This window comes from Podarcis raffonei, chromosome 3 (assembly GCF_027172205.1).
Source record: "Podarcis raffonei isolate rPodRaf1 chromosome 3, rPodRaf1.pri, whole genome shotgun sequence".
Lineage (NCBI taxonomy): Eukaryota > Metazoa > Chordata > Lepidosauria > Squamata > Lacertidae > Podarcis > Podarcis raffonei.
The window spans coordinates 53,840,992-54,129,349 of NC_070604.1; the positions used below are offsets into that span (position 1 = coordinate 53,840,992).

At 41.3% G+C, this 288,358-nt stretch overlaps 5 protein-coding genes and 2 long non-coding RNA genes across 21 annotated transcripts; 2 read left to right on the forward strand and 5 right to left on the reverse strand.

Annotated features, from left to right (window-relative positions):
- Positions 1-2,316: 2,316 nt before the first annotated feature.
- Positions 2,317-22,359, reverse strand: TRAF3IP2 (TRAF3 interacting protein 2). 3 transcript variants are annotated; one of them, XM_053381693.1, is made up of 11 exons: positions 22,163-22,359; positions 19,356-19,428; positions 18,133-18,199; positions 15,741-16,496; positions 12,204-12,393; positions 11,253-11,449; positions 10,299-10,387; positions 8,923-8,991; positions 6,268-6,384; positions 3,978-4,052; positions 2,317-2,905 (listed from the first exon to the last, which is right to left on the reverse strand). In XM_053381693.1, exons 3-11 carry the CDS (start codon positions 18,146-18,148, stop codon positions 2,759-2,761), a joined length of 1,656 nt encoding a protein of 551 aa, XP_053237668.1. In that variant the 5' UTR covers positions 18,149-18,199; positions 19,356-19,428; positions 22,163-22,359; the 3' UTR covers positions 2,317-2,758. The 3 variants fall into 3 exon arrangements, with proteins under 3 accessions (XP_053237668.1, XP_053237667.1, XP_053237665.1); XM_053381692.1 differs by lacking the exon at positions 19,356-19,428; XM_053381690.1 differs by lacking the exons at positions 19,356-19,428; positions 22,163-22,359 and having other exon boundaries at positions 18,133-18,241.
- Positions 22,360-37,220: 14,861 nt separating this feature from the next.
- On the reverse strand, positions 37,221-151,719 carry FYN (FYN proto-oncogene, Src family tyrosine kinase). Of its 11 annotated transcripts, XM_053381696.1 has the most exons (16): positions 151,182-151,718; positions 137,371-137,480; positions 98,609-98,681; positions 89,692-89,779; positions 82,745-82,823; positions 67,964-68,221; positions 66,941-67,037; positions 59,699-59,797; positions 58,126-58,229; positions 57,144-57,293; positions 52,420-52,584; positions 49,839-50,018; positions 44,273-44,349; positions 44,032-44,185; positions 39,772-39,903; positions 37,221-38,860 (listed from the first exon to the last, which is right to left on the reverse strand). In XM_053381696.1, exons 6-16 carry the CDS (start codon positions 68,208-68,210, stop codon positions 38,652-38,654), a joined length of 1,614 nt encoding a protein of 537 aa, XP_053237671.1. In that variant the 5' UTR covers positions 68,211-68,221; positions 82,745-82,823; positions 89,692-89,779; positions 98,609-98,681; positions 137,371-137,480; positions 151,182-151,718; the 3' UTR covers positions 37,221-38,651. The 11 variants fall into 11 exon arrangements, with proteins under 11 accessions (XP_053237671.1, XP_053237679.1, XP_053237678.1 ...); XM_053381704.1 differs by lacking the exons at positions 52,420-52,584; positions 137,371-137,480 and adding an exon at positions 51,811-51,966 and having other exon boundaries at positions 151,182-151,719; XM_053381703.1 differs by lacking the exon at positions 137,371-137,480 and having other exon boundaries at positions 44,273-44,345; positions 49,835-50,018; positions 151,182-151,719.
- Positions 42,747-44,025, reverse strand: LOC128410448 (uncharacterized). Its single transcript, XR_008329508.1, has 2 exons — positions 43,632-44,025; positions 42,747-43,600 (listed from the first exon to the last, which is right to left on the reverse strand). It is a non-coding gene; the product is annotated as an uncharacterized LOC128410448 (long non-coding RNA).
- A 22,470-nt stretch (positions 151,720-174,189) lies between the features above and the next one.
- On the forward strand, positions 174,190-182,433 carry CCN6 (cellular communication network factor 6). The gene is made up of 5 exons (XM_053381711.1): positions 174,190-174,688; positions 177,128-177,413; positions 178,028-178,267; positions 179,899-180,092; positions 181,040-182,433. Exons 1-5 carry the CDS (start codon positions 174,569-174,571, stop codon positions 181,319-181,321), a joined length of 1,122 nt encoding a protein of 373 aa, XP_053237686.1. The 5' UTR covers positions 174,190-174,568; the 3' UTR covers positions 181,322-182,433.
- A 691-nt stretch (positions 182,434-183,124) lies between these two features.
- Positions 183,125-196,075, reverse strand: TUBE1 (tubulin epsilon 1). 3 transcript variants are annotated; one of them, XM_053381707.1, is made up of 12 exons: positions 195,915-196,075; positions 195,727-195,800; positions 193,486-193,538; positions 192,518-192,572; positions 191,119-191,234; positions 188,242-188,363; positions 186,976-187,163; positions 186,526-186,701; positions 185,846-185,986; positions 185,444-185,584; positions 183,843-184,017; positions 183,125-183,367 (listed from the first exon to the last, which is right to left on the reverse strand). In XM_053381707.1, exons 1-12 carry the CDS (start codon positions 195,937-195,939, stop codon positions 183,209-183,211), a joined length of 1,425 nt encoding a protein of 474 aa, XP_053237682.1. In that variant the 5' UTR covers positions 195,940-196,075; the 3' UTR covers positions 183,125-183,208. The 3 variants fall into 3 exon arrangements, with proteins under 3 accessions (XP_053237682.1, XP_053237684.1, XP_053237683.1); XM_053381709.1 differs by lacking the exons at positions 195,727-195,800; positions 195,915-196,075 and adding an exon at positions 195,583-195,605; XM_053381708.1 differs by lacking the exons at positions 195,727-195,800; positions 195,915-196,075 and adding an exon at positions 195,152-195,532.
- Positions 195,722-197,846, forward strand: LOC128410452 (uncharacterized). The gene is made up of 2 exons (XR_008329509.1): positions 195,722-195,807; positions 197,102-197,846. It is a non-coding gene; the product is annotated as an uncharacterized LOC128410452 (long non-coding RNA).
- A 1,609-nt stretch (positions 197,847-199,455) lies between these two features.
- LAMA4 (laminin subunit alpha 4) lies at positions 199,456-272,761 on the reverse strand. Its single transcript, XM_053381706.1, has 38 exons — positions 272,157-272,761; positions 252,489-252,590; positions 250,541-250,665; positions 247,411-247,491; positions 246,088-246,302; positions 243,123-243,218; positions 240,829-240,980; positions 238,306-238,416; positions 234,067-234,178; positions 232,783-232,950; positions 231,763-231,956; positions 230,664-230,780; positions 229,896-230,044; positions 228,594-228,735; positions 227,274-227,370; positions 226,068-226,181; positions 224,983-225,168; positions 224,221-224,360; positions 219,815-219,988; positions 219,075-219,217; positions 217,645-217,807; positions 217,303-217,430; positions 216,510-216,681; positions 215,860-215,991; positions 215,113-215,255; positions 213,540-213,678; positions 211,894-212,031; positions 210,479-210,612; positions 209,319-209,480; positions 207,492-207,645; positions 206,235-206,428; positions 205,835-206,024; positions 205,424-205,579; positions 204,801-204,960; positions 203,015-203,145; positions 201,290-201,383; positions 200,337-200,456; positions 199,456-199,786 (listed from the first exon to the last, which is right to left on the reverse strand). Exons 1-38 carry the CDS (start codon positions 272,355-272,357, stop codon positions 199,641-199,643), a joined length of 5,475 nt encoding a protein of 1,824 aa, XP_053237681.1. The 5' UTR covers positions 272,358-272,761; the 3' UTR covers positions 199,456-199,640.
- Positions 272,762-288,358: the final 15,597 nt, after the last annotated feature.

A 288,358-nucleotide genomic window follows, 5' to 3' on the forward strand; every position in this document is an offset into this window, starting at 1 on the left:
GGCAGAATAACAAAGCTAGAATGGATCTGCAGCTTCTGCCTGTGTCTGTCTCTGGAAGTGGCAGTGGCAGTGGGGTGATTGGCTCCTCCTGTACTGCCGCCACTGGAGCCAATCACCCCACTGCCATTTCCAGAGTCAAATGCAGGCAGAAGCTGCAGATCCATTCCAGCCCTTTCCTTCTGCCTGCATCTCTGTCTTGTCTCTGGCTTTGTCCAAGCTCCGCTCACCACATTTTGTAGAGAGAAATCTGTTGGAGTGAGGGGCTGCTTTTGTGGCATGCAAGCAAGGAGATGGAGGAGGATTCATCCTGCCCTTTGCTTCGTCAGTTAATTGCAGTAATGTGATTGAGCAATTTAAGTCCATAACACCTGGTGAGAGATCGTCTCATTCTTTAGGACAGAAAGAAAGACGCCATATGTTTTGGCTGGTTTAGGTTAGCTCCTTATCTGGTTAAAGATAAAAATCATGAACATGAAGTGTTTGTATATGCCTGTTTATCTACAGGAAAAAAAATGTATTTTGTGTCTCATTTTTTAAGTTTGCATTTTAAAAATAAAGTTTAGTTAATTTTTAAAAACATTTTAGTTTCTTTAGTTTCCTTGGATAAAAACAATGTCATTTATGATTGTGTATGAGTATGCATTCAATAAATATTCACCTTAAAAGAAAATTCCCCTGGGTGCACACTAATGAAATGTTTGGTTCATGCCTATAGGTACAGTGCAGCACTACAATGGATCATGGGACTAATAGGGTACTTGTACCTTTTTGGAAGTTTCCTGTCAGCTGCATCTCCTCCATGTGAAATCTAAGGACTGATGCAGAGATGCAGCTGCACTTGCGCGGCCCCCACTTGCAATGCTCCCATCCTATTCAGAACAGTTTTTAAAACAAAAACCTATAAAACACACTGTATTGTATTTTTAAGGTGTCAGAGACACGCTTAACTGTATGAATACACTATGTCCCTAACATTTTTATAAAATGTGCCCAAAATGTATGGGTATTTAGGGGTTTGAAGAGAACAATGAAATTGGCATTCAATTTGGAGTTAGAGGTTTGTGTGTGCGTCAGCTGAAATACTGTTTTGAGAGGGGAAACTGCACTGCATTAGCTCCTATATAAATCCAATTACTCTTGGTGGGCGGTGGGGGAAGACACATTCTCTCATTCTAAACATGCTCTTGTGGCAACTTTCTACCTTCATGATTACCCCAGATCAATAATTTCTGCTAGGTAAGAATGGCAACCTTAATGTACTCATTAATTAACTGAGCGCTTATCTCATTTGTTATGTTGTTATTTACATGGAAAAATAATGGATTTGGGCAGCAAATATATGGTAATATTTCTTCTTCAACTCCTGGCATGTTCTGAGACTCATTTTCATAATCTATACTATCGGGCCTCCTTTCCCCTTTCACACTAGTTTTAATTAAGTCAAACCAGCAGTAAACTTTTTCCAACCTATTCCATGTTCAGCTTTATTCAGAATGAAGTTCTGAAGCTGAACTTACTTCCCAATATGTTGCAGGTTACAGTCTAAGGGCAGAACTACTCAGAATGCTAAATCAGTCATAGGTGGTGTTTATTTATTTATTTTTGTAACGAGCAATAGTTATGGAACCCCAAGTTTGATCAGTACCACAACACACAGGGAGGTGAGCTTTAAGCCTTATCATCCCAGTTGCAATCCTGTAAAAAAAAACCTCATGCTTCTATTAGGCTTGCGGTGGGTTGGGTAAGCTTCCATCACTTGTTGAACAAGGAATGTAGCCTTTAACTGTCCTCCACCTATGTCAACAGCTGCCTTCTCAATAAAGATCCCTCGAGTTTACATACAGTATCCCCAGCTGACACTGGTAAAGAAATGCAGTTCATGGAGTTGTCATGTCACAGGATAAGCAATTCTGCATGTAATAGGGGAGACTGACATTAGAGGATGCTGTTTGGGGGAGTAGCTGCATGTCAAGTGTAATGTGCAGCTCTACCCTAATAAGTGGTAGGGTATTCAAATAGAGCACAGATGGTGCTTGACCTGCGTTTAACAGTTTATGCTGCCCGAATCCAGCATAAAATCATTATGCTATGGTTCACAGCCAAACCAGCAAAGAAAACTCCATGATGTATGAAAAAGATTACGCACACACACACAGACACACACACACACACACACACACACACACAGAGAGAGAGAGAGAGAGAGAGAGAGAGAGAGAGACCCATTAACCTTGGGGAGGGGGTTAATGTCTGTGTTTACCCACAATTAAACTGTTGAAACACTCATGTCTTTCTCTACAGTGAGAACGATAGCAATCCATATGAAAGACCAGAGTTTTATTGTGTATATGAAATGACTGCAGGAGACCATTGCACAATGCAAGAACAGCTGGCCAATAATAAAAGGAACCCAGAGGAAACAGGAATGCAATTGTTTTGCTTATTACAGTGCCACTCACTGTACTAACTGGCTGTGCCACAGACTTCGAAAGCAAGTTGCTAGAAGACAAAGCGATGAGACATTATTTCCATTTGCAGTTTGTTTAAATATTGCCAGGGAAGCAACGTGCCTGATCAGTTGCAGAAGGAAACATTCAGAATAAAAGAAAACACATGGGCTTGCATTAACCCAAGACAATTCTAGTGTGTGTGTCTGTGTGCACATGCTGTTCATCACCCTAGAAGGGGAAGCCAGGAAAATCCTGGCTGCCAGCCAACAGTTATACAACGATTGCTTCATATGCACTTTAATGGACATTCATAAAGGCACAACCTGGAGAGTGGGTAGAGGTCCTATCGGAGGAGCAACATATTCCTCTTCTCTCAGCAACCGCAACAGAATGTTCTTTTTATTTTGGGGCCAATTGTAGATGTGAGTGTTCTGAAGCCAGGTAGGCACATGCTCCTGTGGGGGAGGGGAGGGTGGAAGGCAGCTATATTAAATTCTGTTCTGTATTTCAGCTTTTCAGAAACCTGAAGGAATCACAGTCACAGGCATATACCTTCCCCTCCCTCCCTTTCTTAAGAGCCTTTGCCAAAACACAAGCAATTAGTCATGCTTTGGGTCCCCTCTCAGCTTATGGTGCAATTTGAATAATTCATTGTAGAAATCACCTGTGTGAAACATTGCTGTCAGCACATTGTGGCATTAACCATCACTTACTTTTAATGCTCTTTAACTGACATAAAGTAGACATAGTCCCAAAATGCACTCCCCAGCCTTCAAACTGAGGGACAATGGAAATTATTTTACATCACCACATTCATTTATAGCAGAACCTCCCCTCCAAGTGAGGAAGGCACCCCGAGGAGGCAAGCAAAGTTCCATGGAGAAAGAGGATCTTGTAGTAAGTGATAACTTCTCCCGTAATCACACTTGAGGAGACTGCTGACCCCCCCCCCCCCGGCAGTGGATCCCCACTAATCCAAATGGTTGGAGAAAACAGCATTCCTACAGCCTGATCATCTCAGTGGGATTTGGGAAGAGGAAATTGGGAAAGAGTTGATACTTGGTTGTGAGATTTCCCCGTATGGCACAAAGATGGGGACAAAGGCAGTTTGCTCTGTTCCTTTTCTAAAGGCTGCTGTGAGATTGCTACCTATCTTTGACAGGACCAGCAGGCTGCATGAACACAACTGCATGTAAGGTCTCTCCACAGCTGCTCATCAAACAGGTGTTTGGTACTATATTGAGCAGAGGGGTTCAAAGCTACCTCATATATAAGTTCAAAGAGGGGAAATAGAAACAATGGGTATATTCCATCAAAACAGGATAAATTGTGCCAGTCACGCTGAATAAAAAGCACACTACTGAAATCAAACTAGACCTTTATCTAAAAATGTTATGAAGCATTTGTCTAAGGTGCCACTTCAAATACTAACATGATTTTGTTCAACATTCAAAAAAGGCTTTTGAAGGTTTTTGTCTTGGGTTGTAAAAAGAAATAAAAATAGCATGATTAATCAGTTTTCTTTACCTTTTTTGCATTTGGGAAAAGCACAGGAATGAATCTAAAGTTCATGCTTCCTTGCTGTATAAACTCTATTTGCATCTAAAATATGAAAAACAACATTAGCCCAAATATAATTGTAAGAATTATGCATTCTTATCCTCCAACCATTCTTTGTGCTGGAGCCCATTTCTACTCAACTTGTCTGCTGTATCACATTTCCTGAATCCAGTGGTTATGCTTCACATGTGCAAGCCTGTTTGTGTAGGCCTCTCCTTCAGCACTGAATTTCAGAAGCATCAGGGTGGTGCCAGCTGTTTCTTACACCAGGTCAGAAACTACATGCCCTGCCCTGCTCAGCATTCTCAGCTCTTGACAGTGGCAGTCACACATTTGGAGGTGGCAGAACTGTGCCTCGTTCCCCTTTCCCCCTCACCTCCACATTGCAAGTACATTTGTTGCCGTGTGCAGGCAACCCATTGATGCATATTCTTGACTGAAGACCCCTAACACTATGTTGAATTGTATTTTCTCATCTGCTGTTTAGGTATACTAGAAAATGATATCTAAATCTGTGTTTTAAATAATATAAAAAAGAAAATTAATCAGTTCCTTACTACAGAACTTGTGTTTTGTTGACAACGATACAGAATAGAATTGTATTTGATTTCTGAAATAACCTTGACTTTTGACCATCTTAGGGGTTTAATTTCCCCCTGTCCTAATTCAATTCAGATTGATTTCCGAGCCCCCTAGAGTCCATCTCTGGTCTGAAATGAATCTGGATTAGTAACAAGTGATGCTCAGGATCTGCTGTACACACACAGGTGTTTCCTAGGCTTTGGTGAAACCCTGTGACACTAGGCTTGTAAGTTGGTTCTCCAAGCTACTTCCCATGTTTCAAATGAGTATCATGAAGAAAAGAAAGGGGTGCTTGACTTATAGCTCAGAAATTGTATCAGGATCCGAGTTCCCCACTGTCCCTTCCTTGTGTGCTGCCAAGACATATCACAAATTTTAGATATTGCAAATACCAGTTGGGTATCTGGGTGAAGAGTCTGGTTAATCTTAAATCACCAGCCATAACTAATCATGACTAAGTCCTACTGAAAGCAGTGGAATATGACTTAGGCTTACATAGCTTTTGCTGAACTGTGCCTTTTGATTGATTGATTGATTGATTGATTAAATTTATATACAGCCCTTCATCAAAAATGATCCTATGTTGATGCAAAGCAATGTTGGAAGAAAGAAACTAGGTTCTATCCAGCTGCATTATACAGTAGACCGAAATTAATGGACCTAAGTTAGTACTGTCCATTACTTACAGTGGTTCTAATCAAAGTGGACTCATGTTGGATAAAGTCCACAGACACTATTGAAACTTCTGCCCAGCTCAGTTGGTTACAACATGGTGCTGATAATGCCAAGGTTGCGGGTTCAATACATATACAGGCCACATACATATTGTGGCACATACAGGCCACATACACATTCCTGCATTGCAGGGAGTTAGACTAGATGATCCGTGGGGTCCCTTCCAACTCTACAATTCTATGATTCTAAATCAGGAAGCTTTTTCTCCTGTTAGGAGTGTTCATTGTAACAATGTTTGAAGAAATTATGCCTTTCCCTAACAAGACTTGTGCTTCTTTTTCACAGTCTGGCTCTATGTTTTTGTGTCACGTGAAGAAGTCTGATTCACTGGTGGATGTTCTTTTACTTAATACTGTACTTATCTCCCAGCTGAAAGAGGAACCAACTTTGTTGGCAGCTTATTTGATCTGATCAGAAGAAAATCTAGAGAGACTTTGTGAGGGTGTGAGCAAGCTGAGTTTCTGTGGCAATGGGAGGGCCATAAGGGAGAGCAGATCAAATGAACGGAGACAGAGAATACACTAGCTCAGATGGGAATTTCCTTCCCCGCTTGCCCCATGCTTATTTTCATAGGTCAGGCAGTCAGATTTACTGTTGTTTGTGGATTCCCATCTCTTTCTGGAGTGAATCTGTATGAGGAAGTGCAGGCATGAGATAAGCTCATATTAAGGGACTTGGGGAAAGGGTATAAAGGGATTTAAACAGGCTGCAAAAGCCATAAAGAAAGTCAAGCAGCCAGTCATATACATTTATCTCAAACAGAACTTCTGAGCAGTCGCAAGTAGCACTGCTTCTAAAAAACACTCAGTACTAACAGGGAACACCAACAAAGCGGCACTTAACTGCAGGACTGATGAAGGACAAGACACAAAGGGCAGTTATTTGGGAGAAGGGAAGCTGCAGACCTCTTTTGAAACAGCAAGCACATGTCCTCACTTACCATCCTGTGGATATACTTAGTATGTAAGCCATGCTCATCCTTGTCCAGCTGGGATTCAGCCCCTTCAACATCCTGTTTGTATTTTGGACTGATTGCTATGATTATCATCACTGTCTTCTGTCAGGGAGAAAGACGCTTTTATGAAATTGTAAAATGCAGTGTGGTTGGGCAGAGCAGCTTGGAAACCTGCCAGTTTGTATTATACGTGATCTGATGTTCTCTGGAAGCATAAGACAATCCAGTGCATTTTGGCAATGAAGCAAAACTAATCTCTGCACACTGTATTTCCTCATACCAGATTTCCAGCCTCTCTCTGCTAGTAAATTTTAACATACTTTAAAATGGAGGGGGGGAAAATACATTTTAGCATTGACCAGGTTATCTTCCAGAAACATAAATCTAAAAATAATGTATGCATAAACAATGCACCATTACTGTTTATTAATTGAAACTCTATCACTCTTTCTAGTAGAATATGTTCAATATTTCAGGAGAATCTGAATTCTATGCTCAAATAGACCATGATTTGTGACCTGTATAAAATTGTGACCATTAATAAATATCCTTACTTTTGTTTCTGTTTTGTACCTATTGTCTTCTGGTTATGCCGCCTGCCTGTTTGTTTCCAGACTGAATATAAAGTGCTGGTTTCTTCTTTTAAAGTCCTAAACCATTTAGGATGACCTAAAGGCAAGGGAACCCCCAGGAAGAAGAGGGCTCAGAGCCAGGGAATTGGTGGTGGGACAACAATATGTGGTCAGAGGAAAAAGAGGGATCGCACTGGGAGGAGGAGGTGTCGGAAGCTGAAGAGGCAACAGGGTTTAGTGAGCAGGAAGAGGCTGTGGCAGCAGGCAGTCCAGACTCAGAGGTGGAAGCAGAGGCTGGAGACGATGGGGACCAGGAGACAAAGATGAGGCAGGCTGCATAAGAATCCAGGAACTCTCCCCCTCCTGCTGTGACCAGCTTCCCACCTCCTGGTCTCCCAGAACACACAGAGGAATGAAGAGGGTAGAGCAATGAGAGACAAAATGAAGGAGCCTTAGGCTGCTGGGGAAGGAACCAGGGGAGGAGCCTTGGAGAGCAGAGGGAAGGCAGGGACCTTCAGTCCTCACAAATGCCCCATTGAGGCAAGACCTACTCAGAAGAGTTGCCTGGATCATTAGGACTGAGCTGTTTTATTTCTTTGAATAAAGATTTAACTTCACTGACATCAGGTGCTTTTATTGTTTTATTGCTGACCTGCACCAGACTCCAGCTCCTGACAACGAGCCTGCCTGAGCATGAAGATCAGTCCCATAGGCCCTACTGCCTGGTCCACTAAGAAGATGAACATGTACTAAGGACATGGCCTTTTCAGTGAGGCTCCCGTATTTACAGAATGCCCTTCTACAGGAAGTTAATATGCCCACCCTCGTCACTGGTGATTTTTAAAAAGAACCCGTAAGAGCTTTTTCAGTCTGTGCTTTAATTGCTGTATCCAGAAGCAGTTTGCCAGGTGGGACAGAGCCACAACACCAGCTTCTTGGCAGGTGAGTCGCCATGCTGTCGTTTCTGTCACCTCCCTGTCCAGGTAAGCATTAGTGGCTCACAGCTGGGAAGCTAGCTTAGCAACTGTGCCCCACCAGCTTCAGATTGTGTCTTGATTAAGTTTTACTTTTCATTTGAAGATGTATAATGAGGATTTTAACTGAATTTTGTTCATACACACACACCCATACACACACCCATGAGCAGCCAATTCACCTTGCTGAAACATTTTTGAGCCTGTTTTCACGGTTTGGGCCCCTGGAAAGAATTTGTTTATTTTTAAATAATTAAAGCGAAGGCACAATTCTGCCTTCAGCTGTACTCTTAGCACTAACACAATGTCATTGTGGAATGCACACAGCTTGTCAACAGTTATTTTAATCTTATGTAGGTCCTCCTTCCCCAAATGCTTTAGACTGCAAGCCTAAACTCCATTTTGCCAGGAGTGAGCCTCCCTAAATTCAGTAGAACTTTACCTCTGAGCAGATAGGCTTAGGATTGTGCTCTTTCGTTTGTGATCCTAAAATACTTAGCAGTATCTTCTATGCAAAGTCTCTATGTCAACCAGTGTTCCAAAATGCATAGGTTCATGAGGAAATTTGGAAATGGAAAATGTTTACAAACTTTTTTCAGACTTCCTGAGAAGACTGGGGTGGGGTGTGCAATGGACAAAGAAAGTGCACCCACAAAGATGTTGGGGCATGGCTGGCATAAGCCCCCCTCCTTCCCCATGTATTTGGAATGCTTGAAAAGGCCTGATGTATTTTATTTTGTTTGCATTTATAAGCTAAAAACACAAATGTTTTTGCTTCTGCATGCAACTTATAAAAACCTAAACAAATAAATATGTAGCTAACACAGGCATTTTACAGATCTATGAAAGCCAAGTTCTCCTATCTCAGAAGGCTCACATTTTAAATTAGACAGAATGGGTGGGGAGGCAAGGGTAGGAACAACATGAATAATTAAGTCACAAGGGGGGCAGGAGATGCTTCTGTTTCAGTCCTGGGTTCTTACCAGTATTGTCTTAAGGACTGATTCCTTAAGGAGCTTCCTATGCCCAAAACTGTCTTTGAGCTGCCTGTGGAAAATGCTTCTACAAGAACCACCTTTCCCCCCTTTACTTACATCACTCAGGTAGCGTTCCATCCACTTGATAATGTCAATACCTCGAACTGTGTCCTCAAATATATCAATCTATAAGAACGGGAAAATATTAACATTTCTTCAGCTCTGTGCGCAGAGGCAACTATTTCCATCAATACAAAGAAGATTCTCGAAGTATTTCCAATGCATATTGAAGGCATATGACTTCCCTCAAAGAATCCTGGGAAGTTTAGTTTATTCTTTACAAAGCTACGATTCCCTGCAACCTTAAACTACAGTTCCCAGGATGCTTTGGGGGAAGCCATGCTCTTTAAATGTTTATTCGATGTGCTTTGAAGGCATAATATGGTTCTACCCTCAATGTGTAGTTTCCCAGTTCAAAAGTTGAGGTGCAAGTGTACATAGTCTAACAAGGCTCTCTATTCACAAAGAGCCAGGGCATTTCTTGCAGCTTGGTAAGTTTCTGCTAGCAATATCACAGCTGACAAGGAATCTCCAGGGACCTCAGCTAATTATTTTCCCCTTCTGTCACCTGAGGCCGACTCCAGATGGGTCTTTGACAGCAGGTGTATTCTGCAAAAACCGTATACACTTTCAGTGTATTTTAATGGTTTTGTTCTGGACCTCCTGCTCCTCCTGCTTCAAAAATGTTCTTCTGTACTACTGCATTATTGACTCTGTACTGTCCTCCTCTGATTCCATCCAATCCTTTGTTTCAATTTCCACCATCTGCCTTCCCCTCCATGGTCTTTAGCAACACTGAGCCATGGCTCCATATCACCTTGCCTAGTATTCTGCAAGATTGAACCCCAGTTTGTCAAAAGTGGCAAAGAATCACACCTTTCCCCCTCTAGAAAAAAGAAGCATTATTCAGAGTTTGTGAGGTCATTCCATCTTGTCCCCTGTGCTGTTGTGTAGGATTCTTGTATTCCAAGACAGTTCACTGCCTGGGGTTTCGGCTGTGATGCAAAGTGTAGACCCCTGTTTAACCTTGAACTCCTTCAGTGACCTTGAGGGAAAATACAGCCCTATCCACACTTGCCCTGAAGCCCTATTGAACACAGTGTGACTTGCTTCCAAGCAAAACTGCATAAGCTTGTGTTGTACAGGTGATGTAGAAACAGTTTCAATGTTCCAAAGGATTGTCAGTACAACCTTACTCCACTTAGTGTATTACATAAACTTTGTGTTGGAATTTCAAATACACCACTTAAGCCTCTTCCCCCCTTATTCATATATTTAGGGTTTGAGTACATGCCCCTGCATACAAGATTGTTCCAGCACAGGCAGGAACATTAAAAAGGAAGACAAAGCTTTAAAGATATAGACAACCGATTTCATACATTCTTGATTGAATTCCAGCAAAGGGAAACACCCTTCCAGAATAGAGTACTTACAGCTGTCTGAAATCCATTTACAAACAAAAAGTTCACAAATTTCATGACCTCCTCAGCTGTGTCCACAGAGTAGGTTATGAAGACTTTACCTAAGAGAGATGATCAAAGTATTGTTCAAAGTACTAGAAAAAAAGCGCTTGCCTTTTCTTTGTTATACTAGCACAGAGCAGACAATAAGCTCTATCTTGTTTGGTTTAGATAATAGTCATAATAATTTATTACTTATACTCCACCCATCTGACTGGGTTATTATTTGTACAATGGAGCTGAACTGGCTCAGTGTCTTGTGATCATGCTAGGCATCTCCATTAGAGACCTCTAGAATACCTTTAATTTGTCCCATGTCCCTGCTCTGAAAAGCAGAAACCCTCAGAGTATATGACACTTTCAATGGAAAATGCTCCTTCTCCAACCACCTAATGATTCCTGGACCCTAGCGTTAAAAAATTGAAAGTTCATAAATATGACTGTTATAAACCATGAAAATGTCACTTCCTCCTCCAGGCACTTCCTCCTAATCCTTCTAGCTGTCTGTTCTCCAGATTAATTGCATGGTGCCTGCTTAACACTTTGAACTGCATGCTACTTTGAACCCCAAAATGTGGATGTGGTTAAATCAAGGACATGGGGAGTAGCAAGACCCTCAGGCCTAGCAGAGTTGTATCCTGGCAGTCTCCACCTGGAATAGTTTCAGGCCCTTTAAGGTTATAGCTGGGCTTCTGGTGAAAAGGATCCACTTCCAGGACAACTAGAAGAAACCAATTTTAAAAGGTCATGCCCTGGTGTTATCTGCTGTTAGGCTGAGGCAGCACTAGAAGTTGCTGCGATTAGCAGGAGAGTGTGGTTCTATGTATGCATGATTCTCCTAGGACTGGGCCATCCACTTTCTTCACTAACCAATGCTATGGCTTTATACACAATTTTCCAAACATGGCGGTGGGGGGCGGGACTTACGCAGCTCTTCTGGCAAATTACTTGTCCTCAGTGTTCCTCTGACTGCAAAATTACTTGGAGGCCTTGGGATGGCAGCTGGGCATGGTGGGCCATTAGGCTGAGCCATGGAATCAGAAGGGCACCTATAGATGTCCTCATAAGCGCCATAAGCCTTGGATGATGCTCCACCATGCAGTAGTTGGTTCTGAAACTGGCCACTAGGAAAAACATGAAGAGTCATTATAAAATGTTAAAAGCTGCTGATTCTAACAGCACATGTGTGAGGCCTGTTTTTAATGAGAAAATTTTCCTTTTATGAAAAAGGCACTTTAGCAATAAAAAGGTGGCTCAATGCATGACTGATCTCATGCTGTCAGCTCCTGAAGAGATCACAAATAGCCTAAGAGAGTCTCTCTAGGAGGCCCTCCAGCATCTTTCCAGAGGCTGCTTAAAGATCCACGAGCCCCACACTAAGCCCAGGGCAGGGAGCATGTGCCACTAGCCCCTGAAGAGACCACTAGAGTTCTAAAAGAATTCTGTGGCCAGTGCTTCATTATTTTAGCTTTTAATTTTGTTTGTTCTAATATCTTAAATTGCAAAGTTCCTGCAGTGCATTGGCCGAAAACTGGGTTATAAATGTAGCAAAAAAGAGATAAACGTACTCAGCATTCTGAAAAACCCTCTCTGTGTGATATAAAAGCAGTCTGGTACTGTGAATCACCCAGGCCTTTAAACCAGCTCCAGCTAGCACAGTCAGTGATCAGGGATTATGGGAGCTGTAGTCCAAAATGTTGGAAAGGCACCTGATTGGGAAGGCTGTTTAGACCTACTTTAGCTGCCACAGTTAAAACAACACCTTATGCATACCAATAGCACCACTGCTACAGTCAAGACAGCCTCTAAAAAGCTTGCATTAGCTTCTGCCAGCTTCTTGCTGATGAAATTTTCCAGTGAATCTCAGGACAAACTTACTACAATCTTTGAAATTCTCCAGAAGAGCTCTCTCTCTCAGGGGGCCTTTCTTCATTGCATTTAGGAGAAGGAGGACTGGAATAATTTGGGATTATTTGCCGGCCAGGATGGATGGCTCTTACACAAGGGCCAGGAACAGGAAGCCGTGGTTGAGGTGGATGTGCGAAGTGTTGGTAGCGTGTTTGCCCATCTAAGAGTAGAAAAGGAAAACTTGAGCCACTGCATAGTTAAGTCACCTTTGAACAACAGAATTTAACAAAACAGCTAATGAATATGATCAAACTACAGTGGTACCTCAGGTTAAGTACTTAATTCGTTCCGGAGGTCTGTTCTTAACCTGAAACTGTTCTTAACCTGAAGCCCACTTTAGCTAATGGGGCCTCCTGCTGCCACTGTGCCACCAGAGCATGATTTCTGTTCTCATCCTGAAGCAAAGTTCTTAACCTGAAGCACTATTTCAGGGTTAGCGGAGTCTGTAACCTGAAGCGTATGTAACCTGAAGCGTTTGTAACCCGAGGTACCACTGTACAAGTTTAGCACATTGCACCAACTAGAATTCTGTCACTTTAAGCAGAACTTCCAATTTGCTGAAGGTGATGCCCGCGATGTAGTGGCAGGCCTTAAAGTTCGCTTCACTAGTTGAGTGATGGAAATAGGTTCACAGTATACCTAATGGGAATGATCCACTTTTTTACTTCCAGAAAAGGTTAGCAGTATGTTGCCTCACTCTGGAAGATACGGCAGATTTGGAATTGAGAATCTTGACGATTAAGAAAATTGCCAGTGTTGTGAACAGACTAAAATGGTGTGAAATAAAATTATGAGCATCAATACTGTAGGGTTGTTTTTGTTTAAGTTCACAGTGCAATCAGGTTTCTCTCCTTGAAAACCTTGGGCACAAATCAGCCAAAGTCAAGCATTTCTACTAGGAATTTAAGAATGTGCTTCACTGTCCCACTGAAATCAATTCGTTAGTTGTAGATAGATTGTGTTTTTTTCCATGGTTTTCTTACTGTTTTAGATTTTAAGAAAACACCTGGCAAAATTAAGCACTCTTTCAGCAAACTAATGAATAGGATAGAGGAAACCCTTTGCATACTGACACCAAAGGAAGCATTTGATTTTTTGATTGATTACTATAATCCAGTTTGATTATGAGTTATAGAAAAGTGGGAAACAAATGTTGGAAATAAACGAATAAATAAATGAGGCTTACTTCTAGATCAGTGTGGGGAGGATTGCGGCCTTAGACGCCATGTTAACTCATTGAAATGAACAAAGTCTCAAAGTGCTTCACTATGGTGTGATCATAAACTCAAAAAGCTACAAGACTCGTGACGGAAATGTAAGAACTAGGAATGCTCCAGCTCCAGCAATTTATCTTGCCCTTCCTTCCATGGGAATATGAGCTGGTTTCACCTCCAGCAATCACATACCTGTGATTTGAATACTAGGAACTCCCTTGCAAAAGTAACATTCATTTCAGAAGGCATTATCATTGAGAGAATGCAGCTGAAATGCAGTGCTGAGTCTATTATGAATATGAGAGAGCAGATGCCCTGGCTAGATGGCTGCCTGGGAGCACAGCACACTAGATTGTTTCTGTCTAGAAGGTGCACATTAGAACACATTAAGTACAAAACCCTATTGTGAACGATGATTGCCCAGTAATCATTGGAAGTGTGAAAAGCTGTCAGGAAGCCATTTTATGCCTCGTAGAAGATAGGAAGTTAGTAAGCAAAATACTGCCTCCAGCTCTGAAAAAGTATGTTGGTTTGGGGTTTTTGTGGGGTGGGGGGAGGCTCTTGAAATATGGCTCAAATTACATAATGGCTCATGTTTTAAAGAAAGTGTTGTTCAAGTAGCACTGTTAAACTAGTATATATTTAACAGGGCGAGAAATGAGGGGGTGGTGTAGTCTGGGTCCATTTAGCAAGTAATTTTTGTCTTTATGTTCTAGGTTTCCCTTCTTAGCATGGAAATTGGGGTGATCAAATCTGATGTGATAGTGGCTCAAACTTTGAACATTTCCATGGAAAGGCACGATGAACCAGACTGTCCGAGGCCTGGGGATTCCTGTGCATTTTCAACTATCCTCCTAATTATCACTTATATCTTTTCGAATACAGTGGTACCTCGGGTTAAGAACTTAATTCGTTCCGGAGGTCCGTTCTTAACCTGAAACTGTTCTTAACCAAAATAACATTTTAGCTAATGGGGCCTCCCGCTGCCCCGCCACACAATTTCTGTTCTCATCCTGAAGTAAAATTCTTAACCCGAGGTACTATTTCTGGGTTAGCGGAGTCTGTAACCTAAAGCGTCTGTAACCTGAGGTACCACTGTATCATCATTTCTCATCATGGAAATTATAAATCTTCATCTAGTGCAGCTTTTCGCAAGAACGTGGCACATTATGGGCACGGGGTGGGATTGCTTCTAGTCGGAAGCATCAGAGTGCCAGAATGCAGGGATGACACGAAAGAGGACATGGCATCCAAATATCTGTCAGGTAACAACACTGGCAGATGGCTATAAAAGCCATAAGACCCCCAGGGAAGATGAGGCACAGTGAGGTGGGTAAATTCACCCTAATGGGGAATCTAAAAACAGGTATAACTTTTCACAGAAGTGAATGAAACTTGCAGCCCCTTCAGAGTGTGGAGCCTGATAAACTGTAGGCAGATACCCATAGGGGTTTTAATGCAGGAGCAGGGCACCTTTCACGTTTCCTCCCCTAAACACAGCCATTGCAATTTCTGCAGTACAGCATGAGCCTGGGAACTGAGGGAAGGCAGGGGTGTTGAGGGAAAGAAATGTCTACATTGATTTGCTCAGGGGAAGGAGGGGTGGAAAGTTAGCATTAATTGCCAGGAAGGACTGGGTTGGTGGAGGAAATGTCACCCTTAGTAAGGCCCTTGTTACTCCAAGGGTCAGTGGGGGCGGGGGGGGGGGTAGACCAATTCCCACCACAGATTTTTGGGGATATGTTAGAGATCTCTCCATAGGAGAAGGCATTTAATGGTGCAATCAGAAATGTGAGAACCTTCCCCAAATGACCCTGATTTGCCTTGTAATTTTGGGTACATACAGAGTTCATGCATACCCTTAGTCTAGTTTTAGCAAGTTGATAATAGGAGAGAAAACTATTGAATCTTCACATTCTGGCAGAAAGGAAGGAGAAAAATGATGGAAGTGATTAAAGAATGAAAAAGGGAAATATAATATTATCAGGACAGGAAGTTATAGTAGAGAAAGGCTAGTGTCAGATCACAAAATGTGAGGATTAGATTAGCAGAGATTTCTCGTTCAGAAGTTTAAACATCTGAACTGTGCAGCTGATTTGTTGAATGGAATCCCCAGTCTTTATGAGGTCACTGGTATAGCTAAGAACTGCAAACATAAAAGTGGATGGCAAGAAATGCTAGAAGCCAGAAGCACACGTTTCTTATGATTAAATATAGTTGGAAAAACATTGTGAAAAATTCTCTAAGCTACTTAGGGAAAAAAGTATTCTGAATACCTGACCAGTTAACTTACATGGATTCTGGCAATGTAAATCCCCAGGAATGTAGTATCTAGGATGCCACTGAGATTGTGGGGAAGGATGGGCCAGTTGTGGGAACACAGGATATGGCTGAGGGTCCATCTGCGGTAACTCTCTGGACATCAGAGGCCTTGGAAGGTCTTGGAGGTTAAAAACGGAAGTAAGTGGCAATGGAGGTTCTAGCTGCCTGATGCCCATAAGATCCACAGACTGAGAATCATATCCTGCATCTTCTGTTCGTAGGTCTACTGGTGGTCTATTACATTGAGTTTGGTTTAGATTTGCATTCTCCTGACTTTCACCAGATGAATTTTGGTAAATGTCAGATGAGCTTTGTTGCAGACCACTAGAATTGTGTCCAGTGTCAGGAGAATCAGCTAAAGGCCTAGACCTCAGCAGCTGGTTCCTTTTGTCTATAGATAAAATATGAAGTTCTGATGAAGTTGTTGATTCAGTGAATGGACCAGGAGGTATCTCCCTTCTAGAATCCTGGCATCGTTGCAGGTGATTGTGGTTAGACGCTTCCAGATCAGCATTATTATAATCCACACGATTAAGGTGCTTGCAGAAACATGATTGCTTAGTCAATGAATGGGAAGCCATTTGAGATGGATAAGATCCTATGGGCACCAAGTTCTCTATATTTTCACCAGAAGGGTCCAAAGCCTCTTCCAGTGAATGCTCTGGAAATGGCGACCAATCTCCAGTTTCATCATGTTCAACTGGTATACTTCGACCCATCGCAGCACCTAAAAACAGAAAAGAAATACAGTATAAAGTGTCTGTTGATTTGTTATGCATAAAATACAAGCAAAGATGTTTGATCTTGTGAACAACTTGGATAGCTCAGTTGGTTAGAACATGGTGCTGATAATGCCAAGGTTGCAGGTTCAATTCCTATACTACTACTACTACTACTACTACTACTAAATTTATTTATACCCTGCCCTCCCCGGCCAAAACCGGGCTCAGAGCGGCTAACATCAAATATATAACATATTACCATAAAAGCAATCAATTAAAATACATCCTAAAATCAAATCAGAATCAAAGTGAAATCCAATCAGATGGCAACCTGCAAATTAGGGATGTGGACCTTAAATGCTCACCAGGCCTAACTGTTTATACTGATCTTGTATGAGCCTGTGAGAAAAGTTGGGGGGCCACTTTCATGCAAATTCTTATAAGGAGAAAGGGGGAGTCAGACTGGACCCTGGCCAAAGGCCTGGCAGAACAGTTCCATCTTGCAGGCTCTGCGGAAAGATGTCAGAACCTGCAGGGCCCTGGTCTCTTGTGACAGAGCATTCCACCAGGCCGGGGCCACAGCTGAAAAGGCCTTGGCCCTGGTTGAGGCCAGTCTAATCTCCTTGAGGCCCAGGACCTCCAAGATGTTATTATTTGTGGACCGTAAGGTCCTCCGTGGGGCATACCAGGAGACTATATGGGACAGCTGGATATTCCTGCATTGCAGGGAGTTGAACTAGATCAGGGGTTGGCAAACTAAGGCCCGGGGGCCGGATGTGGCCCACTGGGCTCATTAATCCAACCCGCAAACCTTGCGGACCCTGCCACCTGCTTGGTCAGTCCGTGCGCTAAACCGGCCCAGTGCAGAAGCCTCGCCGCGCGGGGACTGACTTCTGTGATGCTGGCGCAGCTTCTGCAGCCAATCTGAAGCTGAAGATTCCTCTGGGTGATGCTCCTTCCTTCTCACTGAGGCAGCCACGTATGGCCAAGAGCCGAACGGGAGGAAGCAGTGGTGGCGGGGAGGCTGCCTCCACCACCCAGGCCAGCGGCTTGGGCTCTGCGCCTCGCAGAGCCCTTGCTGAGGAAGAGGACACCGATGCTGCCAAAGATGAGGCAGTGGTGGCGGTGTGAGTGGCGGCGGCAGGGGGTCCTTTCAGGAGAGGGGGGACTTTCGGGGGGGTGCTTTCGGGAGGGGGGATGCTTTTGGGAGAGGGCAGGTCTGGCCCCCCCCCCAGGTCTGAGGGACAGTGGGCCGGCCCCCTCCTGAAAACGTTTGCTGACCCCTGGCTAGATGATCCCTTCCAGCTCTACAATTCTATGATTCTGTGCTCAGATATCTGCAAGCAGAATTAAGGTGGGCACAAGCCACATTGAGTGGCCCCTCACCCCCAATCTTTTTGTTTCATACCCAGCCCTCTACCCCTGTCTTCAGGTGAGGTGTGTGTTTTTATGCCGGTGTTGGAAGGCATTTGGCATTCTTTCAAGGATAATTTTTCACAGCAAGCAGCACACTGTTTACCCATCTCTGATGTGATTCGTGATTAGACAGCCAAGAGATTACGATGCATTTTATCGTCACTGGTTGAATGGCTTTTGAAGAATTAAATTAACTCTGCATAGTTGTGGAGCAAAAATACTAACCTGTTAGGGACGCCATTTCAATATTTTTTAAGAAATCCGTCGATAGATGTACCAACTGCAGATGCAACTGCGCAGGGGAAGACAAAAATATCATAGCTGAGGATCAGAGCAAAACTCTTGATCACATTGATGTCTCAATATGGATTCTTAGTCTAGTGGCAGCATTCCTATCTAGTCTTCTGTACCACAGATGCTGTGTTGGTTTGGCTCCTTAGAACCTGGTGTTCTGGTCTATTTTTTCTATTTTATTCTTAAAAGTGGGTTCTGACTAAAAATAGGTTCATAAAAGGTTCATTTATGCAATATATTGTTTGTGACTGACTCCAACACACCACACATCTTTTTTCAATATGATTTTATTTATAAGATAGTTCCATTCTAGCTATTACACCTTCCCAAAGGACCTTTCATACTTTTTAGGGTCTCTGATACACAAATAATAATAAATCCCCCGCTACTAAATATGTATTTAGTTTGACACTGTCCTCCATGGTATAACACTTCAGAACAAAGAGTTAATACTTGTTAAGGACATCCTACTTTAGCTCTCCTGCGTTTTCATTTTACAGCATCCATTTGGGCTCTGGGTGTATGAGTAAAATACCCTGTATTTCATAGCTTGTGACTTATCTAAATTAGCAATTTCCAATTCCATATTGCATCTCTTTTATGGAGGCAATAAACACATAAAACTAGGTAGGGGTGAGAATATTCTTTGTTAAACTCCTTAGAAGTTTTAGTTACAGTTAAGAGATATGCATTTTGTTACATAAATTTGCCACAGAATGTCCAAGTATGGAGTTGGTGGCAGATTTGGATTGGAAGGTGATGCAGGAGAGGGAGGGTGCAAGCCTTTGCCTTTGCACTATAGCCCCAAATCAAGCCAGTGCCCTCCGAAAGCTGCTATTACCCACAGATGGAAAACCTAAAGGACTTAGGATCCTAACAAGTGTTTGTTTCTCCATTCTGACCTGTGCAGCTCTCTGGTCCAAAAATCCGTGCGTTTAATTTGAGGAAGCACATGTTATTCATGGTTAATTTTTCTTGCCAAGTTTGGAAGAATAATAATGTGTTCCAGTAGAGATGATTTGATGTGTTCCTTCAAGCCTCACTCATTTTGCAGTTGCATAAAGGGAAAAGTTCAATATTAAAACTGAAACAAATCCAATTTAACTTCTTCAGTTTCTGCTGAGGAGAAACCACTGAAAACTGCCTGCACATACCTAGAGTCCTGTAGACTTAAACTGTAGTAACCTCCACACCATCAGAAATAATCACTTAAAAATGTATTTCTCTCTGGAGGAACATAAACAGGCATGATGAAAATCTACTCCTAAATGAAATACAATAGGAGATCTGCTGACTGGGTCAGAGAACAATCCTGTCACCCCTCTTCCTTCTTTAACCTCTAAAATATCAGGCTGAATCTCATCCTTTCCCAAAGGACTGCAAAACCAAAAAATACATGGAAAGAAAAAAGGACCCATGAGTAGCAGAAAGTGAGATCAAATGGACACTGCAGCTAGACAATCACTCTACAATTTATTTTTAAAATGAATGTTTTTTGTTTCCTTTGTTGCTTCATGGTCACGATGATGTTTTATTGTAACTGCAGAGATGTTGGAAGAGAATATAAAAGACCCAGGAGAACATTTTCATACTGTAGCCTCAGCTTGAGGAAAGTTCAATCTGACTTTTGTTTCCAAAGGATTGGGGCAAAAGTAATTCAATCCTGGTTTAAACAGCTCCCACTTCTGTCTATAATACGGTCTTCAACCTTCCACTTCCCAAGTCATCTGAATATACAATGAATATATCAGTGTGGCAGGGAAGTAACAATAGTGCTGCAGTGCCAATGTTAAAAAAAATAGAGCAGGAGACTCTTAACCTCAGGGTCGTGGGTTTGAGGCCCACTTTAGGCAAATGTTTCCTGCACTGCAGGGGGTTGGGCTAGATGACCCTTGTGGTCCCTTCTAACTCTGCAATTCTATGGTTTATTTAATTTATTATTACATTTCTACCTCACCTTTCCTTCAAGGAGCTCAAGGTGGCATACACAGTTCTTTCCCTTCCCTGTTTTATCCTCACAACAACCCTGTGAGGTAGACTAAGTTGAGAGAGCATGACTAGCCCAAAGTTCTCCAGTGAGCTTTCCATGGCTAAGTGGGGATTTGACCCAGGGTCTCCCCGGTCTTAGCCACACACTCAAACCACTGCACACTGCTATGAAAACTTATAGCACTGATCATCTGTTCAAGGCATGCATATGCACAGATACTTGAAAGCATGGGAACATAGGTTTTTGCATTATACTGACTTACACTCTTGAACAGTCTAGCTCAAAATTGCCTGCATTAACAAAATTTAGGATCTATTAACCCCTATGTTTTCTCTCCCTTTCCTTGTCAAAACTACATTATGCAACACAAATTCCTTCTGCAAATTGCTCTGGAGGTCTTCAGTGAGAGATTTGGCAGAAAACTCAAGCTCTTGTGAGTAGGCTGTTCCAAATCTGAGTTGCAAAAGGCCCAGACAGAGAGGTGGTCTTAGATTTGGCCTGTCAGTATGGTTGAAGGACTAGGAAACACCAGAAGCAGGGGAGCAGTTTCCACTTAGCTAAAACAAAGAGGCACAGCAATGTTGATAACTAAATGACTGTGCCAATGGATAACAGTCATTCAGGCTTCCAAGATGTGGTAGATGAGTAGTAAGAGAAGCAGATGCTAATAACTAGCTAATAATTTATCATGGATGAGTTCATATTGATGGCTGAAATGCACAACATAGGTAATAAGATTCAGCATTTAAGAAAGATCACATCTTACTCTCATGCTCAGTTCCAAATTCACACTGCTTAGTACAATTCTTCACATAGATTTTTTGAAATCTGTGTAGTTTCCTGCTTAAAGGCTTGTGTCGGCCTACAAGATTTCCAAAGAACAGGCCTCGCTAAACCAGCCTGCTTTTGATTAAACCTTTTCTGACAGGAAGAGAAAGAATGCACAGTGAAGAATGGCGTACTAGGTAAATTCCTCCCACTTCAAAGGCCTTCAGTTTCATGCTGTTTAAGACAGGCCCATAGCTAGGATTCAGGCTTGTGAAGAAAAGAGAGGAAGCAGACTATTGAGTGTGTGTATATATATATATATATATATATATATATATATATATATATATATATATAATGTGTGTGTGAGAGAGAGGGGGGGCAGAGGGAATAAGAGAATTACACTTGCCTTCATATGCTTTTGTCACAGCATTTTTCTTAAATTAAAAAGGGTACAGGACAAAAGACGCATGTCCAAAAGAACTATTCATCAATCTCACTATTCAGCTTTCAACAGCACTCAGTTCTGCATATTTCATAGAAACATTTAGCAATCTAAGGCATGGAACCCTAGCGACAACCTTCTTCAGCTATAGGTCTGTGACAATGTCCCTCTCCCATAAAAAGTGTGTGTTGTTTATTAATGTATTTCTATTTGTTATCTTGTATTATTTATTAATCTCTGACAACTAAATCCACTAACATTACTAATTTGCTTAACCATTTAACTAGTAGCAATCACTTGTGAGCCCCGTAAAAACACACCTTTTGAAAATACCAAATCCATTACAAATTGGAAGCCATACAGAGGTTGACACTTCTCACACCCATATGTTTAAGTAAGCTCATTTTGCATTGCATATACGGAGGAGCAGAAGAATCGCAGCCATGGTCTCTCAACCTGTGAGGATCTGCTGTAGCAAGGCCTGACATTTCCCCACGACAGTACTGCAGATGTACAGGACAGCAGAAGCAAACTTTCTGTGTTTTCAAAATATTTGTCTTCCCCACTGATAATCGGATAAAGCTACCTGCAAAGTGGTCACCAAAGCTCTTAAGCACAGCCCTTTTGCTACTGGAGAGAATTGGCAACCAAGAAGAGCACACCCAGACAGAGAAGAACAAACCACATGAGAGAAAGTGGGTCAGCAGCTAGTGAGAAATATATAAGGAAGTGGGGTGGAAGGACCTTTGAGAACTTACCTTAGACCCCAGAAGATGACTAGGGAGGCAGAGAGGACCACCCTAGCCTTGCTAGGGTCCTTCTTCTCTTAGGACTTCTTCTCTTCCCCTCCCTTTTCTCTCTCTCTCTCTGTTTTCCTCTGCCTTCCTCTGCCAGGTAAGTTGCTGAACAGGCTTCGTCTGTACCAGGAAGTAAAACAGTCTATGCAAATCACACAGAAACAGAGTGGGACGCCTCTTTCTGAAAAGCCCAGAGGGCAGACAAGGGGGGAAATGCAATCGATAAGAGAGCAGAACGAGGTTAAAAATTGACTAGAGATTGTCTAAGGAGGCGAAGCTCTTTTTCTTTCAGCTGTTCGGGGAAGTGGGAGAAGAGGGGATTCTACTTTAATTTCTGACAGAGAAGAAGTATGAAGATCTTCACTTTGTGTTACAGAGTGGGAGAAGGTAGAACAGCTGAATCAAATATTAGTACATTAGCTACAAATACGCCACTACATTGTACAATTCTAAATGCTAATATGAGAGTTTTCAGGTTAGGATATGATGGGTGTTAATTTTATTGTTGAAAAGTGAGGAGTACATCAGTGGGCTTGGTTTTAGGTGCCGTTTGTAAAAATGTGTGATTAAAAAAACAAACCCCAAGCAACAAGACTTAAACATCTTTCAATATAAAGTATATAATTTAAAGTGGAACATAGCACAAGAGCCTGGTTTTAATGTGGCCAATCCTGGGAAACCTAGAAAAGCTGTGTGCTGGCAGAAGCTTGTGGGGTGTCTTCCCCCACCCCCATCTCTGCAGCAGAACTACAGAAGAAGCTGCACCTATTCCATCAGATCAGATGCAGTCAACGTGGTGCCTCTCAGACACTGCTGGACTCCCAACTCCCATCAGCCCAGGTGAACAAGTGAATGGCCAAGAATGATGGGAGTTGCAGTCCAACCACATCTGAAGGACACCACTTTGGCTTCTCCCACATCGGATAGTATCCACGTCCTCCTGAAGGTGGACAGTGATGGCAGGAGTGTGCACTGTTGAGTGTTGCTGCACAAAGATGCATAGAGAGCCTTGAGACAGCCGTGTCAACTATTCCCCTCTTGTTTTTTTCCGTTTGGAAGCTAGACAGGTGGGTGAGGGTTGTATGGAATTGCTGACTTGGCCCCATGTGGCTGAGGCATTTCAGAACCCTTCGCCACCCAGATGCCAAGCATTCCTCTCCTTCCTAGCAACTTCTTGGATGATCCCACTCACCTCTACTGCTTCAGTGTTGGGAAGAAGACTGGCTGATTGTCATGCTTGTCAGACGACAGGGCCTGCGCTTGTCAACTTTGGCCCTAAGACGGAAGAGCATTTTTGTTTTATTATTTGAAGCATTTTGAGCATCTCTTTAAATGTACTTATTCTTTGATTAAATCAGTTAAAAGGAATATGATTAACGAACTAAACATCTTTAATCAGTGGAAGGGCCTCAGCAAAGAGCAATGGTGATTAGAAATGTGAGGAGAGTCTTCATTCTCCATTTTGAAGAGTACTTACCTTGTTCCTGTTTGCTGGTGAAGTGGGGAAGCTGAAATGAAAAGCATCACAATTTTCAGCCTAATTTTTGCTAGTAAGAATATTTTGCTATTTATTATTTAAAGAAAATGGTTATAGTTGTGCATGCAGGACTGGCCCAAGATGTTTTACTGCCTGAGGCAAAAAACAAGCCCCACACCTCAATTTCATATACAGAAGCTGACCGGCCTGACAACTTTATTATTACTTGACATCTTTCCGCAGGGCCTGCAAGATGGAGTTGTTCCGCCTGGCCTTCAGTCTGGGCCCAGTTTGACCCCCCTCTGTGGGACCCTGTAAGTTACCTCTTTGGCCCTTTTATCGGCTCATGTGGGACCAACATGGATATCTGGCCCTAATGAATACTTGAGGTTCCCGACCCCTATGGTTGTAATTCGTGGGCAATCATTTAATTTTATCCTGATTCTAATTTTTAAGCTGTATTTTAATCAATTGTTCAGTTGTGTTTTAATGTATTTGATATTTGATATTAGCCGCCCTGAGCCTGTCTTGGCTGGAGAGGGTGAGGTATAAATAAAAATGTACTTACTTACTTACTTACTTACTTACTTACTTACTTACTTACAAGAGGCCAGTGTCCTCCCTTGTGTTGGTGAGCAGCAGGCAAGCTTTGGGCAAGGCAAACCACCCCATGGCACATTCCTCTCTGTCCTCTAACACCTCACCATTGTTTCCTTTCCCTCAGCCTCTGCTGCCTGAGGCAGCCATAACAAATGGTAGGGATGGTCCTCTGTGTATGTATTACCTCACAGTATTTTTTAAAAACACAATTCATTTTGATAAGCCCAGTTCAGGCATTCTTCTTGAAATTAAATTTATTGTTCTCAGGAGCTGTATCTTTTAATACTGTACCACCATTGTTGGAAATGGTAGTGAGTCATATCTAGCAGTGAGTCATTTAGAGATTATTGGACAGGTAAGATACATGCACAGGTGGAAGGCTGAAAATTAAAGGTGCTTTGCAAATCATAAATAATTCAGTGACCCTCTTTTATGAAGCATGAGGCCCTTCAGAGCTAACTTTGTGGCTTGTTTCCTGGCTTCTCCTATAATTATATTGCCATAGGCAATAAAACAAAGGCATTGTGCAGTAGGTTGAGGGAAGAACTTAGCTTTGGCCTTTGGATTAAAATCAACCTTTGTGTGGCTCATTATGTGGCTATTGACGTTACTGCATATCAATCTCAGTCCTCAGAATTATACAACACAATCCTATACATGTCTGTTCAACAGTAAATCCTATTATTATTATTATTATTATTATTATCATTATTAAATTTGTATACTGCTCTTCATCTGAAGATCACAGGGTAGTTCACAACATAAAAACACAAAATGATAACATAAAATACATTTAGATCATTCCCAGATAAATATGTACAGGGATTGCAGCCATTGTGACCTGCCTAGCTGCTGCTTCTTCTTCTTCGGCAATCACTCGTAGCCAAGTAAGATTGCCTTCCGTAAACATGGTTTTAACAATGAGTCCGTAAGTGACTGTGGAGGCCAATTCTGGATCCACACGTCCTTCCACAGTGGGGACATTGGTTTCTGGGCGGGAGTTGATCATGGTGTGGATTTGCCAAGCATGCTTTCCTCTTAGCATGTTTCTCCCTTGCGTCCTGAGTTTGAGTGTCTTCAAAGCCCATGACACCTTTGGTAAAGGCTATTCTCCAACTGGAACGCTCGCAGGGCAGTGTTTCTCAGTTGTCAGTGTTTATACTACATTTTTTTATGTTGTGAGGGCAAACCCAAGCTTACACAGCATTCTGCAAAAAGGGCTTCTATCCTAAACAAGCTTACCAGGGAGTAAGCCCCATTGAACTTGTTAGGGTTTATTTCTAAGTAAACAAGGTGAGGATCATACTGCAGAATGCTAAACAGATTATTATTATCATCATGCAATGCACTTTTGTAGCACCACTGATTTTGGTATGAGAGAGAAGCTTATCTCTTCTACTGAAAAAGTGATCCATTTTCAGTTTCATATCAGACCTAAAAATACTTTCTAATTTTTGCAAACCTGGCATGTTTATTTCTCAGGCAATTTCTCCAACAATAAAAAATGATATTATGCAAGGCAGACTTCTCACTGTGAGCTGACAGCTGTCTTCTGGTTCCCTGATTGCTCCCAAAAGTTTTCCAGACGGTGTTTGCAAGAATATGGCAGCCAAGTGAGGAAAACTATTCCCAGTTGTTGGCCTTGTTACTATTCCATAGTTCCATTGCCTTTAGAAATGAAGAAGATCATAGACTGGCAAAACATAAGGCACACAGTCTGTGTTTCTTTTCAGGATAGAGTTCAAGTTTGAGAATGTGTTCATCCTAAATATTTTGCAAAGGTTTTGATAGTTAAAAAAACCCACTGGAACCAATGCAGTGAAAGGATATATAGCCGTTAGTTCATTTTGTTCAACTTGTGGTAGATGATATAACCAATTTGGCTTAGCCTTTTCTTTCTGTGGGAAAAGGGTATCAGATGTTAATGCTGTGTAAGCAGCTGAGTGAGCGTTGTACATGTGTGAAACAGCTGGGCATGGAAGCAGTACGTGTGCTGCGGAGTGCCCTGGAGTTAAGAAAGAACAAACTCGCACATGCATTTTGGATTTAGAGGAAACTTTATTGCACAAAGGATTCACACTCTAATGAATTGTGCCACATAGGTACTTGTGTGATCACATGAGGAAAGACTGGTGTGAATTGAGTAGTGGCAGCAATCTCCTTTATTTTGTAGCTCGTGCCAGGGAAGACGGCTGGCTCATACATGTTGTGCAGGGCATGCTAACTATTTTCCATGCTGTTGCTAACCCCTGCCTATTGTGTGGAGAAATTCACTGATATGTCCCAGTCGAATTACACACATCAGTTGCAGATGCGAATGTTAAGTTGTGGACAGTTAAGCACAGAGAGCAGGAAGCACATCACTTGTGCATCCTGGTATATCTGAAGCCACTCAAAATGGTAAGAGGAAAACACTTTGCACATGTATGCTCAAATGAATGCAGGCTGTGTGGTTGAGCCTTGCCGTCAATCCTTCTCACAGAACACCTGGCTTTATAGCAGTAAATTTTATTAGGGAAGATGCAGAGGGTTTAATAGACCACAAGTTATTTGTCAGCAGAACAATACAGCGGCTAAAAAGGGTTAATGCATCAGCAGTGTTGCAACAACAGATATGTCATGTCCAGGTCATGAAAAGAAACAGTACTATTCTATTCTTCTTTGGGTCAGACTTCAGTGGAAGTATGGTGTTCTGGTCACCACAGTTTAAGAAGTGTGTCAGCAAACTACTGGAACAAAAGAAGGTGATGACGACAGTGAAAGGCCTGGGGACAAAGTGCTGTGAGGAGAGGATGAACGAACTGGGTGTATTTCACCTGGGGAAGACACAATGTGATAGCCATCTTCTCATAGATGATGGAGCACCTTAAACCGAAGGGTTCATGTTACAAGGAAAGAGATAAGTTAAATTAAGTTTTAATACGTTTTTTTAAAAATACTGTCAGCTAAACATTAAGAAGAACTTCCTGATGGCATTAGCTGTTCAACTTGGATGGCAGTGGACTCTTCTTAAAAGTTTTTAAAGCAGAGAATGGATGTACATGCTATGGATGTAGGCTATAGATGCAGATTTCTGGCATCAGCAGGCGACTGGACTGGACGACCTTTGAGGCTGTATGTGTGCCTCAAAAGAACAACATCAGGATGCTGGGAAGATTGCTGAGGGAAAGCCTGAGCCCTCTTCTGGCCCCGTAATTGAATTTCTTGTAGAAATCATGAACTATTAACCAGGTCTCTAGGCAGCTTCACTTCAGTGGTTTCTTTACTGTATGACCTGCCTGAACACATCCTCGTTCATAAGACCCTGATGGTGATGAATGAAGCAGAAAATGTGCTCCAGTGTGGCAAAGGCTGACGGCATGAGTTATGATTTGTAATACTGCTGGCAGGAGGAACAGGCTGAATTCATACACACGCCAGGCAGTAGAACAGGAAAAAAAGGCTGCTTGAATATTTCTCTGGTGTGCCAATTTCAAAATAGTGTAAAAAAATGCATCTTTGCGCAAATAAAAATGAAAATAAAGTGTGGGGGTTTGAAGCATGAGGAAGAAGGCAGTGAAGAAATATAATATAAGGGTGTCCACCTTGAACAGTTTCAAAATGGAGGAAGTTCAGAGGCTGCAAATTGCATACAAATCGTTAATATGTGGGTCTGGCCTGCTAAAAAAAATGGCAACCTAATTTCTGCTTATATTCAACAAGTTCTTTTCCTCCATTTTAATTGGGATGGTGTTATCTCATTTATAATTTTCCCCACATGTCTTCCTTCAAAGAGGTATGTTATGTATGTTCTAAAAAGAGTGACTTTCCTTAGAGATGCACCCTACCTCTAAAATGCCCTCCCAGCAAGGAAAGCCTGGCACCAACATGGCAGTCTTTTCCGTACCAGGTTAAAACTTCTTTATTTGCTCAGGCATTTTAAAGGGTTATGTTGCATCAGCCCGCTTTTAATTCTTATACTTTCCTGTTGCTATAATTTGTTGTAAATTATTTGAGGGATGTTCTTTTATTGTATTTTTCAAAATTAATTCATACATTTATTTTCTCATTGATTGGTGAATAAAATTGCAGGAAACATTTTTTTAGCACACAACTATTTAATATTCAGATTTTGATCAGTATGTCAAGCTTACAATTGTCACCAGAGGCTCTTAAAACTATAGATTCTAGGTAATGCTGGATATATAGGCCCAGACAAAACACAAATTATGGCTTTAGCATTATGTGCATGAGCCACAGTGCCTGTCTGCTTTGAGGAGGCTATAAAACATCTGATTGTAATTTTGAAGAGTTTCCTGTTTTGTCCAAATATGTGAAACTGCAACATCCAAACCACAATTAGTTAATGAACCAGGATGTCAAACCATGATTTCTTTCATTTGGATAAAACGTGACACTGTTATTTGTTAGAAACCTTGAGGGAAATAATTACATTTCCGTTCCTTGTGTGAAGGAGTGCAGAAGAGGAGGGGAGCATGAGACCCAAAAGTTTACAGCTGCTCAAGAATGCAATCTGTGGTGCCCTATCATATCTGAAGGGGGACAGAGACACTAACCTGTAGCAGCTGGTGTGGGAATAGGTTCAATTCATTTTAGTGAGCCTCTAAAATCAAATAACTTATTTCTGAGGATCAGTATGAGTGGAGTAAGAATGAGGGGTGCTTTCTAGGTAAGCAGCCTTTTTCCAGCTATAATATTCTGCCACCTATTTACAGCTTCGTGGCTGATGAAGAAATTATAAATTATTTCCATTTAGGGCTGTATGAATTTTGTAGCTAGCTGAATGTTCATCTTATTAGGATTTAAGGCTACAAGATTTGTTACACCCTGCTGAGATACAAACAAAAGAGTGATCACAATGCCTCTATGTTAATTTATAAGCAACTTCCAATTAACTCCCTCTTAATGATAAAAACCTCTCTTGCTATTTATTACAGTTTTCCCCACAGCAATACATATCTCCTTAATTAAGATCAGCAACAAACTAATGCTTTCCTTATTCCCCTTTGCTTTCAATTAACTGTTCATTGATCATTACCTAGCAGACACTTGATGATTAATAGAACAAGAATAAACAATAGGAGAGAGAGAGAGAGAGAGAGAGAGAGAGGAATTTACTTGGAAATTATGCTTCAGGAGTAACGGAAGATTCAGTCACTATGATGAGAAAGGCGTCAAGAGGCAACAGGGGAATGTACTGGATAGGAAACACACATATACTTGGAAGTGCATGTAGTATTAAGAAAAGCTAAAGGAGTGTTTAATTCAAGATTGAGCATTACACATAATGAGGTGCCAGGGATTTATAGGAGAAGCAAGCTTCTCTGAGTGGATCATTTTTCTGAATTGGGATCAATATGCACACAAGGCTGCTAGTAAAAGATCACAGCCAGTATCTGGGAAAATTGGCTGTACCTGAGATTATCTTCACTCACTAGAGCACTCCAGGTACCTGCTGCAGCCTGCAAGAATCTCCCACCTTTTTTCACCAAATATTTGCCTGCTGTTATCGTTTCTGACAGTTCCAATCAACTTTTTGTAGGTGACTGGTTTTCAATTGAATGTTTGTCTGCAGAAATCCTTGTATGCAAGACTAGGTGTATGAGGCTTGAAGAATTAGATTTCTGGAATGTTGATGTTAACCGACCTAACTCAGAGCTCCCAGACTGATATGTGGATTAGATCTGAATTACCATATGGATTTTGCACTTCTCTGAATGTTGTGATACACTTCTCACCTTAAGAAGCACATCAACAAGGGTTTAAAATGTGTGTTTCAGGATAAATGCATAGATTGAGATAGTATATGTATGTGTGTGTGTGTGTGTGTATCTATTTCTATATATCGATATCAATATCAATATCGATATATCATAGAACTGCTGGAAGAATTGGAAGGGACCACCAGGGCGATACCTTGCAATGCAGGAATCTTTTGCCCAATGTGGGTTTCGAACCCACAACCCCGAGGTTTCCCACAGCTGTCTTAAGAGTCATTCTTTTGTATCAACAAAGGATTGGGAACTCAAAAGCAGTAGGTAGCACTGAAATGCTATTTGGGATAGCGGCTGTTTTGGTGTTTGCAAAAATTTGATCAAGATTGTCATCCATGCCCAGAGAATGTTATCAGGAAGCCTCACTTTCAGATTTAATCTTAGTTGTTACCAAGTAACCGTGTTTGACGCAGTTCAGACATTTTAAGAGAGGTACACCAGATGCTCTCTCTACTGGACAAGTTCAAGTCCAAGAAAGCTCAGTCAATGCAGTCTTTTTCCCACAGAGCTCCTGGCTCTCCTGTTTTATTCTCTTGCCCTGTTTAGTATCTGTTCTCTGCAATGTAGTCGTCCAGGAGGGGTATGTGAGAGGAATGCAGTAGCTCTGTAGCAAAGAAAACATCTAAGCGGCTCTCCACCAGGAAATTTGATTGCCATGTTTTTTGTTTGTTTTTTAAAAGAAGGCATTACTACAATGGCAAAAGCAAATTATGAAGTGCAACATCTAGAGGACTACTGGTTTCTCACTCCTGGTTCCACAGGGAAACTGGCATCGGTATTAATGGTCCATATATGTGCAAGCCTTTAATGGTTTTGAATAGCATCTTATTTTATAAGATTATAAAGTACCGTATTTTTTGCTCTATAAGACTCACCTTTTCCCTCCTAAAAAGTAAGGGGAAATGTGTGTGCGTCTTATGGAGTGAATGCAGGCTGCGCAGCTATCACAGAAGCCAGAACAGCAAGAGGGATTGCTGCTTTCACTGCGCAGCGTTCCCTCTTGTTGTTCTGGCTTCTGAGATTCAGAATTCCCCCCCCCCCTTGTTTTCCTCCTCCAAACACTAGGTGTGTCTTGTGGTCTGGTGTGTCTTATAGAGCGAAAAATACAGTAGTTTGTTTGCTGGCCGATATCTATATTACTATATTATTTATAAGCTAACATATGTTAAGCACGTTTAGGAGGTTAAAATTTTTGTATTTTTATATTGTGATTTTATGTTGTAACTGCTCTGAGACCGAAAGGCAAATTTAATAGTTAATAAAATAATAAGTGACACAAAACAAAAAGAAAAAGGAATGGGGATAGAAGAGAAAAGCAAGCAGATTCATATATCAAATTTTCAAGTTAAATAACCTTAGCAGAATCATCTGAGCATGTGGGCCTCCCCGCCTTTAAGTGCACATATTCATACAACCTAGCCGCCCTTAATCTTCTGGGGGATGGAGGGTGCCAGACCATAACGCCCCTCATTTCTGCAGTCCCCATGCAAATGGAGCCAAGTCTTCCTTCTGGCAGGGAAGGAAGAAACTGAGCTTTCTGTAGCTGATTTTTCTCTGGCTGTGGGATAGGACCATTTAACTGTGCTGTTCTTCCCGGGAGACAGGGGATATGCAGGCTTCCAGTGGCCCTTGGCCACCTGGTCAGAGGCAGAAGTTAGAGTGTGTTTTCTGCTCAGTTATGCAGTCTCAGGGCAGCAGGGATGAGAACCAAGCATGTCACACACACACATATATATTTTCGGCTGGGGGAGCCGAGCACAGAAATGTTGCTGAAAGCTCATCCCTGCGCTTACCGACTTGCTCTCATTGCATAGTATAAATAGATTACGCTTGCTGCCCTACTAAGGAGGCTTGCAAATTCTGGCAGGGAGATCTGGAGCTCAGATCCCTCTGCGCTGTAGTAAATCTGATTACTTGAATCCCTGGCAGGCTCTCAGACACAGATGTTCTGAGCACAACTGGTCCGGTAACCTTTAGACCACTTGCATGGCCTGATCAGATTTCAAGGCTGCCTTTTAGACAGTCACCTACTTTTCCTTGGAGAAGGTCCTCATAGCACACAACATTAGAGGAGTCTTGCAAATGCCAGAATAGTCTGAACTCCCTGGCTTTAGCATTACACAGTACCAAGGGATTTAGAGCAGTGAGGTAATCACAGGAGTCATCTTGCAGCTGCTAGATGGTTTCAGAAGATTGCACCCAAACCTGTCATCAGATTGGGCACTTCATAAAATTCTACACAGGGCATTTTTTAACATATAAAATAGTGGGGAAATTCCACACCAGCCCTCATTAATTCCCCACCAGTGAAGTAAAACTTCCTCACCAGTAAAGTTCACCCAGCTTCATTCTTCTACATGATATGGATTCCTTTGCTCCTCTCCCCATGTGACCCATCCTAGGTTCTTTCTCAGTAAACATAAATCACATCCCACTTTTCACCCTGCTTGCTTTGTGACAGGAGACAGACTAAAATGAATGACACGAATCTTATCTGAAGGCTCATTGGGAATAATAGGAGCCGTGAAGGTCAGTTTTAATGATAGGGCTCCACTGAAAGAAGTGCAAGCTTTGGTGTTAACAGCGATGAAATATTAACTGCTTGCTTAAGTAATTTTCTATCTTAGAATAGAAAGTGGATAGAAAATTTCATTGTGCCCAGACTTTTGGATTGCTCCTGGTGTTAGAATGGGAGGAGGGTGAAAATTTAAGCCTGTGTTGCTAAATACATAATCATTTAGAGGGTATTCTGCATGTGTGCTTTCATCTAATTTGGGGATCCTTACACAGTGTATACATGCCTTGAATCCTTTGCCAAGCTCCCTTTCCCCTTTGACTACAGATTACTGATTTATTTGATTCTGCTCATTCATTTGCCACCTTTTCCAGAGTTGGGTGTGCCCGAAGCAGCTTACAACAAAAGTTGATTTATTTTCAAAATACAAAATGGGTGTGGTGGGGGAAGAAACCAGTTTACAAAGCATATCAATAAATTCAGATAGGACAAACACCTATTGGTCTTGCCTAATATTAATAAAGAGGCAGCCTTAAGTCTAACAGGGAGATTTTGCTGGACTGTGAAAGCCAATTGGAATATAAGCAAGCACCATTATGTACTCTTCCTTTCTGCGGCCCAATCACCTTCTGAATCCAGCCCACGGACTGTCTGGGAATCAGCGTGGTTTTTTTTATGAGTAGAATGTGTCCTTTTATTTAAAATGCATCTCTGGGTTATTTGTGAGGCCTGCCTGGTGTTTTTACATGAGTAGAATGTGTGCTTTTATTTAAAATGCATCTCTGGGTTATTTGTGGGGCATAAGAATTTGTTCATTATTTTTCAAAATGTAGTCTGGCCCACCACATGATCTGAGGGATGGTGGACCGGCCCATGGCTGAAAAAGGTTGCTGACCCCTGCTGTAGACAGATATCTCAAGAGACCTGGGGAAGGGGTGTTCATGATGCCAAATGCTAAAAGAAATGCGAAAAGAGAGCAGCTGTAGGCACTCTTCAGCCACTGCTATTGCTACCACCGTTGTTAAAAAGAGATGTTTTGGAGTTAAGAAAGAGGCTGATGCTCCTCAGTTGGATAAAAGAATGAGGACAAACCACACACACCCAACAAGAATTAGAATCTGCAGCAGATGATATACCAGAAAGTGACCAGCTGTGCTGGACAAAAGAAAACTAATGAAAAGGGAGACAGTTATTATCAAGGCAAAGGCTTGATGTGATTTTTAAATAAATAAATAAATGAATAAATAAATAAATATCTGAATTGAAAATATTTGAAGCTGTTAGGATTGGGGGCGCGGGGGCGCGGCATGTGTTATCTTGCCCACAAACTGTGGCTAGAATATTGAGGAAGGGGGAAAGTACTCAAATAAGTGGTCTAAGAGCTGAATAGAGAAGACGTGATTTCAATGCTGAAATATATTTATCACAGTATTGCTTTACTATGGAATTTTTAGCTTTATGAAATGAGTACCTTTGTGCATGTTTAAATGAGTCCTTTTGAGTTCATTCCCCAACAGTTAAAAATCATTAAAACACTGTTCTGCAGGCTTTTTACTAGCAGACCATTTTAAGGCTTGGTTGCCCACAACCGATTCAGTTAGATACTTCAGGGATTACAGTCTTTCTGTGTTTTCTTTCACAGACTATTTTCCCCAGCCCCCAAATCTAAAGGATTACTCATACAAAATACCAACCTCTGGGAGTTTCCTCTTCTGTTCCTGGAATAATTCATTCGTACTCACATGAATACTCAGAGATGAAGGGCTTTGCCAGAAGTAATTATTTCCGAAACCACTTGGGTGTCTTTTGCCCCTAGAGACAGCATTGTTCAAGGGTAATGTTAGAAACGAAGACTCCTGGAGATATGGAGATCCTTTCTCTATCATGCCACCAAGACATACTATAATCAGACAATAATTTATTGGCAAAAGCTGTACTAGAAGCACAAGAAATGATATTTGCCAAGGATTTAAATAACGGCAGGTAAGGAAATCCTCTCAGCAGCATTCTGAACAGATACATTTGATACCACGCTTCAATAAAAAATACATGCATTCTTTAGTCTATTACACACTCTGAATAACAATTGCTTTCTGGTGTAGCTGTGGCAATGCTGTGATATTTTAGCATTATGAATGAATCTGTAATTTTTGTTGGCTATGAATTGAAACAGGCAAACCGTTTTCTGAGCCAAACATTGTGTCCTCCACACATTTTTCTACACCATCCTTGCGGAGCAGCTGCTTAAGGTGTTTTCCACATAATTATATGAGCAATTATATGTCACAGCAACCTCCAACGTATTTTCACATATCTCTTCTAAGTGTTATAAATACTGTGTTTTTCACTGTAGAATATCAGACAATGTGCAGATTGGTCTACCTGCTACTTACCCTGAAAACATCTGGAGAATAAATAGTATTGTTACCCATTTTGCTTAGGTTATTACAGGTCTGCTATACATTGGCCCACCAACCTGAATACAACACACAAGCCTTATTTTGTGGCCTGTTAGACCCTTATAGATCTCCTTTTTTGCTGCTTGTTGGCACTGTTGGCAACAATGTCTACTCAGCCATGAAGCTCACTGGGTGGGCCTTGGGCCAGTCACTGCCTTTCAGCCAAACCTACTGTCACAGGGTTGTTGTGAGGATAAAACGGGGAAGGGGAGAAGAACTATGAGCTCCTGGGGGGAAAAGGTGGGACATAAATGCAACAAAAATAAAATTAAGAGGGGTGGGGGAAGCCAGCAGGTCAGGCATTCATAAGGCCCAATGTGGTGGACTCTATTCAACATGATGGTTCACAAACAATATAGGCATCAGGTAACCTATTAATGAAGATAAATGGACCTGCCTTTCACGGAGTCAGAGCAGTGGCCCATTGTACAGTGCAGTCTTCTGTGACTAGGAGCAACTTTCCAGGGTCTCATGAAGAGCTATTTCTTGGCTCCAAGATCCTTTAACTTGGAAATGTCAGCAGTGACACCTGGGACTTGGTTCATTTAAAGTATTTGATCCATCATGAAACTGGGGCTTCATACCTGACAATGTAGGCCTGTTTGTGATCAACTGAGATAGTGCTAAAATCATTTTCAAGAAACGAGATCCTAGCTGCTAGCCCGTGTCAAAAGAAACCAGTTACTCTTTGGGGACACACCATGTTTGCCATGCTGTTACAGAGGACTGGTTCACATAATGCATTTGTAGCTGTTTAATCTCAGTCTGACTCTATACATAGTAATAAAACTTTTGTGCATTTGGACCATAAAAACAGATTAGTGATCTGCACAATGTTTGGAGAGTTGTGTAATTCACACACTCTCAGTATGCAGGTGATATCGCATGCTTGAATTGAGTTCACAGATTAGAGTTGGCTTTTGAATTGAGCTAATCTTTGTCCCTTCAGATGTTGCTGGACTACAACTCCCATCATCCCTGACCACTTGCCAAGGCCTTGTGGGAGTTGGAGGGCCACAGATTGGCTGCCCCTGTGTTAGATAAACAGCTGTTCAGGGATATAATTCAGACCCCACTCTTCCCTGCAGCTGGTAGGTACAATTGTAAAAAATCTGAAAGGGCTTTGTAAAGATTGACACAGAGCATTTTTATTGAATGGAAAAATGTCTTGTACTTTTGTAGTTCTAGTGAGCCTTCCTGATGGTAGGGGTGGGGTGGCTGTGCTGCGGGATTTGACGGAGCTGTTCCGCCTGGCTTTCGGCTTAGACTCACTCTGACCCCTTATATGGGATTTGGTATATAAATTTTCCCTTGGCTTTTTTGCTGGCCCATGTAGGACCAGCATGGATAGCTGGCAGGGTGAATATCTGATGTTTCCTCTCTTTATGGTCTTGATTTATGGGCTACTACTAAAATGAGGCTGTATTTTAAGCCGTATTTTAATTAACTGTTTGTTTGTTGTTGTTTTCTATTGCGTTTTATTGTAATTTATATTTGGTGTTAGCCGCCCTGAGCCTGGCCTTGGCCGGGGATGGCGGGATATAATTAAATAAAATAATAATAATAATATCTGCCTGGCTGAGTTGCTGCAGCACTCGAGGAGGTGAGGTCATTGCAACTGTGCTGGTGGAGCCAATCCAGCACTCCTGCCAGCACATTTGCACTGCACTGCCCTTGCCACCAATGCATCGCCTCCATCCTGGGATGCTGCAGTGACTCAGCAAGATGGGAGGTCAGGTAAACAGGGCAGCCCCACCATATTATCAGCTGCTGGTGGTAGTCTAGCAAACAAACACCCTCTAAGGTTTCTTGTAACATTTTTAAAGATCTATTAGCATAAATTACCCTTTGGATTCTTCCAGATATGGATAGGATTTTACCTTTGTTTTGCTTCAACTCATTTGCGATAAGAGTTCCAAGTGCGAACGTTGGGAAAAATATATTTATTTCTACATAGAAAATATTCTTCCTTCCTTCTGACAATAGTGCACAAAGACTCACGCTAAAGAAAGTAATTCTTGAATAATTATAAGAGTACAAAAGCCTTTCACTTCCAGCCACCCTCTTAGGCTGAATCCCAGCTGTTTCACATCAGCTTCATAATACAAGGCTGCTGCAAGAGCCAACAGGCCAAGGACACTCATCCTCTGCTACAAACCTCCATCTGGCTATGATTTAAATGAAAGAACAAAAATCCAAATGTAAAATACTCTTTTAATTACTAAATTAAGACGGTTAAACATTTTAAAAAATGTAAACTTGCAAATAAAAACAACAACAAAATGTAATTAAGACTAAAATTATTTTTTTAAAAAAACTTAAAAGAGACATAGAAAGGATGCGGCTTTTTTGTTTCTTTTTGGTTAAAGGTAAGAAAAGAAGGTATCCAAGGCTGATACAGACAACTGAAAAAGTAATACTTGTGTGTATCCCTCCATTCCCTCCCCGTTTCCCCATAAAAGAAGTGCATAGTAATTCCACTGAAACACTTGCAGACATATTGAAAGTAATTTCATCAGCAGTACAGGACATTTAAAACACCTACTTTACGATGGGTTATGGTATGTGAAAAAGGTACTCTAGTGGATGCCTGATGAATGGTTAAGCATGGGGACATGATTAAAATGCTATGAGGTTGAGACTATTTGCATGTAGTTGCAATGTTTATTAATTTTTTTTAAAAATCAGAAAATGTTCAGTATACATATTTTGATACAGGAAAGTACTTGCAGTTTCAGTCTTCCAGTCTGAACAGGTAATGGCGCATTTTCTTGCTTTAATAAGTTTGTTATTAAATTTTGATCACAAATTCAAACCACGCAGTTGGCAAAAGTTGCTGGAAATGCTGCACATGATTTCTGAAAGATCAAAAGTTACAACGACCTACAGGTACACAGTCAAACCCAAAAGTGCAATCCAATTTAAAAAGTCATGCTTGGCAAAAGCCAAAAATTCAGTCACTGGCTTTCAGAATCTTCACCAGTGTTTCATGTCTACAAGGAAATTAGTCTTTTTCTGGGTGCTTCAGCATTATGGCTAATCCGTTTCTGAAATGAGTTTCCTCTGCAGTAGCACCCACAACTATATATACAAGTATGTATATATTTTACATATATCTTATATATAAAAGCAAAAAAGGAAAAGGAAAAAACCCAACCAACCAAACGAAACCAAAATCCCCAAACACTGGTCCTGATTTTATTTTGTTAGAACGTGAAAAAATGTAGACAAAAAGAGGCCACTTTTGGAAAATAATACTTTAGTTGAATCAGGAGAAGACTAGTTAAAATCACATAACTTTGCATTATTATTATTTTTTAAAAAAGGAAAGCACTAGGATGTTATTGGCACTGAATTACTATTTACACTGAACAAAGATTTTGCAGTTTACATAACATCAAAACAATGCAGTTTCTGAGTCTCTGATGAAGAACAAAATCAAGTGTTCACTTTTCTGTTCATAGAAGACATTCAGATCTTTACGGCAGGTTAGGTCTGGGAATTCTCAGCTTCTGGCTCCAGTGCTTTTTGGTGCTCTAAGATGCAGCCTTTGGAAGTAGCTAGTCAGCCTTTGTCAGCTGCAGTCGGAACACCTGATAACTGTAGTCTGCACAGACCAGAAAAATTACAGGTTGTCACCTGGCTGGTACTGGGGTTCAGTTGCAGTAAAGTAGTCTTCAAGGAAACCCTGCAAGTACTCAAATGTTGGGCGCTCTTCTGGGTCTTTCTTCCAGCAGTGGATCATGAGCTCATGTAGGGAGATGGGGCAATCCTGAGGGCATGGCATCCTATAGCCCCGTTCTACCTGCTCCAGGACTTCACGGTTATTCATACCTGCAAAAACAACAACAGAGAGATGTACTGAAAATGAATTTTGTTTGGAAAAAAGCAATAGGGCTGGGCATATTTCCCTTAACCACCATCATCTTGTCAGGACTCCAGTAGCAGATACCAAGATGAAGTATTTATCACACATTATCATTATGGTCAGTGGCTTCAACGTGCCAGAACTATCAAACAGAATAGCAAATTCAGTACTTGGAGTGCCTAAAAGTAGTTTGTGGATGAACAATACTTAAATTTGCATTTGATGGCACCTAAATTATAGGTGCATCAAAATTGTGATTCAGAAAAGGTGTTGTCAGGTGTCTGCTGCAAACACATGAAGAGCACAGCGGGGCCATGCACCCAAACCCTTCTCTGAGTGTCCCCATCTCTTTGGGGAGTACAAAGTTCTGGAGAGGATTTCCTGTGGGTCTGCAGAACACATGCAGAAGCGCCCCCCTCCGTGGTTGGGAACACTGACTGAACAGGGTTCTTGATTGTGGGAAGGCTTCTATGTGTGCTTAGCCAGACACACTTAGAAATCCCCCTTCAGATCTTCCTACTCGACGTGAAAAGTTCAGGGGTGGAGATGATAAGGCTAGGGATGGAGCCAGCCCACGTACCCACATGTCCCCTGTGTGATCTGAGCAGAGTTCAGATAATGCCCAAACAGGGCTACTACAATTGAGAGAAATGGCCTCTCGACTATGGCAAGGATTTGAAGTGCAGTGCATATGCGGAGGAGATCTCTGTGTGCAGGTAGAATTGTTTTTGCTGCCTGAAATGAGGTGGGGGTTTTTTGTTGGTGCTCTGCCATGCACACGTATAATTTGTTGGGATCCAAGCATTAAAGCCACAGATTTCACCCAACTCGCATAATTGTCTGAAATCATTTTTAGCATGGTTTCTTATTTCCTTACCTGGATATGGCACTCTCCCTTTTGTTACTAGCTCTGTCAGCAATATTCCAAAGGACCAGACGTCTGATTTTATTGTAAACCTTCCATACAATGCAGCTTCAGGGGCAGTCCATTTTATTGGAAACTTTGCACCTAGGAGAGAACAAAGCAGCTACCATTGAGGTATCAGTGGCTGGTAGGAGGTCACTTCATTTCTTTACTTGGGGAAATAATTCAAAGCTTCTTTCTACTTAATATCAACTTCAGGCCACAACATGCTTTTTTTCTTTTGTTTCTCATATTTACAACATGATGCTTCTGGGTATATTTGCATATAAATGACAGCAATTTGTGTGTGTGATCATCAGAAATTAGGGTGCATTTGGCACCATCAAAATCTACCTGTTCTTATTGCAAAATCTAGAAGCATAATTATTTTGAACATGATGCTCGCATATGGAAAGGCACCTAAGTATCGTTAAAGGTTTCTAGAGGAGAAGTGAGGAACCTCACATCACTCTCAAACACATGCCTGTAATACCCATCTAAACACCCATCTTCTCGCTTCCCCTTTTCCTGTCTTCTCCCCAGCTATTAGCATGTCAGATTCAAAGTTTTACTACTTGTGTATTAAACCCTACGTGATTCCTGACCAGGGTATCTGTGAAGTCACCTTGCCCTCTAATTTCACCCTGATCTCTTGAGGTCAGTGGATGAAGATTTGCTGATAGTGCAGCATGCCATAGTGGTGAAGCATGCTGTCACTTGAGCACATGATTTTATCACTGTTTGCACCAGTTCTTCAGAATTCATATCCCCTGTAAGTGAAGCAAGCCCCAATATTTTGTAGGGGGGAAAATTCCTTTCTCCCAAAGCTTCATGAATTAGCCCACTTTATTTCTGTAGTTTTTAATTTTTATTGGCTTAATGTTTTCAATATTGTTTTATGGTTTGTATTATATTTTCTGTTTTTCTACCATAGTAGCATGCTGCAATGAAAGGGTTAAGCCTTTCCTCCCCAAGTGTCAACCCCCCTGAAAATCCTGCTCCTTCCATCCAGCATTGCAGTTAGACCCTGGGGGGGGGGGAGTCTCATTTTTGTAAAACTAGCTTATTTCCCCCCCTCAAAATATACATAATTACATATGAAAACGCAGGCATTTTGTGTGGGTGTGTCATGAACAGGGACAGATGGATCAGTCTTTATTATTATTTATTAATTAAATCTGTATACCAACCTTCCAGTCTATGTCAATTTCAAGTGTGTTCATTCTACCATAATATGTTAGGGCTGCCATATTTCAAACAGTGAGAATCCGGACAGAAAAGTTGAGCTTTTTTTGGGTTGGGTTGCCATACGTCCACCGCCACGAAAACTGCTTCCGACTGCAGTCTTCCAAATATGTCCAGGAAATTCTGGACGTATGGCAACCCTATGATATTTTTAAAAAAGATGATCTGCATGGAAATTGGTACTGAAGTTGTGTTTTATCATGCATTCTACGTTTCTATGTTTCTAAATGAATGTTGCCCTTAAATATGCATTTCAAATATGTTTTGGTAAAGGGCAAAATCCAAAGGATAGTTACATTCCAATCCACACATAAGTCTGGGAGGACTAGATTCCTAGTTCACAAAGGAATTCACAGAAATTTAATTTGTCAAGCACCTGCAGATCATGATCACTCATTCATAGTGATCAAGACTTGCAACACTATGCAGGGAAGAGTGAGAAGGCAGGGACAGCTTTTGCTGCATGCCAGGGAAACCACATGTCAATGCATGTCCACCCGTTGCTTCCACATGATTGATAGGAAATAAAGTTTGCAGGCCTATTTTGCTCTTATAAATAGTCAGTGTAAATGTTAGAAAAACACTGAAAAATCAGACTCAACGAATAGTACCACATCTTATAGGACCACTGGAGATGGGTATCAACACCATCTGCTTCCTTTAGCAATTTATTCAGGGATTCATAGGAGCACTTTTTAGAGAGTGGAAGAGGCAGGAAGTCAGTTCTATTAATGTCAAGTACACAAACTATCAGGTGGCAAGAGGAAAAAAATGAAAGCCAAGTGTATTTGACATGCAACCTTCAACGCTTAACAGAAACAAGCGCTTCCTGTCTCCAAAAGCAATTGCCAGCCTGTATCATACTTTCCCAGCCAGTCTTCTGTTCCTGTGTGCCAGAGACACCATAGGAACAGTAGCTGGCTAGATAAACACGACAATCCCCCAGCTGCATCCCTCTGGAAAATCTATGTGAGAGGGTCGTGGGGGAAAACATACAAAAACAGCTATTGCTTCAAAGTGTTACTATGCCATCAACAGCCCCTCTGGAGTTAAGCGATGTTGAGCAAGGGGAAATCTATACAATACTCCAGTATTTAAAAGCTTGCTTCAAAAATTATTTTAAATATAAGGGAGAAACTCCAGACAGTGATCTGAATTACAGGCTCTTGAATGCATATAGAGAAGTCATTGCCAATAGGTCTGCATTAATTCATGTAACTCAGGCTGATTATAGAATTTCCTCTTGCAGAATGTATATGCAGAAGAATCTACAGAAGAATCTGCAAGTGTATTACAATCAACATTCATTTAATTCTGCATTTTTATATAGAGCATACATTTTTGGGGGAACTATTAGCAAAGCAGTTTGGTTACTGTGGGCCCAGACAATGATATTAAGTTTGCCCTTTGAGAGAAGTTCCTAATGCTTTTCACAAAAGCAAGGTCATTAGTGGAGGCTCAACTCCACAGAGAGGACCTTTTAAGAACATATGATAATCCCTGCTGTCAAAGGCCCATCCAGTCTAGCATTTTGTTCTCAATGGTATTTACAGTGGTGAAGCCCTGTGGGTGGAAATCTCTCACTAGGGAAATTTGCTTGGCTTACATGTTTTTGGTGCCCAGTAAGACCTCTTCTCTTGGGCTTCTTGGGTGTTCTCTTGGGCTTTTGTTTTTTTTTCATTTTTAGACTGTTTTATTTACTACTTTTAATCTGCTGAGGGTTTTTAACTGTGAATTTGTTTTATTTTAGTTTTTGCTCTACTGTATTGATTTTACTGTGGGTTGTATGTCCTTATGCACTGCACTGGCAATTATACTGGACTGTATTCAAATAGATATGATAAAGTCAAAGTAGGATAGTTTAATTATGCTATGAATTAAAGAATGGTACATATTGTGAAGTAAATTCATTTCAACCAATAAAATATTTAGAAACTAACAAGGAAATAATTGGTTTGCATGATTCATTTTTACATGATCATGCTACAACCATAACATTTGACTGTTATGTTTAGTTTTCCTTGGGATGATAAATTTCAAGATATGCTGGCTGTACTAATCCATAAGAGAAAAAATACTATATGGACTGATCCATATGTATGGAGTGAAGAATTTACAGAGCAGTTTCTTCTAAAATGTTCTTAACAGTACACCAAGGAAATAATATTCTACTTTAGTTATAGCTGTTGTTCCCTTTGACAAGGTTTTATCCATTGGTTGCTTAAGCTCACACAGCTGATCTTTCTCTCCGTAGGGTCAAAAGCATTCTGAACAATAGGAGCTATTCTGTATGGACCTGTATGAGTCTGCAGTGCAGGGGATGAATTGCCTAAATTTGGGATATTCCCCTTTGCACTGCAGCCCCACATTAAACAGCCCTCATGATTTAGGCACCCAACCGATGTGAGATGGTTTTGGGGGTACAGAGAGCTGTGGTGGGGAGGCGCCAGAAAATAAAGATCATGTGCACAAGTTGCTGCCTGCTTGAGCAGCCATCCAACACAAGCCATAGTTTATGCTGTTGTATCGTACTGAGTTTAGGGCAGGCATAGGCAACCTCGGCCCTCCAGATGTTTTGGGACTACAACTCCCATGAACCCTAGCTAACAGGACCAGTGGTCAGGGATGATGGGAACTGTAGTCCCAAAACATCTGGAGGGCTGAGGTTGCCTATGCTTGGTTTAGGGTCTGTTTCGTTTTTCCTTACACTCAGCAATAGAATCCCATTCCTCTTTGTCTTTCAGAAATTCTTATTGAAAACTGCTGATCAAACTGGCCAAAGAGGTCATATATTATACAATAACACTTACATTTCCCGTGTATTGGAACTGATAAACAGTTTCATAATCTGTACTTGTAAATTGAACATTGATTCACATTTCTTTTACACTAGATGAGTAGGAAGAAAACCCATCAAGATTTTGGCATGTTTTTCTGTCAATCATATTTGAAAGCTACAGTAAAAGTTATAGTGACTACTTATCCTACCTTGTCTGGCTGTGTATTCATTGTCTTCAATTAATCTTGCTAGTCCAAAATCAGCAATCTTGCATATTAGACCATTTCCCACCAGGATGTTTGCAGAACGCAGGTCTCTGTGTATGTAATTCATTCGCTCAATGTAAGCCATTCCTGCAGCAACCTGTTGGATTTACAATACTCTCTACTTAATAAAGAACACAGAACCTTGACATGAGTACATTGTACTAAGCACATAGTCAAAATTTACCTGTGCTGCCATATCCACTAGGTTTGGCAATTTCAGAGCTCTTCCTTCTCCATCTTTTAAGAAATCTAGCAAACTTCCTGCAATGCAATACAAAAAAGGGGGGTTGAAAGAGGTTTAGGTACTCAGTGCTGGACAACACATAGACACCAATGTTTTTCATTGAATGTAATGATACTTTTTTTTTTAAGTGTAGGTTATACAATTTATGGAAGATTTCAGGTAAGATAACCAGATGGAGTTTACATGGTTACAGAATCTGAAATGGTAGATTAATGCAAGTGAACTACAACCCTACTTTCATACTTCAAACCTATTACCAGATTTTCTAATACCTAACCATCCCAACCTAAAAATCTCCTGATGTATATTATTATTATGACACCAGCATAAGATTATCGTGCTGTCATAGTTGCCTGTACGCTCCATCTTAAACATTTATGGGCAGAAGAAGAAGAAGAAGAAGAGTTTGGATTTGATATCCCGCCTTTCACTCCCTTTAAGGAGTCTCAAAGCGGCTAACATTCTCCTTTCCCTTCCTCCCCCACAACAAACACTCTGTGAGGTGAGTGGGGCTGAGAGACTTCACAGAAGTGTGACTAGCCCAAGGTCACCCAGCAGCTGCATGTGGAGGAGCGGAGACGCGAACCCGGTTCCCCAGATTACGAGACTACATATATTCATGAAAAGGATTCATGAGAATCGTTCCAAAAATATTATTGTAGAAGTTACTATATGCCTTGTTTGGACTGGCCATTATGCCTTGCTCACACCTTTTCTCACTTAATACCATTCATCAATTTCCATTTTAATATACAGTGAAAGATACATAGTTGCATATAGAGACAGGTGGGCACACAAATGTTGAAAGTGTGATGTCTTGCTGTTTTGACACTTGGCTGGGATTAGGCTTTGAGATTTCTTTACTTAGGGTGCCTGGGTTCTGGCGAGTGAAATTCATTTTGAGCAACGTAGAAATGTGCATTCTGAGAAACTGTTATAATTTTCATTAACCTGGCTTGTGTGCCACACTAAACCAAACTATGTCTTCGCATGGACATGCAAGTGTGGAGACTGCAGCTCCTTTGCACCTTTCCAGTTCTGCTTCTGTGCTGCACTCTGCTAAGCCATGGCTTGACTTTGTATGCAGTAAGAACCTGGGGTTCTGATTTAGATCTCTCTAGATTAACCATGAGCTGTAATCAAAATTTAGCCTATGGTTTACTGTTTGTGGTTTGTCTGGGAGAGCTAAATCCCATCCTGGGTCTGAACAACATGTTAAATCAGACCATGGCTTAGCTCAGCACAGAAGCAAACTTTTTGGGAAGGGGCAAAGTGGCCATGACCTCCTCTCTGGTTTGTGCTAAGCCATGGTGCAAAGCAGGCCAATATATCACATCACCAGGATCTTTGTGCTTTTCATTAACTATCACCAAAGTTACCTCTCTATCAAGTGTATTCAGTAAACTATGTTTCTGGGTATAGAATACAAGACAAGAATACTTAACGAGATATAGTTCTTTTATCCCTAAATGTAAATGCAGCGGGAAGTGTAAAACAGCTTATTAAAGCCCCCTTTGCCAAAACAAAATAGAAGGGAAAACAGTGTTTTACTCTGAATTTACAACTTTTAGTATCAGTTTGCATGAAATCAGAGCAAACCCAACAAAGAGCGAGTCTTTAACAAGATCAATCAATTACTTTGTATGAATATTTTTTAAAAGGTAAAAGATGCCAGTGCCCATGCATGGCTAACTCATCATTAAAATGAGTTCTCACCACCCTAACAATACCTTGCAGAGGCCTTCTATGCAGGTAATGTATTTAGAAGGTCAGTTCAGAATGCTTCGTTAAGCATTCCCTGATGGAGAAAGTGGCTAGATCGCACGGCAATGCCTGAGCTCAGCAAATCCATGGAGCCACAATTGCCTTAGGAAGTGGAAATCAATAACCCTTTCCATTTAAGAGAGAATAAGATGGAGTAATATATAAAAATTTAAAGATACAGTGTTAAGGGGAAATAGCCTGGTATGGATTGCAGAGCAGCTAGGAACAGCAAGATGGGAAAGAAAGAAATGGACCATTTTTCAACACTGAAATGACAAAAAGAGTTAAGTGGTTGTGATAATATCACCAATCTTAAAAAGGGATTTCTATTCTTTGTTATTCTGTAAGAAGAATGTAGCACAGAGGCAAGGGTTAATCTTTTGTGCCCTGAACCATAACTTACAGAATCATCCATGCCTTCAAAAAACAAAAGTAATATCTAAAGTGCTAGATTTCGCAAAATTCTTTTTAAAAATGATTTCTGTCCTAAACAAACAAACAAAAGCAGATGTTCATCTCTATGAAAACATGGTTGCTAGGAAATGCTCAGAGCAGTCTGAGAAGGGATGCGGAAAACAATCTGACAACAAAGTGAAAACACAATTAAAAATACATAAAAGTATGTTTCCTTTCTAGCACTTAAAAATAGCAACTTAAAACTCTTTGCTAGATTGTCACCCACAATCAAGTGGGCATAGAAAAATATGCATGCAAATAATTATATAGAGAGATATGGAGGGGTTTTGACAGTGATATGCAAGGAGATTCTGTGCAGTCCTCACTGTACAGCAGAAGCAACAGGGGCAGGAAGACAGAGGCAGTTTTAATGCTCTGGGACCAGAAAGGTTTTAGTGAAGAAACACATTCTGTCCAAGTAAACATTGCCATTTGTGAAACAAATGCCCTTTCATGTGACTATATATTGTGTGTACCTACATAATTTCTTTTAAGCTGCCTTGTGGGGAATAGTACTATTTTAGTGTTTTGGCTAAATACATGATTTAATTAAAGTTGATTAAATTAATTTCAATATGTTGTTCAATAGGGCTTCATGTGTATATGATGAGGGATTCAAGATTGCTAAAATGAATCAACAACCCTCATTCACTCACACAGGTAACGCTGGTGTGTTCTGGTCAAGACTATCAGACTGAATTCTAATCCCCACTTAACTTGGCACCCACAAAATATCTAATTCTGACATGGAGTAAATGGCAACTTTTATACCCTCCAATTAATCAAAGGCTGTTTTCTTTACTCATTAAGAGTTTAATTAATGAGTAATCAATTAATTCAACACTCAAAAGAAACCAGAGGCCATGTTTATACTATACGAGTCAACGCAAGAATAATTAAAGGAGGCATTCTCCATCACTGCTTCAACAATGCAATGGGGAACAGTGGGGAAATGTGTAATGTAGAGGCTCAGGTATAGCATGCTGATGGCAGGTCAAATCCTCCTTAAACTGTCCTGTGAGCAAGCAGAGGATAGCAATGAAAGATAGCAAGCAGAGGGTAGTGCTGTGAAATGCCAGAGACAGCATACCCACCAAGACATGAACCTCATCTGGGGGAATAGGCTTTGAGCAAGACATTCTTTTTCAACAATATGGTGTAGTCAAACCTTGGTTCTCAAATGGCTCCATTTTCTAATGTTTCAGCTCCTGAACTCCGAAAACCTGGAAGTAAATGCTCTGGTTTCTGAGCGTTTTTTGGAAGCCGAACGTCCGACGTGGCTTCTGCTTGAGTGCAAGAAGCTCTTGCAACCAACTGGAAGCTGTGTCTTGGCTGTCGAATGTTTCAGAAGTCGAATGGTCTTCCGGAATGGATTACATTCAACAACCAAGGTTTGACTGTATCAGGCTACAGCCAGGGAGACTCTAGTTTAAACAATCATTTATTCAATGAAGCTCAGTCAATGTGTGGCCTTAGTACAGCCAATCTGACCTATTTTACAGGATTGTAACGGGATAAAATATGGCTGAGGAGAACTTATTTATGAATTGCCTTTTACAGCAGTCTCAAGGCAACATGAAACAGCTAAAATAGATTTTAAAACAGAAAAAAAGAAAATGACTGTAAATGAAATATAGGCTTAAAAACAACACTAAATTAACATATAAGGCAGAGATCTTTTCATCCAGCTGAAAAAGCTTGCCGAAAACAAAAAAAATTCTTCAATTGTTTCTGTTGTATCTCAACTGGGATGCTGCTTCATAAAACAGGAGCAGCCATACTGAAAGCCCTGCTTTGAGTCTTGATAGTTTTGAGACCTGAAGCAGAAACTCTGCTGCAGTATGCAGTGACCTACTGAAATGTAAGGGTTAGACAGGGTGGTCTGTCAAGTAATCTGGATCCTCTAACAGCAGAACTGGATTGAGGAGCACCACTGGAATATGCACATGTTCAGGCAGAGATGACGAGCAGAATCCGTGACCAAGGGAAAGAGACGGTGGAGGAAGACTGGAAGAAATTTAAACTTTATCTTAAAAATTCTTGTAAGATTATGGAGTGTTAAAATGTCATGGTTTAAGTAAAGCAGATTTGCAGCGATAAATGATTGGACAAGAAGAAAGAAAAAGGGTTAAAGAAAGGAATCAATAAGTAATTCAGACCAGGGGTTGCTGAAAAAATTTGAAATAGGGATGCAGAAAAGGGAGGCATGGGGAAGTCGCTGAAATTGGGTATATGGAAAAAACTTGTGAAATTATACATGTTTATATGTTTGTTTGTTAGTGTTTGTTTTTTGTATTGTTTTATATTATATGTTGAAAAACCAATAAAAAATTTATTAAAAAAAAAGGAATATGCACATGTTCCTTCAGGGAGAATGCAATCACATCCAGGACAGGCAATTTACTGACTTCTCAAACCCACCACCAGAGCTTCCATCTTGCCAGAATACAGGCTCATTTTATTAGCCTTCATTCAGCCCAACACTGCATCCAGACACTGGTCCAGGGCCTGCTCACCCATTCCCAGCTGAGATGTTATAGAGAAAGCTGGATATAATCAGGGTACTAAAGGCACCTTGCTTCAAATCTTCTAAAACTCACTCTCAATGGCCTGTGATACCATACAGCTCTAGCGTCAGGTCTCTGGGAAACACTCTTCCAAAATCATATTCCCTGGAGATAAGATGAGAAACGCTGCGGAACAGTGCCCCAGTATGCATCTCTCATACAGTCCAGGTTACCATGATTAATGGTATCAAAAGCTGATGGGAGCTGCACCTCCAGTGTTCCTCTCTTGATAAAGGGTGATCAAGGCTGATTCAGTCCCAAACCCAGCTGTGAACCCAGATTGGAATGAGACTAGAAAGCCAGTTTCTTCCAATGATGCTGGCAATGGCATCACCACAACCATCTTGTAGACCTTGCCCAAAAAGAGGTATTTGTGACTAGCCGGTAGTCGTTAAAACACCATCAGGTCTAGGGTCCCCTCCCCTGAACTGACCATGCTACGGCCTCTTTCAAGGTGCCAAGCACCACCTATTCCCACAAAGATGTGTTTATCACACTCTGGATCCACCCAGTCTTGTGTACATCATCACCTTTTGTCACTATTTATATCACCTTCAGCTTCTTAGAGAGAGAAAAAATGCAATAAAGAACAATTACTTCAAATGGGTAGCTTTAAAAATAATGGGTAAGCAAATGGTTGAAGGTGATGCTAATTTGCATTAATCAAGCTAGAGAGTAATTCCTGACTCACATCTACAAGCAGCATGGTGTTAACCTACCTTTGCTCATATATTCTGTGACAATGTAGATAGGTTCTTCGGACACCACAGCATACAGCTGGACCAGTTTGTCATGTTTTAGCTTTTTCATGATCTGAGCCTCCTCCAGGAATGATTCTGGGGACATTGTGCCAGGCTTCAGAGTCTTTATTGCCACTTTAGTATTTCCATTCCAAGTACCTACAAAACACCCACAAATGCTGTCAGCAGAAACATCCCGTGTCCGCAGAACTCACAAGACTCTACTTGCAGTAGGTAAACAAAGAACAGAAATAGCAAAGATCAGTAAGTGAGACATCTAAGAAGCAGTGGACATTAATGAGGCTGTGCATTTTTTGGTTGCCAGTTACTGTAATCTAGATCCATACACTGTAGTGGCCAAAGGGATGAATACACATATGCTAAGCTAGTTTTAACTTCTCTGTTGTAAACGAAGTGACCAAGGACAAGCCATTGATCTTAGGCTAATCTACTTCATACTGTTATTGCACAGCTGAGACACAGCCCTGAGCAACTTGGAATAAATTTTTCTGCTTCTATTATTAAAAGAGGCCATAATTTTTGAGCTCCTTACACAAATCAGCAGAAGTCTAATTTAGTTGACTGAATAGTGCAGACTGATATTTCAGTGCTAAAATTAGTTCCATTTATTTGAGGGAATTCATTATAAAAAGACTTCCTAATGGAAGAAGAATATATAGATAGCTTTGGCCAAAACAGCACATCACATAGTGTTTTTTTATTTAAAATAAAACACAGAGCTAAGGAATTCATTCACTCTTAGTTCTGCATTGAACCAACAATGATGAGTGTGTTAATGCAGGAATTCACACATTAGCTCAATACTTTTTTGGTAACTATCTATAGATTCCACCTCCCCTGAAAAGAGAAAGCTGGATCATAAAGGGGCTATGCTGACATGCCTATAGATGTTAATACACACAAGCAACTTGTTCTCACGTATTCTGAAGAATAGGTAGTCTTCATGCAACTCCCACCCCCAGGGTTGCTTAGCTACTTATTTGTAACCAGTTTGATAGGAACTGAGGCAGTAGACACAGGCAAGGCACCATGACTATTTGACCTCCTGTCACTGGTATCACTGTGGCTTATTGGCAGGGAGAGACTTGAGGTGGTAGCAAGGTCCAGGTGATGCAAATGCATGGGCAGAACCAATCTCCTGCTCCTACCTACTGAGCTCATTGCCATCTCACCCCTCCTCCCCAGCAGGCTGCAGCAATGCAGCTGACAGGTCAGGTAAGCAAAGATGTCCTACCTCTTTTGACTCTACAGGACAGAGTGAAGGTTTTTTCCTCACTACCATGAAGTCTCCTAATGTAGTGCTTTACTTTTCCCCATTGACATGTGGTAGCCATACATATATATGTAGAAAAGTGAACTTGGGGACAACTCTTCGGTGAGCTTCACCCTGCCCAGTGCTGCCTGACCCTGGTTACTCTGAAATCTGGAGCACGTTTTCTCCCTTTTCAGATGTATTTCAAATTATAGGTCATTTACTTTGTTTCATAGAACTCAATAGGAACTATTGACAAACTAGTCAGTACATATTTGCATAGCCCCAATCTTGATTTCATTTCTGGGACTAGTTAACAAATGCTGAAACTTAGGAACTGGTACAAAGGGCTGTATTCAACCAAATACAAAGGATATGTACTGTATTATTTGCCTGCAGTGCTAAAATAAATTTCTGCAATGTCAGTGTTGCAGTTTGTGACACTGCATAAAGGCAGCACTTGGTGTGGTCTGCTCAAAGCCCATGTGGACTTGCACAGCTAGCAAGTTGACAGACTAGGCATCAAGAGACCATATAAAAAATTTAGATTTAGGTGTCACTAACTTTAGATTTATTTCACTTCGTTTAATGATAGCTTTCTGATTTTGAAACGGACAGGTTTTTTTATGACGGCTTTAAAGTTATCTATCCCAAACAGAACAGTTTCCACTGCCTTACCACTCCACACTTCAGCGAAACAGCCCTGACCCAGCTTCTTTTCCAGAAACAATGAATCTCGCGCCACTTCCCATGCATCCTTAGCCAATCCGACAGTTTGTGGAGTGCAATTCGATGCAATCACAGTTAAGTTAAAACATAAACCATCAGCTTTTTCTACAGGAAAGGAAATTAATAAAAGAAATACTTATAATCCACACAGTTATTACATGCACAGAGAAAGATGGAAGGTGGTTTTGTCCTTCAGTGCCCATGCTCACTTAATTTCGAGGTAGAAGGCTCATCACAACCTTTACATAATTAACAGATTAGAGTGTGTGAAGCTTGATTCTTAAGCTGAAGGTAGTTTGTCAAACCTGACATATAGAGCCAGGAGAGCATATGAGATCATCTTTCTTTCTTTCTTCTTCTTCTTCGTCTATAAATTACTCAGTGCTCAGAATGAAAGGTTTTCAAAGTCAGAAGCATGTTATCCTAAGTAATCGAAGACATCTGCTCTTTGATGTTGCTGGTCATGGCTCATTTTGCTTCCACATTCCATCTTCCATACTTGCCCCCAAAAGTTGGGAGACTATGGGATATATATAGATATGTATTTTCTCTGCATACCCATCCATACTTCCCCAAACTGCCCATTTCCCAGTCTCTTGATCAACTGTAGTGACTCTCGTGGAATTTCCCAGACATCTTTGGTTTTGACAGACAGATCAGTAAGCCTTGGCATTCCTTTATGACAAGGGACTACTAAGCGGCAGCAAAGACCTGCAGCTCTCTCTGATGAAGCAGAAGTGAAGCAGAGGGAAAAGAAAAGAGTAACAAACATGAAACATACACAGGAAGCAAGAAAAACAATGCTAGTAAACAAGTTACATCATTTGTTAGTAGCATTCTCCCCCAAAAGCTTGAAGATAAACAAACTGTACACTTAAAACATTCACTTTTGAAATATTCACTCAAGGGCATTTATTAATCCCATTATTTGTTTGGCATAAGGAGTGGATAAATCATCTCTTAGTTTCTTCCTATTATTGCAACATTCTGCATTTATGGGCGACTGGCATAATGTAGTTCAAAATATTCATTTAATACTGTCTGACTTGATAAATTATTTATTCGTTAAATTTTCAAATTATTTAACAAGTTAAAAAAACAAAGCAGCACATAAAATGAAAATCCTCACACCTCAGTCTAACTGTATTACCTTTATGAGAATCTTACTTTTCATAATAAGTTACAAATTGTGGTTTCCATTAAAAGAAGAAGCACATGCTGATGAGATTTGTGTTTCCTCTCCCCATCCCAAGCCAAGAAGGCCATGAATGGATGCCATACATGTTACATCATTTTGTATTTTAATGTCACCATGAATGTATTTTCACAGTAATGTTGATCTTTAGAATGGTTGGCATGACAAAAGTCTGTAGAATTCTTTGAGCTACAAGGAAGCATGTAGGGCAGGTGGGGCTGGGAAAATAACTTCAGCTTAGTAATTCCACACAAATGTGTGAGCTCCTGAAGACGAGCTTGCAGCCACTTTGCCCTGTCCTGATTCTAAAACTTGGCATAGCAGCAAAAGGGACCAAGGAGGAGAAAATGGCTGGGAGCTCCCTTCCAGGAACCTGCATGTTCAGGCAGTCTCGCCAAACCATGGTTTGGCTTAGCATGCCCCGCAAATCAGCTCCCTGTCTGTACACAAACAATCACAGATGGACTGATTGTAAAGTTATCACCCCAGTAAGCTAAACTAAGCTAAACTAAGCTAAGTTAAGCTAAGCTAAGCTAAGCTATAGGACCCCTGGATGGTTAAGTCCAGTCAAAGGCGACTATGAGGCTGCGGCACTCATGCTTTTCAGGCCAAGGGAGCTGGCTTTTGTCCACAGACAGCTTTCCAGGTCATGTGGCCAGCATGACTAAACCGCTTCTGGTGCACGGAGGACCATGACAGAAGCCAGAGCACATGGAAACGCTGTTTACCTTACCACCGCAGCGGTACCTATTTATCTACTTGCACAGGCATGCTTTTGAACTGCTGGGTTGGCAGGAGCTGGGACAGAGCAATGGGAGCTCACCCCATGGTGCAGATTCAAACCCCCGACCTTCCAATCAGCAAGCCCAAGAGGCTCAGTGGTTTAGATCACAGCACTACCCACTCTCAGTACTACCTACCCCAACTGCTTCCTTGTAGTGTTACTTTATATTACTTTTTGCTTCTTTCTTACAATGTGTTAAGAGGTTCCAAGTCAGGAATTAACACAAGTAGTGAGGACAAATATTGATAGGCAGGAAAAGGACATTTAAACTGTAGGATTGTTAAAATAACAGCTATTTGATGGGCTGCAGTATCTCCTGGAAGGCTTTATCTAATATATAAATGCAGTAGTGGCTACTGGATTGTCCACTACTGGGTAAATATATATGATTTACTTGTCATAATTGGTGCTTTAGGAACAAGGGACATGGGGAAACAAATGCCCAGAAGCAAGTTTGTGGTGCCTTGTTTTTATTTTAAAAAAAGCTGGAATTGATTTAAAACTAATACAGCCCAAAATGATCTAAGCCCCAACTATGTGAAAGAAGCCCTTCTCTCATACCAACTTGCTACAGTTTTAAGATCAGTAGGATAAGCACTGCTTGTGGTCCCAAAGCACAATGAGATTCATGGGACAGGAGTTTGTGAGCAGACTTTCTCTATAGGGACCCTCAGCTGTTGCTGCTGGTGCTATCTGTAACTGAAGTCTGCATTTTGTTTTATGCTGTTTTAATTTTATTGCTTAATTCTTGCTTAGGTTTGTATATGTCTGCCCTGGGACCTGGTTGAAGAGCAGATTATAAATAAATGATAAATAAACGTTTTTCTTTTCACCCATGAGTGCAGAAATACATGGGTATCAGACAAAATCAATTAATGGCTATTAATACAATCAAGTTTGTTCTTTGGAGCTGATAGGTACATGTTATACCTCTTATCATAATACACAGGAGCCTGACCTAGAGTTTGTAAATCTTTTAAATGGGGTTTTCTGAAATAAACATGGAGCAGATGCAGCAAACTTTGGCAGGTAAGGAGAAGAAAAGGGAGAAATGGTGGACGGGGTGAAAGAATTAATTGGGAAACCAATTAATAGACAGTTCAGGGTGGTGTAGTGCCAGAATATGTGTGGAGGATCTTGCAACTTGTTTATGAGCTTGCTCAAATCTAGGCACAAGAATTTTCAAAACTGCTTTCCTAACACTATCAGAATTTGCAACATGGCCAATTATGTTCCCAATGGAAACAAAACCATAGCTTGAGGCAGAGGTTTTTTGTTTGTTTGTGAATTTTGTTTGTTTGTGACCTTCATAGCAAAAGGCCAGGGGGGGGGGGAGGTAGTCTAAAAGAGGAAGGAGTACTGGGACAGAACACATAGCTAGGAGCTGTAGAGGAAAAGAGCTGACAGCCATATCTGGCAGGGGCTGGTGAGGTAGAGTAGAAAGCAGCAAATGGCTGCCACTGACAGGGAGGGGAGGCCTGCGCCCTTATGAGTGGGCAGCAGAGACAGGCAGTGGCTCATGCAGCACCCATGCAGATACACTGCTGGCTAATGTAATTGACCACACCCAAAGAGAGAGATGCTGGCCATTCATCAGCAGCACACCTGCACACCGCAGGGAGATGCTTCTCCCTGCTTCAAATACCCTCAAACAGGCCCACCTTTAAGTTTAAGCAGCTTCCCAGCATAGAAGAAGGAATTTCAATAGATGTGACTTGCATGACCATCTATATCTGCTGAAATTCCTTCTTCTACACAAGTTTTAAGCAGCCCTGTACTTAAAAAGCAAAACAAAACTGGCTACCCAGACACCCCACCCTCTCAGTTTCTGTTCAGTGGCAGCAATTTACTGCTTTCCATTCTATCTCACCAGCCATCACACCTCGATTTGAAACAGCCACCCAAATTTCTAGGCTGAAGCCAATGTCTTTGCAGCCACATATTTTCCTACCAATGGCAAAAATCTGTCAAAGATAACATTTCCAGCACTACACCAATAGAAGAGCTGAGACTAGAAACCACAAAGTATTAGAGTATGAAAGTCTGAGTGTGTATAGGGATAGAATAAATAGATCTTAGAAGCAAGATTGAGGGCTTTGGTGCAATGCAAAACAGGGAGTCAATGTATGAGAAGTAGACGTAGGATTAATATTAAGAAATAGTTGAAGCATAAATTGTCAGCGCTTCTCTAGTTAGCATAACCTTAGACCAAGCAGAAATAGAAGGTCAGATTGTCTTTTCAGAGAAGCTCTGAGTAATATTACAAACAGAAATAAAATGATGCAGCAATAATCCCAAACAGATTCCCCTCCCCCTACAGTTTATGAAACATTTTAAAGATCGAACAATCTTAGGCACCATTATAGTTATGATATCCTAGACTAGAATAAGCAATTTTAAATATAGTTATGAATAAATTTACTTTAAAATAATGGTAGGAAACATCTTGAATATAAGAACTTTGCAGAATATTTATAGAAATGTGTGTGCATGTGCGCAAGCGCATTTGGAACAACATACACAACATAAAAGTACAAGGAAACTATTTTAAATGATTAAGCAAATTATACAGACATGCATTTCTAATTATTTCACAGCTGTGCTACAATGCAAAGTATGGATTATTACTAAAGATACAATATATGGAAATCAATGTAATAAAACATGCATGTTAACTATAATGTACAGTACTACCTGGACGTAAACAGCCTTACTACAGTTATCCATACTCTGGCAACCTCTTGTTTGGATTACTGTAATAAATTATATGGGGCTGCCTTTAAAAATGATTTGGGGGGCACTTAGGGGGATGCAGGATGGGGGAAAGGAAAGTGAAGTCCTTTTGTATAAGCAGAAGTCTGGTTGCACAACACTGGATAGCATCAAAGAAAGAAAAATTACTGATATGCTACATAGCTAGCAAGAATTATCCAGTCAATGTTCCCAATAGTTTCTTTGTGGTTTTGTACTCTAGCAGTGCAATTAATGAAGAACATTGCTTATGTAGTGCAAAGCAGCTTTTATTTTCTTGGTTTTTTAAAAGGAAACTGTTTATTTGCTCTCATCAGATATTGCTGTGTTACATTTGGAACAGTTTAATGTGTTTTGCAATTGTATCTGTTTTTATAATTGTATATTCTATTGTTGCAACCTGCTCTGGTACCTCATGGTGAATAATATCAAAATTATTGAATGAATGAATGAATAATTCTTAAATGTATTATACAGAAAAAAGTTCTATATACACTATTGATACCTTATAGGAACTGAGAATATATACCAAACATTTATCTGCAAAATTACCTGAATAATGCTGAACAAGCTGTTGAAGAGTTTCAAATTGTGCCCTGGTTGTAATGTAATATCCTCCATTGTCAAGTTTGCGAATTTTATAATGTTTGACATGATCTCCTTTCATATCATCCCAGTCACGAATAGACAATGAATAGGCACCTATTAAACAAGTTTTTAAAAGCTACATATAATCAGAAGTAAAGGAAATAGTCTTAATTCAAACTAAAAGTAATTTAAATTCTTTTGATAACATATTACAGTCCAAAGGAAAAAAAGACCATTCACTGTAATTACAAAAGGCATAATTAAGGCATCATATATAATGTATGCCAAAAGAAGACCTTGCTGGATATACAAATTTACAGCTACAACTTTCAGTATTTTAAGATAAGTGATACCTCTATATTGTAGTCAGCTCTGAACAACAATTATAACACCTGTATAGGTTTTTAAAAAAATAAAGAATTGCTTGATTGTTTTGAATTGCATAACAGTTTAAAACTCATGTTTAGGGCATGCTTTAAGTGATGACTTAAGCAAAACTAAAAGGAAATCATACTATAAATGCTATCTATGTGCACAGGATCCCTTCATCTTCAACCTCCGTCCTCCCTTTCTTTTAAATATATATTATATTGATACACTTGATCAAATTCTTAACCAATTGCAAACAGTGGTTTGCTATTTATTGTGTCGAATATAAATTTCTTTTTCTGAGCTTTGCAAAATTCCACAAGCATGCAGCAAAAGTTGGAGACATCACCCCATAACCCTGCAGTTGCTTTTCTATACTTAGGAAAGGTAATGAAGTACAGAAGTAATGAACTAGAAATGATGATTATTCAATACCAAATACTGGTAAACTCAACACTGACACTCATAGGTCGCACAAACAAAAAAATCAATGTATGCTTGATAGATTAGGTCCCACTTGTTATCAGCTCATCGCTTTGTAAGCATCCACCCCCACCCCCACCCCCGGCCATACTACCTTTGGTGGTTTCACTCTCACGAATCAGGAAAGTTCCTCGAGGATTTCCAAATGTTAGCAGCTGCCTCTCAGCATCCTTTCGTCCAAGTTTGCCAAAGTACCATCTATCAAAAACACCAAGAAAGAAAATTTCATTTTAAATAGAGGGCTCAGCAGTATTATTTAATTTGTACAAACAGGACGTTATTTAAGGGTGATTTGTGAGGATCTTGTGCCCTGAAAATACAATCTGGAAACCTGTTAAGGATAGTAAATGGTACAGGACTCTTCTGGAAGCAGAAGATGGAAAAGGACAACTGCAATAGCAGTCAAAAGTACGGTTCACCTCATGAAAAGTCAAACCATGATATAAATGGGAGTGCGGGGAACTTATGAGCCTCCAGATGTTGCCAAACTACAACTCCCATCTCCTAGACATTATCCATGTTTGCTAGGGCTTATGGGAACTGTAGTTCAGTAACATCTAGCAGGCTGAAGGTTGCCTACCCCTGGTCTAGTTTGAAGCAGGCTCTCTGAGAAGAGTTCATGGCCACTTTGATCCTCTCTGATGGTTTTGCTACTGCGCTGTACTAAGTCATGGCCTGGCTTATCTGGTGGCCTGAACCTGGGATCATGATTTAGCTCTATTCAGCCTAACCATGAGCTGTAACCAAGGTTTGCTCTATGGCTTATGACTCAGAGTTTCTCTGAAAAAGCTAAACCATGAGCTGACTTCAGACAACATGCTAAGCCAAGCCACGTCTTAGCTCTGTGCAGTGCAGAAACAGAATGACCAGGGAGAAGTGTGCATGCACACAAAAGCTTATAGCCAGAATGAACTTAGTTGGTCTCTAAGGCGATACTAGACTTTTTTTTTTTAAAAAAAAAATATTTCGAGAGAGAGTAAAGTTATTAATTTCTCTGGGAGGCTGTACACTCATCCGTTCACACAAAGCCATGGTTTGGCTTAGCATGATGCGTGGCTCATGCAAATATGAACAACTTGTACCTGTGGTGACAACTGCCAAGACCTGACTCCTGACATTTATTTGAAATGCACAATGCAGAACAGAAGGATACAGCTATTTAATGTGCATTCAGAATAGTTTCCAAACCGAACCACTTATGCTGGCAGATCTAGAAACCATTGAATAAATATGCATGTTTAAGATTTAAATTTTCAACTTCAATGGACCTTGCACAGTACTGAAAATGCAGTAAAAAAATTCCCATAGCATTTACATTTAAATACTGTAGTCACAATTATAAAAATTTTGTTCAGCTTGCAATTATTACGCCTTTATCTCTAGTGAATTGGCATGTGCAAAATTTATACAATTTGTCTTCTGTACTGACATACCAACTGCAACATGAAGGACACTCAGGCCAAGAAATTTCGGGTGCTCCTACTTTGACCTAATGAGAATGAGTTTAGTTTTCCCCCTTCCACTAATTTACCCAATTATTTATCATTGAGCTGAAGAAGGAAACCAATGTGAAATTTGAAAATCACCCCAATCAATCACACACAAAATCTTTTGCACTTTCTTTAAGCACAGCTTTAAACAGTTTCCATAAAATTAAAAAAGCATACTCCTCTGCTTGGATGGAGTCGACTGGAGCCACATAATTACTGGGAATGTATCCAGTTTCTCCTGTAGTCAAAGAACGGGCTTCCCACCAGTCTCCTTCCCTGAAAAACAAGAGGAAGAAAACAGTAAGAGAATTCCCACTCTGAATTCAAAGCTACTTACCATAAACTGTTATAGACTTAATTTGACACCTTTCATAACGGAGTTGCAGAAAAAGAGAGAATTAAAGGAACAGGACAGAAAGAGTCAGAAAAATGACAGAAGAGTGAAATGTGTAATGAAACTATTTACTGGTTTTTATTTTGCTACCGCTGCCTAGAAATTCCACTAGATGGAGATATTTTATCACACCCATAAATACTGTGGCTGGTGTCGTTTAATAGGGGCTTCTCCAAGCGAAATAGAGAAAGGGATTGTTTTGGACTGTCACATTTTGTACAGTTTGCCTCTCTGTTAATGAATGTGCCAGTATGAGCAGCTTCAGAAGCTCTAAAGTAGTATTTTTCACACCATAGGACGCACTTTTTCCCTCCTAAAAAGCAAGGGAAAATGTGTGTGCGTCCTATGGAGCGAATGCAGGCTTTCGCTGAAGCCTGGAAAGTGAGAGGGGTGGGTGCGCACCGACCCCTCTCGCTCTCCAGGCTTCAGGAAGCTATCCGCTAGCCGTGGGAGACCCAGCTCTCCCACGGCTAGCGGAGCGCTGCATTAATCCCGAAGCTTGGGGCGTGCGGAGCTCAGCGCGCCCCAAGCTTCTGGGTGCCGGCAAGGTCTCCGCTAGCCGTCTAGACCTTGCCGGCACCCAGAAGCTTGGGGCGCGCTGAGCTCCGCAGCCCCAAGCTTCGGGATTAGCGCTCCGCTAGCTGTGTCTAGGCTGCGGATAGCAGCCTGCTTCCCGGAGCGTCGGGCGCCCTGAAAGCAGAGCGCCCGGCGCTTCGGGAACTCATCCGCAGCCTAGGCAACCCTGCGGGAGATCCCGCAGGGATGTCTAGGCTGCGGATAGCAGCCTGCTTCCCGGAGCGTCGGGCGCCCTGAAAGCAGAGCGCCCGGCGCTTCGGGAACTCATCCGCAGCCTAGGCAACCCTGCAGGAGATCCCGCAGGGATGTCTAGGCTGCGGATAGCAGCCTGCTTCCCGGAGCGTCGGGCGCCCTGAAAGCAGAGCGCCCGGCGCTTCGGGAACTCATCCGCAGCCTAGGCAACCCTGCGGGAGATCCCGCAGGGATGTCTAGGCTGCGGATAGCAGCCTGCTTCCCGGAGCGACGGGCGCCCTGAAAGCAGAGCGCCCGGCGCTTCGGGAACTCATCCGCAGCCTAGGCAACCCTGCGGGAGATCCCGCAGGGATGTCTAGGCTGCGGATAGCAGCCTGCTTCCCGGAGCGTCGGGCGCCCTGAAAGCAGAGCGCCCGGCGCTTCGGGAACTCATCCGCAGCCTAGGCAACCCTGCGGGAGATCCCGCAGGGATGTCTAGGCTGCGGATAGCAGCCTGCTTCCCGGAGCGTCGGGCGCCCTGAAAGCAGAGCGCCCGGCGCTTCGGGAACACATCCGCAGGGTGGGGAGCCCTGCAGGAGTTCCCTGCAAGGCTCCCCAAGCTGCGGATAGCAGCCTGCCGCCCGGCGGGTGGGGCGCCCTGAATCAGAGCGCCCCTCGCGCCGGGCAGACATCCGCAGGGTGGGGAGCCCTGCAGGAGTTCCCTGCAAGGCTCCCCAAGCTGCGGATAGCAGCCTGCCGCCCGGCGGGCGGGGCGCCCTGAATCAGAGCGCCCCTCGCGCCGGGCAGACATCCGCAGGGTGGGGAGCCCTGCAGGAGTTCCCCGCAAGGCTCTCCAAGCTGCGGATAGCAGCCTGCCGCCCGGCGGGTGGGGCGCCCTGAATCAGAGCGCCTCTCGCGCCGGGCAGACATCCGCAGGGTGGGGAGCCCTGCAGGAGTTCCCTGCAAGGCTCCCCAAGCTGCGGATAGCAGCCTGCCGCCCGGCGGGTGGGGCGCCCTGAATCAGAGCGCCCCTCGCGCCGGGTAGACATCCGCAGGGTGGGGAGCCCTGCAGGAGTTCCCCGCAAGGCTCCCCAAGCTGCGGATAGCAGCCTGCCGCCCGGCGGGTGGGGCGCCCTGAATCAGAGCGCCCCTCGCGCCGGGCAGACATCCGCAGGGTGGGGAGCCCTGCAGGAGTTCCCCGCAAGGCTCCCCAAGCTGCGGATAGCAGCCTGCCGCCCGGCGGGCGGGGCGCCCTGAATCAGAGCGCCCCTCGCGCCGGGCAGACATCCGCAGGGTGGGGAGCCCTGCAGGAGTTCCCCGCAAGGCTCTCCAAGCTGCGGATAGCAGCCTGCCGCCCGGCGGGTGGGGCGCCCTGAATCAGAGCGCCCCTCACGCCGGGCAGACATCCGCAGGGTGGGGAGCCCTGCAGGAGTTCCCCGCAAGGCTCCCCAAGCTGCGGATAGCAGCCTGCCGCCCGGCGGGTGGGGCGCCCTGAATCAGAGCGCCCCTCGCGCCGGGCAGACATCCGCAGGGTGGGGAGCCCTGCAGGAGTTCCCTGCAAGGCTCCCCAAGCTGCGGATAGCAGCCTGCCGCCCGGCGGGTGGGGCGCCCTGAATCAGAGCGCCCCTCGCGCCGGGCAGACATCCGCAGGGTGGGGAGCCCTGCAGGAGTTCCCTGCAAGGCTCTCCAAGCTGCGGATAGCAGCCTGCCGCCCGGAGGGTGGGGCGCCCTGAAGCAGAGCGCCCCTCGCGCCAGGCAGACATCAGCCAGCCCCACAAGCTCGGGGGACAGCAGGGAGGCGCAGCGCCACTATCCCGCTGTTCCTCGACCTGGTTCGGTTTCCCTGACCTGCTTTTGGGGGGGGAAATAAAGGGAAATTTTTTTCCCTTTATTTCCCCCCCAAAAAACTAGGTGCGCCCTATGGTCCGGTGCGTCCAATCGTGCGAAAAATACGGTATATGCATCTACACCAGGGACTTTCCCTAATGGCAGCCCCCTGAGGTGTATTGTAAGAGGGTTTAGAACAGGGATGGGGAACCCGTACCTCCTCCAGATTCTGTTGCATCTGCCCCAGTCAGCATGGTCACTGACTGGTCAGGGATGGTGAGAGTTATAGTCCAGCACCATCGGGAGAGGCACAAGCTTCCCACCCCTGCTTTAGAGGCATCTGTGTGGGCAGGACTCTTGAACAGGAATGTGAGAAAGAGGCTGTGTACACTTTACTGAGTCTCCCCCTCCCCGTAACTTGGATAAAGCTGGTATCGGAGGGAGAAACGCATCAAAATGTGGTATTTCAGGGAAAACCATGACAGGGCAGTTAGAGGTTAGGTGTGGATTATGGTTAATTTTGTGTGTACCCCCCTTCCCAAACCAGTGGTAAGGAGTGCCCAGGATGCAGAGTAAATGGGAGTCTAAAAATTCTGTGGCATGAAAAATGGTATTGGGGCAATTTTCCCAGCATGTTTATGAAAGCAATGATGTGTTCAGCGCATTGGTTGCTATAAAGCAGGGGTGTCAAACTCAAATTGATCGGGGGCCGCATCAGCAGTTTGGTCACCCTCAAAGGGCCGGTTGTATCTGTAGGACTATGTAAAGGACATGCAAAGTGGAGGTTTCCTGTGTAGAACGGCCAGCGCCGCTAGTTCTCTGGCTTGTAGGCTGCTGTGCATGCGCTGAAGAGGCGGCTTTCTTGTGTCAATAATAAAAAAAAGTGAGAATAAAAGGTGAAGGCTGGGGGCCGGCGGTGGCTACACGGGCCACATGACGAGGTCTGGCGGGCCGGATTCGGCCCGCGGGCCTTGTGTTTGACACCCGTGCTATAAAGCCTATATGAGAGCAGGGACAAGCATGCTAAGCTCTGCTCCTGCACTGCTATCTCTGTCATTCTCCACAATCTGGAATATGATTATCTAAGGTGGGGAGTCTCCACAAGTAGGAGGCAGCTTCCCGCCTCACACTTCTGCCTCCAACTTGTGGGGGGCGGGGATGGAGACAGCGATGGGGTAGGGGAAGAGCTAAGTAAGCACATCCGTACTCATCCTCTTTGCAGGTAGGATTTACACTAGAGCAGAATGCCTCAACACACACACTCTCTCTCTCTTTGCTGTGCCCCAAGATTCTTGACAGCAGAGCACTTCAAACTCACCCATTGCAGTTAAGAATTTGTAATGGATTTGTTTATTATTCAAGCATTACTTTCTTAGGCTTGCAGCAGGAGCATTTTGAAGCATAAAGGAAAGTGTATAATGTAAATATTTTGTCGGCTTTTTTCACTGTCAATTTAAAAGAAAAGGGTGTTTTCATTTATAAATCATAGCCCAAGTGACTGTGCTTTCATGTGCATAAAAGCTGTTCAGGTAGGCAGAATAATGAACTATTCCATGAAATTATCTCATCTTTTTACTTCACTCTTCCAGACATCACAATGATTTATTTGCAATAAATGGAAAACTATAACTAAATACTATAACTAAACACCCCCATCGTTCAGCCCAGACACTGAGGTCCAGCGCCAAGGGGCTTCTGGCGGTTCCATCACTGCGAGAAATGAGGTTACAGGGAACCAGGCAGAGGGCCTTTTCGCTCCTGCCCTGTGGAACGCCCTCCCATCAGATGTCAAGGAAATAAACAACTATCTGACTTTTAGAAGACATCTGAAGGCAGCCCTGTTTAGGGAAGATTTTAATGTTTGAAGTTTTCTTCTGTTTTTAATGTTCAGTTGAAAGCAGCCCAGAGTGGCTGGGGAAACCCAGCCAGATGGGCGGGGTAGAAATAAATTATTATTATTATTATTATACCTTTGGTTTGCACATCACAGTAAACTACAGTAAGAAATAAACACGGCTTATCATGGTTTACCATAGTTATTTCCTACTGGTCATGCAGACCAAAGATATTTGTTGACCGTTTGTGTGATGACTACAAAAATTTACTTGGCTCTGTGTTCTGCTACAAAAATCCATGAACCTCATAATGCTCTTAATATTGTTTATAGTTTAAATGTGTTGTTTTAAAAACTTATCCAAACCAGAGCAATGTACAAAGATGGTCTGAAATAAACATTCTGCAAATTGCATCAGTATAAGCACTGACTTCTAAAAGGTCATATTTCCATTGCTAATTAATTTATTCCATCTTTCAGATTCAAGGACTAAAATCCAATTCAGTATTTAGCTGCGATCATGAATGGTAGGACACAGTGGATCCTTGCGTGAGTGGGTGGAAGCCAATAAGCCAAGGGTTTCGGACAAGTGAGAAGCAGGACTGTCTTGAGTATCCTGCGTTTCTTCCTCCAACTGTTTAGCTTACTGCACCTGATGCTGTGCTTCTCATGTCCACTTGCACCAGGAGCAGAAGTTGCTCTGAGTGTGAAGATTTCACATAAGAACACCACTGCATCAGAAAAGGCTCCTCTCTAGTCCAACATCCTGCTCTCTCAGTAGCCAAGCAGATGCTTACAGGAAGCTCACAAGCAAGACATTAGAGCAGCAGCATTCTTGCCACTTCTGATTCCCAGAAACTGGTACAGTCATACCTTGGAAGTCAAATGGAATCTGTTCCAGAAGTCTGTTCGACTTCCAAAATGTTTGGAAACCGAAGCGCAGCTTCTGATTGGCTGCAGGAAGCTCCTACAGCCTGCATATATATGGTATGACAAGGTAAAAATTCATAAAAGTTTCAAAAACCATATTGTTAGGAAAGCATTATATAATGTTTGGATTCGTTATAAAGATCTGTTGGAAAATAAAACCCCTAGGTGGTTGTCACCAATGGAGGCCAAGGAAGTTAAAAAACTTAATATGGAATCTAAATGGCCAAAATATTGGGAAATTGTAGAACAAGAAGGTGGAAATGTGAAATTACAGAGCTATGAGAAATTGAAGTTTAAAGTAAGAGATTGGCTTCATTATTATCAGATAAATGAAGTTTTTAAACAGGACAGGAAAATCGGCTTCCAAGTGGAGAAGTCGAAGCTAGAAACAGAGTTGTTAGAACCCAATACTAAGAATCTTTCTAGAATGTACAATTTGCTGCTGAAATGGAATACACAGGATGAAACGGTCAAATCAGCTATGATTAAATGGGCACAGGACATTGGTCATGACATTATGTTTGCTGACTGGGAACAGTTATGGACCACTGGCATAAAATTTACGGCATGTAATGCCTTAAGAGAGAATATTATGAAAATGATTTATAGGTGGTACATGACCCCAGTCAAGCTTGCAAAAATCTATCATTTGCCCAATAACAAATGCTGGAAATGTAAAGAAACTGAAGGTACTTTCTATCACCTTTGGTGGACGTGCCCAAGGATTAAGGCCTTCTGGGAAACGATATATAATGAAATTAAGAAGGTGCTTAAGTGTACCTTTCATAAAAAACCAGAGGCTTTTCTCCTGGGCATAGTAGGCCAATTGGTGTCAAAGAAAGATAGGACGTTTTTTATGTATGCTACAACAGCAGCAAGAGTTTTACTAGCAAAGTATTGGAAGACACAAGAACTACCCTCGTTGGAAGAGTGGCAGACGAAGGTGATTGAATATATGGGACTAGCAGAGATGACGAGCAGAATCCGTGACCAAGGGAAAGAGACGGTGGAGGAAGATTGGAAGAAATTTAAACTTTATCTTAAAAATTCTTGTAAAATTATTGAGTGTTAAAATGTCATGGGTAAAGAATAGCAGATTTGCAGCGATATGATTGGAAAAGTGGAAGATAAGGGTTATAGAAAGGAATTTATAAGTAATTCAGACCAGGGGTTGCTGAAAAAAGTTTAAAACGGGGATGCAGAAAAGGGAGACATGGGGAAGTCGCTGAAATTGGGTATATGAAAAAATTTATGAAATTATACATGTTTATATGTTTGTTTGTTAGTGTTTGTTGTTTGTACTGTCTTATATTATATGTTGAAAAACCAATAAAAAATTTTATAAAAAAAAAAAGGAAGCTCCTACAGCCAATCGGAAGCCATGGAAGCCCTGTCAGACATTTGGCTTCCAAAAATAGTTCGCAAACCAGAACAGTCACTTCCAGGTTAGCAGCTTTCGGAACTAAGCTGTTCGAAAACCAAGGTACAACTGCATTAGGAGTTATTCTGCCTCCAGTACTGGATGATGTACACAACCATCATGGTTAGTAGCCTTTAGTATCTTTATACTCCATGAATTTGTCTTAATCCCCTTTGAAGCCATCCCTGTACATCTTTTGGGAGTGCTGCTGAAGGTACAAATCACCCAACAAATATTAATAAAGTCATGCGGTAACATAAAACTTACGAGCTGTTAAGTATCTGAAATTTTTCTCCTTTATGAAAACTTAAATCATCTTCTGTTCTTGCTTCATAATCATACAGAGCCACAAAAAGAGTTACACCTAAGAGAAATAAAACGGCAGTTTACAAATTTGCTACTGCATAATAGGGGTAGGGGAAAATAGATGGCCAACAAATTCTGCCTTTTTAAAAAAAAAAATTACAGAATTTGGTTTAAAAATTGTTTTTTGTTCCACTTACTTCACAAAGTATTATTTTTTCAAAACAAAAACAAAAACTGTGCAAGACAGAGGACTATCGTTATTCCTGTACTGCAGATAAGGAGTGTGTGTGTATAAGGAAGAGATAGCAGTGGCTTTCCAAAGGCCACCAGTTGAGTTCATGGGTCATACAGGTGATATCTGAACGAGGGAATTCACATCTCAGTCTCTCAACCATCATGCTACCCTGGATTGCACGTGCACTCAACAAAACTTTATTATTTATTTAAATGAGGTAAAAATAGGTTAGAGACTTTGAAATCTGTGTAGCTATTGCTTGTAAGAGCTCTGGCTTCCATGTACTCTGTGGAAAAGAGTTCAGCACAAACAGCAGTAGGCAATGTGAATCACAAGGTCACCTGTTACAGACTGCAAGTATGAATGTTGCATAAGTATGAGAGCAGCATGTAAATTACGAGTGCAAGAAGTGTATATACGTGAGTGCTGAGAATGAGCAGCGTGAGGGGGCTCTGTGTGCACTGTGTGAGACAGTGAAAGGGGAATGGAGACAGAGAATATATTATACCCAGAGTCATATCTGACTTTGTGCAGGCCTCCATTTGTGTGCTCTGCTTACATTGTGAATTATTATTATATTGTGAATTGTGTCCCATATGAGCAAGAATAATTTCATGTCTTCAGATCAGAGGTGGGTGTTGCAAGAATGCAAATGATCCTCAATAAAAGACTGAGTTTTTGTTTTTGATTTTTGTACTGAAGAAACCTAAAATGCTCTGAAAAAGATAAAGTTATTCTAAATGATATACCTGTGCCTCCTCTTGTTCGCAGTGTGCCTGTATGCGATGAGGAATTTACACCACCAAAGACGGTCAGCCCCTGTCCACCGGCTGTGGGGAAGTTGTTGTAGTTTGGAATGGAAGTCACACCAAAATTTGGGTAATGTTGAGGGGTGGGATCTGTCCCATAGCGATAACCTGAACTCTGGTTTAAACTGCCATCCCTCTCGTCTGTCAGTTTTGTTGCTTCTTTATCCTTACATTGCACACAGCCCATTATCTAAAATCCTGCAGTAAACAAACAAACAAACAAACAAACAAAAACTGTTTTCATTTTCTTGTCTGATATACTTTACCAACATGATATGGCACATAAACAGTTAATTCTACCAATCAGCAAATGCAGAATTATTTTTTGGATACATCAGTATCAAGCAGCTAAAGGCAACATATCTCTTTTCTGGGACATGTCTAGGAAGCAACTTGTTGAACCTTCCATTGGGTGTTTGTGCTCCAACTGAGAAACATGGTTGGGCAATAAAGAAGTTTCCTTTACAAGGCAATGTCCCCCTTTTTGCATTTCTAAAGTGTGATTCAAACATGGCTTATGCCAGTCCTTTGTTTGCTGTGATGCGAACAGCAAAAAGACAGACTATGGACCAACACAGGATAAAGTCTCCTACAATTCATAAAAAGCATCTTTGCACCCAATGATTTTAGCCTCTTGTTAACCGATCTCATAGGTATCTCTTCTGTAGTTCTCCTGTTAAAGTATTGACGTTAAAGTTGTGTTGGCTTTCTGAAGTCATCTCACATCCTTTCTGAAATCACTTCACATCACCACTTTGGAAAATATTGCTCATAAACCACTGAGCATTTGGTTTCTGATTCTATAGTCTCAACTTCTCCCACCCCATTACAAAAATTCCCCAACATTGAGCAAGCTGCAAGTAGAAAAGGCCACCAAGCTCTTCTGTCTGTTGTATTTGCTTTGACAAGAGATTTACTCATGCTCTAGCTGCCTGACCTGGGCAAACCCTAACCCCACACCAAGTGTCAGCTCAAGGTTCTGACCATCCTCAGGTAAGATTCTCTGCAGAGAGATGGATACCATGGCTCCTCCAATAGTCCTCCTGCTCCACACCTCTATTCACCTATTCTCTGCTACACTTTGGGATGGCAATGGCAGCTGCTCACCCTCAATATAGCCAAGGAGCTGGCATCCATTTTTGAGATAGTTGCACTTTTATACTAGAGGCTGTTACCTCGGGGACAGCTGCTGGTTTATTGCACGTACAGTTCCTACATACATATACATGCTGCATTCAGAGTTTACACTGCTTCACTTTCCACACACAGCATGATTCAGAATATACCACTCATGGAAGAGATCCCAACAAAAGAAGAGTGGCAGATGAAGTTAATGGACTATGCCAAGTTGGCGAAACTAACCGGGAAAATTCGGAAGCAGCAGGACCAGACCTTTTTGAAAGACTGGAATAAATTTACATTGTATTTGAGAGACAATTGTGAACAACTGACATCGTTAGTAGGGCTACAAGAAGTTTTGTACGGTTAGATATATCAATTATTATCAATATGATGTTTAAATGTTGTATTTAAGATTTGGATTTAAGGGTAATAATAACAACAATAACAACAACAACAACTACTACAACAAAATGCAGTATCAGAGCATAATTAGGAAAACCATTAGTTGAGGAGGAGGGAAGTCTCAGGCCAAGATGGCCAAGTGGTCTTTATTTATTATGTGTAAGATGGATGTTTTGTAAAAAAAATATTTATAAAATTCAATCAAAAAATTATATATATAAAAAACAGAATATACCATGTAAGAGCCATATGGGGAAAAATGGTGTGGTGTGGGTTTAACCTTCTAACCCTCCCCATGCGACCCCACCAGAAGATTCTAACGGGGACAAATGTGGCAGAATTTTGCATCATGCAACATACAGCCTGGCCGGGTGGGTGGGTGCTCTAAGCATCTCCAGGGGCCAATTATATCCCACTGGCTCCTAGAGGCCTCCACACAGGATTGGAGAGTAGCTGCACACTGTGATTTCAAACTGCACATATTGGAAAGGGCAGAATATGCTTTGGAGATCAGAATCCCAAAATAAAACAAACTTCCAAAATGAAACAAAAACACTTCTGCATCCACATTTGGGCATATGAATTTATGTGGAATTTCTCTTCCACTAGGTTTAGCCCCCATCTCTATTTAATAATACTTTATAGATATCTGAGCACTTCTCACAATTTGAATTGAGCAAGGATATACTTTATTACAGAGGAAGGGGAGGATATAGCCCTAAATGTATTATTCACACGCTGAGCCAACAAAAAAGTGAATTATTAACTTCGAGGTGCCAAAAAGAAAAAAAAAAGGGAAGAAAGAAAAGGGAATAAAGCAGCTATTCAAGAAATGCAGGCCAACTAAACAAGTAAAAGAAAACTAGGCCAGCAATGAATAGGTACGCAGGCCTTCCAAACTGTAAAAAAAGAGGGACCCAAACGAAACAGATTTTTATAAGAGGTAATAGTGACATCAGTGCAACATATTTTAATGAATATATTTTAGTCAGTTTCTCCTCTCTCTCTCTCTCTTTGCTGGCATGTATTTTCTCTGAGAGAGGTGGGGAGGAGCAGGCAGAAAAGTTTGATGGAGAGGTCATTTCCCTTTCTATTGTCCTCTTCAGCTTGGCTCCAGTGCCTGGGCAGTGCACGTATAAAAGCTGCTTGATTGCAGGACTGTGTGAGATGTGACAGAGGGTGTAACCTACATGTTTCTTTTCAAGCCAAGACTTTGAAAAGCTGTCCATTCCTTCTTGAAGACACTAGCTATGGATGATATCATTAGTCGCCTAGTTAAGTTTCAGGAGGAAGTACAAGCACATTGCTGGACTTGATTCAAAAGGACTCCAGGGTTTTTGTAGATATTTTTAAATACATCCTCCATTCAGCAGTAGCACCACAGCTCTGAACAACCAGAGGGCAAGAATCTATTTTCCGCTGTTATCACAAAGCATCTCAAATTCAAACCTGAGCTGAATGGAGGCATTCATGGTTTGGTAGAGCTGAAAACATGCATGCTCAGGACAAGCGGTGATGATATCATTCAACAAAATCTGGAAACTATTTGTGCCAGACCCCTTGGAGATTTATGTTCAACACCACAAGCGGTAAACAAGATTTTAATATAGTTCTAATGCATGATGTATTTCTTCCTCAAATGTTTGGATTGCTGGGTCATAGGACCATTTCAAAGTTTGCCATTACCGTTACCATAATTGTAGCAGCTTAATCTTGATCCACTTTCCCAAAGCAGTATTAGGAATTTTCTGAAGAAAGCTAAACAAAGTTTACAGGAATAATGAAACTTCAAGTGATAGAGCACAAATTTACCTTTCAAAATATTGTTCAATTGTACAGAATCAACAATTCTACACTCACCAATGTGTTCACTAACACATTGTTGCAACACTATACATCAGAAGTGGGGAGCCTGCTATACATTCCTACATGGGCTCCATTAAACTTGATAGGTCTTACTTCTGAGGTGTTATGTATAAGAGTTTGGGGGCTTGATTTAGAGAAAACATGCACAAAATTACGCCAAAAGTGTCATCCTTATGCATGAATATACAGTGAATATCTGTGGAAGGGATGAATTGTTAGGATCAATGACTCATCTAATTCTGTGAGGAACCATGAGAGTCACCTAGTCCAACCCCCCTGCAGTGCAGGTCTTTTGCCCAACGTGGGGTTCAAACCCATGACCATGAGATTGAGAGTCTCATGCTCTACTGACTGAACTATTGCAGCTGTTGAGAAGCTTTGTACTGTTGATGTATAGTTTATTAAACGTATCTTATGTCATTTGAAACAAGATGATCATTTAACTGACATGTTCCTGATGGAAGCTAGAGGAATATGTTGTATTGAAGGTAGAACAGCAGACAGAAAACTGTCAGTTAAATTGTCACTGCAGTCTAGCATGGGGGGGCGGGCGCTTTGCTTGGAGAGATTTCTGGCTTTATACAGGCAACAACCATTTTATGCCGGGGTTACATTCTGAGGCACTACACATTTAAGTGAAATTGCGTATATCAGGAACAACATTGAAAAAGCCTACAAACACCCTTTAAACCTCTGAAAACCCTTGAAAAAAACAAATTCCACCACAATTACTCCTTCCAAACTGCCCTGTCCAAACTCCAACTCTCCACAGGACTCAACAGTCAGTGCAAGGGCTCCTGAGATTGCACTTGCAAAGGCTTATGGGATTGCTAGGCGCTGCTTTTACACTGTTTTTGCCCTTTCTGCATTCTTTTAGGGCCACTTTTGCACTTTTTCTAGTCACCTCTGGGTTTGTGGTGACGTGCACATGTTTGTGGCTATGTGTCAAGCACATATTGAACACACATAAAATGGTTGTTTGCTGTATTGAGACTCAGTCATCAAAAGGGTGTTGTCCATTAGTGGACATTCTACCGCATCTTATTGACTCATAAATCAGTAAGAGGATGGAATTTCACCCAAATTTTAGTGACTGCATGGAGGGTCTTGGCTGATGTAAATAAAAGGCCAGGTTTTGTATTGGGTGGGTAGAGCAGCTCTTGGAGCTGAAGGAGGGGTGGGATTTAGGAGGGGGCCACAGTGAGCTGGACCTAAGAGGCAGGCATCTGAAAGGTCTGTCATATGTAGCCCTGAACTGGACACAGGCACCTTGGAGGATGGAGTGAACCTCCCATTGACTTTGGGGAACATGCAGGATCCCGTGTCATGAACCCTGGGACTCCCTATGAGGAAGGGTACTCCTCAAAAGGGAAGCGCTCTCTGAATACTCCTAAACAGCAGCAACTGCGATTAGGTGGGGGGATGGAAAGACAGGCTACATTAGCCCTTACTGTGAGCTTCCCAGTTGTGAAAAGCACAGGCCCTTAACTCTGTTCAGCCTGACTTCTTGTTCCTGCCTCCTATACTGAATGACCGCTGCTAACCCCTTGCTTTTGAAATTTTGCCTACTTTTGGACTGCTTAATTTTGGCTTTGTCTCATGTCCCTGCTATTGGACCACATCCATGCTTGGCTTGCATCACTGTGCTTGACCTCAGCTTCTCCTCTGTGTTTTTGGATAGCCCTGATGCTACTACCAGATCAAGATAGGACAGGGTAATGAAGATTCAACCCAGGAACTGATAATACTGGGGCAAAGAGCTGAAAGAGGTCTGCTAACAAGAGAACAGGATTGTATGACAGCCCTCGAGGAAGAGCTACGGGTAAGTAATAGTTGGTTGTTGTGAACCTGATGCTTGAGGGTTGAAGACCAAGGCTGCAATCTGTGAGCAGCCTGAAGGACTCCAGAATGAAGACCACGTTGGAGTCTCCATGTAAAGTCCTCTAGATGTATTAAGTTGTGTGTCAACTGGGGAAGGAGAGTGACAGGGTAATTGGCAAGGGTTCAGTTAGGGGATGGAAGTTTAATCTCATATAGTTACCTCCTTAAAGGGACGGTAATTCTGTTGCTTATACAGTGTCATTTATTCAAATCCTTGCACTCCTTCATGAACTTGGGTTGCTGTGTACAATATGGCAGGTGTATAACAGATAAAAATATTAAAAATACAGCTTTGATTTTGGAACTTGTGTAAGCAGTATGGTTCAGAAGGGGAAAAACAATTTTTAGACTCTTTTGATCTTGCTAAATGGGCTAGAACCCGTTAAATAATTTTTTGTAAACTCTTGCCCTTGCTTTCCTCCCACTCACTGTGGTCATCAGTTTTGCATGGAATAGACAAGAGCTGCCAAATACACAGCGTCCAGCTTAGCAGAATCCTTGCTACAATGCTAAACACTGTGCTGTTTTCATTGGGTATTGGTGCCTCCAAAGGGGGTGATTCTCAAATCTTTCCAGGCACCCACCTCACCTCCTGTAATGTGTGCAATGTTGTGAAAGCAGTCACCTAAAGGAAAAGCCCACATAAAACATTCTGTTCATGTAAATTATACTGTCAGCTGTTCCATATGTTCATAACTCTCCAGCTACTGAGCAGCTCTATTCACACAGCACAGCCCCTAACAGAGACAACACAGTTAGAAACACAAAACTAGAACTCCAAATGCAATGCAGAACAGAACACTGGACAGGTATACCCAGTTGCCAACTACGCATTAAGTCACATTCAACTACAATGCAAAACACATTAAGGAATTAAATGGCAAAAGTGAGCAAAAACCTTAAAAATAGGTTGAGTCACACTTATTCGTTATGTGCTCAAGGAGCCAAGTATGCAGGTAATTGTTACCCATTTTAGAGATGGAAATAGTGAGGCAGAGACAACTTGCATAAGCAAGGCTTTGAGCACTCAGACACAAGCCATTGGCCTGCCTGGTGACCAATACAGGGGAATTAATAAATGGACCTATAAAGTGTTTTTTTAATCTTTACTTTTTGATTTTTTTAAATCTGCACAGAGCTCCAAGTCTAACCAGAGCAGCAGTACTAGAGTGATAATTATCTGCCTTCACTATTTTACCCAGACTAAATCATTTCCTCACACTGTTATAATTTTAAAAGGCACAATTCCCTTAGCATCAGGCATCCTTTTTTAGTTCAATATTTTAAAACATTCTGAGCAGTTTATCCCAAATAAGATTTCTAACTCCATTGTCTGCACATCCTGCTTTCTGTAGGATCATCCCCCTCTCCCTCAAATTCTCTAATAAAAAATGAGTCACAGAGAAAACAACGTGAGGTAGGTATTGTAGGCTTTCGACTCCTCTTGGATGAATAAGTGCCTTGCCTGCTTCATCATGCCTTTAAATCAGAGTGTACTCTTAATATATATATATTTCTATCATTTTCTGCTTAGCCCAGAATGTAGAGAGGCATCCTAGTGGAATGTGACAGAAAGATAAATTCATGTCAATTCTGCCTTCTATTCACAGGGACCTCATTCCATTTTTAATGCAAAGTATTTTATTCCTTGACCCAGTAGGAAGAAGCATCCGAAATCACTAATATTTGACAAAGTCCAGACAGGTATAACAGCAAACAACATTGCAGGCAATATTGTGGTGTTTCCTGCTTATTTTCCATGATGGAAATAAAAAAGAAAAGTGAGAAGAGAAAGGAGAAAAGTCCTTCACAAAGGAATGCTGATCTCAAAGTCATGTGGTCTTTTCTGCTGCATAGAGATGAGAAAATGAGGCGGAAATTAAGTGACTTGCCAAAGTGTAAGGTGTGATCCAGAACCAAGCAAGAGCATAATGTGCCAAGTGGGAGGTATGCCTGTTTAATTATGTCAGTAGTATAACATCTGTGTTGCTAATGCCAGATTTCTTTACTGGGAAGGGATAGGCCGTGCTTTAATTAGGACCTATTACCCAGTACTTTTAATTCTCTCTTTCTTCAGTGATAAACAAATTTTTATTTCAACATTTTTCATACTAACACTAGGATTTATTTTTTAAAAAAAATGCTATTTTGTAACTCTTTTGTTACCTCGGGAACTGGGGCAGTTTCAGCCAGGCACTCACGAGCTGAGACAACGCAGCTTGTTTTCACAGTTCAGCTAGGAATCGGGAAGGTTGTTCCTCCTTCCTAGCTGAGAAAGCTCCAGTGCTCCCTCCACTCACGGGTGAGTGGGCAACCACCAACTGCGCTCCCTTCAGCTGAGCAGTTTCACGGAGCCCCCACTTTGCCGCCGGCTCACGGGAGACAGCCCTGGGCTGGGAGCTCCTTTAACTGCTCAGCTGAGGTAAGGACAGCTGCACACTCCTCAGTCGAGCAGTTTAAAGATGCAGAGGGAAGAACAAGCTGTATCGGCGCCTCATACTGGTCCTGGACGATATAGCGATATATCGCCCAGGCCTAGTATGTAAGAGAAATGGCACTGTACGCCTCACAGATCATTTGCCTGTTTCTTCTTTCTGTCTTAATGAACTAGCACCCCAAGAGCAAAATGGCTGAGAGATGTATATGAAGTCAGTCTCACATGGTACTCTCCAGTTCTTTTGACCTGAACATGCAGCTGGGAGGAGCCTTTGGTCAGTTATATGCACACAGCTCAGCTTTGGAGTCCATTATAGTTTCTGCTTATAGCATGCTTATTCCAGGACAGCTGCTACTCACCTCTACCTGCTATAGAAATGGCACATGAAAAGACGTCCTTGTTGCCCACAGAAGACAATTTCCTGGCATTTGTCAAGGAGGAACACAGACAACAAAAAGATGACTTATCTACTGTACCATGTCAAGTATGCCCTTTCTTGTTTTCTTTTCTGCTTCTCTCAGTTGCTACTTTCCATATCTATGTTACATGGAACAAATTTATGGTTATATTGTGCCATTTCACAGCATTGATTCAGCCCCCAATTGGCACTGATGTTTACAGCCAGTAAGGACACAGCAAGACAACAGCAATGTTACAATTATGGATGTGTTGCCTTTGCTCTGGTGGTGGTGGGGTGGGAAGAAGGACACACACTAGAAATAAACCCACATGATCACCTTTTCCTGTGAACAAAACTGCCCCTCTCCAGAACAAATGCTGTAGCTTATGAGCTATCTTTCATTTTATATGTACAGATAAGCCTCACAGAAAGAAGCTGATGGAAGGAAACCGAAGAAACCAAAGCAGAGCACTCCATGGGATGAAAATCCACTAGTATTCTGGGTGATGCAGTAATCAAGAAGAAGAAGAATTATCTTGCATTCTGAGAACCATTGAGGTACTTTAAAAAACAACAACTCACCAAAAACAACCTTAGGATATATTCACCACTAGCTGAAAAGGAACAGGAAAGTCAGTGTTCCATCTGGACAGCAGTAGCAAAAACTGACTTCACTTGCTGTGCTTGTTTAAGGAACAGTCGCTGTGGTGGAACTGGCAGGGTGCCCATGAGTCAGGGGGTCACCTGGCAAATCCACAAGAAAACACATTAGCACAAAGTGGCTGTTTGAGCAGGCGTAATCAAAAACTCTCCAATGCAGGAAATGAAAGAGAAGGAGGCTCACCTCCAAACTCCCAACAAAAGGCCACTTTGCCAACTCTTCCCATTTTGAACAGAGTTTCATTGCCAGATAATTCTATGAGTGTTAGGGCCTCCTTTTTTTGTTTTGTTTTGTTAACAGTGAATTCTTTTTCCATTCTCTTTGCTTGTACCAGTTTCAGTCAAGGAAAAGAGCAATGTTCAGTTGGAAGGAGAGTAATTTCAGCAAATTTGTTTAAGCAAGTATCACTGAAATTCATCTGCAAGACAGGCAGATTCTGTCATTTCCCCAGAAATCTATTTATATTTTATAAAAAGAACTTATGCAACCTTCATATCATGGAGCACTAATTAGTATAAGCTAAGAAGTAGGTCTGTTTTATTTTTAAAGAGTGGAGGCATACTCTTCTTTGAAGCAGAAATATATAAATTGTAAAGATCTATTATTATTTTTTTTCAAATTCATACTGTTATTAAGTTATGCCCTTAGTTTTAGAAGCTCACTTTGATTTGCCCAATCATATTTATTGTGCACTAAAAGTTTAATGGAAGATCCAAAAGACACACCTTTGTACCCTTTCACACTGCTTTCACAAAAGTTTAAAGCTTTTTGTACTCTTTAAAAGGAAGGGGATTATCTTGGTCACTTTTTTTCACGTTTTCCCCCCATGAAGATACTAAGAACGGGGAGGAAATGACACTGTGAGCCTCTCTGCGCAGTCTCATTACTTCTCTGTAAAAAATACAGTTGCTCCACATGATTCCTTACCACTAACTCTCAACTATTTACATTTATATGCCACTCTTAGTTACCAAAGTAGCTTACAACAGATTATAAACAAAAGCAAATCACTGACACATTATAATAGACTACAATAAAACAAGTGAGAGACAAAATACAAAACCAGAAAAATTGCAAATGCCTGGTAAAAATAAGGCTTTAAGTGCCCTTCTAAACAGTCAATCGTCATTTCCATCGGGCATATAGCAGATCCAGGATAGGACTTTCTTTGGGAAAATGTTATCGAGGGGCCATCATGACAAGCATCCATCAAGTGCCTGTGTTAGGGAACAGCAATCCCCTTTACTCTATGCATTGGTTAAGAGAGTGGAGGAGGAGGAGTTGATGTGGGTAGAAGAAGGAGTGATAGAACAATTAGCAATGAGGAATACATAGTACCAGCAGTACACTTGCGCTATTTGGCTTTTCCATTCACTTACAGTACATGTGTTCAGATCATGTTTTCATCATTTGGTCAACTAACTCATCAGTCGGATTAGAAAGATGCCCGCAATTAACTGAACTGAAGGTTTTGTTTTTTAAAACTGTTTTAAACTTAAGTACCTACAAAAACCAGAGCTGATAAGTGCCATAGTGTCACAGGGGAACTTCTTTACTTCAGAAGTAGACGCCTGTTTCAACACGTGCAGCAAAATATATACACCTGAAAGGTCTAAAAGAGTAATCTTGTCATATGTTAGTTACTTGGTACTCCAACTGCTACTAAGGACTATAATGAAAGCATTTTGTCAACATTTTATAGGATATAGCTTCTAAGGACTTTACCCAGCTATATTTCCTTCAGGCAGCATTATAATAACGAAATATTTGAAGCTCCAGTGGCCTATTTGGATGCGTATGAATATGTAGTAAAACGTACTTCACCCTGCAGATAATTCTCCTGAAACTCAATTCACTGTTATGAGCTTAAAGACGAAAATGACTTGTAACAATGAACTGGCTCCATTTTAAACTCTAGGGAGCAAGTAAGTTTAGGAAAAGAGGAACTGTTTAAACCTCTTTGATCTGAATCTTTGTCTAGTATGTAAAAAAAAATTAAGGAGAAGATTAACATTATCTTGATGTATTATGATATAATATGCACAAATGTATCCTTTTGAATACATTTTAAAGTACAAGCTTTGTTGGTTTTTGTTCTCTGCAATTGTTGAGGCTACATTGCAAAAAGAAGCAAGAAAAAGAAAAAGATAAGCGTCTTTGGTGTTTTTTTTTTTGGGAGGGGGTAATTTCTCAGCATGCTGGAATTCCAAAGAAACTGGACTTTTTATCATAGAAACATTGGGAAGGAAATACCATGGGAATAGCTCCATGTTAAATATGTAAAAATTGTTAAATAAGCAGAAGCATTTACATGCTGGTGACAGCAGATGGACAAGTCTATTGCCAGTAGTGAAAAAAACAGGACAGGGAATAGGGAATGTTTTCCTAAATGACATCTAGAAACTTGTAGAGATTTCAGTCCACGTAGAACAGGGGCACAAAACCTGGTTTTACCAAGGATCATATTGTGGAAATAAACCATTCATTCATTCATTCTTTCACCACCTTTTCCCCCTGGTGGAATTTAAGGTGACTTACAAAAAAAGAAGAATCGCTAAAAACACAGAGGAAAAAAATCATCAAAAACAATGAAACATTAATAGAATTAAAACTATATAGATATATAAAATCTGTTTAAAACATACAAATAATTACAATGAAAACAGGACTGCACCAGCCCTTTCATCAAAAGCAGTTAGTTCCCCAAAGTCTGCTGAAAGAAGACAGTTTTCACCTGTCGGCGGAAGGACAATGAGTCCAGTCTAGCTTCTCCAAGGAGAAAGTTTCAGAGTCTGAGAGCAGCCACCAAGAAAGCCCTTTCCTGTGTCCCCACTAAGTGGACCTCTGAGGGTAGGGAGACCAAGAGAAGGGCCTCCTCTGAAGATCTCAAAACCCAGGCAGGTTCGTATGAGGAAATACGGTCTTTCAGATACCTTGGGCCTAAGCCATGTAAGGGCTTTATAGGTCATAACCAGCACTTTGAATTGTGCCCAGAAACAGACAGATAACTAGTGGAGCTTTTTCTAATACAGTGGTACCTAAGGTTAAACACTTAATTCGTTCCGGAGGTCTGTACTTAACCTGAAACTGTTCTTAACCTGAAGCACCACTTTAGCTAATGGGGCCTCCTGCTGCTGCCGCACCTCCGGAGCCCGATTTCTGTTCTCATCCTGAAGCAAAGTTCTTAACCTGAAGCACTATTTCTGGGTTAGCGGAGTCTGTAACCTGAAGCGTATGTAACCCAAGGTACCACTGTAAGGGAGTTGTCTGCAATCTGGCTGCAGCTCTTTGAGCCAGTTGAAGTTTGTGAGTGCTTTTCAAAGGAAGCTCCACGTAGAGCACGTTGCAGGGGCCATTGCTTTACTAGTCTTAAACATCATTGGTTGTGCTACATAACCTGCGAAGAATGCAAAGTTAAAGCTTTGGCAGAGTTGGACTTAAGTGCATGTCTGATTTTATCAGGTGGGATAGAAATTGCAAGCTTGAAGAACTCTCGAAGGAAGGGCCTTTTGTTATAGGAGTCACCCTCTCTGGCAATCCGTCCGTCAGCATGTGCATTTAGTGAGCTCCAAGGACACAGTGCAGGCTTTTGTGCTCCTTTACGTGGGACCACGGCCAGGGGCTTTAGTCCCATCAATGAGTGTATGGGTGGGTAGTGGCTGAGCTGGAAAGAGGGGAGTTGTTTGGCCCATGGCAGCTGCTGTCTTTAGCTCATTTTGATTCCTGGAAAAAATCCCAGGCAGCACAGTGCAAGGAGCAGCAACTATAAACTCTATTAAAAGAAAGGAAAAAAACCCCTAAGTAAGTGGAAATGTACTTTATCTAGAAGCTGAACCACATATTTCAGCTTCTAGGGTTAAATGAGGTATAATGTCAGCTGTCTAAAGGTTTATTTGCTAATAGAATTTTCTATATGGATTGGCTGAACCTCCAAGAAAATGTAATTTGGAATCTCACCCCCCTCCCTATTATCCAATATATATTACTCTTCCAATTTCTTAATTTACCTGGATTTTTATGCAAGGAGGCAGCATGGGCACCGATATTTTGGATTTACAAATCGTTTTATAAACAGATACTTTTTGCCCTTTAAAAGGGTCTCCCAAGTGGCTCCCATACATAGTAAGAATAACAGCTGTACTATAGATGCTCAAAAGCATAGTAATAACTAAATGAATCCAAAAATAGCCTGAGACTGGCCCTTGCATTATGCCTGTGGTGCATTAGTGGCAGCAGCACTGATCCTTCCTACACTGCCAGGGATATGCACCATACATTTAAAGCACCCCCTGAATCCTGGCACCTGTAGTTTATCCCTCACAGAACTGCAAGCCTGAGCACCCTTAACAAACTACAGGTCCCAGGATTCTTTTTTTTTGGGGGGGGGGAGAATGTGGCTTAAATGTATGGTGTGTGCACAGCCCATGTGAGAAGAGTATTCTTCCTATGCTTGGGAGTGAGTCCCTGAGTGAACTGCTGCTGCATGGTCATGGGATTCCCATGTCACCTGACTGCATGGGAAGGAATGGGGCTGCTGCAACTCCTACGGTGCCAGAGTAATGCAAGAGAAGCCAGCCCTGGTGCCATCCTTTTCCTTTTCTTTTTTATTAAAGATTTTCTTATTTTATAGAAGTATGTGTAATGTCTCGCATATTTTTTCCATGTAATGTTTTTACAAATCAGTTTCATTTGTTGTGATATTGGGGGGGGGGTGAAGATGGGTGGGGGTGAGGTCGGGTGGCGATGTTTCTATTTTGCTTAATGTATGTAGGGTTTGGTGTCAGCCTTGGTCGTGCTGTTCATTTGTGTTTCTTTGGTGGTGAGAGAGGTTGGGGTTGGCCTAGGGTGTGGTTGTTTGTTTGTGATTGCCCTGGTACCATCCTGAGTAATCCATTCACACACCCATCAGCTGATTATTTTGCTCAATTTTGCATATCTTTCTGCATTCCAGGAGAACCTACCAAAATGTATTCTACAGCAAAAAAATCAACCAATCATAGAATCAGAGTTGGAAGGGACACCAAGGGTCATGTAGTACAAACCCTGCATTACACATTTCTGTAATCAAGGCACAAATGATACCCCCTCTTAGCTTTCGGTTAGTGTTTTTATGGATTAAAGCCTGCATTTTACCACTGCAACAAGAGCTAGGTTATCCACCTAGTAAAACTAATTCGTATTAATGTCTACTTTAATGTCTTAAGGCTTTAAACATGTTCAATTTTAATAGTGACCTATCAATACATATCTCATTGCTTTGCATGGCTTCAAAGAATCACAGGAACTATACTTTGTTAAGGGTACTGGGAATTGTAGCTCCATGACAGGGAAACTACAAGTCCCAGGATTCTTTCAGGAAACTAACGTGTTTTAAATGTACATTGGATGTGCTTTAAATGTTTGGTGTGGATCTTCCCTTAGTAATTTTAATCACATATTCAGTTAAAAATGTATAAAACAATGGATTACTAAAAGTTGTAAAGAAAAACAAATTACAAATGGCAGCTGTGTGTATACACACATTCCTAACACAACTTCTAAGATTTCTTTACACTTGCTATGGTTTTTTTTATATAACTCTCATGTCATGTTTAAACAAAATTCAAATGACTAAGAAATGCAGTATGTTTCTGCTGTTCAGCTCCTTCAGAACTGTAAGTGCAAACACTTAACAGAAATCAGTGGTTCTGGTCTCAGTTTTTTCCACTGCATGTTGCAAAAACTTTACTCACTTTTTCCTTATAATTGCTTATTATTAATAGATGGCATGTGGGAGCTATTGCCCACATTGGTTGTTATCAGCAACTGAGTACAAAATGCTACCTAAGCAGCAACTAGACTTTTTACCCATATTTATGAACTCTCAAGGTGCCCATGAACTGGGTCAAACAGTTTTCCATCTTTGCCTATTATGAAAAATTATGAATTGTTGATGTGATTCAAGGTACTCACTAAGAGCTCATCCAGACTTCTGTTTGTCCCTTGATTTCCAGTTACAGGTCTGAAAAGTTCTTTCGTCTTGCCACTTTTCCTGGGAAAACAAATTGCCAGTCAGGTTTTCTGCAGACTGACGTTTGTTCCAATTCAGCAGTAAAGAGCAGGTATTCCTGGGGAAAGCGGCAGGAAAAAACTAAAACCTATCAGACACATGACTAGAAATCAAGGGAGAAACAGAAGAAATCATGGAACAAATAGAAGTGTGGATGAGCCAGCACAAGACAGAAGAAACTGTCAGAAATGTGTACTTTGGCCTATACACAAATAAAATTAAATTTCTGAAACTGAATTATCCTTTGCTCAGCTAACTTGCCTTCAGTCCAAAATTTCCAGGGCAGTTTGTATTAAGGACAGTTTGGATTTGGGGGAGGCTGCTTCTCAGAATATGTACACACACACACACACACACACACACACACACACACATGGTCTGCATGTATTCAATCTGCTAAATTCAATCTGCCTTCTTAACAGTAATTAAAGCATTAATAGGATTGCTCAGTAGATTAATTCATTAAGTTTAGATTTAGAAGGTAGAGTCTTAGCCAGATCTTAATCAGATTTGTCACCACCGTGCTTATGATAGTTTCCCAAATAATACATTGTTTGTATGTCAAATACTGGTAATCTTAATTGTAACATAGTTTTTATTCATTTCCATCTTTAAACTGTTTAACATGGTTGCATTCAGATATATCTTTGTCTATATTAGAGCATATGTCATGCAACAATTACATAAAATTAAAAATAAAGCAATAATAAAGACTCAGATAAACATTTCTGAATATATTAACAAACTTGTGTCAAAGTATATAGCTCAGTCAGTAAAGCATGAGACTCTTATCATCTAATACTATAAACAAATTAAAACCTTAAAAACTTCACACAACATTACACACACACACACACACACACACACACACACACACTTCAGAATGCACAGGACAAGAGTCAAGGAATAACAGATAATCAGTTATATTCACTACATTCAAAGACTTCTAAGCAATTGGGTCTTTTTCTTATCAGTGCAATTGTTGGGGGGACAAATGCAGCTCTACCTATAGAGGGTTCCACACTGGGGGTGACATCTAAAAGAAGACCATATCTCTTGCCATTGTGAAACAGGCCATGAGCAGGGCCAACACCACTGCTTTTAGCGTATGAGCTGGCAGTATTGGAGAAGGTGATTCTGCAGTCACCTGTGGTTCAAACTATCCAATGCTTCAAATACTAACACCTTGAATAGAACCCAGTGCCTCACAGGTAACTAGTGCAATCCTTTCACAATTAGTGCTATAGTCCAACAGCTGAACAGCCACATTCTGCACTTGCAGCAGCATCCAGACCAGTTTCAAGGGCAGTCCCATGTACAGTACATTGCAGTAGCATAGTCACAAAGTTACCTAGGCATAGATTTCTGAAGTTAGACTATCCTGGTCCAAAAACAACCATGGCTTGCTATCCCAGCATTGCCTGGGATGTTTCTGCACAGCATCTCCTAATTCCGATGGAACTGAGAGACACAGTCAAGTAGCATCAGCATACTGACGACACTGTGCTGCAAATCTTCAGATGACACCTCTCAGTGTCATCATACAGATGTTAAATATCATGGAGGAGAGAATAGAACCCGGTGGGATCCAATAGCACAAGTGCTAGGGACCAAGCAGATGTTCACGAATGCTATTTTCTAGTAGCAGTCCTACAGGAAAGAATGAAACAACTGTAACATGGTGCCCCTGACTCCCAATCCACAGAGCTGCTTCAGCAAGATAAGGTACCATCTTCTCCCCAAAATGCAGTCTTCATTCTTCACCTTAATGTGCACATTCAAAATTGACTTTAGTTAAGCTGTTACATTTTACAGAGCTGGACAGCAGCTTCCCTACAAAGAGTCATAGATAGAGAGATAGAGAGATAGACACACACACACACACACACACACACACACACACACACACACACAAACTTCTATTCCCATACTAACCCCCCTCTCCCAAAAAAAGCAGAGAGGGAGAGTAGGAGAGAGAGAGAGCGAGACAGGAAGAAAGAAAAAAAGAAAGAAAGAAAGAAAGAAAGAGAGAGAGAGAAAGGTGGAAGTTAATTTTGCCCATTCCTGTTAATATTTCTGTAAACGTTTTCTCATCTTTAGAATAGTTTTCTTGAAGCATAACAATCAATACTCTGGCTTTGTTTGTAGCTATTCTCTTTTAAATGCTTTTAATCACTGCGGCAAGAAAAAGTAAACAGCAGAGTGTTCAGCACCCCTCATCATCTCAGTAGCCTATTTTCTGCATGGGCAGCTTTGTCCTTTAGTTTCTTCAGCATAGAACCTAATCATGTCGTCCCTAATTGTAAGTGATACATACTCGTACATCTGTTTTCTCTGTAGAGCCTTTTAGAATTCTCTGAAGGGCACAGGAAGGATGTGGGCTCCTTTTTAGATTCAAATGAGGCAAATTAGCCTTACATTGGGTGCCACAAAGTAATGCCTATGTTACATTTCAGCGTGAGAAAGCGGAAGGAAACACATCACACACCATTCCTATGTAGGTTAACAACTTTGCCAAAGTTCATTTTGCCTTCCCGCTCAAACTGATTTTAAAACCTCTGAGGTTTCTTTCTTTCTTTCTTTCCTCAAGGTAAGGAACGGTTGCCAAAGAGACACAGAGGAGAGTAAGAAAAAAGTGCAATAATTATGCAACAAAGAAAGTTAACTATCGTTTCACCTGTAGATATTTTTACATGCATTTACATGCATCAACAGTTCTGAAAATACACAGAACCTTTTTAAATGCAGTGCTCTTGAAACAATTCCACACACTTGGGAATTGAATGGCATTTCATCTGTCCGTTTTGTGAACCCACGTGGTTTCACTTCAGCCCTAGTATTGCATCTCTGTAGGAAGCAAGGTAAGGTTGGGAGAGGGTCACAGCCTAATGAACTGCAAGATTCAGGGGTAAAACACATAATAACTGTATTTCACAATGTCAGACAAATGGCGCATATCACCTGCTATTGTAAATCTTCAGTGGCAGGTTTGTCCCATGGCCTCAGGCAGAGATCATTTTCAGTCTTGCTACCAGAAATGGCCAGAACAGAAGATGAACCTTATACATGAAAAAGCACCCATCCCACTGAGGCGCTGAAGTGGATCTTGCTCTTCTCCCGCACATTGCTACAAAAATTGATTTTTTTTAGTGACAATGGCCTGATTCGCATGCCACAGCAAGTCAAACCTTTGCTTAGTATGACCACATGAGCCTGCAGGCTTCCAGAGGAGAATGTCGTAATGGTTTTAGCTCTCCCTGGCAAATAATAAGCTGGAAAACCATAGTGCAAGCCTTTGATACAGCTCATGATTAGTCTGGAGAGAGTGGTTTCGGACAACATGCCAAGCCATGAGCACTAAGCTGCCACTGTGGTTGGTAACTGTGAGAAAAGGATGCTGGACTAGATGGGCCTTTGCCCTGATCCAGCAGACTCTTCTTATGTTCACAGTAGTAGAATGAACAGGGAGGAGCAGATTAGCTGAATCTCCTCTCCTGGAGTCTACACACCCACACATTCATGCTAAGCCATGATTTGGAAAACTACTCAAGAAACGGGATTTGGAGATAACTAAATTTGGAATTCCTGGGTACTATATAATTTCCAGACCTTGTGATGAACATGCAATGCTTACTGAACACGCAACTGCTATGTAAAAGTATGCCATTCATTTGGTATAAGAAGAACTTGCTATTTAAAACGAAAGTGACTTTCTAATTTAGCGGGTTCAGATTACCAGGCACAAAGGCTGAGTCCAATTAATCAAATTTCAAGGCCAAGAGTTATCTGCTCCGTTTGTCTCCTCCTGTTTTCCCAAAGTAGAGCAGGTTTCAGTCACAAATTTTACACTAAATACTGGCACTTCCATATTACTATTGCCTTACACTGGCAGTTAGCAGAGGAGCACATATAGCCATCCTGTACCTCAGGCACAGCAGGATTTCTCAGAGCTCATTGTAAGTTTTTTTATAAAATTAAATTTGAGAATTTCCCAACTTCAAAGCGTGAAATGCGATGACTGATAAAAGTAGCAAGGAGAAGAAATGAGTCTGAGGAGAACAGCACAGTTTCAGATTAAATGCAACTAGTCGTCCAAGCAAGTTAGAAAAAAAAATCATGTGAAGTTAATAGGTATGTATCTTGGTAATTAAGCCTTAATTTAAAATTATCTTTCTTCAAATACTTCTCTAGGCAAGAACCCTATAATTATGCCTGCATATATATATATATATATATATATATATATATATATATATATATGCATGTCATAATAAAATGCCAGCCATATGATTTTCACATACATTTAACTTTAACAATTATTTATGAAAATGGGAATAGGAAAGGCATATATTGGTGCACAGGATTTTCCAACAGGACTAAAAAGGTCAGAGTGAGAGTAAGTGTAAACGTTCTCTTTCTCTGTGTGTACACAATGTATGCAAGGTTCTCTTTTCCCCAAAGTCAAAGGTTCCTTTCAGTGAATTGGGTTAGACAGAATCAGGGATGAGGTGGCAGTTACTGCCAAGTTCATTCCATTGAATAGGAGACATTCACTCATACAACTTTGGGGTGTGGGAGCCCCGAGTAACCAATGTTTGGGGTAGGAGTCAAGTTGTGTCCCACAACAATTGTATTCCATTTTCTTTGTGCTGTTTGAACATAGCTCTCATTAAAAACTGATCTCTCCCAGCACAGGTAGTTTAACGGTGGTGAAGATGACATGTGCGGGAGGTACAAATGGAGCAGAGACATGTGCCCAGGGGTTCAGAAGGAAAAGGTGATGAGGAGCATGAAACCATCAGGTCTCAACTCAAAGCCTGTCTCAGAAAGAAGGAGTGGGCAAACTGGAGAAAGGTAGTTAAGAAGCCGAGTACCACAGTGGAAGGGCAGGTAGTAGTAATATAATTTATTTATACCCCGCCCATCTGGCTGGGTTTCCCCAGCCACTATGGGTGGCTTCCAACAGAATTAAAAGCACAATAAAACATCAAACATTAAAAACCTCCCTAAACAGGTAGGATCAATTATAGGTGCTGAGCAGAGAGAAAAATGGTAGTAAGAGATAAGCAAGGTATGAGTGCATCTAAAGAACAATGTTTATGCAATGTAATCACATTTCAACTAGGAAGTGCCCGTATCCTCCAGTAACTCTAGGCATTCATTCTTCTTAACAATGAATCCCTTAGCCCTAGTACACTTGTTTGTGAGGTACGATTTCCTGCTGTGTTCCATGATACAGTGGTACCTCGGGTTACAGACGCCGCAAACCCAGAAATAGTACCTCGGGTTAAGAACTTTGCTTCAGGATGAGAACAGAAATCGCGCTGCAGCGGCACGGTGGCAGCAGGAGGCCCCATTACCTAAAGTGGTACCTCAGGTTAAGAACAGTTTCAGGTTAAGAACAGACCTCCAGAACGAATTAATTTCTTAACCTGAGGTACCACTGTATAGTTATAACCCCCTATCCCTCTTCATTACCAACAGGCATTAAGTACTCATTGCCCCATCTGTTGTGCATTCTACAATTTCCAGATTATTCAAGGATTCATATTCATGAATTTAGATTTCCTCTATAACCTTTAGAATAAGAACCAATCTATGTAATTAGCACATTAATTACAGCTTAATCACATACTCAGTGATGACATGCACAATGACCTTACCTCTTGAATTAAATACTTCATAATGCTTGTTCATAGCACCCCACATATAATCTCAATAGCTACTAGTTTATATTAAAGCAGTTTTCTTTTATGTTCCACATTCATGAGATAGTGTATACATGTACATAAGGCATAGCAACAAACCTAATGTAGCAATACCAGCAAACTTAAAATGCTGATTTGCAAAGTGAATTGTATCCTAATAGCCAATAATGACATATAATATATAATAAAATTTATAATATACTTTAAAATAGCCCCCCCAATGATAAGCTCTTTCAAGGTGGGATCAGAACCCCAAAATCACCACCTAATTAAAACCCCTAAGTATCACACACCTCATTTCAGGGGAAAAGTTCTTATTGGAGAACATTCAGCACAGCCTTTTCTCATCAAAAGAATAGAGTTCTCAAAATATTTGGAAACATTTTGGTAACAATACAACTTTCATTTTTAAAAGGTGTACTCAATTTTATCTTGAGAGAGGCAGATAACAACAACAGATATTGGTTCAGCTTTTGTGGCTGGAAGTTAACATTATTAAGTCAACTTGTGTAGGACAGGACAGCATGTATCTGAAATTGAGTGTAAATGGCTATCAGATTTTGAAGAGCTGGAATCACTGCATCAAGCTCATCAATTTTGTTAACAGTTAAACCAAATAGTTTTAATCAGATTTTGAATAAATGTGCAATTACTTTTGGGGAAAGAAACTTTCATTTTTAAAACAAAATACTATCAAGGAACTAGAACAGAATCCAAATCAAGACAAAATATGAAAAAACAGAATGAATCACTTAACACACAAACACACACTATATTCTCAAAGCTGTTTGGGTTGTGAAAAGACTAGGAAAACCTGGTATGACCTTTTTCCAATGCCAGTGGCATTTAATTTAATTGATTATCTGCATATTCTGAGTAACAATCATGCTAATTACCCATGGGGTTTAAAGCAATCAAAGTACTGATGAGAAAACAGAGTGGCACATGTGTCTGCGTACAGGCAGCCTGTGTTGCTATTTAAATGCAGATCCTCTATAGTACAGTTGTCTTGAACAGAGGAGCCATGTCTGCAGCTGTCACATCAGCTGACAAGGGATCATTACTGCTATTTACATACAGCTGACAATTAAATAAATTTCCTATGGAAGCAGAGCAAACATTGACACTTATGTGAAAAATACCTTTTTTCTGAAGGTATTTCACATTCTTGTGCACAGAAGAAAACAGTGCCAGCTTTGTAAAAGTTCATCTGCATACTTTGCTGTAAACCTGAAATAATTCAAAAATACTTTTAGAACACAGGTGATTGCACAAATTCAAGTTTTAGACTGGGATAGCTATTTTGCCTTCATTAAACCAATGGATTAATGAAATATGAGTTGAACCTCCTATAGTTTGGAAATAAACTGAAGGTTTGTGAACACACAGACACACACACACAGACACACACAGACGATAAATCTCTTTAGTTAGATCTTCCCAGATTACCAGGTACATGTATCAATGCAAATAAAAAAAATATTACAAACTACACTTAAGCATCTGGACTGAATTCAAATATAGCCTGAATACTACAAAGAAAATCTACGTTGAGCATTTGAAGAGTCATAGTAAATGGATCTATTTATTTATTCTGCATATAAGATTTTCTGTATTTCCTCATGCGTAGTTGTCTTCAAATCTACGTCAGTTTATATTCCACATGATAAACAGGATTATAACTGGAGAGCTAACATATAAAGCAAGAGGAGGGGTAGCCCGTCAGATGATGTTTAATTTCAACTTTCCTCATCCCTGACCAATAGCTATGCTGGCTGGGGCTGATGGGGTCCAACAACATCTGGAGGAAGAAAGATTAGCCAACTTTGAGATAGATGAATGAGTTAGAGAAATGGGAACTTGGGGGAGGCTTTTTTACTCCTTTGCCCCTGCAATATGAGAATAACAACACCAATCTACTTTAGTGGGCTGTTCCTAAGATAATGTGAGCTGCTTTGTACATCTGGAAAGTACAATATGCTTCTCAAGTTAAAATGGCTCTAACAGTGCAATCCTAACTATAGAAAGTTTGTGTAAGTTACATGAGTAACTAGTGTAAGATACCCCATTCCAAACTTCATTCGGGAGAAGTTTGACTGACACTACCATTTGCCAGCTAAATTCTGCTGGGTTACTAGATCACATGTCCTAGCTGAAAGGGGTCTAGAATAGGTATGTGTTTCCTTACCCCATCCTGCACTGACCATGTCCCTTTTTGGGGCCTTTGGTCAGTATAAATTCTACCAAATTAAATTCTGGTACACCACTAGCTTAACCAGGGTGAAGGACTTCTACTGGTGTAGCCCCAGCTAAGCCAGGAAGACCTAGGATCCACTGAATCCCAACTCCCTTATCCTGGCAGATCGTGGGTTTGAATTGCACTGTTACTTATTTCCTGAAACGAAGATGGGCTTAGGTGCACCTTCCTCTGCTCTTCATTCCCCCTCCCGCTCCACGAGTAGAAAGCAATCCAGCCCCAATACTGTGCCTCTCCAGATTTGGCTCTACTGGGTATTGATTAAGGTAGGTAGATATATTGAAAAATATGGTGCAGCAGCCCCTAAGTCATATCACACTAGTATTGGAAATACTAATCAAAACAAGGGTGGAAAAAAGGAGTACAGCTAAAATAAGAGTGGTGCAAGTTTCAAAATTGCACTGATTAATAATAGATAGTACACTTGGGGATTTCACTACTGATTTATTGAGATTTAAATAAATAAACCATTGTAATGGGTTGAGATGGCAAATAATTTAAAAGCATCTTCTTCCCCCCTCCCCTTAGCCACTGCTAAAGCTCTTGTTAGTAGTGGTAAAGTGTACAAAATGCATAAACAAGAAACATAATCTCAATTCTGGAAAAAAAGGCTTCTCTCCCACTCCTCAATGCAAAACCTTAACAATGCAGATACAGACAAACCTAATACTCAGAAATGGGTGCTCTGTCAGCACGTTAAAGAGAAAATGTTATTTTAAAAATGGCAAAGAAAGAAGCCACAATTTCTGGGGTCTTTCTAGAATTCAAGCCACTTCTGAGCATATTAAAGAGAAGTGTTATTAAAGAAAGGACAAGAAAGAAACCATAATTTCTGGGGTCAATCTACAGTTCAAGCCACTTCTAAGGATATTAAATGGAAACTATATTTGGATTTCAGTGAGCAAAATCTTTTCGGTTTTGTGACAGGTTTTTTTTTTTTAACCCTTAGCACAGCGCCCCCACAAGTACAAAGCAGAAGATATTCCATTCTATTAAAATCCTCCAAAGATGTCAGATATGCAAGATGTTATTCAGGCTAGTTGCCAAGCTCTCCAGAAATACTCACCAACCCTGTTCCTTCATATTGCAACTTGCCCACAGATTGCACACCAAGGAAAAATCAACTTATGTGCTCTCAACTGGGTTCACGCTAGATGTATCACGGTTTCACTGCAACATCATGGTGATCATGGTGTTTGCTCTGTGTCAAAAGCAGTGGCAGCACTGGGCTCTCCTGTGCCATATCACCCCACATGGCAAGGGTCCTCCAGATGTTGAATTCCAACTCCTAGCAGCAGCATGGCCAGTAGCCAGGGATGGTGGGAACTTGAGCCCAACAATATCGGAAGAGGCACAGCCTCTCTCCCCCAACCCCATATAGGATGTGATTCAGTGCTGGCACAGCTATTGAGGCAGACTTGGCTTTAAAATCAAAGCTTTTCACAAAGTGAGAGCTTTAAAAGAAGGGGAGATAAAGATGAGAAGTCCAGAGTTTGCCCCATAATGTGGGTGGCATGAAATATAGTTGGGACATGTCAGCGAAGTCTCAGCATGAATGTATGTGTTAACATACTGTGTACCTAGAACATAACTTAGGGGCATTAATTAAAATGGATCTGGTCTGAGTAAAATTTAGGTGACCACCACTCATAAAGTTGGGCACACTGAGCTCCAGATCACTGTCAGAAAGCAGCTGAATCCTAAAACACAGACGTCTGCCAACATGCCAGTGACAGCTTCCTTTTTGGGGCTAACCAAGAGCTTCAAGGGGGTGCTTCTGATAGGAGAGGCTCAGAACTTACAGGGTTAAGAGTTCTGAGTGATGACGCCTCACATTCTGAGGGCGGGCATAGAACACGGAAAGGGAGTGGTTTTCTCTGTGTGCTTTCAGTCTGCGTGTTTGCTCCGTTGAGCAAGCAAGATGGGTGAACTGTCTCCAGGCAGGAGATTTATAGCTGTTGTGTTTTGCTAAGGAATAAAGACTTTAAAGATAAGGAGACTGCTGTGTTTCAGCCTGAGTTATTACCACACGACAGAACGTTCCTGCTTCTGCTGCTGCTGTGTTTACTCTGCTGAGTCAAAGGTCCCGGGGGGAAGAGCAGAGCTGCGAAGGGAAGTGTGCCGGACCCCCCGGACGAAACTTGACCCCGAACAGGTTATGGAGGTCAGCAATAAAGATAAGCAACGTTCGTGCGTGTGAGGAGGCTGCAGCCGGAGGCCAGCTGATGAGACGCTGGGAAAGAGAAACTGCAGGCAGAATCGGCTGAGGAGCAGCCAAAGGCCAGCTAAGGAGTAACTGGAGCCAGCCGGGAGGAGCTGAGATCTGCCGGACCGGGAGGTACCTGTAAGTAAGCTGGGCCCCCGGGGGAGAGATGGCAGACAGCCATGAATCGCGTGCAGTCCCTTTTGAAGAGGCAGACGGGAAGGAGCCCTGGGTCGGTTGGCAGGCACTGAAGAGAGTGGGAGCCAGACCAGAGGGGGCTAGACGCCAGCCTGAGGGACGCCCAGAGGGGGCCAAGAGCTGCACAGAAGCTGGGGAACGCCCAGAGAGCCCAGGAGGGGCTGAGGAATGCCCAGAAGGCCCAGAGGGGGCTGGGACTGTGTTGGAGGGCTGCCGGAATGCCCCTACACGTGAGCTGCATGCCAGAGAGTGGCTGAGAGAAGAGAGGAGCTTTGCACCTGAGAGTGGGGTTGCAAGCCATTCCAAGGGTCCTGAGAGTGCCCAGGCTGTTTGGCAGGAGCTGGAGGGGGTTTGCAGAGAAACCACAGAGCTGGAAGCCAAAGGCCACATCCCCAAGCCTCAAAGCAGAAAAGCCTCAAGGAGAGCTGCTGGCCAGAGTGGGGGGGCACTGACGTCCAAAGGCAAGTTTGAAAAGTTTTCCATTCGTTGCTGTTTTGTTTGCGGTTCTCCGGAGCACCTGCGCCGAAGCTGTCCACAGCGAGACAAAGGGCAGGAAAGTCCCAAGGACATTTCCCATGGGAACCAGTCGGGTTTCCATGGCAACAGCGCAGGCAGGCGTGAGAAAGCTTATCAGCTGACTGCTTCGATGGCTATTGTGGAAAACACCACCTGCAACGAGAGCTCCAAGGTCGGGGGCAGCAGGAAGTCAGTTGCAAAGGCAACGAGGAAGGACAACTCCGGAGGGGGGAGAGTGCTTCGTTGGGTTGTTGACTCAGCTGCGAATGCCCATTTGGTAACAGCGCCACCTGATGGACAAATGTGGAACTGCAAGGCTGTTTCAACTGAGAAAACAGTTAGATTTGCTACAGGTTCACAGGGCCGTGTAACCCATGTTTCTAATATGTTTGTCTCTTTTTTGCAGGCTGAATTGAAGGTTTATGTTCTCCCTGAGATAAAACATTGCCTACTATCTGTACCGTGCCTTTTACAGGAGGGATATTCTGTGAGTTTTGAAAAAAATGTTTGCACAATTTCCAGAGGTGGAGAGCAACTGGTATGTGTTGAAAAAAATCAGAACAACCTCTTTGTTCTGGAATCACCTCTCGAGGGTGAGGGGAATGCTGGGAAAGCCACTGACCACACTCATGTGTCGTGTGCTTGCGTGTGGCACAAGAGGATGTCACATGGGTCCTGTGAGGACGTTCAGATGTTATCAGAGTGCACCAAAGGTTGCAAGGTAAAAGAATGTGGTAAACCTTTGAATTGCAAGGCTTGCAGGAAAGCCAGAAACAAGGGATTTAGCCATCCCAGGGTGGAGAGAGTGACCACAAAGCCTTTTGAGCTTGTGCATGCAGACCTTTTAGGTATGCCACAGCCAAGTCTGGGCAAGGCCAAGTGGCTGATGGTGCTGACAGATGATTATACTAGGAACGCATGGGCTTTCACACTGAAAGCTAAGGAGGTAGCAGCGCAACTGATCAAAGATTGGGTTGCAGAGGTGGAACAGAGGTTCTCCACCAAGGTGCAAGGTTTCCAGTTTGACCGAGGTTCAGAGGTCACTGGGTCTGCTCTAAAGGGTTTCTTTCGCCAGAGGGGGATACGTCACAAGGTGACTTCTCCTCAGGAGAGTGGCGTGGCAGAGCTGAGGAGTAAAGCTCTGGTTCGAGCATCCGAGATCCTACTGGATGACTCTGGTTTGCCTCACAGTTTTTGGGGGGAGGCGGTAAAAACGGCCAATTTCTCGATGAACAGGTGCTACAATGCAGTGGTAGGTGACACCCCATATTTCTTGCTCAACGGACAGAAGCCACAGGTGCATTTCTTCCGTTCGTTTGGTTGCAGGGCCATAGTGCCTGTACCAAAGTGGTTGCAGCAAGAGGGTGGTCCAAAGTACCAGGAAATGATCTTCTGTGGATATGAGCCTGCGACAAAAGGGTGGAGATTCGCATACCCAGAAGGTGATCAGACCAAGCTTCTGGTCAGTAAACAGGCTGAGTTCTTTGAGCAGGATGGTTGGGCAAGGCGCAAAGTGCGCTCTGACGTTCACTCAGATTGTCTGTACGACTCTGAGGAGGAAAGAGAGCCAGAGCCTGAACCTGCTGGTGGAGACCAGGTCCCTGAACAGAGTAGGGCGTCTCCACAGGTTGTTAAGGGAGTGTCCAAGAGTGAGCCCTCATCTCCTGTGCGCATAATGGAGAAAGCTCACAGACGTGTCAAGTCAGAGGGGGAGTCTTCTGATGAGGAAGACGCAAATGCTGGCCCCAGTGGGTCGGGAGGAGCACCCCAGTTTGTGCCCAGGCGGTCTTCACGGGCTACAAAGGGAATTCCACCTGAGAGGTTTCAGGTCACAAATGCGTGGGTTGGTTTCGCACAGTGCGAACCTGAGGTTTGTGAGGTTCAACAGGTGCCTAACAACGATGCCAGGAAGGGGCGGAAGGCAATGGGGAAGGTGTTGAACACTCAGAAGTCCCCTCAGAACGTGATTCGAGAGGGGGTGATAGGAGAGGCTCAGAACTTACAGGGTTAAGAGTTCTGAGTGATGACGCCTCACATTCTGAGGGCGGGCATAGAACACGGAAAGGGAGTGGTTTTCTCTGTGTGCTTTCAGTCTGCGTGTTTGCTCCGTTGAGCAAGCAAGATGGGTGAACTGTCTCCAGGCAGGAGATTTATAGCTGTTGTGTTTTGCTAAGGAATAAAGACTTTAAAGATAAGGAGACTGCTGTGTTTCAGCCTGAGTTATTACCACACGACAGAACGTTCCTGCTTCTGCTGCTGCTGTGTTTACTCTGCTGAGTCAAAGGTCCCGGGGGGAAGAGCAGAGCTGCGAAGGGAAGTGTGCCGGACCCCCCGGACGAAACTTGACCCCGAACAGCTTCTTCATAAGGTTCATGGTAAGGGGGGAAAGGCTTGTCCTCCTTCCCCATGTTCCACGGCCCCAATCCTGGTCTTCCCTCCTCCCCTATTAATGTTATTTAGAATAAAATAACTGGACATATTAAATTTAATCCCACATTGAATGTTGCATCTGATTCGACCCTCAGGCAGAAGCATTCACATTACTACCCACCCAGTGTTTATAGCTGGAGATGCCAGAGACTGAACCTAGGGACTTCTGCCTTGCAAAACACATGCCTTACTATTGTGCTATGGTTTTCCCCTGCTTCATTTTGGGGGCCTTCATTTTGAAAATGGCTACTGGTAATTGGCTAAAGATGCTATACTGATGGTGGGTTAAGATACCAAATGTTTATTATAAATAAAATGCTACATTGAGTAAGTATTTTTGTTCCTATTCATAGTATTTTAAATACTGAATAGGCATTAGAAAGAATGCAGAATCACCCTTTGAAACAGTATTAATATAAAACTGCACCAAACTCATACTAGATAAGCTTTTCTACCTTATGGTTTATATGAACAAATCCTATCAATGACCACAACTATCTTACCCATAATTATCTCTCTTCAGTACTACCATCAGAACCAAATAATCCTTGAGAAATGAGACAATACGCAGGAACACATCCTAAGTCCAAGTGCTATACATACATAGAACAGATGCTTCTTTTTAAATAGCTATGATGAAAGTCCTCCTGGGCATATTTTTTTTTAACCTAGCACATGAGCATCATTATTCCAGTTCCTGTCACTGGTCAGCTGGGATACTTTCCCAGGCTTCTGTCTTAATTTGAGCTCAGCAACCTGATTAATAAGCAACTCTATAAAAATATTTCATCATGTGTTATTCATTTTTTAAAAAATCACACCAAGCTCCAATGCTGTTTTCATAATTCATGTGCCAAAGAGATTAAAAGTAAAACCTGGAGAGATCTTTTAGTCAGCAAGCAATGTGTAGTTTTCTCACTGAGGCCACATCCTTACTGTTGAGGTTGTGCATATGCGCGTATAGAAAAGCCATAAATATATTTAAATAAATCACATAATTATGTCAAGGCACTAGTATGCCACGCTTAGTAATATGGAAATGAATCTATGTTGCTTTTGCAGAGCAATCCTACTGAACGGTTGTGTAGGGTGAAAACTGATGGCAGAGGATGTAAGATCTCCAAAGTCCTGCTAAGCAGACAGCAAAAGGGTAGAAGAGAGAGCAAAGTGGTGCCTGTGGTTTTTGTCCCCCCTTGGGCTATTTTTTTAGTTAATAGATACATGGCATTTAACACTTATAAGACTCAGCTACATAGAGAAAACATCCTCTTCAGCATGTTGGAGGTGATGCAAGGTAATTGGCATGACTTTCCATATGTGATGGACATGGGAATTTGTGCAGCCATTTGGGGAAAGGTTATTTACAGAAATAAGCAGAAGTATGAATCACAATGTACAATGCAACCCATGCCTAGGTTTATTAACATTTTTTAAATCACTCAAATTATTGCACAAGGAACTTTTCTTCTGGTAGCAGCATGATTGCTCATAGCAAAAAATATAAATAAAAAATTGGAAAGGACTGGATCATCTACACATCACACAATGGAAACAGAACGTATGGACATTGCTTTATCTGAAAAACTAAGAGAGTCCATGCCCTGAATGATGGCAACTGATACGGATGATTTTGCTGAAATATGGCACCCCTTGTATAAAGTATTCAAATGAACACTCTGATGACTGGCAACTACCATCTACACATAGATTTATTACTCTTCTGTCCACGGAGAGGGGTAGGAGGGGGAAAAACCCAATTGTTTAGACACTAATATCTTCCACCTCTTTCCAAGCCTCTAACAAGAGTTACTAATTTCAGTCAGCACACTGATGGACAAAAAGTTGAATTATATGGGAAGTCCTATCCTCCAATGAGAAATCTGCATGGATCATCTCTAGGGAGTTTTATATGTCATTGTCTGATATAACAAGGAGTAGCATTATACAAAATCAGTCCTCGATAAAAAAAGACATGGTACAAGAGACAAGAAACAGATGCGGTATGTCAGTCTCCACACTGTTACAACATCATTTATATCAACTTTTTAAAAATAGTTCTATCAGAACCATAATACTAGTTTGCATGATGCCATAGGAAATTTCTTTTTTAAGGCAAACCTTTATAATATCCCTCCCTTAGATTTTAGCTCCAAGGCTTTTAAGTACTTTATAAAAGCCACAGCACAATAAGTTTAAGCTGTTTCAGAAATTAAACTGTCTAGTGCATTCCTTGCCTCAAGGCTCAGCTTGATTTCTTTCAAGACTTCTCATTATAACCCAAAAGTCTTCATGCAAAACTAAAATAAAGGAAAATAGAAAAGGAGGAAAATACTGCCCACACCAGTAACCAACTTTGTAAAATTATAGGTTTCCTATCTAAGTAGAAATTAAAGCAGAACAGTTGAAACAATTTAATGGGCACAACTACAAAAGCGTAAGATATAGAGTTGCTTACCAGAATTTCCCCCCTGTAAACAGAGCAAGTTTTTATTCACCACATTTTTTCAAGGGCTTCTGTAAGACTGGACCTGCAACAAAAGAGGGAATTGCTCAGTTATGTACCGGTACTTCCATCATTATTTACTTACACAGTGCCGAAGAATTCTGGTGTTTCTAACAAAACTCCTTTTATAACAATCTTTGGATCGGGCTGTACACCAATGATGGGACTGGAGCATAACACCAACACAGGGAGTTGACCTGTTTTTCAATTTTTTAAAAATGCCAATATGGAGTTACCAACAGCCAAGAGAGCAGAACCAGTGGATGAAGGCATTGTCCAATCTTTCTTTCACAGTATTGATTTTTCCTCTTTGTAAAAGGTATACTTGAGATTGAGCGTTATTAACAAAACATATGGCCTGTGATAAAACCAAAAATAACGTACCCTTCAAAATTACAATGCCTACATAATTGGAATTTTCACATATTGTTAAAAGGCCCCATCCAGCAAGGGAAAGTGTTACAATAAATACAATTAATTCCTTCAGACTTGCTCAATTATTGGCATGTTGGTGTTTCACATAGCAATAAAGTGTCTCAATCATATGCAACAAAGTAGTTGTAAGAATGGAAGTCAGCAAATTGCTTTACCACACTCAGCAAATTGTTACTGCTGCAATTGTATCTTTCTGTAAAGTTACAGTTTGCTGCAGCGGGTTTACCCTTTATCGTTATACAAAATCACAAATAAGCAATACAGTAAGTCCATGATCATAACTGAACACAATTTTCCAGTTACTGAAGGCCATACAAACAGACATGGCATAACTTGGGCACTGTAAGAAGAAAGAACGGTAAAATGGACAGGTGCCACTATTTCACCAAAGTTCACTAATTTTTTCATGGCAGCTACTTGAGTTCTTGAGTTCTTTCCTTAGGCTATATACATAGACAGAACAGCTTGCAGTGCAGACAAGCAGCACTGTCAGAATAATTTTTAGGGCAATAATCATTGGGGAAAAGAAGAGCCTGTGTCTTGTGGTAGTATAAGTTCTGAGAAACAGAGCAAGCAAGATGTGGAGTGGTTGGAGAATGAGGTACAATGCCATTGAATGCCTGAAGATTAAGGAAGAGAACAGAGGTACAGTACATTCTCTACAGTTAGTTCAAAACTGTTTCCTCAGCATTGAGAGAAGGATAACAATTGTGTTTAAGGTACACATGACTAAAGACTGAAGGCATAATCCTGCTTGGCCTACACAAAGGCCCAGTTCACACATCCCATTAATTAAACATAGGTTTAAATCAACTATGCTTTAATGTGAATTAGCAGAGTACTTTTTCCCAGGGTGCACCTCCTGCTACTGCCATGAAGCAAAGCAGAGTGTCTGTGTCATGGGTAGGAAAACTAAGGCCCGGGGGCCGGATCTGGCCCAATCGCCTTCTAAATCTGGCCTGCAGACGGTCTGGGAATCAGCATGTTTTTACATGAGTAGAATGTGTCCTTTTATTTAATATGCATCTCTGGGTTATTTGTGGGGCCTGCCTGGTGTTTTTACATGAGTAGAATGTGTGCTTTTATTTAAAATGCATCTCTGGGTTATTTGTGGGGCATAGGAATTGGTTCATCCCCCCCCAAAAAAAATATAGTCCGGCTCCCAACAAGGTCTGAGGGACAGTGGACCAGCCCCCTGCTGAAAAAGTTTGCTGACCCCTGGTCTGTGTCATCTGGCAGAGTTGTGTCATCTCAACCTAGGCTTATGGTTTGCTTTCCCCAAACAAACCATGAGTGGTGAGTCAAGAGCAACCCTTGGTTACCACATGTAGCTTGTTGGGGAAGAATCAATCCAGGAGCCCAGGTTTTGATAACATTGGTTTGGTTTGTTTATGATACGGAAACAGCAGCAGTGCAGAATGAGCACTATGGGGACATCTGTACACCGTGTACGAGCAAGCTTCTTATTCACATTAAACCATTGTTTGTTTCAAACTGTAGTTTAATTTGACCTCTGAACCAGGCTATAGACCGGCTTCATTAGAGGTCAGTATGGCTCTTTTCTCACCCATGCCTACTCCACATATGCTCTGCCACAGCTCAACTATTCATTTCAAGGAGAGGCTCTCTTAAGATGCACAATAAAACAATCCAGGAACTGCATTTTCCTTAAGCCCCTACATGAAATACTGTTACTCTGAAAAGTGCCTTATTTATTTCCCCTTCCCCTGGAAAAATGTATTGCTGACTTTAAGAAAACATATTATGGCAGTGAACAGCATAAGATTAACAACAAAAACCCAACCCGAAAGTACAAAATTCATCACAAAAATCAGTAAATCAGCTTATTACACCAAATAACAAATCTAAAGGAAAGTGTGGGTGGTTCCATAGAAGCCACGAGGCAGTCATGGCGTTTCCTTGAAGTGAACATACATGATACAATCTAGAGTGTGAGGAGAGCTGCAGCTGCCAAGTACCCAGGGCAGATGTTGGGGAGGCAAGAGTTATAGCGGTCTCTAAATATATCTAAGGGTATGGTCTGAATGAAGGCACGTGAGGTCACTGCCTCTGTCTGGTCAGTGCTTGGATGAGAGATTGCCTGGGAACCACATGTATTTCCACCTTGCGTTCCATGACGAAAGAAAGGCAGGATATGAATGTAAATACATAAATATACAAGATTAATACATACATAAATAAAACCGAGTCTCTGCATGAGTTGCAAGAGTGCTTCACAGGGGAGTTTTTAAAATATATTTTGAATGGCATATGTAAAAAGAGTTCTATTATCTATGTTTTAATGACACACACACACACACACACACACATACACACGAGATATGACTTCATCCCTCATTAGCATGCCCTGCAATTAAGATTCTCCTTGGAGGTTAGTCTTTGGGTCCCTCTTTAGATGTTAGGCAGGTTGTAACCTGTGACAGCTGCCCTGCCTGTGACACTCTCTCCCCAGGGAAGTTTTCCAGCATCTTCTGGGTAACAGGTAAAGACTCTTGGGGTGGGGGCAGATCTTTTTGTTGCTGGCTTTTACAGTGTGTTTTAACTTGACTTGCAATCGTTTGCATCCTAAGAATCACAAAGTGAATTTTTGAATTGTGCAAAATGAGAGTTTCCCTCATGCAAAATGCTTCTGTCTGATTTTGGGTAATTCCTTCTTCCAACACCAGCTCCCCATGCCATTCTCATGCTGTTCAGGAACCTTTTCACAGCACAAAGGGGAGGGTGTTCAGAGGGAAAGGAAAAAACCCTTCCATGAGCTTCTATTTGTGTATTTTTTCTTCTTCAAATCTAAGCCATTCTTTTTCTGCTGCTCTGTTTTATTTTGATTTTTTAAATGTATTATGGCCATGTTTAAATAATATGTTGGCTATGGTTGAATCACATGCTCCTAGAGGCTTTGCTTTGTAAGAATGAAGTAGAAATCTTTTATTTTTGTACTTGATTTTTGTTTCAAGTACCCCAAAACAGTGATCAACAAATTATGATGTTGTAACTTAAGAACATGCGGCACAATCCTATGCTTGGTTATGCTCAGAAACAAAACCCACTGTATTCAGGGATGTTCATACCCTACCATATTGGACTTGTGTTTTCTGAACTACTAGTAGTTTTCTGAATTACTAGTTTGTTTTTTTAAAAAAAGATTAAGTTGACAAACCAATGGAGTGATATCTGATTTGTTCAGCAAACTATAGAGTGGGCACATAAATTAAGTATGAAAAAAGCTGTGGTGTATGTACAGAATAAACAATAAGTAGTGTATTCTTACAGACTGATGCTGATTCACTTATTTTTGGGAGGCCAGATTACTATTTCAGAATGTATATTGTGACAGATCAGTACTGAAGTAGATAGAAAACTCAGATAAAGAAATATATAGATATATATTATGAGCCAAAGCCTCAATGTGTGCATTTCTACTGTCCACCGCTCCCCAGCTATAAACACTAAGGAGAATTTCCCCCCCCCCCATGTCTAATAGATTTGAAAACCAAGGCCACAACTATATTTTCCCCTGACTAGAATCCTTCTACACCCAAACCACAGTGAAAGGAAAGTCTAAAGATAAATGAGATGTTTTATTACTTGATTTCATTCAGATCACATTACGCAAAGCAGAAAACAATAATTACTGGAATTTCTTATTTCCCTCTGACTTCTTCCTGCTCTGCTCAGAAACTCTAATAAATCTGCAAAGAATTATCTTGCTTATGTTAATTAGCTTGTTAGCTACACAGTAGCTCAGCTTTTGCAAAATAAAAATGCTTGCCATAACTGCCAATGAAATTGGTTAGATAACCTCACCCTTTTTCTTAATTTTAAAAAATGGAACTAATTTGAAGAAAAGCTGAATACAATATGATATATTCAGATTCCAAGAGGCAGCCCTTACAGTGGTAGCAAGATATTTCTGTTTGCAAGTCTAGGCCAGGCTAATACAGAAGATATTGGTTCAGATGTAATGCTCCAGGCATCATAAACCATGGTTTATGAAACCAGGAACACGCACAGGGCTCACATCTCCTCCTCTCTCCTCAAAATGTGGAACCCTGGTTTAATGCTGGTAAATTAACCAGAATAGTTCTTCCCAGCTTAAAAAAGTATGGTTTATTAAATCTGGAATGGAATACCGAAACCATGAAACGCTGAAGGCCACTGAATCTGATTTAAGCAACTCTGACACATGGCCCTCAGGGTCCCTTCCAACTCTACAATTCCATGATTCTATGAAGCGACTCTAGCTCATTAAGTTCCTCTGCCCCCTTCCTCCTCACTCCCAAACTCTGGATTTGGAACATTAATCAAGTTGAAGCATTCCCTAATATTATTTCTATTATTATGTACTGTAAATCATTTGTACTGCTACCAAATGAAGATGCAAGTGAGTGCTCTAATTTGTAATTATATTATCTATGTTATGTTTTTATTGTTAGCCACCTTTAGTGCTTTGTGTGTGGGGAAAAACACAAGCTATCTCTGGGAATACAGTTCTCAGTTTTTGCTGTTATGTTGCTACTTATGGGTAGCAGCTAAAAACAGTCCAGAAGAAGCACTGATAAGGACCGATCAATATTTGTTCCCCAAAATGGTATTATTATACTATTGTGATTATTTGTTTCATTTATGAATCATTTCCTATGAAGGATTTCAAAGTGATTTTGCAAAACAATTAAAAATATATAAACAATTGCATACATAAGAACAAGTTCAAATCCAATATGAATACAAAAGGAATTTTCCACCTAAAGGGCACCAACAGATGCTGAAAAGACAAACGTAATCGTAACTATGAAAGATGCTTAGAAGAACTGGAAAGGCTTGGGCCCTTTATGATTCCAGTAGATATATGTTGCTTTAGATAATGATAATACCTATTATTATTTATTAGATCTTTAGATTGCCCTTAATTCCAAAGGATTCCAGAGAGAATGACAAAGCAATACAAAAACCCAGCTCACGTTGAAATAAAAATTGATGTACAATTGAAACAGGGATGGCTAACCTCTCTGGATATTACTGAACTACAACTGCCATCAGTAGCATAGAGCATGGCCAGGAATGATGGAAGCTGTAATCTGGAGGGCCACAGGTTTTCCATTCATGCTTTGAAACAATAATTGCAATAATTAAGGTTCTATAATATGAAAAAAGCCCAAACCGAAAGGTAGGATCAGTAGGGTGACTCCAAACACAGCAACCAGGAATCTTCTGAGGGAAATTATCTCTTTCCCCAAGCATCAGCAAACTGTAACATCACAACAATATTACTATATACAGCAAGTCTAGACAAGCCAGATCTTTCTCCTGACAATGCAAAATGTTATAGTGGTGAAATCAAGATAGCAAGACAAACTGCTTTCCTTGTTTTAGGTAGATGTCAGGTGCTATCACGTAGGATAGTTTTCATATGACAAAAGCACCCTTGAAAAACAAAGAGAATACTATACATATCTTAATGCATCTAAGAATTGCAATGATAAACATTTCATAATAAAGTAGATCATGTTTGAGATGAAGTGGCAAACACAACTGTATCACATAATTAAGTGGTGAGGAACTGGTCATGGATGAAATATGGCCTGCAAATGAACAGAAGAACACTACTGAATCATGGCCTTAAAATGAATAGAAGAAATGTCTATCCAACCTTCTCTTAAGTGGCTTCAGAGTACCGCAGATACTGCCAGAAACACATGAAAATACCAGGCATGTTTTATAGTATCCTTCTCATTCCAGGTAGCACTACGGCTTCCAGTCATAGACAGTTGCAAGTATGTAGGAGTCGGCAAGAAAGTGAATGAGAACCCAAAGTCTCAGTGTCAGAGCAAGTCTCCAGGCCACCAGGGGTAGGTGTGTGGATCTGCGTTCACAGCATTGTGCACTGGACACAATGGGGCCAACATCTTGGTCTGAATGCCTGAGCCCATACTACTACTACTACTACTAATAATAATAAATTTTATTTATATCCCGCCCTCCCCAGCTGAAGCCGGGCTCAGGGCGGCTAACAACAATAAAACAGTACAAAAGTACAGCACAAACAACACTCTAAAATCATTCATTATAAAATTAATTCGTATCAAGCCACTGGCAACCACTGGGCCAGAGCTCCACGAAGATTGCCAAGGGAGGGAGTCAGGCTGTGCCCTGGCCAAAGGCCTGGTGGAACAGCTCTGTCTTGCAGGCCCTGCGGAAAGATGTCAAGTCCCGCAGGGCCCTAGTCTCTTGTGACAGAGTGTTCCACCAGATCGGAGCCACAGCCGAAAAAGCCCTGGCTCTAGTTGAGGCCAGCCTAACTTCTCTGTGGCCTGGGACCTTCAAGATGTTTTTATTTGAAGACCGTAAGTTTCTCTGTGGGGCATACCAGGAGAGGCGGTCCCGTAGGTACGAGGGTCCTAGGCCGTATAGGGGTTTAAAGGTTAAAACCAGCACCTTAAACCTGATCCTGTACTCAACCGGGAGCCAGTGCAGCTGGTATAGCACTGGGTGAATGTGATCTCGCAGCGAAGACCCCGTAAGGAGTCTCGCTGCAGCATTCTGCACCCGCTGGAGTTTCTGGGTCAGTCTCAAGGGCAGCCCCACGTAGAGCAAGTTACAATAATCCAGTCTGGAGGTGACCGTCACGTGGATCACAGTGGCTAGGTCAGGGCGAGAGAGGTAAGGAGCCAACTGCTTAGCTTGGCGGAGATGGAAAAATGCCGCCTTTGCAATCTGCGCCTCCATGGAAAGGGAGGTGTCGAAGATTACACCCAAACTCTTAACGGACGGTGCTGGCACTAATTGCGCCCCCGCAAGAGATGGGAGTTGCCCCCCCAATCCCATATCATCCCATCCCAGCCACAGGACCTCTGTCTTCGAAGGATTTAGCTTCAACCGGCTCCCACGTAACCATCCAGCCACAGCTTCCAAACATCTGGTCAGTGTGTCTGGGGCCGAGTCAGGATGACCATCCATCAACAGATAGAGTTGGGTATCATCGGCATACTGATGGCAACCCAGCCCAAAACTCCAGACAAGCTGGGCGAGGGGGCGCATAAAGATGTTGAAAAGCATCGGGGAGAGTATCGCACCCTGAGGTACTCCACACACCAAGGAGTGGCGCGATGACAATTCCCCCCCAAGCGCCACCCTCTGTCCCCGACCAGAGAGAAATGAGCACAGCCATTGAAGGACTGTGCCCTGGATCCCCACGTCGGCAAGGCGGTGGTCCAGGAGTTCGTGATCGACCATGTCGAAAGCTGCTGACAGATCTAGAAGAATCAGCAGCCCCGACCCGCCTTGATCCAGCTGTCTACGAAGATCATCTGTTAGGGCAACCAGAGCCGTCTCGGTCCCATCACCAGCGCGGAAGCCGGACTGGAATGGATCCAGAGCCGATGACTTGGCCTAAGGGGTATGACATGGGATGGCCTGCTGCCTTGGCTGACATTGTGCATTGCAGTAGTGGGCTCCCCAGATGCCCTGATCATAACTGTAATGACAATTATATGGTCAGAACCATTGGAATGCCAGAACGGGAGCGGTGCTTTGAAGCCTGCACAAGTCAATCACACTTGGAAGAAAATGAACAGGGTAGTGCAGCACGCAGTGTTGGCACTCTAGGGTCAGGTGATTTGTCATCTTGGCATTAGATTTGACAATGGGGCTCTATACAGACCCACTGGGGTGCACTTTCTGCAGGGGGAAATGAGGGCTAGCTGCTCAATGTGTGTAATAGCAGCAGGGATTGGTTGAAGATGCAATTGGTTTGGCAGTGAGTCAGTGGGAAGGGACTAACTTGTGTGGTGGATAAAGTATTAGGTTGGATCCTTAGTCTGTATGGATGGTGGGCTGGGAGCGCCCCCCCCCTTCCAAGAAATCAAGGTATCCTGTTAAAGGAATCTAGGGTGGGGGTGCTTCTCTCCAGACACCCAGATGGGCACTGAAGGGCGACAGCATCACCAATATTGAGCGGGATTGCTCTGATTTGATGTACATCATAGGGCAACCCTTAAGCTCGGTTAATCCTGTCAAACAATAAAGCAGTAGACAGGGATTTGAGCCAGGATACACACCCAAGGCATGTGCCTGTAATCAATAAAGTTGTGGCCTGTTTTATATCCCAAGTGGTTGTCCTCTGTTTATTTGCAATTTCACCATGCCTTGGCCCACCACCCATTGCTTTACTGTGCCTGGGGCCCACAACATCAGTCTCACATACTACATGCTACACCACTTTTGAAGTTCAATAGTGCTTCAGAATCAGTTTATGCTACAGCATGATGGATGGATGTTGCTTTTCCAAGAAAGTCCTGCAGGACACACAAGCCTTTAGGCATGCCTCAAGTAGCTCCCTTAATTGCCACTGTTACCTCCTAGCTGTGCCTTGCAAGTCTGAACAATTCAATCTGTAAAAAATTTGCTAATATTTAAGCATTTAAATTCAGTGGTCTGATTAAGAAATTAAGACAACAAAACATTCAAGCAAGGGGCTATGCTTAGGCTGCAGAAGATATTTGTATTCATTAGATTTGAAATGAACTGTTTTGTTGCTGTTTTTAGAGCTTTCTAAATTGCATATTATAAATGGCAGAGTATGGTGTTTTTTCTCCCTCTTATGGGTGTTGAAATTGGGATGGGAAAAGTATTACTACCTGTGGCATGTATACTAATCCCACTGTTCTACCTGGTCACAACTTTTTCGTAGGTTTTTTTAAATCTGCAGAACAAATCTGGCCGAAGATGGCAGCAGGTCAAAATAAATGAGGATGTATACCATGAGAAACAATGCTTCTCTCACACTGTGTTCAACTTTCTTAAACTACTGTTTCCCTCCAGTTAGAAAGAGTGTTTTATCATTTATGAGAATGAAAGTTTTAATAATTCCTTGGGTATAAAAAGTTCTAGCATAATACAAAAAAGTTAAATAAATATAGTAGGCCAGGAATCCAGGAGGCTACCAAAGTTAACAGGAAGACAGTTGTCTTCTAAACCTGTCACAAACTGTGTACAGACTTAGAGCATTGAAAACATGCTCAGGGGTCACAGAATGCCAATCAGCCATTGCGGCACACTAAACAATTCATTGCATGTTCCACTTGCCTCCATTTTTATTCAGATATCATCTCTTTACACTGAATGAAAGAAACACAAGTCAACAACCCCTGCTTTCTCTTTAAAATCGTTTAGCTGCTGATCCCCCCCCTCCAACCACAACAAATATTGAAACCGAGACAAGATCAGGGATTGATGTTATTCCAAAACAAATGATAATGTAAACACTGTCAAGAGTGTTAATTCATTTGTTTAAATTTATAGTTTGCCTTATGTGAAAGTCAAACCTAAAAATCATAACTCCTTACAAGATAGCTAAAATAACTGCATTAGAAATAATTCACTATATAGTCTTCCCCGCTTGCCCTTGAGGAGGCAAGAGCTCACACTGAAACAGGCACATACTATGAGGCAGACACATACCAAGCATTTTGCAGATGGGAACAAAAACCCCATTTATAGGATTCTTTCAATGAATGAACTTATGTCAATAGAGTGAGTTGTTTATAGCTTGAACCATACTTGGTGACTGCCCTTTTTAAGGAATCACATTTCACAACTTGAAAACTCTTTTGAATCCCAACAAACTTACAACTTACAAGTTCTTGTTCCATTACACATATTCTGCCACCAGCAGACACAGAATCTCACTGTGTTTCCAGCACAACTGTGCTGAACACAGCAGCATTCTTATACTTGCACAGTATTATCAATTATTTTTCATTTCAGAGCTGATTGCTTAGGACTCTCTCTGTTGTGTTCTAATCAGGGAAATAATATTTTGCTGCAGTATCTACTGCAGTTACTACTAGTCTATCAGCCACACAGTTCATATGGTCCACAGATCAAGTGCCCAGTACAAATCACTTTACAAGAGAAGAAGAACATCACTGTCCACTTGCACATACTAATTAAAAAAAATTAAATGCATTTTGCAGGCCATTTCATTCCTTTAAATCTACTAAGGATTTAATCAAATTTAAAAGGACTTTGTTTTTGTACAGAGAGGTGCGCGCGCTCTCTCTCTCTCTCTCGTGTGTGTGTTGAGAAATCTACCTCGCAAGCCAAGCTTTTTTCTTCATGTAGGAAAGAACAGCAGAAGCCTTTGTCTTTTGTTCAAAAAAGAATCACAGAAGCAGAGCTCCGAAGATGCACTGGGGCTGCTAGAGTTACAAGACTCCAGTTGCTAGATCACAGACATAGGCTCAGACCAAGGTATAGTAACTTTTTATTGTGTTCAGATGTTGCAAACCAGAGCGGCCACTGGAAACATATTACATTCTGTTCTCAATATCTATTCTGGTTCTCAAACACTGCAGAAATGATGGTATTTATTTACTATTAACATCTACATCATTTAGTACCAGGTTATGTTAAGAACCACCATCTCTCCATACACTTTAAGATCATTAGAGGTGGTCCTGTTAAGAGTACCCTTTCCTTCAGACAATGGTCCTTCCTGGTGGTTCCCCTCAGGCTATGGGATGTACTAGAGACACTCACTTGATCCATTCTCTTGGCGTGTATTTCAATTCAGCCTTTTTCTGATTAATATCTTGTTTGGCCTTTCAATTTTTAAAAAAACCACTATATTATTTGCATGAGTTGTAAGGTAAAAGGTAAAGGACCCCTGGACGGTTAAGTCCAGTCAAAGGCGATTATGGGGTGCGGTGCTCATCTTGCTTTCAGGCCGAGGGAGCAGGCGTTTGTCTGCAGAAAGCTTTCCGGGTCATGTGGCCAGCATGACTAAATCGCTTCTGGTGCAACAGAACACCGTGACGGAAGCCACAGAGCACGGAAACACTGTTTACCCTGTAACTTTACTTGGAGCTTTACTGTTATTTAAGTGTGATTTCATTCTGAGGATTTTGCTTTTTTTTTTTAAACAAACAACAAGATGAGCTTTGTTGAATTTCAGAATCATGAATTGAAGGTATGAAGTTGCATTACACCAACTGTGACCATTGTTCCATCCTCCACTGTACTGTCTGTTCTAATTGGTATCACCTCTCCAAGGTCTTGGGTCAAGTCTTTCCCAGGCTGGTATCTGTGATCCTTCTAACTGGGGATCCTGGGAACTGAACCTGGGGCATTTTGCAGGCATATCATGTGTTCTTCCTCTTCCCTTCCCTTCTGATGTCAGACAAGCAGTCTGATTGAAATAGAAGGCTTTTCTGATATTATTTTAGGAAGCCCATTTACAGAGCTGTGCTTCACAGTAGTTCATTAGAACCACCTTCCCTCATCTATACCACTGAGTATCAGGGCTAAAGCATGTCCACAAGTAATAGATTTAACTAAGAAGGTAGATTTAAGAATTGCATTACACGTTATTTATAGCAGTGTTACCATGAGCTACCCCATGGTCAAGACTGAACTACACCCTACCATTCCTTAAAATATTGTGTGCTTAAGAAACATAAGAGCAAAATATCTGTCCATGTTGCAAGTCCAAAATTCCTGTTGCTTTCAAGGAGAACATATATTTATCCAATATTTTAGAACTGTAATTCAAAAAATACAGTAATCTACTTATATTTACAACCAGCATTAGAAATTTTTGTGGACTGCAATTCACATTTGGATCCAGGACAATTCATGCACTTACTGGGCCTATGGCTGGCTTCTTCTTGCTAGGTTGGTGTTTTTCATCGGCCTAGACTCAAGAGCGATTGTGGTTCGCATGAGTGCTCTGTCACAATGCGATACATTTCCTGTCTGGAAAGCAATTCAGCGCAGGAAAGAGTGTTAAAACCCACACACAAAACAACGTTCTGACTTAATATCTGCCTACTACACCTTGTGCACATATGTGTTATGCCTGCAAAGACACAACTGCATGCAGTCTACTGGCTCCTGTAAATCTTGCATAAAGTAAAATAGGTAAAAAGGTAAAGGTAAAGGACCCCTGGACAGTTAAGTCCAGTCAAAGGCGACTATGGGGCTGTGACGCTCATCTCACTTTCAGGCTGAGGGAGCAGGTGTTTGTCTGCAGACAGCTTTCCAGGTCATGTGGCCAGCATGACTAAACCGCTTCTGGTGCAACAGAACACCATGACAGAAGCCAAAGCACACGGAAACGCCCTTTACCTTCCCACCACAGCCATGTGATTATCACACATGGCATCCCTACACATTGGGATTTACAATTTTCCTTCATTAAAGCTTTCTACGCAGCTTCCTTCACTGTCTACACAGAACATACATTTTTGATGACATGCCACAGCATGCCACTGCCCAATCCAATTCTTCTTATTTGTACTGCAGCCCTGAAAAGCCTTTTGTGCCCATGAGCGAATATTCTGTGCACATGGACAAGTCCTAGGGCCTTCCTAGTTAAATGGCTTTAGTGTATAGGGCCATCAAAGCTCAAGTTTTGGGAATGCATATTGTGTGCTTTTCAGATATTTATTTTCTTTGCATGTATTGGACATATATAGCTGTAAGTGATGATGACACACAAAAGGTTTTCATTTGTTAATGTAATTTTATTTCAGGCCTTGCTTCAGAGGAAGGAAACCTTGGGGAACTACAATATTTACTCTGAAGTTCAAAATGCTGACATGTAGCAAATGTTCCACAAAACGGATTCTCAATAGCTAAATTCCCTATAGGGAGCCAGCATCAACATCGTGTTTGAAGATTCGTCCCTCACATACTCTCTCCAAAAAAAGAAAAGGAAAAGTGTCAGAGCAAGCAACTGTGAGTCCCAGCTGTTCAAACCGTTCATTTTTCATAGCAATCCTATTCTTAGTCTAGAGCTCAACGGCATGAAAAGAAATATTGCCTGAAAGAGATTACTTTTCTATGGCAGCAACACTAAGTGCAGTTACTTGAAAACTCAGTGTGGCTTACTTCCAGTTAGACATGCAAAGGATCATGCTGTAAAAATGCAATTAACTCTGTGAAACCAATCTATAAAACTTATTGGTTGCTTTTTTAATGTCATAGTAATATTGGATTCATAGTGTCTACTTGCTGACAGATGCCTAATGGACAAAATACAATCCTACTAGGGTCTTTTTCTTCTCTAAGCAGCTGGACGCATTTTCATGTGTCCAAATATCCTTTGGCACTTCCTGGCACTGTAGTACTTTAAAAATGTACTCAATAGGTTTCTGTTATAGACCTTCTATGTAACATAGACTACATCCCCACTCTTCTCTACAATGTGTTAATTGTTACCCCTCTGCTGCATAGCTCTAAATGGCACAACTGGCAAATTACTGTCTTGGTAAATAAGGTTGTTTTAAAATTCAAATTTTGCTAGGAAATAAACTGCGGCATAGGATGCACAAACATAACAAGTACAAATTAGTAGTTGTATGTGCAAGGCCCATATATGATAGATAAGAAATAAATATTATCTTGTATACATAAGGTACCGTATTTTTCTCTCTATAATGTGTGTGCGTCTTATGGAGAGAATGCAGGCAGGAGGCTCTGCTCAGCGCTCCCTTTAAAGAACCGCATGGAGCATGTGTTTTCTCCTCGGGGAAAACCCCCCAAGAGATGCACACACACGCACTCTTTAAAGGGAGTGCGGCTCTTGGGGAATGAAGGCTCCCCTTGCCAGGGAGAGGCTGCGCGCGGCTATCCCATAAGCCAGGACAGGCAGTGGGATCTAGCTATAGTTAACTTGGGGTAGGGTAATTCGAAGTGGTCAAATCTTTACATCACTTTCTTCCCATTAGAAAAGCAGCTGTTTTGCCCAACCATGTTAAAGGACAACAACTTTTGGTGAGTGAATGAAGAGACTGCCAAAAACCATGATGATTGTGGAGTGCATAAAATTTTGCTGTTAGAATCTATCCTGACACAGCTCTAATGAACTAAAAACAGGATTAGAAGGAATTAGAAAAGCAACACAGGAAATCAGTATAATGGTGTGTACCACTCCAACCAACAATGTGGTGGAATACAGATAGCTGTACTGAATACAGGAAATGTTAACTTACAGCTGAAGCAGCATAACAACAGACTTCTCTTGGTTTTGTAGTGGTTTGGTAGCCTCTTTGTGTAAGAGAGGCTTTATCTAGAACTTCTGATACACACTGTGAAGACAAAACTGGCTTCAACAGTTTTCCTGCCATAGCTGATTTAAAATGGTTGCAGAGAGTCACCCAATCTGGACTCTGATGATCTCCTGCAGGCCCCCATCTTCTCTTGTGACACGACCTGTCTGTTCCTAATCACCCTATTTTCAGCTGCAGAAAACTTTCTGGAAAAGCAAAATTTTCCATTTTCTGAGTTCACTATTAATAATAAATGAATGCCCATTGCAAAATACAATATTAAAAGTAAATGAAACATTTCAAAATAAATGAGTCTCTAGGGCATTTTCCAGTGCAAATTGAAAACTTTCTGATGCAAAGTACAGTACCATATGCAAAATTTCCATTCAAAATTTTATGGAAAGCCACATCTCTGCTCCTTCCCCAACCTGTTTGAGGTGTCCTCCTCTCCACTGTCATAACCAACTCCACATTGCTTCTTAACTGCTGTGCTGTGTAGCCCACCTTGGGGAAAGCCTATTTTTCTTGGCAGAGAGGACTGTGTCTTAAAGGCAGCTTTCATCCTGTGTTTCTTCTACTGCAGCGTTGGAGAACCCTTTTGGCTCCACAGACCAATTTTAGCATGTGTGCAGGTGTACCTACCTGTTGATCACCTGACATCAAAATAACAACAGGTGACTGGATGCTCTGAAGTCCCAAAGTAGGGACCTCCAGCAGACTTCTGCTCTACTGCCTATCATCAGTTGAATTCTGCTTTTCATTGCAAATACGCAACCAGGAGTGAACCCAAATGTGCACCGGCAGCTACATCTCTATGAGCATGGTTTGATGAAAATGGCCTTGTGGGCCAAAGCTGAAGTCCTGTCAAGCCAAGTTTGGCCTGTGGATCTGAGGGTCCCCACTACTGTTCCATTGGGATGGGCCTGACAATGGGTCTAATGAACACAGCTGGCTACTATCAGCCAAGGCAGCACCGGTCAAAGCAAGGCAATGGCAACACTTTAGGTTGGGGGGACGACGACGACACTATATACACTATCTACCTTTGCAGAGGATTCAGCAAATCAAACACTAAGGAATGTGCTGCCATATCTGAAGGGAGGAGATGAGAGAAAATCACACCTGTTGTTTCCACTGTGTGTCAGGCCTTATGGACAGCTGTGAGGCTCCAAACATTAACATCCTACTCTCCATCATATTATGTCCTCGTCTTAAAGATATCTGATGGCAAGGAATAAAGGGACAAGACACCACAGATATAGTGTGAGAAAATCTTGCAAGTTCTGTTCACATTATTCACCTTGCAATGATATACAACTCCTTGAAAACTAGAGGATATAAACGCTCCCTACTCACAAAACGCTACCTACTCAACTGCTGCCAGTGCTCCAAACTGTCCACATGAGGCCTCAATTCTATCACTATTGAAAAACCAATGAAAAGGAAACTGAGAATACAAGAGCAAGAGGTTTTTGTTGCTGTTTTGTATGGGAGCGATAGAAAGGGAAATATACCAAAGTCTCAAAATGGCATTCAGATTCATGAAATCCTCATCTCAGCTTACCCAACAGTCATATTAGCGACGTTTGTAATGAAAAGACAGAATGAAAAGATACTTATATCAGAATATGAAACTTGTAAACAGTACAGTTCCCCAAAAAGGTTTCATCTTCATTTAGAACTGCATCTTAAGTAGCCATGATGGAATCTGTAGCCAGATTCTATAGTTTCAGTAGGATTTAAGCAGCCTATTTGTGCAGGATTACAACATTGACAGTGTGTGTGTGTGTGTGTGTGTGTGTGTGTGTGTGTGTGTGTTTAAGGCAGAAAGAATGGTTTCCTGTAATTCCCCATTGCTACAATGGAAGAGCTCCATCCTGGAATGAGAAATGGGTTATAGGAACCTGCAGACAGGTAAAGACTCTCCTCCCTGAAAGAGAGGGGAGTGGTTGTGGGCGGGAGCCCGAGCACCGCCCAGCAGGGGGCGTTGCCCCCTGCCTCCAGCTCACCTGGCTGGCGCTCACGCCCCCCCCCGATGGCCACCCAACCAGGTGCCATGGAGGGGGCGTGTTCAGCAGCCTTTTGCTGCAGTGCCAGTCTCTCCCTGGCCTCATTCCTCATCTCATCGTCGTCCCATCGCGAGTCACCCACCCTCCACTCCCTTTTAGTTAGGGCTTAGGTCATTGGCCTTGCTATGGACCTTAGGTTGGTCGCCCTGGTTGCCCGGGGGGCCTGGTAGGAGTTTTTCCATTTGGCATTAGGCTTTTTGGTTTTTTCGCCTACCTCGTAGCAATCGTCACAACTTTTGTGGTATTGGTGGGTAGGTTAGGCATTGGAATAATGTGTTGTGTGTCGAAGTGCTAGGTGTGGCCATCGCCTATGCCTTCAATTTTTAGGGGTATTCCGTTAAAGGAATCTGGCGGTCGTGTATTCTGTCCGATGCCTGCTTGGCGGGAGGCCATGGCACGACCCTCGGTGACAGCAGGGGTGAGCCTATAGTTGGATTAGCATCAACAGGCTCTACCTACTGGTGAATAAACCCACTTGTTTCGATCCAATGCCTAAGCCAATACCTTTTCATTGCTGTAATCAATAAAGTTGTGGCCTTTTCTAGCCCATCAACCTTATATCACTTGTCCTTGTGTCTTCATTTCACTTCGCGGGGGTCGGGTCCTCGAACCACAACCAGGTAGCAAGCACTTGTCAATAAGCCCACAAAAGTTACTACCCTGCATTTTTATTTGTCTTTTGCAGGCCAAGTCACAGTAAGCTGGGGTCACTGTGGTAGGACACAGGAAGCAATAATGACATGATAACCTTTTGTGATTGAAATGGCCAAAACTTTATTCATTACAAATGTCAGAAGGCTTTGGCATAAGCATTGGCTTAGTAGCCTGAATCAACCATCCTAATTGCTGGTTGATTACTTCATCAGGGTCAATCCTGGGTTAAGAATCCCCATATGATGCACATCAAATACAGGCAACCCATACAGGATGCCATTTGGGAAGTTCTGTGACCCGTTAGCCCCCATCTGAGCATACCAACATAATCCTTCCCCTTGGACTCCCTTATCAGGGATCACCCTCACCTGTAGCTACGATAAAAGCCTCTTAGTAGGCTTAACAGCTGACTACCAAGCACAAACACTCAAGTGAGATGGACAGAGCTAAGCATACCTCACTTTACCAGCCCACTCACTTTACTTTGTGAAATTCCTTGTCGACTACAGCTATTAGGTAAGTAAAACCAGTTATAAAATGCAAAACTGAACAAGCAATCTTCAAAGTATCAGGACAAAGTGGGGAGTAAAACAGGGGAGCATGAGAAAGTTGTGTTGGTTCAAGTGTTAGGTGAAATGATAGCTATGATAACCAACGCCAATTCCAATACCTGATTGCACCTAGTGGGGAACCTGAGGCTCAGGCATGAAGGCGGCACTTCAGGTGTCTCTATCTGGCCCTCAGGACTCTCCCTAGGCCACATCACCTTCCCAAGCCACATGTCTTATCCCCAGGCCACACCCCTCACTTTCTCTCCTCCGCATCCTCCTTGAGTGCCCTTGTGTGACTGGAGCTGTGATAATGCTTCCTGCTTGCCTCGATTGAAGGTGTGTGGGTGTGAGTATGTAGAAACTTCCAACTTTTGCATGGCTGGAATGAAGCCTACTGTACAAAGGTAAGAGCCATTGTTACACCCATTTCTGCCTCTGCCTCTACCAACATGCAGCTCTTGGAAGGCTCCTGCTGAGAGCATATAGCCATCAGGCTGAAAATAATTCCCCACCCTGATATAGTAAAAAAAGAAAAGGTCTAACCAAGAGAGCATTGTTAAAAAAACAGCCTGCAGGTGCAAGCCTGGATTAAGACTCCTTCATAACACTATTAGTTATAAGAAAACATTTTTATTTCATTTTTAAAGGAACTGCGCATAAAAAAATAAGCCATATTTTAAAAACTGAACTGGTTTTTAAAAAAAATCTCTTACACAAAGCCATTCTTGTAACGTTAATGTCTCCTTTTTGAACTTGAGCAATAGATAGCTACATCACACCACAGGAGGAGCGAAAATGCCACCATGTGCTTCAAATGTCAGCCTTGTTCTACTTTGCTTTGACATTAGAAGTCTGGCAAGATATTCTAAACAATTGCAAAGAGCTCAGAAGAGAGCACTGTGGAATTTGGTAGAGTGGAAGGGTAGCCACAATTTCAGAAGTATTTAATAGGGGTGAGCAGTGACCACAAGATTTGCCTTGTATCTCCCGTGCTTGAGAGCATCCTGATCTGTATTGTTTTGATTCAATTTTTTATTTGGGTCCAAATCTGATACGTTAAATCTGCAGCTCTATTTTATCCCCATATAACGGGGGTAAAACATATTGTTATTTCAACATCTCTCATCCACGACACGGTGATTGAAATGCCCTGGGAAAGTAATTCCCAGTGGAGAAGATGGAGAAATGCTATTGGGTGAAAGAGAGAAGGAAGAACTGCTCAACACCTACTTTGTCTCTTATCTTCACCCAAAAGGAAAGCGGTGCCCAACCTTGTGATAATAGAATAAACAATGCAAGGAGGGTGCTGCAGCCCAAGACAGGAAAAATAGGTAGTAAGGGAACACCTAGCTACTTTAAATGAATTCAAATTTCCAGGGTCTGATGAGCTTAACCCAAGGGTGCTAAAGGAGTTTGTGGATGGTCTCAGAAGGTCTCTCCATAGAAGGAAAGGAGCGAGAGGCTTCCCTGCTTTTCTGTTACAACCAAGTGCTACTGAGTTCTTTGCTTCAGCATTACATGAGATTTCAGAATACCTGTGGAAATTACTTCCATACATGCATGTAGTAACATATGTAGAAACAGCCCAGGTAAATGAAAATGAGTTTTTGGAGATCAACAAGACTGTCTTTGCTCAAGACAACACTATGCTCAAGCAATTTCTGCAATTCATTTTAAAATCTGCTCATCATGAGTTTCTTTTTTGAATATTTGATTTTTACAGGGTTATTCATTCAGATCTACATTTCATTTTCTTTTATCCAATCTTCTATATAGTAATGAACCAATAAACCAAGATGAGTAAGTGCCGACCTATTTCAATCAAATACCTTAATTTGTATTAAATTAAAAATGGCCCCTTGGCCCCTCAAAGCACCAGATGCTGCTCCTAGCTTCCTTCCAGCTTCAAGCATCAACCTTTGTTTAACTGGTGCTGTCACTATACCTAGTTTCCTGAACTGCATGCATGTACTTGTGTCCCTATGAAAGCTATGCTGTACCAGATCTATATTTCGTGCTGAATAGTTCTTTCCCCAACTCTGGGAAGGGTTGTGGGGATTTAATATGCAGGCAAAGGGATAGCACAAAATGAGACATTGAAAGTAGGACAAAAAGTTAGAGAGGAGGTGCTTCCAGGCAACCTGCTTATTGAACATTCATACTAATTTGTTTGCATGAAAATAAGAGGATACTAGCTCTTTATTGAGGATTTGTTCTGATTTGTGTGCAGGGAGTTCAGCAAATGTTATCCCACACTTTTCAGGGCCTTTCACTGTTACTGTACTTTTCTTATTGCAAAAAATCTGATTTTGAGAAGTAAATTTCTTGCAAAATAGTTCCAAATCAATTCTAATTGTGTAGCCTGAATTTGATGGTCTGTGATTGAATTTCAGCAGGAAACAGTGACACAGTCTGGAGGTGCCCAGCGACGGAGGAAAAGGAAAGGAAGGAAATATAACCTGACCAAATAAATCGGTTCACACCTGTGCCACAATCAAAGCTAACAAAGACCATAGAATGAACACCAATATAATGTACACCAGAGGTCTAAAAGCACATCCATCTCTGCAACTATGTATGTCTGGGCCTCAATGGTGTCTGGGAAACCATTTTCATACATTTCTTGTATACATACATGTGTGCAAGAGCAGCCAAGAAACACACACACACCTACATGGTTTTCTATTCATCGTTTTATCTATAACTGACACAAAATCATCAACACACAAGGACGTGGCAATAAACCATTCTGATGTTTCACAATGATAAGACCTATAAAATGCCTTCCTTTCACACACAGAGCTCATACAAGAAGTAATGCACAGCTTCCTTCACTCTCATTATGTCTTGTTCTTGAAATCAGCATTTCAATGCCTATTATTTTGTTCAAGCTTATGTTAATAATGCTGTTTCTACATCCAGCACAGAGAAAACATGCATATTTTTTTCTTACTTACAGAAATTCTTCTAAAATAACATAATGAGGGAAGCAAGATAATCAGGAAGTTCAAGTACACCGGAGCTCTCAATTAGATTCAGGGTGTATTCTTTAGTTTTTATTAACCCTTTTGTATTGGTTGAATGCCACTGAAATAGACATTCTTCCATTTCTCTTTGAAAGTACACCAAAAATACCATATACAGTGGTACCTCGGGTTACAGACGCTTCAGGTTCCAGACTCCGCTAACCCAGAAATAGTACCTCGGGTTAAGAACTTTGCTTCAGGATGAAAACAGAAACCGCATGGTGGCAGCGGGAGGCCCCATTAGCTAAAGTGGTACCTCAAGTTAAGAACAGTTTCAGGTTAAGAACGGACCTCCAGAAGGAATTAAGTTCTTAACCCAAGGTACCACTGTACAGTTACAAACAGGAGGAAACGACCACACAAATAAAAGTTAGCAAGACATGCATCATCACTGCTACTAGTCTAGCTGTGCTTTGGTCCTTCTTCCCTGTCAACCCTCCTGTAAAGCATAATTTGATAAACTATCAAGAAAACCCTAAACCCACACGCAAACTCAAAGGCTACATCGAATATATCTTGCCCAGGTGTTACTATGAATTCACAAGGAAACTTTTACCAACCTGGTGCCCTCCAGAGCGGCCAGCAGCGTCCTGACCAGTATCTCTTGAAAGGTCTCAGTAAATACTCCCTTACAATCTAAAATGCATAAAACACTGTTTGCTCTTCTTATTTGCAGTGGCTCAGTCTCTCATACATTATATAATCCCCCCTTAACATGCATACTTTTCATTGGATGCCAGGACTTGGTACCCTCCCTCCCTTCTGTTCTGAACAGAGGAGAGGTGCAAAGAGCTGAAGTGACACAACCGGCAAGTGTAACCACAGTGCTAAACAGATTGTGCTCAGGAAACAACAGTGTGAGCTTTTGGTTTCTGCCTGCTTTAAGACTTCTATCTCTACAGTAAGGAGGTTTCTGGAGCAATAATCACAATCATGTTCTAATCAATACAGATGTACTGTATTGTAAACCATGGTTTACAAACCCATTTCAAATCATGGTTTATGGTTTCTGGACATTTGCAAACCATGGTTTAGCTATTCAGATATAATGGCATGATGTAGATGATCATTCCAGGTTTCATAAACCATGATTATGAAGCCAGAACAAATGCCAGGGATGAGTTTTTCTCCTCTTTCATACCAATGTGGCACTTCATTTGTATTAAGATAGTCACCCCATTATGTCCAACCAAGGAATTCTAGCTTAATGTCATATCTAGCTTAATGTCATATGTTAATATAACACACCTTAAGCCAAAGTGTCTTGTTCTGACATAAGAGGGAACTGTGGCTTAATACAAGCTAGAAATAAAGCACTGAAGTGGTACATGAAGGAAAGAGCACTAGTTTTGTTCTTGGTTCCAGATCATAGCTAAGGAAGAGAGAGTTTAACCTGATCTGGATGATACAGCTGCTGTATCAGGCTGAGCTAAAAAGACCAGCAAGAAACAAAGTGGGGGCAACCTAATCTCCAGAAGCCAGAAGATTTGCACAGTCCTGATAAGCCATGACTTGGCTTACTGTGACGTGTGAACCAGGCCACTGTGTTCTTTACTAATGACAAGGTATGAAACTTTCTACTTCATCTTATTGGAAATAGTTCCAGGAAGGTCTTCTCTTTTTCCTGGTGTTTAAAAAAATTAAAGTGTAAGGTAACTACAGTGTAAAGGCAGTGCCTTCCTTCCTGGAAGTACTGTGTGATATAGAGTTCATTTCCAAGAATGAACTCTAATGCAGTTGCTTAGTGCTTCTTTCAGATTGTTGATTTCATTCACCTGGCTGTAATAGGTAACACTTAGAAAGTGCTGCCGAGAGGAGAAAACTTATAAAAGCAAAAAAAGAGTCATCAATTTAGTAAATCCCCTCAGTTGCCTAATCCTCCAAAAGCCCTACTAGTAAAAGTCTTTTCAGGCTTGCTATTTTTTAAAATTGAAATTATGAATGAATTAATAAGGTTTGAAATAAAATCCATTCTAGTTTGCAGTTAGCACAGAAATTTTTTAAGCTGTATACAGATGCATTATAACTCCTATTTAGAATCCATTTATAACAATACACATTACTCTTCCTAAATCTCAGGTGGAAAAGTGCACACAAATCTGAATTTTGCTGTTGTATTCCAAAAGAGGAAGTACTGAAAAAGAATGTGGGACAGGTGGATCTCTGGATGCTCTGCATATCCCTTTGCATGACCCCATACACACTGGAGATCAAAAGAGATTTGCAGAAGGCAAATGAAGACAAAGGGCTGTATTAAGGATTTTTCTTACCTGGTTAAAAAATCCAGCTTACTACATTTTTTTGCTTGGCTATCCTGCCTGTATTTAAAAAGATTACTGGTTGATAGCCTTTGGTTTTCACTATTGGTTTACTGTCTCCATCTTATGGCTTATTAGAACCCACAGCAATAGGATATACAGTGGTACCTCGGGTTACATACGCTTCAGGTTACATACGCTTCAGGTTACAGACTCTGCTAACCCAGAAATAGTACCTCGGGTTAAGAACTTTGCTTCAGGATGAGAACAGAAATTGTGCTCTGGCGGCGCAGCGGCAGCAGAAGGCCCCATTAGCTAAAGTGGTGCTTCAGGTTAAGTACAGTTTCAGGTTAAGAACGGACCTCTGGAACGAATTAAGTACTTAACCCGAGGTACAACTGTATTTTAAAACAAGATAGGTTTCTGATAGTACAAACAAGTTTCTAGAGAATGTTCTTAATCACTGATAATGTGAAATGATTCTCAATTCATTTCCTTCAAAAACGAGAATGAAAGGTGGTTTCTTAATCTTCTCCTGGAAGAAAAAGGAAACAAGCAATTGATAATTTCCAGAGTTATACATTACAGAACTGAACTGGAGGTTCCTTGACTGAAAATTAATTCACTACATTTGCTGCTGAGGAAATCCAAAACTCGTGCAAATTTATTCTACTTTTGAAGATTATGTTAAAATGCAAAGCCATATAGATCTACAGTAACTTCTGGTATGATTATAGGCTCTGGGGAAAGATTTGTAGCATAAATGCAGCTGTCATGTTAACAACTTTCTAACCTCCAAAGATATTTTTAACTTCATCCATGCAATTACAAGTATTGATTCCTTTCTATCTATTTTATCCAAAGCTACAGTTGCCTCTGAAAAGTATAAAGTCAGCCCTTTGAAGTTCTTAACTTTTTCAAGCTATACTTTCCCTCCTATATTTATAGAAACATCAGATACTCTAAACTGTGTCATTTAGCTTGCTTATAAGTCTCACTTCCATTTGGAAGCAGTTTTAGCATTCACACAGATCTATTTCACAGAACAAATGCTGAGCAGAAAAGACAAGGACATTTTTATATATAAGCAAATGCACGGGTCTACTCAGCAAGAGCAAAACACAGCTTTTTGATCTAGTGACAGGCTCTGAACCACATACTAGTGCCACATGGCATATAATATTTTAAAACTAGTTTTAGACTAAATGATAACTTTAGAAACGCATTCAGTGGCTTCCTATAGTACCCAAAGAGAATCAAATAACCACTCAAAGAAGCATACAGGCAACTCCCCGTTTGCAAGGGGGTTGAATTCCAGGGCACCACACGAGTTGGCAGGACGTATGTAAGACCCCCCTCCCCTTCCAGTGCTAAAAACAGTGTGCGTATTCAGTTCTACGTGCCTCAAATGTGTGCAAATGGGCTTGCATCTGGTACCCAACATCTCTATCCAATTAGCATATTATGTTATTCATTAATTCATTTAATTTATGCCCTGTATCCTCAAGAAATTTCAAAGTTATCATGCCAGTTACAGGAAGAGTCAACGTATTGGTACATCAAGAATATAGGATAAATACATCTGCAAAATCTGAAAAGTTGTGGAATTGCTTCATGTGTAACCTACCTAGCTCACAGCACAACCTGCATTTAATCAAGCTTTGACTCAATTTGCTTCTGTCAGTTTTGCGGTTGCATGGCAGGCTTAAACTGCTAGCTAAGCATATGATGAGGCAATCACACAACTTCACCAAGAGCCACAAGCAAAATGAAAACGCAAGCAGGGTACTTCATGAATGAGAGGAGGGTTTCAGAAAAGCATATCCAGGGCACACAGATACTACAAAGTTTCAAAGATATCTTTAACTATCACAGCCTTCTCCCAAGAATCTTTTGCTGTTTGGCAAAAGTTCAAAGAATTTGCTTGGATTCTAGCACTGTAATTGTATACATGTTTACTCAGAAGTAAGTCCTACTGTTTTCAATGGGCCTATTCCCTAGTAAGGGACGCGGGTGGTGCTGTGGGTTAAAGCCTCAGCGCCTAGGACTTGCCGATCGAAAGGTCGGCGGTTCGAATCCCCGCAGCGGGGTGCGCTCCCGTCGTTCGGTCCCAGCGCCTGCCAACCTAGCAGTTCGAAAGCACCTTCGGGTGCAAGTAGATAAATAGGGACCGCTTACCAGCGGGAAGGTAAACGGCGTTCCGTGTGCTGCGCTGGCTCGCCAGATGCAGCTTCGTCACGCTGGCCACGTGACCCGGAAGTGTCTGCGGACAGCGCTGGCCCCCGGCCTATAGAGTGAGATGGGCGCACAACCCCAGAGTCTGGCAAGACTGGCCTGTACAGGCAGGGGTACCTTTACCTTTATTCCCTAGTAAGTGTGTTTAAGATAAACGTATGCTCTTTTGGAGGACCATTCATCCTCCATAAAAGGGAGGGGATGCATGGTTACTTTGGGGATGGGCAGGTAATGGGGAAGGTCACTCTCCCATCCCAGGGACATGGTGTGGCCAAGAGCAGCTAAGCCTCTGTACAGAACCCCTGAAGACTGAATATCATTGTTTTTGCTGCAGCCCCAAAATTTACATGCAAAAACTTCAGACCAGCATCAATTAGGGATTGCATCCCAGGGTTCTTTAAGAAGATGCAATTACTATTAAATCAGTTAAAAGTTTACCATATAGCAATGCATCTAGAAGTCTTACTCAAAACATCTGTCAAAGCATAGGGAAATCGTTTTTTATTAGTTCATTAAAATATAATGTGCTTTCCCATCCAAAAACCCCTTGAAGAGGCAAATGGGGGTTAAAGCAAACTTCCCACTGAGAACTAAAATGTGAAAAGAAACCCAAATTGCCCTTTCGACCAAGGAGAAGCTAATCCTCAAAAGTTAACAGAATATCTCAGATTATCTCAAGACTGAGTTCTTTGCGTGACTCATTTGTTCTTCCAGCACAACAAAAATGCCGACAATCAGTGTTAAGTCTTGACTGTGTAGCCTGATAATCATTCCATGTCTATAGAACATACCACCACAGGAATTATTAACACATCATGGGTTGCAACATTTTCCACTTAGTTCAAGTCACCCTCCAGGTTTTTTTTCTACTTAAAAACTCTAGGCAGCCTGCAAACTCAAAATATTTTCACTATTTTCATCCAAGAAGATGGAATAACAGACTCATTGACATGGTAAGGTAAAGGTAAAGGGACCCCTGACCATTAGGTCCAGTCGTGGCTGACTCTGGGGTTGCGGCGCTCATCTCGCTTTATTGGCCGAGGGAGCCAGTGTTTGTCCGCAGACAGCTTCCGGGTCATGTGGCCAGCATGACTAAGCCTCTTCTGGCGAAACAGAGCAGCGCACGGAAACGCCATTTACCTTCCCGCCAGAGCGGTACCTATTTATCTACTTGCACTTTGACGTGCTTTCGAACTGCTAGGTTGGCAGGAGCAGGGACCGAGCAACGGGAGCTCACCCCATCGGGGGGATTTGAACCGCTGACCTTCTGATCGGCAAGTCCTAGGCTCTGTGGTGTAACCCACAGCGCCAGTCATCCCTTAACACGCTATTCAGAAGCAATGCAGATGCTGCAGAGGTGTTTGCCATGGGGGGAGGGTAGAACAGCACTGAAGAAATGGTATGTGATTGTTAAAAATGAACAGACTCAACTAATCAAAGCCCATGAAAGGAATCTTGTTGCCCCAGGACTGATAGGAAACTGATAGTTAGAGCTACTTAAAGTCAATGCTTACCAAGAGTTACTTACCAAGGCTTGCTTAATCCAGAAGATAGTGGGCCATGGTGAAAGTCCTTAAACATGTATACTTCATATGTGTGCTCAGTCACATTAAAATGAACCTGCCATGTATGCTGCCCAATTCATTTGTAAATGTAGCATGCCAGTGATCAATGGCCTGGTTTTGTTAGGATGATGACATTACACATGAAAGGGAAAGCACACATAGTAACTGCATTTAAATGTAATCAGGCACATGTGAAGACTTTACACAGGTAAGATCATGCCTGTATAAATAAAGCCTAAGGAGAAGTTACAAAATTAGGGTTTTCTGTGTCTCTGCATTTTGCCACCAAAATGTTTTAAAAGAACATTGTTCAGTGCCTTCACCAAAATTCTCTTCCATTTGAGGAGTATGACTTTGGACATATTCATGTCACAGGAGTAGCTGAGGGCACAGGACTCGATGATCTCTTGTGCTTGGCTTTCCTTAGCTTTCTGCATTACATCTCCTTCTGGGCTTTTGCAGTATCTGTTCCTTACTTTAGCATCTAAAAGCTCATTCTGATGCTCTCCCTCTCCATTGCCCAGGGTTGCTGGGGGTGAGGAAGGAAGAGAAGTAGTGACAAGGACCCACCCCTATGCTAGGAAGCTCATTTCAATCTGTGGATCCATTCACTTATGGGGTGGGGGGAACTGCTGTGAACGACCCACCCAGCCTCCTATTTCAGTTTTGCTGTGGGGCCCATAAACCCTCCCCGAACTTCTGCCAGTTCGCACTATCCTCACTTCTTTTTCAGTGGCACTGCTGGAATTCAAAATGTTTCACTTCCTTTTTATTTTTAATCTTTCATGTTATTCTTTATAAAGCACAGACTTCTGGAGGCTTCTCCTACCCTCACAGGGCTTCTTTGGAGGTTTTTCCTGATTCAAAAGTAAGGAAAGCCAAACAGAAAACAACAAATGCTATCACTGAAGTAGAATAGCTATTTTCCTTTTTACAAAGCCTCTCCTCAGAAAAACCGACACCAGAGCATTGTAGTCTACTATTGGATGCAATTGCTGCCTGCTGAGTTTCCCTCATCTTCTGTTCACAGTTTCCATCACTGGCTGAACTATTTTTATCAAGGCCATTATAACCTGCAAAAGCATGAAATGGACTTTAGTCCATTAAAGCATATACCATAATAAATTTGTCCGCTTTTAAGATTCTTTTAAGCCATAATACAATTTTGTTGTTCTTCCACATATATAAGGCTGCATACGTCTCTGGGCAAATAAACTCATGTATGTCTGTCCATCTTCTCCTTAAAAGCTTTGCTTATCTAGACTAGGGAAGTACCACCAGAAAGCTCAGAGGAAGGAGAAATTAACAGGCTAGTTATGGTTCTCTGTAACCTACTACCTCAGAAGAAATGCCTTTCAAATGCTTCCAAGAACTACATTTGAGGAAACCCCATGATGACTGACAGGATGCTTGGTGCCAGTGCTTTAGCAATACCACTAACTAACTGATACATCAGTTCCTTCCCTCCTATCTTATCTACTTGTCAGATACCAAATCACAAGTCTGATTGGTATGATGGGGGAAAAAACCAGAAGGGTGCTGAGAGCTGCGGCCAGTTCAGCAACACTACAACACTGATAAGAAAATAACTACAGTGGTAGCTTGGTTTAAGAACAGCTTAGTTTATGAACAACTTGGATTAAGAATGTTGCAAACCTGGAAGTAGGTGTTTTGGTTTGTGAACTCTGCCTTGGAATAAGAACATGTTTTCCTTCCTGTTGAGTGGGTTCCATTTGTAAATTGAGTCCCCCGCTGCTATGGGAAAGCAAACCTGGGTTTAAGAATGCTTTGGTTTAAGAACGGACTTCTGGAACGGATTAAGTTTGTAAACCAAGATACCACTGTATTTAAATACACCATAAAATATTTGGGTAGTGAAAGCCTGTTACATACAGAAGGTGAGCAGAAATTAGGATAAGCCATTTCCTAGCAGAGGACAGTTAATGCAAGTTAATGATATACACTTTTATGTCCAAATGGGAGTTTTACATTAGTAGCTGGTGCTAAACTGTTTAAAGATTCATTTTACAAGATGTAGGAATATATACTAAGTCAGACTACTGGTCCATCTATCTATACTGACTGGCAAGAGCTATTCAGGCTTTTAGGCGGGGGTCTTTCCCAGCCCATCCTAGAGAGACCAGAGATTGAGCTTGGGACCTTCCTGCATGTAAAGCAAATGTTCTACCTCTGAGCTATGGCCCTTCCTAAACAAACAAGGCAGCAGCAATGTAAAGGAAAAAACAAGACTATAATCTCTTCTATCAGAAAGGTTTCAAAATAAAATTAACCAAAAGCCCAAAGTTCCACACTCTTTCTAGCTGTAGAGGAAAACATGTCCTCTCAGCAGCCATTGCAAAACAAATTAATAGATTTATCACTAAAAACAAACCCCACAAACACAAATTAATGTTTGTTTTAAAATTAAATTAACTGTAGTTAAGGGCTTTGTTTTGACCTATAAAGCCTTAAATAGCTTGTACCCTTAAACCACAATACTTCAATAACTGCCTCTCCCCATATGAACCAACCTGAACCCTGTGATCATCATCTGAGGCCCTTCTTCGTGCGTCTCCTCCACATAAGGTCCAGAGGGCCTCTTCTGTGGTGGCTCACCATTTGTGAAATGCTCTCCCCAGCGAGGCTTGCCTGGTGCTGTCATTACATATCTTTAGGAGCCAGGCAAAAACATTCCTCATCTCCCAGGACTTTGGCTAATTAAACAATCGATGGTTTTTTAAACTGTGGCAGGGGGTGTTATTGTTCTTGTTTGTTACTATGTTATGCATTGTTGTGTTTTTATATTGTAAGCCACTGTGATCTCAGATAAAGGGTGGTAGAGAAATTTAATAAATTATTATTACTATTGGAACAAAACAAGAAGTCATCTGCATGATATCTTCCACAGCTTTTCTACTTGTAAGCAAACAAGATTATGGGAGATATAGTCCCAGTCTGACACTATTCCAAGGGATCCCAGCACGATGTAAGACAGCATAGACAGGTTAATGGTAGTTACTTTCAAAATTATAATAACATGGAGAATGCGGCTGCAGTATAAACAAAGTAGGTTCCAGAGATCATTTAGGGGTTATAGTGGACAGCATAGCTGGTTCTAGTTTTGAGAAGCCTCAGCAGTATCCCATCAGATGGGTCATCTGCCCACCAGTTTCCTCTGTTCAGTGGCAGCAGTGCTGCCCTCTGAGGAGACTGAGACATCAGTAGCTGCCCAATGGTAGACGCCTATAATGTCATCCAGGTATGCAGGAGGTCAGCACTGGGACAGAGGCACTAAGCTACAGTCCTCACCCAAATTCATTAATCCCTGGCCCTCAGGCATGAAGCACCCACCACATTAACACCCAGATAGTTTTAACGTTTTAAAAGAAATAATTTTTGTGTACCTAATATTTTATTGCTCCTGACAGTTGCCAAAGAGTACTAGCTTTGAATAATTCGTGTATGAACTGAACAGTTGTGGTATAGGCAAGCTTCCCACACACTGCTTAACCATGTGGCTTCATTAGGAAATGGAAAAGAAAAGCTTATTCAGTTTTTATGACTATTCACCCTTTAGCATCTCAGCTGAGGGGGACAAGTGATCCTATTTATGTGAGCTGCAGCCATCACGTTTTTTTGTTTTGTTTTTTGTTTTTGTGAGCTGGAAGCCACAAGCCTCGTTTAATGCAGACCAATGAATATGCCAGCCACGTTCTGAAAATGCTTATCTTAAAAATATCGGGAATTGTTTGCACTTTAAGCTGCAAGCAGATTTAGAAATACTGAGCAAATTTACTGTGTGTATTGTATGCACATTTGAAAAACACACACTCCACTATGAATGCAGGCTTTTTTTTCAAGGAAAAAAAATAAGGGCGGCAATTGTTGTCTTTTGCAACAAGGATAAAATGTTTGAACATACTTTCATCAACCTCTTGATGCACTCTGCAGAAGAATACTGAGCTAAACAATGACTCAACTCTGCACTTTCCTTCTCTGTTCCTTCTGTGCACATCCAAGCCACTGCCACATTCTGCTACTTAGTCTAGTTACTATATAACCTCTTTTGCTAGCCTCCACTCATGCCAAATACCTTGAGAATGGATGTCCTAAAGCTCTCTCTCTCTGCCACTACACTCATTACCATTGTTCCAATCCTTAAAACCTTTAAGTCTCACTATCAGTTTACAAACTAAACTGAATTGACTAGTATTTACCACTCCACCTCTGATTCCCCCCCCCCTACACTAACCGTCACTGATTTGTCCTTCTCCTTTTGTCCTTCTCTCAGGAGTGCATAGCTCTATGTGCCTCTAGCCCAAATCACATCTGCATTTTCAAGCAGTTAAATTGCTATTCAGGAAATTCTCCCTGCTTCACCCCATCCACTATTCCTGTGGATTATCCAATATCCTGCTTTGGATATTGTTACTGCCACCCTCCCCTCTTGATAGTGGGTGGAAGGTAACTTTCCTTGTTTGCCTATCCGGTGTACTGGTTCATACTCTCCTGCAACTTGAGGCAAATAGAATCCCATCATGTCATTCTTGGTGACTGTCAATAAAGTCTTTAACTCACATTTCTGCACTGCTCCTTCCTACCCACACTTCATTCGAATATTTATTCAGTCTCTCTTCCCTTCCAGTTTCCTGTGAAGCTGACAACACCATGGAAAGCCCTGGTGAAATCGAAAGTTTTTAAACAAAACCCTGGTGAAATCGAAAGTTGGTTTTTAAACAACAACATAAAATCATACATGCCCTTTTGGAAAACAACGACGAAATAGACAAGGTTTTTTCCTGACCTTATTGGTTTGATCAAAGAAGAAAGAAAGGTTTGGAAGATGCTGACACAATCATAGAAAAGGAAGTAGAATTGGGTAAAGGAGCTGAACCCCTTAACAGTAACCAAAATGGCATAGTGAGGAGAGATTAAAATGCTAAAAAACATATTCCCAAGTAAGCCAAGCTCTATGGAAAATAGTTGGTGGATCACTAAAACTATTGCAGATTTCGAAAAAATCTGCTCAACAGCAACACAAGTGAAAAATGCAGAATGAAATGTGATTGTAAATCTATCTTATATGGCCAGCAATCAATTTAACAGCATTATACAGTATGTACATCAATTAATGCTTCATTTTTGTCTTTCACACATGCACAACAGCAGTGGGAAAGAACCTCAAAAGCCCTTTTAAGCATGTGAAATCTGTCTTTGTCTTGTATACTCCTGTCTTAAATGCCTCTTGTCACGCTTGCATCAGCCTTATCCTCTACATCAACCAAATTAGCACATTATTCTGCCTACAGATTTATCCTTAAAGCAAAATATACTTTTGCCAAGATTTTCCTGGACCTCACATTTTCTACACACTGCTGGGTCAGCTAGATTCTACTGCATTCCCATGTAGCCTTTAACAAATCTTATCCTCTTTCCTCTATTTTCGTCTCATCTAGCTGCGTCCTTTCATTAGAAATTACATCAGTTCTGTCTACTCTGCAGCATTTCTACGATGCTGGCACGAAGCAGATATGAAATAGTATTCAGGTCAGGAGATGGGTCCCAAACAAAGACATTCTTTGCCCAGTGGTGGAGATTCCTTACTGGCTAACAAGGCTGAGTATCTCCCATACAGTCTACCAGCATAGTCTGTAGTCCAAAGGCTCTTCCAGACTAGCAGGTGGTATTCAAAAACATACTTGAAATTCAGGTTGTTAAATTAAAATGGATTTGGCATGCTTGCACAACAAACAGACAAACAAGCAAACAACCAGATGTACAGGATCAAGAGAACACCCATCAGTTTACATGGGGAGGAGGAAAGCCAGTTCCTTTGTGACATTCACTATTAGGGTTCTTGTTGAAAGTTTCAATATATGGATTTCCATAAATTTATTTCACCTATGCTGATATAAATCTTCACCATTTGGCAGGAAGGAAGAAAACTAAATAAATAAAATTGTAGCAACTCTAATGCAAACACAGTTTTTGTCTCATACAAAGAGATGGATGCAACATGAATTCCTAGGCCGCCTTTTTGAGCAGGATCTTTCAGAAACCCTGATACCAACAATCTTACTTCTTTCCATACATTTTCCATTAGAATCATAGAATTAAATAATCTCTTCTTCACATGCTGCTCCTACAGACATTTAGGCTGCAATCCTACTCACACTTACCTGGGAATCAATCCCTAGAAATAGCTCAGGCTTACTTCTAAGTACAGGATTGCATTGCAAATCCAGTGAAAATATCTCAACTATCCTACACTACACTCTTTAAATTCACTCAAACTTGACTGTCCTTTACCAATATATAACTCATTAGAATCCTCCAGTAGCTACATCACAGTTTTAATTCAACAACAACTTGGAAAAAATGTTTGAAGACCACTAAGCTTAAAGCAGTTAGCTCTGCAAAGGCATTAGTATGCTTTATGCAGACCCAGGTAAGAGATCTGATTTGATTTATTCTGCATTCACATCTCTGCAACCACTTTAAAGACAGTACAGAATGAGTTTGTCATGTTGCCTTAAACCGCATTTTAGCTGCAGTTGAAGTAGGTGATGCTGAATATGTGACGTTCCTGCCAAAAGTACAAATTAAAGGACTAGAATAGTCAACATTTTGATTACGTTGTCCCAAGGCTATCCAGATTATGTAAAAAAAGAAAGTTTATGCAATCCCAGTATGTGACAGGATTGCTGTTCTCTGTGATACACAAAAAAATTCACAAACATGTTTCACTGCTGGAAGCTTATTTCCAATTCCAGTTTTAGACAATTAAGAGACACTAACTTGGACTGGCAATGGCTGATGACGATTTGCAGTGGATTGTTTTCAGTGGAATGAGCATGTGGATGCACATTTGGATAAGGCCCAAATGCTCACTCCAGTGAAAACAATGTAGTGCAAATAACTGAGCAGCACTCTGATCAATGATGCATGCCTAATTAAACAAAGGGAAATCCATGCAAAGAAACATGTTTCCATATGTGGAACTTCTCAGATGGATTAATACAACCTAGCTAGGATAACCATTGCATTCCCTCTGCTCAACAGGGCAGCACCTAGCCAAGGTATAAGGACTGGGGTGGGTCTCCCTGAGCTTGGCTCCAAACACCCATCTCTGCAGGTAGCTATTTCTGGTCTCCATGTGCCCCATCTGGGAAGTAACAGGCTCAAGACCCTCCAAGAAACTACACCTGGCTTGTCTTTGGCTTTATGACTGAAGGCAGAAAAACCAGGTTCATCTCCTGAAGTCGCTGCAGTGGCACCTGCTCATGGTAGGGGCAAGGAGGGAGAGAAGTAGCTTGTTTTCTCTCCCTTTCACCCACTGAAGCCACCAGTCACAGAGGGCTGTGCTACGTTGGGATAATGCCTCCTTTGCAGTTTAAAAGCAGAGGTGGCAAACCTCCAGTTCAGTGGCCTGATCCAGGCCGTGTGCCTGTGTGCGAGTGCAAGAGTGAGGTGTTGCCTCAAGAAGGTTGGCCAAGGCTGAAAGAGGCCATGATTTTTTTAAAAGGCTTGACACTCTTGGGGTTGGAAGTCTTGTGTGCAAAGAAATCAGTACTGGAAGATGTGCAGGTGCCTATGCACAATTCACAGTAGTTTCCCCTTTGCTGGCATTCTTGTAACTTAAATGGCAGCATGTTGCCTCGTGGTTGGAAAGATTAGGAGGGGGAACTGGGATCTCAGGAATGCAAGTATCTTTTCAGCCCAAGGGCAGGGTACATGTGCCTTCTTCTTCTGCCATTTTGGTCTGTGTCTGTTGTTGTTGCTGTTGTTTTAAAGAAGTGTAGATTTTCCTGCACAACTCAGGAGCAGGAAGTATGCCCTGTCACAGATAAATATACTCATCTTCTCTTTCTGACCCATTTTATCGCTGATCACGTTAGCACATGGGACATCCACTTGTGCCAAAAACAGAAATGAACACATGTCAACTAATCAGACTAACATTATAATTTACAGGATTTAGCCTATGGTTCCTCTGAAAAAGAAAGAAGAGGCCTGATGTTGAATATAATATCTCATATAAACTTATGCATTAACCTTCTCATACATGGGACCTATGAATTTCAAGGGTGTTCACTACTGATAATTTTATCCATAAATATGTATGGGCTTAAGTAAGCTGTTTTCTGACCTGTGGAACAGTCTTTTAAAATGTGTTTTTATAAAAAGAAACGATTGTTCTTATAATTAAGTGTTCTTTGTATAACTACAACATTAATATGTACTAGGCAACTGTATTGTGAAGATTATAAGTCTGTGCTAAAATGCTGCTTTGGCCTTTTGCCCACTAGTAATAATAAACTTTTGAATTAATCTTCTCCAGGGCTACAATTTTCAATCGATTTAATTGATAGCTTTACTAAAGCTTCAATGACAGATTAAAATTAGTATTACTCCCCATTTAATCAGTGGGTTTGAGATTAGGAGCAAAACTGAACAGATTCAAATGAGTAGTGAAGTTGCCAAATTATACATTTCCTTGCTCAGATACATTAATTTTGGTGGCTTGCAATCATCATCTCAAATATGGGGCAAGCATCATAGCCCTGCAATGTCTCTGGTTTGGATTAAAATCCAAGCGAGTAAAGATTTTAAGTCTTCCCTTCCACCCTGAGAGATGCCAGCTGCATGAGGAAAAATGCATTTTCAGCATGGCTATAACAACATGCCATGTACCAGAGGGGTGTGGAAGGGAGGGAGAGACCTGCTGGTCCTAAGATCTGCAAAAACGTTAAGGTGTTGGAAAGTAGCTGAAGAAGGAAACAAAACATTATTGTGCTCCCAAGGACATATTTAGGAATATCATATAATCTGATTTGATTGACAATTGGGTGAGAATAAATTGAGCAATTTTCTGAGTAGAGTAACATATCTCGGTTTTTGAGCTTGATCAGGATAGTTTACCCCATCACTATAGATCAGGCTGAAAACAGCATCTTCCCTAACATCAGTTGGCTGCTTTAAAAAGTAATAGTTTTCGGGTCATAGCTGAAATTACGCAACTATCACCAAAATATAATGGAATGGTTCACATGACAGAGTGCAGAGAGATGGCATGAATGTGTGGGCTCCCAGAGTGAAGCTCACAACCTCTTTGCTTCCCCCCAGTCCTTTTTACTGTTGTACCACTTTGAACTAAGCCAAGGTTTGGCTTCGCATGTCATCCAAACTGGGACTTGTGGTTAAGCTTTCTCCTCGCTAACTGCGATCTGTTACCTTGGCAAAGTGACTGCAAGCTTTTTGCCAGGACCCCACACATTTGTGGAGCTTTGCTAAGCCACACTTTGGCTTACCATGCTGCGAGAACCAGGCCAATGTTATATACCAAATCAAAGAATTCCAGTACATTGTCTAGTTAAGCCCCACCCCACATAATCAATCACATGACACGGTGCACGCACACCATTTGAATGGGAATGCTCATCAACTTTGCAGGGGGCCAAAGCCCCCATGGCCCCTAGGAGCTGGCTCCTATGCCAAGAAGATATCAGTCCTATCATACTGCTGTTCCTCTACTTTTGGAACTTGGATCCTGTCTGATAGTCTTTAAGATAAGGAATTGATGAGACCGATCCACTATGAATAAGCAAAGTTGTAGCACCCCAAGAATGAAAACTTCTGTGGCAAAATGCAAGCTATTTATCCCTATGAAGCGGGGTTCTTGAAGTTCTCTTTCACATGATAAAAATGTTAAATATTCATGGACACGCTTTCCTTCTTTTCACTGTATATCATATATACATACACTAGGGGTATTTTAAAAAAATTCCAATGATGTTTAAGTTTAGGAGCAGAAGGCAGAACAGGCATTCTGAGAACAAATCTGACAATATTAAGTCAATTAATACTGATACGCCAACAAAACATTCAGCAAAGCAAAATTCCACAGAAGACTTCCAGCAGCGTCACACACACAAAACGGCACACTTTCCCACTCAGAAAATACATTAAAGCTTTTCACCATTTTGCTCCCTTCCACACCAAAACTGACAAGTATAATATAGAAAGCAGTTGAACATTGGAAAATGTGGTTGGAGAAAACAGCAAACAGATGGCTCAGCAAGATATAGGGCTGCTGGTTTTGCTCTTAATTTTAGTTGTATTTTAAAAACATTTCTAATCACCCCAATGGATTTACAATGCTGCAAGTTAAATAGATCTTTTTATTTTAAGTGCATTGAAACGGGCACACCATACATAATAATTCTTGTATAACAAAGGTCTCTTTTTATTATTTTTAAGCACTTCAAATAAGAAACCTAATGACTTCACCACATGCAAAATATATAGCATGAGATCTTACTTGTTTAATAGCACAAGACAACTATGAACCCCATGGGAAGCACCCCACATATTTTTGTCTTTTTCCCTGGGAATTTTTGTTCAAACTAGTAACAAAATAACAGTGTTCCCATATTCTTTTTTATTTTTTAAATCAGCGCAAGCCAGTGGGAACTTTTGTCTTCAGTATTAACTGTTGCAGTTGGGGATCATGCAGTCCCAATGAACAGTTGAAAAAGACTTGCCCATTTAATTAAAAAAAATTCCTGCATGTGATATTTATTTATTTAATCTGCATTAAGGCACACACAGAAAGGGGGCAGCATTAAGGTGCTTAGCCATATCCTGATGATCCCACCCCACCCCACAATTTTGCATACTTGAATTTCTGTTTGGATACCCTACACTGCATTCAGTGTAGCACTATGGCGAACATTCTGTCAGTACAAGGATTTCGCCTTGCATGATGGAACATCCTTCTCCCCGTAAGTGCCCCTAAATCTGCTCTTGGGGTTTCCCAGAGCAAGAGTCTGAGTGGTTTCCCCCCTTGCCCTGCTCCTTTCCCAGGGAAAACCTGTTCTTTAGTGCTAAATTGGACTAAACATCAATATGGAGAGAAAACTCACAGTGGCTACTGTGAGAACAGGATGCTGAGCCAGTTGGGCTCTTCTTATGCTCTTACCATGTCTGGAGAGCAATTTGGACACAACACTGATCTCCCCAGGTTCCTTTTATCCTCTAGGCAATAAATTCATGTGAAAGATCTCTCCTCTGTTTCCCCAACCTTTCCTCTCTGAAAGCAGGAACACTACAAATCAAGATTTCAGAATTAGTGTTCACAAGTGTCTGACTCTGAAATGATTTTCAGAGTCACATACCAGTGACTCTGGTATTGAGCGACACATACCAGTGCCACTCAAGTTCTGAACCTGCAAAGGAACCCAATGCCCTTAACATTTATGAAACTCAAATATCATACAGATTTTTTGGTGGCACATAATAACCTATGTAAAAGAAAAAAATTGTTAAAGAAGACGGCATGTTTCAGCACTTTCTTGCCATGTTTCTTGTTAAATCTGGGAAAGGCTAACAAGGAAGAGAAATAAAATACAGTGGTACCTCAGGTTAAGTATTTAATTTGTTCTGGAGGTCTGTTCTTAACCTGAAACTGTTCTTAACCTGAAGCACCACTTTAGCTAATGGGGCCTCCTGCTGCTCCTGCACTGCCGGAGCACGATTTCTGTTCTCATCCTGAAGCAAAGTTCTAAACCTGAGGTACTATTTCTGGGTTAGCGGAGTCTGTAACCTGAAGCGTATGTAACCAGAGGTACCACTGTAACTTAAAAATAAAAAATGCAAAACTTTTCAACATTCAGTGGTTGGTTAACTTGTATTCTCAGATACCCAGGTTCCCAAATACTCCAACCAGGTCCATCTGAATAATTTCTCAGCTGGTTCTAGTAAACAACTTAGACAGTGCTTTTAAGGGGTCAAGGCCTAACAGTGTCTTTTTACAAGGTTTCACAATTTCATTAAGAACATGACATACATACCTGCATATTGAATGAAATAATACAGCAGTAGCTCATCTCAGGCAACAGCTGGGGCTCTCATGCAAACGTCGCTTTGTGTCAAAGCCAAGTCAAGAAGTTTCTGCTGTTTTCTTTGAGGACAAGAAGATTTTGTTTTCATTCTCATATGAACCAGTTTTTAAATATATCAAAGTGTTTATATGCCACCATACAGGATGAGCTAGAAATCCATTGCTACATATTCTGCTCCATATTTAAATGTCACAGCAGCCACTGAAAAAAACAAACTCAGCAACAAATCCTCTTATTATCTGCTGTTTTTACTACTCAGCATGTGATGTTTTAAAGTATGACGGCAAAGCATGTTTCCTCCTATATTCTCTTAACCTATACAATTTATTTTGCTCACTTGACATTCATGCTCATATGTTAGTAAAGGAGATTCCACTCCAGATTTTAGCTTGCCAGTAACTTCAGCGTAGGTGAACAATGCCAGAAACTAGTGAATACTCAATCTATTCACTGAATTGCAAATCAGACAAAAAACTTCTTCCTCCTCCTAAGACTTCTTTCTAAAAGGTTTCTTTTTGCATCTAGGTCTCTTTCCTTATAAGCAGAACCCTTAGAACCCACAACCAAAATACCAAGCCTTTTGTAATCATCGTAACGTTGCTTTGCTTTAATTTTTAATATTGTGAAGAGATCACAGCAGCTTGCAAAACTAGGAATCAGATGACACTCTTGAGATTGGCAAGTCTTTTTCTCTGGCGCCACAGGATGCCAGCCAATTATACATATATATAAATCATTACATTTTCACACCAAAAAATGGGCATGTAGTCATAAAATGAATTGTATTACAATGAATTAGACCCAAAAAGACTTTCAGAAATCACTGGAAGCAAGTATGTTACAAGAACATTTTAAATGTTCTTATGTAGCAGCTACATAAATGGCACATCTAAAGGCAAGATGAGACAATATTTGCAGAATTTGCAATATTTGGCAAAATCACTGGGGCCAAGAGTGCAGCTGTCTAGCTTAATTAAGTTTCTACTTGCTGCAAGGATTTAGGTCAAACTCTTAAAGTTACTCATGGGATTTTACAATCTGACATTTTCTTAAGGTCTGCAATGCAGACAGTAGTGTGTAACATGCAAATGAACAGGAGATCAGAGGAATCCAAGATACATAACATCAAGATACTTCAGGGTCACTAGTTTAAAATTATACAGGTCACAACAGTGGCATGTACAAGTTGCTGCCATATGTTGGCTCCTTGGTCTCTCCTATGGGAAGCAACTATAGGAATTTCAAAACAGTTTCTATTTTGGCTGCTGTCCATAGAACAACTCCATAGAATTTGCATCCTCAATAATATTAGCTGAGGCCCAGCACAGAGTGGACACAGTGACACAGCTGGATTTACAGGTTCAGCAGCAGTGTGAATAAACAAAACTCTGAGATGTTTTTTTTTAATGCAATTAGGAATGAAAAACATTTTTAAAATGTATGTTCACTAATTTGTAACAGCCACATGGCCAACACGCAGACATGCAAGAGCTTTTAATAACTGAGACTTTGTTAGTAGTATTTATTCACTGCTGTTCTCAAACAGTAAGTCGAATCTTAATCTCATTAAAATCTGTCAACAGTCCATATAAGAAACAGATTTTACTTTTCTGCACACAAATACACACCCTGCCCCAGCCATATATAGACAACTAATGAGGAGTGCTTGGTGATGCCTGGGAATTTTTAGAAAGCAATAAATATTGTGATTTTTAAATGGATAGTGTAATTTGTGAATTTGGATCCATCATACCAAAAATCAGGTAAAGTTATGTTTTGGTCCACTATCTTGATTCAAAATGGTGACCAGCATCCAAATGTCTGCAAAGACCGCCACCCTCATCTCAGGAACCCTCATGCCAAGTTCAGTGAAGAGGCAGCTGAACCTATGCCAAAAATGCATGAAGTCACACGAAACTGGTGCTTTTGTCTGTCATCTTGATTCAAAATGGCACCTGGCATCCAAATAGCGACAAAGTCCGCTGCCCCACCTCAGGAACCATCATGCCAAGTTTGGTGATTACATCTTGAGATGTGGCTGAACCCATAGAGAACAAACATACATACAAACAAACAACCTTCCAAAATACAGTATATAATAGATAAAAATAGTGAAGATTCCTGCTACTCTTTTCCAGTATACAACAAAGGAGATAAAGGACAGCACCAGGCAAAACAAGAGGAGAGAAGCTCTAAAACCTAGACGATCCAGAACTACAAGTTCTGGAGGTTACAAGTTCCTTACCTCTGAACTAAAGTCTACTGACTTATCATTCATTCATACCAATATATTTTGATTTATAATCTTCAGCTGTCACTGTAAAAAAGGTAACCCTCTTTATCTTCCGCCTCTGCTTATAATTGCAACTATCAAAATGCAGTGAGCTGTATAGATAAAATTTAGTGCACCTTAGGGGCTGTCACTTCACTATACAGCAAAACAGTTCCATTCATCTCCACCCCAGAGTCCTCTTTTCATTTAATAAACTCCTCATCTCCAAATTGAAAGCTATTATTTAAACAAAAATATTTTTCTTCTTTGTTTGCAAATATTTTTTAAAGAACAATAGCTGTGAACCTGAGATGTAGCCTCACATAGGCAAGTGAGACTCCTCCACTGAAAGCAAAAGCAAGGGAGAATGTCTGATCATAATCTGTAAAAAAAATATACTCAGGTACTAAATTCAGAGTAGGGTACATAGAATAGGAGAATATATGTTAATGATCACTTTTGGTGGATTGCAGTATATTAAACAAAATGTTCAGTAATATTGTTGCCATCTTCTGGATTTGGTTTTTTTAATGGTCCAGTGTACAAAGTTATTCTCAGCACATATAACAAGTGTCTGCCTTCTGAAAATACACATTTGTAAAACAGCAGGCTGTTTATACTAGAAACAAGGTTACATTTAACTTTAGATGAGCATTAGAAAAGCAGAACCTTATCTAGTCCAGCTTTCTGCTTCCCACTGTGGCCAACCAGATCCCTCTGGGAAGCACACAAGCAGGACATCAAGGCAATAGTCCTCTCCTGTTCTTGTTCTGCAGCACAAGAGGCTTCCTGCTGTTGATCCTGCGGAATGCATTTAGCCACCATGACTAGTAGCCATTGATAGCTATATCCTCTATCAATTTGTCTAATGCCCATTTAAAGCCACCTAAATTGTCAGCCGTTTCCACATCTTATGAAAGCAAATCCCATAGTTTAATTTTGTGATGCTGCCTTGGAAACTGGTGCAGAATGTAATGACTAGATGACAGAAACAGTCACCAGAAACAGCTCTATTGACTTATTTGTTTGCAGCCATAATTCTGGGCAGCATGAGTTTCAAAAGCCTTAACAACCATATACGGAATGGGACACAGATACCTGAATGGACATCACAAGAAATGAGACGTAAGAGCATAAGAAGAAGAACCCTACTGGATTAGAACACATGTCCATCTAATTTCACAGTGGCCAATTAGATGCCTGGAGGAAGCCCACAAACTAGACCTGAGTGCTACAGCACTCTCCCCACTCATGTTCCTCAGGCAACCGATATTCAGAAACATACTTCTTCTGCCACTGGAGGTAGTACATAATAACTAAATATGATAGTCATTGACAGCTTTATCCCTCCCTGCCCCAATAAATTAACAGAATCCCCCTGTAAAGCTACTGAAGTTGATAGCCATTGCTACATGTTGTGGGACCAAATTGTACCATTTAACTATGTGCTCTGTGTTTTGCTGTCATAAGAGACCCTTCTTTGTGCTCCCTTACATTCAGAAATGAGGCAGGTGGTGATGGCCCCCTTATGAATACCCTAGAGACTCACATGCCACCTTTACTCCCAAGTTTCGTACAGCAGGTCAAGTAATTTTATTCACCAGGCATTTTAACTGGCTTTATGGACAGAACCCAAAAGTTTCTATATGAATTGATTTTATTCCCTGATTTTAAACTTCTAGGGCTTTTTTTTTTAATTTGCTGATTTTCTTGTTTTTAGTTATTTGCTGGAGGTGTTTTTTGTTTTTGTTTTTTCAAACCCTTCGACCTTTACCGGTTTTGGAATTGGCTTACAGATTGAAAAGAACATAAAAATATCTTAAATAAATGAATAAGTATAGTTACCTGTGCAAAATTAAGGCTAGAGGGAAAATACATAAGCTCAATTTGCAACAGCAGAAGCATTACTATCAAATCCTCTGAAGCCACAACTAAACATATTTCACGTGTAGAAGATATACAAGCTCACGAAGAAATGAGTGATTGTATATATTTGGGGTGTAAGATGGACTAAATGCCTCAAGGCAAAGTTAAGATTTCCCCTGAAAGTAGTGTTTTGTGTTGCTTGTTCTGAAGGGTATGTGTGTGAAATCATCTATCAGAATAATGGCTGCTAAACAGAATGATGGTTTCCATCTTGAAGCCATATTAATAGACTGTAGGCTCTCTCTCTAAAGTAATTACCTGGACACAAAAAGGAAAGGGGGAAAAATCATTTGGGGGAGAGATGAAAGTGCTTGCTGGGAAGAGTGAAAAGGTATCAGGTGTCCCTTGGTTTGCTTCTGGCACCCTTCACTGCCCAGAATATTGGCAATGAAATTGCTATTAAGTCACCCTGAGCTGAAAGGACAAAGTGGTATTGGTAGTGCTTCCAAGCATTTTAGAACAGTTAACCTAGAAAAAGACAACACATTCCAGTAACAGTTCACAAAACATAAAAGAAATCCTTTGAGCCTGACATTTACCAGAATTCTGAAGCCCATTCCATCCATTTCTTACAAACTAACCACCCACTCATGGGTTCACAATGATTACCACAGAATCACAGAGCTGGAAGAGACCAGAGTCTCCCAAGTCCAGGTTTAGGCACCTACCTATTGATTAACTTTCAGAATTCAAACCACAGGATACTAAAACCAGAGAGAAAACGTGAGAGGACATTTTTTTAAGATAAATTCATGAACACGAATAAATCCCATTCACTATAAACTACAAGCTTTACTGTGTACAATTTCACATTATCCAGTACACCATATCTGTGATCCATTGAAGCACATGAACAAAGTATTTCCATGCATGATGGGTAGTTGTCATCAAACAACTCTTCTCGCAATGGTGTCTCATGCCTCATGGAGTGCTTTATATCCCAGCCCATGAGAAGGAAAATTCTAGATGCTCCAGAAAGAAAATAGGTAATTTTTATTTTATTTTTTTGCTCAGTCCTTGAGGCATGTTGCCCCATCAGCCTTCACTGCCCTCATTTCCTTTCTCTGAACTCTAGATTATTTGTTCAGGAAGTGACTACAAGAAAAAAGCTGAAGACTGGAGAAATGTGCTGCATCTTAGGTTCAGGAGCAAAGCTGAAGTCACTAAAGTTCTAGGAAAGGCTCTGCAATCTGCTCGTATCCTGTAGCATCTCTGAAATAAGATGCCAGCTGAAGGCAATTTCTCACTTTACATTTTATAAATGTATATGTTTCTCAAGTACAAAATGCATAAACTTGCTATTAGTTGGGAACAGCTCATACACACTAAAATTGCCACTTTTTCCAATGAACTATATCTAAAAGTGGCTCAATTCTTTCTTGATGCTGTCTGTACATATTTAATGAGCAAAACACACACATGCATCATTCTCAACTAAATCAACAAGATGCCTGTTTATTAAACCAAGGATTCCATACCCAGGTAGGAAACGTAAGCGAGAAGTAGTCTTGAATCTGAGTGAAATTGTCAGGCCTAAACAAGGCAATTGTAGAGTGTAATCATATGCACTTGTACTCAGAAGAAAGCTGTATTTGTCCCATAAAACGTGCTCCCAGATAAGTGTGCACAGGATTGCAGCCTTAGTCTGCAACTCTGATCATCAGCAGTTTTTTTTAAAGTGTAAGGCAGGAAAGTTTATTTAGCTTTCCAATTTCAGATGCCAGCTAAAGACAAAAACAACCAAAAACCCTCCTCTAAACCTAAAGGATGAAATTCTCTGCATTTTCTGAAAACACAACCACAAACTTCTTTTCCTGTGGTCATGCCTGGCTTTCCTCTTATTTTCCCTGTGTCTCTTAACTAGAGTTTGTAGCCTGGTCTATAAGAATGCAAGTCCTTTCCACTGAGCAAGAACTTCCAAAATGTAATACGTGTGCAAGCCCTAAAAGAAGAACAGCTGACTCCTGAGATGCATTCATTAAACACAGAGGCTCCATAGTAATGCTAGTGTTCCACTCTCTCTTTGCACACCACACCACTATGAAGGGATTTAGAAAAAATTACTTAAACTACTCTAACGGGGTGGGGAATCAAGAGTTTCAGCTGCTCAGCCACAGACAGACTATCATATATGATGCAAATATTTTGCTTTATGTGGAATGAAACAGAATTTCCAAAGAGCAAATGCTCATGTTGTAATACAGCATCATTCTGCATTGCTGACATGTGAAGTCACCAAGTCATGTCACCGTATAGGAAAAATCTGATTACAAGCAGGCATGCTGAGTATGCTTAATGCTATTCTTTCTCTGGGATTCAATACATTTTACGTGTTTTTTAAAAACAGAATGTCTACACTAAAAAGGTGACCTCCAAGTAGCAGTGCTGAAAACACCTTGTCATATATTAGAGCAGCATTGACCAACTTGATGCCTCCAGATGTTTTGGACTACAACTCACATTAGACAACTAGCTATGCTGGCTGGGGCTGCTGGGACTACTTACTAGTTCAAAATATTTAGAAGGTACTAGAGTGTCGAAGTCTGCATTAAGAGAGCTGCTGCCAGTCAGAGTGGACAATATTGAGTTGGCTGGACAAACTATTTCAGCAGAAGGGTTCAGTTTCACTGATAAAGAGGCAAATACAAATTGCACCCTAAGCACATAGACGCACACAATTTGAATTCCTATCAAATTGAAAGTTAATAATGCTGGAGCAGTTCTTCCCAAATCATGAAATAATGCATGGATTTTCCAAATGTGAGTTTCACTGCAACATTCATCAGCATTCAGTTATCTGCATGGGTATACACAGAATTATGCCTTATTAATTTTGCTTGCATTAATTTTAGCTCTTTTTTCTTGTTGTGCTTGACCTACCAGCAGAACTACTAAAATATAGCTACACAACAATATTTTAAAGGGAGATTTAACAGTCACTCAGCATATAATAATAATAATAATAATAATAATAATAATAATAATAATATTATTTATACCCCATCCATCTGGCTGGGTTTCCCCAGCCACTTTGGGTGGATCCCAACAGAATATTACAAACACGATAAAACATCAAATATTAAAAATGTCCCTAAACAGGGAAGCAAACCTTACTACTTTAGTCTGAAAAAGACAAACAGTGCAAATTAAGGCTACAAAACTTTGTTGAACATCTGTCACTGAGACTTCCTACAGTTTCCTAGATTGCAAAAATATGAAGCGATCTGTACCCCATACTCATCAACTGAGGCCCTTCTTCATGTGCCCCCTCCATGAGAGGTCTGAGGGTGGCAACATGAGAACGAGTATTTTCTGTGGTGGCTCCCTGTTTGTGGAATGCTCTCCCCATACAATGATGGTGCCATCATTGTGTATCTTTATGCGCCATGCATTTCCCCCCCCTTTATAACTGGGCCTCTGTCCTTTAACTATCTGTGGCCTTATGGAAGTGGGCAGGATATTTTTAATGTATTTCTTTTTCCTCTTGGTTTTAATTTATCTCGGGGAGGGGGGTCTCTGTCTATTTGTTTGGTTGTAAGTTGCTTTGGGCTGGCCTGGAAAAACAAAGTGACTATATATATAAATAAACAAATAACAGAATGTATAAATAAAATGCATTAATAAAATGCATAATAAATTGGGGGTAAATAGGATCCCCAAAACCTGCAATTTTAGTCTAACTGCAATGACTAAAAAATACTGTAATGTGAATCATACTTCTGCAGAGGCTAGACAGTTTTAACTTGTCCAATCACATTTTTATTAGACCATAAATTTACTGCAAATCATATCATGCCTAATGAAGCCCATAGGGCTGTTGGCCTCAATGGTATCTTCACATACTGCTCCATATATATATATATATTTGGATAACATTACTCAGGCTCCTCAAGCAGGATAACTGTTGCGTATTAACACATTCCACAACTGCAAATTCACTGTTTTATACATAGGAAGCATCTGTTTTAGGAGTGATCTTCTTTGTTGGAAAACTCCACAAGCAAAAATTGTCACATGCTATGTCTTGCATTTGCACCCTCTGAAAAAAAATCACCAGATAATCCCTACTTCAAAAGCCCACTGTTTGTCCATCTGACAACTGCTTCCAAAGAATGCAAACATGCCATCTCTATCAAGTGGTAACAAAGATTACTACAAGTGTTATGAGTTGTGTGCCCAGTACTGAAGGTAAGAAATAAATATTTTGCTGCAGATGGGTAGCAGAAAATTGTTACTACTTAGGTTTTTTCTAATGCCAATGTGAGCTCAAACATTAATAGCACATCTGAATGTTCTAACATGTATATTGCTTGATGAAGTATATATGGTTCACAGAGGCAAAAATGGAATTTGCTCAGTAAAGCAACAATTATCCACTATAGGCCATGTCGCTTATGGGAAAAGGATGCTCATTATTATAACGACACAGTTCCAGGCGTAGTTAATGCCTGTTTTCAGCAGCTCAACTCTTTCCAAAAGCATACATATGAACTACAGTCAAGAACATTTATTCTGACATGATTAAAAACTCAAATCCTATGTCCCGCTGTGCAAAGACAACAGAGCACAGAATTGTGTTCAGGGTTTTCAGACCCGTAACAGTAGATTGCTATGCTGGAAGTCTGCCGTTCCTATTATTATTATTCAATGTATTTTTATACCACCCTTACTCCCATAGGAGTTCAGGGCGGTTCGCAGCATAATAAAATATAACCAACACAAAGCAATAATTAAAACATCTAAAACTGCGTAGCTAAAATCAAAGACACAGTGCAGCAAACATCAATAGTAAAACTGTTGGGGAGGAATTTAATGTACTGCTAAGCAGGCCACTCCACCAGTGCAAGTATTTCTGCTTCCCTGGTGGAACATTCTACTTTCTCCCCTGACCTCAGTGTTGTTCTAGGGGTCTCTCAATTCCCTTCACAGCCAACTTGGGGTGGCAAGAGAGGCACCTGGAAGGAGGAGCAGGGGAAGCCCTGTTGCACTAATGGAAGTCCTTGTGTGGGCTTCTGCTGGCATGACTAGTTAGTTGAATTTGTCCCATGGACTCCATAACACATTTATGTCCTCCAAGCCCAGGCAAACAAATGCACAATCAGACCTAAAGCTTGTCAACATAGGAGACAGACCCACTTTTTCAAGAAGAGAACTCCACAGTTGGCACACTACCACTGAGAAGACTCATTTTCATGTTACAACGCCACAACCCATACTCATTGGCTGGACCATGAGCTGTGCTTCCCCCACTGATCTCAAAGCATGAGCTGGTAGGCATTAGAAGAAGCACTCCTTTAAGTGCTCCAGCCCCAAGTCATTCATATATCAGTGCTAGCACATTGAAATACATCTGGTAGCTCACAGACACAGAGTGCAATTCTATAAGGATTAGTGACATCTGAGCCCATCCTGCTACTTGACTAAACTCTACAATTCTATGATTCTACAATCCTAAACTCTGTGATTCTATGATTCTATACCTGCTGCAGCTACAGGACTGTCTTCAAGGATACCGCCACATAAGGTCACAAGGTCAAACTGTGAGGTTAATACTGTTGAAGCTGGGCTATCCTAGTCCTGGAATGGCCATAACTAGTGAACCAGTCATAGTTGGATATCACTCAGGCTTCTAGCAACAGCTTGGAATGAATGAGTACCCACAAACTATGTACCTGTTTTTTCAGGAGAAGTACAACCCACTCCAAAACAGGCAATTGCCCCAATTCTTGGACCCAAGAAACACCTGTCCGTAGCTCCTCCATCTTGTCAGGATTCATTCTCAGTTTACTGACACTCATTCAGGCCATCACTGCTTCCAGACATTGGTCCACCTCTCCTAATTCATTTGTAATGCAGTGTCATCAGTAAATCAGTGAGACCATGCTCCAGATTCCCAAATGAACCTCCTAGGAATTTCAATAGCATGGAGGACAAGTAAGTTCCTTGTGTCATGGGGCTGAGTGGAAGCTCCTCAATGCTACTCTCTAGTATGACCCCACAGTCAGAAGCAGAATCACTGTAACTGAGTCCCAACCTGCACAACTGCTCAAGGATATCATGGTCAGCGATACCAAACACTGTTTGTCCCCTGATAAAGAATCAAGATGACCAAAGCTGTTTCAATGGTGAATACAAACTGAAATGGGCCTACACATTATCCATGCATGTCTGCAGCAGGCCAGCCACCACTCTCTCAATTCCCCTGCCCAGGAAAGAAATATTTGCAACAGAATGGTAGTTATCTAATACCTTGGGATCCAGGGACAACCTCTTCAAGAGGGACCACACCACACTCCCTTTCAAGGCAGCAGCCATGTACTTTCCCACAATGAGGCATTAACCACTCTCTGGATCAAGCCAGTCAGTCCATCACTGTTAGATCTTAAAAGTCATGATGGCCTACCCCTGCAACACCCAGTCCACATTGTCAGGATACAACAACTGAAAGTGATCCCATTAACTTTTACCAGATAGTATAGGACCTGCATGAACTGTGCTGTCAAGTTCAGAGTGGATAGGAGCTCAAAACGATCGCAATAATTAGCACTGCTATTCTAGAAAAAGAAAGTATTGCATGGCACAACAGCAATGCTAAGGCAAATTTTCGGTATGTGTTTTTCGGATATGAGCGTTACGGTATATGCAGCTCCTTGCAACCCTTATGAAGTAGCACCAACATGAGCACCACCACCTTGCAAGTGCCAGGCATTTCTTTGAAATAGCAAGGTCAGCAGAGACATACAGCTCTCTGCCCCAATTGTCTCACATAAAATACTGTGGCACTGTTGCAAAGGCAGATAATGCTAGCATTTCCTCTGGCATGGTACTGAAAAGTCTGAAGATAGTATATTTGACAAAGTGCCTGGAACAGCTACAGTTTTCTGTATTTTCCTTCTTGCTTCTTGAACATGAAGCCTGAGAAACATCCTATACAATATGTACAACCCAAAATACTGCATCCCACATTTTAAACATGATGTAATTCATGTAATTCAAATAAAGTTACCATTTCACTTGCTCTGTGCCCCTAAAGCTTGTAAATTATTAAATTATATTTTACAACCTCAAATTTTAGAACCAAGAGTTTATTATACCAATTTAATTATAAAAAGAATAAGCACAATTCATCCAAGATAGGTATTCTGAAGCCCATTACATGAGATGTTTGCAGATCCAAACATCTAAAATGGGCAAGGGGTTGCTGCCATCATGTCTAATTTGGATCTTACTGTCTTTGATTTCACTGTAAGAAAGCGCAGACATAATTTAAGAATCAACACGTGCTTCACTTTGCTCCCTACAATCAGTGGTTATTTTAGAGCACTCAATTTACATTTTGTCCAAGAACTGTAAATTATAATAAAATGGTGGGCATCTGAATAACTTCTCCTTTTTCTGTCACTGAAAGATGAACTAAATTAACTGCAAAAACAGGACCCTTCAAATTTACCTTTCAGACTAAACCACAACAAATTGTATCGTCTGCAAACATAACCAAAAGTGCTCAACAATTGTTTAAATGCTGACAGAGTTCTCATGAGAAGAGTTTGTTTAAAAGAACTACAAATTGTTACACATTTTTTCAGATAATACAAAGAAGAATGTGGGGCTGAGAACACATGTGAGCAGGTAAGTATCCTGGAAGAATTTTCAATTTCTATGCATGCCTTTCTAACACACCCTGTCTCCACTTCTGAGCATAAGAAATGAATGTACCACAGTAATGGAGCAGGGGTCGGGGGGAGAGAGAAAGCATTTTACAAACACTATGTCTTTTAGGCTACAATCCCATACACAGTTACCTGGGAGTAAGTCCCATTGATATTGATGTGACTTACCAGACATGCACAGAATTGTGCCCCTGATGTTCTACTAATTTCCCTTCATTCACCACCTTTCCTGATGGAAGCAGCAAAGATCACTCTATGGTTTTTTAATATTTCACAGGTTAAAAAAGAGGGGGAGAGAGAGCTGGCTTTAACATATAAATTGTGATTCTGCAGGCACAGCAAAATGCTGGCAATCCATGTGTGGTGTTAGGAACTGGAAAGATGTGCCTGGAAAGATACTGAGAACAGTTCAGTGGTATCTTCTGGAGAAAGAGAAAGAAGAAGCCCCAGGGAATAAGCAAATAATAACAAAAACAACCAAAGGAAGAAGGGAGGGGGAAAGGGGGTCTCTTTCAAACCTTACTACCCTTGAGCATTGCGTGAATCTCTTTTCTTCACTGAAAGCCTTCTTTGTCACACACACACACTTCAAGATCTATTTGCAAGAGGGGGAGGAGTCACTTTATTTATTATTTTCCCCACTCCCCCTTTTTGCATTTAAGTTGCAGCACATAAAGCCTTGGGATGAATCTCGGCTGTTTCCCCCCCTCCCCTCTCTAGTAAAATCATCAGTCTGTGTGAGTTCAGAAGGTGGGGATCTGGACAAATTTCAGCATTTTTGCCAAGAAGGAAGGGGGAAGCAGCTTGTGCATGTGGAAAACTCTACTGTACTGTATAGGACAACTATCAATTATTAAAGGATTACATCATTGTAGTTATTCTCACCCTCTCCCTCATTCAACGTGCCACAAAACATTATCTAATTGATCCTCTTGCAATCACAATGCATCCCCATCAGGGGTTGACAAATGTCCCTTATACTGAAGCGGAATCCCCTTCTTTTTAAAAAGAAGGTTTTTGTATTCCACAACATCTCAGCACGTAGAACCTAGCAGGCAGCAGTCCTCATTTGAGAAAGCCCAAGCTCTACTCTGTAGATCAGAGGCATCATCTCCAAAGTGCCCCTGTTTTGAAAATCCTGTCATATGGCCACACCAGTCACCAACCCCGTCAGCAGCAGGGTCACAAGAAGGGCCAATCCTACAGAGCAGACAGCAGCTCACACAAATCTCTGCTTTTGATAGCTATGAAGCATTTCTGCAAAGGCGTGGGACAGGCAGCCACACACACACACACACACACAACATCCTATAAATCTCAAATGAAAAACTTCTTAACTGCAGACTGTTCCTCCCAGACGCCAGCACAGGGCACCCTTATCCAACAAGAGCTGGACACAAATGGCATATGGAAATAGCAGGGCTTTAGAGAGCTAGTAAATACGTTGAATGCCATGCTTTAGAAATGACATTACAGTATTCTGGCTCCCCATCCACACCTCTCTGCCATGTTCGACGATGCCGTTATTGTTATTGTTCTGTTCTGGTTTCCAAATCTTCTTTAGGCCCAGCCACCACCACGCCTCTCGAATTATAAACGGACCCATGCCTCTGGTCCCATCATCACTCCCTTTCTAGGTCCCACCCCCTTTGGTCTGGCGTTCACACACACGGCTCTAGAGGTGGGAGCTCCGCGCGAGAAACGACATGCAGCAAGACAATCTTCCCAGAGCCACTTCAGGAGAAGAGCGCGCGCGCGCACATACACACACGACAGCACAAAGCGGGGAACCCAGCCCGGTGGTACAAAAGCCGGCGCATGCCTCGTTGCCCTCCCTCCCTTCTATAAGGCAGGGGCTGCGGGAAGTCCGGGCGGCGCGTTCTCGTGCTTACCTGAAGCGCAGCCGGACTTGGGTCTGCAGCGCCGCCTTCACCCCCAACGCCCCCTCCCCCTCGCGCTCTCTGCAGGGTCCGGAGGGCGGCGGCGGCAGGCGTCCCCTTTCCTGAGGAAAAAAGCTCCGGGCGATATCTGTCGCTCGCTCCCCCTTGCTATTCTTAACGTGAGGACCGACGGGAGGAGGGTGTGGGGTGGGGTGGACGCCCCTGCCTCAGCGGCCGGGGGGCGCCAAATGGCCGAGGAGGGGGCGGCAGCTTTGTCTGGCGCGCGGGCTGCTTGTCCTGAGGAAGATGGGCTCGCGCTGCGCGGCTCCGTTGCCTCCTCTCTCTCTCTCTTTTTGTGCCCAAGACTCAAGCCAAAGCCGCTTCAGTCTGTCTCCTCCCCTCCTCCTCCCACCACCGCCACCCAGGCTCCTGACAGATGGCGCAACCGCAGCATCGCTGCTTTGGCGCTCCTCCTGGCCAGCTCGCGCGGATGGAGCCTGGACTCCTCCACTGCCTTGCCTTGCCGTCCCTCGCCTCCTCACCCCTGCGTCAGTTCACTAAGCGGGGAGAGGATGGGGGGGCGCACGCACGCACGCGCGGAGGAGGAGGGAAGACTGACATCCCTAGCCGGCCTATGGCGAAGCTTTTTTGGGGTGGGTTAGGCGGAGAGAGGGGACTCCGGTTCTTATTGGCACGCGCGCCACTCGGGAAGGCGGGCGCAATGGGATTCGCTTCTGCACATCGCATCTCGGGTTGCCCTGTGGGATGGATGGGGTGGGTGCGCCCAGCTGACAGAGCGCTTTGTTGGGGAAGGGTTCTTCCAGCCGCCCAATGAAACGGAAAGGAAACTGGAACAGAGGGAGAGATTCTTCCTTTTTTTAAAATGCCTGGGCTTTGCATTGCAAGGATGTGAGAGTGAGTCAGAGAGTTGGAAAAACCAGCGTGTCATCTCATCCGCCCGCAGTGATCATCCGCGCCAGCAACCCTGTATGAATCAATCCAAGGAAACGTGAATAGGGATCTGGTGGTGCTAGTTTGATCAGAATGACTTGATGCTTTTCACAGTTTGCCAAGCTATAGAAATGTAGGTGTTTTCTGACCTAGTGGGCAGGTTTGGTAGGTAAGTTCGGGCTGGGCCAAATGCTAGAAAGAGGCTCAAAGTTTCCATTTGGGGCCACCAAAATCTGGTGCTGCCTGTGCTACACCCCTGTTGGTTCGTTTTCAGCCACTGAATGAATGCATAAATTTACACTGTAGATCTCCGGTGCTCTTAACTCCAAAAGAGAGCTTGACCATGCCAAACTTTCCTTGACTTTCCCACCGATTAGGGAGGGAGGAACACTGGCGTTTAGCACCTCACCTCTTGAATGGAAGGTCTGCTTTCCACCACAGAACATCTGTTTCCTATTCTTCAGTAAAATAGAATTCACTGAAGTGTTGTACTTTGTAATGCCCGCAGAATTATGAAATCCTCAATTCAGCCTGCCAAATGTTTTGCAATAATATGTGGGTGAGTTCAGATAACATGACTTTGTTGGTCTTCATTCATATGACAAAGAAAAAAATAAATTGCTTCCCAATCTGACTGCAGTCCATGAGTGTGTGTGTGTTAGGTGGAATACACAGACACACTCCATCTTTTTAGGTTTTTTTAATATGATTATGTAGAATAGCATATCTAGGCCACTTTTTGGTCCCACACAGTGGTCCCCAAAGCAGTGACAGCAAGGCATTTGCACTTGTCTTCAAAGTATAATTTAAAGGTAATGTAATCTGCTATCCTATACACAATTATCCCATTGAACTCATTAGGGCTCGCTTCTTAGTAGATGTGTTTGTAGATTGCACTGAGATATCTATACATTGGAGGTAAACAGAAAACGAACATATCAAAAGTAAACCACCAAATTAAATTTTACCTCTTCTCATGCAATTAGAAATATAGTCTCATTTCTATGTGTAGAAAAAAAGTCACTTGTGGAACCTTAAAGACTATCAGATTAGATTAACACCTAATTCCCTCACCCCTTCATTGTTTCAACATGTGCAGAAAATTATGTGCCTCTTAAGTTCTATGCCTGACAGTGCATTGCGGTCAGAGGTAGATCTGCAATCTTATACACTTACCTGTTTAACTCAATGAGACTTAATTTTGAAAGGGCATGTATAGGCCTGTGCTCCTCCATAATATATTTCAGCATTTCAGGGACTGTGCTATTGCTCATTAAGGATACACTACCTGCAACAGTCAACTAACTGCAACAACCAACAAACATGTTTATTGTGACATAATATTCTATGGTCAGAAGTGGGTTTATGCCACAGTAACTGTACATACACTCTGCTTACATTCACTCAGAAGTAAGCCCCACTGAATTCCATGGGGTTTACTTGCTGACCTAGTGGTAAGCATGTATTGAACCCTACAAATTGGTTAGCCTTAACCAATGGACTTAACTAACTCCTTGGGCAAAAGGTGAGGCAGAAATGTAAAAATAAATAATAATACCAATAAGAAGTCAATTTTTACTATATAATTATAATACAAATCAATAAAATGCTGAAACAAGTTATCAAAGTACTGATGAGAGAAATAGCAGGATACACAGAAAAAGTCTATTGTCATCCTCCTTGTACCTTACAACAGAAGAACAATGATAGGGTACCACTTCCCATCTAGAAGCAGCCTAAGTGTAGAAACATTTCAATAATTACCTTCTCTATCAATGTTTTGCTTTTTAAATGATGTGAGCCACCAGTGCAGTGCAACTGAATAAATCCTTACTCAGAAGTAATCCACACAGAATTCAGTGGGACTTACTCCAATCCAAGTAGGTTTCTGTGCATAGGATATGACTGGGCTGTTAATTTCATATAGCTGTTTTCCTTTTATCTCAGAATTAATTAAAACATCCAAGGTTTTCTGCACATTCCTAGCTCCTTCTAACTTCTGAGCAACGTATCTTTACCCTTTGATCACACATCATTCCAAATGTGGTATTTTGACAGTTTCTGTGAGCCTTCAGAACCACGTATCAAAGATCCTTTGACTTTCATAAGAGCAACCTGAAAACAGCAGGTATTGAGATGGAGAGAACAAACAGGGTTTCACAAATGCGATCTGTAGCAAAATGTGCTTTTGTTCACTGTTCCAGCCAGCCATGGCTTCCTCTATTTCCCCATGCCCAATACCTCCCACTGCTAACACACACTCCAAATTCTACACTCATTAAGCACGATCAGTTCTCATTGTCCTACAGTATTTGGAATTCCACCCACCTTAGGGATTATTCCTTTAAAAAAAAAAGTACTTCTGGAAACCTCAGGGTTTCCGTCAGCCTGGCAATACCTCCAGGAGTGGCTGGTGCAATGAGGGAGTTCCATGCCCCTGTCCTCCTGAGAGTGGTGCTACTTCCATTATTTCTGCTTACCTGGGTGGGGCAGAGTGATGGTGAGGTTGTGGCTAAGCAACTCCACCAATGGGAGTGATGGATTGGCCATGTTGCTGCACCCACACAGCTCTGGCCTTGATATCAAAATTAGGGGAAATTCATGCTAAAAGGCTAATGGCTTTTTCATGAATACACACACACACACACACATACAGAGAGAGAGTAAGTAAATTGAAGTAGAAATGTGAAGTATGGGACTTAAGATTGTGGGAAACTAAAATCTCAGTGAACTCAGCAGGGCTTCCTTCTGAATAAACATGTATTTGATTAGGTTTCATAGGTCTGCCTTCACTTTGAAAATATTATAAATATTTTGAAAGGAGATAAAAATTCAGAGCCAACTATGCAAATCTAGTACAACCTCCAAGCTTTGCTGTCCAATCTTCTATTGTCTGTGAAAATAAAAACCCAAATGATTACTATGATAATTTTTACAAGTGAAGTGCCACATCAGATTACATAAAACAAATCCTTGCTAAAGCATGTCATATTAAAAGGTCATATTCCCCTCAAGCTGCTCCGCCTCACTTTTGGCAGGACTTTAGAGAGGGAAAGCTTATGGAGCAAAGGAGATGAGTGGGTGGGGAAGAAGAGCAAGCAAAACAACTTAACAAGGTACCCAGTTAAGACAGGAGCATGAAACTGTGGGTGACCAAGGAGGAAAGTCACCCACAGTTGGGTGGGTCATTGGGCGCGAGTGATCATGCTCTTCTGAAGTTTACTATACAGCGGAAAGGAGCAGCCAAGCATACTAGGACTCAATTTCTCGACTTTAAAAAAGCCGACTTCATAAAACTTAGGGAAGTGCTGGGTGAGATCCCATGGACAGTAATACTAAAAGGAAAGGGAGTTCATGATGGCTGGGAGTTTGTTAAGAGGGAGATAGTAAAAGCACAACTTCAGGCAATACCAATGAGACGGAAACATGGAAGGTGCCTAAAGAAGCCAGGGTGGCTATCTAAAGAACTTTTAACTGAGTTAAGATTAAAAAAGGATGTGTACAAAAAATGGAAAAGGGGGGAAACCACCAAAGAGGAATTCAAACAAATAGCCAGCACGTGTAGACACAAAGTCAGAAAAGCTAAAGCACAGAATGAACTCAGGCTTGCTAGAGAGGTTAAAAGCAACAAAAAAGGCTTTTATGGGTATGTTCGTAGCAAAAGGAAGAACAAAGAAACAGTGGGGTCACTCAGAGGAGAAGATGGTGAAATGCAAACAGGGGACACAGAAAGGGCTGAACTCCTCAATGCCTTCTTTGCTTCAGTCTTCTCCGATAAAGAAAACAATGCCCGACCTGAAGAATTTGGAGCAAAGGATTCAGCAGAGGAAACACAGCCCAGAATAACTAAGGAGATAGTACAAGAATACTTGGCTAGTCTAGATGTATTCAAGTCTCCAGGGCCAGATGAACTCATCCAAGAGTATTAAGAGAACTGGCAGATGTGATTTCAGAACCACTGGCAGTCATCTTTGAGAATTCCTGGAGAACAGGCGAAGTCCCGGCAGACTGGAGGAGGGCAAATGTTGTCCCTATTTTCAAAAAGGGGAAAAGAGAGGACCCAAATAATTACCGCCCAGTCAGTCTGACATCAATACCAGGGAAGATTCTGGAGCAGATCATTAAGCAAACAGTCTGTGAGCACCTAGAAAGGAATGCTGTGATCACCAATAGTCAGCATGGATTTCTGAAAAATAAGTCATGTCAGACTAACCTGATCTCGTTTTTTGACAGAATTACCAAGCCTGGTAGATGAAGGGAACGCAGTGGATGTAGCCTACCTTGATTTCAGCAAGGCATTTGACAAGGTGCCCCATGATATTCTTGTAAAGAAGCTGGTAAAATGCGGTCTTGACTATGCTACCACTCAGTGGATTTGTAACTGGCTGACTGACCGAACCCAAAGGGTGCTCATCAATGGTTCCTCTTCATCCTGGAGAAGAGTGACTAGTGGGGTGCCACAGGGTTCTGTCTTGGGCCCGGTCTTATTCAACATCTTTATCAACGACTTGGATGATGGACTCAAGGGCATCCTGATCAAATTTGCAGATGACACCAAACTGGGAGGGGTGGCTAACACCCCAGAGGACAGGATCACACTTCAAAACGACCTTGACAGATTAGAGAACTGGGCCAAAACAAACAAGATGAATTTTAACAGGGAGAAATGTAAAGTATTGCACTTGGGCAAAAAAAATGAGAGGCACAAATACAAGATGGGTGACACCTGGCTTGAGAGCACTACATGTGAAAAGGATCTAGGAGTCTTGGTTGACCACAAACTAGACATGAGCCAACAGTGTGACGCGGCAGCTAAAAAAGCCAATGCAATTCTGGGCTGCATCAATAGGAGTATAGCATCTAAATCAAGGGAAGTAATAGTGCCACTGTATTCTGCTCTGGTCAGACCTCACCTGGAGTACTGTGTCCAGTTCTGGGCACCACAGTTCAAGAAGGACACTGACAAACTGGAACGTGTCCAGAGGAGGGCAACCAAAATGGTCAAAGGCCTGGAAACGATGCCTTATGAGGAACGGCTATGGGAGCTGGGCATGTTTAGCCTGGAGAAGAGGAGGTTAAGGGGTGATATGATAGCCATGTTCAAATATATAAAAGGATGTCACATAGAGGAGGGAGAAAGGTTGTTTTCTGCTGCTCCAGAGAAGCGGACACGGAGCAATGGATCCAAACTACAAGAAAGAAGATTCCACCTAAACATTAGGAAGAACTTCCTGACAGTAAGAGCTGTTCGACAGTGGAATTTGCTGCCAAGGAGTGTGGTGGAGTCTCCTTCTTTGGAGGTCTTTAAGCAAAGGCTTGACAACCGTATGTCAGGAGTGCTCTGATGGTGTTTCCTGCTTGGCAGGGGGTTGGACTCGATTGCCCTTGTGGTCTCTTCCAACTCTATGATTCTATGATTCTATGAAAGTCTGGTAACTCCCCATCACGATCCCTCCAGGCTGGTAAACACTGGATTGGACCAGTGCCATCCATGATGCATCTCACAGTGATTGTAGAACTATATCCTTGATGGAAAACATAATGTGGAAACATAATGGAAAACCCATCTCCAATTTTAAGTCAGGAACAGGTATGCTGGGGAACTCACAAGGAATCTAAGGTAAAAAAATATACAGTGGTACCTCGGGTTAAGTACTTAATTCGTTCTGGAGGTCCGTTCTTAAACTGAAACTGTTCTTAACCTGAAGCACCACTTTAGCTAATGGGGCCTCCTGCTGCTGCTGCACTGCCGGAGCACGATTTCTGTTCTCATCCTAAAGCAAAGTTCTTAACCCGAGGTATTATTTCTGGGTTAGTAGAGTCTGTAACCTGAAGCATATGTAACCTGAAGGTATGTATATCCTTCCCACATTTAAGTGATGTGTTTTTGTGTGGTGTTTTGTTTTTTGGCAATGGAAATGTTTTGTAGTCCTACTCCCTTGAACAAAACTTGCAATGTGAAAAGCAGCATTCTGTTGCTTCTCCTTTAGATATGCTCTGCCCTGATGGGATGCTATCATGATGTGGAAAATAATTTGACCAAGGATGACAGATGCATGAAAGCTGCAGGTAAAATTAAAGTGCCAACATACATATTTTACTGTTTTATTTGTTTGTTCAACTTATATTGCCACCCATCAATGAAACTCTCTAGGCAGCTCACAAACAAAAGCAAATATAATACAGTATTTTAAAAATACAATAATTAAAGCAGCAAAACGCAATAAAAAAAGCAAATAAAACTTTCCATAGCAGAGACAGAGCAAACAGTTTGCAGCTCAGCTTAATACACGCTAAAATATGTGACTTTCAGTGAGTGACTGGCTCTTTTTTCTCATACTACATTGTAAAAACTGCTGAAGATGTAAGTCCATCTCTGGTACACCTACATGGGCTGCTAATTTGTTACTGACCCAAGTTCAAAGTGTTGTTTTGAGCTATAAAACCTTACATGGCTCAGGACCTCCATCCAGGACTGCCTTTCTCCATACAAACCTACCTGGACCCTGAGGTCGATCTCTCAAGACCATTTTCTTTCTGCCCCCTCTGAGAGATGTTTGGAGAGTGACAATGGGAGAACTGGCTTTCTCTGTGGCAGCAACCTATTAAGGAATCCACTTTGCAAGGATGTTTGCTTGACGATGACTTTGTCTTCTCGGTGCTCAGTGGAAATATTTTTATTCTCCTAGGCATTTGGATAACACTAATGGTTGGGGTTTTATTTGGTGTTTTGGTCTGTTGGATGTGGGTGGATAATTTATGTTGTAGGATGATTTATTTGAACGCTTAGTATTTCTACATATGTGCTGTTTTAATTAACTTTATACTGTATTGTATATGATAGCTTTGAGTTTTATTGTTTTGTAAACTGCTTCAGGACTCCCTTTGAGGGTATGATGCAATATATAAATTTAATAAACTTAAGTAATTAATGTATCCAAGATTTTCTCTGCAGTATTTGTCCGTGTGATAGGAGGCATTGTTTAATATACTAAACTATAACAGCACTGCAGGCAAAAGCAAGAATTCTTGTTCTGTTAATTCTAGAAACGCTAGTGCACAGTATATATGGTCATATTTTTACTGCATTGTGTATTGCCTCTTGAGAGGAAAAGTGGTATAATAATACATCAATTACATTTCTAGGGCTATCCCAAGACAGATTCTATACTGAAAATTTAAATGCTATCCAGGTACATTTTAAAACCAGCTCGGTGTTTGCACTCAAAAGCATTTGTAATTTGTTAATTGCTTTGCAATGTGTTCTCAGTTAACACAAAATCCCTCTTTAAAATATAGCTGCATATATGAGGATGTTTTTAATATATAATATGTTTTACAAATAATGTTTTCAACAGGATTTTTAGGAAGATGTGATTCTAAAAAGGAGCAATAACAAGTTTCCTCATTGCAACCACAAATTATACATGATTGGTCAATGACGGCATTTACATTATCGGAACATTAGTCCTCATAACTAGTTGCAGGGACCCTCTTTCTATACATTACAGTTGATCTGGATGATGAGAAATACAAGCTTCCAGAACCTTAAATTTTAAAAATTAAAACTTAAAGATGTGGTTAAATTGGCTTTCATCCTATCCTGTATCTATCTATAAACAAATACAAAAATGAATTAAGTGGCTATGATTTGAGAAAACAGGTTTGATAAGAAAAACATAATATTTTCCTTTGCCTTTATTTCATGAATCAAAATCTTTTTTTTTTTATAGAATATTTATTGAGATTTTACAAAAACATGAATCAAAATCTGTTTGGTTTTATTTGCTTAAGTCGGATTTTCTAAATTGTGTAGCCCAATGTTTGAGGGAATCAGGAGAATATGGAAGAGGTGAACCTGACAGCTGAGGAGGCAGAGTGGGACTTGCAACTGTTTGCACTTGCACTTCCAATGCCCTATTCAGCATCACATGTCTGCAATATATATTTATGCAACAACCTGTCACACTGACCTACTTGGAGAAGACAGATGTTGCTTAGGAAGGGTGGTGTCTTTGTGAATTTGCGTCTCAGCAAAATGCTTTAAGCCTAATTCCAGAAGAAAGGCCATACATATTCACAGGTGGCAGTGGATGCCTTTAGAATTTGGATAGCTTGATGCAACAGAATGATTAGAGCTGTGCAGCTGCCACATAACTGGGACTTAGACAAGGGATGGGGAACCTGTGGTCCTTCAGTTGGAATGGTTGCACTCCAACTCTGATCATCCCTGACTATTGGACAGACTGGCTGGGACTGATGGATGTTGGAATCCATGTACATCTAGAAGACCACAGATCCTCATTAGATATTCAAATCAAATGAAAGTATCCCATGATCTGGGGCTCAAAATCTAGAATGAGGTATGTGTTGTTGAACCACTTGGGAATGTGTTGTTAAATCGCACGAGTGTCATCAAATCTGACATATTCTATTGCCCTGAAAGTCTAAAGATGTCAGGCACTAGGCAGAGGAGGACGAATGGTGGAGACTACCTCCCCATCCTGATCCTTCCAGGGAGGAGGAAGAGGAAGACAGTATAGATTTACAACAGTGGTGTGCAGGAGGTCACAGCTCAGAGGCAGATGAGCAGGAAAGTTGGGAAATCATGGGAGAGGAGGAGCAGGCAGAGCTGGAGCAGCAGCTGTCTGACACGTTGTCATTAGAAAGCATTCCAGACCCACCATCTCCTAGAACCTGGCAAGCCTTAAAAGTAGGAGAGCAAAGAGTTCGAAGACAGAGGGCACTTAGCAGCACCCGTAGAGGAGGTGATGGTAATGGCAAATGAGGAAGTGGGAGAGATGGGGGGGTGGAGATTCACTCAGGACAACGCCATTATCCAAGAGGCTCTCTTTACAGCCTCTCTCGGTAAAGTTTGAAATAAAAAAGGATTATAATAAACTTTTCCTTGTCTTTACACTTTCCTGGGCAACCAGCTGGGAGCCACTGACAGCATCCTGACAAAAGTGGTTATGTTTTAAAGAAGATTAAATTTCTTTGAAAAAATGATGGGAAATTGAATCCAGAAGAATTAGGAAAATCAAACCAGCGCTAGGGAATTATTTAAAACCATGATACTATAAGCTCAGAGAGAATCACAAACTAGTTTAAGAGGATGCCTACATGATTAATGAAGAGAGGCAAGGAAGTCATAATGAGCAAGAAGACTTCCTTTAGAAAGTGTTGGTCTTGTTCAAATTATGAGGAGGCAAGGAGCAAAAGTAAGCGGGCAATAAGGCAAGCAAGAAAATAATAATCTGATGAGCCTATTACTGAAAATATTTGGCTCTTGCCCCACTCACTAGTGGCATGTGATCCTCAAAAGGTTGCCCACAAGGGAATGTGGCTGTTGCTCTCAGACTGAGAAAAATTCCCCATCCCTGTGTTACAGGACAAAGAAGAGAAAAGGTTCCCATGAATCACGGACTGAAATGACAAATGAGCTAACGGAATTCTATGCCTAGAATTCTATATCCTTCGCCGCAGAAGGTGTTGAACAATTACCCAGGCCCAAGTTACTTACTGTTTCTCTCTCACTCTCTCTCTCTTTAATTTTAATGGCGTGCGAAGAAGAGCCTGAATTTCAGCCTGTTTCTCTCCTGCTGCAGTCATGTCAACAATGGGTTCACACACTATCAGAAGTCATTGTCCCCCAGTGGTGCAATGGGTCAGTGTGTATGTATGGCTGTTAACCATACATAACTGTTGTTTTGAGCTCACCCAGGGGCAGTTGTGGGCAGGATTGCTCAGGGTCCCTTCCAACTCTACTGTTCTATGATTCTAATTGGCTATGAGGTATATTCATGTTCAAAAGCACTGCACCTCTGAATACCAATTGCTGAGGGGTAAACTATTTGAGGGGATGATTGCTCCCATGCCCAGCTTGTAAACTTTCTGGAAGCATCTGCCTAAGTGCTTAGAAATAGTATAATGGATTAGATGGAACTTTTACCTGCTTTGGCATGGATCTGTGCACATCTTATTTTTAAATATTTCTGTAGCCCTGCAAAAATATCTTGTTCTTTGAGGTAAGGCCAAAGATGTTGCAAATATATAGAAATATCCCTATTTTCATTTTGAAGGGTATGCATTAGTATTGCCATGAAATTTAACAGGACTGCCAAATGACATGAATAAATTTCACAAAATAAGCTAGAATGTTTATTAAATAATGTTTAGAAAGACCTACATTAGTCATGACTGATTCTAGGCACTGTCAGACATAGGGTAATCCTTAACTTCTGGCAATAAGAAATAAAGCAGCAATCTTGCCCAGTTAGGATGAAATTAATCAGAGTGTAAAGCAGCCTTTACACAAGATTTAAGCCCTAGTGGCTAAAAATACTAAGCTGCATTACTATATATAACAGAATTATGGAAATATTTCATCTGCATGCATATTTAAGACTGTGTGAAGACAGTATTTTTATTTTTTTACCACAATACACTATAATGTCCTGTATTCATCATTTCTCATAAAACTGTATTTCAATTAGCCGTGTGGGTGAAGGAACTTGCATTCATCTCTTATTGATTCTCCTTTTGTGCTTCAGCTTTTAAACAATGTAAACAATGTAAAAAATGTAGCCTATTATAGGGCAGCTTGCTGGGTCCCAAGGCTATTGTCAGCGTTCATCAGGAACTGCAGTAACAGTGTATTTGTTCAGCACTGTGGCTAGTCATAAAAAAAAAAATTAAAATCTGTTTTTCATGTTTTCCATTTTAAATATTCAATATGTCACAACCAATTTAAAATAAAAAGCGAAGCTTCTGCAACCCTATGCTATAATATGCAATTTTTAAAGACTGAAACACTCATTTAAATGTCTTATTTAGTCTTTAAATGTCTTCTGAAAACTTTTCTACGTAACTTTCCAAGCTAATGCAGGCAATTAAGAATATAGCTATATATAATATTTTGTTATCTCTCATTCTGAATCCTCTTTTTCCTGCCATATCACCCTGGAGCACTCATCATGTTGGGAGTTCCCCCAGTCTGGCTCCATGCCATTTGCTACAGTGGGAGAGGGGCATTTTGTGGTTAGTTATCTTAGATTAGGGAGGCAGGACCTTACTGGATTCCAACTTCCATCATGGCCAACAGTCAGGGAAGATGGGAACTGTAGCCCAACCACATCTGGAGGGCTGCAGGTTTCCCACCCCTATGTTAGATGTTATGTCATGAAGACCAAACGCTTGAGTCATGCTCGACAAAGGCCTGGTGAGTGCAATGTAGCCAACATGATGCTCCCCTGATGCTTTGGACTGCAACTCCCACGAGACCCAGTCAACATGGACAAGAGCCAGGAATTATGGGAGTGGTAGTCCAAAATCTCTGACGGACACCATATTAGCTACCCCCCGGATTAATTTATGGCCTATCTATTAGGGTGCTCAGAAGGATCAATAGAGTAAGTGATCTTTAGGAGAATGATCATTGTGTACAGTTGTTCACTTGAGAAAGCAACCTAGCTTTCTAATAGGTATGCTCTTGTGTTAGCTATCTTCTGCAATCTGGGCATAATTTTGCTGGGTCGTTTTGCAAGGCTTATGCTGGCCACGTCTAAAAGCTTAAAGTATTTGGTAAAAAGACCTTCCTTGTTTCTTAGATGCCAGGTAACATCCCCTGTGAGCTTTAGCATGAAAGAAAGGTAATGTAAGAGAGCTGTGATTGTTCTATGAAACACTCTGGAGGAATGCAGAGCAGAGGAATCATGTGGCCATCTTGTAGCTCAGATAGCCCCACCCCCCTGTTAGCTGTGTAGGGAAGCACACTTTCCACCTGCAGTTTCACTCTGTCACTTAACATGGCAGAAGACCAAATTGAATGACAAAGTCTATTTCACAGAGCAGAATCAAGTGATGCCACATAACAATAATGCAAAGAAGCCGTTCTCTTTAGCTGGAGATAGAGCAAGGAGGCGCAGCTGACAAAACACATTGTCAACACCGCTGATAAGAAATCCCTGAGCAGGATGTGCCACATGAAGATGTGCAAAAACATCAGGAACCACAGAGCTTTAGAGGAAACAAAACAGGAAGCATGTCCCAAATAATCAGAGAGCAGGCCCTAGACAGGTTACCCTGCTGAGTCAGGAAAGAAAGGAGCGATCTGTTCAGGGTGGAACGTTAAATGTGAACATTATCATTGTGACAAAATCCTGCCAAAGATGGACCATGGGAAATTCATGCTGACACTCTTGCCTTTCCACGCTTCATCACCAAATAAGTGAGAGAAGGGAAGGCTGTGGGAGCAGAGTGTAACTGACATAGACAAGGCTTTTCATACGCTCTGTGAATATACCATGGCTCTTTCTGTTGCAAAGGGGAATAATCTGGGCCTGGGAGCCTTTGGCTCAAAGAACATCAAAGCCTTCTATGCACAGCCTCAGAGCTACACTTTGAAATCACTTGCCTTTTAAGACTCATATCCAGCAGGGCTGGGGAACCTCAGGCCCAGTGGCCAAATGCAGCGCTCCAGGACTCTATCTGGCCCTTGGGACTATCTGGCCCAAGGTCACACATCCTTCTGAATCATAGCCCTCTCCTCAGGCCACACCCCTCATCAGCCCTACTTCCTACCCTCCCTGAGTGGTTTTGCTTGGCTAGAAATTAGATAATGCCTATTGTTTGGGTGGAAGTAGGAGCGTGTGCAGGAACTAGCTTGCCATACACAGGTTAGAGCTCTATTTGTCGCTCTGCCCACCAGTGGTATGTGGCCCCTCTCAAGATATTGTCACCAAATTTGGCACAAGGGTTTCTGAGGTTGGGCGGTGCTCTTTGTTTGGATGCCAGCTGCCATTTTTAATCAAAATGGCCGACTGAAATGTGACTTTGGAATGATTGCACTGGGGTTTTTTTTTGCATAGGTTTGGCTGCTTCCCAATATATTTTCACCAAACATGAAAAGAGGGTTTCTGAGGTGTAGGTGGCAGACTTTGTCACCGTTGGGATGCCAGCTATCACTTTGAATCCAGTTAGCAAACCAAAACATGACTTTGTCATGGCTTCATCTGGTTTTTTGCATAGGTTCAGTTGTGTCTTGATATATTGTCACCAAAGTTGGCATGAAAGTTCCTGAGAGGTGAGTGGTGGACTTTGTCACCATTTGGATGCTGGGAGCCATTTTGAATCAAGATGGCAGACCAGAATATGACCTTGACATGATGTTGCCAATTTTTAAAAATTTTTTTTTGCATAGGTTTAGCTGTCTCTCAATATATTGTTGCTAAACTTGGTACAGGGGTTCCCGAGGTGGCAGCAAAAGTCTTCCTTGATGTTTGGATGCCAGGCACAATTTTGAATCAAGATGGTGGGCCAAAAGGTCACTTTGGATTGACTTTACTTGATTTTTGGCATGACAGGTTCAAATTCAGAAATTGTACTATCCATTTAAAAATCACAATGTCTTTTGGTTTTTAAAAATACCTGGGCAGTGTGAAGCACTCCCCCGCTGGAACTAACATAAATTAAAAATGGGCAAGCCACCAGTTCCTTATGTTCTCCTACACAGACAACCTCAAAAAATTGTCATAGGAGTTCTTGCTCAGGAATTCAGTTTTGTGAGTTATGGAAGCATATATTTAAAGGAAACCATTTCAGCTTGGACTACTGCAATGCACTCTACATAGGGCTACCTTTGAAGGTGACCTGGAAACTACAATAATCCAGAATGCGGCAGCTAGACTGGTGACTGGGAGTGGCCATCAAGACCATATAACACCGGTCCTGAAAGACCTACATTGGCTCCCAGTACATTTCTGAGCACAATTCAAAGTGTTGGTGCTGATCTTTAAAGCCCTGAACAGCCTCGGCCCAGTATACCTAAAGGAGCATCTCCACCCCACCGTTCAGCCTGGGCATGGAGGTCCAGCTCCAAGGGCCTTCTGGCGGTTCCTTCCCTGCGATAAGTGAGGTTACAGGGAACCTGGCAGAGGGCCTTCTTGGTAGTGGCGCCCACCCTGTGGAACGCCCTCCCATCAGATGTCAAGGAAATAAACAACTATCTGACTTTTAGAAGACATCTGAAAGCAGCCCTGTTTAGGGAAGTTTTCAATGTTTGCTGTTTTATCAGATTTTTGATATTCTGTTGGGAGCCGCCCAGAGTGGCTGGGGAAACCTAGCCATATGAATGCGGTATAAATAATAATTTATTATTACTATATTATTATTATTATAGGAAGCTGCCTTGTACCAAGTCAGATCTTTGGTCTAGCTAGCTCAATGCAATCTACACTGACAGGCAGTGGCTCTCCAGGATTGCAGAAGGCTTTCCCAACCCTTCCACCTTCAGATACCAGGGAATAAACGTGGGACTTTCTTCATGAAAAGCATTTGTTCTGCCACTGAGCTAAGGTCCTTCTCCATGTTTATCAAGGTGCTTTTATACACATGCAGTTAAGCCACATATAAGATGATACAGCTGATACACAAATAATTCTGTGCCACTTGGCACTTCTGTGACTAAATCAATTTTCTGTAGGCCACTGTTGAACAGTTCCCTAGTCTTTAGCATACCAGAATGCAATCCAAGTTGGCTCAATCCATGCTAAACCAGAGAACCTTTTGAAAATGCTAGAGAAGAAAGGCTATTTTCTTGGACTGTGTTTTTTCTGTAAAGTAAAAAGAAGCATTTAAAATTATAGATGCAATAACCCAATATGCCATTGCTAAATTTTATTGAGTGGATGAATCAAAATAATTTTATTTGTAATTAACTTTTGTTCAGGTGTTTCATTTTCTATTACCGTTTTGAGATGATGAATGGCTCCTAGCTTATTTTAACATCTAGATTTTTATTTTATCATAATAGTGACCTCTAGTGTATAGTTTGCAGTGTGTATGCTATGGCATTCTAAAATGATGGAGAATTTTGTTTCATGCAAAAGCTGAAGGTCTTGAGTGCAGCTTAACTGTGCATTCTTAGTTTTTACAGGGATGAAGAAAACAAATTACACCCCAAAGAAAACCCAGAACAAAGTACACCTAGCAAATCTCCATGCCACCCCCCCCAAACATCTGGATTTCACACATTTAGGACACCAGAAATGTTAACCTATTTTCAAATGCCGACAACGTCTTGCTAGAAAGCATCTAGTATTAATGGTGTAATTCCCCCCCAACACTAGATTAGCTTCATCATTATTATTCTGCATATTCAAAATGGATAGGCATCATTACCCAAATTATATGTCTTAAAAAGGGTCTTTCACTGTAGGGCAAACTAGAAAAGAACATTTAAATGGAAAGCAATTTTCTCTCTTTGCTGTGTTCTGTATTCCCTTAAGTGGTGTTGAAGTAAAAGCCTTCCTTGTGCTCTACACTAATTTTCTTTTTTTCTCCTTTAGTCCAACTGTGAAATCATAAAACTTCATGTTTATGCCAATGATTTGTCACCATGGATACACCATGATGTCATGCATTTATTCACAGGATATGGCCTCCCTTGCTGCAAAACTCATGGGAATAGATATGCTAGGAATGAGGGCTTTTTGAACCAGAAATGTCTATTGAAACATTTTGCTGTTAGCCTTTTTGGTTCTCAATTAATAACAGAATCTCTGATATGAACTCCAAGACCAACCATGATGCCTTTTAAATTACCCTGAATGTGATTTTGCATGTCAGCTATCTTTCACTTGAAACTCTCTTTTATAGATTTCCCATCCCACTTAATAATATATTATTATGGTTTTGGCAGTCACACTGCCATCCTTTTGCATAATTTCGTTCTGACATTATGATGCAAATTTTATCCCAGCCCCAAAACAGCAGTTTAGTTGTAGCCAGAAAAGCTTTGAAACTGCTATTCAGCCAATTTGCACCAAGATGTCTTTCAGAAGCAAAAGTGTTGTATGGCTTCATTTAAGAAAAGCCACAACACTACAAAATCTTAATTTTTTAAAAAATGATTCTTTTATTGAGCATTTTCTCTTTTGTTTTCTTTAATATACAAAAGAGCAACAATATTGAAATTTTAGAAACCCTGCAACTGAGAGCATTGTTTACAGTTCAAAAATTGATGCAGAGAGACAAAAGGTAAGACAAAAAGAGCTAATGGACTGGATTAGGTGAACAGAGATTCAATCCAGACAAGACAGCTGTACTGTTGATAGGTGATTCATTTACTTGGATGAGTGGTGCTCAACCCATTCTGCAAGGAGTTGCACCCATCCCTAAAGAATAAAGATTGCCATGTGAGTTGCTTATTGATCCGACATTGTCATTAGAGGCTCAAGCAGTCTCTGTGACTGAAAATGTCTTTTAATAACCCAACTGTGATAATACTTGTATAGAGATAGCTGGCCACAATTATATGTGCCCTGCTAACCTGTGTCCATTGTCATTGGTCCAAGGTAGGGCTAACCTATGTCTCTTGTCATTGGTCCAAAGTAGGTCTACATTCTTGCATTCCTTTCCACCCCTCATTACACCTTTTTGCAGTCATTGTATCCATTTACTTTTTGCTCTGTCCATGACAAATATATAAGAACTTTGCAGAGCTCCTGTGGAAATCTGCTATTCTATATCTTAAGAGAAAATGTGTTTGATTGCAGACTTTCTGATTTTTCACTGTCTACGCTCAAAACTTTTTCTGTTGTTTATCTGCCTTGAATTATTGTGTTTCCAAAATAAATGCAGTGTTATTACTGAGGCCCTCTGACAGGGTAACACTAACGTAAAATGACTTGCTTGCATATTATTACTTTTCACTGGACAATTCTTGCCTTGGTATATGACACAGACAGTGACAGGGACATGATGATTGTTTATGCTGAATTTTTTAAAAAATCTCCAGGCTCACAGCTTCCCCACAATTTATATTTTCCTCCCTTGCCTATATTTGCTTTTATTTAATAATCTTATTCATGCTGTTTATCATGATGAATCTGAATTTTGAGGAAAAAAGTAGGAAAAGTTTTTCTATACAGTGGTACCTCAGGTTAAGTACTTAATTCGTTCTGGAGGTCTGTACATAACCTGAAACTGTTCTTAACCTGAAGCACCACTTTAGCTAATGGGGCCTCCTGCTGCTGCTGCGCCGCTGGAGCCTGATTTCTGTTTTTATCCTGAAGCAAAGTTCTTAACCTGAAGCACTATTTCTGGGTTAGCGGAGTGTGTTACCTGAAGCGTATGTAACCTGAAGCGTATGTAACCCGAGGTACCACTGTATTTAAAGCAAGGGTACTCCCTTTGTAGGCCAGAACAAGAGGCTGTGTTTTTATGAACAGGCTATCACATTACAGTACAACATAGATAAAATGAAAGTAACCACAAGAACAAGCTGAAGGGTGCAGTTTTAGTTCCAACCCATAACGACTTTAGATAGTATTTAATTATGGTGACCAACCACTACAAAAGGTTAATGTAACTTAATGCTGTGGGAATTTAAGCAATTTTTTCCCTGATATTTTATGTTTTATCACTGATAGATTTCAAATGCAAGAGTCACCAGTGCTGTAAGTGACACATAGCCATTTGCCAGCTGGAAAATCCCAAGAACAGCAGGAAAAAATTTCCAAGGAGCTCAGCACATTTGGACTGATTCTTAGAGTACGAGTGGAGGCACAACAAAACACAGGTAAGAATTAGACTTACTCTGTCAAAATGACGGTGGTGAAGAAATTGTAATTGTATTGTAGGGTGCCTCCGGGTTCCAGCTTGTCCCATGTGGTGATAGAGTTGGCTCAGTCAGTAGAGCATGAGCCTCTTGATTTCAGCATCATGGGTTCAAGCCCCATGTTGGGCCAAACCTCGTTGTCCCTTCCAACTCTATGGTTCTTTGATATGAGGGAAAGTAATTCAGATTACTAAATTCCAGATACTAAAATTTAAAGTTGCATGATTGCTTTAGTTGTCCAGATGGGGCCTATGTAATGTATAAAATGCTGCCATTCCCTCTCTTGTGAAGCAGATGAAAAGTGGCCCCATTTTTATAACTAGTAAGTCATATGATATTCCACACAATTGTTTTCAGGTTATGCACAGGTAAGTGCTATACTGACCTTCTCCTGGTGGAATATCTTCCCACAAGGAAGATGGATGCTGGAAAACCAAAGCGGAGGCTTTTGGCTATTGAAACATGTTGCTCAGAAAGAAGATGCAAGATGGAAGCCTTGTTGAAATCCCAGAGGGAATGACTGGAGGGAGATGAAAGGCAGTAGCAGGACTTCCTTCATTGGCATGGTTGGGAGGGGTCAACTGCTCTTTGGCTGCTCCCTTCCATGGACCACAGAGAGAATCAGCAGCAAGGCCTCCAACACCGGCATCAGAGGAAGAAGCAAGGCAGCAAGACTGTGGTTACCAGATTTTTTTCAAGGAATCCGGGGACACTTTTTTTGAGGAGGGGGGTTTCATGCTTTATTTTAGGAAAGGGTTGTTCAGAGTTCTTGACCTTTTTTTAGGGGGGGACCCCAAAGTTGTCAGTCGTGCACCTTGACACAAGGCAGGTGGAGAAGCCCATCTACAACACATAAACACCAAATAATAATAATAATAATAATAATAATAATAATAATAATAATAAATTTTATTTATATCCTGCCCTCCCCAGCCGAAGCCGGGCTCAGGGCGGCTAACAACAATAAAACAATACAAAAGTTGGTGGGTGGGGCGGGGGAGAGATTGAGTAAAGGTGCTCGCTGGTCTTGGGAAAACATGCATTAAAACACACACGCTTCCCATAACCGGGAGACGGCTGAAGCGCGAGTACACTCTCTATGGAGATTTAACTGGCGTGGTGGTGTCTCGTTACCAGAGGTGGACAAACAGCAGACTCGCACACAGCCCTCCTCACAAGAGAGGCTGCTGGTGCCGGAGGAGGCGCGGAGGGAGGGAGGGAGGCTCCGTCTCCCGAGAATGTTTCAAACCCCACCCCCCACGCCCCATTGGCGGACTGGCTGGCTAGAACTTTGACATGGCTGAGACCTCCGGTGCTGCTTGCTGCCATGGTGTCCACCATGTTGCCTCCCTGGAAGTCGCCAGGCATGAATCTGGGGACATTAAAATCTGGGGACATTCCGGGGACAGATTTTGTCCATGGGACAAAATGGTGAATCCGAGGACTGTCCCCGGGAACCAGGGACATCTGGTAACCCTAAACAAGCCCCCCACTCCACTGACCTTCCTGGGACCAACTGCTATTTGCATCCTCCTTTGCGTTGGTAGTAGAAGGAGAAAGCACAGATCAAAATTTTATGTGACGTTTGTTTTGTAAGCCGTCTTGAGGACTTTTAAAATCTAAAGGCCAGGCAAAAATACCCCTTGCATCCCCAAATGCCTCCATAATCTCATTAGCCAATTCGTCTTGGGCAAGAGTTGCGGCAGATTTGGGGTTTTGTCTCATAACTTCAACAGCTTTCTACATCCAGGGAATATTTCAAAGGATAACCCACAGGCAGTAACCCTATGTCCAATCTGAATGGTTAAGCCTGCCCCCCCACAGCCCCTCCCATTTCAACAGATGAAACTAAGAGAATGCTTTTATGCTCAGCTTCCAGCTGGCATTTCCATGGAAACAGAGAACTTGATTATCCATTCACTCAGATGAGTTAAAAATGAATAGCATTCCTATCATAGTAGTAAACGGATGTACATCTTTGGAAAACTGAAGCAAAAAGAGATTCAAGCCTATTTCTCTTTTTTTGTAGACTTTCACAGAGCACACACCTCATATAAGAGCTGTATTCAAGTTCTTGACACCAGTTTGGTTAAAAACGAAGGATGTGGTCATTTTTTATATTTTTTAAATGTATTTTTATTGAAGATATTAAGTGTCTTTGTGTGCACATCACAATATAGCAATTGATGAGGTGCTAAAGCTCTGGGAGCTAGAATCTTCACTGCCTTATGCCATCAGCAGGTAGAGTTTGTAACCAGGGACAGCAAAGATTGTCTTTGATAATTACAAGTTGTCTGATGTAGTCCTGATGATACTGTCCAATACCAGGCTACTTGTTTCAGCTATTGGAATTTACTGCTCTTGTTAAGTGTGATGGGCACAGGTTGTGTACTACTAAATATTATTCCAATAATAATAATAATAATAATAATAATAATAATAATAATAATAATATATTATTTATATCCCACCCATCTGACTGGGTTTCTCCTGTAACTATTCTCCTGTTGAGGTTTTGTATTTTCATTGCTTTCTCACAGGAGCAAAGACAAACCTCTTGTCACCTTCTAAAGAAAATAGTTATATGGTTTTGATATCTTTTTGTTGTGGCTGTTATAGTAGAAAGAGTTAAACTTCAATGGCTTCAGATGATGTCATCAAGAAGGGACAGCTTTGTTTGGAGGTAGGTTGGTTGCAGTAATGCTCTTGAACAAATTAGATCTGTCTCAGCTCTCCTATGTTGTATCCATGCACTGTGTACACATGTACGTTTATGCTGCACCATCTATACGTGAGCACCTTCAGTTTTATGCATCTGAAGTCTATCTCATTGCTTCCTGTTCACATTAGTGGGTGCTTCCTGCACTGTGTGTTTTCCTTGCTGCTCAGTACTTCCTGACTCTCTGAGTTCACATGAAGCCTGTTTATCTATCTGTGCACACTTTTAATTTTTAATTTGTTTGTGGCCCTGCTTTGTTTTGGCAATTTGCAGATCTGAGTAACTGAAAATTGGTCACATCTCTTTAAGCTAAATAATCATTGCCAGGAAGATGTCTCTCTCCCTCCCATTCAAGCATACTCTATGCCTGTGTGGCTCTTAATGCAGCTGTTTTGTGCAAAAACGATTCTGCAAAAAATAAATAAATCTGTTTATATTTTTTCACAGCATTGTTTCTGTTGGACAGATGGAAAAAACGGGAGTACAGTGTGTGGTGATAGCACCCCAAAAATGTCAACACACCCACACAATAACGGTATTTAAGAGCATCCACACGTGGCTAATGTAATTTTACATTGGATATACTTCCTTGCTGGATTATCCCTGGATCAGGAAAATCCAAATTTAATGGAGGGAAAGTGCAGGCTGCCAGGTAGGTGAGGATGATACTATGTGGGTGACACAAAGAGAGGCATAAGCAGCTTCAAATCCACATTGAACTCCCTTGTCGATGAGCCCTTAATAATATTGCAGTGATGAGAATTTTGTGCCCCTAAACAGTCAGCTACCACTCTGTTGTCAACTGGAACTCCTCCATCTTGAGGCAGCCAGCTCCAGCTAATTTAGGGCGTCTTAAATGTAGCAATCAGCAGCTTGCTTCAGCTAGAGAGCAATGAGCCAATGTAGCTGCTGCAGAGAACACTGGAAGCAGAAGCCTGCAGGGCACTTTATGGTTCAGTTCAGTTTTAAGCTCTTGGGAAAGAGATTAGCCTGAGGAAACTCTTGGCTATGTTTTGAAGAGCAGAAATGACTCTCTGGGGGGTACACTGGAAGGAGAGAGGAGCGAGGAATCTATGAAAGTGCTTTGTTTTTTCTGACATTTGTTGACAAACATTTTGCTGCACTGACACCTTTAAATAGGGGTGTCTGAATCATCTTTCACAAGCCTTCCTTAAGCAGCTGCTTTCCTGAAGTCTGTAACAGCTAAAATTAGCAAAGGGAGCTGTTTTAGGCCTCGTTCAGTCCAGTCACAGAGTGTGCTATTAGGGGTTCTTGATCAAAATATTCCACAACTTATCAGTGCAAACAACTATTTATGATTTGGGCTCCTCTTCACTCTCCTTCCAACCTCTATCGCCCTGCCCCCTAAATTAACAACTTCCCAAATATCTCCCAAAAGTTCTTTGGTATTTTCATATCAGTGACAGCCATTTCAACCAAATGTTCCAATTCCATCTTGTTTTCTCCTCCAGTGGCTTCAAGTTACAAGAAATGAGATTCCAGCTAAACTTCAGGAAGAATCGTCAGACAGTAAGAGCTGTTCGACAGACTCCCACAAGAGGTGGTGGATTCTCTTTCCTTGGAGATTTTTAAGCAAAGGTTGAATGGCCATCTGCCATGTATGATCTAGTTGAGATTCCTGTATTGCAGGGAGTTGGACTAGACTAGACAATCCATGGGGTCCCTTCCAGCTCTACAATTCTAGGATTCTATGGTTTGTAGAGAATCCTGATCTCAAAGCTGCCATACCCAGTGTGGACACCCCCACATCTCTTACATCTTCAGACAGACACAACCTACCCCTGAGCAGTGCCTCACGATTTGCTAGATTGAAATTTGAAAAAAAGAAGAAGCCCGGGAACAATCTCATGCTTTGCATTAAAAAATAATGCTCTGAAATAAGGGGAAATATTTTAAAATATATTCCTAAAAGTAATGAGCAGGCACAACTAGCCTAATTTGGAGAATAAGCCTCAGGAAAAAGAGTTATTTGAAAGATTCAGGATGAAGCTAGTTTTTTGTGAGGGATTCCAAACATGAATATGTGTGTCTTTGTGAGTGTGCTGAGGAGAGAAGGTTTGCAGAGGAGAGACAGAGGAGACTTTGTGCATGGTGTTGGCTCTGACACAGCTCAGCCTGTTCACTCTCTCTGTTTTTCATTTCTGCCTTCACAGGAACATGCAGTGGCTCCTCATCCCCACCATCCTTATAATCACTTATGCTCAACAGGTAAGTTTTCTAGAAAAAAATCCTCGCCAGAACAAAGGCTGAAACTTGTGTTTTGCTTCTTAAGCAAGTGAAATTAACTTAAGGGAATAAATTGTTTGTGCATAATATTGAGTTGTTCCTACTTGTGGGTGATTCTTTTTTCTTTCTACATAATTTGCAATTCTAACACAAGCCACTTGATTAGGTTATTATGAAATTATGCTTTTATAAAATTGTTAGAGCGTTTTTTTTGGGAGTCTCTAGAAATTTTTATAAATTATTTTCTGCTACTATGTTTAAAGCAAGCATACCCCCCTGTTTAGGTCCCTGTTGTCTTTCATGGTACAGTCTGCTTGAGTTACAAATAAATTGCTTTTAGAAAACTGCTTTAATTTTATTAACTAAATCTAGTCATTTTTCATCGACCAATACAAATGACCCAAATTACATGGAAATGGGATTTGTAGAGTACACAAGCAGTTTCTTCCCCATCCCCATTTCTGTATCTAGTTATTTTCCATAGTTTTCTCTTTCTTCCTAGCCATAAAGTCTTTTAGGACTGATTATCTCCTTTCCACCTAGTTAAAAAAAATAACATTGCAAGGTTACGATTGATTCCTATCACAAGTACCTTTGCTGCAAGAGATTGCTACACAATATTCAGTTCTGCACTGCACTGTTTTCACTTGGTGGGAAATGGTTAATTGGTCCTAAAAGGCTTTATGGATAGAAAGAAAGATAAAACTGTGGAAATCAACTTGATACTGAAAAAGGGGATTTTTTAAAAAACGTGCCTTGTATTTTGATATACTCTGTTTTATAATGTTGATTATCATTCTGATATTTTGCATTAATTGCTTTATGTTGTTAGCTGCTTTGGGATTCTCTTGGGAAGGAAAGGCAGGTTATAAGTAATCAGTGAAATGAGGATAGCAGAACTGTTCAATATTAGCTGTACACCTTTTCCAGGATGGTTAACAGATAATTTTAGAGTAGAGCAGAACTAGTTTTTCTAAAGATTACAGAAGTTTGCACTTTGGGGAGTAGAGTGGGGAAAACTAATATTTCTGTGTATGGAGCATGGTCCCCTGAAAGATTCCTGCAGCTTGTTTTGTAGGAGTGCCAATCTGCTGAATATGCATATACGCATGTGCTGTTTTTAAAAGAAATCCTTTGCTGGCAGGCCTTCATTTTCTTTCCTCTCACTGGATATTATTGAGGCTCTTCCAGCTATGTGCCCACTGCCCAGTTCTCAAATATTTGACTTGTGTGCTGTATGCACTGCCATTGGACGCAAGAATTTACAGATGCTCCCTTGCACCTCCCGTATATAGCATATCCCGAGTAATAGCATATCCCGAGTAAGTTGCTCAAGCTCCTGAGTAATGTAAAGTACACAAATAGTTTCATCGGTTAGTGGCACGGTGCTGCACCTGTGAATGTTTGCACAGGAAAGGAAAGAAAGGTTATGAACACCGTTTCCAGCCTCCTCTCCCCAATGCTAAGAGGAAGCTCAGGGCCCCTGGGCTGGATTAGAATAAGGTTACCAGATTTTTTTTCAATGAATCTGGGGATACTTTTCAACTTCCTACTAAATAGATGGATTTTGTCAGAGGACTGATTTGTAAATCCGGGGACTGTCCCCGGGAAACGGGGACATCTGGTAACTTTAGATTAGGACCACAGTGGGGACACGCAAAGAAAGGGTGAAAGTCCTCTACCCCCATGCCAGGGTCCTGATCCAAATCAGGGCCTTCCAATGCTTGTTGTTCACTTTTAAGATGTGATCTACAATTGCTAACTGTGTGAACAGTTTCAGGTTTAGTTGGTCCTAAACTACACCTCGCAATTGAAGCAGGAAGCTGGCTAAACACTGTTAGCCAAGCCCCACATCGAAAGCTGTTGTTGTAAGGATACTAAGATTGCCCCATAGCCCTGACTTTTGCCTAGCTAGAATGTAGACTGCTGTACAAAGGGAGGCAGTCATACCTGACCAGACTGAATACATGCCCCTGTGTGTCTGGGAGGCTGGGAATCCTCCTGGCCGGGCATTAGATCCAACAGCCAAATGCATTATAGAATTTTCTTTAAAAATGTTTAGGGTACTGTCATTTTGACTCAAGAAAATCACCCTTTTATAGTTCAAATCGGGAAAAATAAATACGGTAAATTGCCCAAAATACAAAGATTCACAAAATGTTTAAGGGTATGCGTCCCCTGCATCCCCCCAGAAAAAAGCACTGCATTATACTGTACCAATTAGGACAGAATTAAACAAGATTTTCTTTACAAGGGAAAATATTTTGTTGTTGTATTGTATATAACTGTAGCTTGCCACGATCTCTTGCGAAAGGGGAAATAAATATAAATAACAGCAGTGTGTTTGTGTGTATACACACACACATTTGCCATTTTTGTTGGACGTTTTCCAGCTCTCAGGTAAGTCCACCTATATGAAAGCTTTCTTGCAGGGTGCAAACCAACAGGCAGAAGGAAGGAAAGCCTGGAGAAAAATCTGCAGAGGTTCATCAACGCAGAGAGCTATGCCACTGGCCCTGCAGATGCCCAGTGGTACCAACCTGCAGCCCCGGGGTGAGCCTGGTGAAGGATGGCTGCGGATGCTGCAAGATGTGTGCCAAGCAGTCAGGGGAAACATGTAATGAAGCTGAGGTCTGTGACCCCCACAAGGGGCTATACTGCGACTACTCTGCAGATAAGCCTAGGTATGAAAATGGAGTGTGTGCATGTAAGTCCCTCGTTTTTTTCTATTTTCTATGGGAATAGGGAATAAAATGTAACACCATGACTTCCATTGCTTTCTTCAGTTTCACACCCATTTTCTTTCAAAGGAGATGCAACCCTAAATGATAATTAAAAAATGTATTTTCTTGATGTCAATGGGCCTTAAATTTCTAAGAAATCTATTATTGCTGGTGTTTAACAATTTGGAAATTATATCTCTAAATTGGACTCTGCTAACCGTTAGGAACTCAGGCACCCACAGAGAGCTTTGGAAAGGAATCTTGTGGCGTTGCCCTTTTATAGAAGATTTTTTGGGAAACAGCAAATAAAATAATGGTTGTAGCAACTGTGATATTATATCCTGCTGTCATAGTCAATGGTTATATTACAGTAGATGCAAAATCTTAAGCAGTCTGAATTGTGGATTTTTAATAGTAAATTTATATATGCAAAATAAGTATATGTAGTTATTTGAATACTCCAAAGGACCCATAAAAGCTAAACTCTACTGTTATTAAGAAATGTCGCCTAGGAAATCTTACTTTCCATTTGTCTAGGACAGACCTCTTGCAGGGATCCACATAGGTTTACTTGGTTTTTTCCCTTCACTATTCCCAGATATGATAGCAGTAGGTTGTGAGCTCAATGGGGTGCACTATGCCAATGGCCACGACTTCCAGCCCACTCCTCTTTACAAATGTCTGTGTGTGAACGGTGCAATTGGATGTACACCTGTCTTCATCTCAAAGCCAGCACCTAATGAATGTGCAGCACCGAAGAGCAGAAAGAAATCTGGACAATCCAAATGTGTTTCAGGACAGCAGGAGCAGCAGTCAACCAGTTACAGATTAATGTCAGGTAGGCAAGGCTAGACTGATATCTTCTTCATGATAGATTTATTTTTTTAAAGAGGTGTTTCCTTATTATTTGAGGCAGGTAAAGTTATTTGCATTTCCCCTTTTTAAATAGGTAACAAAAACTTCTGGTACTTGTAGGGCAGCTTTATAATTTATTTATAATTGTTAGATTGGGGTAGAGTAGGTGCTTGTCTCTTCTTGTAGGTCACTGTTAGGTTCCGGGGCAGGATTGGGAAACCTTTGTGTCAAGAGCCTCAGAGGTAATCTTTTGGGGGCTCTGTGCCAGAGCCACAACTTTAGTGCTGCCACTCCTTTTTCTCTCTTTATGCCCCTTTGTCTCTCTCCCCTCTCCACCCCACAAGCTGCCAGAAAGAATGGGAACAACTTGCTTTGGGAGGACTGTTCCCCCCCTCCTTCCATGACTCTATTTGTTTGAGCTTTCTCCATTCTTCCCTATATCACCCCAACCGCATGAAGTTACACCGAGGGCCACACGCAGGACCCAGAATAGATGGCCTTCCAGATTTTTCAGCTACATTATCAATATAGTCAGAAGTACACCAGCCAACCTAGGGGTCCAAAACAATATGACTCCTGTAACATAGAAAGCAGATTAGACAAAACAAACAGTTGCAATCTTACTTCTATGAAAATGCTGAGAACCTTCAAAACAATCCAAGCAGCTTATGATTTATACACTATTAATGCATGGTTTGCATGCTCTCACAATTAATTTTGAAAACTAAGGGTTTTTTCCTTCCGTATCTTGCCAAACAAGCTTAATTTTAATATTTTACTATCTTTCCTTCTTTCTGCATGCACTGCCCTAGTTAACAAATCCCTGTTGTAAGAGCAATGAAATTATTTTATGTACAACAAATATATATATAAACCCACAGCTTTGTAACCTTGCTTTATTTATTTCAGATCTGTGCCAGGCTTTTAAATTTGCTTCCTGCGCTGTGATTTTTAAGCTGCTGCTGCTTACTTCCCAGGTACCCTCATATATCTGCTCTGTCCTCTTGAACTGTGCACATTTCAAATCTGGTCAGTCATTCTGTAGAACTCCCATCATCAGGATTTGCTATGTGGAGATTGTAAAAAGCAGGTTTAAGATCTATAGCTATTAATGCTCCGACTCTTTGGAATGTGGGGATAAAAGCCCTCAACCCCAATCCTCTTAAAGAAAACTAATTTGATACAGAACTTTCAGCATATGTATGTTGATAAAGCCTGGCCTAGGCGCCCCATATCCACTTTAACACAGGTATTTCACATAGCCAGTCTATTTTGTAAGAACTCTTTCAGGAAAATGTCTTGCTTTCTAGGGCAGACTTGAGAATCATGGCATTAAGAAACAAACAAGCAGCATTACCAAGATATAAAATCAAATCTTTGGAGACTGAGGTGCTAAATTCCTATAAATGTTAAATGAACTTGTGGCAGCTATTTCTTAAAATCTAAACCCAATTTCTGTAATTTAAGCAAGTAAAATCCAACAGGTGATCCTGGTAACCTGGCATGCTTAATTCTCATGTTCCATGCTATTTTGGGGTTGCCTTAGTAGAACTGATCTGAATTAAATGGCTTAAAAATATTTGGCTCAAGATGTAATATAATTCTGTCTTCTAGCTTTCAGAAGTGTGCCGCTTGTTTTAAAGAAGAAGTGCCTGGTTCAAGCAACTCCTTGGACACCTTGTTCCCGAACCTGTGGCATGGGAATATCTGACAGAGTGACCAATGAAAACAGTAAATGTGAAATAAGAAAGGAAAAGAGACTGTGCTACATTCAACCATGCCAAGCAAAATTTCCAAAGAGCATAAAGGTAAACCACATTTCAGAACACAATTTCCTCATTAGGCTGAAAGTATTAACTGCTAGATGTATGATTTTTTTAATAACTATGGGGCTGGTGGAGAGAGAAGTTATGGTCTTGCTGTTCAGTTGTGGATTTGAAAATTAGGGAGACAGGAATAACAGATCATCTCATAGAAACTTGTGGAATGTTTTCTACATTGCTCATATGGCACATAACTACCAATAGAGAATTATTGGGCCCTTCTTTGCACTACTGATGTTCAAAGGAGATTCTTTCAGGTCCCATCTACCCTATTCATTTAAATCAGTATTATACCACTTAAAATATGAATTGCTTTCCTCCAGTGAATCCTGGGAACTGTAGTATATGCAGTGTACTGGGAGTGGTTAATAGACTCCCTATTCACCATAGCGCTACAAGAGTGATTTAACAGTCAATCTCTTCCCAGCAAATACTGCAAAATGCAGCTACTTGAGGGAGACTAGAGGTCCCTAAGAACTCTTAGAACCCTGAACAAACTACAGAACCCAGGATTTCTTTGGGGGAAAGCAATGGCTATTTAAAGTGGAATCATGCTGCTTTAAATATATACTGTAGTGCAGTGTATAATCCATGTCTATTAGCACTGGTGCTTGCTGACTGCATTCCCCAGTTGTCACATGTTTGTATTAGCCCAAATCAGGTGTCCAGAAAGTCAGGTGGTAAAGTGCTGGGATGAATCTCACAGGTCACTGATTAAATTTCCCACTCATATAGTGTCACAGTGGTCTTGAAGGTAGCAGGATAGTGAACCTGCAGGAGTTAACTGTAGAACTAAGCAATGCTAAACTTATATTTTAAAATTGCAAGTGGCTAAAAACATGGCCTCAACACTGCTTCTTCAATATGCATGTACAGTAATAAACTTCACTTTCTACATAATAGCAAGATTTTACTTTTATTTATATTTCAAGATACCTAAAGGAAAAACATGCCGACCTACATTCCAGCTTGCCAAGGCAGAGAAACTAGTATTTTCTGGATGCACAAGTACACAAAGATATAGACCAACCTTTTGTGGAATCTGCCTGGACAAGAGATGTTGCATACCCAACAAATCTGTAATGATTACAGTGCAGTTTGACTGTCCAAAGGAAGGCTCCTTTAAGTGGAAGTTGATGTGGATTACATCTTGTGTTTGTCAGAAGACATGCAATGATTCAGGAAACATATTTTCTGAACTCAAACTTTTGTAAGTGGCAACACAGGAAAGAAAATGGTCAAATGTTCCCATGAAAAGTTGCTCATTCAACACCACTGACAGGTAGCTGTGTTTGAAATTTTAGGTTTTAAATGAATTCACACAGCAATCCTTTCATCCAAGACAGAGCTTGCCCCTAATGTGTTTTATTTTGAAAAGCAGAATGTGTGGCTATTTAAATCCAGTTAAATACTGTAGCTTCAAAGCATTTTCTTAAATATTTTAAAATGCAATACTTAGATAATTTATGTGGAAGGGTTATACCAATCCCGTAGAAAAATGGCAGGTTTTCATGCATAAAAATTCAATCAAATTAGTTACCTATACACAACTGATTCATATGGATGTTTGCCCAAAGATGCATGTACACAAGCTGCACCCCAACATCCAAGTGCTCAATCCCTAATCATCTCCACAGTGAACAGGTCTGCAAGGGACCTCATAAAGCCTGCATGAGATGTTCAGCTGAACATGAATGAAAGCTCCTTGAAGATCTTCCCTGTTCAATGCAGGTATGATTAGGGATTGAATGAGGAGTGTGCAATGCATGGACAATGTGTGCACACCCTTTCAGTTTTCTATAAATTTGTGCCTAAGCAATATTTCAAAGCTGTAAAGTGAACAGTATCAGACTGCGTGCAAAAGTAAGAATTCAACACCCATAAAATCATTTATCCAAATAGTTTGCATGCATGTGCATAGTGCTAACTTGTGATTAAGAAGATCACTCACCACTGAACTCAATGGAGTTTACATCTGAATAGAAACATATAGGATTGTTTCGCACCTGTGTGAAAATGTGGTGGTGTGCAATTTGTCACCCAAACCAGCTAGTGATGGGTACATAAACTTCAACACATGCATCTCCTCAGATAGATCAGGGTGACTGAGGGAGTCAACACAAAACAAGGATTTGGGCATTTATTTATGATTATTTATGAGATCTACAAAGCATGATTGTATGTATCAAATTGCATATTTCTTGATGATCGATAGCATAGTGAAACACCTTTATGTTTACTGGAACAAAATCGTAGTTTTCTAGACAGGCAATTTTATATGGAACAGTCTTTAATATTGATCTTCCAGGTTAATATTTTCCTTTTCTCTTCAACAAAAACAAAACAAAGCAGCCAAGCAATTTAGGAGCATTTCTGTATGCCTCTTAAAAATATTGTATCAGAGCCTGCAAATCAGTAAGAATGTAAATGCTCAACTTGTGAACTGGAGGATAGAACCTTCTTGTATGCCATTTCATGGATAGCTGCGTTATTTAAAGTTACTGTGCTTGCATGGAAAATAGCTATAACGTAATTTTCTCTACAACATAAGGCTCAGAAGTATGTACTGAGTTTACAGTAGTAGATATATCAGGTCTTGTATTGCCGTTTAGAGCTAGTAATGTTATGTTGTGAAACTGCAGTTGGTGCTCTAGACTAGTTGATAACCAGATGTATAACAGTTTGGGGCATGTAATAGACAAGGATTCACAAGGAGGAGGCCAAATTTTATGAAATTATACATTTTATTATGTAAATATCTTGTAAATAAAATTCATTTATCACAAAATCCGATATGGTCAAATTATATTAAAAGTGTTTGTTTTCATAATCTACATATAAAAGTATCTTCAAAATAGTGCTTAAGTTAAAATTACATCACGAGAGGTAGACCATAAGAAGGTATTTTAATTCTTCTACTTTTTTGAGATATGTAACCCAGCATCTGTGCAATATGAGAAATATGTGAAACTGTCACTTAAACTGAACACTTCCACTATCTTTTGACAATGAGTTTGTCCCAGGTTATTTTTAACTGGATTGCATGAGCATAATTTGCTGATCTAAACTTTAACCCACACCCCCCGCCCCTGTAACAAGTGCTACATTGCTATCTTCAGTCTTGGTGGATCTATAGCAGGACCACAGTTAGCAGCATCTAGCTGATTATAGTCTTCTATTAAATCAGACAAAGATGAAAGTGCTTCAGAGAAATAGGACTGCTCCATCCCATCAATATGTAGGTAATGGTGAAGGTGTGCCTGCAGGAGTAGATGTTACAATAGCCACATGCTTTACATGAACATTGAACAAATGTATTCAAGTCTTTTTCCAATTCCACATGCAAAACTGGTTATTACTTTAATGTAAGAATCTGTTGTGATAATTTTTGGATTAAGGGTTAACAACAACAACAACAATAATAACAAGAATATCACACACAATCTACCCACCATGTGTGTACTGTAGTTGGGTATGTGAGGGATTTGGCACAGGGCAGAACAGAGACTTCCTACTTTCGCTCTCTTTTCCTCCAGTTCATGTCCATATGGATTTGCACCACAGTCACCCAACCATTTCTTTAACTCCAAACTGTATTATAACCCCTTCTAAGTCCAAGTGAAGCATGTGGGGAGGCTACCATTAGTGCAGCATATTTCCACGTACCACTTGTAATATAAGTACAACTGAACTACTACTTATAATGACAATATTACTTCTCATTATGTGACATACCTTTTTCTTGTACAACCTTGTGAATCTCTCCTTGAGCTCTACAAAAGTAGATTTCACACAAGTGTTATTTGCTAGTGCCAACAATGAGTGGGAATGACCCACAGGTGGTACTGAACAGAGGCCAGTTTTCCATCCTTCTTGATTCCAGGAGACAAACTGAAGTGAAGGTTTCAACCTGCAATATGAAATTATGAGACTGACATGAAGGCAAGCAGTAAAATAAACTACACAAAACATGAACCCTAAATGCACATTTGACTCCACCCCCCAAGTGGCACTTTCATGGGCTTTCAGCTACTGCTGTGCAACCGATCTGGCTGAATCCTAAACATAATTGGACCAATTTCTACCAAATCCAGATTGGCTAAAGGCAGCTACAAATCACCACAGAGTGGGTTGGGTTGACCTGAATCAATCTGAACTAAAAACAGCCTCTAAGAAAGCAAGTTGCAATTAAATACAGGTAACCCCCCCATTTACGCGGGGGCTACGTTCCGAGGCACCGCGTGTATCATTGAAATAGCATGTATTTGAAACCACTGAAGAAGCCTGCAAACACCTTGTTCTGCCCATGCCCTGCCCCTCTTTGTGATGCTTTTGGGTCACAATGTACACGTGCAGTTGCGCACATACTGAAAGTGCATAAATGGGGTGTGCGTGTCTGTACAGAAGAATGCTGGGGTGAGGGAGCTAGACTTTGCTCATTAAGACCTCCAGCTTCCAATCCAGGATTAGAATCTCATCCAATGTATTTTGTTGTCTGTCTTTATAAACAGGCTGTCGTGGGTTTGTGTCAGTAGGTCTTGTGAGACAAATGTATCATAGCAAAAGCTTTGAGCAGTCACCCTGCCCTGCTACTTCATAGAAACTAGTGCCAGACCGACAGTGAGCTGAATTACTATACTGAAATGCAGCTGAACAGGCCAAAGAGCATGAGAATTGGCAGGACTAAGCACTCAACTGACTGTACAGTCTTCCATACACAAACACAAACATTTCTCTATGTGTGTGTTTAGAAAAAGCAAACTTTAAAAGGTTGCTAGCACAAAATCCCCCTCATCTACCTGTCCAATGTGTAGCAAGGAGAGACTGCTATGCCTCCAAAATTCATGCACCTATGTGACAAAAAACAAAATGCTGTGGTTGTTTGGTTTTCCAAATACACATGAATGGGAGTACCAAATATCTGAATTTCCAGGTCCAGTCAAAATGGGTCAGACTCCAGACTGATTTCTGCCAGATCAGGGCAAGATTTGGATTACCATATCCAGCCCCAAGTTAATTAAATGCTCAGTTAAATAGTATGTGATAGTGTTAATACCTATTTTCAGGCAAATATGCTACCTTAGCATTTAAAAGCATTTATTTGAAAAAATATATACATATGTACATAAATGCATGTGACTAATTTTTCAGTTTCTGTAGGTTATTGAGAATATGGTCTTTCCCCTCTCCCTCTGGATGCAGCTGTGCCTGCAGGAGTGGATCAACATAACCTTAATAAGCTTACTGGAATTTGATCCTACAAACGAACACCAACTGGGAAGATTTGCTGTATGAGCAGTTAGCAGTTTCTCTTCTAATGTATGATGTGTGCAAACCTTTCAATGTTTCTACGAAGGTCTGAAATCTGCACGTTTCCTCTGACTAACAGGGCACAGGCAAGGTACAAACTGTGCTTTGGGTCAGCTCGTAACAGTTGGTGATCTTTGCTAAAAGCATCTGAAAACATTTGGTCCAACCTAAGAGAAAAAAAGAGTATCTGAGAATATGCAGCTGAGAAAACTTAGCAAATGTCAACACAATCATAATTTGTCAGCAGAGTAATTCTAAATATGCATCAAATAAAAATAGAACACTATTTCAATTGAAAAGTATGTTGAAGATTTAAAAATAACAAGAGTACAAGATTCCCGTTACTTTATCATGTGTTACTAAACACATTCTATTTTATCTTCATGTAGTGAGCAACTATCATTCATATGCCAAACAAGGTTACCCACCTTCGAGAGGGCACATTAACATCAGCCAACGTATACAGAGGTGTCAAGCTGGAAACAAGATAATGAAGTCGAGGAAAGGGAACCAAATTCATGCTGATTTCATTAAGATCCATATTAAGAGATCCTTCAAACCTAGCAGAGCTGTATACAGATAATGCAAGAGTTATATAAAAAAAGTTTGGACACATATATTGCAGCATACAAAATCACGCTTTTGAATATTTGTAAGCTTGCACTGTGAAATGTGTTGCAATCATTTCAATGTAAAATTTTCACTAATTTTCCAGCCTCAAGTAGAGGAAAGTCCCTTAGCAATATAGAAAGAAACAACACCCTAGGGGCTACAAGAGTATTGCTTGCTGTGTTCAGCTGCTGCTACAAGAGCTTTTCCTCTTTGTACTAGTGAAGCAGGGCTATTCATCTCTGCTGTGCTTCCCTCCCACATCATACCGTAACAGTTGCACTACAAGCTTCTATTCAATTATGGGATGGAAAAGGAACGTCTCTTAGTATGGTACAATAATGGGTGTAGGTAGACTAGACGTGAGAGAAGCTGGGTTTTCCAAACAGAAGAAATGAAAGGGGAGCATAGACATTTTACCACACAAGCTAAAGCTGACATCCATTGATTTCAGTTTTAGCAACCACTTCTTATCTAATTAAAAATTTCAGAAGCTCACCTTGTCAAGTTCAACAGTAAGTTGGCCACAATATTGTTCATAGCATCAAATGGTTTCTCCCGAGAACACTTTATTCCACCTGCACTTGAAGTTACTAAGCTGGCTGGCTTTATGGTTGATCCTAACTTTCCACTGTTGGTCATCTGGTTAATTTTGCTAACAATGTCAAATAAAGACTGGAAAAAGCATAGGTGAAAAAGCTGGTAAATTTTTTTGAATGCAAAGCTATCCAACTTACAGCAGACTCCTAAGCATGACTCCTCAGAAAGCCTGCTGGATTCAATAGGGCTTACTTCAAGGTAAGTATGTATAGGATTGAAGCTTTAATATTTTACTCAGTTGTTTCAGGTAAATTTTAAAATGAAGAATAAACAAAGAATAACTACATTGCACTTAAAACTGTAATCTAGAAAGGCTTTAATACATAGGTACAGTATTATAAATTCTTACTTCATTTTCAATTGGCAATACACAGTCTGCATGGTCACTGAGTTCTTTCATAGCCAATACACTGTTATAAGGAGATGTAATGACATCATCCTCCCGGGAAGGATAAACAGAAGTAACAAATCTATATACTTCTGGAAATTCATCCTCAAGAAGCTTTAGTACAAATGTACCAAGACCAGATCCTGTCCCTAGAAGCAAGAATTCAAATAGTTAGAATGACAAGAGTACATGAAAAAGTCTTGTGTGGTATTCAACTTCCTTTGGATTTTCTTACAAGTGAGAAAGGTTTTTATTTTTATTTTAAAGTTCACCAATTGAAAGTTCAGATTTGGAGATGCAAAGATTGTCTTCTACTGGAAAAATTATGAGCGCTTAAGGTAGCAATTCACCAATATCATTTCTTTTGATAATGAGATTGCAGTATGGACTGCAATCTCAAATGGTATCCAACATTTGGATTTAAAGAGATGACCCAGATTTGAAGGCACTATTTCCTTGAGACTTTCTAATCATGACTAGCTTATTATTTTAAGCAAAAACATTCAACATCATAAGAACTATCCAATTTACAGTATTTTACTGAGCAAAAACATTTATGTTGTGTTCTGTGCTTGTGATAGAAATATACTTATTGCAGAAATACATTTTTTTGTCAGATTACAATGAAAACACCATTATATTCCTCATTTAGAAACTGTCAATGTATTCTGTACATTACAATGTTGTCCTCAAAAGAATCTTCTAGCATAGGGTACTATTATTCACAGATCATAGATTTCAAGGATAATCACTTGCCTAAGGTCACCTAACGAGTTTATGACCCAAGTAAGATTTGCAACTGGGAGTCTGGCTGCACAAGAACCATGCTCTTCTCATGTAAATTACAAAGATGCTGACAAAAGAGTTTTGGTGCATAACATGTCATTATGCAGCAAAGCTTTTAAGATGCATTATATAAATATTTTCTGATAAGGAGGTCCACAATTCAATCACCAGATTTCTATTGGTTATAGCTTTGATTCAGGAAACGTCTACTTGCGTGCCCCAAACTCACTGCACAACACAGCAAACACAAGAGGTCAAAGGGAACTCTTGTTTGTGCTGGGTTGGAGACAGACAAATTCTCCTCCAAGTACTCTAGTATGCCCAGAGGATAGGGGAGAGGCGAGGGTCCCATCTTTGATCATGTGCTGGGTTTGGAGCACTAGAGGCGGTCCTTAAGGTCATGAACTCTTAAGCTTTTATTTCACCTTTTATCATACTTACCCCCTCCCATTGAATGAATGACAAAAAAGCACTGCAGACAGTCACAATGCTCTGCAGTCTTTCTTAGCTTTTCAACAATATCTTCTCGGTATTGACACCCATACACTTTGTGACCCACAGCCCTGTAAATAGGAAACATTTAATATGCTACCCTTCTAGTTCAACTCTGACAATTCTAGCTTATTTAATATGTTTTAAATTCTTCAGGTATTTTTATGCCTGCACTGAGTCCCCCCCCCCCACTGAGTTTTTTAGACTTACCGTATTTTTCCCTCTATTACACGCAGATTTTTTCTCCTAAAAAGTAAGGGGAAATGTCTGTGCGTGTTATTGAGCGAATGTGTGGTCCCTGGAGCTGACAAGCGCGAGTGAAGGCAAAAATCAGGCAAATATCAAATCGTCCGGAGAAGGGAAGCCTTGAAAGGAGGAAGCTCTGCCTCAGGGTCTTACTGCCCACCTGCTTCTGTTTCCTTACTGTGTTTGCTCAAACGGAACAAAGAGCAGAGAAAACCCCTCCCCTCCAGGCAAGCAGAGTGGAAAGCAAAGCGTCTCTCCGTGCGTCTGGGACTCGCAGGCAACATGCAGGTTGGGGAGAGAGAGAGAGAGCTGGCTGGCTTGGGGGGGGGGGGGAATTTTGCCTTCCTTTCCTCCCTCCGGTAAAACCCCTCTCCTGCATTCTTAGCCAGCTGCCTCTCTGCACACCCCTTTCGGCGCTCCTTATCCTTTCTATGTTTTTCCTTCCCTCCCTACTTAAAACGTGGTTCCAATCACGGATCCACATGGATCCTCAGGATCTTTGCATTGAGTCACCCCAAATTCACCATCAGATCACATAGCAATGATCTGATGCAAAAACAGGGCTGCAATGGTGCAAAAACATGGTTACAAAGCACGGATCCACATGGATCCTCAGGATCTTTGCATTGGGTCACCCCAAATTCACCATCAGATCACATAGCAATGATCTGATGCAAAAACAGGGCTGCAATGGTGCAAAAACGTGGTTACAAAGCATGGATCCACATGGATCCTCAGGATCTTTGCATTGGGTCACCCCAAATTCACCATCAGCTCACATAGCATGTCCATGGCTACAGCCTGCACCAAAAAAATCATGCACCCACTGTTGCCTGGGGCTGCAATGGTACAAAAACGTGGTTACAAAGCATGGATCCACATGGATCCTCAGGATCTTTGCATTGGGTCACCCCAAATTCACCATCAGATCACATAGCATGTCCATGGCTACAGCCTGCACCAAAAAAATCACGCACCCACTGTTGCCTGGGGCTGCAATGGTACAAAAACGTGGTTACAAAGCATGGATCCACATGGATCCTCAGGATCTTTGCATTGGGTCACCCCAAATTCACCATCAGATCACATAGCAATGATCTGATGCAAAAACAGGGCTGCAATGGTGCAAAAACGTGGTTACAAAGCATGGATCCACATGGATCCTCAGGATCTTTGCATTGGGTCACCCCAAATTCACCATCAGATCACATAGCATGTCCATGGCTACAGCCTGCACCAAAAAAATCACGCACCCACTGTTGCCTGGGGCTGCAATGGTACAAAAACGTGGTTACAAAGCATGGATCCACATGGATCCTCAGGATCTTTGCATTGGGCTACCCCAAACTCACCGTCAAATCACATGTCTGTGGCCGCAGCATGAAGCACAAAAATGATACATCCACTGTTTCATTCAGAATTTTTTTTCTTGTTTTCCTCCTCTAAAAACTATGTGCGTGTTATGGTCAGGTGCGTGTTATCGAGCGAAAAATACGGTAACAGAGCAACAATGTAGAAAGGTTTACAACTTAAAAATTAAATGAAATGAAACTTAGGAGAATTTGAAAGCAGCTTTAATTACGCTGGAAATAGCAGGCTGAGCCCCATTAGAGTCAACCAGGGGAAAGGCCTTCTGGCATGTACAGGGCTGACTCAGCAGCTGTGTGTCCATGGACACTCTTTGCCTCCCTAAACAAAAAGATAATGGATTCATGTTAAAAGAGCCTGGGGACGGGACGGGACGGGGGAGATCAGTGAAACAGCATGAAACAAAATACCATATTACCAAAAGCTTTTTACCAAAAACAAAAAGATCAAGAAAATTACAGTGTTCAGTGTGACCAGGATAGAATTCTAAAGAACTGCCTTGTCCTATTTCTCTTGGCCGTCTGCTGCCTGGTTAAGACATTTTTATTCTAAGTGGAATTTGACCTGTCAAGCTGAGGTTTAGTGGACTGATCCTTTGTCTTAACTTGTTTTTAATCTGATGTATATCTTTTTTAGTATTTTTACTATTAGATGTATTATTATAGAATTAATTTATCTGTTCACACCTTTTTCCCTAATGACTGAAGGACTTGTTAGAAGTTTTTAGTACTTCTTTGTGATCATCAAGTTTGATCTTCTGTTCAGAATCTCCCCTTTCATTATATAATCATTCAAAAGCATTTTTTATAAAGTTTAGATTTCTTTGACTTAAATTTCCATCTGTTTCCCTTCTTCTCTTTAGTCAGCTGTTCATATCTGTAATTAGATTACCATTTGACCTGAATGAACAACAACACTAGGAGTAGAAGAATACCAACACAGTAATATGATACATCTGTTCATGGAAATTCACAAAATTGGTTTTTTAAAAAGAGTAGCTATGTAGATATGACATACTGGCAGAATAGTTGTTAGTTGTGTTTTCAAGTTTTCCTAAAGGTAGCAATAAAATAAAATATTAACATGTCCATTTATTCAAGAGACTGCAGGAAGTAAAAAGACAGAAATGTAGGAGTTCTGCTTTCAATTTCCATCTAATCTGTGTAAGAAATTTTTGTATGAAGATTTGAGGGGAAAAAATTCTATCCTCACCAGTTGTTCCCTGAGCCAGAAACATCTGTTATCAGCTGCTTGCTATCAAAGACATCTCTCAATGGCCCCTGCAGAATTTCATTCACTACACCCTCTTCCATGTCAATCAGGAGAGCCTTAGGGAGCAGAACAAAAAGAATTTGGACTGAGAACGTCTGTCTTTAAAAACATTACACAAAATAAATGAAAAAGATAAAGATAAAAAATGCTTTCTTTACTTTAATTTCAGCACACCCTTGGAATAAGAAAGCAGACTTCAGAAGAATATCTCTAATTTATTTGCCTCAGGATGAAATTTAATAAAGGATCATTTTGGCAAGCCTGATTTAGGGCAACTCAAGAATTAAAATGCACATATGCAACACATAAGGAAACATGCTCTTGCTAAAAAAATAAACAAATTAGAATGACTGCTATTATGTCTCAGCTAATTTCCTTTTTCAGAATGGTACATAACTTTTAATCTTTTCTTATTATTTATTTCAATCTTTTCTCCCCTGTATCAAATGCTCTTGGGGCATATTCCACAAAACAGGTAGCAGAATAAAACATCTTAAAATCACAACCAACAATAAAATTAAGTACTAGATAGACCCTACTATAATTAGCACAACCAAAATGGCAACTTAAATACCCATGTTTTTAACTTGATGCTAAGCGGCAAGGGGATGACATTCTGTAACCTGAGTGCACTACAGCAGAAACCGAGACACTATTGTAGTATTGGGGTTCTGTTCCTGACTCCTGTGTGCATCCACAGAGCATGTAAGCCCGCCCTGCCTTCTTCAAAAGAACATGTGTCAAGTGGACATGTGCAAAATGGTCACCACTGGTATTTTCAATTTAAACACATTGAAGCCAACAGTACTTTATCACTAGCTAAATGTACATAAAATAAAATGGCACTGCTAACGGTACTGTGTATGGAGAAGCAGCAATTGTGCCATTAGCTATCTGATAAAGAGAAAATTATTAAATCTAGCTTACAAACTTGCTCATCTTCTGATGAGCTTTTACTTATTTTTCTAACCGGGCTCTTTTAGTGTGGAAATGACAGTTGGATTGAAGGGGGGAAACTGTGCATGCGCAGTTCAGAAGGTTTGTGTGTCTCATAGCTGGATCAGTGTCAGTCTCTAAGGAACCTGAAACATTCCTATATTCCTTGTACTTGCAATTTGTTTCTTTTACTTGGTTTCTCGTTTGTTAAAATATATGTTTCTGGAAGCCATTATCTTTAGTTTACCATTTACAATTGAACTATAGGATTTGTTTTCAAACAAATAGCAAAACATATACCCAAGTGCACATACATATAGATATAATAAAACCTAAAATTTCAGATATTTCAGAGGCATACAAAGTATAAGAATTGACAGAATCAAAGATGTTTCCCCCTTACGCGTGCTTTTAAGGAATAGATTTTTCCTCTGCAGTCAGCGCTATCATCATCTGTCCTAGAAAAACAGAAGCAAAATTAATAAAAATCATGGAAGAGGACTACACCTAAGCTATCAGAGTATTACAATTTTCCCCTTTCACTGAAATTAAATTAAATTGAAAAGCAGAATAACAAGAACTAATATAAAGACTGTACACTTTATGAATTTCATTGCTCTTGCTCATTTTATGGAAGCCTGCCATACAGAAGTCAATTAGGCTTTTCCTAGCCTAGGGATGGAAAAAACATCACCTGCTTAATTTCTGCAGTTGTGTAGATAAAGGAGAACTATTAAATAAAACCTGGCATGCCTACCAATTGTAAGCAGTTATATATTTTATATCTTGGTTAGAGCAAACTGCAAAAAACTAGGGGTTAACAGTTTCATGAAGGCAAAAAGCAGATTCAGGTTAAGTATAAAGCACTTTTCCTATAGTGAAACATGACAAGCAATGGTATTAAAGGGCACATTAGTAACTCAAACTGGAGACTGAAGGGCTCAGGATGCGAGGACAACACTGACCACAATCTTATTTAGACAAGTTGATACTGCAAAATGTGAATTACTCCAAAACAATGAACACAAAGCACCAAAGCCTATTCAGTACAGGTCAGACACAAGTAACTGATTGTAATGTATGCTGACATGACTGGACACAAGATCCTACCCACAGGATCTACAAAACCCAACGGGAAGGAGAGAAATAAAAATAATAAGTGGGGCATAAACTGAACAAGAAATCCACAAAGAAAATGCTGGATCACTGCAATTTTATTTTTGTGACGCAGCACAAGATGCTAACTAACCTGCCTGCAGTAGTACAAGGTATGATAAAGCAACATTTCTCTATGGATCCCAAATATTGTGTTGTTATTTATTTTAAGGGCATCTTTAATAATTTAAGATTGTTCATAAGAAGAAAACTTACCTGGTATTCACATTTCTAAAGAAACTGCTTAATGCTTCATCATAAATTCCTTTCTAAAAAAGAATCATTCAGTAAGCAAAACTTAAAGTGTGACACTTGTGCTAAGACTTAAAGTATGCATTTTTAAAACTATTTAACTCTTCTGAGATTATACATGCTCCCAATATAAAGCCTCATGTATGCCACTAAAGTGAAAGTAGCGCTCAAAAACATGGAATCCACAAATTATTTTATATCTATAGTGGAAGAGTATGACTCTATATAGAGAGAACATCCTAATGAAAAGGAAAGTTGCATCACAGTAAAGCAATAATTTTGGATTTTCTTCAGAATGACTTCATACTTTAATGCACACCTGGACTTAAAGGCTCTCAATATTTATTAGTAAAATTTGGAGTGAGGTTGTCCAGCCTGCCCTGGCAACCCCTCAGGCATCTGGTTGGCCCCTGTGAAAACAGGATGCTGGATAAGGCGGGCCACTGGTCTGATCCAGTAGCCTCTTATATTCTGCAAGCAGAGCAAGTGGCTGGGATCAACTCATCCTAGACTCTTCTCCTCTGCAAGAAAATGACAGCTTTTTCATCAGTAGTCTGGTGACCCAGGTGACCCATCTTAATGATCACGCTTGCCCTTGTTAGCCAATAACAGCCGACAAAGAGTTGGCTAGTGGGGTCCAGGAAGTGGTTGATGTCTCCTTGTTACAGTGGCCTTGAAATGGTGGCTATGCGAGTCTTTTGGATGAAACTGATTTTAAACACCCATTTCAATCGGGTTTCAGGCCCAGTTTCGTAATGGAAATTGCCCTGGTCATCCTGATGGATGATCAGTTCTTGGAGAGGGGAGAACATGCCTCTATTGATTTTCCTTGACCTACTGATGGCTCCTTATTTAATGTTCCGACTAGTTAGCCACCCCTTCTTCCAGGTACTGCATTCCACTAAGCATGCTCAGTCCTCACTGAGCCTTTTTGTTGTTGTTCCCTTCAGCTTTTTTTAAAAAAAGTGTTCTCTGTTAAGAAACAAGATTCGGGCTCCACTTTTAAGTATGGAGGTCTGGCTGGAAGAAACATGGACCCTACTGGGACAGAGCTTCTCCGAGATCTGGTGTTTAATACTAAGGACTACCAAAAAAACCGGCAGAGAGGAATTGAGAATTAAGAGCCTCGGACGTAAGGTCTCCAGGCTGATAGTAGACTAAGACTGATGGACATTTGTTGGGGATTGAAACCGGGAAAGGGGGGTGGGGTTTGGGAATCCAAAGGGTGTACAATTATAATCTGTTTTTTTTAATTTTGTTTTGTTATTAGTATGAAAATTGGGGAATTCGTGGAAGGGAATTTGGGTCGACTTTACAAAAAAGTTTTAAGAATGAGCACTGATGTACAAATATTGATGTTTATAAGTTAAAATTGGTTTTTCTAAAATGAATTAAATATAAAAAGGTCAAAAATTAGGGATAAGAACTTGTTGAACTAACAATTTGAATTGGAATATAAGAAGGGGAGGTGTGGGGAAGTCAGGGAAATATGTTATTGAAAATACGGATTGTAAACTTTATGTGTTTTTAACTTTTTTCTTTTTTGATTTTTTAATGTATTAAGGTGGAAAATCTCAATAAATATCTTTTTTAAAAAAATTAAAAAAGTGTTCTCTGTCCTTCTACAAACCTTGAGTTTCTCTTGCGCACATCCCTGTTCTATATTAATTGTGCCACTTTGGCCACACAAGCTTTAAAAGAATGGTGCTCGTGTGTGGAGATCTTGTGTTCCACATTCCAGCCATTCCCTTCGTTCTTCCAATGCCCATTAATCTTCCCACGTTTCCCCCAACAGCATTCCCTGACCACCGGGTATATTTAGTCCCTCGCCTAAAGCAGACGAACGAAGACACGGGAATGCCAGAACAAAGGAAACGGCAGCTATTTCTAAAAATGACTTGAGTAAGAATAGGATTTGCTCTTTTAAACAAAGCAGCCATTTTAACTCGTCTACTGCGGAGCTCAGCGACAAGTATTAGCTGAGTGCGTTAAAAATCGCGCCAGCGCACGCGCCAGGATCACGCCCACAAATTCCAAAGCGCGGCGGTTTAACGGACACACCTTTCAGCGGCTCCCTCAGAGGGGCGGGGCAGAGGGAGCTGTTAAGCAGGCATGCGCGTAAAACGTTCCGAACCGTTTGCATTTTACTGAGCATGCGCGAGCTGACTGGCGTTTTAATTCTCCTCCCAGTCGTCAGGCGGTTACCTTGTTGACGGCGGCGTGTTCCCTCAGTGCCAGATCCCAGAAGCGGCATCCTATCTGGTTGCCACACTGACCCACTGTGAGGTGAAAAAAACAAACAGAGGTCAAGCTGCCAACAGAGCAGAGTGGTGTGAAAAGGGGCCGGGGGGGAGGGGGGAGAAGGGGGCGGGAGAGAGCACGCGCGCGCTCACCCTGAACCACCACGGACTGCGTCATGTCTTCCGTTGGCGCGGATCTGGTTTCTAAGGCCGGCGAGAAGTGTAGCCCCGCCCACTACGGACGTGAGTGTGGGGAAAGTTCCCCGCGTTGTGTCGCAGAGAGGAGTTCTGGCCGCACGTTCCGCTGTCGAGACGCGCCGTGTTCTTGCTTTGCGCGCATGCGCCGCGCCGCAAACGGTGCTTTCCTTCCCTTCGGGTCCCTCGCTAATAACAGTTATCCGTTTGTAGGCCGGTGGGCCACGCCCACTTTGGCTCGCTTTGTTCCGACCGTACTTGATGCAAAGGAGGGCGAGGCTCATGTCAGAGCGGGGGTTTCGGCGCGTCAGTCCCGCTAGTCTCTGTCGCCCCCTGCAGGACAACTTATTTCCATGCGGCTGCTAAAAGGTCCGGGAGTCTCATCGCTCTCCCTTCTTATCTGGCCACCATCTGGAAATGACCGTCTGGAAGCGAGTAGAAAACGCGAAGGGAAAGGACCTTGCCGTTAAGCACGTCGCGTATGAATACAAAAAAGTAACATTTAATTTTTTAAAAAAAGTTGGAATCAAAACGCATTTTTTGATCCTGCTGCATGCATTGCAAAATAATCTGTTCAAAAATGCCCGGTTCTGTTTGAATAGTGCATCCCTTCCATTTCATAATATTAAAACCAAATTACTAAACGCTGAAAAGGCAGACATTAGGTGACCCTCCTCCTAAGCTCCCACCTGGACCATGCGCTGTACTTGGTGGGCTCCTCCTTGGTATGTTGTAAAAGAGACAACTTTGGGGACTAAATAGGGAACTGCAGCAAATTTCTTAATTATTTGACCCAATTGTGCAAAGGCACAAAATTCTCAATCACAAGGGTCTGGTAGGTTATCACACTCCTGTGACAGGAGTGCATTGTGCTATAAAGATCAGTTTTGCACTGAGAAGTGAGCTGTAATAATATAGTCACAAGAACCTAGAGCACTCTAATCCAGAAACATTTTAGCAAAAAGTATCTAAAATAGTCAATACAGTTTCATAATGCCTGTGAAAATAATAAAAGCTAGTCTTTTAATTCAAAATAGAATATGAAGTTTACAAAAGATAATGCTTCGTGATTTTGTAGGTATATTACCTTCAAGTACTAGAACAGACAATCACCTGTTCCATTTTTTCTTTCTACTTGTTTTCAGACCTGCGGATAGGAAGTATATTGCTGACCTTCACCCTTACCCCAGTGCAGAGGGTGAAATGAAGCAGAAGCAAAGCTTGATTGCATACACAAGTTGATTGGAAGAGACAGCCTTGACCTTTCATCATATTCCCCTAAATAATCCCCCCGAAGAAATGCATTAACTCTGTTCTACCTGTATACAGGCTCTGTATCTTGTACAGAAGCACGAGAATGGATGTTGCTGTGTTTTTCCCCATAACAGTCAAGTGTCTCTAAATTTCAAATAAAAGGGTAAAGCTTCTTTGCTCTGCATGACCTGTCCATCAGTTCAGACTAGAGATTGTTTTGGAGAAGATTCCATTAGGTGTACTCCTACCTAACCCTTGGGAAGCTCATTCTTAGTTCAGATTACCTGATGGTGGACCAAACAGGATAAATAATATGTTGCACTAGGGAAGATGGTTGGTAAATGAATAAAGTAGGGCAAATGGTTGCACTGTCCTGAGGTACCAGTCATCTTTATAAGGTACTAGTTTCTAGAGATTTAATAACTTAAGATCTCCATATTTGATGCAAAATGTATTGCTGCTAATGCTTTATAAGGAAATAATGTATATATAGCAGGTATATAATTTAAAGCTTTATTTCTTTATTCTTTCTCATTTTCATCCTGTTTACATTTCCATAGAGATTATTCTGCTAAGGTCAATCAACTGCCATTGTTTTGGCTTTCATTATACAGAAATAAAGGCACAAGCATTTGAGGCATGCAGTTCTTTTATTTGAAACAAGAATTACATTTGGGATTTAAAACATTTGAAATAATTTTTAAATGAACACTCATTCAGTGTGCTGGGTACAGCTTGTTTTAAGGTAGACTAGGCTGGAAAATTAGAATTTTTCAAGTGGAAAATGATTGTTCCGGTTTTTTTCCTAGTTTCAGGGATAAATGTATAACTCTGCCTCCAACTTAGAATGTCATTTTGTCCTTAACTGAAAATCTGATTTCCTAATAAGAGTGCTAAGAGTAAAATCGTGTAGCTGAAATTTATCTATAAAACTAATATGAGCAAAAAAAAATAAGGAATTAATTACATTTGTCAGTTATGGAAATGAATTATAGTAAGTTCAATGCATTCAAATGAAAACTGAATAAAATATCAGTTTTCCTGTGACAATTGTTTTCCCCAGTCTAATTGAATGAAGAATAAAGAGACCAAACAAAACGATTCAAAAGACAATTGCTTGTGAAGCATGTCCATGACATAGTTTATTTTGTAATGTACATGTAGCAGATTTATTCAGTACAAACTACAAGCACAGATCCACTCACAGCACAGGCAGAGCACCTGTGCATGAAGGATCCCAATACAGTTCAGAAGAGATCTGTTTCCCCCCTTTCCCACCATTGGGTGCATCTAATTACATGCACATGTGGCAACACTCCTCTTGTAGTGTGCCTTGCAAGTTATTGAGGCTTCGTGAGTACTGGACTGGGCAGAGAGATAGGACGGGATGAGGATTCTCCATGCATTTGTTGTAGATCCATAGTGAATGCAGTTGACTCAGAGGAGTTATGTTCCAGGGATAGTGTATAAAGCCAAAATCTTGTATAGTCAAAATTCATGTGCCTTACATCTCCAAACTCTCTCCCAAGGCAAGTGCAATGGCAAGTGGGATTGCAAGTGTTTTTTCTGCTGGGAGCTTGCCCACTTAAAAAAAAATTCCTGGCCAAGCACATAAAGCTGAATTCATACAAGTTAATGTGCATAAATTGCGAGTTGACTGTAGTGACCAAAGGTTGTTTTAGCAAATCTGCAGCATATGAACTGAAATAAAACCTTTGGTTCTGTTAAACCTTTTAAAAGATTTTAATTTACTTGTTTGTAGCCAATGAACATTTCAGTGCTCTTAATACACCTAGAAAGGCTTGCTACCCAGACTCAGTTGGGACAGAATTGACAAAATGATTTTAAGTGTGGGGGAAGCAGAAATCTATATTTGAAGTGCAGTTTCTGGACAATGATGAGCAAGGCATTTGCAGTGTCACAATAGAAGAAATGAAGTTCTCTGTCTGGAGCCTCTTGATACAGATGGGTGAACCTATACAGTGGTACCTCGGGTTACATACGCTTTAGGTTACAGACTCCGCTAACCCAAAAATATTACCTCGGGTTAAGAACTTTGCTTCAAGATGAGAACAGAAATTGTGCTCTGGCGGCGCAGCAGCAGCAGGAGGCCCCATTAGCTAAAAGTGGTGCTTCAGGTTAAGAACAGTTTCAGGTTAAGTACGGATCTCCAGAACGAATTAAGTACTTAACCCGAGGTACCACTGTATCTGCTTAGAATTAGAATTAACTGCTCATTCCCCAGTAATTTGGCACATTGCAACATACTTATAATTTTTTTGGAAGCAAATTCCAAATGAAAAAAGAATAATGCTTTATCGTGTAGATATAGTGAGTGATATATTTTTATTTCCTTGGTACTAAGAATTGAAGGTAGCACGGTTGTTTTTCTCCTTTGGGGCTGTACAGGCCCCTGCAGTTAGCAGTTCATCAAGTGGCAGGACATAGGTTGATGCTCACAGCACCACTGACCAAAGCTGCCTTACTGAAACTTACTGGTCTTTCATCAATCATAAAGTTACGGATGCATCCAGTAAAGGAACTGTGGGTGGTAAGGCTGAATGTCAGGAGAGACTCTGTAGAGAGGTAAAAAAATAGTAATACATAAGTCATTCAAGAACTGCAGTATCAATATAGGATCATGCTAGGACTAGTTTAACTAAAAGAGACAGCTGTGTAAAACTTGGAATGTGGTTTGTTTGAATGGTATTGCCCTTGTTACTGCTATTTACTTTGATATGTATATATGTATGTATATATAAGTATATATGTGTGTGTGTAATTTATAAATAGTCAAAGGTTTTCAATAAACTAAATTGTTTTAGTCTTCTATTTGTATTCTGTTATATTGTCAATCACTTGTATTAAATTATTCCTTCTAAAATATAGCACAAAGATGTATAGAGAGCTACTTCATCCCACCTCCAACAAGAAATATTTATTACAGTCGTAGACCAGCATAAGGAGGGAGGGGTACAATAATTTAAAATCTAAAACCCCCTCCCCCAAATTATAGGTCTTTGCTAATGAACAGCACAAGGTATGTGACCATTACTTTAAAGAATACTTTTTTAAACACACACACACAATTTTTGAAAATAATATTAAAATGAGAATAAATCTTACCTGGCACTCCTCCAACAAACACAGGCTCCCTGTGGTCAGTTGCTCTTGGATTTAATGGTCCTACTACATGATTCACTTCTGAATCTACATCCAGCTGTACCACATTAGCATCTCTTATAACTGTCACATGAAGCAAAAAAGAATAATATGGATAACCACTCTTTCTGATTTTTCTTGCATACAAGCATACTCGTAAACATACGAAAATCCTGAAGAACTAGACTATTTTTCCATGGCCTGGATATGCTCTCATATCTGTATAGCTCAGTAGGTCCCAACGTGGATCTTATAACTCCAAAGCCATGGGCAGGATTCACCTAACAAATCCCGTAAGTGGACGCTGTGCAAGGACTTCAAATTGCACCATGGGGCTTTCCCCCTTTTGCCTCTGAAATTAGCTGGGAGGGGACTTGCGAGAACCTCAAGAACAACACATTTGAGGAGGTGGGGAGGGTTTGCTGTCTGACAAGCTGAAATGCTGAAAATGGAAATGACATTTAACCTCCCTCCCATGCTTAGGACAAAATGCATACATCCTAATATAACGTGGCATTGTTCCCCACACCCTGTTATGCAAGTAGCAAATGATGTGCCTAGAAGCAGGGAAATAGATAATGTGACAGATATTGCAAAAGATGATAGGAGATTAATTGGATGTTTTCCATTTTCAGTAGCAGCAAAACTCTTAACCACAGAATTTTGGATACATTGTCACCCTTTTTCAGACCAAGCACTACCTGATTTCCACACATGCATGGCCTTACAATTCTAAGTCATTTACATACATGACAGGATTCAGAGCCCTAGCCAGTATTGATAATGTTCAGGGATGCTGGGAGTTGTGCCCCAACAACATCTGGAGGGAGCACCTCATCAACCATCCCTGATTTAGAGTACTGATGAGAAGGAAGATCAGGAATCAACACTGAACAGGACTTTAGATGTTCACTCACCTGCAATTCTGTGCCATCGGCCATCACAGAGATTCTGTTTTGGTGTAACTGAGGTTGAGAAGTCTTTGATGCCATTGTTCAGCTTCACAATGACCTGGGAGAACCATTTGATTCACATTTAAAACCTTAGTTTTGACTGGAAAGATTTAATTAAAACGCATAAAAAGGCTTTTTAACAAACTGTTCTCCAAATGAATTGGCATGAATTTATACCACAGGCATAAGGTCTATATTTCTTCACACTTACAATGAAATCCCATACATGTATATTCAGCTGCAAATTTGAGTTTCTCAGGGCTTATTTCAGGTATGTCTATAGGATTGCAGTCTAATTCTTGCAAAAATCCTGGATGGTTGATTACCACCTCCAATGTCTACACGAGGTGAGGCTGAGAAATAGTGGCTTGCCAATGGGCACCTGGTGAGCTTTTTTTTTTTTTTTACCATGGCATAATTTGAACCAGGACATGACTTTCAGGAATTACACCATACTAGCACTACCATAGCCTTCAGATGAAATATTTCCAGCATTTAAAACACAAAATGAAGCTAATAAATAAATAACATAAAGTAATTGGTTCTCAGAACCACTTAGCACTGCTACATTACACCGTATAATTCATTGGAAAAATGTGATCTTTCCTAAGCTTGTGCCCAACATAAAATATAGTCACTAACACAACAGAAAATTTAAATTATAGCAAAACCTTTTAGCTTCTACCAATATCAGTTGCTGTGATAAAAACGATTCCGTTTCTATGGTGGCAGTTACAGAGCTTTGAGGATGGACTGCTCAGACGGACTTCATTCGTTGAAGCTAAGCGATGCTGGTACTATCCTCTAGGCTGAAGCTTTGCTATCCAGAATAAACTTGTCTCAAGGACCGTACAATGCTTTCATAGCTATCTAGTTTTTGGGGTCTGGCTTTTTTGTCACTCCCTCTATTATTCAAGGACACTCAAACACATTCACAGGAAATGGTATTTGTGATGCATGCTATAAAGAAATTATCACTTGATCCAAAACTAAAGAAAAATTAGCTAGCTAGCCTAGTGGTGCCGCCAGGGCCATTCAGCAAACAATACAGCAGGGCTGGTGTACCAAATTACCACCTTAAAAGGGCTTTTCTTAAGACCATTAAGCTCAGGGTCTAAAATTAACTAGGGCTGCAGTCCCAACCACATCTACTCAGAAGTGAGCCCCACTGAATTCAGTGGGGCTTACACCCAGATAAGGGGGGTTAGGATTGCAGCTTAACTGCACAACTCCTAACCTGCAATCTCTTAGCAGTTACTGGAGACCACAGAAGGGGAGAGTGCTTGTGTGCTTGGATCTTGCTCAAGGGTTTCCCATAGGCATTTGCTTGGCCACCATGAAAACAGGATGCTGGACTAGATAGGCCCTTGGTCTGATCCAAGAGAGCTCTTCCTATGTTCTTAGGTAGCAGCTGTAAATTTTGAATTTTTAAGACAGCAACACAAAAATATCAAATATTTTCCCCCTTCATCTTGACAGTGTTTTTAAAAATCGATGTGGACTCTTAATGCACCTGAAACAGAAGAACTACAACTAGTGTATATTGTGTCTTTTATGGGTAAATGGGATCCCCTTTTTGAGAAATTAGAACCTGTTGCTATTAAGAGCGAATTTTGGTTTGTACACAATGAACATTCAGAAAGGCCTGCATATAAGAATATAAAGGGAAATATTAGTCCTCCTTCATACCTGCCCTTGTTTCATGTGTACATTCAGGAATTCTCCATTTATACTGTGTGCATGCATCAGGATTCCTGAACTGCTTCGAGGATGGATTTCAAAAATAACTTCAAATTTCAGCCCCAAACTGAAGGATTCATCTGTAGGAGAAAATCATGACAAATCACAGAATGATTTTGTGTTTCAGTTACAGATAGGTAGCCGTGTTGGTCTGCCATAGTCAAAACAAAAATTTTTTTCCCTTCCAGTAGCACCTTAAAGACCAACTAACAGCCACCCAATCTTAAACAACTCCTAACCCGCAATAATACTACAACCAGACGTAACACGGACACTGGCACCAGAGCCTGCAATAAACCCAGATGCCAACTTTGCTGCCACATACACCCGGACAACACCATTACTGGCCCCAACAACATCACACATACCATCTCGGGACTATTTAATTGCTCATCATCTAACATTGTATATGCCATCAAATGCCAACAGTGTCCTTCAGCTCTCTATATTGGACAAACAGGCCAAACCTTACGCCAAAGAATAAACGGACATAAATCGGACATCAAGAATCACAAGACAGAGAAACCAGTAGGAGAACACTTCAATCTCCCAGGACATTCTATACAAGATCTCAAAGTAGCTGTTTTACTACAAAGGAATTTCAGAAATAGACTGGAAAGAGAAGCTGCTGAATTGCAACTCATTACCAAACTTAAAACCATGGAGAGACCTGGTCTGAACAAAGACATTGGATTCTTATCTCATTATACATGACAAAACCATTTTTCACCTTCTCACCCCTTGCTTTTTCCTGTAAGACCTATTACAGTCGTTAAGAGTCGTCAACAGGCTCATCACAGCTATCTGCCAATCACCCATTCCCACCACCCTTCTGAGTAATACCCCTCCCCACCTTCTCACTATATAGAAGGATCTGGCAACTTCTGTTTCAGTGTATCTGAGGAAGTGTGCATGCACACGAAAGCTCATACCAAGAACTAACTTAGTTGGTCTTTAAGGTGCTACTGGAAGGAAAAAAATTTTTTGTTTTGATTTTGTGTTTGTTTGCTTTTTGCACCAGAGTTAACTGGAAAAAAAATAGTCACCTGCTGCAGGACATAAAGATTAACTATGACTTCCAATTGTGTATATTTCTTAAATATTTTTCATCTTGGGAATATGAGCCCCCCCTTGATAGCCTCAAGGAATGATGATTAAGAGCCACACTCTTCAATTCTTGCTTGAATTTGTATTTGGTGGTAACCAGTTAACTTAAGCCAGTATCATGGCTAAAGTTATGACCATTTATTTCAGTGGGTATCAATGGGTTCTACTTTATATTATGTATATTAGCAGAATTTCAGTCCATTGCCACTTGAGCAATGTGCTGGTTTTGTGAGAGGGCATGGCTCCATGCTTATCCATTTTTAGGTGAGCAACCCCCTAGGCACTATTTATGAATTTATAATCTGTGGCATTGATGGTGACATCCGCAGTTCCTATGCTACAGTAAAGCCAAAGACTAATGGCTAACGGCTGGACAGTGCTCACTAGCGCTGCCACTGAAATGACTGGAATCTCTTCCTCCAATGAGGCAGGTTATCTGGAGCAAGACGGGAGTGTGTGGAGCAAATGATTCTACTGTATGCTAATAAGACTACATGGCACCCAGCATAATTTTCATATAATAGTTTCATTTCAATTTAATTATGTCTCCCCCCACCCCTTCACTAGGCAATTGGTATCAATTCAGGCATCAGTCTGATGGAATAGTCAATCATTAGTGATACATTACCAAGTATAATGTATCCTCCTTCTGATGAAAAATATGTTCCTTCTTCTGATAGGCCTTCAAAACAAGGAGTTACGCTAAAAGTTTGTGAAGGAGAAGTGACTGGTCTTCCATTGAGCTGTAAACTGCCGAGACAACCACTAAAACTGTAGACGGAGTTGATCTGATAAAACAAAACAGAATAAGCAAAATAGTAAAAGAAGTAAAAGAAAAGCCTTTGGCCTTTCCATTTGCTTAGGTGTACAAGTGTTAATGGATACTTTTTCAAAAAAGCAATTTAAGGCCAAAAGGAATAGTGGGAGTAATAATGAAATGGCCTATGATTCTCACAGTCTGCTTGGTTCTTTTTGTTAGTGTCAAAGCAGCCTAAGTTATTTTCTAATCATATAACTGGAGGTTCTAGTCTAATCTCATTTGATGTAGGAAGTTTGGAATGAGATCATTGCCAATGAATCTAGAATATACTAGTGCTAACAGATTCAAATGCAGGATATATTCTGATTCATTGCAAATTGTCTCCAGTAGATGCAGAGCTTTAAAACATTTCGGTCCAGTTAGTTCCCATGTTATAAATGTTGCTCTGGATCTTAATATATGCAGGCTTTGTTGTAGAAAAATACTTTTACCTGGATATTTTTGGCAGCTTTTCCTGGTGCCACACCCCCTACGTAAAAGGGTCTAGCAACTTGCCATGCTTTATCAAAAGAAGGAAGACTGTCTTCAAGTACCCGGAGACCATCAATTGTCAAGCGGCCAATATTTTTCTCCCGAACAAACATTACCTAAAAAAAGGCAGAGGTGAAGTCAACATTAGCATACAGAGACTAGTATATAATATAGAATTGTATGGCATCATATGTATTTTAGAGGAGACTGTTTGATTTGTTCCACTACTCTAGAAACTCTTCATCCACTTCTCAAGTGGGAGCCTGGTATTTTATTGCAATAAATCCCAAATGTTTTGACAGACAGATTTTATGTTTCTTTGGAATAGCACTTTTCTAAAGCACATCATAATCTTTTCTTTTCCCACTTACATTGTGCCATTGGTCATCATTGTACTTCTCCTGGCTTCTAATTCTTAATTTCCGGTAGCCACTGTTGAACATAAAAACCAGACGGCCGTGGGCAATAAAAAGGGCCATGAAATTTTCCTCCTCTTGATCAGAGACATAGAAGATCATTCCATGGGATGAGTGAGTCTTCAGGCTAATGGAAAACTGAGATCTGTCAAACAAAAACGGCACTTTAATATGTGAATGGAAATTGGTGAACAACCTGCCTTGCACAACTTGGTGGGAATATGCATACAGGGAAAAATAGTTGTGAAATGTCAAAAATTACTTTAGTTAGTTTAGTTTTTATTCCTTCCATTTTGTAAAAATGCTTATCGGCATTTATATGTAATATTACAAGTGTATGCTTAGCTGACTGTACCTTTCATTGAAATCCTTTGGTAAGTAATCAAATTCTTGCCGGCTATTTGCTGTTCCTCCAAACAGATATGTATGCTCAGTTGCTTTGGGGCTGCTGAGGAAGTGACAATGTGGGTCCCCTTGAGCGATCTCTTCTTGACCTTTTCTTTTAATGTTTGCTGAAAATTGTGAGGCTGCTGTATTGTCCTTTCCAACCTTCATACAAATAAATAATAATAATAATAATAATAATAATAATAATAATACTATATAACAACAATTGCTACAGAGTTGGTACAATCTTCTGTCTACTTCTAGATGTTACTTCAGATTATCAGATCTAATCTTCACTATAGTGCTAATATAAATCAGCTCTAATCAAAACTGCACAGGCCCACGGTAAAAACAGCTACCTATTTATTTAAAGCCCTTGGAGAGAGACACTACAGGATGTGGAAAGACTCCAGTTGTCCTCACTCATGTTTCCCCTTTGCTATTAAAATTATATCCCTGTCCTTCTTTATATATGATTGCAGCAGACAAAACAGATCTGCGGTCCATCACATTTGATGGGTTCCTTGATTTCTTTTTCTTAAAGGGAAACAGTCAAGGTCACGTACCCCACTCCAGATTTGGCACTGAGAACAGGAATACACAGGCTCATCCCTGGAAAACCAGGCAACCTTTACACTTATCAACTACACCAGTAGTTCCCAAACCTTTTTCTTTTTGGGCCATTGGTTTTCTGCCTGTTGTAGCAATTGTAATGTGTGGTGCTAGATGCTATATGATTTTTAATTGCATTTTAACGCTTCTTTTATTTCTTACAAATTGTATAACAATTTGAATTCCATAGAACCCTTTCCACTCCTTTCAAGTTGCTGCCTTTTTCTTCTTGCTGATTTGTCTTTTGTGCTGCTAATCCTGTCTACCCCGTTCAAGTGCCTCTTCCCCTTCTCACTTCTGTTTTGTCCTGGTCACCTTCAGAATAGACCAGACTGCCACGTTCTACAGTTGCTGTGCTTGCCTTTCTTCACAGACATGCTGTGGACCAGCTGAATGAAGCATGCAGACCTCTGGTGGTCTGCAGGCCACAGTTTGGGGACACCAATACTTTGCCCTAAATGAACTAACATTTTGCAAGTCCAACATTCAATGGTGTTCAAAGTCTTTGTTCCTTCCAAGACATCATTGAGAGCCAGTGTTGAAGGGAACTTGGGTCACCCCCCATCCCTGGTCTGAAAGCACCATGAGTAGTTGTAAGTCTGGAGCAGCTTACCCGTTTCTTTTGGCTTCCTTTGGGTTTGGAGGAATTTTTCCTTTTCTTATGGAAAAGGGCAGCAGGAGGAGATTCAACAGGACATCCATATAAGGATGCTTGGATTTTCTCAGGATACCGCTGGAAGTCTTCCACCTCAACGTCTTGATCCAACCTGTGTGGGTTTTTTAAAAGATAAAGTTGTTATTCCTAACAATCCACTATGATTGTGCTTGTAGGGATTTTCTTCCTTCCCTCAAAAACAAACAACAAATTAAAACAAATTTTTAAAAAATCCATGTCAGTAAGAACTACATGCTCATGGAATAGATTCATGGAAACTCAGCCCTTTGCCACTTTTTTTGCTGCACTTACAGCCAAGCTTTGCTGCATCATTCATATAATTTTTGTATTATATTTCAAACTGAGTGGCTGTATGTCTGTTTGTTAGTGTGTAAATGACTGCAAATGGAAATATAAATGGGATATACGATCTAGATCGCCTTTCATCCTCAAGGGAAAAGCGGAAACATAAGAGTGTATGGTTGTAGATCGGAGACTTTGCTAACCTTTTAAAACTGCAGGCAATCAACAATTGACTTTATTGAAGTATTCCAGCAGCTTATCTCAGTAGCATATTTTTTAATGCACTCATTACATTTTAAAATCCTGTCCCATCCTAGAAGGTTCTTGGTGGGTACCAAACAATTTAAATACAGCATTAGGTAAAATGGCCAATATTAAGAGGATAACTGCTCAATCCTTTGAGCCTGGTTTCAGCAATGACATTAACACTGAAAACATTGCGAGGAAAAACAGATTCATTTATTCTTTTTTAGTTATCATATAACTCAAAAGATGTATCAAGATCCAAATTCTATTATCAAAAGACATGATCACATCCTCAGAGAGCCTATGCAGCAGAAGCTGCTATTGACACAGGTGAATCTGATTTTTCTCTCTTCTGTGCAACACAGCTCCTGGCTCCTTGTATGGGGTATACAGGGCTGTCCTAGGATCATTGAGCCTTTGCCTTAAGGCAGTAATTGAATCTGAAGCAGGTTTGACAACAAGTGGGTAACTGTTGTTCTCTTATCTTGTTTCCTAGCAGACGATATTAATTTAGCTTCTGTGGCAGAAACTTCTCTTTGCACCTCTGTAGCTAAGATGCCCCGGGGTTGTACTCAATAGTTATCAGAGCAGTATACACCCTTACATGGAAATACTACATATCAACATATCACACAACCATAGAGTCAACACCTATCAAAACAAAACAAACAAAACCAATGCAGTCCTGGGAAAAGACATCCCATTAGGTCTGCAGGCCCCAAAGACCTGAAACAGAAAATATGTTTTTCATGACACAAAAAAATTGGTAACATTAAGAATAACCATATACCCATCAGGAGGAGTTTGGGACCCAGATACCTGAAGGAACATCTCTATACCAGCTTGCTTGGGCTGCTATCTATAGGGCTGCCCCTTTTCATCATCCCACCAATGAGCTTAACTCACTGTGATGCAAGACAGGGAGGTCTGTAGTAGTAGCACTCTCTTTTAAGCAACTCTCTAGCCTTGGAGGTACATAGAGTATGAATTAATGGGGTTTCAGTGTCATCATAGGCCTGATAGAATCATCCAGGCCATTAGGATATACTAGGCTATGAGATGAGACCAGCTGTAATTGACATACTCAAATGCTGGTGGTTCATGGTATGGTGTTTTAGTTTGTTGTTATTATTGTGCTATAATTGCTTTTATTTTTGTTTTAAACTGCCCTAGGATGGATTAACGGTGGTATAGAAATGCATCAAGTAGCAAATTTACAAGCAGAAATGCACTTACCTTGTGAAATAAGCGTTGCTTATACACCCGGTGAAGTTGGCAAACTCAGTAGTGATGGGAGATCCACCAAAGTAGAATTTCTTGGTGCTCACTGGCTTTTCCTCACTTTCATATGCTGAATTATCTACACTTTTCTTTTCTTCATCTACCAAAAGCTCAAGTCTGCAGAACAAAATAATGCACCTTACACGGAGTCTTTTAAATTTAGCATGCGATAATATATATTACCCAAGCAACGTAGCCATTTCGGTGATGTTGAACTTGATGAACGAGTCACTAGGTGGCACCATCAAACCACGAGTATGCTCAGAAATGAGAGGCAGCTCAGTAAAACCCCTGGAAATACTAAAGTCACACACATCTTAACTGCAATACCTGGGAGCAAGCCTCGCTGAATTTAATTGGACTTACTTCTGAGTAGAGATAGGTGGGATTGTACTGTAAATCATTGTAACAGTGCACTCCTAACTATAACACTATGCTTACAGCAGCATTGCAAACAAAGGAAATGCAGAAACTGAAAAGCCATTGAGTTTTTATAATATTTCATGTGGCAGGGATGTGAGTGACATTGTTTTGATATGGCTGAATAAAAAGCATGCAGATGCCATGTCGCCACTCATTCCTTTCGTACTGATATTTCAATCTTTGTGTGTGACCACTGGGCTGCTGTTGTGGGAGGGAGACAGATCTAACATGGCAGGACTGCCACACAGCATCTTGCCAGTTTCAATGTCGCAAAGATATACGAGGCATTTAAAACCTATGCTGCATATTCAGAATATTGTCCTATTTCATGTGCCTTTGGGCCTCCACATATTGCTGAACTACAAGTCCCATCAGCCTCGGCAAACATGGGCATATGCCCAGGGATCATGGGAGTTATAGTTCAGCAACATCTGGAGGTACAACGCTACCCTGGACCTGAGTTTTTTATTAATTGTGTTAAATAAAAAAATTGTAATACTCTTCTGCTGAGCTAGGGTGTTCCTACTAGTTTTGGGATACATCTATTCCATGCTGACCTTCTTAAAGAAGATATTAGTGTGGAATGTATCAGTGTGCATTTTTTTATTCTAATAAATATATCCAAGTAGAGTGATGAACTGTGAGTGTAATAAGTGCATCGAAACAAAAATAGTTTTTAAAAATAGTTTTACCTTTCTGGTGAGGCGGATGTAATGACAAAATGGGCTTTGCCATCATTATAAGATCTTTCTTTTGCCTGAACTTTGACTCCTTTAGCATTTAAAACAACAGCTCCCTTCTCCAAGGAAATAGAGAACACATCTGACTGAAACACAGAGAAAAACATTGGACCCACAAGTCAAATAATGGTTAGTAATAATTCTTGTAATGTAGTTGAGCAAAGTAAGCGTACTGAGATAGAACCAAAATGGACGGGATGTGATGTTTGTGAATGCATTGAGGGGTTAAAAAACCTCATGTTGTAAACACACCTGTTTTGTCTCTAAGTGCTTAAGCATTTTCCCTATCATAGCATTTTAAAAAAAGATGGCGAGGGTGGGGTGGAGAGAGAAATGAGGTCATTTTCTTGGCTGGGATCCAAAAGGACATAAAAGTTCTGCATATGTGCTCACAGTCCCCCCACCCTAACAGTCTTTCAGAGATTCACAACTGCTGTTCAGATGTACCATGTTGAGAATTAGGCAGAAATTCTCCTTTGGTAGGAGAAGGGCCACCTCTGCAACAAGAAGTGGCTCCTTTAATGCAATTGTCCCAGGGCTCTGGATTGGCATTTCAGAGGGGGTTTGAAATTGCACTTTCTACTCTGCTTCTTCATAAATGATGCAATACCTATTTATTCCAGAGTGCCTTTTGCAGCTGATTTGTCACCCACTGCTGTAAATTCGTTGATGCATATTTTTTTATTATGGTTTGATATGTCTTGTTTAACCTGCTCATTGCGTTTTATGTAAGTTGCCTTGGAAAGGCAGCTGGATGTAAATGCTTAAAATAAACAAATTCATCTGGACTGGTGCCATTTCCTCTTTGAACAACTATTATGCCAAATCTTCTAACCGAATCTGAATGTGCAAGGTAGTTTGTGAAAAGTTGTGAAAAGTTACTTAAAGAAATTCACACAGAGAACTGGGCTTCTGGGTGATCAGCTGATTTTTTAGCATCAGTCACCCAGACCTACGCACACTGATTATTTATTTTTTAACACCACCATTTAAAAGTCTGAAAGTGGTGATATTTACTGACCACAAATAAATTCCATCCAAAGTTAAACTACAGTTGTAAAAGTACTATCTCAGATTTTATGTACAGGACATTCACATTTGCACTCACTGTCAGGTCTCAGGGAGAATTTAATACTTTGGCCCCAATTTAGCAAAAGCTGGTTGCACTAAGGTCCACTGAAATAAGAATAATGTTCCACTAATCTCAATGGGACTTTATTTTGAGCAAGTTTCTCTGGGTCATTGACACTGCCATTCAGCCCATAGGCTGCCCTGAAATATATTTACTGACAAAGCTATTTAGAAATAACATTTTCTTTAAAAACAACACAGGTTTTTATTATATTTAATGGGGAAAGTCTACTTACTCCTTCACTACAATAGAAGAGCAGTCCATTGGGCTGTAACGTTCGGAAATTAAAGCCACCTTCAAATCCATTAAAGGGGGAGATTTTCTGGCTGGATGCAATGTAGCTTTCTCCATTGAAATATGCTTTGCGGGACATCTGCTCACCAAACAAACAGAACAGAGGTAGTCGTAGATTATTATTATTTAAATAACAATAGAAGAAACAGAATATGAAGGCCACAGGTGGGTAAGTTTTCATGTTCATAAAAGTCCAGCAACCCCTGTGCTTCACATGTCATTGCTACAGGATATTGCAAACTCTTATTACATGGGAACTTTAAAGTGCTGTTGAGCAGTACTTCATGAACTGTGTCTCAAGTGGAAGAAAGGGACTGTTTGGATGATACTCTCCCCCTCTTGGAACTTCTGTGTTATGGCCTGGAAATAGATCCCCCATTGTCAGGGATGAAAGCAAGGGCTCTGAAGCAGAACTGAAGGCCACACAGTGCCAGCGCAAGAAGCACTCTCAGATAAACCTGCCAGTGCAGGACACCCCCACCTCCAGGATGTGGCACTGCTGTTTTCTGACTGCAAAATGCCCAAGGCTCCAGGAGACTACTGGAGAAGGCTGGGACCTTTAAGAGCTATTGTGTTAGTTCTTGCACAGGGCACCTGCTGTTGGGACTCATTAGTTGAATCCTGCTCATAGGGTTGTTGCTGGTATCCATCCATCTCAAGAGACAATGGAGCGTGCCTCTGGGGATGAAGTCAAACTGCTGTGTTAGCAGCACCAGAATGACTTCCCTAAGCTGTGAGTAGGGAGGTCCTGGGATGCCCAGATGACAAGACCACCCCCCCAGCCTTGCTGTTGTGGTCCAAATGAAAGCAGAATATATTTGGCACCAGCTTGGCTGCAGGAGTTGCTGGAAGGAGGCATACAAGATGCCATCCAACCACCTTAGGGACTCCACTCTAGATTTGTGTAGGGTTTACTTCTTAGCCTTAGACCTATTGAAATTAATGAACCTTAGTTAGTCATGTCCATTCATTTCAGTGGGTCTACACTGCATGGGACTAATATTAGATACAACTCATAATTCTACAAGTCAGTTGTTTGGGACTGAAATTTTACTTGATGGAGAGAAATTGCCCTCATATTTATGTTCAATTTTTACATCAGGGGCTCCTCTGGTTTCAACAAAATTCTGCAGCTGAAATTCTGCTGTTTGGCATCATACATTTTTGTACTTTACTTGTTTATGCCAAGTATGCAAATCTGAAGATTAAAAGCTAGTTTAAAATATGTCTTCTGAAGTAAGCCTAGAAAGATTTATTAAGCTTTCATATTTCTTAGTGGGTGCATAGTGTTGGAGGCCTACCACACTGGTTTTTTAAAAAATTCAAATTTAATTTCCACATTCCATAACATAAGGAGCACTACATTTCCATTTCTGTACTCTAAATGAATGTAATTTATTTTGTGTGTGTGTATTGTTTTGAGAACATCATCTGTTCCTACCCCCTAAGTATCATAAGCAGATGGGGAGATAAATAGTAATGCTTTGCACTTTAAAAATTGAGGAAAAACTCAGTAGATATAGGGGAAAATATCAGAATATATAAATGTTGAAAAACACAAACAGAAGATCTATGTACCATACTTACAAGTGATTCTTCTGGGCATCCATAGCCAATTCCTAGAGTTCCTGGTTCCTCTAACAAGTTGAAGTCCTTCTTTTGGAACTGGAAGCCTTTCATGCAGCCTCTAAAGCCTGTGGCGGTGGCTAGGTGTGAGCTCATACTACTGTGAAGACACAATGTTTGTTCAGAGGGAACCAGTTAACCGCTTACACAGAATCACAGCATGCACAGTCATAGGTACAGAAATATTGTGTGAGGAATGTCCATTCTACTAGGTTCTGCCTGAGATGTAAGCAGTGGTTTGATGCAGGGAGTAGTCCATTGCCACTTGCAGGATGGTCAAAAGGGGAGAGCACTTTTATTACTTCCCCCTTCCTCCAATCACCTTTCCATTCTCATCTCAGTTCCACCTAACCGACCTGGAACAATCTACCAGAGAAAAGGCCGCCGCCCATGGGACAGAGGGTCATGGATGAATGATAATCCAGCTTCTACCTAGGGTTTTAATAGGTCATAAGATTTTATGGTAACTATATTCGTAATGTATTTTTGTCGGTGTTTGTCCTTTGATGCTATGGCCTGTTGGCTACGCAAATAAAGTCTATTCATTCATTCATTCATTCATTCATCTCAGTTCCTGCCAGAGAACAACTTGCTGGTTAGATACACCACATTGGAACGCTATTGTTGTTGTTTAGTCGTTTAGTCATGTCTGACTCTTCGTGACTCCATGGACCAGAGCATGCCAGGCACTCCTGTCTTCCACTCCTCCCGCAGTTTGGTCAAACTCATGTTAAATTCATTGGTACATTGTAGAACATTAATTGTCTTAGGGAAGTCTATGAAGGCTGAAATGCAGTAAGATAATCACTAGTCCTACTCTATCAACATACCTTAAATGCTGCGGTGATGTATCTGGAAATAGCAATTGTTCCTATTATGATGGTGCCAGCAAGAACTTGCCTGGCCTCTCACTAAGGGCAAGCAGGTTGGTAAGTATCACTGACAGGGCATTTTCAGTGGTGGTCCCACACCTGCAGAATTCCTTTCCCTGCAAACTTCAGAGCCCTGCCTCTTGTGGCCTTTTAACAGACCCCAAATACTATTCTTAATTTTTTTTACTAAGCTTTCTTGTAGTCTTATTGCTGGCCCATTTTAAATGCTTTTAATCAGGGCTTTTTTCAGCTGGAACTCAGTTACAGCATCTCTCAGGTGGGTTCTGGCACCTTTCAGGTGGGTACCATTGCCCTTCTAAGAGAATAAGGTGAGTTCTGGCACCTCTTTTTCTAGAAAATAGCACTGTTAATAGCACTGCTATATCTTAGGTTTATTCTTTCTTGCTTTTTTCAAATTGTAAACCACTTTGTGAGGGCTTGCTCCAAAAGGCAGGGTATAAATATTTTAAATAAATAATGAAATATACAATGTTTGCAAAACAATATGCCTACATATATAATTTGTTCTATTGGATAAAAACTTTTCCTCACAGGGTTACACGTTTTAATTTAGCAATGTGGGTGCAGTAAATTCATTGCAACATATAAAATGAGAAATTACTGAAACATTAATGGTGATTGAATGTGGATTATAAACCAACCTAGATTTTAAAATCTCAGGAGGAGCCCCTCCTATATAGATATCAGTAAAGGGCATGCTTTGCTTCTCGTTTTCCACACTTCTGATATGTCTCCTATCCACCAACAAGATCATTTTCTTGGAATTGTGGTATATAACAGATATCTGAAATTCGAAAAAAGGGTGTTAAAAACCACAGTAAATATAGTACATAACTACATCTTAGAAAGATTCATTAAAAGTTTGTAAAATAAGAGGGCTTTTAAAATAGAGAAAGACACTTTATTGTCTGTTTACTGTTCATTTGTAATTGTTTTGCAGATATATTTAGTAACTTTGGTGGACTGGAGAGGGCCCATTGGGGCAGTGGTTAAAGCATATGTTTTGTGTTCAGAAGATCCTATTTCTAAAGAAACAAGGCTCAGAGTTCTTACTTGGTTCTTACCTGGCAACTGTAGTTAAGAAGACATACTCAATTTGCAGTTTCATTGTCACTATCTCTTTCAGAGAGTTTGTTGCCACTTCACTCAACCTGTTCTTGAAAACTGTGTTATTTCCCACTCAATAAAGGTTTTTGGTACTTAATATAATATCTTGCATTATTTTGCTCAATAATCTATAGTTATTTACTTATTTCTTATTATTACACCTTGTCTTTCTGTGTAAAACACCTAAGGGAGATAACTATAGTGATAATAATACTGAGGCGATACATTAACTATAAAAAATAAAAATAAAAGCAAATTTCAGAAAGTCAACAACAATATACCTCATGGAATTTTGCATCATTAATCAGAGCTTTCTTCAAATGATCGTCAAGAATCATAGGGCCACCGGGGAAGCCAAAGTCATACTGTAGATATAGGTACCCATTCTGCATCTCTAGGCTGAAGAACATACTCTGCACAACAGACACACAAAACCAGTAAGATTTATCTGAGAGGATTTGTATTTCAGGTATTTATAAGGTTTCACAAATTGTTTGTCAGTATATGGCACAACTGCCTATTACTTTAAATTTATAGATGTAAGTGAGGCACGAGCGTAGTTCCCTTTATGCAACAACACCCTCTCCTGTCCACTTCACCGACCTTTTGGAACAGCATAATGTTGGGTGTAGGTACTGCAATAGAAGGAGACAATCTTGCACAAGTGGATGTGTTTTTCTACTCACAACAACCATCTATTTATGTTCTTAAACAAGCTTCTCTTTGCTTAGATGACATCTCAGCCAGAGCAACTAATGGTTGTAGGCATGTTAATATCTTCAACCTTTCATTTTTCTATGAGTTTACCAGATAAATGCCAAGACCAAGGATGACCCTACTATGATTTTTATTGGAAACTAGGAATTATTAGGCATCAGTAAAATGAAAAATAAGACTTTTAGGATTTTTCTTTTCTTTTCTTTTCACTTACTCCATTAACCATCAGGAGGAGAAGTCCATTATCTGTTGGTGTCCGAACTTCCACATCAAAGCGCGTCACCAAGCCAAACCTCCCTCTTCTCTCAATATTCTTCACCAAAGCATAGCCAGAGCCATCAAAGAAATAGTTGACAGCCCGGCTCTGTGTAAAGGCCAGCTTATTCCTAGGGTGGACAGGAAAAGAGGCGAAGAAAAATCAGAAGCTTGAAGGCCTACATTCTCCAACCTAGAAAGATCATTATGGAAGCAATACTGAAAGGGAACTCCGGAAATGAGGTTGTTGGCCTGAACAAAATATAGTCAATGCCAAGGCATTATTATTCAGTAAAATTGTTTACTTAAAGTGCTACCTTATGTAAAATTTACTGGGAGTGTTTGTATTATTTTTGCTTGTTTGTATTATTTTTGCTTGGTAGAGCATCCGGTTTGCATGCAGAAGGTCCCAAGTTCTATCCTAGCATCTCCAGGTAGGGGTGGGAATGTTCCCTGCCTGAAACCCTGGAGATCCTCTGCTAGTCTGTTACTGAGCAAGATGGACCAATGGTTTGACTCAGTATAAGGTGTGTGCCCATGTTCCTATTTATATAGACAGGGGTCTCAGAAATGCTGGACAGGAAGTGATGTCTACTGAACTAATGGCTGATGAGAGGTATACATTAATGCCTGCTAACTTGCAATGCTTAATCAAGCAAAGTAGATACATGTGTGACCAGGCCACTAGGCTAAATGCAATATAGCTAAATCCATTCCATCATGAGAAGTACAGTGAATACAGTTCACCCTACCTGGCACAGGGTACTGATTTAGTGACGTTATAGATATTTTTGAAATTGTACAAACTGATGACATCATCATTCAGAGTTGCAAGCTCCAAACAGCCCGTGAATCCAGGCAGAGCCAAGGTTGCAGGGAGCTGTAGAGAGAAGGAAGCAAAATAGATTATGTTCAAGTCAATGCCAAATGAGATAGTGAGACAATCTGCATCTGTAAAAAGGCTTTTTGTAGGGTAGACTTAGGTGACAACATAAAAATCTTATTTGTTTAATACATTACAAACCAGCTGTCTACAAAGGTATTTCCAAGATAAAGGTGCCAACTTAATAATTATTCCATCCTGTTTTGCTTACCTTAAAATCTGGAGGCACTCCACCAACATAGAAAACTGTATTTTTAGGTTCCAGATTCAACAGCGCATCATCACCAGGGACTTCTCCCTTTTTGATAAACTTTTCCTCAGCTGTGCTGCTAAGACTTGGTACAGTTAGAAACACTTTGCCATGCTTCCCAATCCTATTGAAGAAGAGTAGGGTGAGAAATTGGACCCAAGGTCATGTTCGCTAGCTGAATTACAAAAGACTTGTTAAACAATCAAAAACAAAAAGTAAAGTTTAAGTTTATATTTTTGAAGTCAGCAGCAAAAGCAACAGTTGTCTGAAATTCTAGACTTTGAAAGGAAGAGCTAAACTACAGATTCTAGATCATGTTGTTTCTTTGGAAATGAAGAGTTGTAGTTCTATAGGAAGAAAAATCATTTCAGAATATTCAGAAGTGGTCTTCCTCTCAGATACTACGAGTAAGCCTAACACCTGAAAACCCAATTCAACCTCCAAGCTGCTTATGAGACAAAAAAAAAGAAAGAAGCAATCTGCAGCGAGATTAGTGGTTTTAACTGCAGTGGACATGATTTGTTCCAGAGGCTCGTCCGTAAAGTGAAAAGCCTGCAACTTGAAGCACTGCGTCTGTGTAGGTGCGCGGTGCAATTTGGTGCTTCTGTGCATGTGCATTTGCATGCATGAGTGCCGAAACCCGGAAGTAACCCATTCCAGTACTTCTGGGCTGCTGTGGGATGCAAGACAAAAACACGCAACCTGAAGTGGATGTAATATGCGGTATGACTGTTTTGCCATTTATTTACTTCCATAGATGATGAAATACAATAGTAGATTGGTCATCATCTCTGGGCACAATTGCATAAAGGAACATAAGTAATCTCTCATTGACACAAGGTGGTTAGCACCCTCACCTTTGATGTACATATAGACAAGGGGTGTAATCTTGGGATAGTGGGTTGTGGATGTAGCAAACTATGTTAACAAACATGAGATAAAGTCTGAATCTGGTTTATGCAAACAAGACTTCAATCTCTTTGGAACAGATATTAAGATCAGGCCAGGCTAGGCCTGGTAATGGTGATGCATTGAAAAGTATTGGATGAATGAATGAATTAAAGGGAAGGTGCTTATACAAGCCACAAGCAAATCAGGATGAATGTCCCCCCCCCCACTTTTTAGCATATGTAGTGATCAGAAAAAGGAATGGAAACTTTTCCAAACTTACTTTCTTTCTCCTCCCTTGGGGACAGTTGTACCGAAGCAGTAAGTGCTCATGATAATTAAGGGGTGATTGCCATCTTATCAGTTTGTTCAAAAGGTACAATTAACACCTTAAGCATTACTCCACAATGTAAGTTTTTTTAAAACAATGTTTCCCATCTCATCTCCATTCTATTCAACCCATCCAACCACATTAAACATGTAGCAGATCAAGATCATATTACCTCTCTATTTTAACAAGGCTGAAGTAGGCAGGCCAGGAGCTGACTGGCTTGGAGTCTAGCGGTATCTCCACATCACCGCTACCCAAATTATAAATGTATACTAAGTTGTCATTCTTAATTGCAAGACCCAGGTAATTTTTTGTCTAGAGAAGGAATGAAAATAGACAGTCACAATGGTTTCAAGATATGCTACAGACAACACATTTGGTTCAGCAGAGTATTCAGAGATGTCTTTTATGAATTTGTAATGCAGCCTTTAGGACATCTTTTGCTACTGAATGTGACTACAAGATTTCTGGGGGCACAAGGGAGGCCATTATTGTTTGCTAGGAAAACCACAAACTCTTACAGTCAATAGGCAAATAAGCACTCTTTATCTTTGAACTGGAGCACTTGATGTATATACTGCAAGCAATCTACTGCTCATTGAATGTGAACCTTAAAAGCTAAAGTGGAGTCATTTCCTCAATATATTCAATGTCTGTGGAGAGTTGATTGGAAATGTGGAAGCTCAGTATCACACCATAGTAGATGATGTAATTTGCTATTTGAAGAGACTGAAGTGCATAATGAAGAATATGGAAAGAGAATCTGTTCACAGGATGTTCGAAAAATCAATAATTTTGTTCATGCTGCTATGAAAATCTCATTAAAAAATAGAACCATACTTATGAAAAATCCTAAATCACACAATTCATAAAACAGTGCATTTTCTATGAGAACAATTAAATGATGCTTACATTTTTATTTCCTAGATACAGAATAAACTGATCCTGAGGTGTTGTCCGCTCTGCATTGTCCTTATGAAGCATCATGTATAAACTCAAAGATGTGAAAGCCTTTAAGTCTTCCATGTTTGTTTGGGGATTGACTTCAACAGCAGATTGACCATCAAATGACATTGAGACTTGAACCTAGAAGATAAAATGTGTTAGATTTTATGCTAACCTTAGAGACATAGTTTATGGACAGTTTGCAAAAATCACAGGCAACAGTTACACCTTATAACAGCATGATACATAGTTAATGAACTGCATCTGGTTTGGTGGCTCACGTGTTTTGAGGGTGTGGGGAGAGATTAACAACTAAAATAAACTAGAAAATGTAAATCATTCATTACCGTATTTTTCGCACCATAGGACGCACTTTTTCCCTCCTAAAAAGCAAGGGAAAATGTGTGTGCGTCCTATGGAGCGAATGCAGGCTTTCGCTGAAGCCTGGAAAGTGAGAGGGGTCAGTGCGCACCGACCCCTCTCGCTCGCCAGGCTTCAGGAAGCTATCCGCTAGCCGTGGGAGACCCAGCTCTCCCACGGCTAGCGGAGCGCTGCATTAATCCCGAAGCTTGGGGCGTGCGGAGCTCAGCGCGCCCCAAGCTTCTGGGTGCCGGCAAGGTCTCCGCTAGCCGTCTAGACCTTGCCGGCACCCGGAAGCTTGGGGCGCGCTGAGCTCCGCAGCCCCAAGCTTCGGGATTAGCGCTCCGCTAGCCGTGTCTAGGCTGCGGATAGCAGCCTGCTTCCCGGAGCGTCGGGCGCCCTGAAAGCAGAGCGCCCGGCGCTTCGGGAACACATCCGCAGCCTAGGCAACCCTGCGGGAGGTCCCGCAGGGATGTCTAGGCTGCGGATAGCAGCCTGCTTCCTGGAGCGTCGGGCGCCCTGAAAGCAGAGCGCCTGGCGCTTCGGGAACACATCCGCAGGGTGGGGAGCCCTGCAGGAGTTCCCCGCAAGGCTCCCCACGCTGCGGATAGCAGCCTGCCGCCCGGCGGGCGGGGCGCCCTGAACCAGAGCGCCCCTCGCGCCGGGCCGACATCCGCAGCATGGGGAGCCCTGCAGGAGTTCCCCGCAAGGCTCCCCAAGCTGCGGATAGCAGCCTGCCGCCCGGCGGGCGGGGCGCCCTGAATCAGAGCGCCCCTCGCGCCGGGCAGACATCCGCAGCGTGGGGAGCCCTGCAGGAGTTCCCCGCAAGGCTCCCCAAGCTGCGGATAGCAGCCTGCCGCCCAGCGGGCGGGGCGCCCTGAATCAGAGCGCCCCTTGCGCCGGGCCGACATCCGCAGCATGGGGAGCCCTGCAGGAGTTCCCCGCAAGGCTCCCCACGCTGCGGATAGCAGCCTGCCGCCCAGCGGGCGGGGCGCCCTGAACCAGAGCGCCCCTCGCGCCGGGCCGACATCCGCAGCATGGGGAGCCCTGCAGGAGTTCCCCGCAAGGCTCCCCAAGCTGCGGATAGCAGCCTGCCGCCCGGCGGGCGGGGCGCCCTGAATCAGAGCGCCCCTCGCGCCGGGCAGACATCCGCAGCGTGGGGAGCCCTGCAGGAGTTCCCCGCAAGGCTCCCCAAGCTGCGGATAGCAGCCTGCCGCCCAGCGGGCGGGGCGCCCTGAATCAGAGCGCCCCTTGCGCCGGGCCGACATCCGCAGCGTGGGGAGCCCTGCAGGAGTTCCCTGCAAGGCTCCCCAAGCTGCGGATAGCAGCCTGCCGCCAGGCGGGCGGGGCGCCCTGAATCAGAGCGCCCCTCGCGCCTGGCAGACATCCGCAGCGTGGGGAGCCCTGCAGGAGTTCCCCGCAAGGCTCCCCAAGCTGCGGATAGCAGCCTGCCGCCCGGCGGGCGGGGCGCCCTGAATCAGAGCGCCCCTCGCGCCGGGCAGACATCCGCAGCGTGGGGAGCCCTGCAGGAGTTCCCCGCAAGGCTCCCCAAGCTGCGGATAGCAGCCTGCCGCCCAGCGGGCGGGGCGCCCTGAATCAGAGCGCCCCTTGCGCCGGGCCGACATCCGCAGCGTGGGGAGCCCTGCAGGAGTTCCCCGCAAGGCTCCCCACGCTGCGGATAGCAGCCTGCCGCCCAGCGGGCGGGGCGCCCTGAATCAGAGCGCCCCTCGCGCCGGGCAGACATCCGCAGCATGGGGAGCCCTGCAGGAGTTCCCCGCAAGGCTCCCCAAGCTGCGGATAGCAGCCTGCCGCCCAGCGGGCGGGGCGCCCTGAATCAGAGCGCCCCTTGCGCCGGGCCGACATCCGCAGCGTGGGGAGCCCTGCAGGAGTTCCCTGCAAGGCTCCCCAAGCTGCGGATAGCAGCCTGCCGCCAGGCGGGCGGGGCGCCCTGAATCAGAGCGCCCCTCGCGCCTGGCAGACATCCGCAGCGTGGGGAGCCCTGCAGGAGTTCCCCGCAAGGCTCCCCAAGCTGCGGATAGCAGCCTGCCGCCCGGCGGGCGGGGCGCCCTGAAGCAGAGTGCCCCGCGTGCCAGGCAGACATCAGCCAGCCCCACAAGCTCGGGGGACAGCAGGGAGGCGCAGCGCCACTATCCCGCTGTTCCTCGACCTGGTTCTGTTTCCCTGACCTGCTTTTGGGGGGGAAATAAAGGGAAATTTTTTTTCCTTTATTTCCCCCCCAAAAAACTAGGTGCGCCCTATGGTCCGGTGCGTCCAATCGTGCGAAAAATACGGTAATTCATTTGAATGCACTATTCCACAGTCAGAGGTGTAAAATAGTATTTGAGATGATTAATAAACTATGGGATGGATCCAGACATGGTTTTCCATGAATGAAAGGTCTTCTGTTTGTAGATAGGACTGCAATCCAGTAGACTGCCTGCATATGGAAGGGGGTGAGGGAAGAGAAAGCAATTTTCGCTGATTCTCTGTTCTTCCTGCAGCCCCCAGACCATCTCCCATTTGTTCTGGAGGGTCCCCCAACCCTCTGGATTAGCTTTCCTAGGGGGTGCAGAAGGAAGAAAGAGAAATCAAGGGAAACCCTCTCCTTCATCCAGTGAGGGTATTTGTTAGCAAAACTTTGCTCATGAGAAGTCTGGATATCCAGCCCTGTGAAATTTTCTAAAATGAAAAAATATATATCCAATGCCATTTATATCATTAAAAGCAATTAGTATTTTGCTTTGAATGTAAGAGGGCTGCATTTTGGTCTCACACTCATGTACTTCAGGTGTAAAATATATGCAGTGGAGCTGCATTAGTGTAAGACTGTAATGAATGTGAGGACACCCACCCCAAAGTATTCATTTATTCATCAGAATTCATTTTAATGTTTACCATGCAGCATTTTTTTTGTCTTGTTAGCTGCACATATAATTCCTTAATTTATATGTGGGAAATAAATCCTTAAACAAATAAAAGTGGATGGAAAACACTGTGATGGGTTTCAATCTGCAGATTTAAATGTCTTTTTGAAAACATTTTTTTCTAACACTGCCACTCTGATAAAGGTGTAACAGAAGAGCTTTAGACCCATTTGGCAAACTCATACTCAGAGTAGACCCATTGACATTAATAGTTAGCCATGTCCATTAATTCTAGTGTGTCTAACTTTGAGTATGACTTAGTCAAATATGACCCTACACCTACACACACAAACAAAATAATTTGTCATGAAGCTGGAACACAAGAAAGGCCCCACGAAACCAGATCAAAGGTCTATGTGGGTCAGCATCCTGTTTTTCCAAAGTGGTCAGCCAGATGCCTTGGAAAACAAATAAAAATCACATGAGGGCAATAGTCTCCTGATGCTGCCCTCCAGCTCTGGGCATCCTGGAGGTTTCCTAGAGTTCAGGAATTATGTAGTAGTAAACATTAGCATAGTACCAACACTATTCTACCATTCAGGAGGGATGCGGGTGGCGCTGTGGTCTAAACCACTGAGCCTCTTGGGCTTGCTGATCAGAAGGTCAGGGGTTTGAATTCCTGTGATGGGTGAGTTCCCATTGCTCTGTCCCAGCTCCTTCCAACCTAGCAGTCTGAAAGCATGCCAGTGCAAGTAGATAAATAGGTACCACTGTGGCGGGAAAGTAAACAGCATTTCCGTGCACTCTGACTTCTGTCATGGTGTTCCATTGCACCAGAAGCGGTTTAGTCATGCTGGCCACATGACCCGGAAAGCTGTCTGTGGACAAATGCTGGCTCCCTTGGCCTGAAAGCGAGATGAGCGCCACACCCCATAGTTGCCTTTGACTGGACTTAACTGTCCAGGGGTTTTTTACCTTTACCTTTTACCTACCATTCAGTTAACAGTTAACTGTTAACAGTTGCTATATTGCCAAGGGTCATCCAGCTCAGATGATATAACTGAACACCAAGTTTAAATTTAGGAGATGTTTGTAATAAAAAGCCCAATATATTATTTGAACACATAAAGTTTCCAGCAGCCTCTTTACCTTGTTGGCTACACTCCTTGTCTGTGCAATGAGCTCCCTGACCCTTTGAATGCTGGCGGAGACATTGTTTGCGGGCCACTTCTGTTCCACTGTCCGCAGCTTATCTAGCAGCTGGGGGACAACTTCTGTGAGACTCTTCACTATCATGGAAAAGGAAAGAAGAGGGTGGGGGAGAAAGTAATAATTCCATTCTGTGAAGAATTCTGTGTACATTTTTCTAAACTTCAACTCACAAACACAAGAAAATCTTACTTGTAGCAAGGAGTGAAGAAGAAGCACTGCTATATCTATACAGTGGTACCTCTGGTTACAAACTTAATTTGTTCTGGAGGTCTGTTCTTAACCTGAAACTGTTCTTAACCTGAAGTACCACTTTAGCTAATGGGGCCTCCCGCACGCAATTTCTGTTCTCATCCTGAGGTAATGTTCTTAACCCGAGGTACTACTTCTGGGTTAGCAGAGTCTTTAACCCGAAGTGTTTGTAACCTGAGGTGTTTGTAACCCAAGGTACCACTCTATCTATCTATCTATCTATCTATCTATCTATCTATGTATCTATGAATAATATTATTAAATAGCAGTGGCTCTTTACTCTTTGTTACAAGCAAGATTTGTCCACTATAACAATTTATACATTATATCTCTTCTCTTTTCTCTTCGCAACCCCCCCAAAAAACCTTGTGGGGTTGAGAGGGTACAGCCCCCCGAGATCCCACCAATTTTGGTACTCATTCTGCATACTAGTGTTTCCCATCACTGTACCTGTATCCCTTGTTGTGACTGTGGCACGTTCATAGGCTGCTCTTTCAGGCTTAAAGTTCTTCAGGTCTTGGGACCATTTGCTCACATTCTCAGCCATTGGATTAGTAGTCTGTGTTACTGCTGCAGCAGTATCTAGAGCTTGATCTGTAATGACTTTCAACTGGTTCAGACGTTGTCTTGCATTATCTGTTAAAAGAACAAAAGCAAAAAATGACTCTTAATAGCCAATAGATAGGATAGATACACTGTAATGACAGAGGGAAGGGGGAATTCTCTATAGTAAGAAATCACTAAAAATTTGAACCTGAGGACTGGGGTGGAGGCTGGGGTGGGGAAACCAAGAACAGAACAAGATATGGTAGAGAGGGATGCAGGTAGTGAAGAGAGAAATGGCAAAAATTCGCTGCCTCAATTCACCCAAGGGAAAATATTTTAGTGGTGTTAGATGTTCTGATTTGCATGCAAGAGGTCCCCCGTGTTTCTCCAGCAAGGGCTGGGAGTTACCCCCGCCTGAAATCCTACAAAGCTGCTGTCAGCCAATACTGACAACAAGTTCAAGTTCAGTTCAAGGCAACTTCCTATTTTTCTATACTTTCTATTACAGCAAAGCTACCATAGGATACAACTCTGTCTCCCCTTGCAGACACTCACACACACTGAAAACAGAGGTGTGAGTCAGGATGGACAGAGATGTTTTGCTACATTATATGTGATTTTCAGTTTGTTCTAAATAACTTATGCCAACTATTTGCTATGTAGGCATTCAGAGGTATTTCTGCATGGGCACTAAAATGTATTTTATTATCTAGGTAACTTGGCAGCCTTGCACCATGCTTAACCCTTTTGAACATTGCAGAGATTGCCAAAATTAATTGTAAATAGAATTAAGAATTACCTTTATGGAGAAGATCCAACAAACACAACAAATCTGAAGGCAATTTTGTGATTCAACTATTAAAAGGAATCAGCAAAAGTAGGATTTTGATTTGAATCCTTCCTGACATAATCGCTAAGGGGAATTTTAGTATAAATTTCATCTTCAATCAGTTTCACAAGATTAAGTTTTTCAGTATTTATCTCCTGACCTTGTTCTGACATCTGTATTTTTGAAATGACTTTCAGCAAATAGCTTTTCCAATTATTCTTTCTGGCAACAGTTCCATTAACACGGCGACCTGCGTCGGCAACAGCTAAATAATCTGTAAAGGAGAAATAAAATGTAAGGAACAGTTTTACCACTATGGAGGACTCAAGACCCAATTCACACATGTGCTAAATCATGTTATCAGGATGAACCGCAATAAGTCTCATGTGGTTTCCTTCCTCCCCTCTTCCAGTGCAGCTTTGACAATGAGATCAAATGCTTCTGCTTTCATTTCAGATTAACCACAGTTTTAGTGCTATATCCAATGCCTGTGGTAATTTTAACTATGGTTAGTGAAAACAAGTGAGGTTCATAACCCATGGTTTGAAGTCAGCTTTTCCCAATTAACCACAGTTCATGACTAACCACAGTTTGCCTAAATTTGGATGTCACCACAAGCTGTGGTTAGTCTTAAAAGGCAGCAAAGTTTCTAAACTCTTTCTTGTGGCAATTCCAGAATAGGATGTGGAAGCATGCAAGCTCAATGCTCACTGTGGCTTATCATTGTAAACAGTCTACATCTAGTCTTAGTATTAATTTTATCAAAAAAGGCACTCCACCGTAAATATAACTGGTGCTAATCACGACAATATTTAATTAGGAATTATTTAATGACACACATTTAGGTAGTCTCGCTTTCTGAATAGTCTCCTTGTCAGTGCCCAGCAACAATTCCTGATGGAATACTGAATTGTCTTCAGGGACCTCTTAAAAAGAATTTGGCAGATGGTATTCTCTTGAGCTAGGTGACAGTACATTTACATTAGAAAAATAGTGCACTACAAATGTGAAAAGCATTTGCTTCTGACAGATTAAAAGCAGTAATTTCCATAGTTTTAAGTTTCAGAAAAAGAAGTACCAGCATCCTGTAAATCTTCTATATGGCCTGGTAATTGTACAGACATTTGTTGCACTGCAGGTCCCAGAGAACAAGAGATACAAAATGGATAAAGTAATGAGTGTTTATTAGACCAGCTTCTGTTCTACTGAAAATAGACAAGCTTTTGAACTACAGAATTCTCAGTGGGATATAATGATTAATTCTCTCCTGTCAACATTTTTCATTCTTCATGATGCTCCCTTTCCATATGCAGAGCTATTATACTTCCAGAGAAATGTCCAAATCAAGAGACAGGATTATATTTACTAGTATGTGCCGTCTGTTCCTGATCACTGGCTTGATTGAGAACTTTTTTGCTTTCTTCTTTATGGTAAGTGATCTGGGTGCCAATTCCAACAACAGCCTACAAATTCATTTTAGAAAGAGAGTCAGAATAAAACCTCATTTATTTCTTTTCATGTTCAGGATTTCTATGCCACCTTTTCAGAGCAACCCCTCCCCCAAAGGCAGCTTATGTCAAAACTATGACCCAACCCAAACATTTAAAAACGACACTAAAAAAGGAGCAGTTAAAATAAAACTCGATTTGAAATAAAAAAGGGTTTCATTTCAATAGAGAGATATTACACGTATCTCCCTAGGGAGAGAATTCCACAGGCATAGAGCCACAACCAAAAAGCCTCCTCCCTTCATTTTCTCTCTTTCTCGTAATTTCTGCAACAGATAGTGGAAGGTTATGAAGCACAAATTGTTATTAAGCCCATAACCATGGTGGAATCTAAAGGTAAAGGTAAAGGTAAAGGGTCCAGTCCAGTCGTGACCGACTCTGGGGTTGTGGTGCTCATCTCGCTTTATTGGCCGAAGGAGCTGGTGTACAGCTTCCACATATAAAACATGTTATGAAAATGCTTTTTAAAAAAGTTTTGAAAAACACATTGAATTTAGCATAGCTCACTGTGGCCATCTAGTGTCACTTTTGTTTATTGCACTTTACGGCACATTAAAATTTTTTATTTGCAGTTGTATAGCTGAGTCTCATGTCTAATAGCAGTTTAAGGTAAGTGATCTGAATTCGGAGGAGGTGAGTAAGACTCAGGCCGCCCCTTCCCCTTTGACACAGCCATATCCAAATCAGGCAGCCCATACAGCTGATTTTACTAAACAAAATTTACATTGGGAGCTTGAATGTGACATGTGGTTTGGCCCTTTACTTTTAAAGGGGCTGGATGGGAAATTGGCAAAAAGTCTCTAACTCCACTTTGCCCAGCAAAGGCATCCTGCAACCAAGGTTCCACTCATGGGTGCTCTGAATCTAGCCTATTGTAACTTTTGCAAGTATACAGAAATTATGCAATTGTTGCAGTAAAAATTAGAAAATGGCTCCAAAATGAATTATACCAGAGACTGCAACTGAAATGTATTTCCTCTCATTTGATGATCTGGGCAATAGTTATGGAAAATAACATTCACATGATTTCTGGTGTGTTTTGTATGCAGCCTAATAATTAGACATTACATGTGAAAAATTCTATACAAGAGTTTTCAGCAGGCGCTGGAAATATTGCTTCATCCCAATGATACAAGGGTCATGGAGCATAGATCAGGGTTTATAATGCTGCTACTTACATCACTGACCCGCTCTGTAGTGTTTAATGCCAAGGTAGAGATTTGTTCGGCTTCGTGAATGTAATTAATGATATTTTCATGAACATTGGAAGCATTTAATGCTTTTTGGACTAATCCATTTGTATCAACACCATGCAACGTCCTACAGCAAAGGAGAAAATAATAATAACAATAATAATCTGAATTACTGACAGGTGAAAACAGGTGAGTATTTGCCAGAGTTGAATCAGGTAATTGAGAGACAGTGGTCTTCTGCACATATTTAGTCCTCAGTAATGGCACATGCACATGCTAAAAGGTGAGTACAGATCTCCCCAGCAGCTCAGCTGTCACCATTGCACAAGTCAGCTGCAGTATCAGTTGCATAACCTGCTGCTAAATCTGTCCATGAACAGGGATTGGAAATATGCCTACCTTTTTGAAACCCATTATTTGCAATAAAAATACTAAACCTACCTCCAGACTGTCATGATTTTGCAGAAGGGATTCATCTGCACACTGGAACTTTACGTCTGCACAGTTAAAGTGGATTAAAGGACTTTTGTTATAGCGCAGCAAACTCACTTTAGAAAAGAATTGGACTTTTTATGGTTTGGAAAGTGAAATGGGTATTCACTGAAAACTGTGTGATGACTATTTCTAAACAGCTGCTTTGAAGGAAAGAAAAATACAATGGTGGATTTGATCATCTAGTTGGACCCTATGTTGAGAGCTGGTATGCATAACACAGTGGTGAAAAGACTATAATGCAAAGTACAATTACTGTATTGCTATATTCTACTTTCCTCCCAACCAGCCAATCCTTTTATGAACATTGAACACAATCCAGCTAAAGCAAAGCACTTTTAAGTTCCATTGTTTTCAGTGGGAGAGTAAACCACACATTTAATTCTGTTCCATAAGGCTGAAATGCACTTCACATTGTACTGGTTTACACATCACAGTCAGGCAAATCATGGCTTAGCATGAATACACAAGATTTGGGAGAAGAGGCAATAGCTGCTTCTCCCCAGTCACTTTGCTGCTGCACCACGCTGAACTAAGCCATGAGTATGTTGCTGGAACCTGGACTTATGGACAAACCACAAGGTTTGTAAAATCCAGGACAAGTCTTGGAGACAGCACATCAGGAGCAAAATGACCAAAATGGCAGCAAACCCCTCTCTGGGAGCCTACATACTTGTGGAGTCACATGAAGCCATGGTAGCAAACTAGGCTGCTGGCTGAATTGTGCTCATTTGTTTGATTTATAGAGCACAGTTAATATGATATATTAATATATATTAACTGATGGCAGTTTACCTGTCTAGCTGATCTGCAAGAACACCAAGCTCTTGTGCATATTCCATGGCCCTTTGCACCAAATCACCATCAAACCTTGAGAGGTTGGCCAGTTTGTCCTGTAGCTGTATTTTAGCTCCATCTATTTCTGCATAGAACCCTGATGCATTCTGTTCAAATGAGAGTACAGAGTGGGGAAAAGTAATTCAAGGTTAATATTTCTAGAAATTGATACTATTTTCCCAGCAGGTGTGTTGTTAATACTTACCAGGAGAGAAAGAGGTATGGCGGTAGGGAGGTTGGCATGGTACAAATGTACTAGAAGGAGCATTGGATGGGCTTTGCCAGTACATTTGCACAGCACCAGCATCCCCATTGCCCCTCCTCTCCCACCCTTTAAGCAACAGCACCCCACTAACTAGGAAGGTAGTGCAGTGACTCTGCCCCATCTGGTGAGCTGCTTCTGGGCATTGCTGTTGACCATGATTAATGCTATGGGGGAAGTTACTCTTAGTCAATATTTGAAGCTGGTTAGCAAACACTTGAAAAGAAAAACTGGCTAGTGTTAACCAGTGTGTTTTTCTGGGGGGACGCATACCCCTAAACGTTTTGTGAATCTAAGTTTGGCCTCATTGAGGGGCAGTATTTCAATATGAGTAGGAAAAAGAGTACCCCTAACATTTTTAAAGAAAAAAGCACTGGTGTTAACTATGGGAAACGCTGGTGCTGATGCAACGCCTTAACTCTGATTAAGGTCAGTGAGGAATGTGTCATTCACAAGGATGTTACCTTGATTGCCTCGGTCAGTTCCAAGTTGAGTTGCTGTGGTACATCTAAAATATCTCTTGCCTGCAGCAGGGTACTGTTGACACTGTTAATCTGTGCCTCCACTACTTCTTGTTGCTTCTGTGAGAAAATAGATGAATGAATGAATGAATGAATGAATGAATAAGCTCCCAGAAATGTTGAATACATTTATTATGTTCTTTTGGGTTAGTTGCCTTGATCTATCCTAAAAATGCACTGCTGGACTTCTGTCATCCAATTAAAATTTGGAAGCTGAAGTTATTAGGAGGTTCTGAATTAAGAAAAGTGGAATTTTAAAAGAGAGAAGATAATAGCTAGTTTAATTGACCCCTATTGAGGCAGGTCACTTTTGCACAGTCTGTTTTTAGTCATTCAGTAACGCTGCCATGAGCGACACACATGACTTTCTGAAACAAGACTTGAAACAGTTAATATATCTTAGGCAATTTCTGAGAAAAGACTTGAAATATAGAAAAAGCAGATTGAGAAAGCAGTGGATTGGGAAGAAAGGTAGGTGGTGTATTTTCCTGAGTTGTTACTAGCCTCACTGTAGTACAGTAGTAGCAATAGTAGTTTTACTTACCCGCCCTTAACCAGAAAGTCCCAGGGCAGGTTACATGATGTGAAAACACAATAAACACAATAAAAAAACGATACCTTGCAACACCTTACAGGAAGGACACCAAAATCTGTTCTTCAATTTTCAAAGACCAGGGCAAAGAAGTGCACATTTATAGCCAGGGCTTTGTACATTTCATATCAAGAGAAACCCATTTTGTATATGATCTTTTCTGCAGCCAAACATGGCAGCAACAAAACGCATAGGGCAGCATCCAGTTAAACAGTTCCACCAGTGCAAGGACCTCTAGCTGTACTTCCCCTCCCTCCCCTCTGTCCACGCAGGGGGGCGTGACCCTTAAATCTGCTTGTGGTTTACTCCAATCTCTGGAGCAGATTTTGGAATCATGCTGGGAAAAGAAACAATTCCTGAAATCACCATCCTCTCTTTCCACTCTCCTAATCAGGGCAGGAGGAGGGGAATGTTCTTCACAGATTCACAGTGCAATATACTGCATGGTACCTCCTGCCTTCGGAATGTGGCGGTGCTTTCTTTATTTCTAGCTTCTGCTTTCTTAATGTCATCAACAGCCTGGTCCAGGGCCTTCTGCAAATCTGCAAGCTTGGTGTTGTAATCCCCAAGCTGGTCCAAAACGACAGGAATCAGAGATCTGGTTTCATTGTATGTCTGTCTCCACTTTTCCACTTCTTTTAGCACTAAGAGAAGATAAAGCTGGTTAACCATTGTGAATGGCCTTACTCTTGGTTTCTGCAGCAAGTCTAGCCACACATGGTTAGGGATGAACAAACTGTTGCCAATTTCTTTCATTTTCTCATTTCAGTTCAGTTCTTCACATTTCCATATCTGTTTGCAATTACTATCTTTTTAATTGTAAAAATTCATTAGCATTTCAGGACAAATTTATCCTAATAAACTATATTCGGGGTTGGTGGTCGTACGACAGCACACAGAGTGTAACAAGGACTGAGAGATTGTGGGGGGGGAGGGGGGCTCGTTTAATCTCACTGTAAACAAGTGGTACAGTGACAATAAAGTATTTTTATTTCTATATATTCTGGATGCAATTTTGCCTAATGTACACATTTCTGCATAAACCCCCCCATAGAATGCATTTTAAAATATTTTTTTGATGAATATATGCTTTTATATGCACTTTACATTATTGTGCACATTACATGGCTGGAGAATTGCATTGCAAAATTCAGAAAAGTGTGAACTTTGAAGCTCCTGCAACCAATCAGAAGCCGCGGAAGCCCCGTCGGACATTCAAGTTCCAAAAGAATGTTTGCAAACTGGAACAATCACTTCCGGGTTTGCGGCGTTTGGGAGCCAAAACGTCCGGGTTCCAGGGCATTTGGGATCCAAGATACGACTGTACTCTTTTATATGAATTGCACATGATTTTGAATTAATTGGTGCCATCATGGCTGACACTCATAAAGATCTGTGAGTATGTATTTCAATATGCAACTGTGCTTTTCCAATGCCACATCACACTGTCTTGACAGATGGAAAACTCACACTCTTGTGCTGCATCAGATTCTTCGTATGCAAGTGGTATCTGAATAGTGAATGGCTTGCGACGTTTGATGTCCTTCACCATTTCTTCTGCTGCCTTGAGCTTCTGAATGATATCCTCAGGCCTCAGGTCATGTTCAATGCCATAGTATTCCACCTTGCTGCTGACTTCTGTGAACAAACCCCAGGCAGATAAAGCAATAATGAATTGTGATTGAACAACTAACTACACAAGCCCCCTTGAATCATAGGTTTCTGACAAGACCCTGAATGTTTCATATCTTTATTGATATGTTTATAGTCCCTTCCCCCTGAGGTCCTTCAGGGTACCCAACTCTTGTGCCCATGTGGTTCTCTTTCTCTGCATTGTAGAAACAGCCTTGTGGCCAGACGCAAAAACCATTTGTTGGTAACAACTCGTTTTCTAGAATTGCAAACCTGCATTTATAAGAACATTGCATTATGCAGAATTTGTAGTTAGCAGCAAACACCTCATGATACACCAGTGGCATGGAACTTGTGCCTCTTTTGTACACAGTTGCAATGATTTCAGGGGGCTGCTTTTATGCTATCTCTCTTGATCAATAAGCTAGTATGAATAAATAGCAGTTTTATAAGTCCCAGGGCAGCAGGAAGATTTAATAATTCAACATCTATTGTATTTGGTTACAAATGGAAAACAGCTCTAAATTCTTTTTTGCAGGTTGTTTCTTTTTCAGCCCCAAATGACTGTACTATTCTTTCAGAAACTCAGAGCTAGTTCTCCTGTTTTTATTCTGATAACGTAATAATAAAAGTTGGGGGGGGACACCAACAACTGGTATTTTGATGGCTACATAGACATAATGATCTCAAAGATCTCAGTCAAAATACTTATGTTTGCTAAGAGTTGTCTAGACAGGACTTGGGCATTTCCCCCCATGTTTGAAAGTAACAAACCACAACATTCTGGTGGACTGCTGATTGGCATCAGAATAGGGAGCCTTTTTCACTTCCTGTTACACCCTCACTGTAGCCACATTATCACTGCTCTTACACAGGAAATTGAATGTATTGTTTCAATACACACAGGAAACTTCATCAGACACTCATCCGCACATCTGGTAGGAGCAACTGTGAGACTTATGTGTAGCTTGCACAGCTATTTTCTTTCTCTCAGCACAAAAATGTATTGGGGGGGTACAAGAAAGCCTGATTACTTCTCCCGCACTTGTAATGCTCCTGTGATGACTTTTGCCCATTGGCAGCCTCGCCATTTCGATGAACCAAGACAAAACACAGATTTACCTTGGATATTATCTATCATATTTCCAAGTGCCTCCACAAGAACAGCAGCACGGTCAATGCTCTTCATGGTTTCCTTCTGTATCAATTGGCCTTTGCTGGATTCTTGATTTCCCTGTGAATAAGCCATGCAATTGCAATATTAGATTTTCTTTTCAATCTCTAGGCATGTGCAGGTCTGACTAGTGTAAGCAAAATCTGTCTGATGAGTGCAGGAAGGTCTATTGAGCGTATAAATGATATCTGGCAATGTTGGAAGAAAAGAGCTGCATCTCATTAGGTGCCTGGTATTTACAATGCAGGCTTTGGAAACCTGCTCCACATTTCAGTGTCATTTGCTGCACTCAAACCATCACTTATCTGATCCAACTCTGAAGCTGAAGCTGATCCTTATGCAAACTTCCCTAGGAAAGAATTTTCATTGAATATAGTGGGATTTATATCTGAGCAAATTTTCTGCACAAAATATTTGGCAACCACATATACAACATTATCTTGATCTTAATAGATCAATGTTTTAAATCCCTTGTCGCTTCTGTTATCTTTTTTTTTCTTTCCCTGTAAGTATTTGCACAGGACGATATCCACCTTTACCTCCCCACCCCCATTTTATGTTGTTATTTCTATGTATAACATGCTATGGCCACACGGCTAATGCAATAAAATCTATTGATTGATTGATCTTAATAAGCAGCTTCTGAAGGAGGCAATTTGGAAAAGGAGGAGATGTATGTGTGTGTGGAAAAGTAGATTAGAAAAATGGTGAACAGGAAAAATTGTTCCCCATTCCCCTTCTCATGCTAATTTTGATTTTCTTTTAAGTCATTAGGCTTTTTAAAAAAACATACACATGTCTTCATGGCATGTAGTGTCTAGTTTTGTCATATAACATGACTCAGTGTGTCACCTTCTTTTGCAAATCAGTGCTTTGCTTGCTGAAGCACCAGGTGGCGCTTTCAACCAGTTGGAAAAAAATGAGTCTAAGATCACATAGCCACTTCCTCAAATCATGAGAACAAATCTCCCTTGTGTCCTCTCCTGATACTGAAATGTACAGTTAAAACACATTTGTTGGTGTAGGATCGAAGACCTGAATTTCTTCCTGTTAGTGCTGTGCTTATGGGAACCTGCTTTTAGAGGGCTTTTTATGTTAAGGGCTGCATTCCCTCATAAGTGGTCTGTCAGAGGCCATTATCCTGGCAGTGGACATATTCAGAGTCAGAGGGAGTGGGGCAGCCCCCCTTTCTTGCTCTTTCTGCAATTCCCTTCCTTCTCTCTCTGCAATCCCGTTTCCCTTTGCTTTTTCCCTCCTTGCCACTCTGATGAAATCAGACTATTTGCTTCATGAAATTAGGTAGGGGGCCACAGATTGCCCAGGCTTATTTTAGACATTGGAATTTCCAGCCATACTCTACTTAGAAGAGCTTTTTTTAAATTAAAAAATCCATTCTTTTGATAGAGTTATCAAAATGGGTATCCTGTTTCTGGACCTGTTCCAAAAAAGAAATTTACAGGAACAGTATAGCTGGGAATATATATATATTAATTACACCAAACAACAGCAGCACTATACACTAAAGTATTTGCTATGAGAAATACAGAATACAGGAAAGAAAAGCTTCTTTTCCAGTGTGTTAGGCACAGCCAGTACAGCAAAATAATAATACTAAAGGTATGTGTGTGTGTGTGATCACATGTAACATGTATTGTTTTTATTTCAGCAGCTACCCCATAGTCTAGGGATGGGGAGCTTCCAGACAATAGGCCAAAAGTAACCCACTAAGGTGTCTCTTTCTAACTGTGCCGCATGCATTTATAACTGAATTTGTGGCATATGTGGTGTGTATGTGAGAATGTGATGTGAGTGAAGGGGGTTAGTGGTGTGTGTGTGTGTGTGTGTGTGTGTGTGTGTGTGTGTGTGTATGTGAACTGTGTGTGTACAGCCTTTGACCAAGAGTATGCAGACCTTGAGTGGGGTGGTTCTTCAGCTCCACCACAGAGATTATATGATTGAGAACTTCTGATGTGATCTAATGTTTATAACAGGATTGGGGAACTTGTGACCCTTCATATGTTACTAGACTACAAATCAAAACATTCCTGATGCTGGCTAATGGGAGCCCAAGACTATCTGGAGGGCAGCAGGTTCTCCAGGTAGGAGCTGTACTGTTGTGGCTTTTGCACCACAAATATAATTCCACTCATACTGACCCTTCGTGATCCACAAAGGATGCCTGATTAGCTCATCCCTACCAGAAAATGATGATCCTTATTTAAGCGCCTGCTACTTACTGTGTAAACGATTACTGCTGATAATTGACAAGCTCGGGGAAGACTTTGAAGTATATTATTGTGCTAATGGAAATGCTACGAAAACTTCCATGCACAGCACCCATAGCTTGAAATATCCAAAAGAGAAAGAAAAGCAACTGAATGTCATTTATCTTGATTACTGTAATCAGTTTAAATTAGAATTTGAAGTAGGCACGCCATATTTCCATTAGGGGGGAAAAAGTAGCACCAAGTGAATAACAGACAAGCAGGATGTGGAGGAAGCTGCCTTCTGTCAGGTTCACCTTATGCTACTTGCCTTATGCTACTTGTTCACCTAGCTCTGTCCTAGCCTGAGGGGCAGCAAATTTCCAGGGCTCAAACAGGAGTCCATCAAAACTTTTTAACTGATCCAGTCAGGGGTTGAAACTGGGACCTTGTGCATTTAATGCTGAAGAAGAAAAGCTGTGGCCCTTCAGGTGATCACTGGCCATGCTGGTTGGGGCTGATGGGACTTAGAGTTCAACAACATCTGCAGAGCCACCAGTTCACCACATCTGATGTAAAGTATGTGTTCTGCAACTGAAGCATGGGCCCCTCATAAATGGAGCACCACATTAAGATATATTTTATGTATGTTTTGGGGACAAACCCATACTATTATGCCAAACTTTTTTCTTCATGTGAACATTTCTCCCCTCCCTCATCGCCTCCCCATGAACACACATTTTTTAAAAAATAAAAAAATGTGTTTTGTGTTACGCAAAATTAAATAATTCTTTAGTAATTCATTGAGCTCCTAGGACTCATAAGGGTAGATTGTACCAGTGTGGGAATCATCAAATACTCTCTGATGGCCCGGCAGCAAGGCAATAGGAAATTTCCTACCCATTCCCAAAATGTTCCTTTCACGGTTTTCAATCAGAAATGCTTCCTCCCCATTTACACAAGAAAAAGGGGGAATGGTCAGAGATCTCCAGTGGAAATAACTAACTCTGTATCTGCATCTGATGCTACCTATTTGATCATAAATGTGAAAAAACACAATTGTCACAGACTGTATTTTCTGCATCTAGTTGACACAACCTGAACAGTTTTCCCATTTACATTCATGTGTAAATGCCTGATTACTTGTCTGTTCCTGCTGTTAACCAAGTACTAGGAATATGCTTTTGATCTGCTGATGACATGAAGCTCTCTGGGGAAGGGCTGAGGGAGGGTCATTGGATGCTGAGGCAGGGACTCATGTTCCTGAATACAGTGTAGTTTTATGTTGTATATTTTTTGTGTCTGAAACTGAAAACAAAAAATGTTAAAAATACCTGATTACTGAGGATCACACTCAATGCATCTGATGTAAATGGGTTCCATGAAAGCTTATGCCATAATAAAATTTGTGAGATCTTTAGACATGGGTGGCGCTGTGGGTTAAACCACAGAGCCTAGGACTTGCCGATCAGAAGGTTGGCAGTTCAAATCCCAGCAACGGGGTGAGCTCCTGTTGCTCGGTCCCTGCTCCTGCCAACCTAGCAGTTTGAAAGCATGTCAAAGTGCAAGTAGATAAATAGGTACCGCTCTGGCGGGAAGGTAAACAGCGTTTCCGTGCGCTGTTCTGGTTTGCCAGAAGCGGCTTAGTCATGCTGGCCACATGACCCGGAAGCTGTACGCCGGCTCCCTCAGCCAATAAAGTGAGATGAGCGCCGCAACCCCAGAGTCGGTCACAACTGGACCTAATGGTCAGGGGTCCTTTTACCTTTTAAGATGCCACAGGATTCTGCCTTTTTTGCTGTAAGAGATGAATATGGCTGCCCCTGTGGAATTTGTTAACCCTTGTCCCTCAGGTCTATCTATACATGTAGCATTAATCCACCTTACTACCCAATGAAGTTTACAATAACTTCCATAGAATTAACAAGCTTTATAACAGGCCTTTTCATCAAAGGAATTGAAACCACAAAATGGCAAGCAAACCTTTTCATCAAGTGCGTTGATTTCCTTCAGCAGCTCTGTCATTTCATTCGTAGCATTATCAATCTGGCTCTTCCTCAGCAGAGAATGGTTATCCTTTTCTGACAATTCTTCCTAATAAAGCAAAACAAAACACAAGGGTTGGTTGAGTTGTTTTTAACAAAGCATCTTCATTCAGTACAGGTGAAAGCCAATTTCCTCAATTTTTTTTAATGAGCACCATCAAAATAGCACACTGATGAAGTACTTAGTGAATGTCATAGAATCACAGTGCTGGAAGGACCTCATGGGGCAGCTAGGCTGACCTACTGCAGTGAGGCTGGAGTTACTAGCTCTAAATCGTCACTGACAGATGTTTGTTTAGTGCTTTATTAAAAATGTCCATTGAGGACAATTGCATAGATTCCCAGGGAATTTGTCCTATTGTCTGAGGGAGGATTCACATTCCTGGTCTGGACTTGTTTGTTCTTTCCATACCGTACATGCCACTCTGCATACCATCCCAGTGCAAAGTGGCCAGGGGGCCTGACGCTTTTTGTTGTTATGGGGTATGGGAGCTACCTTTTGCGTGTGCACTGCTCTTGTCTGCTGCGGGGAGCAGCACACAAACAGAACATAACCCCCAAATTTAAGCAGGAATTTGAACTTGCTATCCTTACCATTGGGTTACAGGATTTTTAAAAAATTGATCACTAAATTATATAGCTTCTTATACTTTAGGTCCAATGCCCCTTTTTCTGTTCTTAGATGTGAGGGAAAACAACGGTCTTCCTGCTGTGATGGAAAATGGCTCTGGGAAGTACCAAAAGGCAACAGGGCATTCAGGAGATAATAAGAACACCTTTCAGCCTTGGTCAAGGCCCACAGATATGCATGGTCTGGCTGAGTGATAGAGTGAGAAGGATGTGGCGAGAGCCAACCTTCACACGCACCTACCATCTTGCTTATGAACCTCTTCTATATATCTAAGGAAGGTAATTCCTCTCTCTCATTTACAGTTTTTTCCTCACCAACTTGTTCTACTTTTTTCCTCAAAGGCACTGCAGCAGGTAATGCTTTCAAATACCAGTTGCTGGAAAACACAGGTGAGGAAAGTGCTGTTGTGCTCAGGTGCTGCTTGCATGTTTCCCACAGACAACTGTTTGGCCACTGTGAGAAAAGCAAGCTGGACGAGATGGGCTGTTGGCCTGATCCTGTCGGCTCCTATGTTCTTAGTTCCAATTCATCTTGTCTTCTTTCTCTTTGCACAGAGTACTACAGCAGCCTATGCAGCTCTATAGTAACATTCTAGCCCACATTTTCCCCAAGAGGGCACTCCAAGTGGGCATATATTGTATTTCCCTTACTTTTACTCTCACAATAATCCAGCAAATCAGGTTATGCTAAAAGAGAATACCTGCCAAAAGTTTGCCCAATGAGCATCATGGTTAAATGGGGATTAACATACCTCAGCTGTCTCCAACCACTACACCTCACAGACCAATTCACTCATGCACATGACTACCATCTGAGTTTATAACACTTAATTATTCAAACACTTCATGACTGAAAGCAGAATGTGAGAACTGACTGCACAGAAAAAGAGTGGTGATAGATCTGGGATGGCCTGTTCACATGTGTAAAGTATCATGTTGCAGGCATGGCAGGGCCAGCACGTCCCATTTTGCCGCCTGTGGTGAATGGGAAGTGCTGCCCCACTACCTCTGCCGGCAGTGGACAAGTGGCACCGGCATCAGCACTGATTTCCAGTGCCACTTCTCTGCCACTGGCAGAGGTTGCAAGACAGGCAGGGTGTTCATGGCACTGCTGCCTCAGGAGCTTATGCCACCCATGGCTTCACCTGCCTCATGGGTGGGCTCGGTCTGAGGCACAGAGTGATAGACATGAATCTGAGAACAAGACTCAGACCTTAGATGCACTTCAATCAGGGTGCACAGCCCTTACCCATATTTATATCTGTATCCCTGCATACCCTCCAACATTTCTCTGGTGAAAATAGGGACATCCTATTCCATAATAATAATTTTACTACTGATATCCCGTCCATCTGACTGGGTTGCCCCAGCTACTCTGAGCAGTTTCCAACATAATAAACATAATAAAACATTTAAAAACTTCCCTATACAGGGCTGCCTTCAGATGGCTCAGGGGTTGCATAACTCCATACTCTCCAACATTTTTCTGATAGAAATAGGGACATCCTAAGGAAAAGCAGGACATTCTGGGATCAAATCAGAAACTGGGACACCTGTAAAATCAGACTGTCACTGGAAAATAGGGACACTTGGAGGGTCTGTCCCTGCACCCCTGTCCCTAGACAGGGCAGCCATAGCTTCAGGGAATGGCAATTTAAAACAGGAACATGCCAGCAAGCGGAAGGATTAACTTCCTTCCTCAGTCTTGATTTGAGGTGTCCCTCTATGGCTGTTTTTAATTGCACCACATCTGCTTTGAGTCTGACCTTTCTGCAGCATATTAATGCTGAAGGAAAAGCAGAGACACAACCAAATAAGGTATAACTGGTACCTTCAGCACATAAGTAGTGGAGTTGAGGTCATTCAAGTGTCTGTGAACAGCAACCCCAGTGGAGATGCTCTGCAGGGTAGCTTTGCTTTCATCAATGGACCGAACCGCCAAGCCAATATCATCAGTCAAATCCCAAATGCATTTGTCACAACCTGGCAATGAAATGAAATGAAATATGGGCAGTTGAATGGGGAATACATTCCTGTTGGAATCTTGAAATCCACTGATTTCTCTTGGAAAAAGTAAGTTTCTGTTAGCTTTCCCAGTTGTGAAGATAAAATTGAAATTAGAAAAGACAGTTCCAAGAGGATGAGAGAAAAGCTACAAATAAGAATAACCAATTCATTATGTTGTCAAGATCTCCTAACTTCTAATCCCATATAGCAATATTGTTTTGCATTTAGAATGGCAGTACCCATTGTAATCTGCCACGTTCTCACAACTCTATCCAAATAAATATCAAAATTTAGCATAATATAGAAACTGTTCACTATACCAGGCAAGAAGAGAAAAATGGCTTAACCCCTAAGCAGGTTTTCTACAAAAGAAACAATTTTAGCTATTAAGGAGTGATTTCATAGACACACTTTTTATATTATGTCATGTTATGCAGAATATGTCTGTATGTAATTTTGTGAAAAACGTATTTGCCAAAAAAAAAGCCATAAAAATATGTAGAAAAAGCTGCATCCCCTGCGCCCCCTAGCTAAAGACATATTCAGGACTTAATTTCTAAAAGAAGAAGTACCGGGTTCAGAGTTTCTCAGAAGCTATACAGACTCTGATGAAGGGCACAATACTATGTCCCCTGTATGGGCTTCCCTGCAGACAAAAGATGTTTTGGGTTTCCTTCTCTGAGGGGTTCAACCTTAGGAGCCTCCTAAGTGCAGTCTGAAACTTCAGCAGTCTTTGTTTCACTGATGTTGTCATTCTGACAAAAATAGGATTGCTCTGCCTGAATTACTGTTCTTTACTCCAAAATATATTAGGGGTGGGCATTATTAAAAAGGGAACAGCACACACACAAATGCAAACTCTGCTTCATAACTGCACACATGTGTTCCAAGGCTGAACCCTGGCACTGAAAAAAAGAAAGGGTCGGTTAGAGCTCAAATTAAACCCTGTGCCTATTTTTTTTATATGGCCTCAGTGATGCTTAGACAGTCTATTCCCTGCTGTAGCCTAAGCAATAGTATTTTGCTCTGACGTCACTGGCCTCATAGATATTAAGATGTAGCCTTGTTGATATGACCAAACAGAAGATACCAAACACGGCAAAGGGGTACAGTGGGGTTGTGGCAGCAGCTGCTGCCACTGATCCATGGAATTCAGTGCAGGGCCTGCTGCATCCAAATCTGTGCCTCCCTCCAGGAGCTTGGTATTCCCTGTCCAACAGGACGTGTGGGGAACACAATGGTCCACTTCTGCACAAAGGCTCCAGATAATGTATGAACTGGGTTTCCAAATTACAAATTACTCTGGAATCCCTCACCCCACCAATTATTACATGTTTCGTTCTAAACCGCACTGCCATTAAAAGCAACTGTGTCATCGTATCACTGAATCAAGTCTTTGTTTTTAGAGTTAAGGGCAGACAGTATAACCACAATGGACTGTGTTTTGTATGCTGGGGAGCACTGAGGTTCAAAGTCAGTGCAGTGGATAACAAGTGAAGGTTATTGCAGATATGCTGCTGCTGCTGCTATTATTATTATTATTATTATTATTATTATTATTATTATTATTATTATTAAAATTATGAATAGCTTCATATGAAGCATATGTAGCAAAATAAAAATCATTGTGTTTAGAAGGCCTGCTTGATTCTTGACTCCTTTCCTGATTCCTTGATACAAGAGGCTGTCTTTGGCCTGTCAGGACTTTTTCTGGACAGAGAAGCTTCCTGCCTTTTTCAGAATGACAAGCTCCAAAATGAGTAGCCACATGATTGGAGGGTAGGACTAATGTGTGCCACATGGTAATAATGGGCTGGGATAAGTATTAAATTCATCTACCACAGGCCCAAGTAATTTGCTGTCCTGGCTCCTTCTCCCACACCGCTAGTGAACATTATTTCAGATATGTTTTCATGGCTGCCTCAGTACTGGTCACTAGCATCACTAGCATAATCTTTTTCTTTAGGGTGGGGGAAAGGGACAGAGGGAAATAAGCACAATCACATAATCAGACCATAACCCTCAATGTATGTCCTTCAAGATACAGATGCTCTGGAAAGGGGGAAGCTGGAGGACGTTGACAGTGCAGCCAATGTTTCATATAATTGCTATTCTTACTGATTACTGGGCAATCTGTGACTGGAGGAGACATTGGAGGTTCTGCTAGGCATTGCCCTGTTCGACGGTCACAAGGTCCTCCTCTGCAATTGCATGCTAGGAAAGGAGAGAGAGAGAGAATTTTATAGTAATTGTTTAAAACTGGAAACCTACAACCAAATACTTAACTTCTCTTCTTAGCCCCTTCTTGGTTCCCCGCCCCTTCTGACCCTTTCCTTGAATTTACATTGTCTTCATCTACCATTCACATGGAGTCCCCCTTTTCAGTATTTTCATAGCTCTATACGGTCTCCTTTCCTGGGAACAATTTCCGGTTCTCAGCCTCTCATGCATAGCTACTGCCCCCATGTGATATTTTGATCTCTGCCAAACTGACGTGCTTTCGTTTGCTCATAAAAAACTGAACTGTTAAAAATCCAAACTGCTATAGGCAGCAGCTGAATAATTTCTATTCAAAGTAACTAAGTAACATTAAATACATTACTTATGAGGAATAAATTTAAAACCAGAATTCCAAAGGTGTTTTGCCGTGTAATAACAATGCCATTTAGCATTTCTTTATCACATTTGAGTGATAAAATGATAAAGCACAGTCCTAATGACCTACAACAGAGAAGGTGGAGGCAGATCTTAAATGGAATGTCTCTGTATGTTTTCTGTTACAATTGCACATATTATTGCTATACATGACTGAAGTAAAATAACGGTCCTTTAAATCTCTCACTGCTTGAATTGTTATTTATTACTGCAAAGATTAAGAACCACAGTATATCACCTACCACTTAGAAATTCTGTGCTCTTCTAAAGTTTGCATTTTCAGAGTACGTTAAAACCTTCTGGCCATTTCATCTTATTATGGCTTCTAAAATTAGCTTTGTTCCCAAGGGTAGTTTGTTTTAAAGACATGTAATGTATACATTGCATGGCTAATGAAACACTGAAAAGCAGACAGAAGCCTTTTATGGTTAGCAATGTGAGCATATTAGTCTGCCTTAGTTGTAACGACACAAAAAGTGGAGCAGTTAATGTGGCAAAAAGGGAAAAGAAGCCTCTACCTGAAAGTAGCTCCAAAGCAGTGATTGGTGTATTTCACTGGTTATTAGCCACAACACCAAAATGAAACATCCAAGGCTACAGGTCTCAAAGTATTAGATGTGGGAATAAATAACATGGGAAGATTTTTCCTCTGTGCCATTCTTTTAAGTTTTCCAAAGTCATTGTTAAGGCCAGCCTAGATGTGTCATTAGATCTTGTAAGTCATGAATCCTAAAGGTAAAGGTAAAGGACCCCTGACAGTTAAGTCCAGTCTCAGATGACTCTGGGGTTGCACGCTCATCTTCCTCTATAGGCCAAAGGAGCCGGCGTTTGTCCACAGACAGTTTTTCTGGGTCATGTGGCCAGCATGACTAAGCCGCTTCTGGCGCAACGGAACACTGAAACCAGAGCAGTGCACGGCAACGCTGTTTACCTTTCCACCGGAGCGGTACCTTGCACTTTTTGGAGTGCTTTTGAACTGCTAGGTCGGCAGGAGCTGGGACCAAGCAAGAGGAACTCACCCTGTTGCGGGGATTCGAACTGCCGACCTTCTGATTGGCAAGCCCAAGAGGCTCAGTGGTTTAGTCCACAGCGCCCCCCACGTCACCCATTAGACCTAGTAACTGCTTTTAAAAAACAAAACAAAAACCAACAACCTAGAAACAGCTTGTGGGCTTGTGGGTTTGGGAGGGCTACTCCAATCTAGCTTGCCCCATGTTTACCCATAGGCAGGTTTTGCTTGGATCTTAAAAATGCATAAATAATGACATCATTGTACATTGGACATTGTACAGTTGTACATTGGTTGTCGAACGCCTTGGTACTCATAAGTTTCGGCTCCCGAATGATCAAAACCCGGAAGTTCTGGTTTTTGAATTCTTTTTGGAAGCTGAATGTCCAGGGCTTCCTGCAGCCAATCAGAAGCCACACTTTGGTTTCCAAACGTTTTGGAAGTCGAACGGACTTCCGGAATGGATTCCATTCAACTTCCAAGGTATGACTGTAATAACAGCAGTAGTATTAATTAAATATATCCATTAAAAAATTATCAAAGTGACATATAAGATAAATATACAATAAAATGGACAAAAGCAATAAAACCATACTAAAATGTACATGGACCAAGAATCAATACCAATATCCTTTCCCATCCAGCTAAAAGGTGAACACTAAGAACAGGACTAAAATTAAACCAATGTTGGACCCAGGCAAGCCTCCTTGGGGAGAGCATTCCCAGGCAATGGGCAGCCACTGCTTGGGGTCATTCTTGCATTATCACCCTCTGCAGACCCTCTGATGTCCAAGTAGGTTCATATGGGGAAAAGTGTTGGGGTCAAAAACAATACAAGGCTCTGTAGGGCATGTAAATCAACTGGTAGCCAATGCAGTTAAGCCAGAATCCATGTTCTGTCTGGCTTGGGCCTAGTCAGCAACTGGACTCCTGAGTTCTGCACTAGCTGCAATTTCCGAGCATTGCAGTAATCTAACCTATAAGTTACCAATGTGCAACTGCAGCAAGGCTATCCACATCCAGATAAGAGTCATGGCTCGGCTACCATCCACAAGTGACAGAAGGCACTCTGCAACACAGAGGCACCTCCAAGGACAGTAAGGGATCCAGAAGCACTCGCCAGCTCTGCACCTGCTTCTTCAGGGTGTGACATGGCGAAATCCATCCAGAATAGGTTGCACTCCATCCATTCAGTCTGAGGAAACCCCTGTTAACAGAACCTCAGACAGCCATTCTGGAAGGATACCATAGCTGATAGTACTGAAAGCTGCCAAGAGATTGAGGAAAATAATTTTCCGTTCAGTCACAGCAGCATTAGCCAACTTCCTTTCTATAAACACGCAAAAAGCAGACTGGCAATAACAGAAATATCTCTGGCCCCAAACCAATGAATGGGCTTAATATGAACATAGCAAATACCTGTGCATATTTTAGCATTTCTGGCATCCCCATAATAACCAGGAGCACATAGTTCACAGTTGAACCCTGTAGTGTTGCGCATGCAGTTGCGACACTGGCCTGTCACTTCATCACAATCCTCAAAGATCAGGTTAGGATCTGAATTGCCACTGCAGTCACATTTTTTACAGGAACTGCCAATCACTAAGGGATTTCCATAGTAACCTGGAGCACACCTGGAAGGAAACACAACTTCAGCAATGATTAATGGCAATGTCTTGTTAACTCTTTTGCTTGGGGGCATTCTCTGTGGTCAAGTCAACAAAATCAATGTAAGGTGAGGGGCTGTGCACCCAATTGTCATGGTCTGATCATGATCTGGTAAATTTTGGACTGGTGGCCATTCTCCCCTGCAGGGATTCTGGACCTGTCCAGATGGGCCACCCTTGGATACTGATGGAACCTGATAGGTTCCTGAATGTTCAGGTTTTTTTCCAGTGGAAAAAGCAGACAATCCTCTTGAAGCTCGCATCTTACTGTGGAATGGCAAATGAGATGGGCAGTAGACACAACTGCCTCATGTGTCCTCTTTGCCACTGTTGAGCCCACTGGCTCGCTGGTTTTCTGGGGAGCTATGGGCTATGAAGCAAGCTGGATTAACAAAAAATAGAGTGCAAGTGGCACAAATCTCACTCTGAAGTTGAACAAACACTGGTTAGTGCACGTGATTGTGCCTACATGTGGATGTGCAGGCAGTGAAGGGGGGATAGATACTGACCCAATATAATGCCTTGCCCTGAGCTGGTGTGTCTTGAACCTGTCAACATGGGGACCCTTGAGCCAAAGGACTACAAACTGGGACCTCCAGAGAGGGTGAGTCTGTATGCCTTAAGGTATTGGGCCCTTCCACAACAGGAATTCTGCATCACCAAATGCTGGATCAAGATATTTTGAAGTGTTCTTTGATTCAAAATTTAAACCAAAGAAGAATTTTAAGCCCTGGAGGAAAGATAATTCCTGAGTTCCCATTTTGTACTCCCATATTCATTCATATTTCTGGATAATTTGGGAAGCTGCATGAGTTGTGGGGAGTTTCTTGCTAAACGAAGCACTGTTTTTCCAGATCTGACAAGTTCTCAGAATAACCTTCAGATGACAACCAGCTTTCATCATTCCCAATCCAAGCAGGTCTGTCACTGTCACTGACAGCAGAAAGACTTTCTTTGCCCATTTAAAGCAGGGAGGGAATATAAAATCTGTATCTGTAAAACCAAATGTATATTGTCAAGATAAATGACACAAAGGTTCATAATCCTTAACATTTGCACCTGAAAATGTACTTACCTTTCACAGTTTGGCCCTGCATAATTTTCTTTGCACATACAGCGTACCACTCCATTTTTTCTGTAACAGGAAACTGCAAAACTAAGCATACATTAAAAAAAATCAGAGATTATGGGTTATGCCACCATCCACTAAAATATTTTGGAGTGGGTTTTTTGTGGTTTTTTTTAAAAGAACTGTTGTGATCAGTCAATCATCAGAAGGCAAGGAAAGAATGTGGTCTGTGTATTGTTTCCCTTACGAATGAAAAAAAGTATCAAGGATTCTGGCTTACATTCAGTTTTTTCATCTGCTTTTCTACAAAATTATTCTCCAGAGTTAAAATGAGTGCATTTATTTGCCTTGTTTGGAGACATTTATAGCATCAGTGAGATTTGAGGTTTTCAGTTTGCAATTTTCGTGAAAAACAATACTCATACACTTCCTTCTGTAACATTTCAATGACACCATCCCAACAGAGCTTTAGATATTTTCCCCATGAATGGGTTAATTTCTTAAGAAATTGCTCTTTGGGACACAGTAACAGGCCAAAAGTATTCCTGAGCCTTTAAAAGGAGGTTTCATTACAAAAAAAGCAATAATAATAATAACAATAATAATAACAAAGTGGTCTTACAATTCCAAGCGAATAAAAAACCTAAGCACATTTGCAAGGGTTTGGAGCAGCTGGTATCCAGTTGTTCGAAACAAATGATAGCTCTTTTTAATGAGAACTCTTCCACAAGTTCCCAGGATATCAGATATGGATGGAAATCATTTGGCCAGACAAAAATATTGAAATAAAATCCACAGAGATGAATCCCAAGAACAACTGTGTATATAATGAATCTGCCATCTTAGAGCTTTTGATACAGTATTTGTCAGACTTCGTAAACCCGTTGGCATGTTATTCATGGGGCTCGTTCCTTTGTTGCAAGCAGAAGAGCAAGCCCTATCTCCTCTCACACTTTCAAGGTATGAAATCTGATTCTGCTTCCATTTCCCTCGCCATATAAAGAAGGGATGAAGAAGGGGAAATAAATCATTATAATCATTTAACCCTTTACAAACCCAGTTAACTGACCGGAGAACTAGACTCTCTCTTTTTTAATTACAAGTTAATAAGTCTGAAATCCTAGCCCTTGTAATGGCAGACAGCAATGGGTGTTTTGCTAAACTTCTTACTATCAGAGAAAGTTCTTGTTCTGAAGAGAAGCCATTAAGCTGTGATGCAACAGAACACGTGGAGTAGTCGTAGCTCAGCATACAGGTCCCTTCTAAAAAACGGAAAACCCCCAGTTTTCTGGGATTGGATTACAAGCCTACTGGATCAGGCCAGTGGTCCATCTTGTTTAGCATCCTGTTTTCACCGGGAAGCCTGAAAAAAGACCTGAGCACAACAACACTCTAAGCACTCCCAGCAGCTGCCTCCTGTTGAGATATTCCGTTCCACCTTAAGAACAGACGTGTGGAATTGTTGCATGTCACATGTCTGTTTACACTCCAGCACAGCTTGCTGGGAACTTCTATTTGTGTATAGCTTTTGCTTATAATGTCTTGCTTGGACACGAAGGAGATTGGACGTGTTTTCCTTTTGTCCTGCTGTATGCTGAATAAACTGCTTGTAAATATGCTCACACAACTTCTCCTGCCACTTCTGTTGCATAGCGTTTACTCTGCTGAGTAGCGTGCCCTAGCTTCTGAAGATCGGGTCACTGATGCTGCACTAAGGACTGGAGATCGCCCGGCACACTGGCCGGTGGGCTGGGGCCAGCTGGGGGCCTGCCAATTGCCCCAGTTTCCTAGGTGAAGGTAGAAGACAGCCACCACGATCCATACCCACTGATAGACTTAACCTCCATGAAGGACTGCATCCAAGACTCTGCCACAGTCAGCTGATGTACAAGCGTGTAGCCCTAACAGCTACACTGCGGAAGGGAATTGTGTGTGCAGCATCCATTTGCATGCAATTCCTCATCCGTCTGTGCCGAGCTGACAAATCCTCTGTTTTTTCAGCTCCAGGCAGGAGGCAGGAACAAGGATTTATCAAGAGCTTGCTGTAGGCAGCCTTATGTGCATTGGCATGCCACATAAAGACCAAGGGCTTCTGAACGGCTAGACTTGATATATTGCTGAAAAGCAGCTTCACCACTGTAATAAATGTTGTTGCTGTTTGCGGAACCTTGTATTTTGCAAGGCTCCCAATGGGTGGTACACACAATGTAGTGAATGTGTGAAGGTCAGGGACAGGCCTTACCATTGCATAGAAAGGCTAATTTTATAGAGTATCTGCATAACCAGCCATACTACACAATAATATAAAACAGTGATAAGTGGATATGAATATATTAAAGCAATAGAATTGCCCAGAATTACCAGCAAATGTTCATATTAACCATTCATAGACTACATAGATTCTGTCATTTATGCACACAGCTTTATGTATCTTCCACTGCTTTTGGTGAATGCATGCATCATGCTATGCCCATGCTCTAATTATGGAGATTTGCTGTAAGTAACATATACCTATGATAAGCAGGGGTGTTTTATTTTAGGTCACTAGAACATTGGTCCATCTGGTACAGAATTGTCTACTCTGATAGGTAACAGCAATCCACTGACTTATGCAGGGATCTTTCTTATCCCTTCTACACAAGCTCTTTCATTGGAGAGGGCGAGGACTGAATCTACTAAATTCTACTAAAGAGGTAAATGGGGAACCAGCCGATGTCATATCTCAACAGGGCTCAAAATGGCGCCCACCAGTTGTGTTTGGACAGGAGTCCAAACTGGAGGGATTATACATGTCAAAGGTGTGCATCTGATCCCCCTTCCATCAGCAATGCCAATGTACAAGCCATCACATAGTTCAAAGTTTAAAAAGAAAAGGGGATTCGGAGATAATCAAATGAATTGTACTTCTTTGTGTGCTTGTTGGAATTGCCGGTGTGACTGGAGAAGTAATAATAATAAAAAAAGGAAAAGCGATTGCATTTTCCCAAGATGACAGTAAAAGCAAATAGGTCAAAATTACTTGTTCTTTTGTCATTTCTCCCTTCCCTTAGAAAGTCTCATGGAATCTGGCCATAAGATGACTTAGCAGCAGGGAGAACAGCTGCTGGAACCAATAACATAAATCGATTGAGCATACTTGGCAACCAGTGGCAAGGGACAAGGGCAAGGTTGGCAGAAGCTGGGTGCTCCTCTGGTGACATCTCCCAGGTAGCCATCTGGACATTGTTCACAGTGGTCTCCAGTTGTGTTTCTTTGACAATCCTGCAATTAAATAGAAAGAAGGAGGAGGACACTTGTGAACATCAAAGGAAGGAACTTTGAATTCATGCCTAGCAGAAAGCATTAAAATAAACGTCCTTGGCAAGCAGAATGAGAAAACCTTCTGCCCTTTACCAAAACCTTCCAGGAATCGACTGAGTAAACTGAAAGGGCTTGGAATTGGCAGTGCAGTGCCAATGGAGATCTTTTGAACAGTAATGCTAGACTGCCAGAGAATTTTTTGACAAAACAGCTTACAAGAGCAACGCTATCTCTGGAGGCATATATCTGGAGGCAGTTCTGACTCACTCTGTACAACTTTTGTATCTCCTACAGTAAAAGAAGTTGTTAGCATTCAGAATTGTCCAATAAACAATCCCTTTTATTGATATCTCCTCATTCAAGACTGGTCACTGATGTATATTCCGGTGAACCTACAATTGTTATTACATTTCAAAGAGGATGCATACTGGTATGAGAAGTCTGGTCCTTCTTTGTAAAATAATGATTGAAAGGGAGTCTCAGTGAAAACTACAGGTTAGCAGTGATTGAAAGGTTGGTGTTAGTCACTTTATTAAGAATTTGCATATTCATTATTCTTAACAGAGTGGTGCATAACATTGTTGCAGCCTTCAGAAAATGAAAGAGAAGAAAATGATCTTTAAAAAACCCTCTAATTTCAACAAAGCAACATGGTTTAGTGACAAGGGAATGCGGGTAGTGCTGTGGTCTAAATCACTCAGCCTCTTGGGCTTGCCGATCGGAAGGTTTGCAGTTCGAATCTGTGCCACGGGGTGAGCTCCCGTTGCTCTGTCCCAGTTTCTGCCAACCTAGCAGTTTGAAAGCATCCCAGTGCAAGTAGATAATTAGGTACTGCTGCAGTGGGAAGGTAAATGGCGTTTCCATGAGCTCTGGCACTTCTCACGATCCTCTGTGCACCAGTAGCTGTTTAGTCATGCTGGCCACATGACACAGAAAGCTGTCTGTGGACAAACGCTGGCTCCCTTGGCCTGAAAAGCAAGATGAGCGCCACACCACATAGTCACCTTTGACTGAACTTAGCCATCCAGGGGTCCTTTACCTTTAGTGAAAGCTTTTAGTATTTTTGTTTTTTAAGAACTTATTTGCAGTTTGTAGAGACTTTACACATCACTTTGCATTTTAGTCATTTGAAAGCACAGGGCAGAATTTTATGTGTTTGCTACTGTAATACATATCCATGCCACAAATGTTCCCTGAGTGTCATGTTCAAGCCTTCCAACTAATAGCTGTGTGACACCTGTACCTATTGCTGCTAAAGGCAGTATCAGTGACAAAACTCCTGTGACAAAGCTTAATTATCTGTGAGAATCAGGGTCAACCCAACATTAAGCAGAGCAAAACAACTGCCTCAGGCACCAGATACCGGAGAGTGGGAAGAAGTGACAATGTATTGGAGAATGCCTGCCTGACATTCCTTAAGCTAGCCTGCTTTCTTCAGGTGCAATCAGCAGCAGCCACTGAGGTAGCTTTCTATTGCTCTCTTGGCATTCCAGCACAGTGGGTTGCTGCACTGGAGAGGGGGAGGGACGAGGCTAGAGTCCCACCTGTGTCACTTCACCAGCTCTATTTGTTCAGCCTCAGGCAAAGAGCAAGAACAAGGTTTTATCAAGAACCGAGGATGGCCTGTTAATGATCTGCCTTTTCAGTCAGATACCATTCATTATTACTTTTGACGAAATATGCATCCACTTACCTGGGACTAAGCCTCACTGCATTCAGTAGGTCTTAATTCTAAGTAGACATGGCTAGGATTGTGCTGCAAGTAACCAGAAAAGGCTACTTACCAGACAAACACCAGATCCATCAAGGCACTTGTATGCATTGTTGTTGCACTCACACGGGCTGCAGTCTCCTGAGTAAGTTCGGAAAAACCCTTCCTGGCATCTCTGCAACACAAATACAAAAAAAACATTAAGTAGGCATACATGATTGAGGTTTCACACAGGTTATTAAGGGTTTTGGATTGTGTGTGTGTTGTTTTTGTTGCTAAAACAACCTTGCATTTTTGTAACCCTTTGTTATAGGAACTACAAGGCAGGCCAACAACATAAAAACATAGGAAGCCGCTTGATATTGAGTGAGACCATTGGTCCAGCTAGCTTATTATTGTCTACACTGGCTGACAGTGGCACTCCAAGGTTTCAGGGAGCAGATACTCCCCCTGGCCTACTTGGAGATGCTCTGGATTGAACCTGGGACCTTCTACACACAAAGCTGATGCTCTTATCCCTAAGCTGCAGAGATGGGTGATGGAGGAACAGATGGTTGAGTTGGTGCTGAGAGAAGGGCAGAGAAGAAGAGACTTGTGAGGAGGTTTACAAGGGAAAGAAATGAGGTAGGGTGTGCACTGGATTTTACCAGCCAGGCCTCTAATAGACCTTATTACTGGACATTTCAGATAACAGAGCTTCAGATAATAGACATTTTTGTACTTCCGTGACCAATTAGTGAGAAGATTAACAGGCTTTCAGATTCAGTATCATGTAAATAAGGATACAATGGGAGAAGATATGGAAAGTGACAAGCCAGGGGTGCAGAGCTAATCTGAATGTAGGCTATTTGTATCCATTAATAATAGCTTTCAGGTGACATTTACAGTTTAGCAGGTTGTGAAGGAAAATATCAGGGGAAGAACTGACTTCAGGAGTTGGGTGGTGACATTATGTGATAACCAGTAAAACCCATGAATACAGGCATAGAGCTGTTTAGGATAATACACACAAATTATCAGCTCTCTTTCTCTCTCTTTGTATATCAGGAAAGGGGAGCATGTGGTCTTCCAGATGTTATTGTAGTTTTAGGCTGTGTACACACTCCGGTTTACTCTGCATCCAGTGTGCTCTGATTGCTGGTTTGGGAAGCAGTATACACACAATGTGAACCACAATCCATATCTATCCTGCCATTTCTTATGAAATACGGTACTTCGATCATCACCCCCACTCCAAACAAGCTTTAATTGAAATAGAGAAAAAGAGCCACCCTGTTGCCATTTAAGCTGGTAATATGTACACAGTCTAATTCCCATTAGTCCCAGTCAGGATGCGTGATGGCCATGGATGATGGGAGCAGTAGTCCAACAGTATATGGATTCCCCAGACCTGCTCTTGATGTTCTTGCGTTGACTACTGACCACAAGAAGCATGGCTCTTTGCTTGTAACGGATGAAAGCAGAAGAGTTCTGTTGAAGCTTATTGAGTTCTGAATATCAGGTCCAGAATGCTATCTTTCTCTGAGGCTGCTATCGTCATTATCTTTGTCTTTATTTCTTGAGACAAACCAGTGATGTTCCATTACGCCTCTAGTACTAAAAAAGCTCATCATCAGAGCATCTGGCTGGCCAAATTATTTGCCTTACTTAATGTTCCTTGGTGCATAAAAGAACTGATTGGTGTGTGTATGCAGGTCTGGAATTGAATCAATCTGGCAAACTGCCCTTGGCTTTCTTCATAGCATGGACAACAATTAACCCACCTCTCCATTCCCTGGCCTGTATCTGAACTTTGGAAACAGTTGGTGGGCTGAAATATCAAGCCTGTATTTCAATTGTTTCTTTAGGATTAAAACACTTATTGGCTCTGGAGGTCGGTTCAAGCCCAGGGGGTTGGGATTCTTTTTCCAGTCTACAAATGAGAAAGCATGTTTATTCAACAGTTGTTTTACTAATCCCAGAAACATATTTTAAGTTGTTTTGACACCTGCATTTTTTTTTTGAAGACAGAATACATCTGCAGTCTCATAATGCCAAAGCAATGATTGTTGTCTTCCTTTGGGCATTTTGCTATGCCTAAATCAGACAATAAGTGATATTACTTCCTCTTCCCTTTTTGCTTCTTTATCCTGCATTAGCCAGTATTAATGGCATAGCGTAAAGCTGTCAGCGTAGAGATAACAAAACATGATATAAAAAGGAAAGGAAGTGTCGTGGTCAAAGCAGAAACAAAGCAAACCAGCCTAAAACAGGATGTGTGTGAGCTGGAAAGTTCTTCTTTTTTTAAAGAAAAGTAAAGTGTGACAAAGGATTAACAGTGCCTTATGGCCTAACAAAGGGGTAGCCAATGTGATACCCATCATCCCTGATCATTGGCTATACGGGCTGGGGCTGATGGGAGTTGAAGTTCAATAGCATGTAGACATCATCACACTGACTATCCCTGCCCTATCAGATTCCCCATACAAGTGGCAGTAGCATAGCTTCTTCCTTTCTTTCCTATGGCTTGTGCCTTTACTTATTTTTTATTTTTTTGCTGCTGCAGCAGCAAGTGATTTGGCATCATTCTGGGGCACTGTGGGAAGAAAACGGCAGCCATCACAATTTAAAAAAAATGGTGGAAAATACTTGAGGGGTGGTGGAATGCAAAGCAACCTTTTTTTGGAAGGGGGGAGTAGAAAAAGAGAGAAAAAATTCAAACATTTTCTCAGGAGAATGTACTCTGAGAAACTTCAGTTCACATCTACCTAAGGATCGTGAGAAAAGTCCCAAAGAATTACTAGATATGCAAATTATATATAGTACCAGAAAGGTAAGTTTGCCTTTAAATGTGAAGTGAATTGAACTTCTACCCCCAACCATACTATCTGACAACATCAACTGATTGCAGTAGTGCTGTTTTTGTTTACCCTTCACTTGTTGCACTCAAAATGAAAGGTGGGTCTAACTTACAGAAGTTCCAACACACATCCAGGGGAAGGGCTGAGCGCTCTGGCAGTACTGTGTTTTATCCTGGGCTTGAATGGCTCCATTCAGTTCAGTGGGATTACTTCTGAGCTGATATGCACAATCAAATCATATAGTGCTCAGAACTAGCCATTAAAATAGATGATATTCTCAAACTGACAATAAAAAGCACATTTTGTTCAACGGTGAGATACTGAGCCCTTATATACAGTATGTCTACAAACATTATATGTGTCGCTTCAAGTCAAACAAACCTGTTGTCAGATCTGAATCCCTGTCTCAGCCTCATGGTCATGAAGAGTCCCAAAAGACGCTGCTTAAAAGCAGTATTGCTCAAGCTGTAAAATTTGTCATTGGCCATGGAAGCTATAGCAGAAAGCTGTGGGATGGGCTGCCATGGGACATAGCCTTGCCATCACTTGCTCTAACGTGTTTTCCTCCAGTCTAATCCTACTAGGGCCACACTGAGTGGAACCCTGGAAGAGCAGCTTCCATAGGACTTCTGTTATGCAAGGCATGGCTTTGCATTAACTTTATACAAACTATATTTTCTGTTTGGGCTACAGTCTCTAGCAAAATATATGAACTAATGTATGGAACATATATGAAATATATGAAACCAATTGCATCTCCTTCCTATAAATTCTGCCAGCATGCTCCTCCTCTTCAGGACAGGTCACAGAGTAGAAAGTTCAAAGAACAGATTCCTTGGTCCTTCTGTTTTATCACTGAAAAAAGAGTAAGCAGATCACCACCATGAGCACATGGTTTGGTAGTATTTTTCCTGTGTGATGAATACATCTGAGCCAGGGTTCTTGAAATGGTACATCATGTTATATTATAGAGATGCATGCTGGTGGCTGACTGTGGTTGCCCCAATAGAACCTTCTTTAATTCTAGTAATTTAATTTCCACTGAATACCAGTTTCTGGGAACTGCAAGTAGGGACAGCACTACTGTACAACAGCTCCTGCTTCCTAGGAACATCTGGTTGGCCACTGTGAGAACAGGATACTGGACTAGATGGGACTTTTGCCTGATCCAACAGGACTTTCTTTATGTTCTTATGCTATTAAATTGCTGTTAGAAATTGCTTTTAAAAATTGGAATGCATCTCATCCAGTTCTACTGTTGAAACTAATAAAATCTAGCTTGGGAAGCTGCCCAAGGACCTTATGAAAGCTACTCTGAGCTCTTTGTAAGCATTTAACCCATGTAATAAATAGGTTAGTAAAATGAAAAACAGGCTCAGGGTATATGCTTCGGTTACCTTTTGGTACAACGATGGAAGGGAACAAAATATCATTTTCAGGTAAGTCATTACTGCAGGGGTAGCCAATGTCCAGATCTTGTTCAACTCCAAATCCCACCAGTCCCAGCCAGCATGACCAATAGCCAAGGATGACAGGAGTTGTAGTTTAACAGCACCTGGACAGCACCACATTGGTGAAGAATGAACATGACCACCATAGAGCCAATGGCACGTAATCCTTATCCACATGCACACAAACGTCTCGCAATTGGTGGGGCGAGATCAAGCACTTCATAGAGGGAACCTTTGCTATCATTGGAAGACCCCATATTAATGCACCACAAGGTTTCTATATTCTAATTCCGTCCCAGAAGAAATTCTCTCCATTTTGAGTCAATTAAAGCTCAGAACTCTAAATGACTAAATGGATTCAAAGGAATAAGACATAGCAGCTGCTTTCTATTTTGTTGGAAAAGGAAGACTGTGTAATGGAAAGAAAATCTTTTTCCTCTGCATATCTGCTTTTATGGTAACATGACTAGCTTATTAAGATACTTTTTCTTTTGGTTCTTTCAAACAAATCATAAGCCAAGCACATTTCCTTCCCAAAGGCAAAGGGGGAAAAATTCCTCCCATCCCCGTTTGTTCTGTGAAAAAGATTTTGAACATCGGCTCTCTTACATTGCATTGTATAATAAGTGATAAAATGCTCACTTTATGGTAAGGTCAGTGCAAGCAGTTCTAAATTCAATTCTCAGCTCAGGCTTTCCCCACCCATTATGTCCACTTCATGTTAAAGCAGCAGAGGAGCGCCCTTGTGGGGCTCCCCGTGCCAGCAACAGTTTATTGATACATCATATTTAAAATGATAATAATACAGCAGCACATGTAAGAAATTTGTGCCTTCAGTACATTTTTGTTGGCATCTATCTGTCTTGAGAGACAGTAGAGTGCGCAGTACAAGGGATGTACTAATTATATCCAGATCTGGAGGCTGGAATAAAGCCCATTCTGTGAACAATATTGGAATTAACAAATTACACCCACACCCACACCCTAGCCCAGTTCCAGCAGCAATTAAATGATAACCACATAACGTAACAACTTATAGCCTCTTCAGTTGTTGCTGTTAGTAGTCAGTGAGGATGAGCATGCTAGCTCTACATCCCCTCTGCTCAATTTGTGTTTCCTTTCAACATGTGGAAGCAGGGAGCTGTTTGTATCCATGGAAAATCAGGGTTCTAAAATGTGGGGAGCAAAGCATTTCCTGATACATTGTCTACCTTCTTCCTCAAGATGCTTCTGGTGTTCTGTTTCTCGATTTCTGCTTTTGCCATGATATACAAAGGGGCTACGCTTCTTAAACATGATTTTCTGTTCTTCATTCCATACCACAACACCTGGTCTAAACTAGACAACTAATCCCATCAACATAAGGTTTATGGGACTGTTTGACTTTAATTGTGGAATAACTTTTGTGAAATTCATTCATTCATTCATTCTGCTTGAACTTCCATGCCCAGAAATGAGATTTGCAGCCACAAAGAACGTGTCTCATCTTTAAACTACAACATCAGCAGTGCTTAACAAAGTATATCAAACAGGTTACTGGCACATCACTGCAAGATGACTAAAGCGATATATAGAGATAGAGATATATATACACACATCACATTCAATGAGTGTACAATTTGTGTACATAGTTCACCTGTACACTTGTACAGTTCTTCACAATCAGGGAGTATATAGGGTACATGATAGTTGAGCTGCACACTCTTTAAATGTACATCTGTGGAGATGCTTGCACCTGTGTTCAGTGTAACATGTAAGCAGCCTTATGATACCTTGCTCTCATAGAGTTTCTTCTTGAGGTTCTTCATTGCTACAATATTCCACAAATACCACATTTGAGGCTTTGGCACCTTCCACTGGGGAAATACAGATAACCTTGTTACTTTCTTTCTGGAGGACACATATAAGTTCTTAAACTACAGCATACATGATTTGGGCAGTTTTGCCACACCATACTTTGGTAACCACCAATTTTCACCATGAAATTTCATTTTGAAAGTTAAAAATACATGCAAGAAAAGAAATGCATGTAACAGCACAAGAAGGTCACTTCAGTAATAAAGAAGCTCACTAACTACAATACTTAGTAGAGCATACTTATGAAGCAACTGTAGTATTAGGGACCTGGAAGGAACTGGCTGCATTACTTTACCACCAGGGACATGCAGTAATATATCAGTCTTGGTACCACCCATGCAGACTTCAGTCAGATTTTTCATATAACCATTGACACATTTGTTGTACTGAAGTTCAGTGACCTGAACTTGATTGTCCACAAAGACACTGAATCTTTTTTCTACTGGTCTCTAGATCTTTCACATCATGGAGGATGCTCTGAAGGTCGAATTACATGGCTAGATTTAAGACAATGGACTGGAACTATGTCCTTATTATCAGGAACAACTGGCACGGGGGGGGGGGAGGAGAGGCCTATGTGGGTACGCACTGGTGGGAGCACCAGATTGTGTGCCCACTATCTATCAGTGTGCCCACTGAGCCTCAACGTTGCTGCAATGTCTCAGTAAGCAACACTGATGCTACTGTTGGGAGGGTGGCTTCATACCCCCACCCCACCATACCATCATTCCTGCTTATTTCATTTTGGGGTTTCTCCCACCACTGGGAAGATGGTGGTTGTGAGGTCATCATATAATCCTCAATGTGCCAAATTAAATGAAAGTTCCAGAGTTATCTTGGTATGGCATTGACCCCAAACTATTGGTTAGAAAGGACTAACTAACCACAAAGTTCATGCTCTGGACAGCATCAAACACTATTTGTACAAAAGAAAAAATGGAGACTTCTTAGCATCTCTTATAGGATATGAATTGTTTGTGTTGTGTGCCTTTCTTGTTATTCTCATGGATGCTGCACCATTTCAAAATACCATCACATCTTGACCAAAGTAGCAGCTGTCTCAAATTCCAACCAGTACACTGAGTCCAGAAGTGCAGTTTTGCAAACACAAACACAAAGACTCAGTTCTTCAGGAGATTGATGGGAAACAGTTTGCAAAACAACAAGAGCTATAATAACTACTCCCAACTGTTCTGATATTTCTTCATCTTGTGGCTTAAATTTCAAGACCTCTGTTGCTCCTCTATTGTTTCTTTCTTTTTAACCATACCTTCAGGCATCCTACACATATTAATTTATAAAAATATTTATAGACTGCACTTTCAAAACAATATAGTCAGGCAGTATACTGCTTTAAAAGTTACAACAATATAAAATATTAGCAAAAAGATTAGTAAACAGTTTGTACTGGTTGGTATTCACATTACAAAGGCCCATCTGAGTAACACAGTTTTTAGGAGATGTCTAAAAGAAGGGAGGAATGATTTCTGCCAAACCTTAACTGGCAAGGAGTTCTACAGGGCAGGGACTGCCAAACTGAAGGCACAGTCTCGGCCTGATATTAACTTCTTTTAACTACTTATTTTCTGCATGCTGTTGCTTTTTTGTTTTTGAAAGTGGTAATTCCTCATTGATATTATGTACAGCAACACATTCTTCATCATAAATACATAGAACCTAAGGGGGAAGAGCCATCTGTATCAAATACATTCTTCCCTAGGACACAGAGCTCTCCTCCTCCTCAAAACATCTGGATGAACATCTGCCAGCACGTCTATATTCTGTTCATCAATCTTCAAAGCATTCCTTCATTTTTTCACAATAGCATCTCCAACCATTACAGTTTACATTTCATAATGATGATTCTATCAAGTTTTTCCTTTTATGTACAACTATAATTCATTCTGTATACCCATTATATGCTGGTTTCACATTCCTGATCTAACTCTAACATTGTCTTGATATGTTGCTCAATGGTGGACAGGACATGTTCATGACAGCTATGTTTTACCAGTCACAGGTGGGGAGAGTGCTATTTTGCTCAGGTTCTGCCTCTGGGCTTCCCATAAGCATCCGGTTGGCCACTGTGAGACCAGGATACAGGACTAGATGGGCCATTGGCCTGATCCACCAGGGCCCCAATGCCCTTATGAATGGGGGTTTGCCTTATTTGGTGCTCACTGAACAGTTCCTGTGTAGTCTGCCTTGTAGTAGCCCAGTGAAAATAAGAAAAGATAATCAAGAACAAAAGTCATATATAATACTGAAAGTTGTGGAATAAAAATAATCTCGAGCCATGCCTACTTTAGTCATACACAAGTCCATTCAAGGAAGAAGGAGAAGTGATTAATTTTCCTGCTTATATGGTATTCTTCTAGCATAATTTTCTTGGTATGTGCACAAGACACTCATGCATTTTAAATAATAACCAGTTCACTTCTGCTGTGGTTATGGAAGTTTGTTAAATGGTATTTCTCCCAAGATACTTTACACAACCACTGAAGTAAATGAATAAGTCCTGCTCTGAGGAATCATGTTCGCATTGACTTTAAAGACTGCAAAAGAAAGGTGGTTATGGGGAAATTACTGCAGAGGAACAGGCCCCCAAAATTGACCCATAAAGCAAAGCCTTGTAACCAAGCCATCCATGGCAGTGACGAGGCTTGTTTATTGTTATGGTCTGTTAGGTAGAGGAAGGCCCCATAGCTCAGGGTGGTGAAGCATTAAACTCCAGTCTTCACTTTCTCACCATTCTATTTCAGGCAATTCACATTTGTTATTTATAGGTTACCTTTCAGCCCTGTCTAAATTGAATGTTTTCCTTGTTGATGAAAAGAGCTTGGATGTCATTTCACATTTCTAACCTCATTGCTTCTGACGCAATGACATTGTTTGTACTTGGCTCATCATCAGAGGCGCCCTAAGTTTTCCTTTGGAAAGTGTTTTATTATTATTATGAACAGCTGGTGCCTAATATCTTTTGTCTAGAGACCCTTCCCCCTTTTCCTCACTAACCAGTTTACTGCATTGGATTCAGTTCTGAAAAGTCAAATGTAAATAAGCCAGTACTTTCTGAATAAACACAATCCCACAATACGTATATTGATTGTGATGAAAATTACTACTGTTTCACAGCTGCAGTGTGCAATGTGCTATGTGGAATGATTAAACACACCCAGTGGTTCAAGCAAGTAATTTTAGAATCTGGATTAATGGTCTAAGAGGAGCGAACTTGTTAGATGATAATGCACATAATTTAATTTAAATATGTGCTATGGAATACTGATACAATAAACATACATACATACATAATTTTATTTGTATGTCACCTTTCCATAGCTAAAACCATGCTCAAGGTGGCTTACAGCATGAAACAAATTACATAGTTACAAATATAACCACAGTAGTCAAAAACAATAAATAAAACACACCATATAGTATCATATAGTTTAGTATAGAACATAATTAATTATTATATTCATTAGTAACCATGAATACTGAATCACTGGATAGGCAAACTCTTAGCCAGTCCAGTGAAATGGCATTCATTAATCTACTTTATCAGACCTATTTTACTGGAATATAAAAGGCATATCTTACAACTTCAGGACATTCCAAATAATCATAGGGTGGAAATCAACACCACACTATACTGAACATTCCATGTGTGCAAGCTTATCAGCTTGTGAGACTGAACAAAACCCTCACCCTATGTGCTGTTCTGGGGGTACTCACAATCCCCCAAGGGGTGTGAAGGCGCTCAGGAAGAAGAGAGGAGGGAAGCCCCATTGTGCAACCCCTTGGGGTTGGGAGAATGCTGCCCCGATTATCTACTCTATATGAACTTCATTACAATTACAATGAAGAAGGGAAATAACCAAACACCCACATAAGTAAAACAAATCTCCATTATTAAAATTAATAATGAATCATCTAATACCTAAACAGGTAGCTCTTTGGGTTTTCTGTACATATCCTATACCCATATAGAAATTGTTTGCACATATCGATACACCCATACAAAAATTGTATGAACACATTTGCATAATCTTGGAACCAGAAAAACCTGGATTCTCAGTAGTGCACAGAGCTTTTATGTTCATAGGCTCTGTTGAGAAGAACTGGTGAACATGTTAAGGACAGGAGCAAGGTCTGTCACCACAATCGTGCTCCTTCCCTGACATGTTCAGTCTATCCACATGAGCAGAGCACAATGCTGCCGATGGGCCCACCGCACTCCAACATCCACACATGTACAGACCCTCCAAGTGTCCCTATTTTCCATGTACGTCTCTGATTTAGAGAAGCCATCCTGGTTTCTAATTTGATACCAGAATGTCCCACTTTTCTATCGGTTGTCCCTATTTTTATTGGAGAAATGTTGGAGGGTATGGAGTTATCTGACCCCCGAGCCGTCTGAAGGCAATCCTTTATAGGGAATGTTTTGTTTTGTTTTTTTTAAAAAAAGTTTAATGTTTTCTTATGTTTTTATGTATGTTGGAAGCTGCCCAGAGTGGCTGGGGCAACCCAGTAAGATGTGTGGAATACTAAAATTATCATTATGGAATGGGATGTCCCTATTTTCATCGGAGAAATGTTGGAGGGTATGCATGTAGCTATAATACTTTCTTTGCTGCTGCCAAAGCAGTAATAACAACACCACTCAAACTGCCCTCCCTGCTGTCCCACCCCAGATGGCATTTTAGCACAGTGGGCAGGTGGGCAGTAAAGCTTTTGAATGTGAGCCAAAGTTGGTTCCCATCAGTGGTGGCTACCCACCATCTTAATTTATCCAAAATGCAGCGTCCAACATTTTAGTTATATTAAGCAACCACAGAGGAAAACAAAATTTTGCTCCCATTCAAAAGCAGCACCACCACACGCCAACATCAAAAGACCCATGCTGTGGCTCAGTGAGAAGGATGGTGAGAGCCAACATTCCTTGGTTAGGTTGGTGAGGAGCCCTTCTGATCCCCTGGGGCCTTCAACCTATGCCCAACTTGGCTGACTATGGGTGCCAGGCCTGGTCCTGACAACAAAGATTCTATAAAAGCTGCAGTGGAAATTTTCTTGCTTGGGAATGGGCAAAAGGTTGCCTTTGTTCAAATCAATTAAGCACAAGCTTATCATTTGTACTACGAGCAAAGTCTGTTTCCTGATCATGAAGTGTGTCACAGCACTTGAATGCAGCTGAACAGCAGTTGAGGAAAAAGCACAAGTCCCTCCGTGTGTATATAGGGTGGGGGTAGCTTTTAAATCAGATCGTCTATTGCTATGGTAAAATCTAGTTTTCTTCTGTTGCCGAAGCTTCCACATGGCTGCTCCTCTCCTAGTTCAAATGCAAAACAAAATACCATTCAGCAACAGAGAGTGATTTAGAGATGGGGTTGATTCCAGTATAAACACTTTGCAGTTAGGCATTCTCTATAAAAGTGCACACTCATATTTTCCATATACAGTGAGATAGACAAAGCCTTAACTTAAAAGGGATTCTTTCCTACAAAGGGGGGAAAAACATGCTTGCTGTTTGCAAGATTTCTAGGGTATAAATTATTTCTGGCCTCACAATTTGTTTAATTCCAAAGCTTGCTATCATAAAAAATGCCATCCATAGCAATGTGCCCTACAAGGTTTGACACTGTTGATAATCTGTCATTCTGTTGTTATTTATATGCATTGGGGTGGGGCTTTTCCTTGCTAAAAAATTAATATAAGGTGTAAATATATGTCGTTTTATCTCATGGCTTCAGATGTTGTGCACTACAGGTTATTTTTCCTCATATCAGTTCACAGGGCACACTAGATAGAAAATGACAGTTGGGTGGTTTGCATTTAATTAAACATGCTAGATGCTGAGCAGCTTTGATGTGAAATAAAAGAAATGTAAAAAGGCAGGTAGGCACCTTCAATAAATGGCATACTTAATATAATTAAAGACCTGTAACAATCTGTGGACTTTTAAGCTACCTGCCTCCCACCTTGCTCTCCATCCCTGACTACTTTGGTCTCAGGTGGAGGAATTCAGCGTTGTGCTCTTCTGATCTGCGCAAACATCCCTGCTTGCTACATGGAACAACCTCCTCTCTCTTCCCCCGAGCACCATTCTGGGCATTCTGGGGGGGGGGAGAGACTGGGGAAAACCCCATTGGGCAGGTAGAAGCCCTTGCACTGGCTTCTTCTAGCATGCTGGGATAGCTGAATCTGAGCCAGCTAAGAACATAAGAGCCTATTGGATCAGGCCAATGACCCATCTAGCTCAGCACCACTGAGTTGTAGAATAGCATTTTGATGTTGGCCGTTGTATCTTCAATTCATTTTCTAACTATCCCTAAAAGGCTATTCACTGGGTTGACATCTTTATCGAGCTGTTTACTACTTAATGCTCTCTGTGACAGACAGAGCAACACCACCTTTGTGATGTCCTTCTCTGACCTTCCTATAGAGCTTATTTCCAGAGACAACCATGTCCTACTGGTTCTCTCCATTCCACCAGGTTACTGTTAGACTCAAAATATCAATACCATCCTCCAAGACCAAGCTTCCGTTCCAGTTCACCCATCTGGGCTCGGAAGCTTCTAGCATTAGAATATAAATGCTTGCATGCAGTCTCTTTCTTCAAGTGTCTTTGGTACTTGCATTTTGTTCTGAAGTGCTTTGGCGCCTCTGAATTGCTGTCCTGTGCCCCTACACTCACAACACCTAGTCGCCTGCCACCTCCATTTAAATTTTCATCTACTTTATCATCTTCATCTCAGGTGGGGAGATTCATTCTGAACTGGAGCCTTCTCAGCTCTTGTCGGCTCCCTTTCCCCTTCAAACGGTTTAAAATATGCTCTGACACCTTTATGATTTTATGTGCCAACAGTCTGGTTCCATCCTGGTTCAAGTGGTGCCTGCTCCTTTTATACAGGCCCAGCTTGCCCCAGAATGTTTCTCAGTGCCTAACAAATGCAAACCTCTCTTCCCAGTACCTCATCCATATTGAGACTACAAACCTGAGTCCGTCTAGCCAATCTTCCATGTGGAACAGGTAGCATTTTAGGGAAAGCTACATTGGAGCTCTCAGCTCTCAGTCTCCTACCTAGCAAACTAAATCCAGCTTCCAGCATCTCAACAACTACATTTCCCCATGTCACTGGTGACAAACAAACCACTGACTCCTCCTCAGATAACTCTTCCATGTTATATAAGCAAAGGGCAACACCCACAACCTTTGCACCAGTCAGGCAATTCACCCTGCCATCCGTATGCCCACCGCACACCCAACTATTTATGTTCCTAATGGTTGAATCACCCAATCTCCAAGCCTCCAGAGAAGTTTCCTCAGCACAAGAGGAGTCCCTCAAGGAACGGGCCCCTTCTAAGGGAATGCTTCATTCTTCCTCAAGGCGACACTCTCTTTTCCTGAGACCTTCGTGCTCCCAGACAGCAGGGGAGCTATCTTTATGGGAGTGGGACACAGCTTAAATGGTCCTTGAAGGCCTCATCCACCACTCTCTGCCTCTCTTGCATTTCCCCCCATTATTTAAAGGTAAAGGTACCCCTGCCCATACGGGCCAGTCGTGTCCGACTCTGGGGTTGCGCGCCCATCTCGCTTAAGAGGCCGGGGGCCAGCGCTGTCCGGAGACACTTCCGGGTTACGTGGCCAGCGTGACGAAGCTGCTCTGGCGAGCCTGCACCAGCGCAGCACACGGAAACGCCGTTTACCTTCCCGCTATAAAGCGGTACCTATTTATCTACTTGCACTTAAGAGTGCTTTCGAACTGCTAGGTGGGCAGGAGTTGGGACCGAACGACGGGAGCTCACCCCACCGCGGGGATTCGAACCACCGACCATACGATCGGCAAGTCCTAGGCACTGAGGTTTTACCCACAGCGCCACCCGCGTCCCCATTATTTACCTTTAACTAATAACTATCACATTGGGAAAAGAGAAACAGATGTACATTAATGGTGGTTCTCCTTAATCTTTCTCTTCTCTGCAGCTTTTTTTGTCTCAAACAGGCTCATATTATATTTTCACCAGAGTCAAAGAACAACCCTTTCTAGCTAATAAAGGTGTATATTTTGTTTAGAATTCCACACTAGATATTTCAAATGAAATATGTTTTCAGCATGGACAGTCTATGACCAAATCATTTGTAGGAAAATTTCTGTGTGGCATTCATCTGACATGCCATAATTGCCTATGTATGTATTCAGTATGCTTTTCTTCACTATATAGTGCCATATTTTCCTAGTGGTTTTTCAGAAACTGTAGTCCACCTCGGAACATTCTATGAATTGCTTATGTGGTTCTCATGAAACCACCCTTTATAAAAACTGGCACTGCTGAGCATGACTAACAGACTATGTCTGTTTAGGATAGAGAGGCCAACCCAAGTCAATATTTGGACTAAGAAATAAATCAAGAAGGATTTCTGAGTGAAAAATATATATATAAAAATAAAGCTCATAAAATGACTTGTTTTATATACTTTCACATACAGGGCAATCCTGAGCCTGAATGGCTTGGATGAGTACAGCTAGTCATTCTCTGCAGGGATGTGCAAAGGAAAAATAGTTTTGTTTTTAAAGCTGCACTTCTTTCAGTTTAGATGTCTTTGTTTTGTTCTACTTTTATTTTATTTACACTCATTTTTTACCTCTTCTGTTCTAGTAATTTGGATATTTCCCCTGAATGTTTCATGAAACTTGCATGGATGCTTCCTCAAGGCATCATGCCTGACAAATATGGACAAAAAGTCCATAGCTCAGTGGTAGAACATCTCATCTCAGGTAGGGTTGGGGATGTCGTGTCTGAAACCCTGCAGAGATGCTGCCAACACAGGAAGCATCCATCAGGAAAAGTCCAGAGCAGGAGCAAGAAGCAAGCCAGAAGTTATGACTAGATAACAATCATAGGATACAATAACACACCAAAGCTCAGTAAATCTGTGTTGCCCAGGAAAGCTCAGCTGAGACCAGGAAGTCCTCATACCCCTTCCTGTCCATAGGAGTCCAGTTGTTGGCTGGATGATCAAAGGCTGCCCATGGCCTAGATAGATGTTGCAATGGCTTGGTGTCTCACCATATGAACAGAGATCCCTAATCTATCAATTGATGTCATTGCAACTCTTGATACAAAGGAAGGGAGGTTTTCTGTGGTCCCATCCAAAGCTGCAAAAGCATGCAGTGCTCTATTCAAGATGGTGCAATGCACGAGGTGGGACAATAGCTGCACTACTCAGATTGGTCCTTCCTACTACATTGTTGATTACCACTGAGCTATAATGGCTGGCAGGTATCTTGTCTGCTGCTTGGTAGCAGTTTGCCTACATTCCATTGGGCCACCTACATGTGGTACACAACTGGTCAACATTAGGAGATCTTTCCTAAGCTGCGCTGAAAAAATTACTCTGTTTCCTCACTGTAAATTCCAATCTAGTTAAAGAATGTACAGAAGATGTGTCTGCATGGTTCTAACCATGTCCCTTAAAGGAAAAAATAAATGTGTTTTGTAAAACCTAGCCCAATATAAAATGTGGAGCTAGAAATCCCAGATTGCACTCAGCTATCATTTGTTTTGTGTGGGCTGAGAGGGATGATCTCATGCTCTTTCCACTCCTTCCTTAATCCACTGATTATGGGAAAGGTTAAAGCACATGTTTAGTCCCCCCCTTGAATTTTGGTTAGGTTGTGACCACTCTCTGCTCCAAGCTAGCATTTATGTCCCACCCAGGTTACAAAGTACATTTTGATCTTAAATCAAATACTTTGTTCACCAAGCAGCAGGTGGTGATCCTATTTCTTAACTATTAATTTCAACAAACTTCTAAACAGGCAATTTCCCCAACACATTATGGTCTATATTCATGCTCGGTCTTAGGGAATCTCAGACAATTCCATCAGAAACTGAAATGTGAACAGAAATTGTCACAGTTTGCATGCTTGTCTGGACAGGAATAGAGATCATAAAAGTGAATGTGAGCAGGTTTCGGTTTTTTAATACACTAACATTATGTAAATAATTACAGTGGCACCTCGTGTTAAGAACTTAATTCGTTCTGGAGGTCCGTTCTTAACCTGAAACTGTTCTTAACCTGAGGTACCACTTTAGCTAATGGGGCCTTCCGCTGCTGCCACACGATTTCTGTTCTCATCCTGAAGCAAAGTTCTGAACCCGAGGTACTATTTCTGGGTTAGCGGAGTCTGTAACCTGAAGCGTCTGTAACCTGAAGCGTCTGTAACCCGAGGTACCACTGTACATAATTTTTGCAGTTTTTAAAAAATGTTGTCCTTCCTTTGAAATGCACTTAAATTAATTACATAATTAATTATGCTAGTTTTTGCTATAGCGGCCTGTGAGATGAATTACATATGTTTTAGTGGAAGCCAAACTGCAGAGGCAAAGAAACAGTGCTGATTGCAACAAACACAAGGTGGGATGGAAATTGCTCTCTCCTTACATCCCTAACTCCTTCCTCCAAGTTACAAATGACTAAGGCTAGCCTTATCAACTCTAGCCTGATCCTGAAGTCAGTGCCCACATGATTCAAATTGCATGGAGAGCCATAGCAGTGTCATAGGTGCTAACTTTGCCCTTGGCACTGCACCCTAGGCTGGCTCTTACCTGAGGTTGTCCAAGTACTGGCAGAAGGTCTGAAGAGAGGGAAGCCTGCACACAGGCTGTTGCCATGAGCTGGAACTCTGAGGGAACACCAGCACCTGAACAGGGCTACTTTCTAGTTAACCATATCTTACCACCCACCCAAAAATGGTAAGCGTTGAGTGATTTTGATTGACAGGCATATTTATTGAGATCAACATATCAGAACACAATGGAAGGAAATCCTGATGGAATAATAGAATGACAGTTTTGTTTTTAATAAATTCACCCTTAGTTGAATCTTGATTCAGCCATATGTGCCAGTGTGGCATAGTGGTCAGAGTGCTGGATTAGGAGCAGCAAGAGCCAGGTTCAAATTCCCACTAGGCATGATGCTCATTGGGTGACCTTGGCCCAGTCACCATCTCACAGCCTAACCTACCTCAGAAGAACCATGCATGCTGAAGCTCCTTGGAGGAAAGGCAAAAAATGCTGTATATGAATTAAATACCAAAAATGTTGCGCTTCAACCAAGACTGCTGTTCATTTATCAGTAGTGTTATGTGTAGTAGTGCTAGTAACTGGAACATGTCATTACTGTGATATTCACATTGCTGTGTTAATCTCTGCTCATTTTCAAGATCTGGCGCCAAGATACACACTCCTTCCTTTCCCATGACCTTATGTGTCTTAATTTGCCTGCTACATTGAGTCACCTCCACAGGAGGTACTTACTCCCATTCCATAACCTCATGTTATGCTGCTCTCTTGTTTGTAATTCTTGTTTTTTCAACATAGTTCTGTTCAGCTGCTACCAAACCAATGAGTTCCAACTATCTAAGATTTCAAGAAAACAAACGATGTATTTATTATATAGGGCATTATATGGTGTTTCTCGATGGGCTATACCTGCCATCACCCTTGACCATTGACCATGCTGATTGGGTGCTGATGGGAGTTGGAGTTCAAAAGAATCTAGATAGCACCCCTTTGGGGAGCTGATATAGGAGGCTTCCAACAGCAGCTGACTTGACCTCTTGTCCCTCTCTCCACCACTGCACACCTCTACCAAAATTCTGCTCTGGAAGGTCTCTGTACCCTCCAGAGTATATTTTTTTTGTGGGGGATGCCTGGGGGGCGGGCGGGAATCCATTATGCCAACAATATCTGTTGTGTTGGTGCATGGATTTGCTAGCTACCTTGTATAATACGTACTTTCCCATACAAAAACCTGATAAAAACTAGTTTAAAACATATACAATATTAAAACAAATAAAAAACAGTAAAACCATAGCAATCATAACAATTCCATTCCATTCCTGCACAAAGTTTAAAGATAGGGCTACTAAGAAACAAATAGCAACCTAATCTGCACTGCCAATTAAAAGCTATCTGAAAAAGAAACACAAATGACAATGGGGACAGAGCTGATCCCATTTCCTGAGGGAAGGAGTTCTGTAAGTGCCATCACTGACAAGGCCCTGTTTCCCATGTTTGCCAGCCTAATATCTCTTCCTGGTGCCCATGCACAGCACTTCTCTAACCACATTGATGCTCTGGAAGGTTTGCATGGACACATTAGACAGTCCTTTAAGTGTGCATGTGTGTACACAAACATGAGAGTAAGAGCACCTTCAACATTTTCTGTTTTTTTGTTTTTAAATATCCCTAAAGTATTGCCATTATTTCTGGCAAAGTCAAAAGCGTTTTAAGCTTCTCTTTTCATTTCATTTCTGCAGGTGTTTCCTCAGCTGCTTGTTTTCCATTGCTAACTTAGAAGGAAACCCCATGGAATTCTGGGGTGGCTACTTACAAGTCAACAAACAGTTCTAGCTGCACATATTTTTTCATATAGATTTCTTGCAGGAACTATAGGCTCCTGTATGGCACCCTAATAGAGGCATACACATCTCGCTGAAACCAACAGGATTTGTGGCCATTTCCCTCATTAGGCTTTCATCCCATGGGAATGCTCCTACAAGTCACATGTTTATTTAAAATCATAGACCCCAATACAAATATTGGTCTGTGCATACAGGACTCCCATACATTCAGGGCTCCTAATTCACACCGAATACATGCAACCGTGAATATGTATCACTTTGTACATATACAGTGTACACTTTTACTCGTAAAAGTAAAAGTGTGCATAACCAGAGCTCCTATGTCCCCAAGAGATCGCTGGATGTGGTGATCACATAAACATAGAATCGAAAGGGGTTCAAAAGGTTATTTAGTCCAAACCCTGGCAAAACAACAAAATCCACTGCCACAGCATTTCTGATAGGTTGGCAACCATCATCCTATCATGCAAGGACTTCTTAAGCAGTACTGATTTGAAGAGAAGTGAGCTGTGAAGCCAGAAAAAATACACACCTTTCCTACACTACAAGATTAGACATGAGAGGGACTTTCAGGATAGGTGGGCCCTGACAGACATAGATCAATGATTTCACACTGAAATGAATGGGATTGACACATGCCCATCAGCACAGTCAAAAGCACTGAAATACACCCCAGACTTTGTACACACTGTTTGAGAGTGCCCCCCTCCTGTCACATGCTGCCACCCCCATAAAAGCTCCTCCTTTCTGGATACCCAAAGGCATTAAAATCTCAAAAAAAAAAAAAAAAGTAGCAGGTTTTTAAAATGTGCACTGATAAATCTATCCACTTGAAACTCTGCTTTGGGGGGACAGACTCGTTCTACTGCTCTTGCATGAAATTCAAGCAACTGAACATGACTTTATAATACAACAGCCTATTCAAAGAAGACAGCGTGACATGTACATTTTGGACGGGGGGGGGGGGAGGGCATATTTTAGAGTTTCCCTTGAAATGCCCTAAATCCTGAAAACTCCACACTTCCACTTCAAAACACCCAGTAGATTACATTCTCTTGAGCCAAATGGAGACACTATAAAAACACAAAGGGGTTAGGGGAGGGGGAGTGCTGGAAACAGTACAAAGAAGGAGAAAGGTCAACAGACAGAAGAGTTACTCTACCTCAGCAAAATGCGGCCAACTTTGAAAAGATACAGATTGTTGCTGCCCTCTGATAAGGGTGTCTTCTTGGCTGCCGACCGCTGAGCTGCCTTCAATGTCAGCGTGAAAAATGTTGCCCTCCGTTGAGGCAGAGCTGAGGGAGAGATATCCCAGGCAGAAGAATAGAGGAGAAACCAGGGGCCAGGCCAAGATCAAAGCCATCTCCTCCCCTCACATCCAGCAGTGATTCTGCAGCTTCCGAGCACTGATTTCTGCTCCTGCTTTAATCGCACCCCCTTTGGTTTAGTGGCGCCTCAGTTGTTTTAACTTCCAGCTTCCAGAGGTGGCACTTCTAAGGCAGCTCTTCAGCAGATCCTTATTAAAAGGAGTGCCTTTGCTTTCGCTCGCTGCCTTTCCCTGCCTGTAGCTCCTCTGTCTCCCTAGAGGCTCCGGCTGAATAACATACAGATGGGCAGTGCTTAAACAGAGAGTGTCAAAATGCGGATTGTATTCCAGGAAAGCACCATGAGCTGTGCTGCCACCTTATCTTCACTCTGTCAGGATACAGACTGAGGCTGCATTCAAAGCTCTGGCTTCCTTCAAGTTGTTATTATCATCACTCCTTTTCCACCTTCCTCGCCACCCACTCAAACTTTGCCATTCACACACACACACACACACACACACACACGGGTCAGACTGCTTCCTCTCTTCCTACTGCCAAGCCCCACAATCAGGATTTAATTAATAAGAAGCTTCCCGATTCAGATGGTCTCCTGTAATGTTTTAAAGCACTTTCAGTCACAGAAAACGTGAATTAAAAAATAATATGTTTGCAGTCTCAACAGGCAAAAGAGATTCTAGGCATTCTAAATGTTGGGAGGAGTTGAAGCACCTTTTCTTTTGACCAAAGGATCAGGTTCACGAGAATTGCAAGACCATACTTTGCGGGGAAATGTGCAGCCGAACACAGTTAATTAGCTGTCCTAATTCTCCTCAGCCCCACTCCTCATCATCATGTCTGCTCGCAAAAAGAAAAAGAAAAAGAGTATCATTCAGCACTGTTTTGGAAAGGGACTTCATTACGCAAATGCATGAACTTTTATTTACAAAGACCAACTTGTTTTCCTCTTCAAGAGATGCTTTGTGAGGTCCCTGAAACAAGGCTCTTAGTGTATAGACGCCTGCCAACTATACTGGTTGGAATGGACCCTGTAAAGTCTCTTGACATCAGCATGTGGACTAATGTTTCCAAGGCTCTTAAGCAGGGTTGTCACCTTTTTCTTTAAGCATTCCAGTTCCTACTTGGATCTTTTTCTCCCTTCTGATTCTCCCCAAAGCCTTTCTCCCCTCCCCTAATCAGTTTAGTGCTGTAGATCCGGTGTCCTCTCCCACTCTCTGACCAAGTAGCACTGTAAAAATACTGCCTATAGGTGTAATGCTATCATGCAAAGATGTTTCGGGGAGAGATAGGATTTTGCCCAGACATCCTTCCAACAACCCTGTAAGTGACCATTGTCACCCATGCCTCAAGTAACAGCCATGCTGGACTACTGCAGTGTGCTGCACATGGGGCTGACCTTGAAAATTTATCAGAAATTTCAGGCGTTTCAAAATGCAGTAGCTATATGTCTTGTCAGTTCTGTAACAGGTTAAGTGGCGCCCTGTTTCCAGGTTCAGTGACAAGTGCTGATGTTGACCTAGAAAACAGCTTGGAATAAGGGTAACTCAAGAATCACCTACTCCCATATGAAACTGCCCAAGGTCCTTTACCCACATCTATTGAGACTAGGCAAATGGAGAATGTGGATTGGACCTTCTCTATGCCACTTGTCAAATGCCATCTCCAGGTGAAAATGATTTAATCCACCTTTTAACTTGGCTAATACATTGTTGTCTTACCTGGCTACTTGTCCTGAACCCCTGGCCTACCTGGCAGCAAGTCAATATGTCAAGTCCCCAGTCTAGGGTTAATCCACATTTCCAAACTGAAGCAGAGTCCCACACAGACCCTGGAGCATCCAAGCTGAGGTCCATCAACATGAGCAGCGGAGCAGACACAGCTCCTTAGCTCTACTGTCCTTTTATACTCTGCATGCTGACTGCAGCATCTGCACTTGATGAGTCATGTGACTCTCACATGTTCCAAGCCTCCTCCAGCTGAGGAATCACAAGCTCCTCCCAGAGATGGCCAAACCCCACATCCGCAGCTAGGGTTTGGACTGTGGGCCCTTGCCTGCCTCAGCCTCCTAGAGCACTCCTCTCACTGCTCCCTATGCCCCAGAGCCCACTGTGTTCATGGGGAAAGGGGCTCATCTGGCTCTGGTGATGGGTCCTGCTGCTCTGCTTCCTGTGCATTAACCCCCAATCCCCTCATCATCTTCCGCCACCCCCGCCACCAACCTCTCCTTCCCCATCCCCAGTGTGTCCCAGTCCCAGCTACACCCCTCGCTGGAATCCTCTTCTTCCTCTTCTCCCTTGTCCTGCCAGTTCATGACACTACTGCTTTACATGCTCTTTAAAAACTTAATATTTAATTTCAACAAAAATAAAATAAACATATGGTTAGCTGCTACCTTGAATTTTGACATTAATGCTTTGAATTTTTTTAATGTTGGTTTATAGAGCAATTCTAACCCTTCCAAGGCTGAAGGCTGGTTGGAGGGGGGTTGTAAGGATCTCCAGGAAGGGCTACCTGAAACCTTGAACAGCTGCTATCAGCCAGTGCTGACAATAGTGAGCTAGATAGACCAATGGTCTGACTCCGTATAAGGCAGCTTCATTTTTCCTTGAAAAGGGAGAGGGAATGCCTGGACTCTGGGTGGTCTTTTTCTCCGCTGCTGTCACACCACTAATCTGTAAGGCAAAGAGGGAAAGGGAAAGGGAAATGCTTACACTGACCAGGTTTTCTGGCTGTTTCACCACCCTGTGCTGAGAACTACCCTAGACAATGGTAAAACTGACAGGCTGGCAAAACACTAATCAGGTGGCCACTCTTAACACAGTCTGGACTGTGATCTGAATTAGAAGGAAGAGAGTTTTCATTCTGATTTTCAGTTTCTGAATGTTTGTGTGGATATCCAGTTTCAAAAGAAACTGGTTTTGATGAGTTCAGGGCCACCTGCCACCCATGATGCGAGGTGAGGTGGTCACCTCAGGTGGCATATCTGAGCAGGTGTGCCCCTCCTCTGCCACTTGCTCTGCCCTTGCCACTGCCTTTGCTGCTTTGGGCGCACCCCACCATCACCACGGGTGTGCCCTGTGTGGTGGAGGGGGTGCACTGCACCCATGGCACAGGAGGCAAAATGTGCTGGCCCGGCCCACTATACCTCAAAGTGAGGTAGTTGCCTCAGGTGGCAGATGCTGGTTGGTGGTGAGCAAGTTGGAGGTTAGAGCTGTGACTACCACATAGCCTGCCCTGTGCCCCTTACACTAACCTGCTGCCTTTGAGTATAATACGTTACCTCTTTGCCAGCTGAACAAAAAATCAATCACTAGTCCAGTTGGCTTCCACAGGTGGAATATAAAAGGCACTGAGCTCTGCTTCAGGCTGTAAAATGTCTTGGACATGAAGTGTGTGTGTGTGTGTGTGTGTGTGTGTCCCTCCAGATTGGTGTTTTATTGCAAGTGTCTTCTGCAACATGTTCTCGACACATGCTATAAAGTGCATTCACTGCCTTCTACAGACTCATTTTTCAATCAATGCACACCCATGGTTGTCTTCATATTGTTGGTATGTCATTCTTTTGATGTTTTGAAAGCTATTATAAGCTCACTTGTGTTTTGTGACACATTCTGAAGCCCTTCTTGCCTTGTGTGGAAACTGAGAGCACCTTCCCTGGGAACCTCCTATTCGGGAGGGTCTTGTAGCCTTGTTTGGTTGCACTTGTGTAGCCAGTGATAGAACACACCTGATTTGCATGCAGAAGGTCCCAGGTTCAAGCCTTAGCATATCTAGGCAGGACAGAGCATATCACATATGCCTTTTTCCATTCTCCATGTCTCCTCCAAACCTGTCTCACAATTTCATCCCATCTCTTCTTCCCTTCCAGGACCAGGAGTCAAATCCCTGCTAAGCCACAAAGCTTGTGGGTTGACCTTGGGCCACTCACTGTCTCTCAGCCTAACATACCTCACAGGGGTGTTGTGTGGATAAAAGGGAGAACGGGAGAACCATGTATGCCATCTTGAGCTCTTGGAGGAAAGGTTGGATATAAATGCAATAATAATAATAATAAGTAAGAAACTGGCCATACGCTGCTCCTCGAATTCTCTTTCAGTTTGCCAGCAATTTGCAGAGCCATTCTACATGTAGATCCTGCAAACTGTGGCATGAGATACCCATTTTCTTCTTGGTTTCCTTGATCACAGCGTGTGTCTGGGGAAAAAGATAGGAAGGGTTGAAAGGCAAGTCTCTATTGCAACCATCAAGCACATGCACACTAAGAGCTTCATTTAATACTGCTTTAAGAAGCAAGATCTATTTCAAGAGGGCAAAACATAAAAGCTATTAGAGCACTATCTTTAGAAAAAGAAAAGTGCTTAGAAAAATATTGGAACAAGAAAAAAACTTAGGGAAAGTGGAGCAAAGATTGCATTTGATAGTTCCTTGCCCGGCCAACTATATATTTGCAGCCTTATAAGATCTTAAAACATGGAAGGTCATGTTACAAAGTGAGAAGAACGAAAGGGGACACAATAATAAAAATGTTCACTGTAAGATGTCTATCAGTAGGCTGGCCCTATATGAGGAACAGAGAGGAAGTTCGACAAGACAAGGGCTGTTTCTGAGTGCTAGGAAAGAGGTTGCTGAGAACTGGCAGCGAAGCAACAATCAGGCATCTTTCAGACTTCTGTTGCCAGATTGGGTGGGTGGATGATTTTTGTCGGATTCCAGTTCACATGATCCACAGTAACAGTAATTAATACCTCTGGGAAGCATTGTGAGGAAAAGGAGACTGCAGAGTCAAGTCACACAGAGAACAGCGAGTTTGTGTATGATGCTGTTCTCTGTTCAAGCTCTTCTTAGCTTCCGAAGCAAAGAACTTTGCCAGTTATTACCTTTGCCAGTTATTACCTTGGACTTATCTACTAGTTGTATTGTATGTCAAATCAGGCCCTAGCAAATTCAGTGGCTACTGTTCATTTAATTTGTTGTATTTTTTACTTCCACCTTCCTCCTACATCCAAAAGGATTTCAGGGCAGCTTAAAAGTGGCACATCCTAAATTCTTATTCCATTGTTAGTTACCTTATACAGGGCAGTTTCTAGCTCACTTATAACCAAGATAAAAACATAGAAATTGAAACTTTGGTTAGAATCTAACATAGTGCCAAGTGGGGTATGTGCACTGGGAATGTGGTCGGCTCAGGCAATGGGACTTCCCACTCCAGGAGGTGTACCGTGGTCAGGGCTCGGGGGGCCTTCAACCTGGTCCCAGTTTTTTGGTGAGGCACATTCCTCACAATGCCCTGCCAGTCCTCAAGGTTGGCAGGGTGTCGTGAGCTGTTGCATCCTTCTGAAGCTGCCCTCTGAGTGAGAAGGACGCAACAGGCATGTGCCCTGCCAGCTCTTCACCGCTTTTGCAAGTATCGCAAAGCAGCACTGGGCTCACAGGGTGCCATGAGTGCACCCCTTAAAGCAGGGCAGCGTCGGCCGAGTTGGCTGGTAGGGTTCCCCACTGTGTGGCCGGTCAAGCAGCACAGCGCAGCCCCCGCTTAGCTCCAGTGGGTGGGGATCACTCCAGTGGTGTTCCCCACATGCCCTGCCCCCAGTGCATTTGAATTTGGATACATTTCAGATAGACAAGACAAGACTACAAACAGTTTCCTGGATACGTCATAGTTTATGTAGCCCAACTTTTTTTTTTGTACTCACCAGATGCATCTGGAAGGTCACAAGCAGGCATAGAGGTGATGGCCACCCTCTCTTTATTCCAGGCAACTGGTTTGCAGAAATATAGTGCTTCTGAACCAGGAGGACTTATCCAGATATTATGGCTAAGAAATTATTGTTGTTAGGGTGTGATTCCTGTAACATGCAGTTTGGCATCTTCCATATACATAGTAGAACTCTATTGGAGTGTCTGGTGTTTCCTCATAGCTTAGATTGTCCGTGAAATGGCTACCAAATAACTAGATAACAGCTAGAGCAAAGTATTGCTTGGGCCCTTTAGCACTATATATCACCATAGGGAAATGTTTCAGGAAGGTGGGAAAGAAAAAAGGCCCAAACATTACTGCAAAGGTCCATTTCCCAGACAAGAGCATTCTTGCTCAGGGGCTTGGAATACGCTGCAACTTTTTGGAGCGCTTGGGATGTCCTCGAGTTAACTAGGGGTGGAATGTGTCCAACAGCTTAGGCCAACACTCTTGGGAAATAACATTTTCTCTTCTTACTTCCTTCTTCTGCTATCCTTGTTCTTTCATACAAGATTGTATTACTTTCACCATTTGGTCTGGCTGCTGTGGGAGATGCTAGGATTAATGACGTAGAATGATCCAGCTGGATGAAATAAATACTGCCCCCCCCGCAATATTTGGAGTTCTCAAGAAGCAAGCAAATAAACAAACATGAGCACATGTTCTACTTTTTCCTTTCTTTCTGATCTTCTTTTGGATGCTTTGTTTGATTGCCCTTTCCCATATGACAGTGTTTTCGCCTTGACATCTCTAATCCTTTGCACTGTGAACTTTTGGCATTTGGCCAGTCTGGTTTATGCTATGAATACCAAGCTAGTTTTTCTCTTTCTTTCACCCCTAAGGCTCATTCTCTCCTTGCAATGCCCTGAAAACATGGCTTGTTTTTGTTTATCTTGAGTCTGATGAACATCCCCAGGATGACGACGACCACAATTTGATCTCCATATGGGACAGCTGCGTATTCCTGCATTACATAGGGGATTGAACTAGATGATCCTCAGGGCTCCCTTCCAACTCTATGAGTTATTTTTTACTGGGAGGGGAGACACATCGGCACATTGGCAAGAGTTCTCAAAGTTATGATCGTGAGACGGTAAGGGAAAAGGAAGTGTGGACAGTGATGTAGTGCATCTGTTGTGTTACAAAAACTGAAAGATGGGTGGGAAATCATTTATAAGATGCAGATCTCTATAGTTATGTCTCATGGGGAAAATGGAAGCAACAGAGTGGCTGGGGAAATAATAATAATAAATAATAATAATTATAGTTATATAAACTATAGTTATAGTTATTGTTATTATAGTATACAAAAACAGCTCATTGAGCCTAGCATTTAAAAACACAATGCTGATGAGTTTTCTTTAGATCACTGAAAATGGCTATTATGCTATAAATACTTAAAAAATTGGTAGACTCAGAGAACTTGAAGGGCTGAAAGTTGAATAGTTCATTTGATAAATAACAAGTCAAATGAGTTGCACAGTTAGCTGCTGGCTGGGGGGCGGGGAGGGCAATACTTGCAAAAGGGCAATACTTGCATTCAGACACCAAGCCAGAGCTTTTGCAGCTTCTCCTATTCCAATGTTAATATATCATATGATAGCATGCGAATTAACCCAAATTCTATTATGATGTCTTGTGATTAATCTTGATGAAATGGTCTGGACAAAATTGGATCATAAGGTCTATGACAGGCTTACCATATATTACAGTATATGTTAGTAAGAGTGAGAGAATTATCAGGTAGTTCACATTGTTTCTAAAAAGCTACAGGTGCCTAATTATTTGACTGTACTAAACACTCTGAGCTCATCCATACCTTCTTGCCCTGTGGCTAGAAAGCATGGGTCTGAGTGGTCTTCTACTTGTTCCGTGCTTTTTAGGCATGGGCCCAGGGCCGGATTTAGATGAAGAGAGGCCCGAAAAAACAGCTGACCGCTTCCACACGGCTGGGTATCTCTCCCCCAAGGGTCTCCCCCTTGAGATTTTCGGGGGTTTTTTTTTCTGGAAGATCTCGAGGCAGCGAAACCGCAGCACAAAAGGGAAAGTAACGACCCTGTATTACGATGCCTCTGACTCCCACTGAAGAATGCGACGGACCTCCAAAACTATAAGAACGGAACCCTTAGTGTGAGTAGACTCATTTAATGCTACAAAATTTAAAAATACACTAAGAGAACGTCGGATGTTAGACGATTTAATTTAGGAGTTCACCTCGGTAGAGGACTAAAATGGCGCAGGCTACAAAGTCGCAAGGTGGAGGAAGGAATGTATCTCTTTGCCTGACTGAGTGAATACAAAGTTGGAAATACGACCCAAAGAAATTAAAGAAATATTCGGAAAAAGAACTTTTTCTAACTTTCCCTAACTTTGGGAACTTATCGACGTTTCTGGGACTTATTTTACGACTGTTTATTTGAACTTTAATCTGAAGAACACTAAGACCCCTTGAACTCTGGAATTTACTACGGAGGATTTATGTCCTGCTCATAAACCTCTGGCTTCTTTTCTCTTCCCACTCTCTCTCTTTCCTCCCATGTTCCCCTTATGTTATTTATGATATTTATGATATTTACACCCTGTTTTAAATTAGGGAACTATCTGGTTATTTTGCCCTTCTCTTTTCTAATCTCCATTTATCTGTTTCCCTTCCCTACATTATACTCTCCTTTCTCCTTCGCTTTCCATTATAATTAACATATCTAACAACCTATTTTCCCTACCTTCAGCCCTGAGGAAAATTTAACCTGATTCCACCAACCTGAGCAGGACTAGCATTTAAACCAAGACGTCTTTTTACATTTGGAGATGAATAACCAACTAAACTTAAATAATTGAGAGAAGTAAATGACATGTTGAATAACTTCAGACTCTGAAAAGTTGGATACTATTTGACATAACTATTGGGAACTCCCTGAAATATCTACATCTTTTTTAGGACTATTAAGTGAACTAATAAACTTAAAACTTGAGGTAATAGAAAACAATGAAAGTCTGGCATATTTTCTGTGAAACGGATTAGGCCAACAAGTGGCTGAAGAGTGCAGAGACTGAACAATTTTTTTTCCCCTCTGAAATGCAAAAGAGATTATTATTTTTGATTTTTGCCTTTTGTTCTGTTTTCCTCTCCTTATGTTGTTGAAACAGCTATACTAGACATGTTTCTGTAGTATATTGGTTGTTTTTCATTTCTCCACTTCGCTCCAAACCTGGACTTTGAGGCTTATTAACTCCCCCCAATTGGGGCTGCTAATGCTCACTTCAAGTTTCATTTCACTTCACTTTACTTCAAGTTTCTCGCCCACTGTTCCCCTGAACTGGATATACGTAAGGATTAGAGGAAAGTCCCACTTTCCCCTTTCTTTTTTTTCTCTTCACTTCTTCTTATGACTTTAATTAAATCCCTGATATAATCTGTGGATACAAGCTTCGCCCATTCGCGCTGTACATTGGAATTGATAACTGTTGGGGATTCCCCTTCTTTCTTTTTTTTTGGACTACATTTCGGACGTTTCCCTATTTTTGATATTGGATTGGGCCGACAAGCGGCTGAAGAGAACAGAACCGTTAAGGCCCGGATGGAAGAATCCTGGTGGAGCCTTATTTTTGAAGTAGACTGAGTTCTTTTTTGGTTACAATTTTGGTTACAATTTTGGTTATAATTTAGTTGTAATAGGTTAAAGCTTGTTTGACTATAATTGGATATAATTCGGGGGGGAAAACTTGCATTATTATAAAAACACTCCCACATTCCTTAAGACAATATTTGGAACCATCTAGATATAACAGAGATATTTGGTTATTTGATTTATTTGACCATTTGATTCTATACAGTGGGTACAGTGGGTTATCCAAGGTTGTCAATCAGTGGAAATTGTTATAATTCAATATCGGGGTCACGAGATTAGAAGGATTTAAAGTGTCCAATTAATGGTATTTTATTTTTATTTTTTTTCCTTTTCTTTTTCTCTACTCTCTCCCTCTCACGTGTATATATGTAGAGTAATTAAATTAAGTTGGGAGGTAATATTGAGTATACAACAAATATTGATACAGTGGAAGAATTTTGGGCCCCGCCTCTGGCTTTTTCTAAGGGTGTTGGGAACTGGACCCAATAAGTTGTGTAAAAGGAACTTCCTGAAGCTTACAAAAGAGGTTTGTTTCTTTGTTTCTGGAGATTCTAGGAAAAACAAAACAAAACAAAAAGACTGTGAGCCCTTTAAGGGAGAGATTTGCCTGAGTATGTCGGGGAGAGATGGGAAAAAGGGGGGAGGGACTCCAGGGGAAAGGAAGTCATCACGTCAAGAAGAAATTAAAGAAATTAAAGACCTAGACATTCTATGGTTAAAAATAAAAGAAGAATTTAAACAAAATGAATTACACATGGAAAACAAATTAGGAGAAATGCAAGAGATGATTGATAAAAAGATAGAGGGGGCAGTTGGAGAACTCTCAATTAAGATCCAAGAGCTGTCAGCTAAATCTAAAATAATTGAAGAATCTAATAAAAAATGCAGAAAGAGATGAGAGAACAGAAAAAAGAGACAGAAAAAATAAAGGAAGAAATGAGAGAAGTAAACAAAATACAAGAAAGGATTTGGGATAATTTAGCTATGACAGAAATGCGTCAGAAACAGCTTCATTTAAAATTTAGGGGAGTAGGTGAGGAGATGAATGAAGATATAAAAGAAAAAATGACTAAAGAATTATCTAAGTGGCTGGGAATAAAAGAAGAAGATGTGGCCTTCTCTATAGAGAATGCATTTAGAATAAAGGTGAAACCGCAACAAATCAAGTCAAGGAAACTCCTTGGAGATTGTTTAGTGATCTTTAATTCAATTGAGATGAAAAATTTAATCCTGAAAACGAGCTACCAAAAAAAACTTATAATTGAAGGTAGACCTATTATTATTTACAAAGAAATACCAGTTAGGTTGTTACGTAAAAGAGAAGGGTACAGACAAGTGGTAGGTGTCCTAAAAAGAAATGACATACAATATAGATGGGAGTTCCCTGAAGGGGTCACCTTCTTCTATAAAGATAAAAAATTTAAGTTGACGGACACTCAAGAGGTGGAGAAATTTCTAAGAAGGTATGAGAAGGAGCTTGGCAAGGCCAAAATCAGGTTAGGAGACAGGGGGGAAAGTAAAGATGAGAGAAGAAGAAAGAAGGAGAGGGGAAGTGAGAAAGATGAGAAAGAAGAGGAAGAAGAAGTTGATGAGGAAGAAGCCGCGGTGGGAAAAGATGCGGCAGAAGAGGAGGAACTCTTAGGGAACAGGGGTTCCAGACTATAAGATTGGTAACCCGGTTAGAGTAAATAAAAGTTAAACATAACAGCATCGCTGAAATTTCTGTCCTGGAATGTGAATGGGCTAAATGAAAAACTTAAAAGGAATAAAATTGAGAAGGCTTTGAAAAACAAGAACTATGATGTGATCTGTTTTCAAGAGACACATGTAGCCAAAAAACATAAACATATTTTGATAAATAAAAGGTTGGGGGTGGAATTTATTAACTCAGATGTAAATAAAAAAAGAGGAGTAGTTGTTTACGTTAAGGAAAAATGGGACCCCGTATTAACTTGTAAAGACGATGAGGGAAGAATACTGGGAATACAACTTAATCATCAAGGGGAAAAAATCAATGTGGTAACAGTTTATGCCCCAAATACAAACAAAGCAGAGTTTTTTGAAAAATTGGAACAAATATTACTAGATTTGGAAAATTACAAATTAATTCTACTTGGAGACATGAACGGTGTACCAATACCAGAACTTGACAGAAGTGGAAAAAAGGGGAAATCGAATCAAGGGAAGCTCCCAAGATCATTTAGTAATCTTGAGGAAAATTTAGATTTAATAGATATATGGAGGCATAAAAACCCAATAACGAAGCAGTTCACACATTTTTCAGAACCCCACCAGAGTTGGGGTAGAATTGATCAGATTTGGGTGTCACGTGCATTATCGACAAGAATAACGAAATGTGAGATCCAGCCTAGAACCCTTTCTGATCATTGTCCAATAGTTTTGGAAATAAAACGTGAAATATCGGGAGTGTACAGGTGGAGAATGAATGAATATCTATTCGAAATTGACGAGGTGAACGAAAAGGCTAAAAGTACTCTGAAAAATTATTTTGACTTAAATCTGAATAAAGAAACCCCAATTAATATAGTTTGGGATGCGAGTAAGGCAGTGTTAAGGTGTTTTTTAATACAACAAAACAATTACAGAAGGAAACTTAGAGAACAAAAGAAAGAAGAAATTATTACCCAACTGAGAGACTGTGAGAAAAAATTAACAATAAACTCGGGAGATGAAAGGACTAAACAAATAGTTAAAGTGTTACAATCACAATATTCAGCATTACTAAACCAAGAAGTAGAATGGAGAATTAAATCCATGAAGCAAAAATATTTTGAATCAGCAAATAAAACGGGGAGATTACTGGCGTGGCAATTAAGAAAAAGGAAAAAGCAAAATGTGATTAATAGAATAAAATCGGGAGATATGATAATAGAAGATCCAGATGAAATAAAAAAAAAGTTTCTCCAATTCTATGAAAAGTTGTATGAAAAAGGAGAGGAAGATAATGTAGAAATAGGAAAATACTTGGAAGAGTATAGAGGGGAATATTTAACTGATGAAGAAAGAGCTCAATTAAACAAGAAGATTACAATGGAAGAGATTAATGAGGCTATTAAGAAGATGAAACCCAGAAAAGCACCCGGACCGGATGGACTGTCAGCAAAGTATTATAAGGTTTTAAGGGAATATCTTGCTCCGGTGCTTAGTGAAGTGATTAATGATGTTCTACAAGGAGGGAAGATTCCAGATTCATGGAGAGAAGCACACATCACATTAATACCAAAAGCGGATGCTGAAAAGATGGACGTAAGTAACTACAGGCCGATATCGTTACTTAACTGCGATTACAAAATCTTCGCAGATATTTTGGCGAACAGACTCAGGAAATACTTAACAAAATCTATTCATAAAGATCAAGCGGGATTCCTCCCTAACAGGCAATTAAAAGATAACGTTCGGCATATACTGGACATTATTGAGTACTTGGATCTTAGGACCGACATTCCTGCGGCGATGATTTTTATTGATGCCGAAAAGGCTTTCGATAATGTTTCTTGGAGGTTTTTAATACAATGTATGAAAACAGTAGGAATAGATGGACCATTTTTGGAAGGTATTAAAGCAATATACTCAAGCCAAAGGGCCAAACTGATAATTAACAATAATCTCACTAATTCTTTTACAATTGCAAAGGGCACGAGACAGGGGTGCCCGTTGTCTCCCCTTTTATTTATTATGGTTTTGGAAATAATCGCAAATAAAATAAGGAAAACACCAAAAATAAGAGGTATAAGAATTGGAGAAAAAGAATATAAATTAAAGGCTTACGCCGATGATTTGGTATTGTCTTTAGAGGACCCAATAGAAAGTGCCAGTAATGCCCTGGAGTTATTAGAGGAATTCGGTAAATTGTCTGGGTTTAAGTTAAATAAAATAAAAACTAAGATCTTAACAAAAAATTTGGCCGAAGATGTAAAAAACCAGCTAGAACTAAAAACAGGTATTAAAGTGGTGAAAAGGGTAAAATACCTGGGAATATGGATCTCCCCGAAAAATATAAATTTAGTGGGGATAACTACACTAAGGTCTGGAGAGAAATTAAGAAAGACTTAGATACTTGGAATAGGTTAAAATTGTCCTGGACAGGAAGGATGGCCGCGATTAAGATGAGCATTCTTCCGAGACTACTGTTTTTATTCCAGAATATCCCGGTAATTAGAGGTACGGCATGTTTTAAGAATTGGCAAAGAACTTTAGCTAAATTTATATGGCAAGGGAAAAGGGCAAGAATTAAATTCAAACTCCTCACGGATCTAAGAGAAAGAGGGGGTTTTGCAGTTCCGAACTTAAAACTTTATTATGAGGCCGCTTGTCTTTGTTGGATAAAAGAATGGGCCATTTTAAAAAAACACGGATTTGTTGGATCTAGAGGGATTTAACATTAGATTCGGCTGGCATGCTTATTTGTGGCATGATAAAGGAAAGATCCACAGAGGCTTCTCTAATCATATCATTAGAGGCTCGTTATTAGAAGTTTGGAACAGGAACAAAAAGCTGATTGAAAGAGACACCCCTTGGTGGCTTTCACCAATTGATATCTTAACAACAAAAAAGTTAAATCTGGAATGTGAAAGATGGACATACGAAGATCTCCTAGTTAAATCAGAAAGAGGGTGGAAAATTAGACCGTACGAAGAGCTAAAGGATAAATTAACTGGATGGATACAATTTCACCAAATTAATGCGTTATGGTACGATCATAAAAAAATAGGAATGAGTGAAAAAAAGTCCAGGTACCAGGTGGAAATCTTAGAAAGTAATACTAAACTCTTATCCAAAATGTATAACCAACTGTTAGACTGGGATACTAAAGATGAAGAGGTGAAAGGAGTCATGGTCAAATGGGCCAGAGACCTTGGATATAATCTGGAGTTTGACAGATGGGTAAAACTTTGGAAGAAAGGTATGAAGTTCACAGCATGTGCTGCTCTCCGAGAAAACATGGAGAAAATGATGTATCGTTGGTACATCACCCCGGCAAAACTGGGGAAGATGTATAAGACCGGAGACAGCACATGCTGGAAATGTAAAACTAAAGAGGGTAATTTCTTTCACATGTGGTGGACCTGTGACGAAGTGAAAAGATTTTGGGGACAAATTTACGATGAATTAAAAAGAATACTGAAATACACCTTCCCCAAAAAACCTGAAGCGTTCCTTTTAGGTATGATCGGAGAGGAGATCAAAAATGAAGACCAAACATTCTTTCAATATGCAATGGTGGCCGCCAGGATTTTGTTAGCGCAAAACTGGAAAACTTCCAATATCCCCACCATTAGAGAATGGCAAATGAAATTATATGAGTATATAGAATTAGCTAGAATGTCACAAAAAATTAGGCATCAAAAAATCGTTAAGTTTACGAACGACTGGAGTAAATTTGTAAGTTACATTGAAATCAATCTAGGTATTACCAAAATCACAGTGGGCGGAATCTAAAACCTGCGATGTAAAGAGCTGATATAATACAATCTGCAGATAAGCGATGAGTTTATTTTGCCTAAACTGAGATGGAAGGAAGTCAATTGAGTGATGTTATGTTGGTTTGTTTGTTTTATGTTTATAGGCGTTGTTTGTTGTTGTTGTTTGTTTGTTTGTTTGCTTTTCTTCTTTTCAGTCTTTTTTCTTTTTTGTATTGTTTGATGTCGTTTCCAAAATATCAATAAAAAGATTAGTTAAAAAAAATAGATGAAGAGAGGCCCTAGGCTACTCCACTTGTGAGGCCCCTCCCCACCACCACCCTCACAACTAGAAGAAAATGGAAGAGTGTTATAAACAAAATTGAGTGAAGCCAAGGATGATGACGGGTATTTAAAATTCTGCAATTCACAATTTCTCCTCTAAAAGACATAAGACATTATTGTTAAATACCATGGTGATTTTTAAAAATGCATAAAATTAACACTCAAAAACTTTAGCAATAACTGAACTTTGTAAACCTTTTGTGGGCCTGGCCAGGGCAAAGGCCTCTTATATACCTGCTGGGGTTGACAAAGCAACTGACCCTCACCTCATAACTCTCCTGACAGGTGATTTGCTCTGCAGTCACAGTGTGGAAATAAAGGATGAGCACTCTACTATTCAAATTAGGCCCGGTGTTTTTGTTACAATCCCCTTCTCAATTAAGTAATCAATTTTAATCTAGAATTTAAATTCTCAAAACTTTCTTATTAATTTGAGCAAGTAAACTACTGCTCTCCCTGCATTACAAACAGTATTTCTACCTGCAACACACTTGAGCAAACCTGCTTCTCTTCCTTTCACAGATATTTTGTTGCCATTTGCAACTGTAGCTGCCTTTGATTAGTTATCATTTAACTCTTTGGGGAAATGATTAGCATCACATGTCATGTGCATGGAAGTGCCAAATAAATTAACCAACTAAGGTTACTGTTCATAGCACCAGTTTTCCTATAACTTGATATTGCTGGATAGTTCTGATGAACTGCCAAAGCATTTTTAGTTTGCTTTCTGTTGCCACCCTGGAACTTTTCTTTATTAGTGCCACTTTGTTTTGTACGATTCCTTGCAAATGAAGGAAAACAACTTTTCTCCTTGTTTATGTTGATAATAGGATTTTGGTTACTGAGAACAAACAAGAGTGTACAGAAACAAGATTGGGTGCAGGCCTGGCCTGGACATAGGCATGACA

Excerpts from the sequence above, each read along its gene's own strand:
- LAMA4 (XM_053381706.1), bottom strand. The coding sequence starts at position 272,357 with ATGGCTTTGATCTTGGCCTGGCCCCTGGTTTCTCCTCTATTCTTCTGC. Across the intron at positions 217,431-217,644 it reads GAGTGCCTCCAGATTTTAAG|CTCCCTGCAACCTTGGCTCT; the intron begins GTAAGCAAAACA and ends TTCTCTCTACAG. Across the intron at positions 213,679-215,112 it reads CCTGAGATTTTAAAATCTAG|TAGTATGAGCTCACACCTAG; the intron begins GTTGGTTTATAA and ends GTGTCTTCACAG.
- TRAF3IP2 (XM_053381690.1), bottom strand. The coding sequence starts at position 18,226 with ATGATATTTTTGTCTTCCCCTGCGCAGTTGCATCTGCAGTTGGTACAT. Across the intron at positions 4,053-6,267 it reads CTAAGTATATCCACAGGATG|ATGCAAATAGAGTTTATACA; the intron begins GTAAGTGAGGAC and ends TTCATATTTTAG. Across the intron at positions 2,906-3,977 it reads TTTTCCCAAATGCAAAAAAG|GAGCATGTGCCTACCTGGCT; the intron begins GTAAAGAAAACT and ends CCTCCCCCACAG.
- FYN (XM_053381703.1), bottom strand. The coding sequence starts at position 68,210 with ATGGGCTGTGTGCAATGTAAGGATAAAGAAGCAACAAAACTGACAGAC. Across the intron at positions 67,038-67,963 it reads GCGAACAAGAGGAGGCACAG|GTGTAACTCTTTTTGTGGCT; the intron begins GTATATCATTTA and ends TATTTCTCTTAG. Across the intron at positions 38,861-39,771 it reads AGGGAGAGTGCCATATCCAG|GTATGAATAACCGTGAAGTC; the intron begins GTAAGGAAATAA and ends TTGTTTTTGCAG.
- TUBE1 (XM_053381707.1), bottom strand. The coding sequence starts at position 195,939 with ATGACGCAGTCCGTGGTGGTTCAGG. Across the intron at positions 186,702-186,975 it reads TATTGCCAATTGAAAATGAA|TCTTTATTTGACATTGTTAG; the intron begins GTAAGAATTTAT and ends TGCTTTTTCCAG. Across the intron at positions 183,368-183,842 it reads CAAGGTTGTACAAGAAAAAG|GCACACCTTCACCATTACCT; the intron begins GTATGTCACATA and ends CTACTCCTGCAG.
- CCN6 (XM_053381711.1), top strand. The coding sequence starts at position 174,569 with ATGGTGTTGGCTCTGACACAGCTCAGCCTGTTCACTCTCTCTGTTTTT. Across the intron at positions 177,414-178,027 it reads TGAAAATGGAGTGTGTGCAT|ATATGATAGCAGTAGGTTGT; the intron begins GTAAGTCCCTCG and ends CACTATTCCCAG. Across the intron at positions 180,093-181,039 it reads AATTTCCAAAGAGCATAAAG|ATACCTAAAGGAAAAACATG; the intron begins GTAAACCACATT and ends TTATATTTCAAG.